This window comes from Biomphalaria glabrata, chromosome 4, assembly GCF_947242115.1.
Source record: "Biomphalaria glabrata chromosome 4, xgBioGlab47.1, whole genome shotgun sequence".
In the NCBI taxonomy this organism is placed as follows: domain Eukaryota; kingdom Metazoa; phylum Mollusca; class Gastropoda; family Planorbidae; genus Biomphalaria; species Biomphalaria glabrata.
The window spans coordinates 55,139,594-55,388,866 of record NC_074714.1 but is presented as its reverse complement, the minus strand read 5'-3'; the positions used below and the strand labels follow the sequence as shown (position 1 = coordinate 55,388,866).

The following is a 249,273-nucleotide window of genomic DNA, read 5'->3' as shown; positions in this document are numbered from 1 at the left end:
TATGCAAGAACTTTTCTTCAAATTGAACTTTGTAAGAAGAAGACTGCCGAGTCAAGACAGTTTATTTTTCTCGTTTTGTTTTCCACAGTGCGGAAAAAAATTATCAACGTTGGCATTATACCCTGGAATGCAAAGGGACAATCCATACAGTTTGAGGATCCCTGAGTAACAAGTTTCATTAGAACAGCTTTGTATATACGAACAGCACTGTTCACGAAAAAGCTTAACAATTAAATTGTTATCTTTCTGACCTGGAAATAATTTTAAATTGCAGTACTGTTCAGGCCATTGAATATCGATCTCTAACATTAAGACCTCTTTCCTTTAGGTACTGTAGCCTACGAATGAAAATAGATCATTGAATGTAGGCCTAGTGTCTTTTAAATACTTTTAATGTATTTAGAAACATCCAGCGATAGTAGGCCTACTGGAATTCCTCGAAGGGTGTCATCTATTTTTTTATTATTTTTTTTTTGCCATTGCTGCAAACAACGGTGAAAAAGCCGGACATTTTCATACTTTATTCTAATGCCGGCCAGACGGAGGACGCGACCCAAAAAAAAAAGGAGGACATGTTCTCCTTTATCCGGACGTCTGGTAATAACCCTACTTGATCGAGACAAAAAGTTAAATAATAGAAATCTAAATGTAGTGATAATAATTTTGTTTTCCTCAAACGAAATTCGACCATGATAAATCAGGGCAGTTCCAGTTTTGCTTTAATTCAACGTTCGATGTCATAAGATGGACTGGCACTGACCTACAAAAAAATAGCCTACATTATATTGACAGACTGACAAGAACACTAGGACTGCGGAGCATTTACAAACTGTCTAACACGCAAGTTTTCAAAACTCTGCGCCTCTAGCGATGAACTAGTTTCCTTCCTTAAGATTAAGACTAAGACTGCTTTATTGATCCTTATGGAAACTTGTTGTGATTACAAGGACTCTTTTCTCATATAAAAACAACAAAACAGAAACATTCACATAAATAGAACAGACACCGCATTAGAGTTAATGTTTCTCGATAAACGAGTGTCGTTGATATAGTCTGGCCGAGTAAGGAACAAACGAGTTTTTGTACCGCTCGGTTCTAGTCTTGATAGATAGAAGAAGTTTTTTTTTTTTTTAAATGATTTTTAAAAATATTTTGCTTCTTTGTTTTGTAGCCAATGGAGGTCTCGTGGCCCAAACCTCCTTTGTTTTTACTTGGTCTGGCAGGGTTACCTAAAAAAAAAAAAGTAAAGTTCCCCTTTCAGACCTTGTGGTCTATAGAGCAGATGATGTAAAGGTCATCTGTTTCTGTGGCCTACGGTTAACGAGGGTGTCATGTGGCCAGCACAACGACCAACCGTCTTTACTTTTCCCTAACTAATGTCAGGTACCCATTAGAGCTGGGTGAACTCAGAGGTCCTCGAAGATTCCGAAATTAAAACCCCAGTCCTCACCAGGATTCGAACCCGGGTCTCCGCTCAACCACCGCGCCTCCAGGGTTAACTATATGTATGTTTATTGTATTTTCTATGCATTGAGACTCAAAGAAAACAGGCGCAGAAGACGGAAAGAAAACTTCAATTATTATTATAGCTTTTATATAGCGCTACTTTCATGCTTATAGTATGCTCAGAGCGCTTTGGTTCAATCACATTTGTGGACCAGTTGGGGGGGGGGGTATCTAGGAGTTGGTTTTCCGTGCTGCCTTTAGGCACAACTCTGCCCGAGTCGGGTGTCGAACCTCGAGCCCCCTTCTAGGTAGCCAAGACAAGTTAAAGCGCATTTATCCTCTCGACCACGCTTCCCACTATTAGACCATCTTGTCTGCAAGAGATGCGGGAGAATATGCAGGTCGCAACTGGGTCTGTATAGTGATGTGAAAACACTGCACTCATCCTTCATCTTCGGACTGGAAGACATTGCCATTGCTATGCTTTGAGTGACGCGGGACATGAGATTAGCCAGTTAAAAGATAAAATTACTCAACGTAAGGTTCCCGGCTTTGTTACATCGCGACAACATTTTCAAGCTGTTCACCTCTACCCTGAAACAGAAGGCTTTGCTACGGCTATACAGGATCGAGTTCTTGGGACTAAAAACTTTTAAAGGCACGGTACATAATATCCTGAAACTCGATGTTATTGACAAATGCCGAAACCTCGAAAATGTAGGTGAGTCAATTGAGCAAATGGCTGGGTGCCCAGCTTTACCTGAATGTGCCTATCTAGGTCGCCATAATCAAGTTACGAAACAAATCCATCAGCACCTGGCCTTGAAACATAATCTGAATGTATAAAAATACACCCTATTACTACAAATACTCACCACAGAAGGTTCTCGAAACAACAAACTATATACTATATATATATATATATATATATATATATATAAATATATATATATATATATATATATGTATATATATGTATATATATGTATATACTATATATACCCATATGCTAGTACAAATTTGTACAAATACTCCTTCTTCCCTAGTGCTATTAGAGCATGGAATGGGTTGCCTGAGCTAGCCAGAAAAACCAGTGACTTGGCAGAATTTAAGTCATTGGTTAATATGTATGACTAAATGCATGACGCGTAGGACGTAATCATCTTCTTTTTTGAAGTAACGTCTGTATTATATAAGATAAGATACTATACTGGGATATCATAAATACATAACATATAGAAGCTTCAGTGGGTATGAGTAATTCAGCAGTGAACGTAAATATAGAAGTGAAGCTAGGTGCTGAAACAAATGATGATACATGTTTAATATGTATGTATCATCATTTGTTTCACACCGAGCTTTACTTCTATACTGGGTTATACCTATATTAACTGACAAGACGTTGGATTTTAATCGACCAGACCCATATACAACTAGAAGGAAATGAGAAGGCTGACACACTCGCCAAGAGTGGGAGAACTAACTCTCAAATAAACTCTGCACTCTATCCAGAAGAAATGAAGAAATTAATTGTAAACAAAATAAATGAGAAATGGACGAGCTCTCATCCAAATCACAAGAAAGATGACGCTTACTATAAGCTATCCCGACAAGACCAACGTCTAATCTTTCGACTCAGGACCGGACACAACAGAATGCGACAACACATGCACCGGAAGCTCAAAATTGGAACCAGTGAAATGTGCCCATGTGGAGTATCACCAGAGAATGCCGACCACGTCCTCCAAAACTGCTCTCTCTACCAAGAGGCCCGTATAAGACACTGGCCCCAAATCACCCCAATAGAAAGAAAACTATATGGAGAGCTCCCTGATTTGGAAACCACTGCGCAGTTCATCTCATGTATTGGTCTAGTCATATGAACACTCCAACATAACAATGAGAACGATGAAGAAGAAGAAGAATCGACCAGATTTAGCCTTTAAAAAAATCTGCAATGACCATCAGCATTGCGGTAGGCCTGCGTACTATTCCATATAACGCAAAATGCCTAGGTGTTATAATAAATGAAAAACTGTCATGGAATCCCCATAATGATGAAACTATTAAATATCAAACAAAGCATTAGGGTTTATTAAAAGACATTTATGTAAATCAAATAAGAACATGAAACTAAAATGTTATTTAACCTTGGTTAGGACAATAATACAATATGCATCCTCTGTTTGGGACCCCTCAACTCAAGAAAACATCAAGAAACTGGAACAGACACAAAATGGAGCAGTGAGATTCATAACAAACGAATATTCACATTTGACTAAAGTAACACCTTTAGTAAAATCACTTAATTTAGAAAGCCTTCAGGACAGAAGACTTAAAAAAGTAAAGTAGCAATTATACATAAAACACTGAACCATAATCTTCAAATGCAAAATCATATTGCACTAGGAAAGAAGGAGCAATCGTACACATTTGTTCCAGCATATGGAACAAGAATTGTGCCTTTATCTTTGTCTCTCTGTGTATCTTAAAAGTAAGTCAGTATAGCATAGACCTATATATAATTATTATTATTATTCTTTGAGTTTGAATAATAGGAATGTGTGCAGTAATCAGTGTGTAGCGTTCTTCTGGTTACTTGTGTGCGACATCGATCCGTTCACAGCTAATGCCCAGGAATTCACAATCATCTTTTTTGGTGAGCTAAAAGGTGGTCGACGTAACAGAGGCGCCCTACGGAAACGCTTCAAAGACCAGCTTAGGCGTCAACTTTCCTTGGCCGACATAGAAGAGAGCACCTGGTTGCATGCGGTCTCAGAACGAGACAGCTGGAGGTCACTCACGAAGTCTGCGGGATACACATTTGAGACCAAAAGAAAATCTGCTGCCGAGGACGAAAAGACAATCTAAATCGACCACCTGCGGACAATGGTTATGCTTGCCCTGGATGTGGAAAAATATGTAGGTCACAGCTGGGGGCTGCGCAGCCACGGGAAATATTTTATTCCTCACTAATCTTCGGACTCGAAGACAAGCTTCGCGACTGAATTAAAGAGGCCATATGTTACATGCGTTCTATGTTGGAGACTGGAATAACTTGGGGGAGAGTATTCGAATTTATTGAGACTCTTTTTTTAAATACACAGTTACTTCCCCTGTTTTATCAAATGCCTCTCTGTATGGCCTGCTGAAATACCGTAGGCCAGTGGTCGCAAACTGCGGCTCTCGATCCGTATGTGGCTCTTTGATTCCTTGGCTAAGGCTTTGATGAGATGTTTAGTGCAGGCACGAAATAGTATGTATTTACTTGCCTAGAAAGAGACGAGTAAACTTTTAAGAATATCTCTATTCAACTCGTATCTTCGTGGTAACTTGGTGGGCTCAAAAACCTGGATGGAACCGTGACACGGATCTTGAAAACGGTTCTAACGATTTTCCTGGAAATTTTACAGTTGATGTATATCGTTGGGAAAAGAAATACTAGCTCATTGGCCACACTGAGAAAAACCTAATGTGACCGTTATAATTTTTTAAAAGTTTAAAAAGAATAGCAATATTACAGATAGTTATCTATATTACCTATATTACAGATAGTTTATTATTATCTACGTCGAATAGCTCATGTGTTACTTTTGGGTGAGCATCAATTCAAAAAACAAAACCGCGTAAGTTTAAAGGAACATAATTGTTTTTTTCTTCATTGTTCGGCACCGGAGCCGACAACGACTATTGGGACCTTCGATCACCTGCTGACTACTAACCACTGTCCAAAAGCGCAAAGTAAAACCCTATGGTCATATCACAAGGTCATCAGGTTTCGCAAAGATCTTCCTTCAGAGAACAGTACCAGGAAAAAGAAGAAGAGACAGAAAGAAAAAGCGGTGAGAAGTATGATAGACCTTGACCTTGTATGATGTCTTACTTCGTCGGATTACTCAGAAGATGTTCGAGTTTCTTGTACGGGTGTAGTAGATACGTTTAAAATAGGTTTGAACAAGACCTACACATTAACAAGATGTAAGGACTAAGCCCAGACCGTTAGATACGTGAATAAAGTTTAATGCAGAAAGGTCACAGTCGAGTCTCTGTGCGTAATAAGATGTTGTCAACTTGGATTCCTAACACCAACTGACTAATAATAACATAAATAAACTAGAGAACACTAATCCAGGATGTCACTAAATGTCGCGTTCAAAGTCCGTCAACTATGATGCGTCTCTATACTAGCTATGTGTATAACAGAAGACAACCTAAGAGAATGGACAGGCGTGTCATTGAAAAAGATGCTATACAAGGCAAAAGACAAATAGGAGTGGAGCAAGAAGCTTTCAAATCGTGTGTGGTGCCCCAACGGTTCTTCAGCCTTAGGAATAGGTGAAGGTGGTCAGGGTTGGCCTTAGGCCACTGCAACCTATTTGGATGCAGTGGGCCCCGCATGTTCATACGCCCCGCGCTAATTCTAGGTGTAAATTATTAAATTAAACCATTACAACTTATTCAGAGTTTCCGAGGCCTCTTGACTTTCAGGAGTTCCCTGAAAATCTCTTGAAATTGCAGAATATACGAAAAAGTCCTGAAATTATTAAAATTTCATGAAAACTCATGAAATCTCCTGAACTATAGACAAAATTGCCATTTTGGGGTGTCTTTCAATGTGAAAAACGTCCATCATGCGCACAATAAAAAAAAAGGAACAATACAATACCCGTAACATTGGCATCTGGTGAAAGAAGCTTTTCTCGTCTTAAACTAATCAAGAATTACTTGAGGTCAACAATTTACGAAGTTAGATTGAACCATTTGGTGTTTCTTGCTATTGAGAGTGATCTATGTAGGAAACAGAATGTTGATGATAAACTGTATGACTTCGCTACACGCAAGGCTCCTAAAGTAAAGTTAATTTGATCGTGATTTTGTACTTAGAAAAGAATGAATAAAATGCAAAGACGAATATATTTTCTAAAACAAAATCTTAATTTTCACTTATGATCCTTATCCCTACTCAGACTGGGCCCCACGCAATCTGTTTCGCATAAGGCCCCGCGATTGTTAGGGCCGGCCCTGAAGGTGGTAAATGTTAAAAAAAAGGATGTATTGATAAGTTAATATATTTTAACACTGCGGAATCAAGTTTCTAAGTTAATAATTGTAGCAAAATAATAATTATTATTATAATTATATTAATAATAAAACTTTATTTAGTTGAGAACTGTGTTTTCTTTAAATATAGTATATTTGACATCGTTTTTTTTTTCTCTTCAATTTCAAAATCCACGTCAATCTTTATCTTTTCAAGTTTCTTACGAAACATGTAAAACATTCTACATCTTGATTGAGCCTCTATAAAGTTTGAAACTTTGGATGACACATTGGCCTGGTGACACTTCATTGGGGCAGGATTCCCTCGTTCCTTTTTTCAGCTTTCATTACTTCTTTGTTATATAGTGTTCATTCTCTAATAACACTCCGTTTGGGCATGATTTCCTAGTACCAATTTCAAGCTTCATTTTCTATTAGGATGCTTGTTTGTTTTGTAACATGTTTGACATGTTTCAAATGTTCCTTTAGAGCTGAAGGATAATCTACATCATGGTCCAAACCTCCCGCAGGACGACGGGGAAAGGCAGCTGTCAAGGTATGAACCCGGGACCATGCATCGAGACGACTGAACGGCAGTCCAGCGCGCGTAGCGCGCGACCAGGCAGCCATCCATTAAAAAATATGTTTATGTATCAAACTTAATCAAACTTTCGAACACATTAAGTTATAACTTAATCAAACTTTTGAACAAATTAAGTTATAACTTAATCAAACTTTTGAACAAATTATGTTATAACTTAATCAAACTTTCAAACAAATTATGTTATAACTTAATCAAACTTTTGAACAAATTATGTTATAACTTAATCAAACTTTCAAACAAATTATGTTATAACTTAATCAAACTTTTGAACAAATTATGTTATAACTTAATCAAACTTTCAAACAAATTATGTTATAACTTAATCAAACTTTTGAACAAATTATGTTATAACCATAGACATAAATAAATATAGACTGGAAGTAGGAAGTTATTTTTATTTGGGGGAAGTCAAATATGTTTTATGTACTACTAGACATATGTTACCCGCGACCCGCGGGTCTTTACTTTCGATATAGTCACTGAGAGTGTTTTATAAACAATTAAACGAAATAATAATGTAATAAGTAAAGCGAATGTGTCAATGTAAAAATAGTGTGAATGAAGCTATCAAATCAAAATAGCTAATAGGGGAAAATCCATTTTTTTTTAAATTAAAACATTTGCTTTTGAATAATTTAGATGTATGTTAAACGTAGCTAATGATCCTTTCACGTTATTTCTCTTTCGCTACGAAAATAAAATTAGTTTTGCGAAAATGGTTTACCCGAAGTCGATACATTCTTATCTATTAAAAACGAAAAGAGCGATAGCTTTGTTAAATAAATGGGATTATAAAGTGAACAATTAAACGAAATAATTTTTAGTACGCGATTCATGAATGAATATAGATCTAGGCCTTTAACTCGGCTTCGCAGCTTTCGTAAACGAATGTAGCTTTAGAAAACCAAATTTGAATGTTTATTTGATCAAAATATGAAATGAATGGACTTTAATTAATATGTTTATGTGTTAAAGTATAAAACTATCTGTGCGAAGAGAAGTTTTATCATCTTAGAGTTGAATTAGAGTTTTAGATCTAGGGATGGGATTATAAAGTAAACAATTAAACGTAAGTTGGTACCCAAGGAACATTCCTGCCTAGTTTTATCAAGATTGGTCAAGCGGTTTTGATGTCTATAAGTAACATACATACATACATACATACATACCCCTCACATTCTACTTTATAATATAGATATCTATGTGAAAAAAAATGGCGGCGATTGAGCTATAAATTCTAGGACTAACATTTCAGCCAATATATACCTTTGATCTTTAGTTTTGAAAAGTACAAAACTGCCATATTCCCAATATTTTGTCTTTGTTTCATAATCATAGACATAGGCAAAGATATATAGGTTTGTGATGTGGATCTACAAACGTATCTTTTCCCAAATATTTCCGATAATAATTTGTTCTTTATCGTCCAGTCTATATATATATGTCTATGGTTATAACTTAATCAAACTTTTGAACAAATTGAGTTATAACTTTAAATTCAAACATACTCCTTTCGTTATACGGTTGAATGAACTCGATAGGGGGTGGGGGGTGGAATGGAAAATAAAAACTGGTAAGATCCTCCTTAAATTGCTAATTTATATTTACAAACGATTTCTATTTAGCTCTAGGCTAATGGCTTTAGGAAATATAGATCATGTGAAACACAACTAATAGGACTAATTGATGATTTTTCAAAAGGTTTAGATAATAGTGAACAAATAGATGCTATCTTACTAGATTTTTCTAAGGCTTTTGACAAAGTTCACCACCATAGTTTGCTTAAAAAATTAAAATATTTCGGCATTAATGGTCCACTGCATCAGTGGATTAAAGACTTTCTGATAGGGAGAGAACAAACTGTAATAATAAATGGCTCTAAATCAACACCGATAACAGTAAACTCAGGTGTACCTCAAGGTACAGTCTTGGGTCCACTACTATTTTTAATTTACATAAATGATTTACCAAATTGCATTAGTTCAGGAACAAAAGTCAGATTATTTGCAGACGATTGCATAATATATAGAACAATAAAAACAACACAAGACACAGATATTTTACAAAGAGAATTAGATGAATTACAGAAATGGGAATCAAATTGGAGCATGTCTTTCCACCCAGAAAAATGTCAGTTGTTAAGAGTAACAAAAAAACTAAAACAAATTAATTCCACTTATCTTATTCATGGCAAACCAGTATCACAGACTAAAAACGCAAAATACCTAGGTGTTATAATAAATGAAAAACTATCATGGAATCCACATATTGATGAAACTACAAAAAAATCAAACAAAGCATTAGGATTTATTAAAAGAAATTTCTATAAATCAAATAAGAACATAAAACTAAAATGTTACTTAACCTTGGTTAGGCCAATAATAGAATATGCATCCTCCGTTTGGGACCCCTCAACTCAAGAAAACATTAAGAAACTGGAACAGACACAAAATAGAGCAGTGAGATTCATAACAAACGAATATTCACATTTGACTAGAGTAACACCTTTAGTAAAATCACTAAATTTAGAAAGCCTTCAGGACAGAAGGCTCAAAAGTAAAGTAGCAATCATACATAAAACACTGAACCATAATCTTCAAATACAAAAACAAAATTTAATAAAATACTCTGAAAGACACAAAGATAAAGGCACATTCCTCGTCCCATATGCTAGGACAAATTTGTACAAATACTCCTTCTTCCCTAGTGCTATTAGAGCATGGAATGGGTTGCCTGAGCTAGCCAGGAAAACCAGTGACTTGGCAGAATTTAAGTCATTGGTTAATATGCATGACTAAATGCATGACGCGTAGGACGTAATCATCTTCTTTTTTGAAGTAACGTCTGTATTGTGTAAGATAAGATAGCTCTATAAGGCTCTATTTCTTGATTTACTGTCAACTTGCTCTACTTACACATTTTTAATTATTTTTTTAAATTTAATTTTTTTTTTGGGGGGGGGACGCCTGAAGAATGAAAAAAAAGTGAGGCAACAGAATAAAAAAAAAAAAGTACAGCTTCAAAAAATTTTTTTTTCTTTCGTTCAACCATCTTTTTTAAAGGCCCATTTAATAGTTCAAAAGAAGCTATTAACTATATAATATAAGCATTATAGGCCCCACGCTACACCCCATTTATATGAATATAGTTTCTCATCAAATTATAACTGTTAATGATGTTGCTTCCTCACGCATGTACGGAGCCTCTGATAGATACGTTTAGAAAGAGTATATTGTTTCTTGATTTTAAAAGCTTTTAGCTTGAAGCGTGAACGCAAATAGTTCAGAAATAAGTAAATAAAATAAACAGAAACTAATAAACAATTAAACTAGATCTAATTGATGTTTATAAAAGCTTCGCAAACTCTGTATGAAAACGTGCACAGATTTCTTGTTGAAACCTGTTAGAGTCATCCCAGACAGAGCCCCAAAAAGCAAGAACCAATCAATTGCGGTCAACAAGTCCTAAAAATAGAGAAAAACAACACGGGACGCATGTTTCATGTCGCGTGAATTCGCATGGGGGGGTTGGCTAAGGCTATGACGTAGCAAGCTAACACGGCTGCCGGCACGTGAGAGACAGCGTGACGATCTAGGCCAAGAACCAGCAGACTTTATTGGACTTAACACAATTTAGATCTAGCCAGTGCACTTTTTGATCTTAAACATCGACGTAAACCTCTCTGTTACACGTCTATCCCGATTCAATACAAGCGATACCTATATCATAAGAAAACATCTCTCGTTATAATCTAGGTCGATCCGCGTAATATTCTTAACAGGGCTTTATTACAAGTCTAACGTAACGGATTCTGCTAGAGTATTTTGATTTTGGAAATAATTAAATCTAGACTAGATCAAGATTATACTTTGTGTGTTAATGAAGTAGATATCTATATAATATTTGAACTTCTGGGCTTCGCTTCTAGATCTAAATATTTATAGTAATTTTTTTAAAGTGTTCAATCGTGGAACTATCAATTCATCAATTAACTTGATTTTGATAAGCGCAATCAATGGATTAGATTTATTTCAATCTTGTACTACTGTGATATTTGATCTAAAATGCTCAGCTAATTAAGGTGAGTAAATAGATTTAATGTCATAGACTTGATAGATAACCCATAATGGGCATATATCATATAGCCGAGCCTAGTATAGATATGGCTAGTTTTTAAACCTATATGACTATTGTTAAGTTATAGTGGGCTATACTGATATAGAATCTAATTAAAGCTATAAAATATAGGTTAAAAGAAACAAAGTAAAGCTTTAAATACATTTTAATATCAACATGGTGAGTATGTTTTAAAATAATACAACCTTTCTGTTAAGGCTTTACATTAGCCTAAGATAATTATAACGAGCGTCTGTAATTTATACTTTGATTTACCTCTAGACTAAGTATCAAACACTTTAAGCCTTTCCTGCATGATGGAATGAGTGTGTGAGGTTCAAACTTGGACCGTTATAATTATGTAGAGCGGCTGTTAGTCGATCAAGTAAGAGATTTAGGCTAAGACGTAATAATCTTCATTTGTGTGAGGACGTCTGAAACTTATAAACCAAATCTTTTATCATCTCTTATACAGTCAGTCAAACCAGAGTTTTACTTTCCACTTATTCGGCTTTTCTTCCTCTTGAGAGAAAAGAGTGTGATAAGACATAGGGAGAGGGGCGGTGGAGTTGTTTGTAGGCTAGTGTGTACTCATTTTATACACTGTAGAAACTGACTTTGAAATATATAGGTCATGAGTAATTTTGCGTACACATCAAGAATTTAATTTTTTTTTTTTATAAAACGTACAGACGTAATGGCGGAACACGTAACGTTACTAACGTAATTGTCTTCTTATTTGAAGGGACGTCTGTAACATATAAGATAAGATAGAACCATGCTAATTAATGTTATACATTCATTAATATAATTGTGAAAACATTCGTTATTGGAGATTATATATATATATATATATATATATATATATATATATATATATATATATATATATATATATATATATATATATATATAGAGAGAGAGAGAGAGAGAGAGAGAGAGACAATCTCTTTCCTTACCCACACCTTAACCTTAACCAATTATAGCAGACATTTCCAAGTCGCTCTTAGCTGACAACCGAAAAAAGCTAGAGACCGGAACCGGAACTACTTATGATCCCACTGATGACAACGTGCATGAAAGACAAGAAGTCCTGGAACATCCTCATTGGGGAGTGTGGGGGGGGGGAGGGTGAGAGAGTTTTAGAAATATTCACTTTCTCTTCAAAAGTGTTGAGTCTTTTGTGTACTTACTGTGACACGAAAACGCCAGAACATGCTTGGTATACAATGTATAATTTTAAGGAAAGGCTATACCTTGACAATGAGAAAGTCTGACTATTTGGACAGCTGTTAATTGTTTCTTTATAATTAGATTGTGTTAATGTATGAATCGTATTAAATCTTGTCTGCAGGATTTGATAAGAATATACATGATTAGAATTAACTTTTATTTTTAGCTAACGTATGTGATTAACTTTTGAAATTCAAAGTAACTTACTTTTTGTTAAGTCACATCTGCTTTCATCATGATGTAGATTCTATAATTTGATACTGATAGTCTTGCAGGAAAACAAACTTGATTCCAACAGTCACATGTATAGTCCATCTAGTGTTGATTATTAATTTTTTTTTTTGGGGGGGGGGGGCAACTCTAAGAAAAGAAGGCTAAGAAAGAAAGATATATACGCTAAAGAATAGGCATGACAATAACATTTTTCTACCCAGTTCAAATTACATGACTGTATATTACTTAATGTGCAAACAAAACAACAAAATGCAACCTTTTATCACTTTCCACATTACATCACTAAGTTATTAAATCTTATCTTATCTTATATAATACAGACGTTACTTCAAAAAGAAGATGATTACGTCCTACGCGCATGCATTTAGTCATGCATATTAACCAATGACTTAAACTCTGCCAAGTCACTGGTTTTCCTGGCTAGCTCAGGCAACCCGTTCCATGGTATAATAGCACTAGGGAAGAAGGAGTATTTGTACAAATTTGTCCTAGCATATGGGACGAGGAATGGGCCTTTATCTTTGTGTCTTTCAGAGTATTTTATTAAATTTTGTTGGTTGTTTCAGAGACTTCTGTTCTTTGTTTTAGAGACTTCTGTTGTTTGTTTCAGAGATTTCTGTTCTTTGTTTCAGACCAAGTTTCCATAGTGCCAATGATCCTTTCTTTCACCCGATCACAACCTTGACCTACACTGCTACATTAGGAAGCGTGAACTGAGAGATGCTGTCATTGTAAGAATTTGAATGATGCTGACAAAAATACAATTTTTAGGACACATCACTTGAGCGTCAGCTTATGACTAAGTATTATTCTGGTGGGAATGATTGTGGTGATATCAAACAATCATACATAATGGTACTAAACGTCACTATTGTTTAAAACAAAACTTTCGCGAGGAAATATTTGAAAAATTGCACTCGCTAGTAGGATGAAACAAATTATTCCTTTTTTTTTCAAGTAACATGCGTTTTATTCCTAGCCAAGAGGATATCATAGTTGGCAGAAATATTTCGTTTCGTAACAGTCTCATGTTCAAGTAACTCGTTAACATACTGGAGTAAAGTTTTAAATATATTGGGTTATTTAAAAAAAAAAACTGAATTTTTTTCCTGTGTCACAACTTTCAAAACTCAAGATGTCTATCAACCGGTGTGTTAAATCATTGTACAGTTTAAGATGTTTTCTGTACTGTGTAAAGTGTGTATGTTTGCCGACGTAGGCCTGATCTATATACTGGATAAAGTTCTGTAGGCCTGATCTACGTAAGAGACAATTCATTGGATTCAGTTTGTTTCAATATTGATGTTTCACTTTGAAAAGTTCCTATTCAAAAAAGGACTGACATCTATAAAAAGAACTTAAAAAGAAAAGTATTTCCTCTGCATATTGAAGAACGTTTCACGCACTAATTCATTCCAACAAAAGACACTTCGGAATTTACAACTCGTGTTCTGTATTCAACAATTAGAAGACGCTTGATTCCGATTATTCCCAGCTGTATTGGAATATTGAACCTTTGTTTATATACAATATTGAGTGATTGAGCACTGAAGAAATGGATGGCGAAGATAGCAGTCAATCTATTCTAGACGATAAACCAGGCGTAAAGAGGGCGCGATTGGATGTGCCTGAAACGGACAGGTAAGCAGACGATACTACAATAATCTCTTACGCCTTAAGCCTTTTTTTTTTTTTTCTGTCACACACAGGGGCGTAGCTAGGAATTTGCCATTATTTTGGGGCCTGGGAGGCTTGACCTCTTTGGAGGCCCCTGCATTTTGCGTAATATTTAATGTGAAAAACACTCATTCGGGCGCCCCCCCCCCCCAAGTAGAGGCCCGGGGGGGGATTTTCAAATTCTCCACCCCCCTCCTCCCTCCACCCTAGCTACGCCACTGATCACACACAATTCCATTATTTGTTTAAAAAATTAAATTTGTTTAATTATTATATTTTAATGTTAAATGTTGTGTGTGTGTGTGTGTGTGTGTAGTGAAGGGATTTTCTAAAAGGTTGTCACCGTTTGTTACTATCTCCAACATATTTTGTTTTCACACTTGCTTTTATTTTTCATGTCATGTACGTCCTCTCTCTCCTCCCCCTTTCTCTCCTCCCCCTCTTTCTCCTCCCTCTCCCCCCCCCCTCTCTCATTAACAATGACACGAGCGCTGACCGACACATAGATAAAAGCGGAAAGACGGACCCGTACGGCCACCCTAACTGTGGGGGGGTGGGGGTTTCCCGCGAGCCCTTTTAAAACAAGGCGTTGTTTATCCTCGTATCTTCCAACTCCTTCCTTGTCGCTCCTTCAGCTGCCGTCCTGGAACAGGCAGTATCGATCTCGTGCTTACTCTCGTGTCAGACATGTGATGTGACGTCACTCTGTTAGTGAGACACACACACACACACACGCGCATCAATATTCTCATACACCGTTTTCTTCCGACTGGAAACAGAGCACGAAATGTCTGTTCACATTACAATCTGATAACAGAGACGTTGATTCTGGTTGACTCAGATGAAGGCCACAAGTCAGCAATGACACCAATTAGTAATCTATATCTATAACCCACAGGTTTAGCTAGCTCATCATAACCTAGGAGGTTTGCTTGGATTGATCTGGTTCAAGTCTACGTAATATCACTGTGACATTGCCAAATGGGAATTTTTTTAAAAACTAAATAAATAAAATAAGTAGCCTACCTCTTTAACGATTTCCTACTTATTGTTGCTTGGTAGTAATGAATAGAATGTTCAGGTTATCTCAGCTTTTTACTGATTTTAGAATACGTCTTGCAAACAATTTAAGTTCTTACAAGAACAGTTTTATGCACACAATCAGGTCACGCTTGATTGGATATGTAAAAGTATGTAAGTGCGTGCGTTTATATTTTCAACCAAAACAATTTCAGTGCTTAGAACTATTTAGTTGCCATTTACAACTGCATGTACTAATAATAACCTTTAACCCGATTGTTGCACACTTTAAATGTATGGGCGAAACTGTATAAAACTACCTTGATCAAAGACTTCTGTTATTTTGCCTTTTTTTTAAATTGCAAGTTCCATTGAGCAGTTCAAGGAATCAAAACAATAAATATCAATAGATAGCTGCCTGGTCGTGTAGTATGCGCTCAGGACTGTCGTCTCGATCGTCCCGGGTTTGAACCCTTCCATCCATCACCCCCCCCCCACTCCGTACTGTTGGAGGTTTGGGTACGAAACATGTTAAGCAAAACAAAATTCAACAAAAGATAATGGTATCTTAAAAGCATTGCCATAATTAAGTCTTTAATAGATGTTAAAATATCTAAATTGTTTTTTTTTGTTTTCATCATAAGCGTTGTTCATAATTTAGTAGTACTAACATAAGGAAACAATTTTATTCTTGATAAAACTAAATGTTTTCCTACAATGGTCATGGTGACTTCAGAAATATTTGTGAAATGTTTTACATTTTTCGGATGTTCCTTCAGAGTTGAAGATAGTTTACTTCCTAGTCCAAACATCCCTCAGGACGACGGGGGATGGGAGCGGGCAGGGTTTGAACCCTGGACCATTGATAAATCCAAACGACAGTCCAGCGCGCAAACCGGACGACCAAGCAGCCAATAAACTATTGTGTTCGCAACTTGATTATGTGAAGGACAGGCCGGAAAAATAGGATTGTCGGTTCCGCAGCAAAATTCAGTTTTGTAGATCTAAAAGCTTATAAAATTGAAAGTCGATGATTATTTAAACATAGGCTAGTGCTATGTGCTTGCCTACTATGTTATGTTGATGAAGCTTACTAAGCCTCTGTAAGACTTAAAGAACAGTGACTAGTTTGCTAGAGTGATTGCCAATTTAGGAATTCCCGGTAATGCGTACTTAGTCGTGTTAGCACCGGATAATCTTTTTTTAAAGTTCTTCCGTTTGTAACTTTTATTTAGTTGGCAACTTTGATGAAGTTTTATTTAGCGTCCTTGACATTTATCGTGAAAACCTCCAATAACTTTTGGATGTCTCAAAATTTAACCAAATACTTGCAATAACATATGGGTTTGTTGTCCAAAATGGACCTTATCTTTTTTAAGTGCGATCCGAGAGCATTATTTTAGAGTTTGTGAAGCTAGAGTGTGTAATTCGTTATCATGTTGGTAGTTTTGGTTGACTTTTATTGTGGATGGAACTTGATTAGCGCAGTTTTTATGCTTATGGCATAATTCTAATCATCTAATTATTTTTGTGGACCGGCTGAAGGGAGAAGGTTTCCGTGCTGTCATGTAAGAAGAAATTTAAAAAAAAAAAAAGGAAAAAATTGCTAGAGTCTGAATTCAAACTCAAGCTTTCATGATGGAAGGCCGACATGTTTTGCCACTGAGCTATTCAAGTATTTATACACATTTACAAAAAAAAAAAAATATATAGTTTTTAGTTTGTTTGTCTGGATTCGAAGGTGTGATTATTGTCACGGGTCGCCCGAGGCCGATTTAGTAAATTTTCCTTATAAAACAAAATTAATGTATTGCTACTAATTATTTAATACTAAGATGCTAAGTAGAAATATATTAGACCCAGCGAAGTGGTCACATTTACAATTAGCCTTGTTAATTTCGCTGGTGGCTTTGAGTTATTTTAGTTAACATTGTGGTGTGGCACGTCATTTGGTCGATAAATCAGTTATTTAAACCTAGACCTGTAATATAGGTGTTAGCTTGCCGTCTTCTTTGTTGTACTTTAGTATGACGTATGTTTTTCTGGTGGTCACGTGACTTGTACGCCTGTCTGTCTCTCTGTCTCTCTCTCTATCTATCTATCTATCTATCTATCTATCTATCTATCTATCTATCTATATATATATATATATATATATATATATATATATTGACAAAGCTTTCAATTTTTAACTATTAGATCTAGTCCGAGATACATTTCTGTATTATGTTAATGTCTCTGGACAGTTGTTGCCATTGTTTGCCCTATAAAGATTTGCTGAATAAAGCATTATTACGATTGACCTTGTTCATTGAACCCAGCAGACGCATAAATAACAGTGTTAAAACTCTATAGACTTGTCTCTATTAGACAAAATGACATCAGTAACTTGAGTAAGACAACTGACATTTAAGGTGTCCTCTTTAACTCTGATGTCATTCCTCTAATACGGTCATCACTCCACTGAAAGTACTCACGATTTATGCACGTCAGGGGTACAAGAAATCCAAGGTGAAAAAAAAAAAGAGACAAAAATATTGAATTTAAACATGGCGTTAGAAACCAAATGAAAATTGATGTTTCTCCATTCATAGATCTTATTTTCTCAACCATTCTCTTTTTGTACCACGCCCTCACGCATCTCTCTCATTTATTCTCTCTCTCTCTCTGTGTCTCTGTCTCTTTCTCTGTGTCTCTGTCTCTCTCTCTCTGTGTGTGTCTCTCTCTCTGTGTCTGTCTCTCTGTCTCTCCTTATGTCTCATCACTTACCTTCACTCCGCCTCTAATATTTCACGTCCCCGCCTTCAGAACATTCTAAACTTATATGCCTCCAAAACATAATGAACATTTGATGTCTTCAGAACATAATGAACATTTGATGTCTTCAGAACATAATGAACATGTGATTCGTCTTCACAACATAATGATCATATGATAAGGATTCATACCATAATGGCCATATGTTTCCACACTGTCCCTGGTGACTATATGTTCATTGTTTTTCTCTTCTAATCCTGTCTGCATTACACTTCTGATTATGGCTGCCTGGTCGTGCGGTTTGCGCGCTGGACTGTCGTTCAGATTTATCGATGGTCCCGGGTTCAAACCCTGCCCGCTCCCATCCCCCGTCGTCCTGCGGGAGGTTTGGACTAGGAAGTAATTATCTTCAACTCTAAAGGAACATCCGAAACATGTAAAACATTTTACAATCTTTCTCTTATATTGATGCTACGCTTGTGATATTTTTGTATCTATTATACAGATGTTTAAGAAAAAAAAAAAAGATGTTTTAGGCACATGCACATCTAGCAGTTTGTGCCAATGAATGATGTAAATTGTAACCAATCATTGATTCGCTGGCTGATGACGGCCACCAGTTTCATGCCGGACAGACACTTGGAACGAATTCTTTTAAGACTTTGATCTTTCGTGTCGTTTGGAGAAAAACTAATGTGTGTTTGTCTCGTTTGAGTTTTTATTCTAAGTTGTTTTTTATATGTTAAGTTTTTTTAAATAGTATTAAATGTTTTAAATTGTCTTTCCTGGAATATCTCGTAACGAAGAGATTTATTTTTTGTTACTGTTGTCCGTATAATTAGCATTTGTTTAGATAGATTATAGAGTTATCATCACATGTGTTGCTCCATGTGCCAGACGTGTCTGTGTGTAACTCCATATGCCAGACGTTTATGTGTGTGTGCAGCTCCACATGTCAGACGTGTGTGTGTGTCACTCCATATTTCAGACGTGTGTTTACCTCAATACGAGAGTTTGATTAGTAGCTTCTTACACCAAGCGAGTATATGTGTGTTTAGCTTGCTATGTCAGACGTGCATGTGTGTGTGTAGCTTTGTCAACATGTGTATGTGTACCTCCTCGTGTCAGTCGGTCGGGGGAGCGTGTAATACAGCTTCATCTGTTAGCCGTGTGGGAATTGTAGTCTATAATAACTGTATCAACAGAAACATGACGTTCGATTATACCTTTCCTTCCATCTTTCTGTTAGCTTCCGCTACCTTGACATTGTTCTACTAGTTCTGACACCGAGGCCTTAATGAAACTGATCATGGCCTTTATAAGATTGATTCACTTCTCCCATTTGATATAGAGGTGAAAAAAAATTTAGAAAAGGTCGAGGCAGATCTATTTGGAGAGAGGTCAAGAAAGATTTTTAAAAAAATAAGGAGAAGAAAGGTGACTGATAAATTATTCTTTCCGACTCCACCGAAAGGCGGCTGTTATCTGTAAACACACGAGGTGTGTGTGTGTGTCTGCGTCGTAGCGTGTGTTTCATTCACATTTCACACGTACACCCACTCTGACTTCTTGCCAAACTTTGAGGCCCTGTTAAGGCTGTGTTTTTGTGTGAAAATGCTAAATTGTAACTAGATTACAACGAGTCAGTTTGATATTACTTAATAAGCCTGATAGTGAGGAAGAAAAACAATTACAATGTCATTTGAAAACATATCTTAGGTCACTATAAAAAAGCAAGAAAATTCTATACTTAGCACTTTAAATTCACTACTTTATCCGGCGTTACACTTCATATAAAAAGATTATTACTAGGCATATAATTGTTACTAGGCCTATTATTATTATTATTATTATTATTATTATTATTATTATAATATTAATGGTGTGACCATAGTTTTTTTTCCCTAAATGTATTTCAAAGTAAAGAATGACTTTAAATTCTAGAAACATAAAATTGAACTTTTTTTTTTTTGCAGAAAAGACTAATATATATATCACGTTTAATGACAGACAAATCTAGATTATTCAAATACATATCTACCTATCGTAGATAGTTGGTATTTGGTTTATAGCTGTGAAATAAGCTTTAAAAAAATACAACTTTGTACACATCTGTGAACAAAAACTCAGTATAACTTTTGTTATAATACACACACACATATATAAGAAATTTGAATTAAACGAAATCTAACTCACTACCAAAAAAAAAAAAAAACAACGTCTTTACTGTCTCGCCTCTCGTTCCTCGTTCTTCTATCACCCACGTGACTTCCTAGCATCATTTATGACAGCCCCTGTCGTGGTTTCATCATTCAGCACCGCCAATACGAATTCTCCCTTTGTTTTTAGCGTTACCTTGGAAACACACGCTCCATAGCACCAATGTAGATTAACTCTTTATCTCCGTAATTATTTTCCACGTTCTGACAGAATTGCTCATTTTTCACATGTGTACATTCTACCCTGTTATGATTAAACTTCAATAGCATTTTTGTTTGTTATCAGAAAACGTGACTTTTGGTATAGAATTATAGGAGAATGCGTGTTCTTTTGATATAACACAAATTGAAATTTATAAAACCAAAAATTAATTTAATTAAATGGAGTCAAATCAACGTAAGTTTCGTTAATTAGGAGAGAAGGAGTTCAAGATTAATGGATACATAGATCTATATAAAATAAAATGTCCAGTACCTATGTAGATACATTGCATTTCGCTCAAACGGTTTCAGTAGTGTGTAGCAGGTAAGCCGTTGCACTTATTGTCATGGGCATCCTTAGTCTACTTACTATTCTGGAACAACTGGGCATCTTAATGATATTATTCCCAACATGTGTCACACCCCCGAGTCACATTTATTTTCTGTTTTGCGCCTAAGTTTTTTTTTTTTTTAATTTTTACATCTTCTAAACTTTATTTTTTAAACGAGCTTTTGCTTGTCCGAACTGCCTGCCTCTGTATCTATCTCCCCCCCCCTTTCTCTCTCTCCCTCTCTCTCTCTCTCTCTCTCTGTTCGTCATCACATTGACAGCTGTAACCACCCAATACAATCGTCTACGAATACAGAAGGCAAGAAGAAAAAGATTGGAGAGGGGGGGGTCCACATTAGATTTTTACGTTTAACCAACAGTACACAAACTACTTATCAATAATAGGTGACGTCAAAATGCAAATATTATAATCTTATGACAGAATGTTCCTTCAAAAAAAAAAAAAAAAAAAGAAGAAAATTACGTCTCATGCGAGTTAATCTAGTCATGCATGTTAATTAGCTTATTCAACTCATCTAAGTTATTGGTTTTGCTGGCTGATTCAGGCAGCCCGCTCCATGCTCTTATGGCACTAGGGAAGAAGGAGCACTTGTAAGACTTTGTCTCTTCTTGTGTAATAAAAAAAAATTGCCTGTATCTTGGTGTCTAAGTATTTATTTTATAACAATATATGTCATAAAGACTTAATACAATAACTTTACAAATGTAACAATACCCGTCTTACGGTAACCAAAACTGTTCATAATAGCCAGTATAACGTTACATGTCAATATTACAATAAGAATTATAATACAAAAAAAAACTATGTGTTAATATTATAATTATTTGGTTTGTGGCTGAGGGGCATAAAGCGCTTGGAAACTTATCAAGTGGGGTCTAGTTTGAATCCCGATCGAGCTGAATTGTGTTTGCTTAGCGCCTAAAGGCAGCAGGAAATCTTTTCCTAGATCTCCCCCCCCACACACACACACAGGTCCACAAAAGAGATGAGACCAGAGCACAATGAGCGTGCTATAGCAACGTCTGAATTATATAAGATAAGATAAGAAGATGAGATGTGCTGTACACATTTAATTAAAAAATCAAAATCTTTTGTTATCGCAATAAAACTACGTTAATATTACAGTAACACTATAACTGTCGATAATACTATAATTATGCGGATAATTATTTAGGATAGATATATCAACAGTACCAAAAGCTATAATATATTCCGGATTTTACTACACCTATTAATCACGTGTTATAATGCTTCTCAAAAATAAACACTTCCAAATCAACTGGAGCGTTACGATCTAGTTCTTCGTTTATCGGCATTTGCTATCTAGGTCAGGGATGAGCCTGCACGAGTTTCGTAACACTCTGTCGATCCAGTTGACGTCTGCCGTGAATCTGCTTCTGCTTAGAACCCAGTTTTTTGACACCTATTAGAGATCTAGTCTTACTGTAAGTTAGTGATGTGCTGTATCTTTGTTCTAGCTGTATTGTTAGTAATTGTTACTGATTCCAGTGCCCAATGACACACTGCCGCTCTCATTGATGTTATTACTAATGTCAGTAGGCCTCTTCTTTGTTATCACCGCACTATTTGTACGATTCTAGACTTAACTCTTTCTCTCCTAATCAACGATACCGTTGTTGATTTTGACCTAATTAAATTAAATTAATGTTTAATTTTTTCAACTTGACTTTGAATGATATAAAAAGAGCACGCATTTCCCTTTTATTCTATACCAAATACAACATTTTCTGATAACAAACAGCAAGCTATTCAAGCCCAATCATAACAGGGGTAGTGCAATAGTAATGAGCAAATAAAGAATTCCTTCAAAACGTGGAAAAATAATTACGGAGAGAAAGAGTTAATTTGAATGATTTTCCCAGTCATCATTTCTTAGTGGATGACGTGGTGTTTACCAGTATTCATAAAATGATTCCTAAATTCTTGTAGTTGCTTTCTGACTTACTCGACTTGTCTCTGTTCACCCCCAGCGCCGCAACCACATCTCCCCACCGAACTCTCGGTTCTGAGCAGCTTTATTCGTGTGTTCCCATGTCTTTTCAGTATCTTGGGATTCGTTTCTGACTGATCTTTTCCAGGTTTAATTAGGCCTGCTCCTCCCCTTTCTATGCAGATTTTAATCAAGTGCCTGCCTTTGTAAAAATTGGTAGTTGGTTGTCGAAAGATGCGCGCTATCTACCTTCAGTTGTCGCTATTTTAATGTCTTTGGCTATGAGTTTTGTTCTCTTCCACAAGTTGACAAGAGATACCTTTCAGGCCACTTGATTCATAGTATCAGGCTACTGTTGGCGAAGGTCTGGAGCATATAGACCTAAATATATTGTATCTAGACTGGACATGGAAAAAAATGTGAAAATGTTTTTTAAAGTTGAAACAAGTTGTTTTTTTCAACCCTAACCTATGTAACATATAATTTAATTTTTATATCTAGTTCTAGTAATTGAACATCAAAAATAAGAGAACTCTCGTCTCTTAATTATTATTTTGCAACTTTCAGTTACATAATCTAGAAAGATCAAGATAATCTATTTAAATTTACATAAGATGATTAATATCAATAGACACGAATTATTTCGATCTTGGATTTTTCAAACATTATCTCAATGGAAACTAACAGGAAATGGCTTTGTTTCATATATTTGCGTGAATATATTGTTCTGTGATTAATAGCCCATTCTAAAAATAATCCGAGAAATGAGTTTGCATTATTTCTAAACTTTGAAATCTAAAGATCATTACTTTTCTAAGACAGAAAAGATTGATTTTCCTAGATTTGGGGCGACTTCCCTTACAGCTTGAAAAAGAGTTACGTACATATATATATATATATATATATATATATATATAATATATATATATATATATATATATAGGCCTGTGAATCGATCAATCGCGAATAAGAATCTGTTTCCGATTTAATGTCTACATATAATATTATGTCTATGGTCTGGAGTTTTTTAGTAGTCTCGGAACCACATAGAAGGACCGACGTTTTTGCTAAAGATGGTTTCCTTCTACTTTATTAATTTCATTTTTCTAGCAGACGTCAAACGGGTAAAATAGTCACTTCCTGTCACAAGTTATGAATGGGAATATCGTTTAAAGTTTTTCTAATATTTGATTTTTAAAGGGAAATAACTGAACACGAGATTGAAAAGACGGAGCCAAAAGTCGGCTAGTAATGAGAATCAAAATCAGATGTCAATCACGAGACAGGCGGCCTTAGCTCAGGGGCCCGGGAGAGTATACATACCATAAGACATCACGCTAACGGGCTCTAATGCTGTGGGCCCTATTATTGTTAAAAAAACATAGTATACTACGTAGGTACTGTAATTGGCTGTTTGACTGAAGTAATAGTGTATTGTAATTGTTCTGCATGTAAGATTGTGTCCCCTGTATATCTAATATTGATTTAGCGGCCTTCAATCAACATTATGATAATGTGTTTGTTTTGAGGGATGGGTTGTGTATTGAGTGTGGCTGTGTACGGACAGACTAGTTGACCTTTAGGGCTGTACTTGGTTGAGTGAACAAGTAATAAAGTGTGTCAGGTATGACTGTGTAGAAGGGAGTCTGTAAACTGGACTTCTCAATGATCCAGGGTTCATACCCGTTGCCATCCCACGTCGTGCTTCGGGAGGTTTGGACTAGGAGTTAAATTATCTTCAACTTTGATGGAACATCCGAAACATGTAAAGCAAACAAGCCTATTTAAGTCTGTTGTCTGGTCACGTGACAAGATCAGCACAATTTTAGTTTCTTGTTATTAAGATGGATAGAGTAGGCGGAGTCTCGTTTGCTGTGTTTGTGCTTTAAATAATGAATAGTCACAACTCTTAATGTGATACCTGTCTGGTGGGTCTGAACCAATTCACGTTTTGAAATAGGCTGAGTCTCGTTTTCTGAGTTTGTGCTTTAAATAATGAATAGTCACAACTCTTAATTAATGTGATATCTGGCTGGTGGGTCTGAACCAATGGACCTCATTCCCCCAATCGTAAACAAACAACATTTAGCCACGTGGTGCTCTATCTCTTCTATATAATTTACGATCTCATGTTTAATTCATGATGGTTGTCACGTGACAGTTATTTTTTCTCGTTGTTTTATCAATAAGATCACGTGACTAAATGTTGTTTATTTGCGATTGGTGAATGAGGTCCATTCACGTTTTGAAATAGGCTGAGTCTCGTTTTCTGTGTTTGTGCTTTAAATAATGGATAGTTACAACTCTTAATGTGATACCTGGCTGGTGAGTCTGAACCAATTCACGTTTTGAAGTAGGCGGAGTCTCGATATGTTTGTGTACTTTCTCCCTTTTCTTGTTGAAGTGACAATGACCTCTATATTTTATCTGGTGTTCTAAATCGATATCACCTTTATCTAGCCCTTAGTCCGATGAACCGTCGGGGCTCCACGCGTGATCCATCTACCGTCTTTCTTCATTCCTGGCTTTTGCCTTCGATAGAACAATCTCTTTCAGTGACAGGCCCGCTTATTCTTTTATGTTGTTTTTTCATTACTTTCTTTGTCTGACTCTTTTTTTTTCCTGGTACTTTTCCCGGTACTTTTCCCGGAAGAAAGATCTTTACCAGCCTTGAGGACTTTGTCAGATAAGTTGATATATAAAAGCCAGTGTGTTTAAATGGTATGACTTAACATCGCTGGAATTAGACTTAAAAAGTCCTTAAGCGATATTAAATGTCAGTACTAAATATTTCTTTTGGGCCCTAAGCTATAATTCCTGTTGCCTATAGGTAAATCCGTTACAATTAATTAAATTAGTAAAATCACTAAATTTAGAAAGCCTTCAGGACAGAAGACTTAAAAGTAAAGTAGCAATTATGCATAAAACACTGAACCAAAATCTTCAAATACAAAAACAAAAATTCAATAAAATACGCAGAAAGACACAAAGATAAAGGCATATTCCTCGTTCCATATGCTATGACAAATTTGTAAAAAAGCTCCTTCTTCCCCAGGGCATGGTATGGGTTGCCTGAGCTAGCCTTGAAAACCAGTGACTTGGCGGAGTTTAGGTTAATATTAACTGGTTAATATGCATGACTAAATGCATGACGCGTAGTAACGTCTGTATCATATAAGATAAGGTAAGATTACTTCACACAAGTCCCAAAGGTGTTTGCTAACAAATTTGAAACTTTGGGATCTACAAATTCGGTAGGCAATGAAGCATTGGGCCTACTGTTGAGACCCGAACCTTGCAACATTGATTTAACGAAGCTTACATCTAAAGTTTATGCCATTTTAATTTCCTGGTTAACCGTTACTGTCTGATATTTTTTTTTTAAATAGTAAACTAAGAACCTGTACATCGATATCTAGTTATCTTTGCACCTTTTTCCCGGGAATTTTAATCAACACGCATGCGCAGCGCGGGAATGATGAGCAGTCCTGAGTCGCGTGTGGTAACACGTGACGTTCTAAATATATCTAGTTGCCGCCGTCGTTAACTCGTGTCAGCGGGGGAAAAAAAGCAACGGAGGAGAGGGAACGAAGTGGTCGGCACATCACAACACACACACACACACACACAAGTATGTGTATTGCTGTATGTGTTGTGCGTAGGGAAAAAAAAAAAGAAAACAAGGGGAAAGACATTGTTTATCTTCGTATTTGTCAAGACAGACCGTGAACTGTCAATATCTGTATCTTGACAAAGTTGTCTCGGTCGATGCACCTTTCCATGCATATGGCGAGATGATGGTTATTCAAATCGTTTTGTTCCATGTCATTGATTCGATGCCAGCTTTTAAAAAAAAATATTTTATCTGAGCTGCCTTTCAGTTTATGAAGAAATTTAATTTCTTCGATTTAGTTTATAAACTTGGCCTATAATGCTGGATCTGTGATGGTTATAGCAACCTGGTTCTATTTCTCCTATTTAGTAAATCAATATTTTAATACTGATAGCTGTAATGTAACCTATCAGTGCCTCGACTCCCCTGCAAATAAATGTTTTGAAATTATACTTTTATATGGTTATCAGATTTGTTAAGTTGTTTTTTTTAAGACAGCACTTTTAATTTAGGCTCTATACACAAAAACACTGTAAAAAAAATATATTATTAAAAAGAATCTCCAGATTAACACGTACTATACTAATTATAGTATCTTAATGCTCATTATTTTATGAACTAAATGGCAGGAGCATAGGTCAAAAAGAAAACTTAATGTTGGTACAAGAGACGACGAAGCAATATCTAAAGAGATCAATAATTTCTACCGATATTTCGACACTAACGATTTTCATGGTTTTAAGACTTAAAGCCCATTGAAGTTTATAAATGTCAACAACTGTTTAGAAATAGCAATTACTAAAGAGCAAGCCTCCAACATTTTCAAAAACGTCAACCTAATGAAAACTGGTGGGGTCTGATGGAATAAAAGGGCGAGTCCTAAAAGATTGTGCTGAACAAATAGCTAAAGTTTTTCTTGAGATTTGTTTTCCCACTTCATTAACCAAACAGCTAGACTTACCTAACACTAATGTAAGATTGTTCTTTATTGATTTCTCATCAGTATTCAACACCATTCAACTTCATTTACTTTTTTTAATACAAAATGTTAAAACAAAAACTGAACGAAATGATTGATTTTCGAAGGGAAAAGACGGAAAATGATATATTGTTTCTTTAGCTTGAGAGCACATTAAAATAGTTCACATTTTTAAATACTTGTTCTGTCGTAGACAATACATTAAAGTTTACTGCAAATACTGATTTATATCTCATCTTCTCTGTCCCTTGACTTTCGTTGTGTGGGTGCTGTGACAGTAACAAATCCCTCCACTTTTCGCCGTTCTGCAGCAGTATCTTATCTTCTTATATAATAAAGACGTTACTTCAAATAAGAAGATGATTACGTCCTAGTGTTATGTAACCAATGACCTAAATTCTGTCAAGTCACTGGTTTTCCTGGCTAGCTCAGGCAACCCATTCCATGCTCTAATAGCGCTAGGGAAGAATGAGTACTTAGAAGGATATCAGCAAAAAAGGGCAACAGAGATTACGATTACTAAGAAAAATGTTCCCCTTTAGTGTTAGCGAAAAGGCCTTGGCAATGCTTTATCATGCTGCAGTATTTTATAATAATAATAATAATAATCTTTATTATCCGTAAGGAAATTTGTCTTACAATTTGTGCATTACACCAAACAAAAAACATTATAACTATAAGAAGCCAAAGTGTACATTCACACCAGACTCACTCATAATTTACATGTGACAAAGTTTATACCAGATTGTTCTTATTTAATGATTTGATTGCCAGGGGAACAAAAGAGTGTTTGTGTCTGTTTGTCTTTGCTATCGGTGTCTTGTATCTCTTTTGTGATGGTAAAATCACAAAATCCTGACACAAAGGGTGATTCTTTATTTCGAGGATCTCGTTAGCTTTTTTAGAGATGTTTGTCTCAAACAACTGCCCAAATGGGGTTTGTTTTTAGCCAATGATTTTGCCAGCAGCATTTAGGATTCTATTAAGTTTATTTTTAGTTTTAATGCTCAGATTGCCATACCAGGCAGTGATATTGAAACTTAAAATATTTCAACAACACAGCCTGGTAAGGCAATCTGAACATTAAACACAAAATAAACTTTAGAAAATCCTGATTGCTGCTTGTTAGGTCATTGGTAACAAGTAAAAACTCCACTTGGACTTGGAGAGATACATTTATAAAAAAAAAATATCTTCTGGGTCAAGATTTTGTGATTTTACCATCACAAAGGAGCTACAAGACATCGTTTACAAAAACAAAATAGACTCAAAAACTCTTTTGTTCCCCTAGCAATCAAATCATTAAATATAATTTAATATTTCACGTGTAACTTTTGAGTGAATATATTTAGTTTTCTATAGTCTGGGAAACCAAAAATTCTCGACCTGTATGGCGACATTTATGCACTACGCAAGACAGCAGGGTTTCTGCCCAGGGCTTTTGCAAGAGAGGATTTGAGCCTCTTAAGCCCTCACTCTAATGGAGTTTGATGATGATGATGATCATGATGATGATGATGATGATAGTTATTTAGGTTTTGTTTGGTGTAATGCACAAATTATAAGACAAATTTCCTTACGGATAATAAAAATATAAATATTAGGCCTACTAGTAGGTAATGGCTGCCTGGTCGTGCGGTTTGCTCGCTGGACTGTCGTTCGGATTTATCGACGGTCGAGGGTTCAAACCCTGCCCGCTCCCATCCCCCGTCGTCCTGCGGGAGGTTTGGACTAGGAAGTAAACTATCTTCAACTCTGAAGGAACATCCGAATTATGTAAAACATTTTACAAAACATTTTACAATGAAACCACTGTATTGAATACGTAGGTAATGAAACCACTGTATTGAATACGTAGGTAATGAAACCACTGTATTGAATACCATACTTTTGATATATTTTTGTTGTCGTTTACCATTCCAGTTGTCTCCCATTAACAAACGTATGGCATAATCGCTAATGAAAATGATTGCGCATAGTGATCTAATTAGTATTTCATTAAGCTTGATTATGTCCTTTGATTGTAGCAATTATTTCGTCAGTACAGTTATGTAAAGATGAACTTTGACCCTTGCCCATGATTAATCCCTCCCGTTAGAGTATATTTATGTTCAGTGAGTCTCAAACTGACGTTAGACTGGGACATTAGCTGAGATTGCACAGTTGTATTTCTTTCATGTGTTATGTAATGGAAAAAAATACTTTGAAAATCCTAATTATTTAATGAAATACAGACGTTACTTTAAAAAGGTGATTACGTTCATGCATTTAGTCATGCATATTAACCAATGACTTAAATTCTGCCGAGTCACTGGTTTTCCTGGCTGGCTCAGGCAACCCATTCCATGCTCTAATAGCACCAGGGAAGAAGTTTCTTAATGTTTGTTTTTTTTTTAGTTGATGGGTCCCAAACAGAAGATGCATATTCTATTATTGGCCTAACCAAGGTTTAAATAACATTTTAGTTTTATGTTCTTATTTGATTTATTGACATTTCTTTTATTACAAATGGAAATATTCTGAGCAAACTTAGAAATCAAATTTGTCCTAGCATATGGAACTAGGAATGTGTCTTTATCTGTTTGTCTTTCTGTGTATTTTATTAGATTTTGTTTTTGTATTTGAAGAGTATGGTTCTCTCCTGAAGGCTTTCTAAATTTAGTGATTTTACTAAAGGTGTTACCCTAGTCTAATGTGACTATTCGTTTGTTATGAATCTCACTGGTCTGGTTTGTGTCTGTTCCAGTTTCTTAATGTTTTCTTGAGTCGAGGGGTCCCAAACAAAGGATGCATAATCTATTTTTGGCCTAACCAAAGTTAAAAAACATTTTAGTTTTATGTTCTTATTTGATTGATTGACATTTCTTTTATATATACATGGAAATATTCTGAGAAAACGTTTTCATTCTCCTGGAGACGATATAGGCCAGTGCCAGTGCAAAATCTTTCTTTACCCAAAGAAAGATCATTTATTTAAATATCCAGCGTTAAAACGTTTACTATAGAATTACAACAATTATTGAGTTGATCATGTAATAGCATCAGCTTGTGACATGTTCATCTCGGATAACCTCTCATGACCTTTACCCTCTTTGTTATCTTGTCAGGTAGGCATATGTAGGCCTATATTGATACAGTGTGCTGATAGGTAATTGTGATAGTTTGAATATACCACAACCATGAACATGCCAGTTTGTTATAGACTTATAAAACTGAGAACACTAGAGTTGAAAACCACATGTTCGTGTAATATGGCTTTAATACAATGAATGACTTAACACAGTACACATATCTCTCACATTTTGTGAACGCATTCTTACGGACGAGTTACACACGCATGGACAGCTACAAGAAATCTTTGCCCAAATCCAAGGGACAGAAGCGGCCTTGGGGGAGTGGTGCATCCGTTCCAGGACACGCGCCGTAGGGGAGCCCCGGGATAAAGAGAATCTTTTGTCACCGCCAGCTCATTCGCAGCCCTGAAATGACTCTCGCCCAGGGCCCGCGCACTGTTATGACTGCCTCTGAAAGGAACCTGTAATATAAGGATACATATAAAATTGTGCTAATCAAAGTCATAATGATAGAAATATCTAAAAGAATTACCCCCCCCCCTTTTATTTTCCATCGACGAACTTGACCTATTTGTAGATATTTAGCTGTAGATATGGCGGGCAGCGTATTTCTGTGTGTGTAGTCTAGTTATTTTTTCCACTCAAAGACTCAGTGTTCAAACCAACAGGCGAATTCTTTTTTTTTTGAAGATTACTTTCGTTGCTTTGTTATTCATGACTTCCACATAACGAAAATGAAAAGAATAAAATGAATAAACTTAAGAAAGAGGCGTCGCTTTCCCCTGCATAGTGGCAGACAGGTAAAGCATTTGGTTTCCCAACCGAGGAGCTGGAGGTGTCTCAAGTTCGAATCTCAGTGATTGACTGGGAAATTGGCATTTCATGATTTTATAGGGCAGCTGATGTAAAGGCTATCTAGCTGTTTCTATGGGCGACGGTTAAAATTGTAAATATGAAGAGAAATAGCGGGAGAGAGAGAGAAAATCGCCTTTACTTTCCATAATGTTGCGAGTTGGATGGACTATGGCGCGTCATAAAAATCCCGAAATTCAAAATCCCAGTCTTAATTAATAGTGCTGTCCTTAAATTTGCTAGCGATATAATTCTGAAACTCCAGGAAAGTATATAACTATATAGTTCAGTGAAGCTACAAGCTGTGATACTAACGTGCAATTTCCACTCTCAGGTTGTTGAATTTCGCCACAGCAGCAGATGAATTTGAACTTTGCTTGAAGCGGCAGAAAATACCCAGAGTAAGTAGAACAATAAATAATGAATGTTAGTGAGATAGGCCTAAAGACCTAGATCTATAGTCTAGGAGCCATACATAAAACACTGAACCATAATCTTCAAATACAAAAACAGAATTTAATAAAATACTCTGAAAGACACAAAGATAAAGGCACATTCCTCGTCCCATATGCTAGGACAAATGTGTACAAACACTCCTTCTTCCCTAGTGCTATTAGAGCATGGAATGGGTTGCCTGAGCTAGCCAGGAAAACCAGTGACTTGGCTGAATTTAAGTCATTGGTTAATATGCATGACTAAATGCATGACGCGTAGGACGTAATCATCTTCTTTTTTGAAGTAACGTCTGTATTATATAAGATAAGGAGCTGCTAGAGGGAGTTTCCAGACCAATTATTATTATAATATAGTTAAAACAAATTTAGAACATGAAAATCAATACTATATATATATTATATTCCTCTCATTCAGGTGTTTGTTCTAATTTCATAACATTGATTCTATAACTATAAAAAAAAACACAAAGAAATTGTTCCTGTGACCTTATAATGAAAACAATTGTTATCTTTTTAAAAAACTGTTTATTTTCTGATCTGCCAGGACCCAATGTCTCATCGCATCATAGAGAAACGACGTCGTGATCGGATGAATAATTGTCTGGCTGACTTAAGTCGCTTGATACCTAGCAGCTACCACAAACAGGTAAGGATTTACTAGAATTCTATCTATGTTTTTTTAGTTTTATAAAGTCAACATATTAATGTTTAAAAAAGTACTTTCTTCTGTTTTCTAAGCACTTTTTAAACTCTTTTTTGATGTGTAACTTCCTATTCTTTTTGTCTGTCACAAACAGGTCAGGATTTACTAGAATTCTATCTATGTTTTTTAGTTTTATAAAGTCAACATATTAATGTTTTAAAAAAAGTACTTTCTTCTGTTTTTTTAAGCACTTTTTAAACTCTTTTTGATGTGTAACTTCCTATTCTTTTTGTCAGTCACAAACAGGTCAGGATTTACTGGAATTCTATCTATGTTTTTTAGTTTTATAAAATTCAACATATTAATGTTTAAAAAAAAGTACTTTCTTTTGTTTTCCAAGCACTTTTAAAACTCTTTTTGATGTGTAACTTCCTATTCTCTTTATGTCAGTCGAAACTGGGATAGATTCTAAGTGTGAATAGATGATGGTCTGGGAAATAATTAGGCCCTATAGTTCCCAGGTCTTATAGAGATGAGATGTTGAGGGCCAGCACCTATGGATCCGCATGTGAATGGATGGCAGCTGTTTTTGATGCTGCTTTGAAAGTGTTTCATTGTGAACTATTGAATGCTATCGGGAAAGAAGAAATGCCTATGAAGAGTCTCTGATTTAGTGGCGAGGATTGGAGCAATCACCATTTTGATGAATTTTTTGGGGAAAACAATGGATGGGCCAGAGAGTCTTCTGGCTTGTGTGCCATTCACTGCAGGATGAAAGAGACGATAAAGGAGAAGGGGACTTAGTGCAGGGGCCAGAAAAGTGAGGGGTTGTGGTGGTGTTGTGCTGTGTAGGTGTGTAGGGATCTTTTCTATTTGGGCCTACCTTTGAAGGAGGAGAAAAATTGTCCTGGTTGAAATAAACCTATACCAGCTATTTAAACACTAGTGAGGCATTGGTATCAGCTAGTATATACATATATTAAGGTGTGATAATATAAGAATATGCCATTTAGATTATTTTGGAAAATCAATTTTCCCTTGTAAAAAAATTACTGTCTCCCCCCACCTTCCTTTCAACATCTCTTTGTGTTTAGTCTTTTAAAAGAATTGTGATCCGTGTACTGTCCTATTTCTAGAATGATACTTTAATTCTTGTAAATCCACAAAAAAATAATTTCTATGTTTATCTTTTGACTCTTAGTTGTGTTTTTTTTTTTTTTTAATTTTAAATAATATTATTATTATATTTTTCTAAATGTTTCTACATTCAAAGGGTCAAGGCCGTATAGAGAAAACGGAGATAATTGAGATGGCAATCAAGCATATCAATCTTCTGCAACAAAGAGTGGACCAAGCGGACAAAGGTTTCTGGAAATTTAATCTGCAGTTTATCTGCGTTGTCATTTTTTATTATATCTTGAAAGTACATATACCCTGTTGTAGTTATTATAGTTTAATTATTATTTTTTAATGCTTCATTTTTAAACTGTGTTTTAATCATCGGAATGAAAATATTCTAGACTTTTCAAATGACATTTTTGAAAATATCAAAATGTCATTGTTTTTTTTTTGTGTAAGACATAATTAAAGAGTCATATGCTTCTGTTGCAGGCTTGTATTTAAAAGCTTTAGTCTGCCATTTAAGCTGGTAGTTTTTACATAACACCCTAAATGAAGTAGATTTCATAATATGCTATAAAGACTTTAAATATTGGAGCTACTTTGCAATTCAATACCTTACTATCATGAACCTGTCACTGTAGAATTTCAGTGAAGTCCACAACCCTCAGGTTTGCCCATTTCTGTGACCCACAAATAATCAAAGGGCTGTAAGGTCTGCACAATGACCAACCTTTTCTATATTCTCTTACCTGAACAAGTTTCCAATTATATTGTTTTGACCAGTTCTCTGATTCATAGTATACATTTTTTAAAAATCTCAATGACAACTTGATCTCTTGAATAAAAATGTCTTGATCTAGATTCCAAAGATGAGAAAGTTCCATCAACTCCAGCCCAAGTTCCACCAGTAGAAAGATGTTGCTGTGCTACTAAATTTTACATGGGATTTAAAGAAGCTCAGGTAATGATTTTAAGTTATTGTGTTAGGAAAGTATTCCAGTGTGAGAAAACCAACTAATTTACCAATTTTAAATTTATTTATCCCATTGCATGTGTCTGTGAGAAGTTGCTTCCTTTATTTATCACTGGAACTAGAACAGACACAAAATAGAGCAGTGAGATTTATAACAAACAAATATTCACATTTGATTAGAGTAACACCATTAGTAAAATTAGAGACCCTTTAGTATAGAAGACTAAAAAATAAGGTAGCTATAGTACATAAAACATTAAATCATAATTTACCAATACAAAACCTTATAGCATTCTCAGACACAAAGATAAAGGCACATTTCTTATTTCATAAGCTAAGACAGATTTGTACAAGTGCTCCTTTTTTTCTAATGCTATTAGACCATGGATTTTGGCAGATTTTAAGTCACTGATAGACATGTATGATTAGATTGACACATGGATACGAGAGGGATGTAATTATCTTCTCTTTTGAAAGAGCATCTGTAATTTATAAGATAAGAAGATTATGAAAACCAAACAGAACTAATGCAGCCAGTCAACCTAAATATTGTAATAAATATAAAACTTAAAATGCTGCAAAACAGAGTTGGGAATTTTTCCATTTTCCATATTTATTAATATATTGTACAAGAACTATACTAAGGAGTTTTTTAAAATCTTGATTATCCTTTCTAAATATTTTCCCCCAAAAAATACACTTTGACCAACCAGCAAAGTGACTAGAGAGAGTTTATTGTGTAAAACTATCTTATGTATCATTTTGTATTTCAGGATGAGGTGATGAGATTCCTTGTAGAAGTTGAAAGTGTTAATGCCATGGATCCATTTTGTAAGAAAATTATGAACCACTTGGAGAATGCGAGTCAAAAATTTATAACTCAGCGTAAGTCTCATTCTCTGTTTCCTCATGTTACTGTATGTTACCTTGTGTTGCAATATGAATGACTGGAGTTTTGAAATCTTATTTTGAATGTTTTTTCAAGTAGCTTTAAAATTACACTTAACCTGGAAATGTTTGCTGTCGATATCCTCCCCAGCAGATACACGAAGTTGTTATTTATCCATTATTTATCCTGACTTTGCTATCCTTCATTGATACTTGAATTTATTATCCACCCTTTGGATAGCTGAAATTAATATCCACCTTGTGGGTACCCAAAAGTTGTGGCAATTATACATTAAACACTGAATATAATCTTCAAAAACAAAACCTTAAAAGAAATACTCAGAAAGACACAAAGATAAAGGCACATTCCTTGTTCTGTATGATAGGATAAATTTGTATAAATACTCCTTTTTCTCTAGTGCTATTAGAGCATGGAATGGGTTGTCTGAGCCAGCCATGAAAACAAATGACTTGGCAGAATTCAAGTCATTGGTTAACAAGCATGACTTGATTGACCTAGGAATTCGTGTAGGACGTAATAATCTTTTTTTAAGTGACTTCTGCATTTTATAAGATAATATAAGATAACACCAACTAGGACTCATATTTAAGACTTTTTAGGATGGCAGTATTGTGCATAATTTATTGCTATACCCAGTGATGTAACAAGATGCAAGCATGAATGTAAGTTAATGAGAGAAATATGACTTAAGTGGGAAGCGTGGACGAGAGGCTGAGAGCACCTGAACTTGGCTTGGCTATCTATGAAGGGGGCTTGAGGTTCGACCCACGACTCGGGCAGAGTTGTGTTTACTAAGCGCCTAAAGGCAGCACGGAAAAACCTCCTAGATACCCCCTCTCTCTCTCTCCCCCCCCCCCCCCCACTGGTCCACAACTGAAATAGAACCAAAGCACTCTGAGCATGCTATAAGCATGAAAGTAGCGCAATATGAAAGCCATAATTTAATTTAAGCATGAATGTAAGTTAATGAGAGAAATATGACTTAAGCATAAATGAAAGTTAATGAGAGAAATATGACTTAAGCATAAATGTAAGTTAATGAGAGAAATATGACTTAAGTGGGAAGCGTGGACGAGAGGCTGAGAGCACCTGAACTTGGCTTGGCTATCTATGAAGGGGGCTTGAGGTTCGACCCACGACTCGGGCAGAGTTGTGTTTACTAAGCGCCTAAAGGCAGCACGGAAAAACCTCCTAGATACCCCCTCTCTCTCTCTCCCCCCCCCCCCCCCCCACTGGTCCACAACTGAAATAGAACCAAAGCACTCTGAGCATGCTATAAGCATGAAAGTAGCGCAATATGAAAGCCATAATTTAATTTAAGCATGAATGTAAGTTAATGAGAGAAATATGACTTAAGCATAAATGAAAGTTAATGAGAGAAATATGACTTAAGCATAAATGTAAGTTAATGAGAGAAATATGACTTAAGCATAAATGTAAGTTAATGAGAGAAATATGACTGAAGCATAAATGTAAGTTAATGAGAGAAATATGACTGAAGCATAAATGTAAGTTAATGAGAGAAATATGACTGAAGCATAAATGTAAGTTAATGAGAGAAATATGACTGAAGCATAAATGTAAGTTAATGAGAGAAATATGACTGAAGCATAAATGTAAGTTAATGAGAGAAATATGACTGAAGCATAAATGTAAGTTAATGAGAGAAATATGACTGAAGCATAAATGAAAGTTATTGAAAGAAATATGACTTAAACATGAAAGGAAAAGTTGGCTGAAAGATATTCCAGAACTTTCACTTGTAATATTCAGGCGTTCCCTCCACAAATGAACTGCCTTATGTCCCAGCCCAAACCTCATACAGAGCATCATGGGATATAGCAGCAGAGTCAATAGTTCATCCCACATAGCCAGTAAACTCAATATGAAAGTGTTTCTTAAGAATCACTCACCCATTACCCGATGAGTTGAAAGAAAGCATATGAAATATATCTTATGAATAGACTGGAGTATTTGCCTAATGAAGTAAGATTAGAGTTGATAGCTGTATTTCTATTAATGCGTCTTTATGATTTTGTTTAGAAATCTCTCACTCAGCTCATACAAATGTATCTCAAGATGTCTTAAACAATGATGTCGACAAATCAAACTTATCTCGAATGGACTCAGAGGACAACCGCAGTCAGTCAGGGTATAGATCGTCTTGCTATGCCCCTCCACCCTTTCACCAAGATGACATGAGTCAGGATTCTAAACACAGGGATCAACGTTTGCGGTCACTTCTGGATGAACAGCAGCAGTCTAATGGAAACCTTCCAGAAATAGGTTCTAGATCAAGTAGTAAGTAGAATGAATGAAAGAAAGTAAATAATTCAAACATTGGGTCTAGTGGTAAGTAAATGCTTAAATAGAACATTGCCAACATTTTTTTTCATTTTTTTTTTTACTGATGTGCTGTTGGTAAATCTATGACTTAGTTTAATATTTGTAGTATGCCATATCATCATCTTCATATAGCCCTTAGTCTGTTTTAAAAAGTCTGTTTAACCGTTGGGGTACCAAACTTGGTCTATTGACCATCTTGTACAAAAAAATGTTTGTAAATGTTTTACATGTTTCAAATGTTCCTTCAGAGTTGAAGATAATTACTTCCTAGTCCAAACCTCCGACAGGACGATGGGGGATGGGAGTGGGCAGGGTTTGATCCCTGGACCATCGATAAGTCTGAACGACAGTCCAGCGTGCAAACCGCATGACCAGGCAATCATCCATCTTTTTCCATTCTTGTCTTTTTGCCTTGAATATAATCTTTTTTTTTTATGACAGTCCATTCCTTTATGTTTTCTTCTCATTGCCTTCTCTGTCTGCCTTTTCTTCTTTCTCCTGAAACTGTTCCTTGAAAGAAGGTCTTTGTAAACCCTGAGGACATTGTGATATGGCCATAAAGTTTTAACTTGCGTTTTTTGACATGGGGCCATTTAGCAGCCCAGTGAAAATATGATGATTTCTATATTATAAAATTAAAAAGTAAAGTTCCCCTTTCAGACTTTGTGGTCTATAGGGCAGATGATGTAAATGTCATCAGTTATAGAAATTTTCACCCTTTCATTCAGAATCACTATATAATACAAAGCTTTAGATTTTTTAATTTTATTTCAATTAAAAATAATGTACAAAAATTAAACATTAAAAAAATTTTATTATTTCCAACATTTTTATGATCTCGTCATTGTTTGTTCAGTAAGCTATCAATTATATTACAACCATGTGTCACTGCTCCAGATATTACAAGGCTGATCTTTCTGTCATCAGGTATGGTACCATTGTTTTCCTACTCCAATCATCTGAATGCCATTGTGTCTGGGTCTGATCAGAATGGAACAGGAAGTAGTGGCTACGTGTCGGACATGTCCAATCATGAGAAAACATCACCAAGTGGATCAACCTCCTCAAGGTTTCACATTTTTTAATAAATTTATTTCATTGGCATTAAAAGACAACTTTGATATTTCTCACATATTTACATTGTTTTATTGTATTATGTTTTTGATGTCTCTTCAGAATGGTAGATTATTACATTCTATCCTAAACCTCCCGCAGGACAGTGTGGGATGGAACCGGTAGGGTTAGAACCAGGGACCATTAAGACAAAAGTCCTGAGTGCATACCACACAACCAGGCCACCATTAAGTTTTCTAGTACATTTTATTAGTTGTTACGGTTTGTTAGACATAGAAATAACTTCCTTCTTGATCTATTGCACAGAGTTGGTAATAATTTTGATTTTAGTGTGATGTTTAAACACAATTATCTGTTCCTTGATAAATATTCACAAGAGTGATATCATTCATGAAATCATTTGATCAGAATCACTTCGAGATAAGAAAGTAAAAACAAAAGCTTAAAACCCTAAACCAACATTTACAGCAACATAAAAAAAGCACTTGTACTCAAAGACTCAATACTTATTTAATATGTTGGACTAATACTTGGAATGGGTACAAAACCTGCACTTAAGCCTTTGTCTGCACACATGATTTGTTGAACATCTCTCCCCATTACTCTCTGGGTAGAAAAAAGAAATGAAATAAAAATTGATTAGTGCAATTTAAATAGGTAGCAGTTATTTATTCTTTAAATGATAGGATAAAACAAGACAATTCAATATTTTTTCTATATATAAATATTATTTCTTACTGCTTCTTCCTACTTTAATAGTATTGAGGTCAAAGGTTATAGGCTAGACACAAAGTTTTTTTTTTCTTCCTTGAGAATTAAAACACCATAATGGCAATGTCTTCGATTCCGATGATTAAGGATGAATACAGTGTTTCACATGGCTATGCAAACGCAGTTGTGACCTACATATTTTTTCACATTGATGCAGGCAAAGCTGTTGTTCATCAGGGGTATATATTTAAGTTTTCTTTTCTGCGCCTGTCCCCTACAAGGGCATTTCTCTGGGCTTCAAATGTGTGTCCCGTGGCCATTGTGAGAGCTTTCCAAACATCTCTTTCAGGGGCCATGATGCTGCCAGCAGCTACTTTCCTCTACGCCAGTGTGAGCAAAATGGCATCAGGGTTGATCTTTATAGTGCTTACCATAATGGAAATCTATTTATGATAATAAATTAATGCTCTGTATCAGTTTCAAAAGTATTTCTTTTTTTTTTCTTTTTTTTTAAATATTTAATCATTGCTACTTCCTTTCACCAAAGTTTGTTATAGTGGTCTTCAGAGAACTAATACCGGTACTTTAGTATTTTATTTTCAACCAAAAGATAATGAGAAGCATAAAGTCTTTTATATATGAAAATTAGAAAATGGTATTATCATAGAGTAAGTTGTCTTTAAATATTGTTTTATTTAGAGTTCAACATTTTTTTTTTATTAACAAGTGACTAATGTGAATTTTTCTCATCTCTAGGGACAATGTTTACAAGTTTAAACATAATATCACGAAAAGGTTCTCAGAAGAGGGCCATCACTTACACCATCACATCCACCATCATGGCCAACACCATCATCATGGCCAACCCAGCGACACTAGCTCTAGTACCAGCAGTCGAGACTTGGAGGATGACCAGAGCCACATAAAATGGAAAAGTAACAAACACCGCATCGGCAGCTCTTCAGGCATCTATAGAGAAGATTTAGAGGATCAGAGCAGGGGAAACAACTCCACTAATTCGGATGAGATTAACTCCCTTTCAGCATCTAGTGATTGCTCAAAGAGACGCAGCAGCAAATCTTGCAATCAGACTGCATCTCATGGTGGTGAAAACTCGTCCATAGCTCTGCCAGGATTTATACTCCATCCTCAAGGAACTCATTATATGCCCATCTCAGTTCACAACACTAATATCGCAGGGCTGTTTGAAAACAATTATGAACATGACGGACCTCCAGTGTTCCACCCTATTAGTATTCCTGTACACTTCCGTCGGCCTGTCATCTCCATGCCAAATATAACTATATGTACTCACATGACAACCTCGCGTAAAGACAGAAACATGAAGGACTAGCGGCTCATGTTGTGTATGTTGCTTGGACATTGTTATCTTGTGATTAAATTAATCGTTCGCTCAAACTTCAGTTTAAACTTGCTTTGAAAACCCATCACTTTTTAATCATTGTATATAGTTCAGTGACATCAATGTTATGTCCACATTGTGAAACACAAATCAACATAATGACTTGTTGGCCATGTAATGCACAGTCAATATGATTATTGTCTTTATTTCAAAACTTTTTTTTTTTTAGGAAGGAATTTTAATATGGAGACAGTTAATTGTTGCCCCGGTTTTGCTTCTTCAATGTGCTTGTCACTAAAGCAGTTATGTTTTCTAACCTTGACCTACTTTCTCTACTTCTGCGGATGTGCTTCCCAAGTCGAGCTAAAAGTGGATGCTGATAGTTTCAGAGAAAGTTTTTCTATTTGTATCTCTGTGAAAAAGACAAAATAGAAACTTGACCAGCCGTTGTAGCGCCTGTTGGAACCAGCTCAACTTTTGACTATCCATTTTAAAATCTACTGCCAACTCAGACCAGTTAACATCTGAGTAGACTTGTTAAATGTAGCAGGTATCACAGTCACTAGCATAGTAAAGAAAGGAAAAAGAAAGTAGAGAGATCCAATTATTCTTAATTTGCAGAGAACTAGGCTGTAACAACAAAGTAGGTAAGTGATTTTTTTTTTTGTTTTGAGTTTGATGATGTTTTAGAAAGAATTTTTTTTTGTTCTAATGTCTAAATCTACTAGATTCTACAGGGGGCACAGTGTAAGATAGCTAGAGAAATTAGAAATGTAAAAAAAATTTCCAGAAAATAACACACACAAAAAATAATAAATCATTTGATTTCATCATTTTGACAGGTATGATGTTTAGTAAAAAAAGAATTATTTTTTAATGTTTTTCTTAGAAATGTGATCAGGAGCATTTTCATGAAATGCTTTTAATTTCTTCCAAATAATTTAAAATTGGTTCATTAGGAAAATTAACTAATCTTAACAGATCTGAGCAGTTCTTTCTGGGAAAAGATCTAGTTATACAAGTAGAGAAAATACGATAAAGGAATTTTGATCAGGATATCTGTGAACATTTTTAGATTAATTTTCTCTATTGATTTCTCTGTCTGATTGACTACTTTAGGTCATTAATATAATGTAATATAGTGTATGTTTATTTCTCAGGATTTATTTATGATGTCTGGTAACTGATGATACGATTGAAAGCAAGCATCACCCAAGTCCTGAGGATGTAACAGATAAAGGATTGAGCAGACATAAAAAAAAAAAAAACTTTATACAAACAAAAAAGTTTGTACAGTGATGAGGAATGTTGTTTTGGGTTTTTCTAAGTTTTAAAGGTCTGGTGTTCTGTGTATACTATTTATTTTCTTAACAGGACATTCTCTGTCCAGCCTTTAGTGTGACTTGTTTGTTTGGAGCTCATTTTTAACTGTAACTTCTTTTCTTCAGTAATAAATCTGGTAAGTTCATGTCTACTGATGTATCATGATGCTTTGAGTTTTGTTAGATTGAAGAAAAAAAATAATTCAAACCTTCAGCAGATTGTTGTACGTCCATTTGTCTACTTCTAAAAATAGTTGGGGGAAATGAAACTGAAAAACAATGCTACTTTCTAAATTAATCGCTATGTAGTTGAAAAAAATCCTAATTTAAAGAAAGACATGTCTGAAATGCATTATGTGACAAAAGAAACTAATTAAAAACTTTACCATTAAAAAAAGGATGCACTTTTGTCATGAGTACATTGTAAAAAATTGAAAAACATAAACATCTCTACCATGGCTAAGTGTCACGTGACAGCATAAACATCTCTTTATATTAGCTTTAAGTAAATATAGGCAGAAGTATTTAATTGGTTTTGTCACATTTTGCATATTTAACATTTCAAAGCATCATGGGATGTCAACTATACTGAACGTGTTTGTTAAAAATCTATATTTTAAAAGTTGTTTTTGACAACATTTTTAAAAAAGATTAAATTTTATTTACAGGGTTAAGAGGTAAGAAGTTTTAAACAGTTTAGAAATACTTTTAGTCTGAACTTCTGCAGCTTTATGTCTGCTCACTGTGGGAATTAAGTTTCTCATTTCAAACTCATCTGTACAAGAAGGGTAAGCAGGGAATCAGATGATCTCCCTTTTAACCCTGAATGACTCTAATGTCATTTTAAAAAACACAAACGATGCCGAACTTCATAAATAAAACAAGACACTCGAGAAAGTAATGCTGGGACATTGATGAGCTGGGACTTGGGCATGCTGGGAAAACATACTCAAAACTGTTTCTGAAAGGATTTTTGATTCAGAAGAAAATATCCAAAGTTCAGTTTTGTATACAAGAGATCAAGCTGACTTTGATATTTCAAACATGTGTGATGCCTGTCCAATGTGGATAAACTATTAATTGATAATGTGTGTCCTCACCGCTTGCATTCATTGGATATGTAAGCATCTTCAATTTGGTGTAGAATCTTTTTGTTAAATATTCTAAAAAAAACAAAAATATTCATTTTCTTTATTGTTTCATTTTATTATTATTATTATTTTTAAATTAATGTTTGATTGACTATTTTCAGGTTGCAAATTGATGGCAAGAATTAGTTAGTGAAAAGTCACGTTATCTAACCTTAGATCTTGTCTTAAAATTCAGACATCTCAATCGATACATTATAAAATCCAAACAAACTTCAACATTAGTTGTTGTAAGGTACTTAAATACAATTGTTTGTATTTCTTACCATCAAGTGATCATTTGTGTGCTTTAATTTTGTATACAAATGTTTTCATAGATTCAAAACTTCTTGGAACATTTAGTTAATAAGAACCAAATGAGTGTTTTACAGTAGTTCCACTTTAGTAATACTAATTTTTCAACATTTTTTTTTCAGAACTATTGCTTCATTTAATGTGTTTTGTTGGTGCCTGCAAATACTATATATTATTTTAAAAAAAAGAAACTTTGTATCTTGAATTAATATATACAATGTTCTTTTTATTTCAGACTTGTAAACTTCTGATCTACTCCTAGTTTGTTACTCTTTATATTTGTACTTGACTTAAACTGGTGTCATTTTAATTTTTCTTTTCTCTACTTTTGTCTTTCTGCATGCATTCGCTTCACTGTCTGAGTCTTGTGTGGAACAAGTTGAGGTCAAGTCCTGCTTTGTGCAAGTCACTGGTCAAGACTTACCTGGTACAAGATGCTGATAATGAGTTACTTGGCACAATATATGGATGTCAGAGGATTGACATTTAGAGATGACATTCAGATTAAATAAAATCAATGCCGACTTCCTTTTTATTTCAGCCTTGATCTTCAAAAGTGGCAGCCATAAAATAAATAAAGGCAACAAAGACTTTAAAGAGAAAGTAACTGTTTGTCATCAGAAATGCTTCTCCCAAATTGAAGCCCAAGATTTAACTGCGCTTTCCATCTTAACCCCAAAGTATATGTTAATTTTTGTTGGCAAATAATGATCCCTTGTCAATGTCATTTATTTTGATTTTGATATTGTAAAAGCATATAATTTTACTTAATGATGAAAAATTGTAAAACAGTATTCAGAAAATGTAAACACTATGAGTATGATTGACTAAAACAAAAAGTCCGATTCCCATTGTTAATTTGAAAAAAAAACAACTTTTTCATTATTTAAGTTACATATATTATGCACAAATGTGTTTACTATTTCTCTATCTGAAGTTAGATTTATTTCATAGATAATTTTTTAATCTTTGTGGGATATTGCAATGCATATATGCAGATACTAGTAGCTTAACTAAAGTGACATCATCTCCTCATTATAAATTGGAAACTATTAATATCGGCAGTTGTCCTCCAATACAAGAATGAAATGAGGCCAGAATAACCAAATCGAGCCCAAAAACAAATAAAATTATGCTTTAAAGGGGGCCCATCATTGTTAAATAGTGACAGAACCGGCTGACATTATTGATAACTTAAAACTTAGTCTAGGGCATGGGTGAAGTCAAATTCTTGTTGACAAAATACAATGTGATAAAAATTATCGAAAAACCTTTCATGCTCAAAGAATTATCTTTATCTGTACAGTGTGTACAAAAAGGTTAGGACCTTGTCTCATGACCCCATTTGTTTGTACATTTAAGTGACTGAAAGCAAACTTAGTGCCATTCTCTGTCTGCATAAAAGTATTCAAATATTGACTATAACAATACAAAACAATGCTACAATGAATGCCTGTATGCCTAGTACATGTTACTTGCTTACTACGGACTATTTAAAGTGATTGGCTTATTTTGTAGCTGCATGGTTCTATGAGGTTTCCAAGTTAACCCTCTAACATGCATTACAATTTTTTATTCTTGTCTCCCTTGAATTAGACTGGGGTACATTCTTAACAAATGAAGAAAAAAGACTTAACTTCAATGCAGCATGTGCTTTCACTCATTGTTTTCTAAACCACATTCATATATAATGAACCTATGTTGATTGTTTATGTATAGGTTTTTTTTTATGAATAAAAGATTATAAAACTAATGTATGATTACTATATTAAAAAAAAAATGCTTTATTGAAAGTTGACGTATTAAACATGTAGTGTTCATTTTTTAATACTGGTAAAACAAATAATTTTTCTTTTTTATATTATCATTTACATGCTTTTTACTCAATGAGTTATTTATTGATTGGTTTTCATTTTAATATGTAAAGTGAAATGCATTAGTGGCCTGTGTTCTTACCTAGGGCTTTTCTTTTGTAAGAATCATGACATGAGGTTTTGTTTAAACTTTTTTTATGTTAAATAATTCACTTAGATCTTAACTCAGAATATGATGAGTCGGGAAAGGATTCAAAGTGATGGCCCCTGTGTAGAAAACATAGATACAAATATAGTGTAGGCCATAATGAATAGTGATTATGTGTTTTTTGAACAGTAGCAATTGGGTAACTGGGAAAAAAATTCATGCATTGATGACGGGATAAAATAAAATCCTGAGTTCTACAACTAGAGAAACTATAACAAGTAATATAACCTATACATTTTTTAAAAAAATCAACGCTTACTGTATGTTTAAACGTAATTACTTTTTATAAAATAAAAAGGCTGTTGGTTCACACAGAACCTAGAGATTCGAAAGTGTAAATAATACTAGATAGATAACAAGTTTATATCAAATGCTGTACTTGATCATTAAATACATTCTTTAGAAACCTATTAATTAAAGTAAGATTATGTCTTACCTTTGCATGGGCAATATATTCATAATTGGAAAAATACAAAATAATTGTTAGTTCACTAAAATCTTAAAGTACTACAGATGGGACCTTTAAGCAGGAGTCAAATTTCAGCTCCATATGAAAACTTGTCAAAATAAATGATTCAGATCACATCTACACATCTATGAAAAAAGCATGATTAGGAATGACAAATGCATTGGATGCAATCTGGAATTATTAAAATAAAGTACGACCTATATTTTCAAGTTGTTTTTTTAATTTATAATTAGTGGAGATAATTGCTTTCAATAGTTGAAGGGAATGAAATGGGCTACGCCATGGTCTTTGCAACTGACAATCTTGCATAATTTTTGAAACGTTACTAAAAAAATACAATAATGATTTTATTATTATTATTTATTATTATCAGATTTTAGCAGAATGTTTATATTTCCCATTTCAAAAGTCTTATTTTTTTTTAATCATTTTCTGGGTTTTGTTAGAACGAGATAAAAATAGATCTAAACACTTTATAAGCCATCATATACAAACCAACTGATGTATCATTCAGTTCAACTCTTTTTATTTGTTCATATTTAGATTAACATATTAACTAAATTACCAAAGGTTGCCATAAGTTTATCATTAGTTTATCACCATGTTTCAATATTTCCTTAAGAAATTAAACATTCCTTTATTTTTTTTTTTCGCTCATCCAATGTTCTGAGTCTGTACTGGATCTAAAGGGTTTGGGTTAAAGAAAAATGTTTTTTTACATTCCATTTTCATCTGGTTAATTTTTTGTCTAAACCTCTTTAATTTACTATCCAACTCGATACTCAAAACTTTCTCTGTTTGTAAAATGTTCTATTTCTTTAATCAATCGATAGAAATAAGTACTGCTGCAGTATGAATAGCTTGCCTTATTCTCAAAAACACAGCTCTATCAAATATACCAATAGCTAATCTATAGTTCCCCTTTCAGACCTTGTGATCAATAAGGCAGAGGTTGTTAAGGTAATCTGTTTCTTTGGCCAACAGTTAATGAGAAGGGTGTCATGTGGCATGATGACCATCTTTACTTTCAGGTACCAATTAGAGTTGGGTGGACTCAAGGGTGCCCCAAAAATCCCAAAGTAGATTGCATATTGTGATAGTAAATACCAACATGAAAATAAACTCATTTTGTTCTTTGTGGAATCTTGTTTATAGAACATAAACCTCCCCATAAAATGACCTGGACATTTTGCTGTTTACTATCAACTTAATTATCTTGTATTCATTTCAGAGTTCTTACTTGAACTCTTTTTATTTATAAATGACACATCAGTCTGTGAACATGATGTCCATTGATCCTAGGCATAGCTATGGTTAGCTCAACATGATTTATATTCAGTTTATTGATATGTCAGTTCTATTTTGTTTTCTTTCATTGTCACATCTTTGTGTTAGTGGCTCAGCTTTAAATTGCTTTGAAGTTTCTAGGACTTACTGTACTCTATACAAAGTTATATTACCATGTCATGTGAACGCCATTGTACACAAGAGTACCACCCCATCCATATGTACCACCAGATCCATAGTCCACTGTGTCTGTTCAAAGCTCTTGGTTTTAATATTGTTATTACTTTCAACAATGCTTACTGTTATGATTTTGTTTTAAATTAAGCTCTTTGGTTTTAAGCTCTTTGTTTATCTTTTGTGTTCAAAACAATATTGTTGGTCTAGTAAAATGTTTCATAATGTACAATTTTTTTCTTTGTTGGAGTCAGTTTTTAAAGTTATGTTTTTATTGTGGGTATTGTTATATCTCTTTGTATGTTAAACATATATTTTTTTTTTGTTCTAAGCTACATATAATATAGGTATTGAAGACTGTAGGCTCACCTTCACGATAACTTGAAATATTTTTATTAGTTAAACATACAGTTCCCCTTTCAGACCTTGTGATCTATAGGGCAGATGATGTAAAGGTCAACTATTTCTGTGGCCAGCACAACGACCAACCGCCTTTAATTTTCCCAAACTAATGTCAGGCACCCAAATAGAGCTTGATGGACTCAGAGGTGCCCTAAAGATCCAGAAATTAAAAATCCCAATCTTCACCAGGATTCAAACCCGGGACCTCCAGTTTGAAAGCCAAGCTTTACCACTCAGCCACCATTCCACCTCTTTCACCAACTTTATTTTTTACACAATATTATTAGATTACAGATTTAACACAAAGTGAAAGTGCAGTTTTTGGGAGTGTTGTTCAGAAGAAATTGCGGTGACTTTTGTTTAAACTAAAATGTACTTTTAAGGAAAAATGGACACGCTTGTCAGTGGTTCTTTAAGTAATAAATACTTAAATACTTATGGTTTACAATCATAATGGAATTTCAATGGGATATGTTGGACTAGTCCGTTTCGTTTCTTTGACTAAAAAGTTGAATCACAAATTAGGCCGGAAGTGGCTTTTTTTCCTTATATATCTTTGCATTTTGTTTATTAGTTCTTGGTAAGACATACTTAGACTTTGGTTCTCCCGCTCCGTTTGGCGCTTAGGGCGGCAAGATCTCCAAGACTTCCAAGCCTCCAAAATTATCCATAATTTATAATGTGTTTTTAAAGTTTCTTTTCGACAACAAAGAACAGATATACACAGTCATACACACTCAAATATGACATTTTTTTGCTACATATCCCTTCAAACTCGTGGACAAGACATTAAGACATTATTAGTATTATTAAGGGTAAATTATTATTATTATAGCTTTTATATAACGCTACTTTCATGCTTATAGCATGCTCATTTGTGGACCAGTGTATCTAGGAGTTGGTTTTCCTTGCTGCCTTTTGACAACAAAGAACAGATATACACAGTCATACACACTCAAATATGACATTTTTTGTTGCATATTCCTTCAAACTCGTGGACAAGACATTATTAGTATTATTATGGGTAAATTATTATTATTATTATAGCTTTTATATAACGCTACTTTCATGCTTATAGCATGCTCAGAGCGCTTTTGGTCCAATCTCATTTGTGGACCAGTGTATCTAGGAGTTGGTTTTCCGTGCTGCCTTTTGACAACAAAGAACAGATATACACAGTCATACACACTCAAATATGACATTTTTTTGCTACATATTCCTTCAAACTCGTGGACAAGACATTATTAGTATTATTATGGGTAAATTATTATTATTATAGCTTTTATATAACGCTACTTTCATGCTTATAGCATGCTCAGAGCGCTTTTGGTCCAATCTCATCTGTGAGGTGTAGGTCTACCCTCCCAGTTGTCGAACCTCGAGCCCCCTTCTAGGTAGCCAAGTTCAAGCGCACTTGGCCTCTCGACCACGCTTCCCATATACTTATAAGAATGAATTCCTCTTTTCGACTGATACGTTATGGCTGACTTTGGTAAACGTCTTTCATCTTGGCAAAAATCAAGAACGTGCTCCGCATATCTTGTACGACATTCAGTCAACAAAACTACGTATTTTATTTTAATTAAATTTTATGCAAAATAACAGAAGAAAGTATAAGATGATCACCTACAGCTGCTAGTAGTATTATAAAGTCATATGACGTTTCCATTGGCGGTCTTTTCCTTTTTCAACTTCTCATGTCGAGGCCAATCTTGATTAATCTTGTTAACGATAGCAGATTGTTAGGCTACATAGTTTTCAACATATAGGGAAAAACTATAGAACTTATAATAGATTTCAGAAAGGAAAAACAAACTATATATGAACTGCAAATAAACACTACATCTATAGAACAAGTGAAGGCATATACATATCTAGGCGTTATCATTAATAACAAGTTTTCGTGGGAAGACCACCTTGGAACTGTGACAAAGAAAAACAGCCCAGCGACTTTATTTTCTATACAAACTCAATAGCTTTCTAAAATATATTATAAGTTCTTTAGTTTTTGTTACATTCAGTTCTAGAAAGTTGTCGGTGCACCAGTTTGTAAACTCTTCTATCGAGCTTCGATACTGAGTTTCGTCTCCTGAAATAAGACCGACTATGGCAGTATCATCAGCGAATTTAATGAGTTTAACTGAGTCATAGATGCTTCTTATGTCATTAGTGTAAAGAGTGCATAGTACAGGAGAAAGTACACAACCTTGTGGAGCACCCGTGCTAACATACGGAATAACTTAAGTTATTGATTAAAATGTATGGCTAGATTGACATAGGAACACGCGTAGGGCGTAATCATTTTCTTTTTTTGAAGTAATGTCTGTATTTCATTAGATAAGATAATTTATTGAGTGACGTAGATATAGCCTATATATAGGCCTATATAAAAAATATACCGCTGTAGTTATAATTTAAACGCCTTGCGGGAGGTTTGAGCTATGATGTAATTCTCTACAAATCTGAAGGAAACTCTGAAATGTGTATAAAAACTAGAAACAGATGTAGACAGATTTCGGATTAACTGATAAACGTGTTCTTAATTCACAGTCCTCGTTCCATGTGCTAGGACAAATTTGTACAAGTGCTCCTTCTTTCCTAGTGCTATTAGAGCATGGAATGGCTTGCCTGAATCAGCCAGGAAAACCAACGACAGAGTTTAAGTCACTGATAAAAATGCATGACTAGGCAGACGCAGGAACACGCGTATGGCGTAATCGTCTTCGATTTTTAAGTTACGTCTGTAACTTGTAAGATAAGAAACTATTTGAACGCTAAGCATATATAATGGCATCTAAAGCGCATAAGCAATTGCATCCCCCTCTTTCAATAATCAGTTCAGTTGAAATTAACAGTATATCCTTAATCACGATAAGTTCATTAACTGTGAAGTTTTAAGTTACACAGCACTAGCCTTAATCATTTCCTTTATCTCGTCGGGAACATATTACACCATTATTGACTTATCAATTATGTAAACATATGCTTGTTATGCGTAGACCATTGACACAATGGCACTGTGTTGGTAGTGTTGTATACCAGTGTGTCACTGGTAATGAAAGCCGCGCATGGTGTGTTCAGACATCTCTATTGTAGCCTGATCTTTGTTCTTATTTCTTCAACGAGACTATTCGCACAAAGGACAATTGTAGATTTATCTAGAGTCTAGATGTAACTGATATTTATTTGTCTCGTGTGAAATAATTTCCTTGTACACATGCAGTTTGGTTTTTTGTTTTTCAAGTTTGTTTTTTCCGCGATGGTCCTCGTAACTCTTTCACTCTCTCTCTCTCTCTTGTCTTCTTAGGCCTACCTTATCTTAAAGGCCTACCTTATCTTAAAGGCCGATCTTATCTTAAAGGCCTACCTTATCTTAGGCCTACCTTATTTTAAAGGCCTACCTTATCTTAAAGGCCTACTATATCTTAAAGGCCTACCATATCTTAAAGGCCTATCCTATCTTAGGCCTACCATATCTTAAAGGCATACCTTATCTTAGACCTACCTTATCTTAAAGGCCTACCTTATCTTAAAGGCCTACCTTATCTTAAAGGCCTACCATATCTTAAAGGCCTACCTTATCTAAAAGGCCTACCTTATCTTAAAGGCCTATTATATCTTAAAGACATACCATATCTTAAAGGCCTATCCTATCTTAAGCCTACCATATCTTAAAGGCCTACCTTATCTTAGGACTACCTTATCTTATGCCTACCATATCTTAAAGGACTACGTTATCTTAGGCCTAATTTATCTTAGGTCTACCTTATCTTAGGCCTACCATATCTTAAAGGCCTATCTTATCTTAGGCCTACCATATCTTAAAGGCCTACCTTATCTTAGGTCTACTATATCTTAGGCCTACCTTATCTTAGGCCTACCTTATCTTAAGTCTACCATATCTTAAAGGCCTACCATATCTTAAAGGCCTACCTTATCTTATGCCTACCTTATCTTAGGTATACCTTATCTTAGGCCTACCTTATCTTAGGCCTGTCATATCTTAAATGCCTACCATATCTTAAAGGCCTACCTTATCTTAAGTCTACCATATCTTAAAGGCCTACCATATCTTAAAGACCTACCTTATCTTATGCCTACCTTATCTTAGGTATACCTTATCTTAGGCCTGTCATATCTTAAATGCCTACCATATCTTAAAGGCCTACCTTATCTTAGGTCTGTCTTATCTTAGGCCTACCATATCTTAAAGGCCTACCTTATCTTAGGCCTACTATATCTTAAAGGCCTACCATATCTTAAAGGCATACCTTATCTTAGGCCTACCTTATCTTAGGCCTACCATATCTTAAAGGCCTACTTTATCTTGGACCGACCATATCTTATCGTATAGGCCTACCTTATCTTAGGCCTACCATATCTTAAAGGCCTATCTTATCTTAGGCCTACTTTATCTTAGGCCTAATTTATCTTATGCCTACCTTATCTTATGCCTACAGACGTTACTTCGAACAAGAAGATTATATTACGCCCTACGCATGTTCTTAGGTCAATCTAGTCATGCATGTTAACCAATGACTTAAATTCTATCAAGTCATTGGTTCTCCTGACTGGCTCAGGCAACCCAATCCATTCTCTAATGGCACTATGGAAGAAGGAGCATTTGTACAAATTTGTCCTAGCATATGGAACGAGGAATGTGTCTTTTATCTTTGTGTCTTCCTGAGTGTTTCATTAGGTTTTGTTTTTCTATTTGTAAGTTAAATGTTTTAAAATTATAGCTACTTTACTTTTACTATTTTTCTGTCCTCAAGTGTTTCTATTAAGTTGAGTGATTTTACTAATGGTGTTACTCTAATTAAATTGTAACATTTGTATGTAATACATAGTGATGGGCAAAAGTTAACTCAAAAGTTAGAAACTTTTAGTTTAACTAAAATAATTTAATTAAGGCCAAAGTTTAACTAGAAAAATATTTTTTTTTAGCTAAAACCATGGTTTAATTAATTTTTTTTAGTTACCAACTATAAAGTTTAGTTAAAATTTGTAAAACTTTTCAAAATGTGGTAGCGGTTAAAATGCACATCCCTGTTTTCTGGTCATGTGATATCAACAACTTTATCCAAAAAAAAATGATGCAGCTAACAACTATTTAGGCAGTCTGCATTTGAAGATGGTAAAGTAAGATGCTGGTAGAAGCTATATGAGTCAATATCTGCTCTTGAAAGTATTATGTATTGGCCTCCTTCAGTCGTAGAACGACTATGGATCATCTCAGAGCACACTTCCTCATGTGGCTGTGGAGCCCTATTTTGGAGAGACACTCCCGTCCACAGATAGCGCAGGTTAGGGTGGCTTTTGCTTCGGTGGTAGAGGAGCTGGCCGTTTTTCGGATTGTACGTTTTTCTTCCTGAGCTGAGACCGATGTACTTTCACTGTCCGTAGCTTTTTTTTTGGTGAGATGAAAGCCTGGGCATTGTTTATGGTCGGAACGATGTCGCCCACACAGCAGTTCCCCCCTCTCCGCGCAGCTGATGTGACCAAAGGAACAGAATATCCAATACAGATTGGGATCAGTTGCGCCGCTGGTTCTGCCAGGCTGTAGCACGGTGTGCCACAGTCTGCCTAAGGGTCACCAGCTCCTGATTTTTCCTCAGGGTTGTCTCCCGTAGCCTTTCCCGTGTTTGGGTATAGCCGCAGGGCAGCGGAGGTTTGGATTTAGAGTTTTCCTTCTCCTAGATGGGTAGCCAACCATGGCTAACGAGCCCCTCCTGCTCGAAGCTTACTGGTTTAGGCGCCAGTTGCTCGCCTTTGCCCCTTCTCCTGTCTGTGGTAACGGTTCCGCCAGGATCAGTAACTGAGCCACACGTGAAGGCCAGGAGTTGGACTGGTTGTCAGAGGCTTTTTGAGACGCATGCCATTGGAAGCACTTTATAGGTAATGATGGGCTTAAGACCATTACCACTTCCGGCGTTAACAACCTTGAAAGTAGCAGTATTATAAAATGTTGTTAAACATTTTTTTGCCAAAAGCTTCTATGCAATATTATGAAAGGGGTTGTTCGAATTATTTCTGAGTCACGTGATGGTGTTTGATTTCTATATTTATATATAGTGGCAATCTGATAAGCGTGTTAGGTCAATATTTAATGGTTTTAATCAATCATGTGCGGCAAAAAAATAATTTATTAACTGCAGGAACATCAAGTACACCCTTTTTATATCTTAAACTTAAATGAAGCTGAAGCGTAGGCCTATACTAGATTCTAGTCTAAATCTACAGTTAGGCCTATATATGCTCTAAAAGCGTTAGGATAACTAACTCTAGTAAAAAAAAAAACATATTCATCCACACGACCCTCCCTGCCCAGAAAGCAAATAGACTGTGTCCGATGGCTGCCTGGTCGTGCGGTTTGCGCGCTGGACTGTCGTTCGGGTTTATCGATGGTCGAGGGTTCAAATCCTTGCCCGCTCCCATCCCCCGTCGTCCTGCGGGAGGTTTGGACTAGGAAGTAAACTATCTTCAACTCTGAAGGAACATCCGAAACATGTAAAACATTTTACAAACATTTTACTGATTTTAACAACATGGTCAGATAGACATTCACGTGTAGGCTTATAGTGTGCTATACATGTGTAGTCGAGGACACTTCAAGACCACGCTGTGTTTTTTTTTATTTCGCATTATGCAATAGTGTTTGCCCAATGTTGAGTGGTCAGACAAGAAAATAAACACACTGGGATGAGTGGTCAAACTAAAAAAAAATAATACATGTATTTCCACTAAAATAGTTACACAAATGTTTCATAAAACTCCAATTTTGTTTCTATATAGGGCCTATTCTCTAGTTATAATGTTACAATGTGCCATTCTAAATCTATTTTATTTAATGAGATTTTATTAAACTTTACCGGAATAAGTAAAATTTTCCGTTATATAATAAGTTAATATAGGCCTACTTTTTAAAAAATTAAGTATTTTTCTTTTCTAAAGGTTTTAATTCAAAGCTAAAATAAAAAAAAAGCACACATATTTATTTAGACATCTTTTATTATGCAATAGGCCAAATGTTTACGTAAGAAACATCGTTCTTATTACATATTTTGTTATAAGAAATATTCCTACAATGTTAAAAGAATTAGACCAAATTATAGCCTACTCAGGCATAGTCAGATAATTAGCTAGGTCTAGTTCCCCCCCCCCCCCCAAACAAAAAAAAAAGTTATAAAAAATTTGTTTAGTTTTAATTTTAACTAATGTTTCTTAGTTCAGTTTGACTATATTTTGAAATTCACGATAAACTTTTAGTTTAACTTTATTTTAGTTGAAACTTATTAGTTTTAGTTTAACTTTTAAAATTTAGTTTAGTTCCCATCATTAGTAATAAATCTCACTGCTCTATTTTTTCTATTTGTTTTAGTTTTTTTTTGTGTTATGTTTTCTTGAGGGATCCCAAACAGTGGATGCAGATTTTTTATACTGGCCTATATCTAACGTTAAATAGCTTTTTAGTTTTATGTTCTAGTTTGATTTGTGCAAATTTCTTTTAATATATAGGCCTAGATATAAACAACCAGACTCCCTTACAGTCGTGAATGTCGTCGAATTAAATTAACAGTGCTAGCATCGACATTAGAATAGTGTAACATTTGCATACTTATAATGATAAATAAAATTACAGAGTTGGAGGGTATACGTATTAGATATATTTATGTCACTTGCATACTGTTTTGTTTTTTCGTGCGATTCGGATGATACATTTTTATTAGATACTAATAAATAGTATCCTACCCCCCCCCACACACACTTTTGTGTTGAATTGTAACCCCATGTTCAGAAGTTATAGTCAATGTTCACCTTTTTTTTTTTTTGGCAGTAGGCTAGTACTAACGTACCTCTTGAACTGTCAGATGATACTGAGTTTTCTACCTTTACTGTACGCAGTACCCGGTTCCGACTGAACGATTGTGTGTGTGTGTGTTAGCATTTTTGTACTCGTGCAGCTTGTAAGTGTGCTCGTGTGTAGTGTGTTATCTCTTCAGCACTTAAGATACTTGTTGGAACTGAGAGTTTAAGTTAGGCGACTAGGAAACAGAAAACGTCTAACACACGCGACGCACCTCTTAAGTCACTAGCCTAATCTAGACACTGTGACTGTCTATTGTATCTGTGTTTAAAATAGATTTACGAATTTTGTATGTGTATCTTAAGTATCGCGGTAAATTTGATAATGTGTAGGTCTAAATGTGTTCTTCTAGTGCAGTATCTTTTTATCTTATCTTATCTTATATAATACAGACGTTACTTCAAAAAAGAAGATGATTATACGTCCTACGCGTCATGCATTTAGTCATGCATATTAACCAATGACTTAAATTCTGCCAAGTCACTGGTTTTCCTGGCTAGCTCAGGAATTTAAATAATTTATTCATTGATTGGATGGATTATTGATTCGATGATTGGAATGTGGCCTGGATCTATATAATACTACTGGCTATATAGATTGATCTCACGAGGACTTCTGAATCTGTGTTTTTATCGTATGAATTATTATTGTTCTTAGCATGAAAAAGCCTAGATCTTTAAAAGAATTATGATTGCTTGGTATGTTTTTTTAACGCGACTATTATCTATAGGCATTTTGTTAAATAGGCTACTATAAAAAAATATAGGTTTATAGCATATTCAATATATGCGGCATAAATAAAATTGATATTTAAAATTAAAATTTTGAATGCCGTACGAAATAATTGTGTTTTGAAATTTATGAATACACTTGCACAAGGTCTACTTTCAGTTCTTCACAATACTAAATTTATACTAATTTGCAGGGAGGTAATTTTTTTTTCGGAATAATGAGATGCTTTTATACTCTCCCTTTTTTTGAATGCACGTATTATACTTAACGTAGTCCTTTTTTTTTTTCCCACGCTGTTTCAGTAAACTCGCTCTTCATAAGCACCACTAATAATTATTATGCACCAAACTTTCACTTTTACTTTCCAAGTCAAAGTCCGACAACCGCTGTTTTAATGTTGAATAATGATCTCCCCTTAGAAGATTTAATAACACTACATCAGTCTGCATCTCCCATTTTTTTTTTCCTCTAACAGGGCTTCTCAAACTTTTATTTTTTTCTCAAATGAAACATGTAACAATTTTGGAAGCATTCTTCTTCTTCTTCTTCTTAAACTGTCAGGTAGAGTTGAGCCCATCGGCTCTTGGAACTCTAGGCCAGCAAAAGTGAACAAGAGCTCCCTCTCACCGGCCTGAGAACAGTGTACACTGTTCTGACGGGTGGGTCAGACTCGCGGTAAGAGGCCGCGTACACTAAGACCCCCGCCATTTTCCTTTTCTAATTTAAGTCAAATAAGAACATAAAACTAAAATGTTATTTAACCTTGCTTAGGACAATAATAGGATATGCATCCTCTGTTTGGGACCCCTCAACTCAAGAAAACATTAGGAAACTGGGACACGAAAAAGAGCAGTGAGATTCATAACAAACGAATATTCCAATTTGATTAGGAGTAACACCTTTAGTAAAATCACTAAATTTAGAAAGCCTTCAAGAGAGAAGACTCAAAAGGAAAGTAGCAATAAGGTCTATACATAAAACACTAAACCATAATCTTCAAATACAAAAAAAACAAAACAAATCAAAACCAAATAAAATACTCAGAAAGATACAAAGATAGAATCACATTCCTCGTTCCATATGCTAGGACAAAATGTATACAAATGCTCCTTCTTCCCAAATGCTATTAGAGCATGGAATGGGTTGAATGAGTCAGCCAGGAAAATCAGTGACTTGGCAGAGTTTAAGTCATTGGTTAATATGCAACAATGACAAGAAGAAGCTCATTGCACCCTGGCCTATATTTAGGGGCCCACAAGAGCCCTTTAAAAAATGAAAAAAAAAAAAGGTTTGATCAAGTATATATCAAATTTATATCATGTATTACCGGTACTTGTAGAAAGTCGTTTCTGACTTGTGTGATAATATAAGGCTACTATTAAGAAGTATTGCCTACATTGGAAAGCCTTTTATAAATGTACCTTATCTTATCTTATCTTATATAATACAGACGTTACTTCAAAAAAGAAGATGATTACGTCCTACGCGTCATGCATTTAGTCATGCATATTAACCAATGACTTAAATTCTGCCAAGTCACTGGTTTTCCTGGCTAGCTCAGGCAACCCATTCCATGCTCTAATAGCACTAGGGAAGAAGGAGTGTTTGTACAAATTTGTCCTAGCATATGGGACGAGGAATGCGCCTTTATCTTTGTGTCTTTCAGAGTATTTTATTAAATTTTGTTTTTGTATTTGAAGATTATGGTTCAGTGTTTTATGTATGATTGCTACTTTACTTTTGAGCCTTCTGTCCTGAACGCTTTCTAAATTTAGTGATTTTACTAAAGGTGTTACTCTAGTCAAATGTGAATATTCGTTTGTTATGAATCTCACTGCTCTATTTTGTGTCTGTTCCAGTTTCTTAATGTTTTCTTGAGTTGTGGGGTCCCAAACGGAGGATGCATATTCTATTATTGGCCTAACCAAGGTTAAATAACATTTTAGTTTTATGTTCTTATTTGATTTATAGAAATTTCTTTTAATAAATCCTAATGCTTTGTTTGATTTTTTTGTAGTTTCATCAATATGTGGATTCCATGATAGTTTTTCATTTATTATACCTATTATAAACAGGGTGACTCGAAATGGTTTTTGTCAATACATTGAAGAGGGATCATCAAATTCTTAAGCCTTGGCTCGATACTCTACCAGACAGAAAACTGATATATTGTGTCAATCCGCAACGATTTCATTTCGGCTTTATAATATAGACTCTAGTTTCGAATGTTCACATCTTTATTCATAGCCTATTTAAAAAAAAAATCGTATTCAGAAACGTGCTTGCCTATAAAAATCCTACTGTTTTAACATCTGGTGTCTCTTTGAGTTGGATACGTGATATTACATATTGACTCTTTCTTTTCATTGTTCAATCACCATCTGTACAAATGTCAATAGTTAATAATCTCCCAACCTATCTCTTGATTTGTAATGTAATTATACAGTTGAATATATCGTCTTGTGCAGGCTGCAAGATAGTGCACATAGTAACTTTTCTAGATTGCATTTGACTGAACATACACCAAACTAATACTAAATATATAATATGATATACAATAAGGGAATTTATCCACATCAATAAATAAGGCAAATGTTTCACTGAAGTTTTGGAATGGACGAAGAGTTCATTTTCTGAAAAAAGATTTAGGGAACCCTGCTTGCGTTCTCAACATCATGTGTTTTCGGACCTAATAAAATACGCAGAAATATACAAAGATAGAGTCATATTTCTTATTCTGTATGCTAGGATAAGTTCGTACATAATCTCCTTCTTCCCTAATGCCCATAGAGAATGGAATGGGTTGCCTGAATCAGCCAGGAAAAGCAACAACTTATCAGAGTTAAAGCACGCATGACTATATCGACACATGAAATGCGTAGTGCGTAATTATCTTCTCTTTTGAAGTAACGTCTTTAATTAATAAGATAAGAACGCCCACGAATAAGTGTTCCGAAAGATGTAAAGACATGAACTAGAGAAAGTGGATTACGTTCAAAGTAAAGAAAGAAATAAAAGTAATAATGGGCCTCATTCACCAATCGTAAACAAGAAACATTTAGCCACGTGATTCTATATATCTTCTATACAAATTATGTAATCCATAAAGGCTGTCACGTGGTACGTATTTCTCATTGTTTTATCAATATTATGACGTGGCTAAATATGTTTATTTACGATTGGTGAATGAGGTCCATTGATTTTGTTAGTCCTGTATTTTGAACCCTTAAAATGTGATTGACTATGAACAGAAATTTTTATTTCTGAATCACACATTTTTCTTTCGCGCGCCATTTATTCCATCAAATTAACTTAAATATTCATGATTTGTTTTGTGAAAATTTAAAGGAGCATTTGAGTTTTGTAGCGATCTGATATTTGCATACTTACTTAGATCCTTGCGTGTTTTCCGGCGCATTGGGCGGCAAGTTGTCTCCATAGAGAACTGTCACTAGCAGCATCTGTAGCCTCTTTCCAGTCGGTGTCCACTGCTCTCAGGTCCTCCATTAAGATGTGGCCCCAAGTCATACTTGAGGGCGTCCCTCTTTCCGCTTTCCTCGTATTGGCCTCCATATCATTGAAGCTTTTGGTTTGCCTGATACATTCTGTCGGAGGACATGTCCAGAAAACCACTTGCGACACTCGGTCACCATCTTATTAAGTGGTAGAGACCGTCAAGTCCTAGTTTTGCATAGTAATTCTTGTGTTCGTGTAGGTAGGCTATATACAAAGTCACAGAGAGCTATATACAAAGTCACAGAGTTAAGAAAATAGTCAAATTTTTTTTTGGTGTAATGCACCAATTGTAAGACAAATTTCCTTATGGAAAATAAAGATCATTATTAGGCCTATTATTTACAGTAGGTTGTTGCAGTATGTTAAGGGTTGTCATCTCCCCTGAAAAAAAAGCATATTCATGATATTGTGTTACAACAGAATGAGCTGTACGATTTTCCAAAATATAAATGCATTTTATTTGCATTAAATCGTAACTCTGTTGCCAACTAAATGAAATAGAACAGATGCAAAATGGGGCATTATAGATTAATATTGAATTAATATTCACATTTTCCTAGAGCATTACAAATAATTTACAATAATACCATTAGTAAAATCACTTAACTTAAAAACACTCGGGTCCGCCTTATACTGTTGTTAATGTAGATAGATTTCATTGCGTTTGACCGATTAAAGTACCAGCATAAACGAAGGTGTTAGGTTTGAATCTTATCGTTAGCACAGTGTAGTGTAAATATTGACTATCACTAGATCCAGTCATGTGACACACCTGGTATATTTATAGAAACCAGAAACTCGGTACTCTTTTGCCGTTATCTTTGTGTCAACGCGCATACCCCCCTCCCCCCCCCCTTTTTTTTTACTTCTCACACCTGTTTTAAAATTTGATTAGATGAATGAAGACAGATGGTGCTCATTTACAATTCGGCCGTGCTGTTCACAATGTCAACACTGACTGTGCTAGTCTAACGACAAACATTTCAGTGTGGCAGCTACATAGACACGCGTGTCTGTTATAGTTTTGTAATCAACTTGTGTCAGCTTTAGTGTTTAATGAATATTTTTTCGTGTGTAGTGGTTATGTTCTCATCAAAAGCCTGTTACAAACAATTTTGTGTGTGCTACGTAAGTCGTAATCTATATAGTGTGATATTTGGCTACTTTAGTATGATTACAAGGTTGACATTATGCTGTAGTATTTGGTAAAATTTGACTGTCTTTTTCAGTCACGCGTTTAGTTTAGACATAAATTATTAGTTAATTAAGAGCATTAATTAATTTTTTTTTTACTAGGTTTGGACGTTCCTTCATAGCTGAAGATGATTACGTCCAAACCAAGCTTCCCTGCATAACGGCAGGGGATAGACGAGGGAAAGGTTTGAACTCGGAGCCATAGTTTTGACAGTCCAAAGCGCAAACCACCCGACCAGGCAGCCATACTGTATTTGTGATCATTTGTAGATGACATATCTAGAATCATTCCTAAAGGATTACAAACACCTTGTTCAGCCCCCCCCCCCCCAACTCTGTGGCATTTTACGTCTCGAGAGACGATCTTTTCCCTTTGCCACTTCTTGTGTGACTAAAGAGGCCAATCCTTGATACACAGCTGCGATCGCAGGTTGGGCATATATAATCACCAGGCGCCGTTGCATTTTCACCCTTCTTTCTGCTTCTGTTGTGTATGACATCTGCAATCCGTGACCCTTCCTTTATGCTCTCTCTCCATGTGGATCTGTCCAGTGCCACCTCTTCCCAGCTGCTAGTGTCGATTTTGAAGAGCTTCAAGTCGCGTTTGCATACATCCGTATTAACGTAAAAGTGGGCGACCGGCGGCCAACACAGGTGTGTTAATCTTAAAGTAGCGTAGAGAACAATGGCGTCATCAACGATTAGCTAGGTCAATATATTATCGAGACGAGAGGCTGATTGATTCTGCATTCTAGGCAGTTTAACTACTCAACAGTGGCTCGATTAGACCGAGGTGGGAGAATGGGCGGGAGGGAGCCATTACACTCTCGTCAGAACAAGTTTTTTTGTTCACCATTCATCAATCGAACGCAGTGACGTCATTTTACTTTTAATTTCGTGACACAGTTTGATGACATCAGCCTTGACATAGCAGGTTCATACTACACTCATTATTAGTTTGGGGGGGGGGGGAGGGCTTTCTAGCAGGACAGTCCTTATGCCACTGCAACCTATACGGAGGCAGTGGGACCCGCACTTTCATAGGCCCCGCGCTAAATTAAACCATTATAACTTATAACAAGATTTCCGCGGCCTCATGATTTCCCAGGTGTCAGGAGCGCATTGAAATCTCCGGAAATTACAAAATAAACAGAAAATTTCTATTGAATTATATAAATATAGATCTAAACCTATCTCGATCTCTTAAAAAAATCAAAAGCGCTGTTTTTAAATGTACATATTTAGATCTAGAGCACTAAATCTATAATCATAATGAAAAATCTAGATATATTTTGACATAGATCTAAATCTAGACAAATTTGATAAAATATTTGCTCCTATTATCCTTATTCCTACCCAGACTGGGCGCCGCCGCGCAATCCATTTCGCAAGGACCCCGCAATTGTTAGTACGGGCCCTGCTTTCTTGACACACAGACATATCGATAAGTAGGCAGGCTAGTAGAGTATACAAAGAACAAATAGAATGACATTTGAGCTTTATACACTAACATCCTCCCTTTTTTTACCCCGCTATTCGGTGTGGTTTACCATACGGCTATGGACATTTTTTTATAACTACCATATGTTGTGAAATTGCTGGTTAGAGATGTGGTGTGTGCCACACAGCATAAAAATATGTAAAATGACATAATCGCTTAATCAAACAAATATAGTCCATTCCTGTTAATGTCCAAGGTAAATATTTCTTTGTTTCCTTGACTCCGCAGGACTAGAGCTCATCACATTATCGCCCTTTGCTTACTCCTTAATATCGTGGATCTATCAACTATGCTCATTGGTGCCAAGTGACAATTACACTAGATTGAAAGAAATTCAAATCCGGCTCTATACTACAGTTGTCAAGTCAAAAATCTTTCTTGTATGCAGGGGGTCTGAATCATGGAGTATACAAGTAAGTAAGTTTTAGTAAATACATAGACCCACTCAGGTCTAAATAAACATTCAAAGTGGGCCTAACACACACATAGCAGAACACTAGCCTATATTAAAATATGCTTCTATTCTTTGGCTAATTGTTCCGACTTACATAATTTTTACATGTGTATGGCGCCATATGAATTATTGTTATCATTTCTTCAGCAGAGTTATTTTACTGTACTTCTGTTCACATTTAGTAGGCTTCATTGATTCATGTCAGCTGTGCCAGCGTCGACTTGAAATAATTATTTATTCATATCGAATAGAATATCTAAATGTAACGAGGTCATTGGCATAGAAAAGTCTTATAAACACACACACACCTATCTAATCTAATCTAATCTAATCTATCTATCTGTTCGTCCGCCCTTCCGTCTATCTGCCCCATACAATTCAATTCCAGTTTTCCATCCATTCATCATATAAGATAAGATAAGATAAGATAACTTTTATTGGTCCAATCAAATGGAAATTCATTTTGACTACAGTTGACAACCTCAGCGTAACTCCTGTACAATAACAATAAAGATGCACAATATACATGCACATACGAACAACATTCACACACGAAAGACACATACACATCATATGTGGCCAATGGGGGTATAGATGAGAGTATATGCCTAAATTTGTTTGTTAGTGGTCTAGGTTGTCAGGTTGTCTATGCTGTCATTTATTGTTTCCATTTACAAGGACTGCAATAGCCCATGTTTGCCATATCAAGGTACAGGTACAGCTACTCTGCTCGGCAGATGTTTTGTTTGTACAATGTTTTACATGTTTCGGATGTTCCTTCAGAGTTGAAGATATCAACTTCTTAGTCCAAACCTCTCGCAGGACAACGGGGGATGACAGCGGGCAGGGTGTGAACCCGGGACCACCGAGACGACTGTACAACATTCCAGCCGTGACCTCCGTGACTATGTCGAAGGTGCCGATCCAGCGCGCTTACGGAAGCCACGAATCCGCACTACCAAGCAGCCATTTTCCTTAGACCTACTTGAAACAATTTATGATATCGGTCGATTCTTGTACAATTTTTTTTGTTTGTAAAAAGTCAGAGATCTAGATCTATCCTAAAACAAATTCCTTGCTTATATTACGTATATAGAGTAATTGTGTTGAGTGTCCAATTAGTAGGGCACGGCAAGTGTTCATTGACTTAGTTGACTTCAGAAATGAAGACGGCAGGAGATAGCTGAGTGGTTCGAATTCGGTACCCTTATGAAAATAGATTTAATTAAGCGCATGCCAAACGGACAGTCATTTCTTTCATGTCTCGACAATCTACACCAATGCTTGACTGATAAGTTTTACTTTCTGTTCGTATATATAGCTTTTGTTTTTTACTTCCATTATGTTCTCCTGTATGGTTTCCTATATTCCAGTTAATTGTATTTTTTTTTAAATACTACGCAAACCTGCAAATCTTTACACATCTGATGCAGCTGCGTATGTAGCCATGTATCATATATTGATTTTAAAAAAATTCTATAACCTTAAAATTAAAAAAAAAATCCGTTCTCGTTTGATTTTGGACAGGGGTTGGAGGGGCGATGACTTTCTTTCGTGTTATTGGAACTCTTGTCCGTCTAAAGTAACGTATTTAATCATCACTTTTCGCTCTTCGTTCTCTAAAGGGAGACTACTGTAATATCAACTTGCCAGTATAACGATTTATTATATCTTTGTGGCTCTCTTTTCGGTAAATTCTTTGACTTCTGTTTTCAATTATGTACTTATGTATATAGAATGTAGTAGATCTATTTTACTTATACTTCAGAGGCTAGCGAATAATTTTAAATCTAGATCTATTGTCTAGTATTGTAAAACAATTTTTTTTATTTAGTCTGACATGTCAAACCATCATTCATTTTTTTTTGTTACCATGACTGCATGACTTACATGTCATGGGGCGATGGGGCATAGGTTACAAGGTAGACATACACGATACAGATCTATAGTTAGTATAGATCTAGATCTAGTAACAGCCTGAGCCTGTGTTACGTGTCACACTGATTACAGTGAGTGAGTGTTGAGTGTAGACAACTGTGCATAGATTTATAAATTAAATCTAGTCTATAGTGACTAGTGTATATTAATCTATGTATATTTATATAATAGAATATATATACTAATAAATATACTACAGACCCTAAAGTCTATAGTCATAGTACTATAGTCCTATAGTATATATATCACAAAGACAAAGGAGACAGTGTCGAATTATTCATGGAAACTTTTACATGAACTTGGCTGAACCATACAAGAAAACCACAATGATTGATCTCAAAATCTATTACAGTTACAGTCATACTCATAATGATGATCAATGAGTGAAATGACTGAGCCTTAGTACAGCAGTTAAAAAACAGTTAAACACTGCCTTCATCCTTATAATCTTCTGAATCAAAGACATTGCCATTCAGTTAAGAAAAGCGACTCTCTCTAGAGGTTATATAATCTAGATCTAAATGGATACACATTAAATGATTAATTAATCATTATTAAATATTTTTTTAAGGAATGTCTGTAATTTAAATTTAGAATAATCTAGATTATATCTAATTCTGATCAAGATCTAAGTATGATAATCATAAGACAAGATTATATTATGCTGATTAATATATATATAGATCTATATACAAGCAGCATAATATGTAAAGTTAATTAACACTGAAGTCCCTAAATAAATTAATTCAGATCTAAACTAGATATAGATCTAATAGTTTAATTTGCATTGATTCAGAAAAGAATTGAATAGATCTATAAATTGTATGTAAATCTAGATTTGATAATAGATTTATTAATCTATATCTACTTAACCACACTATCTACTAACTACTAGATCTATATTCTAGTGTCTAGCTCTACTCTTGTCTCTTCTAGTAAAGTTAAGTTTTAGAAAATAAATAATATAGATCTAGGGAAATGTAGAGAAGAAAATATCAAATCTTTTCTTCTTCTTTGTTTTCATTATTATGTTGGTGCTCCAGAGCATTCAGATAACTAGACCATTATATGAGATGAACTGTGCAGTGATTTCTCCATATAGTTTTCTTTCTATTAGGGTGTTTTGGGGCCAGTGTCTTGTTTGGGCCTCTTGGTAAAGAATGCAGCTTTGAAGAACATGTTCAGCATTCTCTGGTGACACTCCACATGGGCAGATTTCACTAGTTAAAAGTTAAAATCAATGTAAATTGGCTCTAAATAGATCTGAGATGGAAAGCTTGATTTAGAATTAGTCATTAAACATCATTTCATTTCATAAATTTACCCACAATGAATTTTCTCACTTTAAACAAATGTGTACATACAAATCACAAAAATGTTAATGCTTCGAATAGGAAGTTCATGTTTGTATACTTTGAAAGAAAAGTCTAGTTTGAGCTTGAACATCCTATACTATCAAAATAAATATTTTTTTATGACAACGATATATCTAACAAAATGGCCTATAAGTTAGATGAAATCATATCGATAAATTATAATTAGCAGGGAATTAGTCTAGATTATAATCATAACCAGCCCTAAAACTTGCTTAGAAAACTGCATAAACAAAAGAACTTTAAAAACATACCAGTTTTGTAGAAATATCAAAATACAGTAATGACCAAATTATGAGGTATTTGATTTGTGTTCAAATCTAATATAAATACTCCTGAACTAGCTGTCTAGGTTGGCTGGTATACACTTTGAACTGTTGTATTGATGGTCCTGGGTTTGAACTGTGCTTGATGGCCTGTGGGAGCTTTGGTCTAGGAAATAATCTTTAATTCTGGAAGAATGTCTGAATGTGAATCAATGAAACCGGTGAAAAACACATTGATCTTGTTAGACAGATCATATAGATATACTAGCAATTGTACAAGCCGTAATACTCATTTTGAATAAATAGCAGTTACAAGTTAGGTCTAAGGTGTTGTCAATAGAATGACTGATTCCATTTTTTTAAGTTTGGAAACTACTAGAGCTTATATGTAATCTCACAACTATACTATTAAAGCTGACTTTTACTTGATAGCTTGAGGTCTTGGACATTATACATTACACAATGGCAGTAAGAGCTATTGGTTTAGTTGCTAATTTGAGATCTGCTGTGTTATATCCTGCTGATTAGTTACATTAGAAATGTATATTTTAGCAATATTCAACTATATGCTTGTTTTGAAATTCTGGCAAAACAACTTTACTTCAAATGCATTCTCAAATTTAAGTAGTATTAGCCCGCATTTTTTTTTAAAGAAATGAAAACTTTACATAAATTTACTGAAATATTTAAGATGTAGATGTAGACATTTAAGAACTGATTGCACCAATTCTTCTTTCCAGGCCATACTCTTTACAACAATGTCTGGAACATCCAAAGATCAGCATTATCAGGCTGATCTTGACACGGCTAATGAAATGATCCGAAAATGTGCCATGGCTTCTGTTATCAAGTGGAAGAGGAATTCTCTTGTGTTGCTTGTCGTGCTTGTTCTTGTCGTTTTGTTTGTCTACATGTCTAGCGGCACGTATATGTCCGAAAGTTATAGTCCCTTGAAATTTCAAAGTCCAGTACGCCATGAATACACTGTTTGGCCAGAGTTTACACCAGTGTCTAGATTAGATCATGTAAGTACACTATTTATTTCATATTAGTATTAAAATTGATGACGGTATTATAAAGTGTATGTTTCTGGTCCTATAAGTAAAAAAAAGTTCAGACCTTGCGATCTATATGATGTAAATATTAACAAAGGTGTCATGTGGCCAGCACAACAATCAAATGTCTTATTTTCTCCATCTAATGCTAGATACCCATTAGAGTTAGGTTAGGTGTCCTAAAAATCCCCAAATTCAAAATCCCAGTCCTCACAGAGATTTGAACCTGATACTCTTTGGTTCAGAAGTCAAGCATTTTTACCACTCAGCCTGTAGATCACAAGGTCTTAAAGGACTGCTTTACTTTTTGCTTTTACTTATTTATATTAATTTATATTTTTCAAATGACTATCTCCTTTTGTATGTTTCAGAACTATTTCCTAACTCATTGTGTCAAAAATCTCAACCACAGTATCACTGGATTATTTCAACTACAGGAACAGTGGTCAGTGTCCCGACATACCAGCTGCAGGTAACACTAGTTGGTCTAAACCAGTCAATAACTTTCACTTTGCTCTATGTAAAACTGGATCTTACCATCTTACAGCTGTCTGCTAATTTTCTGGTTGGCTGTTACTTAAAATTTGTGAATATATTTCATGCTATTAGATTACCTAGTATTTTTGGTGTTTAAAATTTTTAAAAAGATTGTTTTATAAGAAGCTTTATTGGTAAATTTTAGAAGTGATACGGTAATTAGTCTTTATAAAGATTTGGTCTTACATTAGCTTAGTATTAATAGAACAACTGTAATCTGTAATTTAATCTAATATCATCTATGTCAGTATATCTCTTTTAAAAACAAAAAAAATATTTATGTAATGCAATTTATTTTCGGTTAGTATTTTCAGAACTTCATACTAAGTATTGGCCTGTGGTCAACTAATGGTCCTATGAATGTATCAATGTGTCCCGACAAAATGATTTTGTAATTTAGTCAAAGAACTTCATTTTTGTGTGTATATGAAATGGATATTTTGATGTTCATCATTGATCAAATATTTATATATAGAATCTATATATCATTTAAAATTCAATCGAAAAAGCTCATTCAGTAGTGAGTAAAAGAAAACTGAATAGTGATTAGGGCATTTTACAAGATTGCTCATATAATACAATGCTAAATTCAATTGTTAAATTCAATCAAAAAAGCTCATTCAGTAGTGAGTAAAAGAAAACTTAATAGTGGTTAGGGCATTTTACAAGATTGCTCATATAATACAATGCTAACAAATTATTTTTTTTTGTGGGGAGGATGGGGTGTATAGAATTTAACACAAACATTCCTTAATATTCGGCTAATTGATTAGCAAGTAATATCTTTGACCAAACTTATATTTCATTTGAAAGTCAGTAACCTTTTTTTAAAAAAAAAAAAAATCTTTCTAAAAATATACAGGGATATAGTTTCCATCTTTAAATTTTGATTCTTTCTGCACTATTTGATGTTAATTTTGTTAATACTTTTATTAGTTTAGCTTCATAGAATATAAGCCAACACTCAGAATTGTAGACTAAAGGCAACTATTTTATGTACAAAAATAATATAATTGTATTCTTTATAGCCACAGCGCATGTGAGATAGTCCTAGTGTATATAATATGGTCCAAGTGTATGTAATATAGTTCAAGAGTATGTAAGATAGTCCTAGTATATGTACAATAGTCATATTTCATGTAAGATAGTCCCAGTGTATGTAAGATAGTGTATGTAATTTAAATACATTCATGTATGTATTATAGACATAGTTATAGTTAAAGTAAGACAGTCCTAGTGTATGTAATATAGTCTTAGTGTAATATAGACATAGTTCATGTAAGATAGATCTTGTGCATGTAAGATAGTCCAAGTATATGTAAGGATTAAAAATTGTGTTACCCCTCGACAAATTTCTTTTTTCCCCCAAAACATCATAGAATTAGTCCCTGTAACAACATAACCATCACCCATACAGTGGTAAGCTGGCTCCTGAATTGTTACTGAAAACTATTGCAAAGAGCTTTATTATTTTCTTTTACAGAGATTTATATGATAAATTCAAAACTATCTTCACCATTGATGGTCGAAAAGCGACTTTGTCATTACCAGATCTTTTAAAGGAAAAGGTGTTTGGCTGGTTGGGAAAGGAACAAGATTTATACAAAGAAGTTTTTAATCAGGTGATTATTTCCTCACATATAATGTTAGGCATTTATTACCGTTTGATCGTCTTATGAGCTGAGCTGAAGGCTCTTCGAGCTTAAAGTTTGAAAAAAAACCTGTTTGGACGCCAAACAGTAAAAAAAAAACAACAACCTGTGGGAACACAGTTCTGTTTGAGAGAGACCCGAGTCAATGCCTATGTAAAGCATTGCTGTTTCCAATGCCTTTGGCCCCCGACGCATGCTTGGCTGCACATGGCCGAAGGCCGAGGACACCGGGAGCCTCAGCCATTTTCCTTCATTATACCAAGCTAACCGTGGGGGACACGCCATTTATGTAACGGTCTCTTGAGGAACAGCGCATGGATGTGTGACAGGTTTATGGGGACTCTTTTGCAACCCCGCCCGTGCAAGAGGTGGACTCTCGTCTACCTGTGGGCATCCCCACGGGAGTTATGTTTCGCCATTCATTTAGCCTAGTTACCCCCTCAAGTAGCCATTTCCACCTGGGTGCCACTGTGAGGCAGAACAGCGTACCCGGGGCATTTATTACAAGATAGGCTACAAGTTTCAAAATCATTATTCCTGTTAGTCAAGGGGCTTTGCATTGATCCTATACCACACTTAATTAACTAACATTGAATAAATATATAGACATTTAATTTATAGTATAGGATACAAGCATTCTTTCGAGAGGCCCAATCAAGACACTGGCCCTTAAGCCCCCCAATAAAACAAGAACTATATGGAGAGGTACCAGATCTGGAAACCACTGTGCTGGTCATTGCAGATAATTGGACTACTTGTCTGAACTTTCCAAAATATAAATGAGAATGAATAAGAAGATAATATTGATACAAATATTTTTAAACATTTTTTTTAGCAAATCAAAAATAAAGTAAAATTGAAAACAAATACTTTCATGTAAATGTTATATTGATAGTAAGTATTTATTTTGACTCTACAGGATGTCATTCATGTTATTAATGAGTTTACACATGAGCATACTGTGTTCAATCCTTTACGTGACAAGAGACCAGTGGCGCCACCTAAAGAACCAGAGGATGTTTAGTAGGTACCCACTTCATATATTTTTGTAAAAACAGCTATTCATCAGGCAATCTTAGAACAGGGTCAGCTTACAATATAACCAGTCAGGGCATTCTGGAGCAGGAAAGTCAAACTCAAAATAAGTGAATTAGTGGTAAATCACTTGGCTTCAGAACCAAGGGGTTTCATAGTTTGAATCATCTATAATGACAGGGATTTTGAAATTCGGGGATTTTAAGGGCACCTCTGATTGTTACCTGACAATAGGGCAACCAAATGGGGTAGGTTTTTGTGTTGGCCACATGTCACCCTTGTTAACCATCGCAAGGTCTGAAAGGGTTACAGTATCTGTTTCTAGGTCACATTGACATTGACTGACTTACTTAATCCTGTGCACTCCCAAGAGAGCATAGGACGCAACCACACCTCTCCACCGAACTCGGTTCTGAGCAGCTTTCTTCATCTGCTCCCATGTCATTCCAGTACCCTCAGCTTCACTGATGACTGACCTCTTCCAGGTTTGCTTGGGTCTGCCCACTTTCCTCTTTCCTTGTGGGTTCCAGTCAAGTGCCTGCCTTGCAACATTGGTAGCTGGTTTTCGCAGGGTGTGTCCTATCCATCTCCATTTTCGTTTTGTGATGTTTTGGGCTATGGGCTTTTGTCTAGTTCTCTCTCACAAATCGATAGTAGTTATCTTTCCTGGCCACCTAATTCCTAATATCTGGTGTAGGTATCTGTTAACAAAGGTCTGGAGCTTTTCCATATTTGTTTTAGTGACTCTCCAAGTTTCTGAACCGTATAGAAGGACAGACTTAACATTTTTATTATAGACATATTGACATTACTATATTCTAATTTAGGATTTTCTTTTTTTTTTTTTAGTTTCAACCAGATTATGAAAGATAGTGCTGAGTCTTGTGATTTCTGTAATTATAAAAAGTAGGTTATATTTATATCTATTTACATTTATATTCCATATTTATTTGACGTGAATGTCTTGTATTAAAACCAAAGTTAAATAGAAGCTAGAAATTAAAATTTCATTAATCAAATATAAGTTTATTTCAATGACATGTCGCATTGCTTGTCTGTCTGTAACAAACCATGTTTTTTGTTTAGTTTCACTGCGGAGCATACCTTTGGTCGAGTAGAATCCAAATTCGCATTCTCAGCATCTAATGTTTTTAAACTGGACACTCTGCATGCTCTACTGGCTTTGAAAAAACATGACCCATTGCATTGGAGCCTGGAAGAATTTTTGGATTTATTTCAACTAGTCAATACTTGGTGAGTTTTTTGTCCAACAATGATAACTCTTGATATATATATCTTGAAATATATATAGCATATCAATTACATATGTTGTTATCTATAGTTTATCAATTACATATGTTGTTTTTTAAAGTTTATCAATTACACATGTTGTTGTTCAAAGGTTATCAAAGTGGGAAGCGTGGCCGAGAGGCTAAGTGCGCTTAAACTTGGCTTGGCTTGGCTACCTAGAAGGGGGCTCAAGGTTCGACACCCGACTCGGGCAGAGTTGTGTTTACTGAGCGCCTGAAGGCAGCATGGAAAAACCTTCTCTTTGATACCCCCCCCCCCCCTTCCCCCCACTGGTCCACAACTGAGATTGGACCAAAGTGCTCTGAGCATGCTATAAGCATCAAAGTAGTTCTATATAAAAGCCATAATTTAATTTATCAATTACATATGTTGTTGCTAAAAATGTATCAATAACATATGTTGTTGTTTAAAATTTATCCATTATATATGTTGTTGTTTAGAATTTATCAGTTACATATGTTGTGGTTAAAGGCCTATCAATTACACATGTGTTGTTTAAAGTCTGTTAGACATTTAGTCTATCAATACAATGTTATTTCAAGTCTTATCGATTACACATGCTATTATTGAAAGTCTATAAGATGTTTTGATATAATGTCTATCAATTGCGTATGTCTTATGACTATTGTAGGATTAACAAAGCCAACACCAACTTTCCGAAAGCTCGTTATCCCGGTGTTGTGTGGGATGTGCTGCCCAAATGCGGCGCTAGTCAAGTTCACCCACATCTTCATGTCATTTTGGACTTTGAAAGACATCATGGCAAGTACATGTTCACTAATTGTCACTGTGTGTCAATGTCAGGTTGAATGGCGTAAGGTTGCAGAATGCGAATGTCGTGTAATACTGAGTTCTTGCTTCCTGAGGTGCTCTTGACACGTGACAAGACAAATAGTATAAACTGACCTAAGTCCGTTTCAGCAGACAAACATGAAGTTTATTTTACTACAATAATAATAATAATAATACACTGCACTCCTTGTTAGTGCTACAAGTCAAGAAATAATAAGCAATCCTATCCGCATAACAGCGGTATCAAAAGTATCCAATATATGTTAGTTACAAATCACGTCCGCATCTCAGGTAAAACTGTGTAGAAATATAGATCAACTAATACATGTCTCAAAAGACCACTGGCAACAACTGCCCACAAGTTACTTTCTAACTGAAATTACTGCAGACTTTTCTAAGTCGCTACTGTCCATCCCGGACTAAAATATACTTGACCACTCGGTCCAAAGAATAACACTTGACTTCCCACTTGACTTCACTTGTCTGCTTGACTTGACTGACTGACCTCTAAGTCTAACTTAATTCAATCTACTTCCTGTTTTCTACATCAGGAATTCCACGTGTCTTTTAAACTCTTAACATGACGTGAACTTTAGATCATGCAATGTCAACTAAGACTGTGACACTGTGGAAGACTTCTCACTGATCAAAAATATGTGTGGCAGAATTGTGTAAGCCATTATCTACCTATCAAGGAGTTTGAATTCTGACTCGATCTGAGTTGTTTGGCTCAGTGCTAACAGCTGTATGGAAACCTTTGACAGGAATTAGGGAAAATGGGATGAGTCAGTGATGTTTTTATAAAGTGATTTCAAGAACCTTTAGTTTGATGAAAGAAAGTTAAACAGCTGAGAAATGAGAATTTAAAATTAATAACAGGTCAAGTCCAGGAAATTGTCTGGGATAAAAGTCTGATTATCAGAATTTAATTATACATGAAAAGTCATATTTCAGCTGAAACTAAAGATTGTCTAAATTTATCCATATTCCCAAAAGCTAGAAATCAGATTTTATGGCACTTGTTGTTAATCTGAAATGAGTTTACAATGAAGTCTACTTTCCAACTTGATGTACTATTGACTGTTTTTGACTTATATCTGTACAGGTGTGATGGAAGCCTGGCGTAAAGGTGCTCAACAATACTTTGATGTTCAACATAGCAACTATTTCTCCGACCTTGTAAGCATCTACACAGCATTTAACCTGACAGCAACTTTGGGCAAAGCCGTTGCCTTTCCTAATTTGGTGAGAATTTTATTTTTTTTGTAATTAGAATTTTTTTCCCTGTGTTAACTAATCAGAAATGAAAAGGATAAATTATTTAAAAAGCATTTGTATCCCTACATAAAATAACTTATCTATATAAAATACATCATCAACACTTGCTAGCCACATCATCTGCACTGTATTGGTTGTACTGGGTTGGAACCCTGCAAACCACCATACCTAGCTCATCTGCACTAACATACCCCACCATCCTGCTGGAAGTTTGGGCTAGGAAGTAATCATCTTCCAATTTTGAAGGAACACATGAAACGTGTAAAAAAACACTAAACATCATCAGCACTCCCTAGCTAAATTATTTAGCTACATCATCATCACTAGCTATATTCATTTTAGTAAAACAACAATTTAAATGTTGGTATTATTTATCTAGTATTTTATATTTAATGTCGTATTTATCAGATAATATTATCTCTTAATCTGTAGCGCTTATGTATTGACAACATAATGGATCCAGATTTAACACAAATACTGCTGTATATCTTAATAATAATAATATCTTTATAATCCATGAGGAAATTTGTCTTGCATGACTAACTGAATGTCAAGGGACATGTATAGCAGTAAAAAAATTGATACTCTTGTAATTTTTAAAAAAAAGGTGAAAATGTTTTGTTAAAATGTAAAATATTTCTGACTAGGACAAATGTATGTCACTTCTAGTCCAACACCTAGGCATCAGTTAACAACTTTTGTAATAGACAAACTTTACATTTCTGTTGTTTTTTTTTCTCTAGTATTTAATTACTTCTTTTAGTTCCTAAGTTTATAAATTACAAAAGTTGAAAAAGTGCAGCCTGTAATAGAAGATATACAGTTCATTTTTTTTTTAATCTGGAGGACTCTGGACTATGTGGGTACTTTTGAATAGTATTGCTTGTGGCTACCCCTCTGCCCACATAGTCTGAGGTATGTTTCTAGAGATAATCTTTTCCCTTTGCAACACAAGAAGCTAATCCTTGATACACAGCTGCTGTCACAGGTTGGGCATCTGTAATCATTAGAGGCTGTTGCACTTTCACCCTTCTTTGTACCTCTGGTGCGTAAGTCATCTGCAATAAAGCTACCCTTCTTTTATGGTTGCTTTCCATGTGGATCTGGGGGGCGCGGTGGCTGAGTTGTTAAGCACTCGCCTTCCAAACCTGGGGTCCTGGGTTCAAATCTCTGTGAAGACTGGGATTTTAAATTTCTGGATTTTTAAAGCGCCCCCGAGTCCACCTAACTCTAAGACTAAGACTTGAGAAAAGGAGTCCAGTATAATCAGGTCGCCTGCTGTGCAGCGCCCCGGAAGTAAAGCTAATGGGTACCTGACTTTAGTTGGTGAAAGTAAAGGCGGTTGGTCGTGCTGGCCACATAACACCCTGCTTGTTAACCGTTGGCCATAGAAACAGAGGACCTTAACATCATCTGCCCCATAGATCGCAAGGTCTGAAAGGGAAACTTTACTTTTACTTTTTTCCATATGGATCTATCCAGTGCCTCTTTTCCCAACTGTTAGTATCGATTTTGAAGAGCTTCGTGTCATGTTTGCGGACATTAATATACCTTAAAAGTGGATGACCAGTGGCTCTCCTGTCTTCTATTAGATCACCATGCAAAATGAAATAAACAACACAATGTTTGTAGCAATGCATTTAAAACAGGAAATTGTTCTTGCCAACTCGTTTAGCTTTAAGAACTCATTGAATTTTATTTATAAGAAAATGTTAACATGTTTGTTAAATGTTGTTTTCTTCAGGTGCCTAAAAAAGATCATGAGATTGTTGTGATAGCTGAGAGACCAGATTCAGACTTTTATACTTTATTGTTCTTAGTTTTGAGAGGTAAACAATGTAGCTCTTGACTTAATTGTTCTTAGTTTTGAGAGGTAAACAATGTAGCTCTGACTTTATTGTTCTTAGTTTTGTGAGGTAAACAATGTAGCTCTGACTTTATTGTTCTTAGTTTTGAGAGGTAAACAATGTAGCTCTGACTTTATTGTTCTTAGTTTTGAGAGGTAAACAATGTAGCTCTTGACTTTATTGTTCTTAGTTTTGAGAGGTAAACAATGTAGCTCTGACTTTATTGTTCTTAGTTTTGTGAGGTAAACAATGTAGCTCTGACTTTATTGTTCTTAGTTTTGTGAGGTAAACAATGTATTTCTTGACTTTATTGTTCTTAGTTTTGAGAGGTAAACAATGTAGCTCTGACTTTATTGATCTTAGTTTTGAGAGGTAAACAATGTAGCTCTTGACTTTATTGTTCTTAGTTTTGAGAGGTAAACAATGTAGCTCTGACTTTATTGTTCTTAGTTTTGAGAGGTAAACAATGTAGCTCTGACTTTATTGTTCTTAGTTTTGTGAGGTAAACAATGTAGCTCTTGACTTTATTGTTCTTAGTTTTGAGAGGTAAACAATGTAGCTCTTGACTTTATTGTTCTTAGTTTTGAGAGGTAATGTAGCTCTTGACTTTATTGTTCTTAGTTTTGAGAGGTTATGTAGCTCTTGACTTTATTGTTCTTAGTTTTGAGAGGTAAACAATGTAGCTCTTGACTTTATTGTTCTTAGTTTTGAGAGGTAATGTAGCTCTTGACTTTATTGTTCTTAGTTTTGAGAGGTAATGTAGCTCTTGACTTTATTGTTCTTAGTTTTGAGAGGTAATGTAGCTCTTGACTTTATTGTTCTTAGTTTTGAGAGGTAATGTAGCTCTTGACTTTATTGTTCTTAGTTTTGAGAGGTAATGTAGCTCTTTACTTTATTGTTCTTAGTTTTGAGAGGTAAACAATGTAGCTCTTGACTTTATTGTTCTTAGTTTTGAGAGGTAAACAATGTAGCTCTTGACTTTATTGTTCTTAGTTTTGAGAGGTAAACAATGTAGCTCTTGACTTTATTGTTCTTAGTTTTGAGAGGTAATGTAGCTCTTGACTTTATTGTTCTTAGTTTTGAGAGGTAAATAATGTAACTCTTGACTTTATTGTTCTTAGTTTGGAGAGGTAAACAATGTAGCTCTGACTTTATTGTTCTTAGTTTTGAGAGGTAAACAATGTAGCTCTGACTTTATTGTTCTTAGTTTTGAGAGGTAAACAATGTAGCTCTTGACTTTATTGTTCTTAGTTTTGAGAGGTAAACAATGTAGCTCTGACTTTATTGATCTTAGTTTTGAGAGGTAAACAATGTAGCTCTTGACTTTATTGTTCTTAGTTTTGAGAGGTAAACAATGTAGCTCTGACTTTATTGTTCTTAGTTTTGAGAGGTAAACAATGTAGCTCTGACTTTATTGTTCTTAGTTTTGTGAGGTAAACAATGTAGCTCTTGACTTTATTGTTCTTAGTTTTGAGAGGTAAACAATGTAGCTCTTGACTTTATTGTTCTTAGTTTTGAGAGGTAAACAATGTAGCTCTTGACTTTATTGTTCTTAGTTTTGAGAGGTAAACAATGTAGCTCTTGACTTTATTGTTCTTAGTTTTGAGAGGTAAACAATGTAGCTCTTGACTTTATTGTTCTTAGTTTTGAGAGGTAAACAATGTAGCTCTTGACTTTATTGTTCTTAGTTTTGAGAGGTAATGTAGCTCTTGACTTTATTGTTCTTAGTTTTGAGAGGTAAACAATGTAGCTCTTGACTTTATTGTTCTTAGTTTTGAGAGGTAATGTAGCTCTTGACTTTATTGTTCTTAGTTTTGAGAGGTAAATAATGTAACTCTTGACTTTATTGTTCTTAGTTTGGAGAGGTAAACAATGTAGCTCTTGACTTTATTGTTCTTAGTTTTGAGAGGTAAACAATGTAGCTCTGACTTTATTGTTCTTAGTTTTGAGAGGTAAACAAATTAGCTCTGACTTTATTGTTCTTAGTTTTGAGAGGTAAACAAATTAGCTCTGACTTTATTGTTCTTAGTTTTGAGAGGTAAACAATGTAGCTCTGACTTTATTGTTCTTAGTTTGGAGAGGTAAACAAATGTAGCTCTTGACTTTATTGTTCTTAGTTTTGAGAGGTAAACAATGTAGCTCTTGACTTTATTGTTCTTAGTTTTGAGAGGTAAACAATGTAGCTCTGACTTTATTGTTCTTAGTTTTGAGAGGTAAACAATGTAGCTCTCACTTTATTGTTCTTAGTTTTGAGAGGTAAACAAATTAGCTCTGACTTTATTGTTCTTAGTTTTGAGAGGTAAACAAATGTAGCTCTGACTTTATTGTTCTTAGTTTTGAGAGGTAAACAAATTAGCTCTGACTTTATTGTTCTTAGTTTGGAGAGGTAAACAAATTAGCTCTGACTTAAGAACTGATTTTAATCTGTACATAATGACCTACTGCTTATTTACTGTTTATTCAGATGGTCATTATGTGTTCCATTTTCGTTTATTGACAGGTTTGATTGATGATGTACATAAAATGTGTTTCTCTATGGGAATAGCCTTGCCTGCCTTAGTAAGTAAAACACCAAATTAACCATTTAGTTTGACAATGTGAGACAAATTACTTTGAGAATAATTCAAAGAAAGTTTTGAATTTATTAATAAAGCCTTTGGCTAAAGTCAAACCCAAATTGAAGCTTTTGACTTTTTAAAATAAATTTGTATTAAAATAATTGAAACAATGGCCATAGTAAGATTATTAAAGAGCAATATTTGTAGACAGAACAACAGAGTTAAAACAGTTTTGGTCTTATTCTAGACTTATCATAATGATTGACAAGCTGAAAAGGGAGGCTACTTAGAGATTTCCTCAAAGAAAATGTTAATCACTATGACCGTTTTCTGTTTATGTCCCTTAAAGACAAAACTAACTCCCCAATTAGCTAGTGTTGATCCAGTAAGAACAATTATATTTTTAAATAACAATATTGAATTTCCATAAAATGGATTTGTTAAACCAAACTAGTAGCATTCATTAAATGTACAGACTGAATTGAAGGAACCAAGGAACCATGGGAGTATGCTTACATCTCCCTTGAGTCTTTTTCATGAGTCTGGTGTATTCTCAATATTTCTAGACACAAAATCTCATGTAACAAGCAAATTTTCTTTTTTCTTATTAGCTCCCCTTGAAAATGTTTGCCAGTAACATCAATGGCAATTTTTATTTGTATACAAAGTTCATTGTTCTGACCACCCAGCTAGTGTCAACTCAGCTTGTGAGGCACAATGACCTACTTATTTATAATTTACCATGACCAAATTACAATTATAATTTTATATTTTCAGTATTTTTTTTATATTATTAGTTTTATTTAAAATTATTTCATACTTCTTTGTTTTGGTATAACTAAAAGAATACTGTATTCAAATATTAAAGAAAAAAAAAAGTAAAGTTCCTCTTTCATACTTAGGGCTACATTGAACTAAGGATTTGTTTCTTGACAGTACTATTACTTATGTATCTTATCTTATGTAATACAGACGTTACTTCAAAAAAAATGATGATTACGTAATATGTGTCATGCATTTAGTCTTGCATATTAACCAATGACTTAAATTCTGCCAAGTCACTGGTTTTCCTGGCTAGCTCAGGCAACCCATTCCATGCTCTAATACTGTTATAAGGCTATATATTTTAATTACAGTTAATTTAGCAGATAGTTATAATCTTGTTTAAATAAAGCTAAAACTCATCTTGACTCACAAGAACCAAAAAGTGAATTGAATTCAGCTGTTTTCGTCCTGAGATTTTGTTGAATCTTTCCTTTTTATTTTATGGCTTGATGCTAGATTTTTTTTAACTGACTCACAATCTAAACCTTCTATTAAAAAGCTTCCGACATAAAGTCTTCTCTAACACACTAAAATATTGATTCAAGTATGTCAACCAGCTTAAAAAATCTGCACCAGCTTTGAATGTTTACATTTTTGTTTTCACTAGAATGTGGCAGAAGGAAAGCTACCTGCTTATGCTCGTGTTATAACTAGAGGCTACATCACAGATGTCAGAGCTGATATAAGTTCCTTGGAATTATTCTTGGTATATATTATTTAGTATTACTTATTTAGACCTGATTTGGCCGTATAGTAAAATAAGATATCAAGCTAGAGATGGATATGATACCTACATTTCTAGTAAATAGCTATATACCGGTAATGAACATTTTGCAAAACTTATAAATAGCATACGTATTTAATATTTTTATTTTACTTTTTTTTTCACCTTATTATCACTCTTTAATGAATTAAGGTTGATCAGTGTTTATTAACAAATATTACAAACTAATCTGTGTAGCTTATTTGTCAATGTAGATTGTAGAATATATACATGTATATTGTACTAATGAAATATAGTAGCAAAAGGTCACTCGTGCACGTGTTTTATAATCCACCCTGCTAATTGAGATTTATCTCCAAGTAAGCAAATTCAGTACTCTTGTAGAGGTGTGGCTTGAAGTCCAGCCCACTAATTAAGATTCATTTCCAAGTAAACAAGCTCAGTTCTCTCATAAGGTGTAATCTCTAGACTAGTCTAGACAGTGTCAAAATGTTGATATTACATCCATGGGAGCTACTCACAGCTAGTCAGACTTCTGGTAAGCATGACATAGTTAAAAAATATAACATGTTAACTACAACTAACCCACTCAAAGGTCAAGACAAACAATAAAACAAATGTGTCACCCATTGCTGCTATGTATGTACTGTGCATCTATAATGTAAAGTTTCATTTCTATTTATATTAACATGCCTTGTCTTTGTAATAAAGGATGTATGGTGCATATTTATATATTTTTTAGCAATTTATTTAAAAAAAAAATAAACGTTTATATATTCTATAGCAGACAATATTGTAACCGTGTCCACTTTATACATATTAATAGAAATGTAGGTATTACGGTGTACTTCTATCCAGCCAACTATCGTGCAGTGATATTCGTATGGGTTTGAATATGGCCGGATAGTGTAAAATGGTGGAGCCACTATCCGGTGCAACCCCAATTGCTGCAGAAATGGCAAACTTTAAACAAATAAATAATACAGTGTAGTACAGTTTTGCAAAATGTTCCATTATACAGTGCATATTTAAAATAGAATGTCTATCATTTAAATCTACATGTTTATCTTTTTCTCATTTCAGTCGACCAATGTGAATATCGACCCATATAACACTATAGAAATTGTCAGAAACTCAATAAATCAGAGATTGAAAAAGTCAGAAAGTTAATCGGATAACTTGGATACAGTCCTTGAGTACATTGACATTTATGGATTGCGACTTTGCTGCCTCACAACAAATGTAAATTCAAATCTATGAAAGTATGAGAGGTACCTGAGAGGGAAGTCAACCCTCCGGCTATGGCAGTGCACTAGCTATTGTCAAGCTTAAGATTAAAAACTTCTTGCCTGATCACTGCGGTAATTCTGTTTTAAAAAAAAAAGCAACAGGAAAAAATAAATAATAAAGAGTTATATTTATCGTAATATATAATTATATTTATCACAACGCATCTTAAATAGAAGATGGAAATCCTATTTATTGTTCAATGTACATAACTTTTGATTAGTTCATTTGCTGAACTGTTTGTGTCTCCTTGCTCTTCCCATGTACTCATCAGTTGTCTGAGAGGGACGTAAACCCTCCAGCTATGTCAGTGCGCTAGCTATTGTCCAGCTTAAGATTAATAACTTCTTGTCAGGTCACTGCTAGTAATTCTGTTTTTAAAAAAAGAGCAACAAAAAACCAAGAGGAAACTGAAATAATAGTTATATTGATCATAATATATCATTATATTTATCATAATATATAATTATATTGATCATAATATATAATTATATTTATCGTAATATATAATTATATTGATCATAATATATCATTATATTTATCATAACGCATCTTAAATAGACGATGGAAATCCTATTTATTGTTCAATGTACATAACTTTTGATTAGTTCATTAGCTGAACTGTTTGTGTCTCCTTGCTCTTCCCATGTACTCATCAGTTGTGAGGAGATGTACAAGTGCTATGAGGGCCTCAGTCCCTAGATAAGCTCTTATCTCAACATTGAGAACAATGTGATAGTTAAGAGCTAAAAGAAATCTGTGATAATTGTGTTTTTTTTTTATTGACTTTGATCCAGCGTATTAATTTGTATAGTTACAAATGAATTGAAACTGAACATTTGTACTGAGAATTGCTCTCCCTTAAACTTACCTGGCACACTTCTCTTTTGAACATCCTGGCTAGTGTTCTACTTCTGACTAGAACTCATTCATAAACTTGCCAGGCAGCAGGCTTGATTCAGTAATAGAATACAATGGGGATTACAGAATAGAATACTATGGGGATTACAGAATAGAATACTATGGGGATTACAGAATAGAATACTATGGGGATTACAGAATAGAATACTATGGGGATTACAGAATAGAATACTATGGGGATTACAGAATAGAATACTATGGGGATTACAGAATAGAATACTATGGGGATTACAGAATAGAATACAATGGGGTTTACAGAATAGAATACAATGGGGATTACAGAACAGTACTGAAGTGGGAAGGCTAAATTTTACCTTTAAGCAAAAATAATTTTGGAAAAAAATTAAGCGTTGCATATGTTTTTTAATGTTGATTTTGAAACAAAACATGAAGGGGACATTTTTATTATGAACCAAATACTTTTTTTTTAAAATTCAAAATTATTCGAAGGAACAAGTGATAAAACACATTTTTTTTTTACAATGCATCTGTCCAAATTACACATTTTTAATAGGTGTGCAAAAACCTTCTGGGAAAACCATGGTAGCCATGGTTCTTGAAAACGATTTTCCTAGAAATTTGACAGTTTGGAAAAGAATTATTAGCTTGTTGGCCTCACTGGGAAATTCCTAGTTTGACCATTATTATTTTTCAAAGTAAAAAAAACGAAATTTAATTTGTCTAGAAAACTAAAAAATATTTATCTTGAACAGACTATAGTCTTTGGGTAGGCCCTAATCATTAAAGAGTTTAATAATGTTCAGGAACATTTTGTCTTTGAAGTCTAGATCTAAAGGCCAATAATTAGAATATTATAAAGTCTAGTAGATTTATGCATTCGCTTAACCAGGATTTTCTCTCGAGGGGGATGGATGGATTAAAAATTTTCCTTTTTTTTAAAAAAAATCTAGCACTCGTTAGCTACAGAGAACAAAATAATAATTCTATAAGATGTATTCAGGCAGTATTGTCCTTTTTTAATAATAATTGTTTTTATTTGTTTTAGTATCCATTTTAAAATGTGTTCAACATATTGCATAACTTACAAAAACATTTTCTTGTAACTTCAGTCTTTAATTGGGCTTATAAATCTTTCCATTTTTTTTAATCCACTGCCTCAAAATTGTCTGCTGTGGTGTCTGTTTAACCATGACATTGACTTATAGAAGTTGTTCTCTTCAACTGCAGTTTCTGTGTCGACTTAAAGGCAGCATTTATTTATTCTTTGTCCTTGTGATTTGCACTTATTCATATTTTTTCTCTTTTTATCTTTTGCGCAAACTTTTTTCTTAAGTATTATTTGTGGTATATTATAATATTTGTTATATATCTATATGTGTGTGTATAAATAAGCATGAACGCATGACTTTTAAGCGTACGTTTCTATTGTCAACATTCCAAACATTTTCAATAATTTTTCTATTTTATGTGCCTCTTTATTACAGTAGTGAACTAGAAGTATATTTTTCTATAACACAGTTTGCTTTCATTGTCTTGAGTGTGGCATGATTTTCTCTTTTCTACATGTTGTGTTTTAATATACTGATTTTGTGGTTGCAATTTCTAAGTTCCTAAGTCTGAAATAATGCTATGTAAATGTAAAAGATAGTGTTATTTTAAATTTAGTACTGGCTGTACATCAATGGTGTCACTAACAGTGTTGGTCAAATTACTACTTATTTAGTAATATTCAAATAAGCTTGTAGTATGGGGTGGGTACTATTGGAAAACCAAATTATGTAAGAAATAGAACTATATTACTATGTTTTGTACATTTAAAAAGAAAATCCTGATAGTTTGTTTTTTTGCACGAATAAGAAAATATTAGTATTTATTTTAAAAGTGGCACCAATGATTGAATTCTTGAGGACCTTATTTTGTTTGAAATTTTTTGCAATGGGTTTAAGAGACTCTATCTTATACGAGGGAAGTAATTGATTATTGACGATATATTTATTCAGCATTGTAAGATTCATATCAATAGAATTTAGAATGAATTCCATAAAATGTCTTCCACATATATATAAATATATATTAAACGAATTACCTCTTTGTTCATCTTCATCTATCTTTATTGTTTCTACTGTTATGGTCACACAATTATTGTCTCTATTCATCAATGAACTAATGTTTAAGTTCATACACTACATGAGAGTAGAATTGATATTTAAAAAAAAAATGTGCAGCTGCACTTTGAGTCTCCAATTTGTATTCTGACTTGTCTACTTATTTAAAAACTACAAACTCAAATTTTATTTATTAAGATTTTCAGATACACCACACCGGTACAGTCATGAGGGCACTGTGGTACTAAGATCCTAACTAACAAAAAAGAAATCCATGAATAGAATGTAAGCCCTAACTTTCAATCATTTGAAAGCATCAACTCAATTAACCTTAACCTTAAAACTATAAATAATTGTCCATGAACCCAAACACATGAACTTAATCAACTTATTGAACTTATTTTTATACATTATTGAACTGATCTAGATAATAAATATCTTAACTCTTTCTCTCTGTAATTATTTACCACATTCTGGTGGAATCAACGCTGGTATCGTCAGTTAGGAGAGAAAGAGTTAAAACCTGTTTGAATAGAAAGTTGAAGTGATGGGTATTGTGCTGGCCACATGGTTTTATAATGAACCACAGTTGGAGAACTAGAATTAAAGGTAACTTAAAGCCTGCAATATTGTACATTCCATTAGGTTTCATAAAAGATGGCATGCTCAAAGATTTAAAAATAAATTCAACAACATATTTTCTACTCCCAAAAGTAGTTATTTTGCTTTTGTTTCAAGATGGCTGCCTTGCCATATGGACATGGTATTGTCACGCTGGTCCTGAGTGCAAACCTGCTGCCCTCTAGGAAGTTTGGGCTCGGACAGAAGGAAATGAAGCCCTAAAAAGCATGTCAGTAACTTGATAAGGACAAAATTGTAGAGTTTCAAATGGACTATGGTGTACTGTTATATTTCTGATACTGCTCATGTTAACCAAACTAAACTAGTAAACAATTATTGACAATTACTAGTACGCAAATCTTGTATCTCTACAGTAGTCCCTTGTCACAAACAAATCTTATGCTCTGAGATTTGAAGGCAACTTACAGCACGAGATTTTGTCCATTTATTTCTTGTTTTGTTTTGTTTCTTGATTTGTTATAACGTTTATTGTTGATGGAAGTATGGAATGATTGGGGGATTTCTAATTTTTTCTTAGTTGGTATTTTATTGTGAGCTTACAAAAACATGAACCAGAGGTGTATTGTTGTATGACTGGATGTGAAAACTAAACAAGTTTTTTTTAAATAATCCTATTTTTGTTAAAATATCAAGACATTTTTAGCTATTATTGTATGTACAAATTATTAAGGCTGAGGTTTCTATTTGCCTTCGAGTCTGTAGATTAGTGATGGATACAGTATTTCCCATAACTATGCAGCCCCAGCTGCGACCTACATACTTTGCCACATGCAGTGCAGTGCCAGTGGTTGCTTTAGATTTTCTTTTCGCCATCTATGTCTGTTCTCGGCAGTGGAATTTTCTTTTGGCCTCAAATGTGTATCCCACGGCCTTTCACTGCTATAAATATAATAATTCCAAATTCTAGTGTCACTAGACTGTCCCATGATAAAACTGCTGATATTTTGAATGATTTTATTTCTCTTGCAGTATGCACATGGGCTGAGAGAATGTCCAAGTAAAAAGTAGAACAGGAAGAAAATAAAACATTAAACTTTCTGTAATTAACAAGAAAGACACACACAAAATTATATGAAAAATATAATAAGAAAAGTTCATTTTTTAATGATAAGTAATTCTAGGTTGCATTGAAATTGTTTTTCTAGTAAAGAATTTTGCAAGAAATAAACTACAGTCATTTCTTGTATCTATGTCCTGTACAAGTTTAGCTTTTGCAATTATTGTGTTTTATTGAATGTAGAGCTCAAATAGTTTGGTTTTTTTACTGCTGATAGGCTTGGTTTGTAGTGTGTCTATGTCAGTGCAACTCTAATGAGCTAGTCCATGGAAATCTTATGTAGTCATATTCCAATGGGCTTTGATAAGGTGTGCATCTGTATAGACTTATATCTGTTGGTGTTTAGTGCAGGCCTGCTGTTATATTTTTTAAAATGCGTCAAACTGCTTTTTATAATATGCATGCATAACTAAAATTTCAAATAATACATTTAAGTGTTTTTGGGTTGAATACTATTGTGTTACTTCTTTTCTTCTGTGCCAATTTCGCTATAAATGTACAGGCTTATGTGGCTTATTACGTCTCGAGAGTCAAACGATCTTTCCCTTTGCAACTTCTTGTGTGAATAATGAGGCCAATCCTTGATGCACAGCTGCAGTCACAGGTTGGGCATGTGTAGGCCTAATCACCAGGCGCCGTTGCATTTTCACCCTTCTTTCTACTACTGTTGTGTATGGCATCTGCAATCCGTGACCCTTCCTTTATGCTCTCTCTCCATGCAGATCTATCCAGTGTCACTTTTCCCCAGCTGCTAGTGTCGATTTTGAAGAGCTTCATGTCGCGTTGGCATACATCCGTAAAAGTGGGCGACCAGCGGCTCTCCTGCCTTCTGTTAGATCGCCATACAGAATGTCTGGTGGAAGTCGACCTTCTGGCATTCTGTGAACGTGGTCAAGCCAGCTAAGGCATCTGCTACTGATAACACAGCGGATGTCCTGGCACCCTGCTCTTCGTAGCACTACCTCATTGCCATTTATTTTAAAGATCCGCCATAGGCATCGGAGGTAAAAGATATTTAGCACCATGATATCCAACGATGTTTTACTGGAAAAAGACACTCACAACAGGAGAGCCAAGGCAATGGGCAGCATGTCACGGTTGCAGAAAAGAGTGTGAGACAATACATTGCTGACTAACAATACTAAAGCCTTATAGTCTACCGGGCCTGTGTGATGAGCACTTTGCTATACGGAAGTGAAACATGGTCAACCTTCTCATGGCAGGAAAATAGCTAAATCTCTCCCTATATATATTCACTTGGATTGGACACAATTACTATCGTTTGCTCAAACACTGTTCTATTATGGGCCAATGCAGCTAGCAGTGCCAACAAAGTCACAGATACATTAAAGATTTCTAGTATTGCGGTTTGGGGAGATAGGCCTACAATTTTATTTGGGCTCAATTAGGAATAATTTTTATTGTGCCATTAAATTTCTGACGCTGACCTCGAATAGTTTAGTCATTAAAAGGTCACTGTGTTTGTTATTAAACGTCTTAATATAACGTGAAATAATGAAACAAAAAGGATCTCGATTCACAGAAACACAAATAGCTTAGTTGTGTAATAATAATAATAAATTCCATCAGCACTGTCCTATAGACCTATGATATATTTATAAGCATAAGGCTCATGCCCATGCAAGAAAGCGACACGGAGAGGATTCACCTGGGCGTATCCATTGTTTTTCGAGACAGAAGGAGATTGGCCTATTTAGTTATAAAAACAACACAGAATAGTAGGATTTATAAGTCTGTAATAGTTAAGTTTGTTTTACATATTTCGAATGTCACTTCAGAACTGTAGATTATTATATCCTAATATGAACAGTAGATTATCGCATGGATACGCGTAAGAACATCTGGATCTGAAATATGCGCACGTAGATAATAACAAGGTTACAAAGACAGTTTGTGTGGAGACACAAACTCAAAACCGGCCCCCGAAGTGGTCCACCCATGCAGGTAAAAAGCAGGGGCGGACTGGGTATCAGAATCGGCCCGGGATTACCATATAAACCGGCCCACACATGAATGGCGTCATATCATGGGCGTTTTTCGGTGGAGGGGATTTTTTCTACCCCCCTCTGCAATGTATATGTATGTAATTAATCTTCATTACACTCCGACTTTTCATTCTTTCGGGCGTTTTTGTTTAGCCTAGAGTAGGTTCTTCTTTTAATTAGTGGAAAGACAGTACACACCACCAAGAACAGCTAGGCTGTCAGCGCTCCCCCAGCTGGGTCCGAGGCTTCGCCCCAGATCCAAGCATTATTTCCGTTATTTTAAGCTTTAAAAAAATGCATATTCTGAGGTAGCCTATCTACAGTGCAATTAGTTTGCTACTCTTCCGCAAATAATTCATAAACCAAATCTGCTATTCACTGCACTTAATAAATGGAGTCCAGCGACTGGTAGAAAATGGTAACTATAGTTTTGCTTTAGTTTTTGTATTGGAGGGGGGGGGGGATAACCACAAAACTCCTTTTGGCTACGCTTAGGAAATTCGGTGACTGTAGTTTACTTAAGTTGGCTGCACTGGGGCATTAAGTAAAGTTTCCTTTTCAGACTATGAGATCTGAGGCAAGTGATGATTTGAACCCCCCCCCCCTCCTCCCGGCTACGCCCATAGGTGTAAGCCTAATTCTCTTCAAAATATATATAGTTTGATAACTCATCGAAAACTGGATGTATGCTTGCGTAGGATTAAATAATGTATTTTATATTTTATTTTTTATTTTATTTTACATGCATGTAGTCTGAAAAGTATAAACAATACAATAGCAGCCTTAATGAGTTTGAAACTTTTTTGGTATTAGGCTACTTATAGATTACAGACGTTTCTTCAAAAAATAAGATAGTTACGTCCTACGCATTGCATGTTGATCTGTGACTTAAAATATGCTAAGTCATTGGTTTTCCTGGCTGACTCAGGCAGCCCATTCCATTAAAAGAAGAGAATGCAGAACGGTTAGAGAGGCACTTACAAGTACATTCTCAAAAACGCGAATTGTATATGAATATATCATGACCCTTTATTGAAAATATAAATCTCCTTTCATTAGATATCGGATGTGACAGCGCTATAAGCCTATAAATTATTATAATTATTATAAGAATTTCCATCATTAATGACTTCATACTAAGCATAAGTTTGGCATTAATTATAATAGTAAAAAAGATATGATTTAGATCTAGATTTGTCTTTTTTAAATTAAATAATTTGTCTTCTGTCTTCTAAATCTTATGAATCACAGACCGTCCTTCAAAAGAGAAGTTATTCACGTCCGTTGCGTATTCTCGTGTCCTGGAGTGCGTGATAGAATTGTTCAGTAGTGGGGACCTAGTGATTATGAGCCTAGTGTTCCGTCCGTCTTTCTTCTACCTGTCTGTCTGTTTTCCAACTGTCTGTCTGTCTTCTACCTGTCTTTCTTCTACCTGTCTGTCTGTTTTCCAACTGTCTGTCTGTCTTCTACCTGTCTTTCTTCTACCTGTCTGTCTGTTTTCCAACTGTCTGTCTGTCTTCTACCTGTCTTTCTTCTACCTGTCTGTCTGTCGTTCTGTTTGTCCTCTACCAATCTGTCTGAGTCTTCTACTGCCTGTGTGTCTTCTACCTGTCTGTCTGGCTGTGTCTTCAACAATGTCTTCTACCTGTCTGTCTTCTTCCTGTCTGTCTTCTACCTGTCTGTCTGGCTGTGTCTTCAACAATCTGTCTTCTACTATCTGTCTTCTACCTGTCTGTCTTCTACCTGTCTGTCTTCTGCCTGTCTGTCTGTCTGTGTATAAAACTATCTGTCTTCTGCCTGTCTGTCTGCTACCTGTCTGTCTTCTACCTGTCTGTCTTCTTCCTGTCTGTCTTCTACCTGTCTGTCTGGCTGTGTCTTCAACAATCTGTCTTCTACTATCTGTCTTCTACCTGTCTGTCTTCTACCTGTCTGTCTTCTGCCTGTCTGTCTGTCTGTGTATAAAACTATCTGTCTTCTGCCTGTCTGTCTGCTACCTGTCTGTCTTCTACCTGTCTGTCTTCTTCCTGTCTGTCTTCTACCTGTCTGTCTTCTTCCTGTCTGTCTTCTACCTGTCTGTCTTTTACCTGTCTGTCTTCTTCCTGTCTGTCTTCTACCTGTCTGTCTTCTACCTGTCTGTCTTCTACCTGTCTGTCTTCTACCTGTCTTCTACCTGTCTGTCTTCTTCCTGTCTGTCTTCTACCTGTCTGTCTGGCTGTGTCTTCAACAATCTGTCTTCTACCCGTCTGTCTTCTACCTGTCTGTCTTCTTCCTGTCTGTCTTCTACCTGTCTGTCTTCTTCCTGTCTGTCTTCTACCTGTCTGTCTTCTTCCTGTCTGTCTTCTACCTGTCTGTCTTCTACCTGTCTGTCTTCTTCCTGTCTGTCTTCTACCTGTCTGTCTTCTACCTGTCTGTCTTCTACCTGTCTGTCTTCTACCTGTCTTCTACCTGTCTGTCTTCTTCCTGTCTGTCTTCTACCTGTCTGTCTTCTTCCTGTCTGTCTTCTACCTGTCTGTCTGGCTGTGTCTTCAACAATCTGTCTTCTACCTGTCTGTCTTCTACCTATCTGTCTTCTTCCTGTCTGTCTTCTACCTGTCTGTCTTCTTCCTGTCTGTCTTCTTCCTGTCTGTCTTTTACCTGTCTGTCTTCTTCCTGTCTGTCTCTACCTGTCTGTCTTCTTCCTGTCTGTCGTCTACCTGTCTGTCTTCTTCCTGTCTGTCTTCTTCCTGTCTGTCTTCTACCTGTCTGTCTTCTACCTGTCTGTCTTCTACCTGTCTTCTACCTGTCTGTCTTCTTCCTGTCTGTCTTCTTCCTGTCTGTCTTCTACCTGTCTGTCTGGCTGTGTCTTCAACAATCTGTCTTCTACCCGTCTGTCTTCTACCTGTCTGTCTTCTACCTGTCTGTCTTCTTCCTGTCTGTCTTCTACCTGTCTGTCTTCTTCCTGTCTGTCTTCTACCTGTCTGTCTTCTACCTGTCTGTCTTCTTCCTGTCTGTCTTCTACCTGTCTGTCTTCTACCTGTCTGTCTTCTACCTGTCTGTCTTCTTCCTGTCTTCTACCTGTCTGTCTTCTTCCTGTCTGTCTTCTACCTGTCTGTCTTCTTCCTGTCTGTCTTCTACCTGTCTGTCTGGCTGTGTCTTCAACAATCTGTCTTCTACCTGTCTGTCTTCTACCTATCTGTCTTCTTCCTGTCTGTCTTCTACCTGTCTGTCTTCTTCCTGTCTGTCTTCTTCCTGTCTGTCTTCTACCTGTCTGTCTTCTACCTGTCTGTCTTCTACCTGTCTGTCTGTTCAAATAACGGGCCTAGGATGTGGTATTGACGCATGCGTGGAACCCTAAGTTGTGGACGTGTTTTGCGTGCATGGCCTGTCTGAAGCTGGACTCTGTTTGTCTTATGACCGCTACGTCTAAATTGATGCATGTCGTTGTAGTCTATGGGTGGTGAGTGTCAGTGTGGCCCCCTCCCCCTCTACACTTTACATTCATGTTTGGACTCAAATAGATTCACGAGAACCTCCGAGAAAACGTTCATGAAATAAAAATGCTTCAAATTAACATTCAATTTTTTTTCTGCCCAACCCTATTGTTATTCATTTAGTGCGCACTATAGGCCAGGGAAGATATACATATACCAAAGACTGGCCAAGGAAACAAAAAAGTTTATTGTTTGTTTTTTAAATTCTTATTGTAAAAGCAAAATACTTTTTTTATCCGTGAGGATGTAACCGTAGTACAACGAAATCGGAGACTGTCGACTTTCACCGGTGAATGTTGACGTGTACATAGTCGCTTGGTGGATGTCTACAGTACTCTCTACAGGAATATGAATGTTCGATAAGTTGTCGTACACAGAGTCATTATGTTGATCCTAGATCGATCTTCGGTGATACATCTGTCACTTTCTGTGCTGCATTAATGAGTAGCCTACAGTTATAACAAAGTCTACCAATACAGTATGTAAGTTTTCAAATTAAGCATAAATCTCTATTGATAGATTAGAAAGTGTTGTCAAACTTTTTAAGTGAGTAGAGAAGCCGAACCGAATTAGCTTCTATATGTGAATATGTGGATCCTTTCATTGAGTATCGGATGGGACAGCGCTATAAGCCTATACATTATCAATGACTTCATACTAAGCATAAGTTTGCCATTAATTATAATAGTAAAAAAAATGATTTAGATCTAGATTTGTCTTTTTAAAATTAAATAATATTTCTTTTGTAAGCCTTAAGTGTAGTATTTTTAGATTGATGTTATTAAAATAAACAAAAAGGAAACTTACTTTTTCTGTACAAATCTAATATTGAGCTGTGAATAAGTTGAGTGGCTTGCAATTTCGTGGCTGTGTGTGTGTTAAGGTTGATTCCTATTAAGTAGGGGCCTAGTGTTAAAGAGCTTCTTCTTCTTCCTCGTTCTCATTTTTATGTTGGAACGTTCAGATGACAGACCAATATATGAGATGAACTGCGCGATGGTTTCCAAATCAGGGAGCTCTCCATATAGTTTTCTTTCTATTGGCGTGTTTTGGGGCCAGTGTCTTGTACGGGCCTCTTGGTAAAGTGAACAGTTTTGGGGCCAGAGTCTTGTACGGGCTTCTTGGTAAAGTGAACAGTTTTGGAGCCAGTGTATTGTACGGGCCTCATGGTAAAGAGAACAGTTTTGAAGGACATGTTGTCTCATTCTGTTGTGTCCGGTCCTGAGTCTTAAGATTAGAGTTTATAATAGGCAACATCTTTCTTGTGATTCGCATGAGAGCTTGTCCATTTCTCATTTATTTTATTTACTATTAGTTTCTTCATTTCTTCTGGATCGAGTGCAATTTAATTGTGAATTTGTTCTCCCACTCTTGGCGAGTGTGTCAGCCTTCTCATTTCCTTCTAGTTCTTTAATGTGTTGGTATCTGTTTTATCCGTTAAAGAGCTAATTGTCGCCCCAATTGTTTTTCTGCGTTATATCAATGTTTTCTAACTTAACCTATCTCATCCCTCTTTTTCGTTAACTGCCAATGGAAAAAAAAAAGATTTTTTCTTTGTTCGCGACCAAACCGGCCCATTTGGTACCGGCCCACCGGGCATTTGCCCGTTTGCCCATATAGCCAGTCCGACCCTGGTAAAAAGGCAGAAAGAACGTCAGAATGAAATTCTATCAAAGACAAATGACAAGGAAGAATGGAGAAAGAAAATTGACGGATATCTTGTGTGGTGCCCCAGCGGTCCATAAAACCAAAGGATAAGTGAATGTGAAGTTAGATGTGAACCTGGCCAAACAAATGTCTTTTAATGAATGTATAATTGCTCTAATTGTTTTGTAAAGGGACAATCTCTTATTCTTCTTGTTTTAAATTATGTCCAACTTATATCCATACTAAATAGTTTTTTTTCTCTTAAAAAAAAAGTAAACATTTTTTGTGTAAATTTAGTAGTTAGTATAACAGAACTTACTTAACTTAAAATCTAAAACCGTTTGCATAAATGTGTTCAGGGTTTTGCATGTTTATATCTCCTAAAAAGCCGCCCTTGTTTGTTACTATTAATAGTGAATAGTTGTAAAAGTGGTGTAATGTTATGAAAAACCTGCTTGCATAAGTGATTTAAAAAAATTACATTTTTCGCTTTCAGAAAAGAAAAAAGTAACCGTTGCATCAGAACTTTGAATGGTCTAAAATATTATGATGTTGGATTTTCACTATCTTTTCTAGTTTACGAGATCTAAACGGAATAGACGGACGGACAGACATTTTACACAAAACTAATAGCGTCTTATCCCCTTTCGGGGGCCGCTAAAAACGTAAATAAAAACCATAGATCTAGTGCAAATTACCAAGTGTCAACATAGCTGAGAATAAATGGGTGAATATAAAAACGTAAATAGTAACCACAAGGGAGATCATTCTAAATTAAAATAGCGTCATTGACATTGCTTCAAATCACAAGTTAGGCTACACATGATCTTGATTTTACATCATCGAACACTAGATCTAGAATATAGATCTTTATCTAAAGCAAATATTAATAAATCCACATCCATCAATAATTAGAATCTAGATCTGGGTCTACGGTGTAAGACAAGAGTAAGAGTATTTTTGATTCTCATGTCATGGCATGGGCCATGATGGGGCAAGAGCTAGAATTATTTTAAATCTTATTTATTAATTTATCATTTATGAAGACATTGAAATGATTGATTGATTGATTTGAATCTAAGATTGATTGATTGAAGAAGATGACTCTATGATTATGAGTCTATCTCTAGACATCCATCCATCCCAGTGGCGCTACAGCCCATGGAGGGCTCTGGCCTGCTTCAACACATCCTTCCATTCAGAATTCAGATCTTTCCTGTGCCTTTAGTCTCCACGCCCTAATAATACTAGTCTAGATCTAGATCTAATAGTATTTTAATACTATAGTCAGTATAGTGTCTATAGAGACTAGACTAGAGATCTCCAAAATTCCAGAATGATCATGGTGTAGATTTAGACTAGATGACTCTGTAGATCTAGTCTAGGTTTAGATTAAATGATAATATTATTTATGTATAGAATCTCTATAGTACAATATGGAGTTAAGTGGTAAAGCACTTGGCTTCTGAATCTGGTATCTTGGTGAAGACTGGGATTTTTAATATTGGGATCTTTAGTACATTAGTCATGATTAGTGCGCCTCTGAGTCCACCAAGCTCTAATGGGTACCTGACATTAGTTGGGGAAAAGTAAAGGCGGTTGGTCATTATGCTGGCCACATGACACTCTTAATAAATGTGGGCCACAGAAACAGATGACCTTTACATCATCTGCCCGATAGCTCGCTAGGTCTGAAAGGGGAACTTTACTTTTTTTGATGTGTGCAAAACTTAAGATCATCGCGATTGGTTTCTATAATAATAGAATGATTAAGTAGATTTGTCAATACTACAATAGGAATATTATATATAGTTGAATATGTGGTTGATAATGTCTGAATGGATGGTCTTATTCATTAGTTGACCGTGCCTCATATTCTGTTTGACTGCCCCAGACTTGCTGATCTCTGTCTCGACAGGTCTGGGAAACCCAAAATTCTCAACCTGTATGGCGACATTTATGCACTACGCAAGACAGCAGGGTTTCTTTCCAGGGCTTTTGCAAGAGAGGATTTGAGCTTCTCAAGCCCTCACTCTAATGGAGTTTGATGATGATGATGATTAGTTGACTAAATGGTTGCTATAAAATATATTTGTGATGAAATGAATGAATGAAAGGTCATTGTATTCTATAACATTTTACTGAATGGTAAGTCTGTTCAGTTTTGTGATTGGGTGGTTAATCTGAGCTAGATTGTAATGGAAAGATTGATTGGATGGTTGACCTATAGATGCTATGGTATTAAGTCATTGATTGTCTGGGAATTTGTAAAGAACTAAACACACAAGATGCTCTGTACTGTACCCAGTCTCCAATAAACCTACTATGTTAGTATTCTGAGTGTTAGTCAAGTCCAATACATACACCTCAATAATGGTGTCAATACCAAAACATGGGAAAGGCTTCAGGAGTAACCCGTAGAAAAAAATTAAAAAGCTTGTGATCCTAAGGCAGTGCTACATCCTGGCATGTGACAATGTTGATCTTAAACTGTAGTGTATACCTGCCGTTTCTTCTGGCACATCAACTGTGTACAGAAGGGGGAACTGGTTTATCAGCACATAGCTAATGTTCAAGTGTTCATCTCATTTATGAAATGAACCATAGCGGCTTTGCGACAGATGGAACGGTGTCCTTGGTTAGAGTTTTCTCCTATAACAAATGTGTAACATTAGCCACCACATTATTTGTGTTTGTACACTATTCATTGTTATTTTCTTTTCTGCTTTTTTTTTTTTAGATTCTAAGTCAAACAATGTCACTTTGACAGTCGGAGTCATTTTTACCTTTGTTTGATGCTGAGATTGATTCGTCAAGATGGTAGCTGTTAAGTTAATTTTGAAACGTTTACTCAAAGGCTTGGTGATTGCAGGTCCACCCTACATTGCATTCACTGACTTATTTTATGTGGTGAGAACAGTTGATGGGATTTCAATGCAGGTGAGTTTTTTTTTTAAATTTATGGCTTTAGATTGGCGAGTTATCTAAGCATCGAGGTATCTAAGCATCACATCAATGTGTCATTGAATCTTTGAAATTGGATTGGTAGTAGCATGTAGATAAATAATATATATAATTATAATAATATATATGTATATATATATTTATGTGTGAGCGTGTTTTCGGAAATTATTTTGTACTGTTTTTATTCTTTTTTGGTTTAGCTTTTTATGAAATGTAGTGAGTATTGTAACAAATAGTTTCAGTAAACCTCTAGACTTCATTGAGTGTATTATAGAATCTAAGACTTAGCGTATGTTTCTATTCGTTTCTGCTCTACCTTTTAAACATCTTTCAAACTATTGGATTGCTGACCTTGTATATATATATACACACACATGAAATAACACTCCTTCATTCATACATCTTGAAGTCTCTGCAACTACAAAATGGCTATACATACAATTTTGTACACACGTTCCTCTTACTTCTGAGGTGTTCACTGAAAAATGGTTTTTATATAGATTTAGCAATCTAAACATGGAAATTCTATAAAAAAAACCCCCTAAAAAATGCAATCTTTCTATGTATTCTTTGTATTTATTTTCTAGTTTCCCCAAAATGGCTGCAGTCTATATATAATGCTTAAATACACATGTAACAGTGTAAAATCTACATCCTTCCCTTTTTTAAGCACTGGTGCGTAACTTGTGTTTGTAGACACTTATCAAGATAAATATACTCTGTATTTTCTTATTTCCACCCTGAAATAGAAAATAGCTGCATGATTACCTGTGTTTGTAATAAATATACTGGCAAGAGGTGAATAGGTCCCTGTATAAATTTTCTGTGATGGCTGAAAATAACCTTTACCATAGTACCGCTTTTCTTTACAAGTCGAAACCATTAAGAATGTTCTTATGTATAAATCATTATGAACTCTGTTAAATATTACATACCATATAAACATTAAAATACCTAAGCAAGTAACAATTGTTTCCTAACATTATTAAACAAATTTTTTAGTCTCTTAAATTCTTTGATTGGTTATAGCATTTACTGCAATTGTAAGTTGCAGTCCAGACACTCACATATTTCACTTTTAATTGCAATCTATAGGGCAGATGATGTTAAGGCCATCTGTTTCTTTGGCTAAAGGTTAACTATCAGGGTGTCATGTGGCCAGCACAACAACCAACTGCCTTTACTTTCTTTCCCCCAACTAAAGTCAGGTACCCATTAGAGTTTGGTGGACTGAGGGGCGCTCTGAAAATCCAGAAATTAAAAATCCCAGTCTTCAGCGAGATTCGAACCCAGGAACCCAGGTTCAGAAGCCAAGCGCGTAACCACTCAGCCAGCATGCCCCCTGTGTATATCACCATTTAACCATAATTGTGTCTTTTTTGTCATATGCTCTTGCAGCGGATTTAACTTTGTATAATTAGAGTATGTTATTTCAAGCATAATAGAATTTGGATGTAAATCATCCCATTTATTTACAATGTAACATTTTTTTGTTATAGCCGACCTTGAACCCAGATGGCGATAACATTGACTTTGTTCTTCTCAATCGTTGGTCAACAACAGATATTGAAAGAGGGGATATAATTTCGCTTATGTGAGTACACAGTTGTTTCCCTTAGATCTTTTTTCTTCACACAAGTGGGCTAACTGTTTCTTCTCTATTTTTATTTTACTTTATGTAGAATAACCTCCCCTCCCTCATACATCTATTTAAATGGCAAAGTGACTAACTAATGACTTTCTCTGCATAACTATTGGAGCTCAATAGGCAAATCTGTTTTAGTAATTCGGATTCTAATTTTTAGTGGCCTTGGTAAGGAAATGCTGTGTTTGCCTTTTGTACTGTCGTTTTGTCCATTTTTTTATTTGACAAGTTTTGAGTTCGAAAACTAAAAGTGCCGTTGAAAAAAAACTATTTCATCATTGCCATAAACTTGCTCCATATAGTTGCAGCAGATAGTTATTTTTGATCTTTGAAAAGCAAGCCATTTTATTTTTAAACTAATTATGCATTTTTTTGTTTACACAAACATATTTTCATTAAACCATTTTTGAAACATGATAGACAGTTATATATGCATAAAGAACATTTCTCAAACAACTACGCTCAAATTAAATTTACCTACCTTTACCTTTACCTATCCCTTATTCTGTTAGACTGTTGGGGCACCATGCAAGATTTGTTGACAGTCTTTCTCCATTGATTTCTTGTCTTTCGCCTTAGAACCTCTTTCAATTGTAGGCCCATACATTCTTTTATGTTGTTATACTTACCAAGGCAAAATAACGAAACAACTAACAAAATGCGAACAATAAGTTATATATATATATATAATATATATATATATATCTAAAACTTAGTGTATGTTTCTATTCATTGGAACTCTGACAAAGAAAACAGCCCAGCGACTCTTTTTTCTATACAAACTCAACAGTTTTAAATTAAACAAGAAGATCCTTGAGACATTTTACGGCGCGACTGTACAAAATCTGCTAACATACGGAATAAGTTGTTGGCAAGGCAACACCTCATCTAAACTGTTGCGACGTCTAGAAAACATAAAAAAGCATCAAAGATTACACTCACAACATTACCACATTTAAAGGAACTTTTTGAACAAACGTGCCTAAGAAAAAATCGAAAAAATCTTGGAAGACAACGGCCACCCGCTCCATCAGAACTACGTCAGGTCATCGCGAAGTGGGCGACTGCTGTCAATCAAAACAAAAACGGAGCGGTACAAAAACTCGTTCGTACCTCACTCGGTCAGACTCTATCACCGCCACTCATTGATCAGGGAACATGAAATGCACCAAGATACCTGTGTGTAGTCGCTGAATGAACTCTTTATATTGTCTGTTGTATTTATGTGTATTTTTCTGTTGTGTTGTCTTTATGAGAAACGAGTCCTTGTAATCACAACAAATTTCCGTAAGGATCAATAAAGCAGTCTTAGTCTTAGTCTTAGTTTCTGCTCCACCTTCTAAACATCTTTTAAACTATTTGATTGCTGATCAAATGTCATTTTTAATGGCCCCAGAAAGGGGAAAAGACGCTATTAGTTTTGTGTGGCCTGTCTGTCCGTCCTGTTTAGATCTCAGAAACTAGAAGAGAAAATAAATTAATTCTTATTTGCGAGGGGAAAGTCTTGTTAAGTCATTTGTACACAATTGTGGCTTAAAGTAGTTCAAGAATTTTTTTTTTGTTCGTGTTGCCAATTTATCTAATTTTGTTAGAAGAATAATTCTTTTTTAGTTTCTCTTTATTATATGTAACATGTTATTAATTTTGAATGTAGGGATAAAGTTAATAATTATTATTTAAAAAAAAAAAGTGTACTCTAAATGAATATATGGAGATGCTGTGGGTGAGGGGTAAAGCACTTGGAACCGGAAGTCCCGTGTTCGAATCCTGGTTTAGACTCTAGGTGGACTACTTCGGGGGCCGATTTTGAGTTCGTGTTTCCACAAAAACTGTCTTGTAACCTTGTTTTCTAAGTGATTACTTTTATGTACAGAATTGTAACATTGGACATTTTAAGTGGAGTCCTGTGTCAATGAACATTACAAAGATAGTCTTGTTTGTAATTTTGACATTTAAATATAAGCGTGAATTTTTTGATGGAAACATCTTGTTGTAAATAGTCTTTTAAATTTTAAAGCAAGTTCAACTGCAGTATATATAAGGACATTCTTTGTCTCTCTCTCATCTGGATGTGTTAATCCTCACGGTATTCCAGACTGCTTGAACTGTTTATTTCCAATAGTTCCTAATCAATGCTTTGTAAGAGTCCAGCCCATTATCTCAGAGAGGGTAGAAATGGAAAAAAGTTTTTTCTGTTTTGTGAATTAGTTCTAGCCTTGTTTTTTTTTTCTTCTTAAATAAGTTCTATTTAATTATCAACCTGAATTGTTTGTTTGTTTTGGAAAGTGTTTTTTGTTTCATTAGCCATTCATTTAAAAAACAGTCATTGTACTTTCGTACAGCTTTTTAAATATGTGTAAATCTATTTGTAATTCAGATTCTTATTTGTACAATGTTTATATTAACTCACTCCATCTGTCTGTCTGTCTGTCTGGGTCAATTCTTTGACACTTTTGTTTCTCCCACTTGCCATTCTTGGGTCAAGTTGAAATTCTTTACGCTTATTCATTGTCGATGACAACACATGAATCAATAAAAAAATTAACCAATTAGATAATCAATTTGTGGTTATTATTTAATTTTGTATCATATAGAAAAGGGGGAGATGAAGGTACAGTGCAGTCCTTTCACTCAATATAAGTTTTTTTAAAGTATTTTTTTTATTTTGCTTGTTACTATAGATCTATCATTTCTAGTTCAGACTATCTCTGACCTTTTTCTTGAAAGCTATTAGGATAGTGTATAGTTCTTATATGTATTTGTCTCAGCATACAGGGATAGTATTTAAATCTTATTTTTCCATCAAGTGTTTCATATCATCTGTACCTGTAAGTTAGGTTTAGCTTTTTATGCACTAATGTATTTTTACTTTTCTTTTAAATCTTTTGTTCTGAAGTATTTACAAATATTACTGAGAATATCATTTAGTGACCTTATATAAATAGTAAACATTTTATGAAATATTTAAAGAAAAATTGAAAGTTTATTTTTAAAAATTATTCAAATTTTGAATAAAACAATAAAAATGACCAATGCAACTAATATGTAAATGAGCAATAAAATGACATGTTTTCACTAAACAAAACCAATTTGTTTATCATATCATTTAGGCAACAATTTTACACATGGGAGATAATCTATCCATAATTCTTTAATACTGGATGATAGACATTTGCTTTTTAGTTTTTAATGTTAATTTTATAATTGGATTCTGATTGTACCAGTTTATGAGATGAAACAAACTAGTTTATTGTATGTGTACTTCAAAATGATGAAAGGAAACAAGCTTTTTGAAATTTCCATTTTTTTAAATCATTTAGTCTTCATTGTCATTAATCTATGTCAGTTCTATGATTCCAACACATGCCAACAAGCTACATCTGATGTGCTAATGGTTGGCTATCCAACAAGCTACATCTGATGTGCTAATGGTTGACTATCCAACAAGCTACATCTGATGTGCTAATGGTTGGCTTATCCAACAAGCTACATCTGATGAGCTAATGGTTGGCTATCCAACAAGCTACATCTGATGTGCTAATGGTTGACTATCCAACAAGCTACATCTGATGTGCTAATGGTTGACTATCCAACAAGCTACATCTGATGTGCTAATGGTTGGCTATCCAACAAGCTACATCTGATGTGCTAATGGTTGGCTATCCAACAAGCTACATCTGATGTGCTAATGGTTGGCTATCCAACAAGCTACACCTGATGAGCTAATGGTTGGCTATCTGATGAGCTAATGGTTGGCTATCTGGGTTATTTCTAAATTTAAACTCGGTTTTCATCTTATGTTCATTAAATATTTTGATTACTAAGAACCTATGACGCCAAACTATCAATTATCTTTAGATACAGTCTGTTTATAAAAGTCTAAAAAATTGTACAGTATTTACAATGTAGAATATACAGGGGTGGGCAAACCTTATGCAAAATTACAATTTGCACTGTATAATACAATTAACTCAACAGATAGTATCTCTTCGTATTTCCTGTGTAAAGTATCTAACAGTTGTGCTGTGTCTTTTACATTGAAACTTTTGTCCAAGCAATAGAGATCACATACAAATTCCTTGCTTGCTTCTTGGAGTACAAAAATTATCATCAAGCAACTTTTTAATATGATTCAGCCATATGATTCAGCCGGGTTTCATTCGGCCTGCGGTTCGTAGTTTACCCACCTCTGATATAACATGTATATATGATCATGATAAGATTTAGATCTACACAAGAGAATGAATGCATACAATGAACTCTTTGGGTATAAACAAAAAATGTTACATATTTCTCTATCCCCATTGACAATTTAAGTGTTTCTGAAATCGGAGAGTATTCAAGCTGAGTTTTATACGATTGTATTTTGTCTTTTACTTTTTTTCCCCATAGCTTACAAATTGAGAGCTAGATCTTTGTACATGGTCTTTAACAGAAACCTGTCCTCAGTATCTTTATTTTATCTTGTAGGGTAGAAGATATCAATAATTTTGTTTAAGGGTTTGTTTTTTAATTTTCAAACTTAAGCAAAACATCCCATTTTCGTTATTTCCTTTGATAAGAAATGGCTGGAAATTTTGACATGATATATATATATAAGAACAAATGTCAGGAATGAATTGGTAGAAATATCCCGCTGTGTCAAAGCGAGCTAACTGCATAGACTGGACAGATAAACTGCATGTGTCATTATGAGAAGCTGGTGTAAGCGTGATTATAAGATACATGTATTGCTCTTACACGATGAGTTATCACCTGGGGGAGGGGGGTGTCCTAGTCCCCTTCTTTACACACGCACACATAAACACACATACACACTATTTACATAAAGCCCTGTTGATTTCATTGCTAGCCTCTATACGTAAGCGTCCATTAAAATGTTTTATAATTGGTAAAATACAAACACGCGTAGTTGAACTGGTGATGAATTGACACTGAAATAACTTTATGAATTAGCAAAGAGTCATCATTAGGAAAAAAAAATACAATCGAATGGAATAGTTTAGGAATAACTGTAGCACAGCAAGGAAGGAACTGCATCGTCTTTTGTTTTTAAAGCTGTAATGACCCACATTTTGTTCAGGTCGAGTGGGGTCAGTGTGCTTCCACACGAGCCATGGAATGACATAAAGTGTTTGTTGCGGCTAGATCTGGGAGTTTGGGAGCAGTGCTGTTCGGGAGGATGTCAATGGGGTGCTGGGTACCGTGGGGCCCACCGCTTCCAACGGGATACTGGCTTTCTCCTCGTCCGCCAGGGGGCCTTGGTAGTCCTTTCGGCGCCGAGCTCGCCGCACCAGCAGAAGAACCACCACCAGCACCACTATCCCCAGCACCACAGCAAAGCCCAGCCCGATCTGGCTCTTGCTTATTCTGACAATCCCGTCAGACACGAGGACCTCCACTTCCTGTGTGGTCGTGTAGTTGCTGCACTGCATGGGGTGTATCTTCCTGTATACAAGACACACCTCGTACGTAGTCAGCGGTTTGAGACCAGTGATGGTGCATTTGTGAATGTTCCCATGGAGTTGTATGGTGGTGTACTCTGTCGAGTTGTCACGGTCGTCTCCTCCTCTGTTTGGCGTGGGTTCAATCTCTTTATAGAACAGTTGGAAGTCCGACATCTGAGCCCGTGGGATGGCCCCTCTCCAGGCCAGAGTGATGTAATCGTTGCCCACTCTTACATCAGATATGGACAGTGGTTTGTTCTGAACACGTACTTGTGTGGTTTTGATCTCTTCCGATATAGAATTGACCGCGCGGCAGCCGTACGTGCCACTGTCTGATAGGCTAACTGGTTTAATGTGGAGGAGCGCGCTGTCTTGTAGGACTTCAGTGAGGGAGAAGTTTGTTTCTCCTACAAAGTTTGACGTGGCGTTGATTTCTCGCCCTCCTGGAAGCACCCAGGATAGACTGGGTGCTGGCACACCGAGTCCGTGACACTCCAGCCAGAGTTCCTCTCCGATAGTGAGACTGATGTCTGCAGGGAACATGGCCAGAACTGTTGGCGGGCACATGGGGGAGAAGTACTCCATCGGCAGCTGCATCAACGACATTTCCGGACCTCCTGATTGGAAGTAGCAAGACACGCGCTGTGGCTCGCTCACTAGCGAACGTGGTGAGCTCGTGCCAGTGGATGCCAAAGTATATCTGACGTCATCTGTCGATGTCGTCATGGGGGATGTAAGCGAGCTCCTTGGGTTCTCGAAGCTCAGCTCTTTGCGTAGCCAGTAGATGTTGCAGTCACAAAAGAAGCGATTATGGTGAAGATGAAGATCGTAGAGCGATGGTAGCGAGGTGACCAGCTGACTAGACACGGACACGAGGCCGTTGTTGTGAAGGTGGAGGTGACGGAGGCGTGGCACGGAAGCGAACGATGCTGGGTGAATATAAACAAGGCGAGGGTTGTCATGCAACTGAAGACTGGTTAAACTACTAAGATTGTGAAATGCTGCCTCTTCAATGACCTGAAGCTTTGGCGCGTAGCTCATCGAGAGCTCTACAACATCGATGCTGCCAACTGCAAAAGATCGTAGTCTCAACATGGCCAGCCCATCCAAGAGCAGAATGTTTACGGTGGGCAGCGGCTGTAAAGATTTGGTGGGGACTTCCTTCATGTTCGAGTTCCCGGTAAAGTTCAGCAGGTTGAGGCTCCTGAGGCCACCGAAGGCGTTGTCGGGGACTTCTCTGATCATGTTGTTCGACAGATCCAAATGCTGGAGCTCCGGGAGTTTGGCGAAGACGCCGTCGTCGAGGCTGGAGATCTTGTTGTCAGAAAGGTAAAGTCTTTGGAGAGACGCAAGCGGTAGCAGCCAACCTCTTTCCAGCTGATACAGCTGGTTGTTCTTCAAGTTAAGAACCTGATGGTAGAAAGAGAAGAGTTATGCATCAATCCACACAGATAACATAGAAATAAGACATAGAAATAAGACCATAGTTAAACCAATACACTTTCTGTTAGATTCTTTTTTTTTCTTCTTATTTTTAAAACAAAGGTAATATAGTTAATTAGCAGTTTTTATGTTGGATGGGAAGAGCGTTTAATTTCTTGCCAGGTTTCTCCCCTTCCAAAAAAACCAACAACAACAAAACATAACTAATCTTTTCAGATTTTAGCCTATAAATTAATTAATTCGCAAAATCAAACTACAATAGTCAAGTGGTTCTACGGGAAAGGGGAGATAATGTCGGGTTAACTAAAAAGTGCAGTGGGAAAAAAATGAGTGCGAAACAAAACAATGTCTCATTGATTGCACATACACTTGTTGTCGCTAAATATTCCTAGGAAAATACCTGAAACATTTCAGCCTTTTCAATTACGACTAATTTATCGCGATATGTCTACATTAGTTTACTTTAAGTGTTTTTCATGTAATGTTTTATCAACTTATTATAAGTTGTGACGGACCGACCTTATGAGTTCTCTCTTGTCACATTCCTCTACTAGCGAAACACGAGAAAAGAGAGAGAGAAAGAGAGAGAAAGAGAGCGACCAGAACAAAAAAAGTCTCATATCTAAACCATTCCCATTTGTCGTGGACGCCTCACTAGTTACCTCCGAGTTTGTCCAGCCCCGCCTCCACCCTCCCTCCCCGCACTTGTTACCTCCAAGTCGGTGAGTCCAGCAAAAGAGTGAGTCTCCACTCTCCGAATACCGTTTCTCGACAAGTCCAAAACTCTGAGACTGTCCAGTCCATTGAATGTCCCGTGCTGTAAGGCCAACAACTTGTTGTCCGACAGACTGAAACAAAGAATTGGGTTAGTCGAAACTCTTCAACAGTTGAATTTTGTTGAACCCTTAAGAAACATTCGTTGACGCACACACACACAAACACACATTACACTTCCATCTCACCATCAGTTTCTCTGATGCGCTATGGTTTAGCTTCTGTTTCTAATGGACCTCATTCACCAATCGTAAACAAACAACATTTAGCCACGTGGTGCTCTATCTCTTCTATATAATTTACGATCTCATGTTTAATTCATGATGGTTGTCACGTGACAGTTTTTCCCATTGTTTTCTCAATAAGATCACGTGACTAAATGTTGTTTGTTTGCGATTGGTGAATGAGGTCCATTGGTAAAAAGCCCACATTCCAAAAATTTTGCTTATTGTGTATTGTTTGAAACCAAAGAAGTATGCGAACATAGCTCTTCGCTTTGATAACTTTGATCGTATGCGTCCAAATTGAAATGAAATGTATTGTTGTACTAAAGGGTTTGACCGGCCCCCTATAATGAAACATTCAAAACATATGATTTCAGTGTTCACGTGCTGTACTCAATTACAAGCTAAGCTTTAACTTCTATATAAAAATGTAATATTTAGTATACATTGGTTGCACGAATTTACGCAGGTGTATTTAACAAAAAAAAATGTGTAATAGTCTTTTGTTTTTGTTTCCATGCCAACCATCTGTCACGTGACTTTGTCTTGTTGACTTTCAATATTTAAACACGCATGCGCAGCTGGTGCATACACCAGCGCCGCGTCAGATTACTGAGTGTGTCGGATTATCAAGAGTCAACTGTAATTATGAATATTGAAAATGCAATAAGAACAATAACAACGTCAGCTTCCCAAACAATACAGTCACCTCTGCAACACTTATCTTATATGATACAGACGTTACTTCAAAAAAGAAGATTACGTCCTGTGCGTCATGCATTTAGTCATGCATATTAACCAATGACTTAAATTCTGACAAGTCACTGGTTTTCCTGGCTAGCTCAGGCAACCCATTTCATGCTCTAATAGCGCTAGGGAAGAAGGAGCATTTGTACTAACTTGTCCTAGCATATGGAACGAGGAATGTGCCTTTATCTTTGTGTCTTTCAGAGTATTTTATTAGATTTTGTTTTTGTATTTGAAGATTATGGTTCAGTGTTTATGTATAATTGCTACTTTACTTTTGAGTCTTCTGTCCTGAAGGCTTTCTAAATTTAGTGATTTTACTAATGATGTTACTCTAGTCAAATGTAAATATTCGTTTGTTATGAATCTCAATGCTCTATTTTGTGTCTGTTCCAGTTTTTAATATTTTCTTGAGTTGAGGGGTCCCTAATAGAGGATGCATATTCTATTATTGGCCTAACCAAGGTTACATAACATTTTAGTTTTATGTTCTTATTTGATTTATAGAAATTTCTTTTAATAAACCCTAATGCTTTGTTTGATTTTTTTGATAGTTTCATCAATATGTGGATTCCATGACAGTTGTTCATTTATTATAACACCTAGGTATTTTGCGTTTTTAGTCTGTGTTACTGGTTTACCATGAATTAATAACTGACATTTTTGCTGCGTGGAAAGACATGCTCCAATTTGATTCCCATTTCTGTAATTCATCTAATTCTCTTTGTAAAATATCTGTGTCTTGTGTTGTTTTTATTGTTCTATATATTATGCAATCGTCTGCAAATAATCTGACTTTTGTCAGATCTGAACTAATGCAATTTGGTAAATCATTTATGTACATTAAAAATAGCAGTGGACCCAAGACTGTTCCTTGAGTTTACTTTTATTGGTGTTGATTTAGAGCCATTTATTATTACAGTTTGTTCTCTCCCTATCAGAAAATCTTTGATCCACTGATGCAATGGACCGTCAATGCCAAAATATTTTAATTTTTTTTAAAGCAAACTAGCTGGAACAGCTTCAGGTCCAGACGATTTATTTAGTTTAATATTCGCCTTATTCACACACACACATTTGTTTTGTATAGACGGAAGTAGAATTGTGGGTATTGCTGCTTCTTAGCTTCTGATTCTCGTGCTGAAAATATTGGAGCCTCCCTGTTTGCTTCCATTGCTCACAAACAGGTCGACCCTTCGGGCCGCATCTGAGTTTATGTTTACAGAAACTCCATTTGTAATTTTGTTTTGGATGAATTGGATTATTTTAGCAACGGTCTGTATCTTTTGATATTTTTGTTTTTAAGTAGTTTAATACTAGCTAGGCAAACCTGTTGGCCTAAACAAAAAAAAAAAAGCTTTTGTTTGTTGAATATTTGATGATAAGTTTGTTGCGCCCCCCCCTACTTTAGAAAACGGCGACGCAATAGCTTAGTATATGACTTTACTCGAAATCGTCCGCCTGGTCGTGCGGTTTGCGCGCTGGACTGTCGTTCGGATTCATCGACGGTCGAGGGTTCAAACCCTGCCCGCTCCCATCCCCCGTCGTCCTGCGGGAGGTTTGGACTAGGAAGTAAACTAGGTTCAACTCTGAAGGAACATCCGAAACAATGTAAAACAAACATTTTATTCAAGTGAATTGGATGAATTCAAGGGCCTAAACTGGAGGTAGATCTTTTAACGGTTTTATGATTTGAAGAGTTTCTGGCTTCTCTTTTTTTTTCTTTTAAATACGAGCTTAAAAACAGGCTCAGCTATTTGTTAAATATTTAAATATTACAATCAAAATCTTGTTGTCACCTGAGGATCCTGAGCTTGTTGACATGTTCAAAGAGCCATTGGTTGTCTAGCTGACGGAGTTGATTGCCGGACACATCCAGGACTTTGAGTTCCAGCAGCCGTGGCAGAGAGGACATGTTCCGGAGTTGGTTGTAGGCCAAGTCTAGCACTTCTGTGGCACTTGGTAAGCCAGAGGGGAACTCGACCAGACCTCTCCTCGAGCAGTTGACAACCAGGAGTCGCTCTTCGAGCCCGGCAAGCGGGAGCGCTCTCCTGTAACAGTCACACTTTGTAGGGCATTGCTTTTCTGCGGACAGGTCGTCCTCTAGCGTGTTGTCCTCCAAGTTGACCGCGCCTCGGGGCATGGCGACCAGGCTCGGCGTGCCGACTTTGTCAGTGGCCAGGTGCTCTAGAGCTTGGGCCCCTGTCATGACAGCCAAAACCAGGCAGGAGACCAGTGACAGTGTCATCTCGGCCAGGCATCCACCATTCTGTTGGTCAGTCGTCCAGAAAAGTGTACATTTTGGTACTGTGGTCACTCATAGACCCACGTAACAGAATGGAGTGGTGTCGTACCCGTCTCTGCTATCTAGAATTTACATGATATATATACACTTTACGTTGGAGTTGGTACACGTCTCTCTTATCTAGAATTCACATGTTTTACACTTTACGTTGGAGTTGACGGATTGACTTTATGTACTTGTGTTCATATTTTGTAAGTTAAGATCATTTGATAGTAGGTCACATGTGGCGCCGACATTACACCTGCAACAGCGTGAGCCTTTCATCTTTCACTTTGTAGGTCACAGCAAAATTGAGCAACTCGAAGCTAGCCATAGCACCTGGAATGACATTGAGATCAATTTGTTAATACAATCACATTTACAGTCAATTTGTTAACACAATCACATTTACAGTCAATTTGTTAACACAATCACATTTACAGTTAATTTGTTAACACAATCACATTTACAATTAATCTCCTAGTTTTGAACATTTCTTTCATTGTGAAAATAAAAAAAGTGAACTCTATGGATCTTGTTTCACAATATTCTTGCCAACCAATACCTGAACACGAGACACAATTGAGATGAATTAACCACCCAATCACAAAACGGAACAGACTTACCATTCAGTATAACGTCAAAGACTACAATGACCTTCCATTCAATTTATCACAAATATACTGTAGCTCTAAAATTTAGTCAATTAATGGATCAGACCATCCATTTAGACTTTATCAACCAAATATTCATCTCTCTCTCTCTCTCTCTCTCTCTCTCTCTATATATATATATATATATATATAAGCGTGGTCGAGAGGCTAAGTGCGCTTGAACTTCGCTTGTCTTGGCTACCTAGAAGGGGGCTCGAGGTTCGACACCCGATTCGGGCAGAGTTGCGTTTACTGAGCACGGAAAACCAACTCCTAGATACCCCCTCCCCCCACTGGTCCACAAATGAGATTGGACCAAAGCGCTCTGAGCATGCTATAAGCATGAAAGTAGCGCTATATAAAAGCTATAATAATAATAATACTATGGTTATAGAAACTATTTGAGCTGTTCTACAGTTTTGCACACATCAAAACTTGTCTATAATTGTTTGAAGGGACAAACGAACAAATTCTAAAAATGAAAACAACAAAAACAGTTTAAACAGGGCAATATATCTAAATACCTTAAGATTTATTTATTCTTTTCGATATCAAATACAATTAATTAATTACCACTCCTTCATTGACTTATTGGTTAATTTTTTAAATAATTTATTCATGTTCTGTTAAGAACAATGAATAATTGTGCTAAGATTCAACTTGATCCGAGAATGGGAAGTGGGAGAAATAACGTGAATAAAAGGTGTCCCTCCCTGACAGAGTGAGTTGATCTAAGCTTTAGGGACACGCGTGAGACGTAATATCTTTGATAGAGTTATAAGATCAGCTTTGTAAAAAAAAACCAGTCAGACGAATACATTGTATTCAGACGTTAATACAGGTAATAATAATAATAAAAAAAAAACAGCGTACAATCTAGATCTTTATAATACAAGTCTTACACTCCCTCTTATTATGGCTAAAAAGTACTTGCCTACTTGTCTTGGAGAATTGAAATAAAGTTGTACGCAAAATCTATTTAGGGATGTTTGCATTTTTTTTTTTTAAATGTGTGTAAGTAAAGTACTTACTGTTGTGCTCAGAAAGGTTTGTGAGATAATTGGGAAAGGATACGTTTCTTTAAACTAATCCAGAATCCAACTAATGAAAAACAAGGCCATTATTCGTTTGTTCCAAGACTAGAAATAAAAGTTTGATTTGATTTAGGTTTTGAATCGTCTGACTATTCAAGTGAATTGGACCAATTCAAGAAATTCCACAGGAGTATGAGGCCTGTATGGCATGTGCTAGTGTGCTATCATTTCCGTGTACACATCTGTGGGTGTGTTTTCACTGCGTTGCAAACATTGCATGCCTATTGACCTTTATGACTTGAATGCTGTACAGAGAGCGCCGGTTTAGAATAGAAAATCTTTTCTAATACATCTATATCCAAAAAACGACGGACTACATGTGATGCGGTAAAATGAACGTGTGTTAGTAAAACTAAGATAAGATAACTGAGAAAGAGAAGCAATGGGTCTACTTACACGTCTGCGTACCCTGAATGTATTTCTGCGCGACTCAAGGCTTATATAGGTTGACACTAGAGCTGAGCGCAGATAAACCCAGCAGACACAGAGCATGTATGTCAGATATTGGAGATAAGATAATCATCTCTGACTGGGGCACACTACACACTACTACTGTTAATAAATTGTCTCGTGCGTTGACACACCTAGCTTCATCTGTTTAGGGCAATCAATGTCAAGGACTCCAGCTATTGAACGATAGGAAACAAAAAAAAAAAAAATATTTGTAAACATTTTTGTTTTGAGACTTGTGTAACTGGCCCCGTCAGTAATCTTTTGACAGTTAAACGTTTCGAATCAAAAAGAGTCGGCGCCCTTTAGGGAGCGTGGTGCAGTTAAACGAAAGATGCACCTCGCTGCCGATAAACTGATTTGTTTTCATACTGTCTTAAAAAAATAACCCACAACTTTTTATCAAGAAGTGGTTTTAAAAAAAGGGAGGGGGAGAGAGTAATGGGTGACCTCCGTAGAGGTCTAGGTGAGCCGATGAAAGTCTGGGTTATTTTGTAATCGATTTCTGGGTGGAAAGAGAAATTTAATGACACGAAAACCCAGTTGCTAAGAAGAAGACTATCGTCTGGTTAACAAAAATGTTGGAAGGAACACTTGTGCGTCAAACTTTCTCCCCTTGATTTAGTAAAGGTTATTTTAAACAATTAGTACTAAATAATTAATGATTAATTAAAGCAATGCTTTAATGTAAGCGTGTGTATGTTTATATGTCTTAAATTGTCTTTAAAACAAATAGACTGACTTAGACTTAGGTCCTCCCGCGCCGTTCGGCGCATTTGGCGGCAAGCTGTCTCCTCAAAGATCTGTCACTGGCAATGTCTGAAGCCTCCTCCCACCTGGTGTCCACTGTTCTGAGGTCCTTCATGAAGGTGTGGCGCCAGGTTATACGAGGACGTTCCTATTTGCGCTTTCCTCGTATTGGCCTCCATGTCATCTCTTGGTATGCGTAGTTCATTTTGTCGGAGAACATGTCCCGCAAACCTCATGCGACGCTCCGTCACAACCTCACTAAGTGTTCGAATCCCAGTTCAGCATAGGATCTCCTTGTTTGAGACCCGATCTGTGTAACTGACATTCTCAAAATCCGTTTCAACCATTTTTTGTTGAGCCACATTTAGTCTGTTCTCAACAGCCACATATGCACGTGAGACATGGAAGTCGTCTGTCAAAATTGAGAAAACAACCAGTGACCTCCATAATCGCACGGCCTTGACCAGGGCCGAAAATACCTATAGGCAGTACAAGCTAAAGCATCGGTCCCTAATACATATTTAGAACTGACTTATGACATCTGGACTTTTAAAGGATCCCACATCTCAAATAGCTTAGGGCCTTTTGAAGTCTAAATAGGGCAACGTCATTGACATTACCAAAACAATCGACCTAACAAGTGTGGTTAGGGTCCTCTTCAGCTCTAGCTATTCATTTAAATAATTGAAAATATTATTTACTTCATAGTATTGCTTGACATATAAATGGAAACTCCGATGGTTTAGACATTTTGATATAATGTGTTTCGATTTATAGAAAACGAATATTTTATTCTTTTTATTATATTTTCAATTATAACTTAGAAATGGATTCTTTTCTGACGTAATTTTTTCTGCGTATCAAAAAACGGTCAGATCTTCACCGGGTTTCTATGTGACGTCATAAAAAAACTTTTAATTTAATCTGTTGACTTACTATATAACGGAAAATCATGCAGTAAAATTTACAATCTAGTAAACAAAAAGATCTAGGTCTATGCATTTAGATTTAGATAGGCAAAGAAAAATAGGTGTTAAGATTAGATCTACATTCTTGACAAATCATGGCAGTGTGTATTTTCTCGCCTGGCCACTCAACACACAACAAACACTATCGCTTGGTTGTCTTGTCACGACCGACTACACATAGCCAAGACTAGCCTTACACTGACCAGTTTGTTAGAGACACACGATCTATTTACTTTTTGAGACACGGAGGGTTGTAGATGAAAATGTTACTATTCTTTCTCGAGTTGGTTATCCTTATGCTTTTAGATCTATCTATATAAATGTAACTGTAATATAGCCATGGACTAGGCTGTCACTAAGGTTATCAGCCACTGTAAGAATGAAGCGATACGATTGGTTAGATCTAGATTCGCTCTTCAGTATTGTTGAGGGAAGTGACGTATGCCTAACCTAACAAAACCTCAAAGAACCCCCCCTTTTTTTTTTAGATGTCAAGAATTTACTGTCTAATTTATTAAATATAAATGTTTCTAAACATTTGAATAAAAAAAAAAAGTAAAATGTTTACTATTACAACTTTTTACGCAGAATTTAAATGTCAATAGACTCAAATTTGAAAAACCATCGGAATTTCCCTTTAAAATTGGGAGTAACGTTGTTTTGATGCAATTGACTAGGCTACATTGACACTCGTTATATGATATTGCAGACATAATTTTGGGACATCATAGATATAACTCTGTGAGATGTGATATTGTAGAAAAAACTTTGTGACAGGTGACATTTCGACTAACTTTTTGAGATGTGACATTGTAGACATAACTATGTGACATTATAGACTGACATGTAACATTGTAAACATAACTTTGTGACACGTGACACTATAGACTAACTTTGTGATAGGTGACACTGTATACATACCTTTGTGACATGTAAAATTATTGACTAACTTTGTGACATTGTAGACATTACTCTGTGACATTTAAAACATAACTTTTTGACATTTTAGACATACCTTTGTGACATGGGACATTGTAGACATAACTATGAGACATTGTAGACTAACATTGTGTCATTGTAGACATAACATTGTGACAATAACTTTGTGACATGTGACATTGTAGACTAACTTTGTGACATGTGACATTGTAGACTAACTTTGTGACATGGGACATTGTAGACTAACTTTGTGGCATGGGACATTGTAGACATAACATTGTGGCAATAACTTTGTGACATGTGACATTGTATACATAGATATGTGACATTTTAGACTAACATTGTGACATTGTAAACATAACATTGTGACATTGTAGACATAACATTGTGACAATAACTTTGTGACATGTGACATTGTATACATAGATATGTGACATTGTAGACATAACATGTGACATTGTAGACATAATATTGTGACAATAACTTTGTGACATGTGACATTGTATACATAGATATGTGACATTGTAGACATAACATTGTGACATTGTATACATAGATATGTGACATTGTAGACATAACATTGTGACATTGTATACATAGATATGTGACATTGTAGACATAACATTGTGACATTGTATACATAGATATGTGACATTGTAGACATAACATTGTGACATTGTATACATAGATATGTGACATTGTAGACATAACATTGTGACATTGTAGACATAACATTGTGACATTGTAGACATAACATTGTGACATTGTAGACATAACATTGTGACATTGTAGACATAACATTGTGACATTGTATACATAGATATGTGACATTGTAGACATAACATTGTGACATTGTATACATAGATATGTGACATTGTAGACATAACATTGTGACATTGTAGACATAACATTGTGACATTGTATACTAACTTTGTGACATGGGACATTGTAAACATAACTTTGTGACAATAACCTTGTGACATGTGACATTGTAGACATAACCTCGTTACGTGCAGAGTTTCCAAGGCTGTCAATGCACATTCAATACTTTTAGTTCTTTTAAAAATTAAAAAAAAAATTGCAATAACTTTCAGACGGACATTGGTTTATTTAATCATGTCACAAAATTTGAGTAGTCGACGCTTACTAAATTTATATATTTTTATAGCGTGCAACCTATTTTAAACATTGACTACCGTACTAGTAATCGACTATGGAAGATTGGATGAAATAAGTACTCCAGTTTGTGTAGTGTTATGGAGTGTGTGTTTGTGTGTTTTTATGACGACGGTGGGATGACGGTGGGAAGAGTTAGCGATTGGCTGTGAAGGATGCAAGACAGATGGCGCTTGTTACGTGCGCAGCATAGTGTGAATGTGGAATGGTGCGAATGTGTGTTGAAAGGGGGGAAAAAGAAGATTGAATCCGAAAATGCAGTAATGTAATCAAGGTTATTGTTGACACATTATTAATTGTAACTCAAGACTAAAGTCATCATAATCTACCATATATGGGTCTATTATTGTATCATTAGAAGTCTCATCTGTACGTAACATCGCTCTTTCAAAGCCTTAATAAATATCCACTTATTAATTGTACTAATTATTTCTAAAAGCATGCCTCTCTTTTGGAGGCCCCGGGGCAGTAGCCTCGCATGCCCTCCCTTAAATCCGACCCTGCCTTCACAAATGAAGATGGCTACTTCCTAGCCCCAACTTCATGCAAGGTCAAAGTGCATACCACTTGACCAAGCAGCCTTCCAAACTTGTTAAAACATCTCTCTCTCTCTCTCTCTTTATTTATTTAACTATATTTTTTTTTCATGAAACAAAAGGAAAAAAATAGGCATAGAACTTTATTTTGCTTCCCTACATATTAAAGACACATTTAGCATACGTGCCACTTGAAATAAATTAAATGACTTAAACACAAATACATGAAGCTAGACAAAAAATGAATCGTCTCTGTTTCACCTCCATCTTGCATAACTCTCAGGAGGCGCGGTGGCTGAGCGGTAAAGCGGGGTTCGAATCCTGGTGAAGACTGAGATTTTTAATTTCGGGATCTTCGGGCGCCTCTGAGTCCACCCAGCTCTAATGGGTACCTGACATCAGTTAGGGAAAAGTAAAGGCGGTTGGTCGTTGTGCTGGCCACATGACACCCTAGTTAACCGTAGGCCACAGAAACAGATGACCTTTACATCATCTGCCCTATAGACCACAAGGTCTGAAAGGGGGAACTTTACTTGCATAACTCTTTACTCTGTCTCTCTCTCACACACACACATACTCAGAAACAAAATCTATATTTCGCTATCCTAGATGGAAACAAATTCAACATACTTTAAAAATAACAAAAAAGTACGCGGTTCTGTTGTCTCCTGGAACTTACACACATACCAACAAAATACTGTTCACAATATAGCCCCCCCTCCCCATCCCCCACACGTTGTAAGTGTATAGTCCTCAGGATGAGAACCCATGTGATTGTTATAGAAGCCTGTGATCTACATCTGTGCCCCGATGTCGCGGTGTCCAGGTCTCCCTGACCTATTACAGGTGAACACACCATCTGTTGTTCTAGAGACCATCCCGTTCTATTGACACCAGTTTAGGTGGAGTTTCTCTATTTCTGTCTCGTTAAACTCCGAGACAGACATACGGGGTATTGATTCCTCGTGAGTCACATCCCCTTTCAAGAACTGCACCTCTTTGTTGCCTGTGCATTGTCTGGCGTCTGCTTGTACTACGTCCGTTAATAATGCATGAACTTAATTGATTGGCGCCTTTTTTTTTTCTTCTCCCGGAGACAGAAACTAAACACAATAGATTGTAGATCTAGTTTAAAGAAACTGGTGTTTACTGTTTGACCTAAGATCTGGTCCACAGACAGTGCCAACATCCCTGGACAATGATGGGCTCATAATGGCACTATGGTCTATAAAATGATTATCTTATTTTCAACGACATATAAATTAAACTACCCCCCCCCTTTTTTTTTCCCCACCTTTTCCTCCTAGTACAGATAGCGGACCTTTTTTTTTTTTATTCCGTGTGAGATAATGTGTGTGAGTGTGTGTGTGTGTGTGTGTGAGAGAGAGAGAGTTTATCCATCGTTATTGATAACTTTTGCATGCGTATGTGACTGATTATGCCTGTTCAAAAAAGGTCAAGGTGCGGCTCCGAAGCCCGGGCATGTGTTTCGCGTTGTCTATGGATCTGTGGTCCTCTTCTCTTTCTTGTCTCTTTTTATCTCATACGTTGATCGTTTTCTCACGAGATCTTGACCACCACTGTTATCTTTTCCGCTTGTCCCATCCAATATAACCGAGTTCAACAGACTTCAACGCTCCAGAATGCAGCCTCCATTTATGTAGCAAATTTGTCTTCTTCTGTCCACCATCCGTGTTGTTTATGTGTTCACGACCAGATTTAGACTTTAACTCTTTCTCTCCTAACTGACAATACAAACGTTGATTCCATCAGAGTGTGGTAAATAATTACGGAGAGAAAGAGTTAAGAGGCCATAAGCTACATGAGACACAGGGCCCCTTGTAATAAAACATACGACATTTTAAAATTTGCACTTTAAAAAAAAATATTGAAAATGTATCTGGAACCCTTTTTGGGGGTGGAGGCTTTTAGCCAATGGGGGTCCTAAGCTTTAGCTTGCGTTATCTATATGTACATCCAGCACTTGTCCTATTATTGTTTTCGTTGCTGTCACTGTTTTGGGGTATCTTGACATATGCCGTGCGTTGATGGTTATTATGTCGAGACGTTGACTGTAGCTCCGCACGACAAATCCAACCACACCTTGTAGGCGTATGCGTTAACGTGACACACTAATTTGAATAAAAAACTTGAAATCCTCTGGTCGGAACAAAATTAACTTAAATTTTGTTTACCTAAGACTTATTATGGGATGTGTAGCTAAGAGGAACAAAACCGCTTGGCTACGTAGCAAGGGAACTGGAGCTAGAAGCAGGACTTGAGCTGAGTTGTTTTTTGCGGAACGCCTAAAGACAGCTCGGAAACCTACAACATACTCCCTCCCCCCACTGGTCCACAAAATAGATATTAGCATGAAAGCGGCACTATGCAATAACTAAAGTAATTTTAAAATATCTACAGGTTTTCTATATTAGCGAAGTAATATACATAAAAAATAATATAAAAAAGATGTACAAATTATCTCTAAACTCCCAAACTTTGTCCTCTACGGAACACCTCGCTCATTCTTAGTAGTTAGAGCAGCCGCGGTTCTCAATCTTTTATGATCGGCGACCCCTTTTTACACCCCCCCCCACTCTACCGCGACCCCCCCCCCCCCCGCGCACACACACACACACAGCAATAGAAGAATAGACAAAACAATTCATTTTTTCGATGGTCTTTGGCGACCCCTGGTAAATCGTCTATCGACCCCCAAGGGGGTCGCGACCCACAGGTTGAGAACCCCTGAGTTAGAGGAACACTTCGCTCATTTTTAGTAGGCCTAGTTAGAGGAACACTTCGCTCATTCTTAGTAGTTAGAGGAACACTTCGCTCATTCTTAGTAGTTAGAGGAACACTTCGCTCATTCTTAGTAGTTAGAGGAACACTTTGCTTATTTTGTACAAAGCTTATATCAACTCTGTGTTTCTGTCTGGTCAAAAGTTTGTACACATTATTTCTATTACACCGAATCTCGGATCAAGCTGAAATTTTGCACAATTACTTCTTTCACCTGACTACCGAAGAATGAATACAATTTGAAGTGGTGGTATAAGCTGAATTAGTCCCCTTTATTTTAGCTTGCCGTTCAGGTGAACTCAAACATGGAATAGAAACAATAGATAGCTATACAATCTTCCATGTTCATGGACTCTTTACCTAGCCGAGTGGTTACCGCGTTAGCTAGAGAAGCATGAGAAGGCTGTGAGAACTAGTGATAGAGGAGTGGTGAGTGAATCAGTCTGGGCCCTTAGGAGTTTAATGTACATTATATATGAATATGTCCGACAGTGTCATAAGTACACATTTTTTTTAATAGATGCATTGCTTTGATTTTAAATGAGGACAGTTAATTAAAGGTGATAGCGTTGATAATGTAAGACATTATTGGACATTGAACATCAAATAAGAAACCCTAGTTCAGTTTTTGAATAGATTACCCGTTCGAGGCGCGGCGGCTGAGCGGTAAAGCGCTTGGCTTCCGAACCGGGGACCGGGGGTTCGAATCCTGGTGAAGACTGGGATTTTTTATTTCGGGATCTTCGGGCGCCTCTGAGTCCACCCAGCTCGAATGGGTACCTGACATTAGTTAGGGAAAAAGTGAAGGCGGTTGGGTCGTCGTGCTGGCCACATGACACCCTCGTTAACCGTAAGGCCACAGAAACAGGTGACCTTTACATCATCTGCCCTATAGACCACAAGGTCTGAAAGGGGAACTTTACTTGCATAACTCTTAATCTGTCTCTCTGGGATTTTTTAATTTCGGGATCTTCGGGCGCCTCTGAGTCCACCCAGCTCTAATGGGTACCTGTTAACCGTAGGCCACAGAAACAGATGACCTTTACAATCATCTGCCCTATAGACCACAAGGTCTGAAAGGGGGAACTTTACTTTTACTTTTTTTTTACCGGTTCGAGATGGTTTTCAAAATAATTTCATGTTATTTTTTCTATGCTACGCTCCTGGTGTTCTATAAAACGACAAAAGTTCAAGAATATATGTAACAAAGAGTGGAACACTGAGAAAACGATTGAACTGTGAAGTTTAATTCAGCAATACATTTCCGATGGAAGTCTACAGGTGCCCCCCGCCCCGCCCCGGCGACGTGCAAGTTTTTATTTTCTAAGATTATTTTTTTTTGTTACCACACAGTGTTGTTGAGAGTTCTGGTGTCACTGTGACATGTCAGCCTGACCGAGCTTGTTTCACATGGATTTCGAACTGTAGACTCGCCCATTATTCTGTGCTGGAGCTTTGGGCCGAATCGTTGTTGTTTTTTTTTTTAAATAGGAAGGAAAATCAACTAAGCGCATATCCAGCGATTTTCGTGACACTGGCTTTATAAATAGTCTATCTGAAATATATATATATATCTACTAGATGCATATTAAATAGGTGTATTTTTTACTATCCGGTTTACTATCCGATAGTGATATCCGACCGGAGCCGAATAGCACCGGATAGTAAAAAATTGCCGGATATTCGGCCGGAGCCGGAGCGACTCTCCGGTGCACCCCTAATATCTAGTCAATCTTTACAAAAGGATCGCAGAATAGCTTTTATGTCGCAATTAACAACAGCGATGACGAGTTTCATTTGTCAAGTTGGTAAAAGGAAACCAGGTCTGGTATGATCTCGTATGCTCAGCAGGCGACCTGATTATTCTAAACTCGGTGTGCTTTTACTTTGAATGTAATAATATGCTGATGGTATTGGTATGGAAACTTGTATTTCATAGGAGTTTGTAGACAGAGCACTTGACAGTGTAAACAACACACCTGCCGTCTTGGAATTTAATGACGAACCAGTAGCTTTAACTCATCGAAGCTCATGCGCTTAACTTAGGCAAAGAAAACGTATAGGAAGAATACGAGTTGCGTGTTGACGAAGAGGACAGAGAGAGAGACAGAGGGGCTTACTAATGACTTCCACTCTTCCGTCGTAAACGGCAATGTAAGGTACTTGCACGATGATTCGAATAAGATGTACCAGTTAGCAGGTCGCTAACCTATATCAATTTTCGAGAGTTCACCTTGATTTATTTTACAGAAACCTGGCCTAATGATACAGTAGTACATTACCCGATTCCTCAGTCAATTTAGAGACAGTTCATATCGGTAGAATTCACAGAGCATAAAGGATTGACAAAGAGGGGGTGGAGGCTGTACGGTATCTATCAATAAAGAATATTGCAACTCAAAATAGGAAATAAGGATTGTGACCCAAAACACTGAACCTGTGTGTGTGTGTGTATCAGCTGCCAGGAAGAATTCACACAGATGTGTAGTTTGCGTACCATCGTAAGTTGACACAGATGATTTTGGGAGTCATTCATCGTGTCGAATTAAAAACACAGCTTTCATCTACCGAAGACACGCTCCTCAATCACTACACACACACACACATCGTCTGGAAGTGGTCGTTTTCTGTCCATTAAGTCAAGAACTGAACAAGAACGCGATTGCTTCCTACTAAGGGAGACTATCCGCGCTGCTCCTGAACGTTGACATGATGTCATTATTATTATTAATATTATTATGAGTGTTGTAAAAAGTTTCCCTTTCAGACCTTGTGGTCTATAGGGCAGATGATGCAAAGGTCATCCGTTTCTGTGGCCAACGGTTAACGAGGGTGTCATGTGGCCAGCACAACGACCATTCGCCTTTACTTTTCCCCAACTAATGTCAGATACCCATTAGAGCCCGAAGATCCCGAAATTAAAAATCACAGTCTTCACCAGGATTCCAACCCTGGACCCCGGTTTGGAAGCCAAGCGCTTTACCGCTCAGCCACCGCGTGTTGTAGTCAGTCAAGAAATCTCTCTGGACTGTCGTGGACGTTAATAATCATCACATCTGAAGGAACGTCCGAGACTTGTGAAGCCAACAGAAAAGTAGAAAATAAGATCTAGCAAGTTATTAGCAACATATAGCATCAATATATTCATTCCATTGAGTATTAGCAACATATAGCATCAGTATATTCATTCCATTGAGTATTAGCAACATATAGCATCAGTATATTCATTCCATTGAGTATTAGCAACATATAGCATCAGTATATTCATTCCATTGAGTATTAGCAACATATAGCATCAGTATATTCATTCCATTGAGTATTAGCAACATATAGCATCAGTATATTCATTCCATTGAGTATTAGCAACATATAGCATCAGTATATTCATTCCATTGAGTATTAGCAACATATAGCATCAGTATATTCATTCCATTGAGTATTAGCAACATATAGCATCAGTATATTCATTCCATTGAGTATTAGCAACATATAGCATCAGTATATTCATTCCATTGAGTATTAGCAACATATAGCATCAGTATATTCATTCCATTGAGTATTAGCAACATATAGCATCAGTATATTCATTCCATTGAGTATTAGCAACATATAGCATCAGTATATTCATTCCATTGAGTATTAGCAACATATAGCATCAGTATATTCATTCCAGGTCGATCCAGCAAATATTGCCGTCATAACATCGGTATATATATTTCATCAAGTATTACCAAGATAACATCGGTATAGTCATTCCAACAAGTATTACAACATATCATTGGTATATTCATTCCAGGTTGATCTAGCAAATATTGCCGTCATAACATCGGTATATATATTTCATCAAGTATTACCAAGATAACATCAGTATAGTCATTCCAACAAGTATTACAACATAACATCAGTATATTCGATCCATCAAGTATTACGACATATAATCAGCATATTTCTTTCATCAAGTATTACCAAGATAACTTCAGTATAGTCATTCCAACAAGTATTAAAGTATTACAACATAACATCAGTATAATCGATCCATCAAGTATTACGACATATAATCAGCATATTTCTTTCATCAAGTATTACCAAGATAACATCAGTATAGTCATTCCAACAAGTATTACAACATAGCATCCAGTATATTCGATCCATGAAGTATTCTCGCTTGCGTTGAATGGACCTGCTGAGCCAATACATTGAAGGGAGTCCATAAAAAAAGTTCATTAAATTCGTTTCCCCCGCAGTGTATAATCTGGTTAGGTTTTAGCCGTCCGCTGAAATAGCTGAGATCAATTGATAGAATGGCAGATTAAACTTCCCCACACGACACTTCGGGGACGTCATGTGAAAACGTTTAGGAGATGGCATCAGTGTGTGTGCGTGTGTGTGTGTGTGTGAATGTTAACTCCTTGAGCTCTCGAGGAGCTAGATCGATATAAAGTTCTAAATGCAAGAAATAAACCGTTGATCTGTTTGGTTGTAGTCCATTGAATAAATAACAGTTAATAAATGGAAATGTTTCTTCTCCCTCTCTCTCTCTTTTCCTTATTCTCTCTCTCTTTCTCTCTCTCCCCCCATTCTCCTTCAGCCATATGAATTTCTGTTTGTTAACTTGATTTCATCTCGTCATGAAAAAATTACAAACCAGATCTAGCTTAAACATGATTCGATTCCCTCCATATGATTTTATTCAATCTTATGATTTAGCTCTCTCGTATGATTCGGTTCGGTTTGATACACGCAATCTAATAATTACATTGTCTGTTTTGTGTATGTTTGGAGGTGAGGCTAAATTGTATAAAAACTAAACAAAAAAAATTAATCATTGTCATCATCATCAAACTCCATTTGAGTGAGGGCTTGAGAGGCTTAAATCCTCTCTTGCAAAAGCCCTTGAAACAAACCCTGCTGTCTTGCGTAGTGCGTATATGTCACCATACAGGTCGAGAATTTTTGGTTTCCCAGACCTGGTGAGGCGAAGAAGAAAAGAAATGAATAGAGGTAAACATTATTGTAAAGCTACAGATTACGTTGGGGGCAGGTCACCTCGTAAGAATGTCAGAAAACAGAGGAGCCATGATTGTTCACCAGCAAAATCCAAAAGGTAGGAGTCCCAAAGTCAGATCACGAGCAGGTAGCTTGATGATGTAGAGGCAGATCTACAACAGCTTAGTGTCCGGGCGTGGAGACGTAAAGCCCAAGATAGATCCTGGAAAGATGTGCTAGAGCAGGCCAGAGCCCTCCATGGGCTGTTGTGCCGCTGGGATGGAAATATTGTTTTTTTTTGGCATGCAGTGAATTCGTCAACGGATTTTTTAAAAACAATCTCCGGTCATTTGCAAAGGCCTCTCGTCTAACCCGACCGTGTTGGAATACTAGCCACCGGTCACAGTAAAGTAACGAATTGGCCGTGTCAGACAGTAGTTCTAACAGGCCTATAGAGAGGAGCCTCAATGGGCCTCGAGTTCCAAGAGTCTTCGGCTCCCACTCTTAGGACGATTACTACGAAGAAAAGGACACACACACACAAGCACACCTGGATCTACGTAGGTGTACAATGTGCTCGTGACGACGTCGTGACTTCTGAACAAGTGACAGCAGGAGTCGCTGCGTGTGTTTAGTAATAGCTGTAGGGTGAATGCATCAAGTAATCAGGGCGTACTATCCAGCACAGCATCAGATGAGTTAGGACAGTGATTCTCATGAGGTTTTTCAGACATGTACCCCTGCAGTTGACCTTTCATTCTTAGTACCATAGTAGTAGAACGTTAGAAACTTGAGACCTAGAAACCGGGTCATCATTTAGACAACACACAAATACTTCTATCGTTACATATACGTCATTACACAAATCATTAGAAGCTTTCTAGTCAACCTGATTGAAACCTATTTTAAAACTGATACATATTGAATTATCTTCACCTAATATTTAGCGTATTTTTTGTTACGATGTTTAAGTTTCCAATAGTCATTATTTCCTCTAACTGACTACGTGAGAAAAACATTACAGGCAAATGTTTCCTTATTACTTTCGAGATATTTCTTATGTTACACTTTAAATGTTTTTTTTTCTATTCTATCATGGACTTGATTTGTTATTGTATTTTGTACAAGTTAACATTTCTAAGTATATGGACCTTTTTTTTTTTTTTTTTTAGCTGTCCCTATGAATGCGAGCCAATGTAAAACATGCTAAATTGTGAAAGGACTGTGTCCTTACCTTGGGAGGAGTGAAAAAGGAAAAAAAGTTCAGGACAGGCTTTCCAATTAGAGGATTACAAAAAGAGGCTTCGGCCAAAACTTAAAAAAAAAAAAAGACTTTAAAGACTTTACAATTTCTGTATAACTTTCTTGCAATCAAATTTATTAAAGTTTGTTGAAAGTTGAAAGGCTTTGGTGACAAAAAATACAAACGCGACTAATTTTAATTGCTGAACTGGATTTTTGTTTTGGTCCAATCAAATGGAAAATCAGTTTGACTACAATTGACCACCTCAGCGTAACTACTGTAACAACAACAACAATCACAATGTCGATGCAAATACGAACAATATTTACAGACGAAACATAAGCACTCATAACCAGCGTTTTTTTTTAAAATTCTAAATTAGACTTCTATGTACTTCTCGATAACGACAGATGACCTTGTAACACTGTAACCCAGGGGTTCTCAACCTGTGGGTCGCGACCCCTTTGGGGGTCGATTGACGATTTGTCAGGGGTCGCTTAAGACCATAGAAAAAATGAATTGTTTTTGTCCATCCTTCTATTGCTGTGTGTGTATGTGCGGGGGTGGGAGTCGCGGCAGAGTGGGGGGTCGTAAAAAGGGGTCGCCGAGCCTGGAAGTTTGAGAACCGCTGAGTGTAACCGAAAGTGGGATAAAGAGTTTTTTAAATCTTTCTGTTTTAGTCCTAAATGGTGATTTTGTCCTCCGCTGATATAAGTAAAAGGGCCTATAGATGATCTAGCTGATGTTTAAAATGGTTATAACTGATGCTAAAATGTTGCAAGCTGTTGATGAAATTACGTTTGTTCTAAAATGTTTTATATGTTTCGGATGTTCCTTCAGAGTTGAAGATAATTTACTTCCTAGTCCAAACCTCCCGCAGGACGACGGGGGATGGGAGCGGGACCATCTGAATCAGGCAGCCATCCTAATTTTAGTAGGTCAGGTAGATGATGGTGAAAATATTGAGTAGGTCCTGTAGATGATGGTGAAAATATTGAGTAGGTCATGTAGTGATGGTAAAAATATTGAGTTGGTCATGTAGAGGATGGTGGAAATATTGAGTAGGTCATGTAGAGGATGGTGAATATATTGAGTAGCTCATGTAGAGGATGGTGAAAATATTGAGTAGGTCATGTAGAGGATGGTGAAAATATTTGAGTAGGTCCTGTAGATGATGGTGAAAATATTTTTTGAGTAGGTCCTGTAGAGGATGGTGAAAATATTGAGTAGGTCCTGTAGATGATGGTGAAAATATTGAGTAGGTCATGTAGTGATGGTAAAAATATTGAGTTGGTCATGTAGAGGATGGTGGAAATATTGAGTAGGTCATGTAGAGGATGGTGAATATATTGAGTAGCTCATGTAGAGGATGGTGAAAATATTGAGTAGGTCATGTAGAGGATGGTGAAAATATTTGAGTAGGTCCTGTAGAGGATGGTGAAAATATTTTAGTAGGTCCTGTAGATGATGGTGAAAATATTTTTTGAGTAGGTCCTGTAGAGGATGGTGAAAATATTTGAGTAGGTCCTGTAGATGATGGTGAACATATTGAGGTCATATAGATGGTAAAAATATTGAGTAGGTCATATAGATGATGGCGCAAATTTTTAGTAGGTCAGGTAGATGATGGTGAAAATATTGAGTAGGTCCTGTAGATGATGGTGAAAATATTGAGTAGGTCATGTAGTGATGGTAAAAATATTGAGTTGGTCATGTAGAGGATGGTGGAAATATTGAGTAGGTCATGTAGAGGATGGTGAATATATTGAGTAGGTCCTGTAGAGGATGGTGAAAATATTGAGTAGGTCATGTAGATGATGGTGAATATATTGAGTAGGTCATGGTGAAAACATTGATCAGGTGAAATAGGTGAACTGAAAAAGGTGAGTGTGTTAAATACATGACATTAAGGAGCGTGCCACGGATTAAGACGCACCTCCTATGATCTGCCATTTTGTTATCCACTTGCGTCAAGCTGTGAGCTGATCGATTCCATTCACAAACAGGGACACCAGGTTGTGGTGGTTGGGTGGGGGGGGGAGGGGTACTAAATAATTCCGAAGGTCAAAACCACTATAAACAGTAGTTAAAAAATGTCGTTATGTAAACAGCGATAATCGCCGTGGTCGATGTTTTGTGTGAGGAGGGAGAGAGGCGAGAGAGTGAACGAGAGGGAGAGAGAGAGAAAGGGAGATGGAGAGAGAGCAGAGAGGTTAATTGAAGGAGAGAGAAAACATACTTGAGAAAATTGCTCTTCACGAGCGGGGTTTTCTAGTTATTGAAAAATGTCGTCAGCCACATCCTCGAGTAATTTTTATTCTAGGCGAGTTTCTTTCGAGCTCCAAGTCTGCTCAGGTTTTAGATCTACCTGTTAGTAAACTTTCGCATTGTCTAGAGCCCCACAAACTATCCTTAGAGCTTCTGTTCCTATCTACCAAGTACACTGGTACCATAACTAGCGCATGATTCTCATATAGAATAGAGAAGTCCTAATGAGTACTGATTAGACAAGCGGTTCTCAACCTTTTAAGCTCGGCGACCCCTTTTTACTATCCCCCACTCTGCCGCGACCCCCCCCCATAACATACACAGCAATAGAAGAATACACTAAATACTATCTATATTTTCGATGGTCTTAGGCGACCCCTGACAAATCGTCAATCGCGACTCACAGGTTGAGAACCCCTGGATTCGACATACAGTAATAGTATATAGATAAGAATTAATTGAATGACTGATAAAGTTTTTGGGAAAAAAAAATGCTTTTATTCTAATTGCTCTAGACAGAGTGTTTCCCAAGATGTAATAATAATAATTTTATTTATAAAGCGCTGTTAACAAACAAAATGTTGGCTCAAGGCGCTGTAATAACATTACAAACATAAACACGACAGCTAAAATGACAATCTAAAAAAAGTTGTAAACAGATAGGTCTTAATGTTATTCTTAGTGGTGTAGCATGGTGTCTGTAGATCTAGATTTAGTAGCCTACTAGCCTAGATCTGGTAAATCTACAAAATAATCCTATCAATTAGTGAGTTTTGTAACCTACTTTTTTTTTTATTAATTACAGATGTGTACATCTAGACAACTGTCATATTCAAATGACAGTGGAGTGGTCATTAATGTCAACAATACTATCACGTGACATACGGAAACCCCACCCCCTTTTGTCTCATGCAATGTACAGCTTAATGAGATGACAAAATAGCACCGTCGTATTGGCGCAGCCGTTTTGACGCAGCCGTTTTGACGCGAGAGGTTCTGGCCATAATTTATGGAGCACACATCTTTTCGTAATAGACATTGAATTTTCACTCTACTATACTACAGTACATATTGTATACATCCTCCCCCTCTCTTCCCCCCCCCCCTACCAAAAAATATAAGAACATTTACAAGGGCATTTTGCGATCTATTGATGGTCGTGTGGTACCAGCTTTCACTGTCTGCCTCTTCTTTTTTTTTTCCTGGTACTGTTCCCTGTAGGAAGACGTGACTTACGTTTAGAACTAATAAAGATCTAATAGAGATACTTTCGTAAAAACTACGGCATTTCAAATTGCTAGAGTTGAACGTGCATTTTAGTGAATCTGAGTTGCTCCAATCATGGCTGGTGTGTGTGCAAAACAGTATCATGCCAGTGTGCCAGCGTCAAATGACTTCGCCATAAAGACTTCACATAATAGATGTTTATAACGCTGGCGTGATGCCATTGGGAAATACCCAAAGATACAAATCGTGACACATTATTAGCCTCCATCTCTCGGGACGTCGCACACGACAATCTCAAACGAGTTTCCGCTCTAGAAGAAACATATTTCTACATAAACGTGTAGTGAGCTTTTCATTACCAAGACAGCGAAATAATTATTATTTTGACCGCATCTCTATATCCACGAGAATTTTTTTTATAAAACTTTTTTTTAGTACTATATTAATATCTAGAATTATTGTTGTCCGAGCAATTGTTATAGGGAGGCTAACATAATTGGGAAGTTTATTTTATAGGTAAAGGTATTTATTTATTTATTTATTTATTTTTTTTACATTAGTAACTTTTGTTTTTAATTATAACTTTTAAAGATAAAAATAATAATAAGGCTCGTCTTTGAGTCCGAAAATAAATGAATACAGTATTTCCCGTGGCTACGCAGCCCCAGCATTGACCTACATATTTTGCCGCATCTAGGGCAAGCATAACTATTGTCCGCCGGTGGTCGATTAAAATTTTCTTTTCGCCGTCTACGTCGCTCCTCGGCAACGGATTTTCTTTTGGTCTCAAATGTGTATCCTCGGCCTTTGTGAGTGACCTCCAGCTGTCTCGTTCTGAAGCGGCATACAACCAGGTGCTCTCTTCTATGTCAGCTAAGGAAAGTTGACGCCTAAGCTGGTCTTTAAAGCGTTTCCGTCGGGCACCCCTGTTACGTCGACCACCTTTTAGCTTACCAAAAAAAAAAAAAAGACTGCTTTTGGCATACGTTCGTCCCCCATACGTGACACCTGGGCAGGGGCCCGGCGTAACTCTCGGACCATAAGAAGTCCCTCTATACTGGAAGCGTGGTCGAGAGGCTAAATGTTTCGACACCCGACTTGGGCAGAGTTGTGTTTACTGAGCGCCTAAAGGAAGCACGGAAAAACCTTCTCCTCGATCCCCCCTCCCCCCACTGGCCCACAACTGAGATAGGACCAAAGCGCTCTGAGCATGCTATAAGCATGAAAGTAGCGCTATATAAAAGCCATAATTTATTTTACTGTCCATACCGGCGTTCGCAAAGACATTGCTGTTTGTTGTGAGGTCTTGCCACCGTATGTCCATGATGGAGCGCAAGCATCTTTGGTGAAAGCGTTCAAGTAGTCTTAGTTGCTTTCTGTATATAGCACCCATGTCTCAGATATAAACGTGCATGCCAAGTTTGTTATAGCAGCTGAGTAAAAAGTCTAGTCCTGTGTTGTTTTTTCCCAGACAGAAAAAAATATTTTCTGTTCAGATGTAGTCAGTCATTACATTTGTAAAAAGTATGCTCTTTTTGATCCCAAATGAACAGGGCGAAATCCTCGCGTAATGGAAATCTTTAATTCCGTAACGAGGCTAACACCAGCGTTGCGAAAAGGACAACAGCTGGACTCGATTTATATACCGGCATATGTTGTTCGGTTCGGAAACCAAGTGCTTGACCATTCGGCCACTACGCCCCCCCCCCCGGAGTAATAAGATCACACTGTGAAATCAAATCCTAGGAAAATTGAAAAAAAAAAAAAAAACTTGCCCAAAGCAAATGGAGCAAATCTGTATAGATCCTTGACCTTTAAAAACCCAGTTCAGATGCACTAAAGACGGAAGATTTTTTGTGTGTGTAAGACGTTTAGTGGATAGCACGTTTTACTTCAAAGGTAAAAGTGAAAGTCTCGGGACGTGAAGGAAGTAGATCTCCGGGAGATATGTGCAGGGTGCTGCATGGGAATGAAAGGCGAACGAAACTACATCTAGGAAGTGGTGTGACGTAGACACTTGAAGGTTAAAGGGGAGCTGAACACGGGGCGCTCCACTCTGAGCACACAGGATCAATATGTATATCGTTTCCCCTTGTCAAAATATTGGTTGGTCCAGAAAGATGGAGATAAAAAACTGAGGGGAGTCTTGTATTGATTCTCATCAGATCTCTGGTGTATAGATTAGACTCTCCACCGGTTCTCAACCTTTTAAGTTCGGCGACCCCTTTTTACGATCCCCCACTCTGCTGCGACCCCCCTCCCCTACCCCCACACACACACACACAGTCCAATAGAAGAATAGACAAAAAAAAAATCATTTTTTCGATGGTCTTTGGCGACCCCCTGGCAAATCGTCAATCGACCCCCCAAGGGGGTCGCGCCCCACAGGTTGAGAACCCCTGGATTAGAGAGATCTGTGTGTATGCACATTGTTTGTTTCAGTGTACAGCGCTTAATTTCTTATGTATAAACGCATGATGGTTGCTCTACTGGTTTCTTAAATTATAGAACAGGCGAAGTCAAGAATGGAAGTCAGCTGGGACTATTTAGTTGCCAGACGAGTCGGTTCTTGTAGTCAGAGAGTCACGCTGTTACTGAACATCTGTGACCTCTACCGTGCTTCACTACAGCGCGTGCTGCAGGATTCGGTTCTTGGTGACTGAGACCAATCATTATAATAGGCCTCAACACTGCCCACAGGTTGCGACGAAGCAGTTCAGTGTTCAGGCCTCTTATATGACGATTGGTCTCGATATGAAACAAAAATTCTATCTATACTTAAAGATTGAGTTTTATCGCAACTTAACAAGGCCTTTACCGTTGACAAGCAAGTTCTGGACGTTCCCTTAGTAATGAAGATTTAGTTTCTGCCTTTCACAAACCTCTTTCTGGATGTTCCCTCAGTAATGAAGATTTAGTTTCTGCCTTTCACAAGCCTCTTTCTGGATGTTCCCTCAGTAATGAAGATTTAGTTTCTGCCTTTCTCAAACCTCTTTCTGGGTGTTCCCTCAGTAATGAAGATTTAGTTTCTGCCTTTCACTAACCTCTTTCTGGATGTTCTCCAGTAATGAAGATTTAGTTTCTGCCTTTCTCAAACCTCTTTCTGGATGTTCTCCAGTAATGAAGATTTAGTTTCTGCCTTTCACAAACCTCTTTCTGGATGTTCCCTCAGTAATGAAGATTTAGTTTCTGCCTTTCTCAAACCTCTTTCTGGATGTTCCCTCAGTAATGAAGATTTAGTTTCTGCCTTTCACAAGCCTCTTTCTGGATGTTCCCTCAATAATGAAGATTTAGTTTCTGCCTTTCACAAACCTCTTTCTGGATGTTCCCTCAGTAATGAAGATTTAGTTTCTGCCTTTCACAAGCGTCTTTCTGGATGTTCCCTTAGTAATGAAGATTTAGTTTCTGCCTTTCACAAGCCTCTTTCTGGATGTTCCCTCAGTAATGAAGATTTAGTTTCTGCCTTTCACAAACCTCTTTCTGGATGTTCCCTCAGTTATGAAGATTTAGTTTCTGCCTTTCACAAACCTCTTTCTGGATGTTCCCTCAGTAATGAAGATTTAGTTTCTGCCTTTCACAAACCTCTTTCTGGATGTTCCCTCAGTAATGAAGATTTAGTTTCTGCCTTTCTCAAACCTCTTTCTGGGTGTTCCCTCAGTAATGAAGATTTAGTATATGCCTTTCTCAAACCTCTTTCTGGATGTTCCCTCAGTAATGAAGATTTAGTTTCTGCCTTTCACTAACCTCTTTCTGGGTGTTCCCTCAGTAATGAAGATTTAGTTTCTGCCTTTCTCAAACCTCTTTCTGGGTGTTCCCTCAGTAATGAAGATTTAGTATATGCCTTTCTCAAACCTCTTTCTGGATGTTCCCTCAGTAATGAAGATTTAGTTTCTGCCTTTCACTAACCTCTTTCTGGGTGTTCCCTCAGTAATGAAGATTTAGTTTCTGCCTTTCTCAAACCTCTTTCTGGGTGTTCTCCAGTAATGAAGATTTAGTTTCTGCCTTTCACAAACCTCTTTCTGGGTGTTCCCTCAGTAATGAAGATTTAGTTTCTGCCTTTCACAAACCTCTTTCTGGGTGTTCCCTCAGTAATGAAGATTTAGTATATGCCTTTCTCAAACCTCTTTCTGGATGTTCTCCAGTAATGAAGATTTAGTTTCTGCCTTTCACAAACCTCTTTCTGGGTGTTCCCTCAGTAATGAAGATTTAGTTTCTGCCTTTCTCAAACCTCTTTCTGGGTGTTCTCCAGTAATGAAGATTTAGTTTCTGCCTTTCACTAACCTCTTTCTGGGTGTTCTCCAGTAATGAAGATTTAGTTTCTGCCTTTCACAAGCCTCTTTCTGGATGTCCCCTCAGTAATGAAGATTTAGTTTCTGCCTTTCTCAAACCTCTTTCTGGGTGTTCCCTCAGTAATGAAGATTTAGTTTATGCCTTTCTCAAACCTCTTTCTGGATGTTCCCTCAGTAATGAAGATTTAGTTTATGCCTTTCTCAAACCTCTTTCTGGATGTTCCCTCAGTAATGAAGATTTAGTTTCTGCCTTTCACAAACCTCTTTCTGGATGTTCCCTCAGTAATGAAGATTTAGTTTCTGCCTTTCTCAAACCTCTTTCTGGATGTTCCCTCAGTAATGAAGATTTAGTTTCTGCCTTTCACAAACCTCTTTCTTGACGGCACTCGGGGGGTGTGTGGGGAGTGGTGGCTGAGTGGTCAAGCACTTGGCTTCCGAACCGAACAACTTGTCTTCATGCATATATAACTCTAGTCCAGCTGTAGTCATTTTGTCTACTCTGTTGCTAGCCTCGTTATGAAATTAAAGGTTGATATGACGTTAGACGCTAGGATTTCGTCCTGTTGGTGTGGATCACCACTTCCAGATGAAACTGCCTTTAACTCTAACGATTAATGAATCAGACAATGTATACTATAGTGCGATTATAATTGATGTACATTTCAGCCAAGCAATACTTCCATAATATAATGTCTGTACAGGTCACCAAGAAAGCGTCACACACAGTATTAACTACTTTCATTACTTTATTTATCTATTTCTAATCAAGACATATTGCCAGTATCTTTTCTTCTTATCTTATACAACACAGACGTTACTTCAAAAAAGAAGCTGATTACGTCCTACACGTCATGCATTTAGCCATGCATATTAACCAATGACTTAAATTCTGCCAAGTCACTGGTTTTCCTGGCTAGCTCAGGCCTCAGTATTTTTTCTGCAAGCCTGACGACAAATCATTGGAACTTATCAATGAGCTTACAATGTGGGGGAAATAAAATTGTGGCTCTAGGAAATACCATAATCATATTCACTTGTCGTGGTAAGCATTACTGGCCTCGGGGGGTTATCAGACAGATCTGAAGAGAAGCGGTACAGAGAAGGCTGTAGCGCTAGACTACATTATGACCACGTGGTTCATTATTTATGTGTGTATGTGTTTTTTTTATCACGCATGCGTGTAGCGGAAGAGAGCATATTATCTTCCAATCTGCATGCATCTGATGAAGACTCTATGCCAGTATTGATTTGCAGCAACGCTGGGAATTATCTGTTCTTTAAAACTAGGCGGGGGGTGGGGTGGGGGATGGTTTGATTGGACAAGGTGCTGACGCAAAGAGATGCGGGGAACCTTGTGTTTATTTCGTTAATTAAGCTAATTGGGAACACACATTTCTGTAGCTTGTGGCGACCTAGGTCGGGGGGGGGGCACCTCTTACTGAAGATAGTGGACAATACTTCTCAGGACAAAGTCAACTTTATTCCAAAGTATTCTTTGGTATGACACATCCCAAGAGACTGCTGTGCTTTGACATGTTCAACAGACTGGTGTGCTTTGACATGTCCAACAGACTGGTGTGCTTTGACATGTTCAACAGACTGGTGTGCTATGACAGGTCCAAGAGACTGGTGTGCTATGGACATATCCAACAGACTGGTGTGCTATGGACATGTTCAATAGACTGGCGTGCTATGACACATCCTAAGAGACTGCTGTGCTTTGACATGTTCAACAGACTGGTGTGCTATGGACATATCCAACAGACTATTGTGCTATGGACATGTCCAACAGGCTGGTTTGCTATGACAGGTCCAACAGGCTGGTCTGCTATGAGCTATCCAAAAGACTGGTTTGCTATGGACATGTCCAACAGGCTGGTCTGCTATGACATATCCAACAGACTGGTATGCGATGGACATGTCCAACAGACTGGTGTGCTATGACAGGTCCAAGAGACTGATCTGCTATGACATATCCAACAGACTAAGCGTACTTTTTTTTTTCTATTCTTTTGACATCTTTTTAAAATGTGTTTTCTGTTTGTCTAATTTTTATATTAACAAAATGAACATCTCAACGTGACGTAACCTCTCTGTATGTTTATCATTTGTTATTCATTTAAAAAAAAAACAACTTAAGTACCTTTCAGACTGTGCGATATAGGGCAGATAGTGTAAAGGTTAACATGCGTGTCACGTGGCCATCACATCGACCAAGAGACTTTAATTTTCCGAACTGATGTCATGTACCCATTAGAGTGCCGAAATTCAAAATCCCAGTCTTCTCTTCCCAGAGATTCGAACCGGAGATTCCTCAGTTCGAAAACAAAACGCTTTACCACTGAGCCACCACATCTTTATTTCTTATTTTATTTTTAAAAATGAATGTTTCGGTCTCTCTTCAGCGTTCATGCCAAAACAGAATTCTGGGATTGAAAAAAAGGGGAAGAGGAAGGAGACTATAAATAAGTCATAAACATGGCCACTCCATTATTTGTTGACCAAAATTTGATCGCGTGTTATCACTGCGTCACGTGACAATTATCTTACTTCTGCATCCTGTTCATATCACGTGATCGAGACATCGATTCCCCTCTTTATCTTTGTGGCTGTATCCTTGCGGGCTGATATCATCCCGGCTACTCAACCGATCACTCCGGACACGAGCAACTTCTGGGCCCCTGGCGCGTGAATGGCCAGTGTTTTGTACCATGCGATTGATGACCAGGCTGTTGATTGTCCATATAAGAGGTGGGGAAGAAAGGGGGGGGGGGCAGTGAGAGAGAGAGAGAGAGGGGGAAGTAGTCATAATCATCATTATCAAACTCCATGTAAGTGAGAGCTTCAGAGCCAACTCCTCTCTTGCAACAGTCTATGGCAGAAACCTTGCTGTTGTGCGTATGTATGTCATCATACGGGTACAGAACTTGTGACTTCACAGACCTGCAGAGACGGAAATCGGCAATTCCATTTCCATTTCCTTTTCGCAGCGGGGGCGCCGTGAGTCAACGCTTGGTCTTAAAAGTGCGAAATATGAACCAACGGGACAGCGCTGTGCTATAATTAATCGCTAGTTGTAACCAGGATGTCACAGCGTTGTCTAATATCGTATGAGGCCATGAGTCGATAATGGCAGGTTACAATTTGGAGCTTTGCAAAGCATGTAGTACAGGTTTCGTATCTTATAAATTACAAAGTGTCCTTCTTAACAGAAGACAGTTACATTCTTCGCGTATCTAAGTATCAATATAGTCAGTGACCACGACAACCTGCGTTGCCTTAACATGCCCCACCCCGACCGAACCACTAGAGTGAAGGTTCTATGTACAAACACATGTATATCAATGAACACAATTTACACAACTATGACTACTGGTCTCCACTGTACTGTTAAGTCTTGCAGACTGTGACGAAGCGTCTTATGTAAGGGCACAGACCGCCACAAGGTATTCAGTTCTTCGAATAAATTGAGACAGTATTGAAGATGCGGATGCTTGTCTTTGTGAAGTCTAGTGACCAAATGGCTTTTCTTTTTCGCTGCTATCAGTACCTATCCTATTAGGAGATTTTTTTTTACCATAATCTGACCTGCTCCATAGTGTGACAATGCAGTTTGCATTAGTTTCCAAGTTTAAAAAAAAAAAAAAAAGAATTGAGTTTAATACTTGGTCTAAGACGTCATGAATATTGAAAATATTTTTTATTTAAACTGAAGAGCTTTGAAAATATAACACAAAAGTATTTTAGAAATAATAAAAAAAAAAGTAACTTATTGACACTTCCTTTAATCTGTACACCGGATACGCCAAAAAAAAAAACAACACGAAACAACAAAAAGCTATTTATAGTTCTTCTGTCATACAAGAAAATCTCTGTTGTCACATCCTAGTTTGTTTTTTGTTCTTTATCTTCTTCACCAGTCTATCGGACTGTTGGGGCTCTACACAAGATATGAATCTCTTTGAAATGACAGGCCCGTCAATTCTTTTTATGTTGTCTTCCCACCGCTTTCTCTGCTTCTTCTTCTTATACCTGGTACTGTTCCCTGAAGGAAGGTCTTTACGAGGCCCGATGACTTTGCGACATGGTGTTATCATACAGTTTTAGTTTGCGTTTTGTTATTGTTGTTATTTTTTTGTTTACAGTAAGTCGCAGGTCGATGATTACAATAATTACTTAAGTTTGTTTGTCTCATGGATTACTAAAAACAAAAAAACACAGATCATAAGAAACCCAATTTTTTTTTTTAAAATCTGTGTTGTTCACGAATCCTTCATACTGGGTTCAACCCAGCCCGCTTAAGTTAAACGCACAAACTGATATGTTAATGCTCAGCAATAAAATACAGAAACATTTGTTCGATCGATAAAGTTATTTCCCTTTTCTTTAACAAACGTATTTTATTGAATTAAAATGATCTCAAGTCAGAAACTGAACAACTGGGGTTAAAGGGAGGCTAGAACCTAGAATCAACGACATTCATTTATGACCTTAGTTTTTCTTATTCTCTCTCACTTTCTTCTCTCATTCCGAAAACATTTTTACAAAGCTTATATGAACTCACTCTGTCTGTCTGTTTGTCTGTCTGGTAAAACGTTTGTACACGTTATTACTCATACACCCAATCTCGGAGCAAGCTGAAATTTTGCAGACTTATTTCTTTAACTGACATCACAATGATCAATTTAACAAAATAAACGAGTTGGTTAATTTACTATTATTTTGTTTGGTATCTCAAACAAAGGGAAAGAATGTGTTCTTGACGTAAGTGGTGGCAACAATAGAGAATATTACAGTCTTCCATGTTCTTAGGCTCTCCACTAGCAGAGTGGTTAGCGTGTTGGCTTGAGAAGCCTGTGTCACGTCCCTAGTGACACCTCATTGTTCACGAAATGAGGACAGTGTACCTATCTTAAATTAGGTCACTCGTACCCACGCTTAAATGCCAGAAAGACGCCGATTAAAACTTAGTTCAAAGCGACAGCAGGGAAATAACATTAACTTAGGTTAAATTAACGAAGTGGTCCACCCAGGCAGGTAAAAAGGCAGGTATCAATATTTTCAGAAAGAACATCAGAATTAATTTCTATCAAAGACAAATGACAGAGACGAATGGAGAAAGGAGGTTGACAGATCTTGAGTGGTGCCCCAGCGATCCAGCAGACCAAACGATAGGTGAAAGTGAACGTGAAGTTAAATGTGAACCTGGCCTAATTGATGTCTTATAATGAACATCTAATCGATCTAATTGTTTGTAAACGGTAAATCTTTCATTCAAATCCTCAAAAAGATGAAAAAAAAAAATTCGTAAAAATTTATTTAAAAAATCCTTTAGTTTGGTATTCCATATTCCTTTTGTATCGCTGCAGTTCACGCGAAAAACTACTTATTAATTGTTGTTTTAAATTAGGTCCAACTTATATGCATACTAAATAGATTTTTTCTCTTTAAAAAAAAGTTAACATTTTTTTTTTGGGGGGGGGGGGGGTAAATCTAGTAGTTAGTAAGACAGAACTTACATAACGTAGCAATACTAATGTAAATTTTTTGTTTTGTTTTGACAAAAAAATCTAAAAACCGTTTGCATAAATGTGTTAAAATATTTCAAAAATGTCTAGTGATTGTAAGGAGGTGAGTTGATCCCATTGGACTTGTATTGTGTATTCATCATTGTGTTCAGTTGAACTTTGAGGACATTACAGTTTGTTGGAGGTTGTGGGAATATATTCATGCATGCAGATGGCTGCCTGGTCGTGCGGTTTGCGCACTGGACTGTCGTTCGGATTTATCGACGGTCGAGGGTTCAAACCCTGCCCGCTCCCATCCCCCGTCGTCCTGCGGGAGGTTTGGACTAGGAGGTAAACTATCTTCAACTCTGAAGGAAAATCCGAAACATGTAAAACATTTTACAAACAACATGTTCATCTCGACCGTCACAGACACGCTTATAAATCTTATCTAATATAGAAAGCAGAAAGTAAGGCGTATGTATGTATATGTGTCCCGAATACAAATCAAAACCGTTTGGCCAATCGTGATAAAACTTGGCATAAATGTTTCTTGGAGCATGGCGGAGACCGCAGTGTATGTTTAATGTTTCTCCTACAACCGGAAGGCTCTAAAAATAGACAAAAAGTACCGGTCCCTCATTGTATTAAAGACCGAAACTTTTGGAAAAAAATCGGGTAGACCAGTAGCAGGTCTGTACGACGTGGCAACGTGCTATTGGTCTCCACAGCCCACAGGTTGTGACGTTGCAGGTCAGTGTCCAGGCCTTGTAATACGAATGGTCTCGGGTTAACCCATCTACACAGTATTTTACATTGGATATGAATATGTCTACTGAACGGGAAAATATTTAAAAAAATGTGAAGGGAACATTCTCCATGTCTGACATAGATCTAAATTCAATTTAGGAGATCAATAATATCCAGACTAAGGCCAGCGGGCCGCGGGTCATACCCGGCTAGTATCTTAATAAACATTTAGCCTCGAGGGCAAGGCTATATTAGTTATTTTTAGTAACCACTATGTACTACGATCAATCTCCTCGATGTGGACTGCACTACCATGTTTCTAACATAAGTACTCAGTCACCATGTTTCTAACATAAGTACTCAGTCACCATGTTTCTAACATAAGTACTCAGTCACCATGTTTCTAACATAAGTACCCAGTCACCATGTTTCTAACATAAGTACTCAGTCACCATGTTTCTAACATAAGTACTCAGTCACCATGTTTCTAACATAAGTACTCAGTCACCATGTTTCTAACATAAGTACTCAGTCACCATGTTTCTAACATAAGTACTCAGTCACCATGTTTCTAACATAAGTACTCAGTCACCATGTTTCTAACATAAGTACTCAGTCACCATGTTTCTAACATAAGTACTCAGTCACGGTAAACGGACATTTTAACATACTATATCGCTTTAATCTTGGTATTCATACAGTTTTGGAACCATATTTTAAGGATATTTGATACCACTGTTGACAATGCATTTAAAAAAACAATGATATGTGAAAAAAAAGAATTACACATGCTACTGTGATTGTCTACAGAAATGCGTAGCTTATCTTTGTAAAGACGAGAAACACAACAGATATGAACAGATCAAAAGAATGTGTCTTACGCATGTTCATATAAAATCCATTGAGTCGAATGAGGAGGTTTTCCTTGTCGCTGCTTAGAAATCCTCACAAAGTCCCAGAAATCCAGCACACAAGTAGCCAGGAACAATAATCTTGATCTGAAGCAATGCAAATTTAAGTTTTCCTTCCGCAGTGAACGGCCCTTTGCTTATCTTTCAGATAACGAAGGGTTGGGAGGGGAGGGAGGGGGGCAGAGAAAAAAGCTATTTGGGAAAGGGGGGGGGGGAACTAAGTTTATTTCGGTAGGACAGAAAATGTCGATCGATGTGGGGGGGGGGGGAAGCTGTAGATGTAGATAGTATTCAATGGGTGAGGTGAATGAAAGATGTTTCATTTGTCCCGTACTCTTGTCTCCTCGCTCTACACATCAATCATTAACTTATTTCCTAGTACCACCCCGAGCCCCCCTTTCCACTTTGTGTTATTTTTACGACAGCAGCTTTCCTCCCCCCTCCCCCCCCCCCTTTTTTTGTCCTCCCCATCTTCAAACCTCTCTCTCTCCCTCTCCCTCCCTTAGCCTCCATCATCAACTTGTGGCGCGGGTAGAAAGATCAACTCGCGTGCGAGGAGCAACTCTCTGGACAGGCGATGAGGAGTTCCTACTTGAGCACGATTGGTTAGTGGCAGAGGGATGGAGACCGGGGGGGGGGGAGGAACAAGGCGAGGCTGCTTCTGTAACGGGTAGTATACGCTCTAAGGAGTTCCACTTGTAGCCACTGGTCAGGGTGGAGGGAATTCCACTGTACAGCCAGTGGTCAGGGTTCGAACACAGTATGCGGTGATCAAACAATAGATCAAAACTCTAGAAACGTATATAAATGCTTTTACTTATCTATTGATGTCATCCATTTATCAATTGATGTCATCTATTTATCTATTGATGTCATCTATTTATCTATTGATGTCAACTACCATTTATCTATTGATGTCATCCGTTTATCTATTGATGTCATCTATTTATCTATTGATGTCATCTATTGATGTCATCCATTTATCTATTGATGTCATCTATTGATGTCATCCATTTATCTATTGATATCATCCATTTATCTATTGATGTCATCCATTCATCTATTGATCTCATCTATTTTAGCTATTTATGTCATCTATTTATCTATTGATGTCACCCATTTATCTATTGATGCCATCTATTTTATCTATTGATGACATCTATTTACCTATTGATGTCAGCCATTTATCTAATGATGTCATTGTATTACTCGATTTCATTATCAAAAGTGCAGAGTTGCCTACAAGTAAGCATCTTGCGTATTTTGTACGCAAATGGACTCGAAGATACGCGAGTGGGGTTTATCATCTGAAAAGCAGAAAATAATAATAATTAAACAAAAACATTAAAAAAATGATTTTAAAAATCATATATATAGATTAGTTCGTCAATGCCTGGAAATGGACTCTTTCTATTAGATCTATCACGAGATAGATCTAGTATAGCTGTTGTTTTTTTTTATACAACTTTATGCTGTGTTAACTTTAGGATATCTGCCTTTCATGTATGTTATGTGCTTGAATGATTTAAGTTTAGTCTTTCCTGGGTATATTTCTTGATAATAGGAAAATACGCATTTCCAGGTCTGGGAATAAGCATTTCCATTTTGGCATGTAGGCATCTCTGCAAAAGTGTTAAAAATTAAGAGAAAGGAAAAAAAATACCTCCCTTGTAACTTTTGATTTTATTTGGGGGGGGGGGGGTGGATAGGTGGATACTTGGCGCCCAAGTGGTAATACACTTGTCCTCCGACCCAAAGAACGCCGAGTTCGATTCCCATATGGAGGCAGATGTTTAAAGGCTACCTAACATTTGAATAGGAAAGCGAAAAGTCTAAAGGGGTCTGGGCATCTCGAGAACTCCACTATTCAGTGACATCACTGTAATTTTTTGTGACCTACTAACTGAGTTAACTCCATTTCGAATAAACTTCCAAGTTAAAACAGACATAAATATTAGGCTTCGTAGTTCGACTAGCTTTGTTTTTATTTAGAAATGAATCTTTAGAAAGATCACGTGTTCATGTAACCTTCGATAAACTAGTTGATATGTTCTATCCTTTTATTGAAAGATTTGTTTATCACTGTTATCATTGTTTGGAAACATCAAACTGAACACGGAGATAGAGAGTGCAAAAAGGTTAATGTTCTTCTTCACAACCCGTCTCCTGAGTTGTAATATTTTAGAGATCTTATGATCTGGTACATTCACAGCCTTTCTCCCAAGTTGCAATAGTATAGAGTTCTTATGATCTGGTACATTCACAGCCTGTCTCCTGAGTTGTAATAGTATAGAGATCTTATGATCTGGTACATTCACAGCCTGTCTCCCGAGTTGCAATAGTATAAAGATCTTATGATCTGGTACATTCACAGCCTGTCTCCCGAGTTGCAATAGTATAAAGATCTTATGATCTGGTACATTCACAGCCTGTCTCCCGAGTTGCAATAGTATAGAGATCTTATGATCTGGTACATTCACAGCCTGTCTCCCGAGTTGCAATAGTATAAAGATCTTATGATCTGGTACATTTACAGCCTGTCTCCCGAGTTGCAATAGTATAGAGATCTTATGATCTGGTACATTCACAGCCTGTCTCCCGAGTTGCAATAGTATAAAGATCTTATGATCTGGTACATTCACAGCCTGTCTCCTGAGTTGTAATAGTATAGAGATCTTATGATCTGGTACATTCACAGCCCGTCTCCCGAGTTGCAATAGTATAGAGATCTTATGATCTGGTACATTCACAGCCTGTCTCCCGAGTTGTAATAGTATAAAGATCTTATGATCTGGTACATTCACAGCCTGTCTCCTGAGTTGTAATAGTATAGAGATCTTATGATCTGGTACATTCACAGCCCGTCTCCCGAGTTGCAATAGTATAGAGATCTTATGATCTGGTACATTCACAGCCTGTCTCCTGAGTTGTAATAGTATAGAGATCTTATGATCTGGTACATTCACAGCCTGTCTCCTGAGTTGTAATAGTATAGAGATCTTATGATCTGGTACATTCACAGCCTGTCTCCTGAGTTGTAATAGTATAGAGTTCTTATGATCTGGTACATTCACAGCCTGTCTCCCGAGTTGTAATAGTATAGAGTTCTTATGATCTGGTACATTCACAGCCCGTCTCCTGAGTTGTAATAGTATAGAGATCTTATGACCTGGTACATTCACAGCCTGTCTCCTGAGTTGTAATAGTATAGAGATCTTATGACCCGGCACATTCACAGCCTGTCTCCTGAGTTGTAATAGTATAGAGATCTTATGATCTGGTACATTCACAGCCCGTCTCCTGAGACAAATACTTGAGGATTCTCTCAGTAAACACCGATAGAACAAGAAATCCAACGATGCCAGTGGCGCTGGATTGGGCACACAATGTGAAGAACTAGACAACAGTGTAGACTGGAACTCACGAGGATAGATCAAAGCAAACATGGAGAGCGATCCGTAGACCAAGATGGCGGGACATGGACCAGACTAAGAGTCCGATGACGAAGTACTGTTGCGGTCCTACTCTCCACTGGCAGTCCAAAGTCAAAGTCTGTAGTATGTGAATAAACTTATTTCTTCTTTTATTGCAATCTGGATTATACGACTATTTGTGAAATAATTTTCATAAATAGAAATAAGTCGTGAAATGAACACAAAAATTGTTCGGAGTGATCAATACTTGTATCATTCATTTGCATGGATTGTTTTGTTAAAGAAAACAGCTTAATCGCATTCCGCTTAATTGCTTGATTAAAAAAAATGAGCCGAAAAGTTCTATTATATTAAGCCAGACCGTCCACTTATTGTATAGCCCTGTTAATCGCTCAATCATTTGCCTGAACGGCAGCTCTGTAATAAAGTGGTTTGGACACTTGGGCAGGTTTATTGTCGTGTCATAATGATCAAGATGTTCCAGGGAGTTGTGCTGTTGAAATGTTTGCCACCTGTGACTTTCACAGGGACATCTGGATCTACCTGTTTCACAACTTCCACTATTTGTCCACTTGTAAAAAAAAAAAGAGACTTTCTAGTAGTTTAAACAATATTAGCTCCCCCGAAAGGGGAAAAGCAGCAATTAATTTTGAGTGGTATGTCTGTCAGTCCGTCCGTCCACCAGTCAAGTTTAGATAAAAAAAAACAACTAGAAAAGCTTTGAAAATTCCGATTTCATATTTTGCATCTTGCAAAGATTAAGTGCAGCAGCTACTTTTTGTCATTAGAAATATTTATGCAAGCCGTTTTAGTCACCCCCCCCCCCTAGAATTACAACACTTAACAATACATAACAGTAAGGGAGGTTATATTAAGAAAGGGATATTCGTTCAACTCCAAGAATAAACTCATTGTTTAAAAAGTTTTGCATTAATTTGACAGTTTTTGTCACTGACCTGAAATGATAATATTTTTTTTTTTTTAGTCTTAAACTTAGACATTGCTGACCAGGTCTGCCCGAGGCCAATCTTATCTGACCCGTGAACACGGTGTATCTATGTGTTGCGCTGAAAACACGTGACACACTTCTCTGTTTACATATTATGGTCCTATTCATTGTCTATAGATTGCAACAATGCAGTGAGCCTGGCAACAGCTGAGGAAATCCACCTTTCCGTCCCCTACATACACACACCCATATATATTTTCGATAAATTAGCTAGTCGAACGTTTAGATTGAGAACTCCCGGGAAATGCATCTAAGCCTAAACGTGTGCTCGGGTGGAAACGGTCGTTAAAGGAGAATCTTAGGCCGATAGGGAAGCAAAAAAAAATTCCCCCCGCTAGGGTGCCTCAGGACCGAGGCCATAGCACTGGCGGGGATGGAAGAAAGCCTCAACAAACAAGTCACTATCCACACGCCGTTCCTCAAGGGCCTGCTTTTTATTGAAAACACCTCCACGGCTTTACAAAGAATGAATATGGGGGATTTTCCCCGGTGTGTTCGGCCTTTGGCCTCGCTTCTAATCCGAGCGTCTTGGGATACTAGTCATCGGACATTGGCCTGGATGTTCCACAGACAGAAATTTGTTCAGACTGGCAGTTGGAGGCAAGCTTCCTCAGGCCTAGAGTTCCAAGACTCAACCCTTAGGCCTATTACAAAGATCAGGAGCTAATACTCTAGTCGGCTTCAGATCCATTTGTTAGTTAAGGCTAGTTCTCTAAAAGCCTAAGCCTTGGACTGGCTTAAATTTATCACTCGAGTAGACCCGGAGGTTGTACAACCTTTTTTCTCTGCGGTCATATACATTTCCGAAATGCGAGTCACGGGCCGCATCACTGCCTAAAATCGTACAATGTATTTGAGTATCTCTGGCTTCACCACATACTCTGGGCTGGAGTTTCGTGGGATCAAATAGCACCGCGACACGTGCCGGATGTGGCCCGTGGACCGTAGTTTGGACACCATTGGAGTAGAACTCAGTAGATTATTAATATATATATAAACATTAAGTTCAATAATTTAAAGAGAGTGTCGATGTTCGTTTGGAGTCGTTTAGTGCATTAAGAAATATTTACTAGGCAATTCGGCACAACTGTTTGCTAGCAGAGGGAGCATCTCTTCGTTCCCCCCCCCCCCCCTGGTCTTCAAGGTGTGCACGTGCACCTCCACTAAGTGACTGTTTTGTGCTGCATTGAGAGTATTGGGTCTAGCCGGCGCCTTCGATCACGGAGGGTCACAAACTCTACATCAAAGGTACAACTAGCAGTGGCAGACTCTAGATCTGATAGTTTTTTTTTTTTTTTTTCATAATGAAACGACCTTGATGGTACTGGTCTTTCGAAGTGACAGGTGTGGTAGTGTTTTGAATGACCAGTATTGGTATTGTGCGTATTGACAAACTGGTGGACCTTTGTTGTTATTTGGAATGAGTGATCTGCTAATCAAGTGTGTTTTACGAATAACTGTGCTGATACATCAAGTATTTGGTTAAAATAAAGTTTGTAGTTCATATTTATTTCAGGAAATGTTTCATTAGCCTTCTATTTGAGATGGTGTCTCCATGTGTCCGCTAACAAAGAAAGCATCTCTTAATCTTACACTAGCATGTACTAGCCTTCTATTTGAGATGGTGTCTCCATGTGTCCGCTAACAAAGAAAGCAGCTCTTAATCTTACACTAGCATGTACTAGCCTTCTATTTGAGATGGTGCCTCCATGTGTCCGCTAACAAAGAAAGCATCTCTTAATCTTACACTAGCATGTACTAGCCTTCTATTTGAGATGGTGCCTCCATGTGTCCGCTAACAAAGAAAGCATCTCTTAATCTTACACTAGCATGTACTAGCCTTCTATTTGAGATGGTGTCTCCATGTGTCCGCTAACAAAGAAAGCAGCTCTTAATCTTACACTAGCATGTACTAGCCTTCTATTTGAGATGGTGCCTCCATGTGTCCGCTAACAAAGAAAGCATCTCTTAATCTTACACTAGCATGTACTAGCCTTCTATTTGAGATGGTGTCTCCATGTGTCCGCTAACAAAGAAAGCATCTCTTAATCTTACACTAGCATGTACTAGCCTTCTATTTGAGATAGTGTCTCCATGTGTCCGCTAACAAAGAAAGCAGCTCTTAATCTTACACTAGCATGTACTAGCCTTCTATTTGAGATGGTGCCTCCATGTGTCCGCTAACAAAGAAAGCAGCTCTTAATCTTACACTAGCATGTACTAGCCTTCTATTTGAGATGGTGTCTCCATGTGTCCGCTAACAAAGAAAGCAGCTCTTAATCTTACACTAGCATGTACTAGCCTTCTATTTGAGATGGTGCCTCCATGTGTCCGCTAACAAAGAAAGCAGCTCTTAATCTTACACTAGCATGTACTAGCCTTCTATTTGAGATGGTGTCTCCATGTGTCCGCTAACAAAGAAAGCAGCTCTTAATCTTACACTAGCATGTACTAGCTTTTTAGTTTACATGGTGTCAGAAGTGGAAGCATGTTCCTTATGTCTCCTTTTGTCCGCTAACAAAGAAAGCAGCTCTTAATCTTACACTAGCATGTACTAGCTTTTTAGTTTACATGGTGTCAGAAGTGGAAGCATGTTCCTTATGTCTCCTTTTGTCCGCTAACAAAGAAAGCAGCTCTTAATCTTACACTAGCATGTACTAGCTTTTTAGTTTACATGGTGTCAGAAGTGGAAGCATGTTCCTTATGTCTCCTTTTGTCCGCTAACAAAGAAAGCAGCTCTCAATCTCCTTTTTTTTTTCCTGTTTTTTTTTCTTTCTCTCTGTCTCTTCTTTGTCTTTTTTCTCTCTTTCTCTTTCCCCCATCTTTTTCTCTCTCTTTCTCCCTCCCTTCCTCTCTCTTTCTCTCCTTCTTCTTTCCCCAAATACTTTTCATTTTCTCTTTCTCTGCCCATCTCCTTCTCTGCCTCTCTGTCTCCGCTCACACACATACGCTGATATTAAACTGGACATTTTGCTCAGTACTTAAAAAAATCAAATTTCTTCGACTACTTCTTGACATTTTGATTTTCAATTTCTAAATATACACGTCCACATCTGAAAAGAGTAACACACATAAGCCATTCTTATTGTTATATGTGTGTGGGTATCTGGAAATTTAGGCACCGGATAATTAGGCACCGGATATTTAGGCATCCGGATAATTAGGCACCCGGAAATTTAGGCACCGGATAATTAGGCACTTTTTGACAAGGCGGAAAATTAGGCACCGGATAATTAGGCACTCTTTAATTAGCGACCTTAATTTTGAAAGTAGTTTTAAAATGTTAACGTATATGTTATCCTTAGGCTATGGGCTATTGGTGACGTTATAAAAAAAATAGCAACTATAACGATTCTGACTGAATTTTCATGATATAAAAGAAAAACTGTGTGATGTTATATGTATCTAAAACACATACTACATGTTAGAGGTAACACTGTCTGTGTTAGTCTAACGAGATGTGCTGTTTGTGGGTGGGGTGGTGGAGCAGTCTAGTAATGTGTTATTATATGCATTTCTGTCTTTCATTATTTCGTTTCAGAGATTTTTTTCCCCTGTAGATATCACCGTTTCCCCAACATCTAATCCATCTTTTTAGATTTCCGGAATGACCGGGGGCAGAGTGGTTCCGGTTTGGCTACCGGCCTCCGCTCGCCCTTCTCCCACTCTTGCCTCTAATGCCTTCCATTTTGTCGAAGGCACCGACACAGCCACACACACACAGAGATTTGCTGACTCCTGGGTAAACTTGCTTAAAGATTTATTTGCCCTTGTTATTGATCTTTCCCAAGTTTCTCTCCCTTTATTTTGTGTGTGCGCGCGCGTGTGTGTGTGTCTTGTATCTATCGTCTTCATTCCGTTGGAACCTGTCCGTTTACTGGCTACTCGGGAGAGCTCTGTTTAGTTTCCGTGTGTCTAAATAGTTTGAGCCACTGGTGGCCAGAGTCCAGACCCTGTGGTGTGCTAGGGATGGGGGGGGGGGTCTTCTGGTCTGGGGAGATGACTGTTGGGGGGAGGGTGTAGCGGAGGTCCGAGAAATTACTGCTCGAAATTGATTGGACGGACAGAAATGGAAACATTTTAAGATGTTTTAAGTTAACCATATGGTATGTTTTAAGTAAAACATATGGTATATCGTTTTGTAGATGTTTTACAGTACAGGTTCTCATCCTTATTTCTGTTTGACTTAGAAGCTGTCCTTTTAACATTCAAGAACTACTGTAGAAATCTATAATGTGTTATACACATATTTCTTTACGACATTATTTCGCCTGTCTTGTAAATCTGTGTATATTAATCCACCCAAATATAGTTTGTTTAAACAGAAGATTGTTCTCAAATGTATGTGTGTATAGATTGATCATTAAGAAAGGTGAATGCCTCTGACCTTAGTGCTAATGGGTAGATATGTAGTGGCTTGGCACGTAGGTCAATATTTATCTTCTTGAGAAGGACTCAAGGGTTAAGTCTTGCTCTGTTGACACTTATGACACTCTTTCCATTCACTACATTTAGAGACACTTCAGGACAGAAGACTACAAAGTAAAGTAGCTTATAATACACAGAACATTGAACCATAATTTACAAAAGGAAAAACAAAATTTAATGAAATACTCAGACACAAAGATAGAGGCACATTTCTTATACCATACGCTAGAACAAATTCGTACAAGTGCTCCTACCCTAGTGGCATTACAGAATGGAATGGGTTGCCTGAATCAGCCAGGAAAACCGACGACTTAGCGGAGTCATCGATTAGCATGCATGACGAAATTGACACACGAAATGCGTAGGACGTAATTGTCTTCTTTCTTTGAAGTAACGTCTGTAATATATAAGAGAACACAAATGCCTTTATAACTTTAACGCTTCTGATGGAAGTTGAAAGAATGGTGTCCTGTCAAGTTACGGAGTGCATATGTGTGTTAATGGAGTGTGTGTGTGTGTGTGTGTAATCATGACATAAAAAGATGGATCATTTGTTTCTATAGGCGGAATAGATTCTAGTTCTTCTTCCTGGAGGACGACGGGGGTAGGTGGGGTGGGGATGGTGGCGGGCACGGCTTGAAACCGGGACCATCGAACAGCAGTCCAGAGCGCCTACCACACGACCGTACAGTTGTCTACATTGAAGTCGAAAGCTGTTTAAATTGTGAATAAATGCTATGTTCACTATAGTTTAAAAAGAAGTTACCAAGTTTGTTTTTTTTTTTTTTAAGTTCGGCACTAATCAGTGGATACGCCTACAACGGTTTAGCATTTCAGCATCGAACAGCAGTCCAGAGCGCCTACCACACGACCATACAGTTATCTTCATTGAAGTCGAAAGCTGTTTAAATTGTGAATAAATGCTATGTTCACTATAGTTTAAAAAGAAGTTACCAAGTTTTTTTTTTGTTTTGTTTTTTTAAGTTCGGCACTAATCAGTGGATACGCCTACAATGGTTTAGCATTTCAGCCCAACGACTCGCGTATCAATTCGTAACATTGTCCAAACTGAATTGTACCTTTCTATCCGAACATTGAATAATGTTCACTATCACTCAAACACTACCCAGTGGCGTAGCTAAGGTGGGGGAGGGGGGGGGCGGGTCCAAATTTGAATATCCCAAATGAGTGTCCGACATTTGTTTATACATTAAATATGACGTCATTATCTCATGTCATGATGTCGAATGTCAAGATGCAGGGGTCCCTAAAGAAGTGAAGCCCCTCCCCCCGGCCCACAGATCTCTAACTTCTCCACTAACTACCCTCCATTATCTTGTCAACCTTCTGTTATGTAATAGGTTTAGAAAATAATATACTATTTAATTGTACGTGACCTCCACCACCCACCCCCTCCTTTATTATCTTTATTTCCGCTATTCTCACAAACACACACACTCCCCTCGGCTACCTCATTCATTGACAAATGAAGGCTTCCCCTATTCCTCCCTTTCCCCACACTTAAAAAAAACTGGCCATCACTTTGAAGGAGCCAGGAAAGACAACTCGAGATTCAGGTCCAAGGGGTCGTAATCAAGCCAGATGTCCATTGGAGCATCGTTCAAGTGACAGTTTGCATCGATTTTGGTGGACACTTAGATCGAGTGTTTCTTCAAATTTGCTTTCACGACTAGAGATATAGTAGATGAACAAAGGACTGTTTCAAGATGGTACTATATTTGTGAATTCTTCAAAGATTAGTTTAGAATTCACCCAAAGTCAGAACCACATTAGTATTATTATTATAGCTCAGCATTCTTCTAAAGGACTGTTTCAAGATGGTACTATATTTGTGAATCCTTCAAAGATTAGTTTAGAATTCACCCGAAGTGAGAACCTCATTAGTATTATTATTATAGCTCAGCATTCTTCTAAAGGACTGTTTCAAGATGGTACTATATTTGTGAATCCTTCAAAGATTAGTTTAGAATTCACCCGAAGTGAGAACCACATTAGTATTATTATTATAGCTCAGCATTCTTCTAAAGGACTGTTTCAAGATGGTACTATATTTGTGAATTCTTCAAAGATTAGTTTAGAATTCACCCAAAGTCAGAACCACATTAGTATTATTATTATAGCTCAGCATTCTTCTAAAGGACTGTTTCAAGATGGTACTATATTTGTGAATCCTTCAAAGATTAGTTTAGAATTCACCCGAAGTGAGAACCTCATTAGTATTATTATTATAGCTCAGCATTCTTCTAAAGTACTGTTTCAAGATGGTACTATATTTGTGAATCCTTCAAAGATTAGTTTAGAATTCACCCGAAGTGAGAACCACATTAGTATTATTATTATAGCTCAGCATTCTTCTAAAGGACTGTTTCAAGATGGTACTATATTTGTGAATTCTTCAAAGATTAGTTTAGAATTCACCCAAAGTCAGAACCACATTAGTATTATTATTATAGCTCAGCATTCTTCTAAAGGACTGTTTTAAGATGGTACTATATTTGTGAATCCTTCAAAGATTAGTTTAGAATTCACCCGAAGTGAGAACCACATTAGTATTATTATTATAGCTCAGCATTCTTCTAAAGGACTGTTTCAAGATGGTACCATATTTGTGAATTCTTCAAAGATTAGTTTAGAATTCACCCGAAGTCAGAACCTCATTAGTATTATTATTATAGCTCAGCAATTCTTCTAAAGGACTGTTTCAAGATGGTACTATATTTGTGAATTCTGCAAAGATTAGTTTATAATTCACCCGAAGTCAGAACCTCATTAGTATTATTATTATAGCTCAGCATATTCTAAAATACTCAAGAAAGCATTAAGAAACTGGAACAGACACAAAATAGAGCAGTGAGATTCATAACAAACGAATATTCACATTTGACTAGAGTAACACCTTTAGTAAAATCACTAAATTTAGAAAGCCTTCAGGACAGAAGACTCAAAAGTAAAGTAGCAATCATACATAAAACACTGAACCATAATCTTCAAATACAAAAACAAAATTTAATAAAATACCCTGAAAGACACAAAGATAAAGGCACATTCCTCGTCCCATATGCTAGGACAAATGTGTACAAATACTCTTTTTTCCCTAGTGCTATTAGAGCATGGAATGGGTTGCCTGAGCTAGCCTTGAAAACCAGTGACTTGGCAGAATTTAGGTCATTGGTTAATATGCATGACTAAATGCATGACGCGTACGACGCAATCATCTTTTTTGAAGTAACGTCTATATTATATAAGATAAGATAAGATAAGATTTATATATCAGGAGAAGAGAATTCGAGGAAATGTGTATCTCTAAAAAAAAAAAAGGGCCAATAACAATGATATTAAATAGCCATGTAGATAAAACATCTATACACCATCTACAAGCTGTGATATTATAAGTGTGTTACGATACTCGGGCGTTGGGCTGTAGCTCCAAACAACTAGTACAACTAATCCGATGCAGGCGTTCTAAACGACTTCTATCTCTGTGAATTTTATAGACGACACACGACTTCTATCTCTGTGAATTTTATAGACGACACACGACTTCTATCTCTGTGAATTTTATAGACGACACACGACTTCTATCTCTGTGAATTTTATAGAGGACACACGACTTCTATCTCTGTGAATTTTATAGACGACACACGACTTCTATCTCTGTGAATTTTATAGACGACACACGACTTCTATTTCTGTGAATTTTATAGACGACACATGACTTCTATCTCTGTGAATTTTATAGACGACACACGACTTCTATCTCTGTGAATTTTATAGACGACACACGACTTCTATCTCTGTGAATTTTATAGACGACACACAACTTCTATCTCTGTGAATTTTATAGACGACACACGACTTCTATCTTTGTGAATTTTATAGACGACACACGACTTCTATCTTTGTGAATTTTATAAACGACACACGACTTCTATCTCTACCCCAGACTTGCTGATCTCCGTCTCGACAAGTCTGGGAAACCAAAAATGGATGGCTGCCTGGTCGTGCGGTTTGCGCGCTGAACTGTCGTTCGGATTTATCGACGGTCGAGGGTTCAAACCCTGCCCGCTGCCATCCCCCGTCGTCCTGCGGGAGGTTTGGACTAGGAAGTAAGCAATCTTCAACTCTGAAGGAACATCCGAAACATGTCAAACATTTTACAAACAACAAACATTTTACAAACAACAAACATTTTACAAAAATGTATGCACTACGCAAAGCAGCAGGGTTTCTGTCCAGGGCTTTTGCAAGCGAGGATTTGAGCCTCTCGAGCCCTCACTCCTATGGAGTTAGATGATGATGGTGATCTCTGCCACAGGCAAATGTCTTCACTCCGTGCTCACTGGTTCGATTTACTGCAGATCCTTCTTTGACAGACTCTAGTTTCGAGGGTACTTAAAAAGGGGAAGCATAGAAGTATACCCATGATTTTATGTTCAGTTCCACAAGACAAGTGTAGGCTATAGCTGAGTCCAATCTTTAATATTTGTTTACGATCGTTGTTAGTCATTATTTTGTAATGGCAATGCTGGTATCAAGGACGATAAATCTCGAGTTTTCATGTACAAAAATCATTGAATTATCTTTCTTCAGATAGTTGAAGTGTCTATCTCAGCGCCACTTGTTGCTATCTCGCCTTTTCAGTTTATATCTTGGAACAAAAAAAAAAGTTTATCTCTCAATTGGTTCTTCATTGGGGAAAAAAATTAAATCTAGAACTATAAAGGTCACCATTATGACCTTTGGAAAAATGAAAACACGGGCTGACCTAGTTAGACTCTATTGATTAGTAAACCGCCATCAGTGGTATACTGCGTATATTACATTGGCAGTCGAAGCTGACTAGAGTTATTTAATGGAAGTGTATGGACTGAAGTAATGTTCATACTTGCTTAGGATTAGAAAAACATGCTTTCATTGTTGTTTACCTGGCATCTGTCTGTCTGGGGAAAATCTTGCACACGCTATTTCTCCCACCTCCCATTCTCGGATCAAGCTGCAACTTTTGCACAATTATTCAATGCCGACAACACATGAATCAATAAAAAAAATAAAAATTATTTAATCAATTAGTCTTAATTAATTATTTTTGTTTTTTTACGAAAATGTTCTAAAGCGGTTGCGGGCGACCCGTGACAATAGTAACGCACTGTCGCACCTCCACAAATAAGCTAAAAATACTAACAATAGAATAATAAAGCCTTATATATATTTTTTTTATAATTAATTGAATAGCTCAGTGGCAAAACATGTCGGCCTTCCATCACGGACGCTCGAGTTAAAATTCAGACTCGAGCAACTTTGAACAATGAACCCCCCCCCTCCCCCTCCTCTTTCACAAACATGATTGGTATAAGTAGACAAGTAGCGCTAAACTAGTTCCATTCAAAATAAAGGTCAACCAAAATGACCAATAAGTTGACGCAATACCATCTCTGACTTGACAAATTTCTAATACTAATAGTTTTTATGGGTTTGCTCCACTGATTAATGAAACGGTATATCCTTTTTGAACATCAAACCTTTATGGTGTTGCAAATACATTTTTTTGGTCGGTAAATTTGGAGTTTCTCAAAAACTGAAGAACACTAAGAAAAACAAGAAAAAAAAAACAACATTATATATACTTTTTAGAAAAAAAAAGACAGTAAAAATACATTAAATATACTTTTTTAAAAAAAAAAAGACAGTACCTCATCAATAGAACTTCTTGAGCGATTTTTTTTTCTTAATTACTACTGAATGTTAAATTAGAAAAAAAAAACAATGAAAGAATCCTGGTTTATCAAATGTATAGATCTACTACACTTAATAATATTCCCCAAGGACTTTAGATTTAGACTTAGAAGACGATGCGCAAAATGTCCCTGAACATTAATTTATTAAAAGATTTAATCAATACTGCCTTACATTCGGAAATTCCCGAACGCGATAGTCCTTTCAGAAGTTCAAAACCGATGTTGGATCTAGACCTAGATCCTAGTTGTAACTAGCCAAATTTAAATTTCTTTTTTTTTTTACTTGAAAAATTATAGCAGTCAAACTAGAGTTTTCCCCGTGTGGCCAACGAGCTAGTAATTCTTTTCCCAGCGATATACATCAACTTTTTAATTTCTAGGAGTATCGTTATAGCTGTATTTAAGATAGCGTCCAAGCTCCACCCTCCAGTTTCCATGTTTCATGAAGTTTTGACATGAATAGAGGTGTTGTAAAAATAGTATTTGAATCTATACATTTCGACTTTCTACAATAAAGTCACAATCTGATGTGTGACACCCGTGCGTTTCTCGTGTGTTGCTTTACAAGTTTACATCATAGACACGAATACAATTCTTCATCTAGGTGGGCTAAGGCATTGCTCTATTTATAGTCGCAGTCACGTGATTGATTTTCTTTTTTTTATTCCCACAATTCACTTTACCTCCGGAAATGACTTTTATCGCACTGCATGGCTGAGTGTGGAGTCCATAGTCACCTGTTAAGTCAGTTCTGAATCACGCTGTCAGTTTAGTGTAACCGCTAACACAAAGTAAATGGCTTTTTTCTAAATTGAGTTTCCATTGACTAGCTGCTACAGTCATTGAGAACAAGCTGTTCAGAAGTTAGCGTAGCACCGTTGAACGAGATGAGAATGAGCTTGTGTGGGTTTAAATCAGGTAGAAAGCTTGTTTGAAAACGTAAACCTGGCTGGAGGAAATTGTCAACTTTGAGCTTTCTTCTTTTTTTTTTTTAGTGATAATTACGAACATAAAAACACTGTTGTTAAAGTAGCACTTTTTGTTTTCAAACTGTCTGTGTTAAAATGTATGTAGCATCATGTCTCTAGTGTGCTGGTCTAGAGACGCGCTTAATTTAAGAGCTACTATAATCTTATCTTATCTTATATAATACAGACGTTACTTCAGAAAAGAAGATGATTACGTCCTACGCGTCATGCATTTAGTCATGCATATTAACCAATGACTTTAATTCTGCCAAGTCACTAGTTTTCAAGGCCGATTCAGGTAATCCATTTCCTATTCTACTGGCAATAGTGAAGAAGGAGCACTTTTAGAAATTTGTCCTAGCATATGGAATAAGGATTGTGCAATGTGCTGCAAAGTGTCTTTCTGGGTATTTATTAGGTTGTGTTTTTTTTTTTTGTTTTTTTTTTGTATTAGTAAACTGAAGTTCAATGTTGTGTATACTATTATTTTAGTCACAAGATGTTGAGTTTTTTTTTTCAAACAGTTTCTTTTGAGTTCTTTTTTTTTTAAATGACTAATTCTTTTTTAAAGATCTTGTTCTTTGTTTCCAGTAGTGGATGGCAGCTATAGTGCGCAGTTCAAATATTTGTTTTTATTCGGCTAATTTCCGTTTAGCTTATAAACAGCGACCTCTCTCTCTCTCTCCTCTCACCTCTCTCTCTCTCTCTCTCTCTCTCTCTCTAATTGTTTTAATTTTCTGCTTCATTTGCTGAACGTGCCAATGGAGCGCGTGCATTTATGTCGGGCGATTACGTTGTGAGTTCAGAAAGAATCGATACCGTCTAAATATTTGAGCGACTGTCAAAGTCACGTGACTGAAACTATAAGTGACGTCATCATTTTTTATTAGTTTTTTTTTTCGGTTCTTGCAGGGGAAAAACCGATATTGTGCTTTTGTTGTCTGTGCGTCTATGTTTCATTTAGATTTCGAAAAATAATCGCGATCTCGAAAATTCCATTTTTCAGTCGACTTCATCGTTCTTTAAAAAAGTCGCAACAGCAACCTTTTGGTCTTCTGAAAGCTTACAATTTTTTTCTAAATTAAGTATTATATGGTATGCAAAAAAATATAACTTTTAAAAAAACAAGATTTACAATAGCATTGTAGTTCTTGTTACACACTGTTTCGCCTACTGCCCAATAAGAAACATATAAATAGCATTGACCGAGTTCGAAAGCTATAAATTAAGATTAGTGAAATGTAGCAATTAATTAATGGTAATTAATTAATTTTGTTTGGTATTGAAAAGGGGAGATAAATCTTACATCCGTGTGATATAATGCTGTAAATTTGCAGTTCTTCCCCTTATATAAGCCTCTCTTTTTTAAGTATGTAAATGATATTCATGTATATATATTTCGACTGTTCTCTCATTAAGTCTGTTCTATTAATTGTTTAGTTTTGGTTAGTACGTTGTGAATTTGATTTGAATTGAGTTTGTGTGTAACGTAACGCTTGAGTAGCACTATCTCGCAAGGGGGTGAACACATTTGTATTTTGTTGTGTTTCGAGGGACACGTGTCTGAGACTAGAAGATTAGCCCTCGTCGAAGACAGGCGCAGTCGACAAAAAGGAAACTTTGCTTCAGATGTGGCAAAATATGTCGGTCACAGCTGGTCACGTGAAATAGTGCCCTCATCCTTCATATTCGTAATTAAAGACAATGTCTTATACATATTTCTGAATTTCATACTAAAAAAAAAAACAAACCAAAAAGTTTTTGGTAATATTCAAGTCAATTTGACAAATCTTTGCTTAGAATAATAACAAATATAAATTATCTCCCTTTATCCCGCTCTTTCTCACTCACAACACGTAAACACATATTCTCGTGAATATACTCTTTTTCGTTAAAAAAACAACAACTTTAGACATGTCACATTAACCAATCAAATTCGTTGTTGCATTTTGTTGATGAACACGTCTGTGTATAAAGAACTAATGGATGTCTTCTCTTTTCTCGTTGGTCTGCATTAGTCGAAGCGGGGAGACTGAAATGGAGGGATTGGGGGGGGGGGGGGTGATTAATCAAAGTTATGACAAGGATTGAATGGTTTGTTTGTGGGGGTCGATAGTCCACTTTGATCTCAAAGATAATACCAACATGATGTTCAGTGGGACAGATTGACTTTTGTGAGAGATAAGGGCCTGGAGGGCGATAACATAGAGGCGATAGGAGCTTGTGTCAACACATAAACACTCTCTCTCTCTCTCTCTCTCTCTCACACACACACGCACACACACACGCTCACTTTCTCCTTCCTTGTTCTATTAGTCATTGTTCCTAACAAAACTTGAATCAATTAAAAAAAAAAATTTTGATTGGTGGTCATTAATTATGTTTCATTTTGGAATATCGGAAATAAATCTTACAGTATTGAGATATATGAATGTATATGTGGAGTTCTTCCTTTTAGATAAGCCTTTTTGAAATCTTTAAATATTGCTCTATTTCTCTTCCTTTCGCCTCTCTCTTCTCCTCTCCATCTCTGTAGCAGTGCTGCCCTGACCTTATTGGCTTTGGGAGGAATACATTTCTGACTCTTGGGTCCACATCGACGTAAAAAAAGTTGGTCCAATGGAAATAAGCCTCGTAGAGGCATCATTATCTATTGTGGGCAGAAGTTTCGAAGGGCTGGATACCACTCGTCATGGGCCAGATGTGGCCCGCCGGCCGTAGTTAGGGCATCACTTTACTATAGGATTTAAATGAAGGCTTCACACCAGGTTGACAACTTCTACTTGTTAGAGAGAAGTCGTCTCTGCAGTCGGGCTTACAGCTCATCAGCAAAAATGGCTGGCAGGAATAGAGCAGTTTTGAGTTTTTTGTCTTTTGTTTAAACAAGCCTTTACAAAAAGTTATAACGTATGCCATGATTCTTAATAGTCGAAACCGGGTCTTGATACGGTCTATACTTTGAGAAAGTATTGGAACTAAGTCTTGATTACAAGTCACTGTGCTGTGCTGTCATACATGTTAACACACTGACTTGGCTTTCTTCTTCTTCTTCATCGTTCTCATTGTTATGTTGGAGTGTTCATATGACTAGACCAATACATGAGATGAACTGCGCAGTGGTTTCCAAATCAGGGAGCTCTCCATATAGTTTTCTTTCTATTGGGGTGATTTGGGGCCAATGTCTTATACGGGCCTCTTGGTAGAGAGAGCAGTTTTGGAGGACGTGGTCGGCATTTTCTGGTGATACTCCACATGGGCAGATTTCACTGGTTCCAATTTTTGAGCTTCCGGAACATGTGTTGTCGCATTCTGTTGTGTCCGGTCCTGAGTCGAAAGATTAGACGTTGGTCTAGTCGGGATAGCTTATAGTAAGCATCATCTTTCTTGTGATTTGGATGGGAGCTCGTCCATTTCTCATTTATTTTATCTACAATTGATTTCTTCATTTCTTCTGGATAGAGTGCAGAGTTTACTTGTGACTTGGCTTGATTCACACGAAGCCTGTCATAAGAATTCGTACGTCTGGAGAAATCGGAAGACATTTGTTCTGCCTTTCCGCACCCGCTTCAAATTTCGTGTGTTTTCGATAATAGTCTGTCTTGAAATTAGGAAATTACATTTTTTTTTTAAATGACGGAAGTCGCTAAATCCTGGTGTACATGGTGTCCATGGTGAAAAAATGGCTGTCGGTTGTTGTAGCAACTTAACGCAGTCTTTATAGACTCCAATGGTTTACAGATTTTCTGTTGGCCGATTTTTACATACTACTTATGCAATTTGTGTATAGTTTTATGTGACTCTTTACAATATCATCTTTGTTTTATTGCTTTTTTGTTTTATCCCTACCATCTTTGTTTTCAAGCCATCTTTGTTTCACTGATGTCTTTGTTGTATCATCTTTGTTTCATCGCTATCTTTGTTTCATCGCCATCTTTGTTTCACTGGTGTCTTTGTTGTATCATCTTTGTTTCATCGCTATCTTTGTTTCATCGCCATCTTTGTTTCATCGCCATCTTTGTTTCACTGGTGTCTTTGTTGTATCATCTTTGTTTCATCGCCATCTTTGTTTCATCGCCATCTTTGTTTCACTGGTGTCTTTGTTGTATCATCTTTGTTTCATCGCCATCTTTGTTTCATCGCCATCTTTGTTTCTCGGTCATCTTTCCTTTTTTTCTTTCCTGTCTAGTCTTGTCCATCTCTCCCCCCCCCCCCTTTCCCTCTCCCCCCCCCCCCCCCCTCCCCCAGGCCAGGATCCAAATCTCATTTCGGTTCTTCCTCTTTGTGCCACGCGGCCCCAGGCAATACTGCAGCTCTGTTCCCTAACTCATGTGAATGTCAATTTCATTAGATCGGAGTCTGTGTCTTTTCTAAGCCTGGAGAGAGAATCAAAACGGGGGGGGGGGGGGGGGGTACAAGACGGAAAGGGAAAGACGAAGTTAATGATAAAATAGATTTTGGTTGGAATGATAAATAGAGGGGGGTAGGAGTGAAAGAAAGAATTCCCCCCCCCCTCACTATTCTAAACGCTGTTAAAAAGAAATTCTTTGTGCGTTCCCCCCACCCCCGTTTTTCTGAGTTTTTGTACACAAGTGATTAGATGTAACCACGTAGACGTTATTGTCAGTTGGGTTTTGGTCTGTTCGTGTCTGTCCCAGACAGTTTCACGCTCCCAAAAAGTTTTGTTTTAAACCAAATATTTTTCTTTTTTTTTAAATGTCTACAGTATTTAGAGAGAGACAGAGAGAGAGAGGGGGGGGGTATGTTTTGTCACCAGTTGACTCAGGGCCGGTAAATCCATAGGCAAACTAGGTAGCAGCCTAGGGCCTCCGATTCGTGGGGGCTTCGCACAAAGAATTTGTTTTTACAGAAAAAAATTGCGAAACATGAATCAAATCTCAAACATAGCAGAACTCTATGGCTCTATGTCTGCTAGCCTCGTTCTCAACATAGCAGAACTCTATGGCTCTATGTCTGCTAGCCTCGTTCTCAACATAGCAAAACTCTATGGCTCTACGTCTACTAGCCTCGTTCTCAACATAGCAGAACTCTATGGCTCTATGTCTACTAGCCTCGTTCTCAACATAGCAGAACTCTATGGCTCTACGTCTACTAGCCTCGTTCTCAACATAGCAGAACTCTATGTCTCTATGTCTACTAGCCTCGTTCTCAACATAGCAGAACTCTATGGCTCTACGTCTACTAGCCTCGTTCTCAACATAGCAGAACTCTATGGCTCTACGTCTACTAGCCTCGTTCTCAACATAGCAGAACGGTGGGAAGCGTGGTCGAGAGGCCAAGTGCGCTTGAACTTGGCTTGGCTTGGCTACCTAGAAGGGAGCTCGAGGTTCGACTCGGGCAGAGTTGTGTTTACTGAGCGCCTAAAGGCAGCACAAATGTTCCACAAATGAGATTGGACCAAAAGCGCTCTGAGCGTATAAGCTAAAATAATAATAATAACAACTCTATGGCTCTATGTCTACTGGCCTAGCTCTAAGTCCCTTAACATGATTCAAGGTTTATTTACGCATGTTTAGATGTACTTGTAAGACTGCACAAGTTAAAAGACCATTGTTTCTTCCTTTTGGTGAAATGTCGAAACGTTATTTCCAGTCTGGTGATCATGAATAGTCAGTGACATACGTCCGTGCTATCGGCGCTAGATGAATTTTATTTGTTGATTTAGTAATAGATTACAGGAAGGTTTTTAATCATCGCATATTTTTGGCATTCATTTTTTGGGGCCACCCTTTTCACTTCGCTTGGGGCCTCCAACTACGTAAGTACGGCCCTGATGATAAACTACGCATACATTTAGTTTTCTCTCCACCTATTTTAATGTAATAAACACAGATTTAATTTCTTAGTATCCAACTTTGACCTCTCGCAAATGATATCTACTTTTCATGCTCATTTTACACAAGCAGACAAATTCTTGTGTGGTTGCCGTGAAGCCACGTGACCAGTGGTCATGGCGTCTAGTGAACTATTCGATGCGTAACGTAGGCTGCATAGATGAAAAGAAAAAAAAAGTCGACTGATCTAAAGTTCATTGTAAGGAGTCAAGATCTTATCTTCTTATCTTATATAATACAGACGTTACTTCAAAAAAGAAGATGATTACGTCCTACGCGTCATGCATTTAGTCATGCATATTAACCAATGACTTAAATTCTGCCAAGTCACTGGTTTTCCTGGCTAGCTCAGGCAACCCATTCCATGCTCTAATAGCACTAGGGAAGAAGGAGTATTCGTACAAATTTGTCCTAGCATATGGGACGAGGAATGTGCCTTTAGATTTCAGAATGTTTTCTTTTATCCATTCATAGCATTTTTATTCGCAACTCCTTGAAGAAACTCGAACTTATTGTTAAGCAGCTGACAGCGACTAACTTTACGTATAAACTGCAAGCCTTTATATATAGATCCTATAGCGACAAAGAGACACTGACAATCCATGCTACCAACAGCTCTTATTAGTCGGGTCAATCAGTCTGTCATCAGTGGTCCCCCTTGCGGTTGCTAAGTTCAGAAAGTGTGTCTGTCTTCAACACTTACATTCCTGTCTGATTTATCTGGAGCCGTGCTATTACAGGTGAATGGTATTTAAATGCCCGATGAATTTAGTTTGCCTGAACCATTGTGACCCGATATTTGACAGTGACCTTATCGAATGACCAAATTGACATTGAAAGCTGTTACACATTTTACTTTTATTGATTGCGATAACGCATTTGTCAGTGTTGTGAGTGTCTATGGTTAACAACCGGAGTGCATCCATAACCAAGAACTGTATTACTCCTGTGTCCTGATTAATATATTTTATTTTCTAACTTCCCTTTGTAATTTGTAATATCATGGCGAGTTGTCTTTCACCTCGGGTGATGTTTATAAACTGTTCAGAACTGAGTCCTTGTGGGCTATTCAGGGCCGGTCTTAGGCCACTGCAACCTATGCGGTCGCAGTGGGCCCCGTGCTTTCTTAGGCCCCGAGCTAATTCTATGTTAATTATTAAATTGCAAAATATATACAAAAAATATTCCTGGAAATGTCTCATACAAATCTCTTTAAAAATAGACAAAATTGTCATTTGTGGGTGTCATTTATTACGGAAAATGCCAATCCTACGCGATAAAAAAAAGACATTATCAGCTTTCATGAAATAAAATGTAATAATCGGATGAATTTTCACCTGAACCGAAAGTTCCAATTCCTTATTTACTTTTATATCGCAATTTTGTACTTTGTAAAGAATGAATAAAGTGCAAAGTCGATTTTTTGTTTCTCATACGAAATCTTAATTTTCACTTATTATCCTTATTCCCACCCAGACTAGGCCCCGCGCAATCAGTTTCGCACAGGGCCCGGCAATTGTTAGGACCGGCCCTGGGGCTATTCAGAACTGTAAAAATGTCAATAAAAATAACGATTTGATTGTGTTATTATTTGTTGGTTGTGTGGTCTGACTGGAAGACTTCTAGGCTTGACTAAAAATGTTTTATAAATGTGGATTCACCATCACCATGGCAACACGAAATTCTTGTCGAGGCTGCCTGGATGGCTGCCTGGTCGTGCGGTTTGCGCGCTGGACTGTCGTTCAGATTTATCGGTGGTCCAGGGTTCAAATCATGCCCGCTCCCATCCCCCGTCGTCCTGCGGGAGGTTTGGACTAGGAAGTAATTATCTTCAACTCTGAAGGAACATCCGAAACATGTAGAACATTTTACAAACAATAGATTTAACATTAACATTTTTTCCCCAACTAGCTTTGAGGATTCAGCACGCACACTCATATATATAAAAATCATTTAGCTCTAAGGCAGGGGTTCTCAACCTGTGGATCGCGACCCCCTTGGGGGGTTGATTGGCGATTCGCCAGGGGTCGCCTAAGACCATCGAAAATATGGATTGTTATTGTCTACTCTTCTATTTCTGTATGTGTGTATTTGGGGCGGGAGGGGGGGGTCGCGGCAGAGTAGAGGATTGTAAAAAAGGGGTCGCCGAGCTTAAAAGGTTGAGAACCGCTGCTCTAAGGCGTCATCGTAAAAGAGAAGCAGTGTGGCTTACTGCAGGCCACCTTTCACTTTAAAACTTTCTTTATCTACTTCATTTCTTTGAATTGGATTGCAGACTCTAATGTAGTGTCTTTGGTAAACTGGCTCTCAACACAGCCTCTGATTATCTCTGTAGTACATCTGTTAATGTCTCAGAAAAGTCACTTCACTTTTTTTGTATTTCTACTTGTCAAGTGTAACGAGGAGAGGCCCGTGTTTAATATTTCAACACCTTCTCCAGCCTTAACTCTCGCAGAGACGCAAATACCGCGAGAATTTAGCGCTACGAGATTTGAGCGAGGAAGATTTCACTAGGTTCTAATCAGCTGACGTGAACGTCATCGACCACCCAGTGATAAAATGCAGTGCATAGCTTTACCAAGCTGGAGAGAGAGAGCGCCCTGATTGGCGCCCTGTTAGTCATCCAATTGCTTGGAACGAAACCTCTTTTTTTTTTTTAAATCATTTCCCTAATTAGATGATTCTTACCTTTAGTGACACAATTTTTGTCAAACGGTAATACATTCATTCCTCTAGTTCTCTGCACTGCTTGTTATGAACTTAATGGCTATTCCTATATAGACCAGTTCATTTCATCCATTACTTCTTTTTACCTTTAAGTTTACTTATCCCTTAGTCTGTTTGACCGTTGGGGCGCCATGAAAGATTTGTCGACCGTCTTTCTCCATTGCCCTATGTCTTTTGTCTTAGAACCTCTTTCAGTGGCAGGCCCGTCCATTCTTTTATGCTGTCTTCACATCGCTTTCTCTATCTGCCTCTTCTTCTGTTTCCTGGTACTGTTCCCTGAAGGAAGGTGTTCTTTTAGCCTCATAAAAAAAAGCCAAATTAAGCCCCACCCCCTTTACTTTGTTAGTCTATTCTATTTTCACCCTTTCAATCTATGTGTGGTCACTATACTTATGTCCTGGTCACTATACTGATGTCCTGGTCACCATATTTATGTCCTGATCACTATACAGAAGTCTTGGTCACTCTTTTATGTCCTGGTCATGATACTTATGTTCTTGTCACTATAGCTAAAGCCTAAAGCCTGGTCACTATACTTAAGTCCTGGTCACTTTATTTATTCCCTGGTCACTATACTTATGTTTTGGTCACTATATATGTTCTGGTCACTAAACTTATGTCTTGGACACTATACTTATTCCTTAGTCACTATACTTAGATCCTGATCACTATACTTATGTCCTGGTCACCATATTTATGTCCTGATCACTATACAGAAGTCTTGGTCACTCTTTTATGTCCTGGTCATGATACTTATGTTCTTGTCACTATAGCTAAAGCCTAAAGCCTGGTCACTATACTTAAGTCCTGGTCACTTTATTTATTCCCTGGTCACTATACTTATGTTTTGGTCACTATATATGTTCTGGTCACTAAACTTATGTCTTGGACACTATACTTATTCCTTAGTCACTATACTTAGGTCCTGATCACTATACTTATGTCCTGGTCACCATATATATGTCCTGATCACTATACAGAAGTCTTGGTCACTCTTTTATGTCCTGGTCATGATACTTATGTTCTTGTCACTATAGCTAAAGCCTAAAGCCTGGTCACTATACTTAAGTCCTGGTCACTTTATTTATTCCCTGGTCACTATACTTATGTTTTGGTCACTATATATGTTCTGGTCACTAAACTTATGTCTTGGACACTATACTTATTCCTTAGTCACTATACTTAGGTCCTGATCACTATACTTATGTCCTGGTCACCATATTTATGTCCTGATCACTATACAGAAGTCTTGGTCACTCTTTTATGTCCTGGTCATGATACTTATGTTCTTGTCACTATAGCTAAAGCCTAAAGCCTGGTCACTATACTTAAGTCCTGGTCACTTTATTTATTCCCTGGTCACTATACTTATGTTTTGGTCACTATATATGTTCTGGTCACTAAACTTATGTCTTGGACACTATACTTATTCCTTAGTCACTATACTTAGGTCCTGATCACTATACTTATGTCCTGGTCACCATATTTATGTCCTGATCACTATACAGAAGTCTTGGTCACTCTTTTATGTCCTGGTCATGATACTTATGTTCTTGTCACTATAGCTAAAGCCTAAAGCCTGGTCACTATACTTAAGTCCTGGTCACTTTATTTATTCCCTGGTCACTATACATATGTGTTGGTCACTATTTGTGTTATGGTCACACTATACTTATGTCTTGGACACTATACTTATTCCTTAGTCACTATACTTAGGTCCTGGTGTCTATATTTATGTCCTGGTCTCAATACTTATGTCCTGGTCTGAATACTTATGTCCTGGTCTCAATACTTATGTCCTGGTCTCTATATTTATGTCCTGGTCTCAATACTTATGTCCTGGTCTCAATACTTATGTCCTGGTCTCTATATTTATGTCCTGGTCTCAATACTTATGTCCAGGTCTCAATACTTATGTCCTTGTCTCTATATTTATGTCCTGGTCTCAATACTTATGTCCTGGGATGGCTGCCTGGTCGTGCGGTTTGCGCGCTGGACTGTCGTTCGGATTTATCGACGGTCGAAGGTTCAAACCCTGCCCGCTCCCATCCCCCCGTCGTCCCGCGGGAGGTTTGGACTAGGAAGTAAACTATCTTCAACTCTGAAGGAACATCCGAAACATGTAAAACAAACATTTTTTACTTAGTTCCTGGTCTCTATATTTAGTTCCTGGTCACTATACTTAGTTCCTGGTCTCTATATATAGTTCCTGGTCTCTATACTTAGTTCCTGGTCTCTATAGTATTTCCTAGTCTCTATATTTAGTTCCTGGTCTCTATACTTATGTCCTGGTCTCTATAATTAGTTCCTGGTCTCAATACTTAGTTCCTGGTCTCTATAGTATTTCCTAGTCTCTATATTTAGTTCCTGGTCTCTATACTTATGTCCTGGTCTCTATAATTAGTTCCTGGTCTCAATACTTAGTTCCTGGTCTCTATACTTAGTTCCTGGTCTCAATACTTAGGTCCTGGTCTCTATACTTATGTCCTGGTCACTATACTTGTGTGAATGTATTCTCTGTATACTCTCACTTCACAGTCCATTCGTCTGTTGATGATGTTCAATTCACGATCAAACTATTTGTTTGTTTGGCAATCGTTTGTCGAGCTCTAAAAATATCCTCCTCCAGAACTGCCACTTTTTCTCCTTTGTTTTTTTTTTTTTTTATTAAAAAATTCCACCCCTCTCCATCCCCCACGTTGGCCTATCCAGACTGTGGTACTCACCTGTAACAATAACAGACCTAGTCCCCAGTTGATCATTCGCCAGAGACCTGGAAATACCATTTCTCACCTTGAGATAAGTGTGATGGGGGGGGGGGCACCGGTGTCTTGTAGCTCACACCTGGGAGTCCCCTCGCCATCGCTTGATGATGTAAAAACATCGAAAGTGTGACTCCACTTAAGAACGACATCCAGATCGCCCTGAACTTTCCATGCATGCTATTTCTACTAGTCTTTTCGGCGCTTCACTTCTAGTGCCGGCTCAAGTGATACATTGGCCTCAACGCTTTTACTAATATTTTAAAGTCGTCGTTTCTTGGTTTTGAACAGAGGCCAAGAAGTTGCCATGACTCAACCGGCTGGTCTGTTTCGAATTAAACCCACCTGGGATTTATCTCCTGACTCCTCAGCCACATTTATTGTTTGTATCTGGCAGTGAAGATAGGCGGTGGTAGCGTAGAGAGAAGTATTACTTTGTCTCGAGAACAAAATATGAGATTGACTTATTTAGAAGCTTGTTAAGATAAGTTTTAATCTATAGGGAGAGTTCACATTTAAATCTGTCATAATAATCTGATCTTTGTTTTTATTACAACCCCTGCTCATTTTATATCAACTCACTCTGTCTGTGTGTCTGTCTGTCTGGCCAAAAGTTTGTTCACGTTATTTCTCCGACACCCAATCTTGGATCAAGCTGAAACTTTGCACAATTATTTCTTTTACCTGACAACACATGAATAAAAAAAAAATAACCAGTTAGTTATTTAACTATTGGTAATAAATTACTTTGTTGGGTATCTCCAACGAGAGAAAGAAATAGTACTTGACTGAAGTGTTGGTATAAGCTGAATTAGTCCCCTTTCTATTTGGGCTTCCATCTAAGGCTAGGTTTCGGCTTACTTTACATTCTTAAAGCAAATAAAATACAGTGAGAAAACGAAGAGAAAGCCGTGTGGAGAAATGTGGGGTGATATGATGGAAAGTAAAGAAAATAAGAACATGAAAAGAGGAGAATTGCGAGTCTTTTAAAAAAAAAATAGACCAAAACAAAAAAGATACTGATGTCGCTGTATTGAAAGCTCACTGGTCAAGTGTTGCCAACTATAACGTAGAAATTAATGTGTGCTCCAAGTGAAAGAGTTTAGAGATTCACAGTGCTAGAAAAAATAGAATTATAGTGACTTTTTAAATAACAAAGCTTATCAATATTTCCTTATTTAGCACCATTTATGAAAATATCCCATACAACCCGCTATTATAATTATTGTACACAAATGGTGACGCGGTGGCTGAGTGGTCAAGCGCTTGGCATCTTAACCTGGGGTCATGAGTTCGAATATCGGTGAAGAATGGAATTTTTAATTTCCGGATTTCTAGGGCGACTCTGAGTTGGTCATTGTGCTGGCCACATGACACCCTGCTCGTTAACCGTTGGGCAAAGAAACAGCTGAGTTTAACATCATCTGTCCTATAGTTCGCAAGGTTTGAAAAAGGAAATTTACATTATATACATAATACAAATAATCAATAAGTCTTAACATTTTTCTTTCTATCTACATCTTTCTCTTTCTTCATATCTCTTTCTCTCATATTTTCTCTTTACTTATTTTGTTGGCTTTTCTCTATCAATCTCCTCTCTCTCTCTCTCTCATTACAAAGTTTATATCAAATCAGTCTGTCTGTCTGTCTGTCTGTCCGTCCGTCTGTCTCGTAAAATTGTGTACACGTTATGGCTACTACTTCCCTATGCCGGATCAAGTAGAACTAACATTCATTGTCACTTACTTAACATAAACAACTAACATATCTTTTTTTTAAGTAGTGGTAATGGACCTCATTCACCAATCGTAAACAAACAACATTTTGCCACGTGGTTCTCTATATCTTCTATACCAGGGGTTCTCAACCTGTGGGTCGCGATCCCTTTGGGGGTCGATTGACGATTTGTCAGGGGTCGCCTAAGACCATCGAAAATATGGATTGTTATTGTCTACTCTTCTATTGCTGTATGTGTGTAGGGGTGGGGGTGGGGGGGGGTCGCGGCAAAGTGAGGAATTGTAAAAAGGGGTCGCCGAGCTTAAAAGGTTGAGAATCGCTGTTCTATACAAATTACGCAATCCATAAAGGCTGTCGCGTGATACGTAATTTTCATTGTTTTATCAATATTATCACGTGGCTAAATGTTGTTTGTTAACGATTGGTGAATGAGGTCCATTCGACAATAGTTTCATTTAGAATAGGGCAAAATAAATTTTACAGTTTTGACAGATGTGGCCTTAAATGTGCAGTTCTGATCCTAAGCTTTGTTTTTAAGTATTTTTAAAAATATATTTTTCTTGTTACTTTTCTCTGTCTCCACCCCTTCCTCACCGCCTCTCTGTTTACTTTTTCCCCCTCTCTCTCTCTCTCTCTCTTCTTTTGTTTTATTTTATTTCTTTCCCTCCTTCTGTTTCTCTCTCTCTCTCTTTTCTCTCTCTCTCTTCTCTCTCTCTTTTCTCTCTCTCTTTTCTCCCTCTCTTTTCTCTCTCTTTTCTCTCTCTCTCTTTTCTCTCTCTCTCTTTTTCTCTTTCTCTCTTTTTTCTCTCTTTTTTTCTCTCTCTTTTCTCCCTCTCTCTCTCTTTTCTCCCTCTCTCTCTTTTCTCTCTCTTTTTTTCTCTCTCTTTTCTCCCTCTCTCTCTCTTTTCTCCCTCTCTCTTTTCTCTCTCTTTTTTTTTCTCTCTCTCTTTTTTTCTCTCTCTCTTTTCTCCCTCTCCCTCTCTTTTCTCCCTCTCCCTCTCTTTTCTCCCTCTCTCTCTTTTCTCTCTCTTTTTTTTTCTCTCTCTCTTTTCTCTCTCTTTTCACTCTCTATTTTTCTCCCTCTCTCTCTTTCACTTTCTCTCTCTCTCTTTTTTCTCTCTCTCTCTTTCTCTGTTTTTCAGTTTCTACCTTTTAGTCAGAACTTTTTCTTCCAGACTGCCCTATGTAAAAAAACAACAACCTGAAAATGTAGAGGAAGAGTATTTGGTTAGGCCAGCCATTAACTCGATAGCTAATTGAAGGCTAATAGAGTGAGTGCATGACGTCACTAGCGTGTGAGTGCACTCTTTGAGGGAGTCTCGTGTTACGTCATAACCGTGTTGACACACCAAACACTAGCCTCGCTTTCATGTTCTGTTAACTGAGGCTGACACCGCTACGTTTTCAATGTCAAGGACAAGGGTCGTGCAAGAGACCGGGGGGGGGGGCCCAAGGGTGATCTTGTGGTCAACACGTTGAAACGAAATGGACCTCATTCACCAAACGTAAACAAACAACATTTAGCCACGTGGTGCTTTATTTCTTCTGTATAATTTACGATCTCATGTTTAATTCATGATGGTTGTCACGTGACAGTTTTTGCCATTGTTTTTATCAATAAGATCACGTGACTAAATGTTGTTTGTTTACGTTTTTGTAAATGAGGTCCATTCTGTAGTGCTTATTTGCATCTATTTCCGCACTTGTTAAGACCTTTCTGAAATGTAGTGCTTATTTGCATCTATTTCCGCGCTAGTTAAGACCTTTCTGAAATGTAGTGCTTATTTGCATCTATTTCCGCGCTAGTTAAGACCTTTCTGAAATGTAGTGCTTATTTGCATCTATTTCCGCACTTGTTAAGACCTTTCTGAAATGTAGTGCTTATTTGCATCTATTTCCGCACTTGTTAAGACCTTTCTGAAATGTAGTGCTTATTTGCATCTATTTCCGCACTTGTTAAGACCTTTCTGAAATGTAGTGCTTATTTGCATCTATTTCCGCACTTGTTAAGACCTTTCTGAAATGTAGTGCTTATTTTGCATCTATTTCCACACTAGTTAAGACCTTTCTGAAATGTAGTGCTTATTTTGCATCTATTTCCACACTAGTTAAGACCTTTCTGAAATGTAGTGCTTATTTTGCATCTATTTCCACACTAGTTAAGACCTTTCTGAAATGTAGTGCTTATTTTGCATCTATTTCCACACTAGTTCAGACCTTTCTGAAATGTAGTGCTTATTTTGCATCTATTTCCACACTAGTTAAGACCTTTCTGAAAGCCCTATTTTTTTTTTAAAGTAAAGTTCCACCTTCAGACTATGCGATCTATAGGGCAGATGATGTATAGATCACTTTTTTCTGTGGCCCACTGTTAACGAGGGCTCTATGTGACCAGCACAACGACCAACCGCCTTTACTTTTCCCCACCTGGTGTCAGGTAACCCCAGATCGCGACGATCCATGGTGGCGACTGATTGCGCAGTGCAGAGCGGAACACTGTCCTGTTGGGGCATACTTTGCCCGGTTCCGCACGAACTTTTGACTCCAGATGCCGTCACTGTGGAGAGAGCGTCGAAACAGTGTCGCACGTCTTGTACGAGTGTCCCAAGCTCCGCGAGCTAAGGTGGGACCTGCCTGTGCCGTCACTCGACTTGTATGGTAGCTACGAGGCACTACGCCGGACGGCTGAGTTTCTGGCCAGAGCACTACGGGAGGACTAGTCCTTCCTGCTCGGATTTTTCAATAGGAGTTCATCTCAGGTGTCAGGTAACCATTAGAGCTGGGTGGATGTGAAGAAACAGGTCCTTTTAAGTATAAACTGTCTTTTATTGTGCGCCATCAAACATAACATATTTACAAGGCGAACGTTCTCTACGGATAACCAACTCCACTAGATGACTTCCTCTCTTCTTGTTTACACACTCGTCACTTCCCCCAAGTCCCCCTAACTCTCCGATACCCAAACTTGACCGTGTGTCACGGTTGACCACACACAGTTTTACTGTGTCACAACAGTCCTCCCAGGGCAGAGGAAAAATTTTGATCGTATCAAAATTTCATGAACCCAATAGTTTGGATGTACATCAATAATGTTTTACATCGACAAGAAAAAAAACAACAACAATGACATGTAATAAAAAGCATCTTCTATTATGAGAGAACTGATAATGCATACGACGACAAATCAATCTTCAATAGAGGCGCCCCCCCCCAAAAAAAAAAATCCGAAATTAAAAATCTCAGTCATCACCAGGATTCGAACCCAGGACCCCCGGATCGGAAGCCAAGCTCTTTACCTCAGCCACCGCGCTTCCCACAGCCCCATTTAAGGCCTCGCTAACTAACACGAAAAGCTTCTGACCACAGGTGGTTAAAAACTTGTTTTGTTTTGATAGAGATTAAATTTCATTTGGTTAAAACATTTCTTGGATACTATAGAGCAGCGGTTCTCAACCTTTTAAGCTCGGCGACCCCTTTTTAGAATCCCCCACTCGGCCGCGACCCCCCCCTCCCCCCCCCCCCCCCCCCACACACACAGCAAAAGAAGAATAGACATAAACAATCCATATTTTCGATGGTCTTAGGCGACCCCTGGCAAATCGTCAATCGACCCCCCAAGGGGGTCGCGACGCACAGGTTGAGAACCCCTGCTATAGAAAGACCTTTAATATGGTGAGAATAGTGGTGGGAATAGCTTTATGGTTTAAACACCTTTTTATGATGGTTACAAGAAATGTGTATATTGTAAGAAACCCGCCATCAGAGTGAAAACTTCCATCGAATGAGCGGGAACTACATTTTTTTGAAGTTGGTTTAGTATTCTTTAAATACCCTTTTTAAATAACCCTTTTTTTTTGTGGTCTGCATGGAAATACCTCCGAATGTCGTGGTGATTGGCTTCAATAATTGATAGACTAAAAAAACCCAACTGGTTCTGCTATGACGTCAGTGGGATGACTCACGTGACCTGACTCCACCAATCAAGAACTGAGGTCACGAAACTCTAATGTCAAAAAGGTCCTCAAGTTTCCTCTCCGGTTGTACGTTAGTCTTCACTCTTTAGTTACAAGATGGTTTTGTTGTGTAGAGGGACCTGCACTTTGTTGTATATATTGTTTCTTTTTTCTTAAACTTCAAAAGGAGAGATTCCTAAAAACGAGTTACCTTCCTTTAGTCGCAGTTCCTGTCTGTTAAACGCGGATACATAGGCGGAACATATGGGGGTCGCCTTTCACAAACTCCTTTTGCTATCTTCTTTCAAACTCTCTCTTGTTCAATGTTTTACAGGTTTCAGATGTTTCTTCATTCTTGCCCGGTACCATCGAGAGCCCAGAGCGCATATCACACGACCAGACAGCCATCATGTTATAAGTCAATGTTTCAACGCGTTCGGTATTGTGTACAGTTATGAAAAATAGTGTACTTCAAGTGTACGGTTACTGTGTATAGTGCTCATTTGTTCTGTATAGTTACGATCATACTGTATAATCGCTCAATATAGTATACGACTGCTCTATATATATTATGATTATCACATGCATTTGTGCTCTAGGATTATGCTCACTTGTTAACAAACCGTATGTCAACTCGCTCTGTTTGTCCGTCTTTCTGTCTGTCTGGTACAAATGTTGTACTCGTGATTTCTCGCATTTTCCCATTCTCAGACAAAGTTGAAAATTTGTACATTTATTCATTGTTTAGACAATGCATAAAAATATTTTAAAATTAACCAATTAGTTAATGAATTAGTGGTAATTAATTCATTTTGATTTATATAGAAAAGGAAGATAACTCTATCAGTGTTGAGAGACGACAGTAGTTGTGCTATTCTTTCCCTTTGGTGTTTTTTTTTTTTAAGTATTTTTTATATATTTTTTTTTCACCTTCACTTTGTACAGAATTCTAATGGAAGAGCTGAAATCCATGTTTCTATTAGGAATTTAGAGATAAAGTCTTGAACTAGAAATAAACATTATATATTTTCCTGTCCTAAATGTTCTAATTTGGTTTGGTTGTATTTTTCTCTTGTCCCCAGTCGCAGCTCGTCCACAGTTCTGCAATCATTCAATATTTTTGTTTTACAAGGATTTCGCAGTGCTAGCTATTGACATTGAAATGAATTTATTTATTTTTTTTGTTGCGATGTCCCCGAGTCAGCTAGATAGTTTATTCTGTTTGTCCAGAATGTCCCTAGCAACTATCAATCAACTCAGTGCTTCATTAGTTTTTTTTTCAGCTGCACGCATCATCATCATCATCATCTTTTTTTTTAAATCTTCAGCTTCAGTTTGGCTTGTTTAGACTCTTTCGATTCAGTATCCCTCGCAAATTCTTCTATCTTTTTCAGCATTTTTTTAAAGAATCTACTTGATTTGAACCTTGATTGAGGCATTTCAAGAGAGGGAAGTGTAGTTGGAAAAAGGGGGGGGGGAGTTCTTCGGTTATTAGGTACACAACCAAATTATACTGCTTTTCAATCCAATAACTCATCCCCCCTCCCTCTTTTACTGCCACCACTCATTCTGCTAGAGCTGAAACCGTGCAACCCCCCTTGCTAATTTGACCAAGATCAATACATGATTAAAATGTCATCGATTAGCGCGTATTCGCTTTGTAGTGCGCCATTTTGGGCAGTCATGTGACCGAGTTCATTGCTGGGGCGGTGATTGGTTCATCTTTTGTTGAGCGGCGAAGTACAAGCTGTGTTTTGATTGGATCTCAATGTTTGTTGTGCTTTGTCTGAATGATGTCTACTAGAAGCGTACAATACGGGTTCTTATAGTCTCCAATGGAGCGTGACCTTAGAACCATGTCGGATCTATAGATTATGTTCCATTTCATCTGTAATGTCCAGTGTTCACCAAACCAGTAGTAACCATAACCGAACGTCCACCAGAGCTTCCATTGTTCAGAATATTCGCAGCTTGACCGAACTTTTTATATTCGTCAGCTGGTTGAGTTCATATAATCTCAATGCTTAACTCTTTCTCTCCGTAATTACTTTCCTTGTTCCGATAAAAATGATTCATTTTGCTCAACTGTATTTCACTATCCTGTTATAATTTAACTTCAATCACGTTTTTGTTTGTTTTATCAGAAAATGTTATAGTTGGTGTCGAATTAAAAGTCAAATGCGTGCTCTTTTTACACTGCACAAATTAAAGTTTATAAATCCAAAAATAAATTCAGTTTAACTCTTTTTCTCCGTTATTATTTTCACACGTTTCGAAAGAATTCTTCATTCTGCACATTATTAATTCACCCCCCCCCCTTTGTTATTATAACGATTCAATAGCTTTGTTGTTTGTTATCAGAAAATGTTGTAGTTGTGATAGGATTAAAGGAAAAATGCATGCCCTTTCTATACAACACAAAGACATGTTTATAAAAGTAAACATTTATTTAATTTAATGAGGTCAATCAACGGTGGTATCGTCGATTAGGAGAGAAAGAGTTAATGGGGGTCAAATCAACGTTGGCATCGTCGATTAGGAGAGAAAGAGTTAACGGCCCAACTTAATGTATTAAAACGTACGCAATTTAAAAAGCATTTTCAGCTGAACAATTTGTAGCACTTGGGGATTTGGAGATGTGATGTTGAGAAGGGGCGGTTCTTGTCACCACGCTTAAAATAATTTCCATGCCAGAGCGGTCACTCGGTGTCACGGGTATACAAGCCACATGCAAAATTACGAAAAAAGTATCCATTCTCAGAATTTGGTGTCTAATTGCTTGCATTAAGATTTAAAAAAAAAAAAAAACTAACGAAAAAGAGGAGGGGGATAGGTCAAGGTCGAAATATAATAGAGATTGAATTGAGAAGCCGAAGAAAAGTCATATGAGTGCGTGTATATGCCGGGGGGGGGGCGCATAATGGAGTGGCTGTTTTCAAGTCAAAAGTCTATGTTGGAGAAATTACGATGCGCAGGTTAGAAGAAAACGAAATAGGGGTTACTGAGACAGACAGACAGACAGACAGACAGACGAGGAGCTGGCCGTAAAATTTTATTGCAACAGATACACTAATTCACCGGCTAAAAAAAGTATGTTCGTTCAAATGTGGCCCGTTTATTACAATGGACCTCATTTCACCAATCGTAAACAAACAACATTTAGCCACTCGATAATATTGATAAAACAAAGAAAATTACGTATCACGTGACAGCCTTTATGGATTGCGTAATTTGTATAGAAAATATAGAGAACCACGTGGCAAAATGTTGTTTGTTTACGATTGGTGAATGAGGTCCATTCAAAAAGAAGGGGATGTTCCTGTCATTATTATCAATAGTGGCATGAGATCAAATCAACGGGCGTAGGCCTCCTGCTTAGTTTCTATATAAACAAAGCATTAGGCTTGAATTCTATGACTTACAACTTATTCCAAAACTAATGCGCAACCAACTAGGTATGGTAATATAGAAGGTGTGATAGGCATTGGGACATTGTTAACTCTTTCTCTCCATAATTATTTACCACATTCTAGTGGAATCAACGTTGGCATCGTCAGTTAGGAGAGAAAGAGTTAAAATTGTAAGTCATTGGAAGATCAACTGTCAGGCATTGAGACATTGTTAAAATTGTAAGTCAATTTTTTATTTAAAGACTTCGTTGGCAACACGGAAGTTCAATTTAGAGACCTTGACATTGACATCGTGAAAATCTCCCATCACTATTGAAATTTTTTTTTTTAAAACTTTAATGGCCACGAACATTTAAAAAGATTGTTATTTCATTCGACGCAATGTGCCTGCAATAGTAAGTTTGCTGTTTTGAGTGACCAGTAGTGGCATTGTGTGTTGAAGGAACACTGGTGGACCTTTGTTGTTTGACTTGAGTGAACTGCTGAACACCGTGTGTGTATGTCAGGTACGACTGTGCAGGAGTTAGTTGGCTGTCGAGTGCTGACACGGACAGAATGGTTCAAATGACTTAGAAATAAAGTTAATGTTTACTGAAATCTTACTTTAGTGTGTAGTAGACTTCTAGTTTTAATACCATCACTTCATACGCGCTCCGGACTGTCATCTAAATCAGGGGCGGCAATCTACAGCCCGTAATGAACCTTCATTTGGCCCGCCACTTGTTTAGTAATTAATAATTGAAATTAATTTTATTCACAATGCAAAATTTCAAGTTTTTAATAAGACTTAGCGATGGAGCCGCGGTGGCTGAGCGGTAGAGCGCTTGACTTCCGAACCGGGGTCCGGAGTTCGAACCTGGTGAAGACTGGAATTTTTTATTTCTGGATCTTCGGTCGCCTCTGGGTCCACCCAGCTCTAATGGGTACCTGACATTAGTTAGGGAAAAGTAAAGGCGGTTGGTCGTTGTGCTGGCCACATGACACCCTCATTAACTGTAGGCCACAGAAACAGATGACCTTTACATCATCTGCCCCATAGACCACAAGGTCTGAAAGGGAAAAAAACACAAAAGAAAACATTATTTGTGCATCGAGGACAATAACAAAAGAAAAACCAAAATCTAAAAAAGAATTATTTAAAAAATTCGTCCATCAAAATCGTTTTCAAAATTGTATACTGCCCAGAAAGCTGCTTCACTTTCAATCTATTTTGTTGTGTATCGCTAAAAGTAGTAAAATACGTTCTGATCGCTATTTTGTTGAACGATGCAAGCTTCCCATTGCTGCCAAGTTTTATGTCCTTTTAAGAAAAAGGATTTCGAAACAGTAAATTAATCTTAAAAAAATAAAAAGCAACAACATAACTTCTTGATTCGAATCAATGCTAACAAATTTTCATCAGAGTTAATCTCAACAAAGGATGGGAAGCGTGGTCGAGAGGCTAAGTACGCTTGAACTTGGCTTGGCTACCTAGGAAGGGGGCTCAAGGTTCGACACCCTGCTCGAGAAAAATTGTTTATTGAGGGACAACTACAGGCAGCACGGAAAACCTTCTCCCAGATACCGCAATAATGAGATTGGACCATAGTGCTCTGAGCATGCTATAGGCATTAAAGTAGCGCCATATAAAATTTATATTTAACGATTGGCAAACGTAAGTTCCGCTTTTTTATCATGGATGAAAGTACGCTATGAATGATACTACGCAAATGGTATGATTTATAAAAAAAAATAAAAATAATTTTGTTACTGAGGAAACAAAAGTGTCAATTATTTTCTCAAGACTTTGTGGGAGGTCTATGAATTGTAATAATATGCAATATTATAACTAATGAAGCCCGAAATATAGGGAAAATATCTGGATTTTTATTAGGTTTTTCAATTGCCACTAACCATTTCAAGACATTCTCTGTAAAACTGCCTAAAAATAATAATCACGTGCTGATTTTGAAGTTTTTTGGCACGCTCTTTAAAACGACTGCCCATCACTGGTTCGAATGATCCTGGCTCTGAACCCCCTCCCCCCCCCCACCATCGTCCTGCTGAAGGTTTGGGCTAGGATGTGATCAAGTCCCGGGGGAACATCCGAAACTAACTAGTCGATGTCTCTGGACGTGTCCCTGCTGGACGGACTTTTGAAACTGGAACTTCCCAAAGTCTCTCTTTCTGGAGGCCGAAATCGTCTTACAGTTTTTAAAGAAAAGTTTATTGGAACTATGTTAAAATAGTCTCCTCTCCCGCCTTTTTTTTATTTGCGCCAATAATAATAATGTAAGCGTCAATCGGTGCACTGAATGTAAACGTGTACGCTAATGTGAACACAAACTACTGAAAGAGAAACACGTCACGTGACACACACTTTAAATGTGTACACTTCGCGGGCAAGCACGGAGTACGGAGCTAGTATTATCTTATTTATTTAAAAATCGAGGAAGGAAGGCTACTTCTCCACGGTCGAGTATCTCACGATCAACCTCCCAGTAATCGATACCACCGACGTACTTGACATTTAAGTATCGACGATGTCACAGAACGGCAGACGTAAGGCAGGCAAGAGTTTGTTCAGGGCAAAGGGAAATTGACAGACTATGAACTAGCTCTACTGCTAGATCTCTGTGTGTGTGTGTGTGTGTGTGTGTGCTTAGCCCCACCCACTCCCTACTTCCTTCAATATCTGCAAGCACTTGAAAATGTCTAACTAACCACATGAACGCACAATCTGGACACAAGTTTTCAATTTTGTTGCCCGGTGTGTGAAGGGCAGACTGATCTCCGAGCAATCTGACCTGGTCAGCTCAGTTGTAATAATATTTAGCCTACACTGGTCTCAGATTTGTTCACGTTAGAGGTCCAGGCCTTTCAAGTCATCACATTGTCAAACACGCTTTTTTCTATTCTTGATCTGTGTGTTGACGAGACTTGTTAATCTTGGGAAGAAAAACTAATTTTTTTTGTGTGGAAAAGTTGGACCTCCCCACCCCTCTCCCGTTGGTCTTATAATGGTATTGGCTTGCAGGATGATTATCTTTAGTGTTTCACCTAAGGCGTTATGTATCCAGCGATCCTGGGAAGGTACTGGCCTTTGTCCGGGAGGTGGGGTTGTCTACGAAGATCTGAATTTTTGAATTGTGAACATATAATATTTACATAAGATTTTTACCAAATTATTACATTTTTACTACCTTTACTATTTTAACTGTGAATAGACCTTGTTTTTAACGAATATGACTGTATAGAATTTAGCTCTTGTTATGTAAAGGGAGAGTAATCCTTAAAGGATTACGGGCACGACATGGCCTAAATTGTGCCTAAACTCAAAACTCAAACTCCAGCGATCCAATATAGTTTATTTTCAAATATTGGATTCCAAAATCTTGAAGGAAATTCTAATATTTATGCTTTCAGAAAGATAATATTTTAACCCACTCCAAGATCGTTGGCTTTAAATTTATTTGATCAGAAATCAATTCTAGAAAGACTTCTGAGTTAGAAATTGAAATCTGTACCATTTTCTGCATCGCCCCCCCCCCTTTTTTTTTTTTAGCTTCCCCCCACCCCCCTTCTGCATGTTCCCTCCAAACGGGTCTATCCAACCTTTCTCAGGAAAAACAAAACGCAATTTTTACTAATTTTTTTTTTCGTCTATAAAAGTACTTGGCTACACAGCTCTAATACCCTTAACACCTGACCAAAGTTGGGGAAAAGAAGGCAGTTGGTCGTTGTGCTGGCCACATGACACTCTCAACTGTGGCCACAGAGACAGATGACCTTTACATTATCTGCCCTTTAGATCGCAAGGTCTGATGGGAACTTTACTTTTTTTTTTGTCTTACAATTATTGTTTTGAGCCCAAATTTTTTTTTTTTTTTTTTTTTTTTAACTCTTGCTAAAGGGAAACAACCCATGTGACGATTCTCCTATCATTACATTCATTGTAATGTCCCCTTATAGTGTTAAAATAGAAAGTTCCATTGCGCATCTATAATGATAATTAGCCTTTACACATTGTATTATGATCCCGATTCTTCATAAATGAAAGGTTCACAAGACTGACATCTTGGGTTAATGTGAATGTTATGATTGTCATTTTGTGTATGGTGATTGCCTGTACATGGAATGTGAATGTTATGATTGTCATTTTGTGTATGGTGATTGCCTGTACATGGAATGTGAATGTTATGATTGTCATTTTGTGTATGGTGATTGCCTGTAAATGTTCTTTAAGGAGATATGTAATAAGATTTTATTCACCTGTTTTGTATTCTCTTGTCAGATCACCCAAAGATCCAACGACATGGTTGATCAAGCGAGTTGTCGCCCTTGAAGGGGATCAAGTCAAGTAAGAGTAATTTCCTCTTGTTTTAAAACATTAACATTGTATTGTAGCCTATATATGATGCATTTAGTCTAACATCTAGATCATTTAAATTTTTTTGGAAAATATAAAATATAAATTATTTTAGTATGGCCTTGTAGTAGACAAGCTAATACACATCAAGACCAACATATAATTCAGGTCACCATGAAGTATTGACACATTACAAATAAACAACAACTGAGTTTCTATGGTTACTACTGTAGGCCTGGGCATGCGTTCACAGTTGATTAGATTTTATAAAGTTCATACCCTTCTTATCATTAGTACCTGTTGTCCACTAGGTTTAAACCAGATGTTCATAATAAATGTTCTTTCTATAGCAGTAACTTTGAAGGCTAAATGTAATACAGCCTTTAGGATGGCTGCCTGGTCGTGCGGTTTGCGTGCTGGACTGTCGTTCGGATTTATCGACGGTCGAGGGTTCAAACCCTGCCCGCTCCCATCCCCCGTCGTCCTGCGGGAGGTTTGGACTAGGAAGTAAACTATCTTCAACTCTGAAGGAACATCCGAAACATGTAAAACATTTTACAAACATTTTTAATAAACAAAGAATTGAAAGTAAATTCTTTCTTAAAGTCTTCGTAATAAAATAGCATATTCAAAATACTCTATTCTATTGTTTTGTTTACTTGGATGCCTTCTATCAGTAAGTCTTTATTTTGCATTGAATTTAACAAGCAAATAGACTCTAAAAGAGACGGAGGTCTCGGAATACACTTTAGAAATCTAAATACAGGCACAGATGTCAAATAATTTTTTTTTAATAGAACCCCCTTTGTATAAGGCAGGGGTTCTCAACCTGTGGGTCGCGACCCCCTCGGGGGTCGATTAACGATTTGCCAGGGGTCGCCAGAGACCATAGTTTTGTCTATTCTTCTATTGCTGTGTGTCTGAGCGGGGAGGGGGGAGGGGGGTCGCGGCAGAGCGTGGGATCGTAAAGAGGGGTCGCCGAGCTTACAAGGTTGAGAACCGCTGGTATAAGGTATACTGGGTTGGCATGACAACAAGAACTACTGCACTCATCCTTTATCTTCGGAATAATAGACAATACCTTTGTACAGCAAGCAGTCTCTTATGTTTTTCCTTTTTGTTCTTGTACCATAAAACTTTTGACTTATTCCTACAGGGCAGATAGTTGTTTTGAAGAAATCTGTGACGTGCCTAAAGGTCATTGCTGGGTTGAGGGAGATAACCGCAAGTGTAGTATGGACAGTAACAACTTTGGACCGGTAAGTATTTCTTAGCACTTATTGGTAGGAAGAAATTACTTGGAGTAGCCTTTAGTTTTTCTGATTTTCTCCCTTAGAATGGACAAACAAGTTTACTGTCAGGGCTATTTTTAGCTACCACGCTCGATTGCACATTCAGTCCAGGGAGCGGGTGAAAGTAGGTCAAAAGGAAATAAAATGTATTATCTAGATGACCAGCAAATTTTCATGTTGAAATCTTAACCAATAAATAAATAAATTGAAGTGGCCGGCTTAAATGAATATTTGATGAAAGGGTCAAGAGTGAATGTGGTTTCTGGAAAGTTTTTATAAATACTATACAAAAAATAAGAAACGACGGAGCCAGCTATTGTGACCATTGGTCAGTCCATACATTGAATAGATTAACATTATTATCATTTTAGAGTTGTCACCTAGTGTGCATGTTAAAGTTGCCAAATGTAAACAGGAATTTTTTCACATGAGCTTCTGGTAGCTTTGAGTTTCTACACAGAACAGTAAATAATGTAGGGGAGATAAATAGATGAGACAAGATTCTATCAGGCTTTTAATCAGCTTCATGTTAAGTCTGCTGTGAATTTATTATTGAACTTGAATTACATTATGCTTTTATTATGACGTGCACTATAGTTTGTTTGCTTTTGTTTCATGATTTCGAATTATTCTATTCCGAAAACGTTCTATTGGTTCTTCATTAATTCTAAAGCCCCCAGAATGCAATTGGCCATTGGGTCATCAGATTTAACTTCTAATTATACAAAGAGTAGTTGTTCAGCAACCACAACTATTGTAACAATAGCATTAAAATCGATACAGTTTGTTACAGCGCCTTGAGCCTACATTTTGTTTGTTAACAGCGCTTTATAAATACAATTATTATTATTATTATATTTATCAGTTTTCAAATTTCAATTCAATGATGCTTGGATTTATATGACTTGAAAGTTTAACATGACCTTGTGTCATTTCATTGTTGAATTAAACAGATTCATGTGCTAGCTGTTGTATTGAGAGGTAATAATTTATAAAATACACATACTTTAAGTCTCACTAAACAATGCTGCCATGTTAGCGTGCATTGGTGAAAGAGGAAAGTTTGTTGGAAATATTCTCATTAAGCGTTGAACATACAATATGATGAAGGACTAGAAAAATTACTACTTCTTTCAGACCTAGTCATTTATAGGGGAGATGATGGAAAGGTCATCGGTTTCACTGGCTGACGGTTAAAGAAGGTATCATGTTGCCAGCAGTATAAGCAACCGCCTTTACTTTTCCCAATCTAATGTCAGGTACCCATTAGGGTCGGGTAGACTCAAAGGCGACCTGAAAATTCCCAAAATAAAAATCCCAGACTTCACTAACATTGCGATCCAAAACCCTGTGGTTCAAAGCCAAGCACTTTATCTCTCAGCCACCACGACCCTATGGAGATCTTTAAATGGTTTACTTTTATTTCTTCTAGGTTTCCCTGGGACTGGTGACAGCGAAAGCAACTCACGTCATCTGGCCCCCGTCCAGGTGGGGAACATTGGATAAGAAAGAAGTCACTGGAGATAGAGTCACATTACGAGAGCAGGTACAAAGAGGAAAAGTCTTTTTTGGCTGGGAACAATAAGTTGGTTCCTTAGAGCGAGCTCTCCTGTTTGAAAAGTTCAAAGTTTGTTGAAAGGAAAATGTCGGATTTGGAAGAACTTGAAATGATTTTAAGTTTGCTTTAAAATGTTACCAATTTGTATTTATTTACACAGACACACACACACACAAATATTGAGTATGTGATTTTCTTTTTTTTACATCTGATATACATGTTTGCTAATTTTGAATATGCTGCAAGAATTTGGTTTATTTCCTAAACGTGTTCAAATAAACTTATAGGTCATTTAACGATGACTGCAGTTGAAGTATAAACAAAGTCAAACTGTCTTTTGTATTTGGGTATATGTGTGTATGTTTTGTATAGGATATCTGAAATGTCAGGGTCAGGGCATTTTAAATCTTGTTCAGCATATCAGTTGAACTAATTTACATAATTGTCATGAGTGTATGTTATTTGAGGAGATGGTAAATGGTAGTTGTGATCTGATGTAGATAGTGGGCAGTCTTTCAGTAGATCACATAGCAAGTAACACTGATATGACAAATGCTGGAAATATTTGTACTTCATACTTTGTTATTTGCTATTCTCTAATCAAACTAATTTCTTTTCATGGTGTTTCATTTCATGTTGCTTCAGATGAATCCAAGCAGCATGAATTTTGATGTCTTGCTTTACTCTTAAAGAGTTTATTAGCCATCTAGTATTATTAAAGCAAACCTCAAAACCAAATAGCTTTTTAAGTCGACTGAAATATACAACAAAATTCTTGTATCCCTTAGTCTGTCGAGTCTTTACACTAGATGTGTTGACCATCTTTCTCCATTCCCCCGTCTTTGGCGTTGGATAGTGTTTTTTTTATCTAAATGACAGGCCAGTCCATTCTATGTTGTCTTCCTATAGCTGTCTCTGTCAGCTTCTTCTTTTTCCTGGTGCTGTTCCCTGAAGGATGGTCATTGTGAGTCCTGAGGACCTTGTGATTTGACATACATTTAAAGTTTGTGTGTTTTGCCAGTAGTTGGCAGGTCATAGTGGGGTAAAATGCTGTCTTAATCCTGTTTCTTATCTCTTCATTTTTTATTTTAAATTTGCATATTTTAAAACAATGCTTGTTTTTGAAATATTTTGTAATTTTTCTTTGTATTTCTATTTAGGAAAAAAATTATTAGTTGATAGGAGTCTCAAGATTTTAGTAATGTGTTTAGAGCAATAACACTCACATTACTTCTATTCATCAAATATTATCTTTATTTTCATTGTTTTGACATACAGGAGAAAGGTTTTAATCTCCAAGGTGAATTTAATTCTTTTTTTTTAATGAATGAGTTATGGTTTCAAAAATATTTTGGATTTCAATGCATACATTTAAACCATTCAGATTTTTAACATTATCTCATGAGTAACTTATGGATTTTTGAATAAACATGTTTAATGAAATAAACTTTTTATTTGTAATTGTTTACTTCTTAACTTAGTTCAAGATTATTTTTTGTAAACAAAAACTTACTTCACACCAAGTCACATGATGAACACAATTAGTTTTGATTTGCAACAATTTATTTAGTCCAGCTAAGGTTGAATTATAATAACACTTCAAAATGAAACAATAACACAACTGACTTATATTAGCAGATCAAACAACAGGTTAGGGTTGGGAAGTTAACAATATAGCAGTAATAGAAATCATAAACTACACCAGTCTAACTAATATGTACTGACATAGAGAAAAAAAGGTTAGTATATCATGCAGAGAATCAAAGAAACAAAAGAAGGTCAAGTGTAAGTCTTTAAATAGGCAATGAAGCCTTGCGTCTGCTCATGTGACTTTGTTTGCCTGGCAGAACTGCTTTTAAAACATGACAAGTGACGACTGAGAACTGGCACTACTTTGTGGGATGTGCGGCCAAGAGGTTGAGTACACTTGAGCTCGGCTGCCTGTCAAGGGGGCTCAAGGTTCGACACCCGACTTGAGCAGGGCTGTGTTTACTGGGTGCCTAAAGGTAGCATGGAAAACCTCCCAGATATCCCCACAGGTCAACAAATGACATTGGACCATAGCTCTCGGAGCATGAAAATAGGGCTATATAAAAGCTTTTTAAAAAAAACAACAACAAAGTTTCAAACCAATGAATCTAGTTAGCCTGGCATGAAACCAAAGAGTGTGAAATAGAATTGCCAATAACTTTAGATAACAAAGTCTACAAGTGTTTTTCTGAGCAGATCCTGTTACAGAGTATGCTACACTTATAATGTTTATCACTCTTTTGAGTCATACTGGCAGGATCACAAGAAGGACAGAAATGTTAGACAAACATTGATCTGCTTATCTGATGCCCAAGTCTGGGCACTTGAAAGAGAGACTTAGTTTGATACATAACAGCCACAACAGGATTTTAATGAATTCCTTTGTTCAAAATCAAAGCTTATAAATAAAACCAACAATCATTTAACAGTGATCACATGCCATTTAGTTGTAACAACAAGCATTGACATGATTGGACATAAAAATTCAGAGTAAGCAAGAAAGATAAAATCCGACATACACATACCATCTACTTAATAATATCTCCAAATAATAAGGTCAGAAATTGTAAGCTTTGACCAAAATATAAAAAATAAAATTGAAACACTTTTTTACAACATAATTTTAAATTTCTAATTTTGATGCTTAAATACATAAAACCATTTTTATTTTATTGACACATGACATGTCACGTTTTCTCCCTAATGGAATCAAGTCTCACAACTTTTGTTCTTATTATTCAGCATCTTATCAACATTCTGAACTTTGAGCTGAATGAGATCAATAATCGCCCCCATGGGTAAATGTTAACATTGTAATAAATACACATCTTGATTAACATAACATTAAAGATGTGGATTTAATATAATATTTTATCACATCTTTTTTTTATAAACCTGAACAATTAAAAAAAAAATATTTTAACCCAATAAACAAACAAACAAACTTAAAATGGGAATACATTCATCCAGTATGAAATAGTTAAATCAAAGTTAAATTTTAGAATATCATAAGTCATGTTTTAAAATATGAATAACTTTCTATAGGAGACGTGAGAATGACTAAGAAGACATATCAATATCTTTTCCTCAGATCCAAGGAACACACAGTGTTCAAAAACTCAGAATAAATAGTTAAATCAATTCCTTCAAATGACCAGTTGAGTTTTGATATGCAGGAACCATTTTTTTTTGGGTCATTACATTGTGTATATCTATATATTTTGTAAAAGTAGATTCAATAATGTAACACATTTTACAAAAGAAAAAAAAAGAACACATCTATAACATATTATGCAAAGAACAGTGAAACAAACAAATTTCTGACATTTTGGATATATATAAAAAATCAATACTTTTGAAAAAAAAAAAAAAAAAAAAAAAAATTTGTTCTGAAGACTCACTGACCTGTATATTCTCGAATTCTGATACAATGGCAGAGAAATCAACATTTTCTTTCCTATATAATCATATGCTCACTAATTTTAATTTTATGACAATTATTTTTTTTGTACCGGTAATTGTTCTCATTAAAAAAATAAAAACTGGTTACATTCTTCTCGTAAAATAAATTTTAACAGAACTGTTTAATCTTATATAATACAGATGTTGCTTCAAAAAAGAAGATGATTATGTTTAATAATTTGAATGGATAAAATAACTATAAATATATATATATATGTTAAACAAAAAAACCCACAATCTATATTTTAAATCTAATTTTGGGGGCAGATATATTATAATAATTGGTAGAAATATAACTGTGTTGGCCAGTATATTTTTTAAAAACAGAAAAACATAAATGAACAAACAAAAAATGTGACAGGATTTCATGGGAGGTACTACAGAACAACAACAGCTAGAAGAAATTCAACAGACTCTCGGCAGAGTTTTCTGTCTAAAAATAACCAGCCAATCCTAAATAAACCAAGTTTACCCATTTTAACGTCTGTTTCTTTGTGTTTACATTAAATGGGTGTGGCTTTACACGAAAGATTTTTTAAAATGTGTAATTGATATTAACCAACTTTAGTAATAACCCTAAAATTGATTGATAATTTTGTTGATTTAGACTTGGGAGTCAGAATTGTATTAAAAAGAATGATTCTTCTTTTTGTTAAGCCTGTTTCTCCTCATAGAATTATTAGAATACAAAAATAAACAAAATGATAAGCATTTAACAACTTGGTTTTTGTTGTTTTAAAGCGAAGCTCACATGTATCTCATACAAACATTCCTTGTTTTGTTTTATCCCGTACATAGTTAGGACGTTCCTTTAGAATTGAAGATTATTTCAACCTAGCCCAAACATCCAGCAAAGCCGCAGATGGGATTCAAACCTGGGACTATCAAGATGATCCAGAATGCATACCACACCACCAGACAGTTCATTATAAACAAATGCACTTACGACATTGCATAGAATTATTTGTCATTAGTTAAATAGTTGTACCCTCAATGGATTGAATTACAAAAATTGTTAATACTTAAAAGTCAGCAAGTAACAACATTAACATTGCAAGTTTTAAAACAGACATTGGTTCAACAAACAAAAATGTTTCTTTAAAAAAAAAAAAGTTAAAATGGACAAAAAATCAAATTAAAAAAGACTTAAAAGTTTTTTTCTTGCTTAAGATTTGTTTCAGCATAATGAAGGACAGTGAAAGTCTTTTTTTAAAATTACAATAAATTTTACGTAAATTTTTTAATTAGCCTACATTTTTAAAATGATGTTTTGGGCCACAAAGACTCAATTTAGACAAAATTCATTAGAAACATAATCTTTTAAAAAAATATCAATGTGTAAACTGTCATGATATATATATAATTGATCTGCAGGACTCAAACATTAGTAACAATTTAATATTTTGTTTTCTTGTATAAATAAAAATTTTAACCTCAAGCAAGAAAGAAGAGATATTTGAGCTATTCAAGTAGTAATAACTCTTGGCAATATGCACTGTAATAATGTAAAACTCACGTCAGTATTTTATAAACTTTAAATCTAATGAATTATAACATAATATATGAAGGAGACTATCAATATAAAGAATTATAAAACAAAAGATTTCACAATGCTGTCTTGTAAACAAATCTACTAACCACTTCGTTGCCAAAATGAATTAAATTAAACAAACTCTTATCTGAAGTGAAATACTGAAAATGTTCTTTCTGGCTTGAAGACTTCTCCCTCCTATTGGCGACACTGTCTGTCTGTTTGCCTGCAGTCTCAAAGCCTTTTCTGTAAAAACAGTTTTCAAAATCAACCAGTGTGAAACACAGCCATTAATTCTTTTAACACAATAATGTGTGACACAATTTGATCCCATGCAATATAAGACTTACTACTTGATAAACTAACCAGATATTTAACTGCCTAAAAAAAATAACCAAATAAGATATTTCATTGCCTTAAAAATAACCTTACAAGATATTTAATTTCCTAGAAATAAGCTAATAAGTTATTTAACTGCTTTAAAAATGAGGAAAAGAACTTGTTTCAAATTTGATTACAATCCAAAGATAAAGATTCTTGCAGAAGCTAATTTAAAACAACAAACTAGTAAATAAAATGTCCACATACCCATATTTTACTCTTTCACCTTTTTCTTCTCCGAGGACAAAGCGTCTTCCATTTTGCGGTAAAATTCAAACCTGTTGAAGATATCTACAAACATGAGGGTGCCGAGGAACACTAGGGCAGCTCCGAACCAATGGTATACAGTAAAAGGGTTCTTGAAGTACATTATGGAGAAGACAAGACTGATGAACTTTCTCAAGGTTACTACCAATGTGACAGTCAGTGACGAGCATTCCGTTGTAAGGATGAAGACACTTTTGATACACACAAATCAGTAAAAAAGTTAAGGACTGTAAACTATGTATACAAAAATAAACTTTAGTACAAATAATTTTATATTGAATAGGAAGAGAATTACACAAAAAATTGAAATAAAATGGTATGTTCTTGTTTGTTATGTCTTTCCCAAGAATTACAGGATAGAAGAAGTAGATAATAGGTCAAAGAAGTAGATAATAGGTCAATGAAGTAGATAATAGGTCAGCAAAATCTTTTCAGGTCAAAATCCAAAGTTAAAACTATGACATTTCCTTTTCTGTGACCTGGACCAGTTTGACTAAACTGTGACTTTTTTTTTTTCTTTTTATTGGAACATACCCTGGCTGTTAAGTGCTGACTAACTATACTGGGAGTAGCTTAAGATGCTAATGTGTCCTACATGGATGGCTGCAGCTCATGTGGCATGTTTTTCAGACAAATTCAAATTATCTTCTTTTTTAAGTGACGTCTGTAATAAATAAGATAAGTGCATATGATAGCCCCCTGATGCAAACTCTGCCTACTTCCATCCCCTTCTGTCCAGCAGGAGGGTAGGACTAGGACATAATAATCTTCATTTCTGAAGTAGTGCCCCAAACTTATAAAAAAAACAAATTAAGACAGATAACATTTTAGTTGGGCGATTGAGCCACTGTAAGTTAGAAAATAACATTTCTTCTTAAACATTTACTTTCAGCATAATGTAAAAGCTAAACAGAACTTGGCTGTAATAAACACATAAAAGTTTGAGTGACTATTTGCCATTTTTTATTACTGGTAAAAAATACATATACATTCAACCACCTATCAAGTTAAATTATGATACTATTCCACTAAGTCGACATGACACTTACATCACTGCTTAAAACAATATTACTGACTAAATGTGGATTAATACTATAGTCAAGGATACTGAGATACTGTGTTGTAAAATAACCAAATCCAAGCCCAGGGCAAAGTCACACTGATGAAAGACAAAGTGTAGGGAGCTGTGGAGAAAAAAAAAAATTATCCTAGGAACACAATGAGCACGGAAACACTATTAGAATAAATGGTCTCAACTGTCAAAAGCTTTTTGTTTGAACTACAGTATTTTGCAATTTGTTTAATAGAAAATTTCATTAATAAGTTTTTGAAAAAAAATTCTGATGTTTATTTATCAGTAGCAATATAAAAAATTCTTGCGTGGAGTTTTTGATCTCCCATTGAGCGCCTCCCCAGGTGGCTTTAGGGGAATGTCCAGCTGATATGGTGGGTACTGTGGACCAAAATTAAAGCTGCTGCCTCATAGGAATTGGAAGGATCCTCAACAGATACAGCACCTTACCCAAAAGTAAAGGCAGCTATCCTGAGAGTTGAAAAGGGTATCTTCCCAAATGGCTGTGCACAGGGTTAACAATTCAGTCATATTTTTTTTTATTTGGCTTAGCAAGAAAGTGGAAACAATACAGGATTTTGCTGACAAGCACGATATGAAGAACTTCTACCATGCCATAAACGAAATCTATGGACCCACAAAGTCAGGCTCATCCCCTCTATTAAATGCTGATGGGACAATCCTATTGACAGATTAAGAAGAAATCCTAAAACGCTGGGCAGAGCACTTCGAAAAGGTTCTCAATACACCCTCCATCATAAATGAAGCGGCCATAGACAGGCTACAGCAAGTACCAATAAATGAAAAAATGGATGACCCCCCTACGCTAAAGGAAACCGATCTTGCCATTCAACAGCTCGCAAGCGGAAAAGCCCCAGGAGCTGACTCCATTCCCGCAGAGGTCTACAAAAAAGGTGGATTAGCCCTGATTGAAAGACTTCATAAGCTCTTCTTAATTATGTGGGAAAAAGAGTCAATACCACAAGACTTTAAAGATGCCAAAATTGTTCATTTATACAAGCGAAAAGGAAACCGCCAGATCTGCGACAACCACAGAGGAATATCTCTTCTCTCTATTGCTGGGAAAATCCTTGCACGCATCCTACTAAATTGGCTCATGCAACACATAGAATATGGTCTACTACCAGAAAGCCAGTGCGGCTTCAGAAAAGAGCGTGGAACCATTGACATGATCTTTGCAGCAAGGCAGCTCCAGGAAAAATGCCAAGAACAAAATGCTGACCTGTTCTCAATATATGTTGACTTAACAAAGGCTTTCGACACTGTTAGCAGAGAAGGACTCTGGAAGATCATGTCAAAGTATGGCTGTCCACAAAAATTCATAACCATGGTGAGACTATTTCATGATGGCATGAAGGCTCGTGTCCAAGAAAGTGGAGAACCATCAGAGCCCTTCGAAGTATCAAATGGGGTAAAAACAAAGCTGTGTCCTAGCACCTACACTGTTCAGTATCATGTTCTCTGCTATGCTGACAGATGCATTCACAAATAGAGAAAACAACGGGATAAATATATCATACAGATTTGATGGTGGCCTATTCAACCCGAGGCGGCTTAAAGCAAAATCAAAAACAAATGCAGCAGTAATCAGAGACTTGCTATTTGCTGACGACTGTGCCCTAAATGCCTGCTCTGAAAACGATCTGCAGAGCATCGTCAGTGACTTCTCAAGAGCATGCTCAGACTTTGGCCTTACCATCAATACGAACAAGACTGAAGTCTTATATCTACCTGCTCCTGGGAAAGCCTACTCGGATCCTAGCATTACTATAAATGGACAAGATATAAATGCAGTGGACAAATTCACATATCTTGGCAGCACACTCTCGAGAAATGGAAAAATCGATAGTGAAATCGACCTGCGTATCGCCAAGGCCAGTGCATCCTATGGCAGACTGTCTACAAATGTCTGGAACAGACGTGGTATCACCACAAACACCAAGCTAGGGGTCTATAGAGCCGTCATCCTCCCTACATTGCTCTATGCCTCAGTGTGACAAGAGGGACAATAAGGGTGGCTACCTTTATTTTTTTATTAGAGTTAGCCCCCTTTATGACTTGATTTAAGTCCCTGTCAATTGTTTACGATCGCCACTCCCTCTTGAGCCTTTCAACTGACCAGTGTATTTTGAATTAAATCTATATACTGTTTAACTCATCCTTGTGTTGTACAATTGTTGTGTTACTCAAGAGGAGTGTGCCGCTGTTGTGGGAAGAGTATTTCGATAATGAGCTAAGTAGATTTTATCAATTTGTTAGTACTAAATTGATTTATGTAAATGGTATAGGTCTACTTAGTCTCTTATCCTCTTCTGTATGTTTTTTTTTGAAAGACATATTTTGTTTAGATACGAGACAGTAGTGTGTCTCAAGAATGACGTCATTTCATAGTTAATGTATGTATGATATTATTGTAAACTAATGTAAACCCTCGCTTTGGTTTTTGACATAAAATGTCTCATGAATGACGTCATTTCATTGTTAATGCATGTATGGTATTATTATAAACCATCTTTTTGGTTTTTCGGCATAAGACATTATTGTGCCTCTATGATGGTGGTCCTTTCATTATATTGACCTGAAACTGTCTTGCTACTTTGCTTAGTTTCATTATGTCATTTTCTTTTGGTGAGCCTTTATTGCAATTTATATTTTTCATGATCTTTTCCTTTTGTTTGTAAATAAACTCCTTTTTTTTGTTGTAACTGAAATCTCAGAATTATTATTTGTTTGTCTCGGTAGTATTATACATCTAGAGGCTATAGTTATTAGCCTAGATAATATAATTGGGACCACAAAGTACCACTGGACTAACTTGCTAGTACAGTACAGGTCACTGGTCTTATGACCTATCCTATTTTTAGGTCACACTCAGAAACATGGACAGTGTACAGTAAACATGCAAAGAAACTAAACCACTTCCACATAACATGTCTGAGAAAAATACTAAATGTCAAATGGCAAGATAAAATACCAGATACAAAAGTCCTTCGAAGAGCGTGTCTGCAAAGCATCCACACAATCCTGATGCAATCCTGATACAACTCTCTACATGATGCAACTCTCTACTTGATACAACTCTCTACTTGATGCAACTCACTACTTGATACAACTCACTACTTGATACAACTCTCTACTTGATACAACTCTCTATACAACTCTCTACTTGATGCAACTCTCTACTTGATACAACTCTCTACTTGATGCAACTCTCTACTTGATGCAACTCTCTACTTGACACAACTCACTACTTGATACAACTCACTACTTGATACAACTCTCTACTTGATACAACTCTCTACTTGATGCAACTCTCTACTTGATGCAACTCTCTACTTGATGCAAGTCTCTACTTGATGCAACTCTCTACTTGATACAACTCACTACTTGATACAACTCACTACTTGATACAACTCTCTACTTGATACAACTCTCTACTTGATGCAACTCTCTACTTGATACAACTCTCTACTTGATACAACTCTCTACTTGATGCAACTTTCTCTATTTGATGCAACTCTCTACATGATACAACTCTCTAATTGATGCAACTCTACGTGATACAACTCTCTATGTGATACAACTCTCTATGTGATACAACTCTCTAATTGATACAACTCTCTACTTGATACAACTATCTCAAATCAAATTGTTTCCTAACTAATATGCTGTTCTGGAGTTAATTAAATACAAAATAAAAAAAGATTTTTACCTGACTGATTGAATTCCCTGAAAGTACTGAGTATATCTGAAGCTATTAATAAAAATCCTGGTAGAGGCAAGAAGTGCTGTAAAGCAAAATGAAAGAAGTTTTAACAACAGTCAGAAATAGAGACTGTCAGTCACAAAGCCAAGTTATATCAGAGCTAACAGTAATAGAATAAAAGTAATGCCTGATTTAACAGTAACATAATGGAGTAGTGTCATAGAATATAACATTGCAACAAAATCAGAAAAAATTGTTTTCAAAGAGGTAAAAACATTGGAAATAATTTTATGTTTTTTTGGCATTCTGAGGATAATCATGATCAATGGATTCCCCAAACACAAACAACTAAACAAATGCCAATGAAAACACAGATTACAGATGGAGTAGACAACAGCAGACAGCTACATGATAAGGTCAAACAAGACAGAGCAAATGTGCTATAGGTAACAGTGCTATGGTTATAAAAAAGCACACTGCTAAGTTTTAACTCTTTCTCTCCATTATTATTTTCCATGATCCGACGGAATAATTCATTTTGTTCATGTGTAGTTCACTTCTCTGTTATGATTAAACTTCTAGAACTTTATCAGAAAATATTTTTTTTTGGTATAGAATTAAAGGGGAATGCACGCTCTTTTTATATAACACAAATTAATGTTTATAAAAAAAATAATAATTAATTTAATGGAGTCAAATTAATGATGGTATCATCAAATAGGAGAGAAAGAGTTAAAGCTTTAGTTTAATGATAGTAATAATCAAAGTTTCAAAAGAAATATTTCCAGAAGATAATTGTCAGTTTTGCGGTAAATAAAATGACTAGCTCAAAGTAAGACTTACATTATAAAACAAAGCCTCGGATGGATGCTTGCCAAACTTTGCATATGTCTGCTCCTGGAATATTCCCATTCTAGCTGAGAGAAACAAGGATAGGACTAACAGAACCAAACCTGGAGATACAGAACATTTCATTTATTACAATGTTGGTTAATTTGCACAAAAGTATAAACATCTTGAGTTTAAAAAAAAACAACATTATTTAGTAGGTACTCTAAGATTGTGTCTCCGATATGCATAATATTTCTGCTTCAACAAATTTAACAAATAATTTATTTACAAGTTGAAACGAAAACCAAAAACTGCTGAAATGATAATTATAAAAAAAACTATTAATTCTTTGGTATAACAAAAAACTGAATTTAGATTGCTCAGTCATACATCACATAAAGGTACATTTTGTTTTTGATTTTTTTTTTAAATTCAGCGCTACATTTGTTGTTGTTCTTCTTCTAGCCAGCTTTTTTGCTGCTGAGCTGTCAGCTCTTTTGCAGACTGTGCCAAGGAAAAATAGTGTGCTGTTTTCTTCAGTTGTTCAGCACTGCCGTACAGGGTGTTGGTTATGTTGGGCTGGAGTGGTAGGAGGGTCTGCCTAAGGTGGATTAGGAAGGGGCATTCAAAGAGGATATGGTTTAAGGTTTCATAAGGGTGGGCGCAGTGTCTACAAAGGGGGAATTGTGTGGGATTTATTTGATTGAGATGGCAATTTAACAGTGGTGTGTCCTGTCCTTAGTTGGAAGATTGTAGATTGTTCTTTGTGGGGGAGGAAGTTAATACAAAACATTTGTTAAATTGGGATAAAAATGTATATGCATTTGGAAATTTTACATTCAATTAAATTTATCCCTAACACAAAAAAAATAAGTAAAAACCTTTGAAAAAAAAATTTAATAACACAGTTTTGGATCACCAATGAAACAAATCAGTCCCAGGACATAAATTTTACATCTTATAGTAGAATTAAGTTATTAAAAAAACATTAAACTGCACTAACTAAACTAAGTAATTCTGGTATACATTACAGCTTAAATTAAAGAGTTCTTTCAAATCAACTAACCAATCACCCAAATCATGTAGTCATAGGCAGCATCCCCTGTGTGACTGGCCATTTTTTCCTGTTAAATAAAAAGAAATTGTGAATGAATTAGAAAATGAACCAAACCTACCTACAGTAAATTGCAGATAAAGCTAAACAACTCTAAACAGACAATGTTTAGTTTGCTTTTGATATAGCCAAATTAAGGAAAATTAGAAATGTATTAACATTAAGAAATGTAATATTGAAACAACCCTACAAGACTTGACTCACTTGTTATATATATTATCTAGGTCAGTGAAACACATTACTTACATTTTGGTTAGCTGAGGCAATAGTGCATATAGCTATACCCAAAGTTATAAGTACAACTGACAAATATTTGGTGACTTTATATCTGAAATAAAGTTAACAATGATTCTTTTAATCCTCAGATGTGATCTGTACAAGTTTGTACAACACACCATATAATTGTAGACTTTGATAAGTACAGGTTTCCATCCAATAATTCTTAGGTTTGATCTATATAAGTTCCTATGTTTAAAAAGAAACAAGCCTACTTAGTTTAGCCTTTTAATAATTTTTTTTAACAAAATGCCATTTGATAGATAGTATTAAATTTTAATATATTCTATCACAGTAAATTGTATAAAATAAAACGACTTACTGTTTCTTTAATATTACAACGCCAAGTACAAGGTTTGCTATAAGAGAACCCTGAAATCAAAGACAGCTTTACTTAAAAACACAGACAAGACTATTTCTCTAGTCAGCATCTTACACAACATTTATAAATACAATCTACTGATAATAATAATTATGCAGGTGCTTTTATTGGTATAGTGCCGTTGACAAACATTACGTAAAAAGGCAGCTTTAAAATTATTTTTTTAAAATTTAGTTTGTCCATCATAATTATGGCTGATGGCTGCCTGGTCGTGCGGTTTGCGCGCTGGACTGTCGTTCGGATTTATCGACGGTCGAGGGTTCAAACCCTGCCCGGTCCCATCCCCCCGTCGTCCTGCGGGAAGTTTGGACTAGGAAGTAAACTATCTTCAACTCTGAAGGAACATCCGACACATGTAAAACATTTTAATTCCATGAAGAGCGATTTTGTCGTTCAGGAAGATGACGACTTTGCACCGCAGTTTTGTTCCACCTCATGTTAGTAGGCTTGTTTAAGCTTGAAATATTTGACTGCACACTGGGCAAACTATTCCAGCTGGGGCTTGTGTGGATTGCTTGTCTTTCTTTTCTGGTGTTTTTCTCATGCTAAGGCTTTTTGTGTATGGTCTTCACTAATGTTCATGCCAGTTCTCAATGTATAGCACCAAGATGTATGACCAACTGCTCCCCTTCTCTCAGGAGGCAGGGGTCCCATTGAAGGCACCTTTAAGGGGAAGTAGTTCTTTTGACCACAGCAAGCTCCCTTTCCTTTCCTTGGCCAGAATCAAAGAGCCTTTTTGGGATGCTGAAGTTATCCATCCTACAGACATGGCCATTTCAGTTTCGGCTGCATAAGGATTGTGTGGATGTGTTATAAGTAAATGTTGAGCCTATTGTATGATGTTATATTTAAGTCAATTTTGTTAACTACAGAGCGTGAATGTATGAATTGTGAACACGAGTTATGTATGACCGGAAGTACAGTTTAGTCAGTTGGTGAAGTTAACGAAGTAACTGAGGTTAGTGATGTGACCATGTAAGAAGTCGGTTGAGTTTTAAGAATCAAGAAAACTAAGTAACTATGTAGCGAGAGAGTTCAAAGTTTATCATGTAAAAATTAAATATTTATTGAAGTTAAAGTGATCAGTGTATAAGAAAACTAAGTAACTATGTAGCGAGAGAGTTCAAAGTTTATCATGTAAAAATTGAATATTTATTGAAGTTAAAGTGATCAGTGTATAATTTCAAGGCAGTCTATTGTCTTGCCACTTGATGTTCAAACTTCTTCTGAAGCAGAGCATGTAAAAATAAATCAGCTTCCAGGCGTAGATAATAAAACATTTAAGAAATAACGCAAGACTGACATTATAAATATACTTAAGCTTATAACAGAATAAATATACATGAAATAATAAACAGGCAAATAGGTTTCTAAATAAAAAAGGAGGGATAGAATCTGGGGATAAGTACAAAGGATTTCTGTGTATTTCAAAGTGTGATCAATAAAATTAAGCAAAGGATTATTACAATATTGTTTATGCACTGATGAGCTGCCACCTTATACTGATTCTATAGGCTAACAGGAAGTCAATTTAAAGTAAATTTGGTCAGATGGGACACTTCAGAACAGTTGCTGAGAAAGAAAAAATGTACTAGACAATATAGCTTTAAAAATCTCTTATCTTAGCTTGTCAAAGGCTCCTGACAGTGGCTGACAGGCAGTGGTGCAGCTAGGGTGGTGGGAGGGGTGGGGAGAATTTGAAAATCCCCCCGGCCCCCCACTTGAGGGAAGCCACAGAATGAGTGTTTTTTTACATTAAATATTACACGCAAAATGCAGGGGCACCCATAGAGATACAAATTATACAAATTATTTTATATATGCATATTAAGTCAGTCTCATTTTTTATGCATTTCTTAAAAAGCAAATATGAAACAGTTCCAAGAGAATTAAATGTACCAAGACAGAGCTATTATTTGAATTCTGCTCTAGTAAAATAACAACATAACAATGCTGGTCTCTACCATTGATATAGGTAATGAACTCTCTCCCATTTACTTACTGCTCTAAAGATCATATGTAGAGGCATTGATATATTAAATCCAAAAGTGTAGTTGTTTAGAGTCTGGACGATGAAAAAGAATGCAACCATTAAAATGTAATACCTGAAAGAAACAAGTGGGAAAACGTTCACAGATTTTGATTTCTAGATTCTTTGTTAAAAACAAAAAATATGCATAATAGAAAAAGCTAACAATTGTTTAATTTGGAAAACATCATTGTATATCTATCTCAGTGCCTAGAACGTAAGTATCTTCTCTTTTGTAGTAACGAAAGTAATTTATAAGACAAGATGCAAAATAGAGCCATGGGATTTTTTTTTATTCGTGCCATAGGATACCAAATGTACGTTGATTCATTTTTTGTTTTTTCTGATTTGGTCACTAGTAGGAATAGGCAGCGCTATCTATCATTAATTGCTTTATGGGGAAAATTCGCTTCGAGGAAGAGAAAAAAAACACTGCTTTTTGTTTGTAACTAATTATGCAGTAGGGAAAATTACTATTAAAAGAACAGCAGAAGAGGTTATGTATGCTTTTACTGTGATTGTTAACCAAACAGAGGGTATGTAGTATGTAGATTAGTAAATATATGTCAGTATCAGCTCTGCCAGTAAACAGCAATAAATATGCTTACATTTTTTTTTTTAAGTCTCAAGTTTCATTACATTTCTTTTTGAACATGCCCATTGTGTGGATCAGTTTTTTAAAAATTGTCCTATATCTGAAATTTATTTCCAATTTGTCCCAGAGAATTTGATTTTGTTTTACAAAGTGTAATTAAATATGTTATTATTTAATGTTATTATTGTAAAAAAAAAGGCAGAGAGAGGGAGAGAGAGAGAGAGAGAGAGAGAGAGAGAAGGAGAGAATGTATCACAAGTATACCAGTTTGATTAGTTTGTCTACAATATACACCGAACGTATTTAGAATCTTGTTCAGTCAATGTACGTACAATGAAATTTGAGATTATGTAATTAACTACAGCAAACACTTACTTAATATAAAAGCAATTACATTCAAACTAACCTAACTAATCAACTACTTACCTAATGGGTATAGACGATGGCTTTGTTAGAAATCTTGTAGTAATAAATAAACCTTCCAGACAGTTGAAAACAAAAGCCATAAAAGTGATAGCATTGCCACTGTGAGGATAGACTCTGAAATTTCCAATTAAAAATGTGACCAGCTTTCCAAGACAAGAATTTTAATCTAATCAGAGCTTTTAATCCAAATCATTTAAGTTCTTTAAAAAATAATTATTATAGTCATGATCTAATTAACTTAAAGAGATCTAAAACAGAATGTTATTCATACTTGACAAGTTCTTCCAAAAAGATAACATTGCTGCAACAGCCAATGAAGACAAGGGAAATTGGAATGGCTGGATGCATGGTGTTGGTCAAAAGTAGAAGTCTAAAAGCTATGAAACAAAAAAAAACAAAACATTCACATATCATTAGACTTTTAGTTTAAAGATAAAAGTGAAATAAATGTTTGTACCTAAACTCTTAACTATAAGAAGGTATAAAAGGTATAAAATATTCCTAACTATAAGAAAGTATAAAAATATTGTTATAAGCCTAGTGGCGGACTGAAAGGGTTAATGTGTCTGCGGCCTACTGACACACATGATTCAGGCCAATCACACAGGTCAAGGGCTGGTGAACAAGGGACATTACTACTAATGCACGCAATATGACCAATGTTATGGTCATGTGACCACAAAGCCTTTACAGACGAGAGACAGTGTGTTAGAAAGGACAGTAGAGTCCAGGACAGCAAGCAGTAAGGACTGTGTGCTACGAAGTGAGTCCTCGAAAATGTAGCTGTACGAGCTAGAGAGACTTGTAGTGATTAGTTAGGCAGTTCTGTAGTGCCGCAAAGCATTTGAAGTTACTGTAGCCAATTGTGTTTATTGGCTGTTGTTGATGTAATTGTAAATAAACCGCCACATTGTTTATTGAAACTCTTGTTGTCAAGTTGATGTTTTAGATGTGTTGTGTTCTTGGGCAGTGTTTGCAGAAGGCCTGATAGAAAAGATCGTAACAATATAATCAAAGTCAGCAATTTTAGTTTTGTTCTATTATTCAGAAAAGTGTTAATTTATATATATGGGATAACTTTTTTCAACTTTCAAAAAATCAAAACTAGTTGTAACAAAGAACAATGGCTCATAGGTATACTATTTTATATTTGGATATTTATTGTCCTCTCTGTGACCCTGGTTTGAACCCTGCCCTCACCAACCCCTCACTGTCCCGTATATTTAAAGCATAATTTCTTTCTTTATCCCCAAATCATTTAAAAAAATTTTCTTTTATCTTATTTCCACCTAGCATCAAAAAGATGTATATATATATTTTTTTTTTTTGAGACAGCATAGATCTATTTCTTTTTTTTTTCCTAGACAGCAAAGGCTACTATGATTTTATGTGTGTGCCTGCGTAGATAATTCTAGCACTGTTTTTTATTCTAGACATAAATCTAGAATTTAGAAGTCGCAGAATTAATTGTCAGAGTGAATTTGAGGGATCATTCACAGACCTGCTAGATTATGAGGTGGGAGTGGTTATATTCACATGCTCTTTAATTGACATACTATATATACTATAATGAACTAGAATCTATAATGAATGTGATGTGTACGTTGGGGGCATTCAAAAGAGATCAAATTGCTTGGCTTTTTTACAATTAATAAAAACAAATTACATATAATATATAAAATCCCCCCCCCCCCCCCCCAAAAAAAAGAGTGAGAACAGGCCCAGGACATTCAATAAAGGCATTTAAAAAATGTGAGGGTTGTCAATGTAATAATTATTATAATATAAAGGGCCTAAAGTTAAAGTCACTAGATCTAGATTATATTATTCTAGATTCTAGATCTATTCCAGATTTATATCTCTAGTCTAGAACAACTAAAAGAAAGTGTGAACAAGAGTTACTATTACAAGTCACTGTCTTGACAAGTGACTAGAGTAGAGTCAGAGATATGATCTATAGATCTAGATACTAGATTCTACTAGACTTACGACCTTAAGTCTACTTAGACTCTAGAAATTTGTATCGAAGTACCTACTCTAGTCTACTAGTTACTAGATAGTAGTACTAGATCTAACAGTAACTGAGTAACAGTAACAAAACTCCTAGACTTCAGTCTACTGTCTAAGACTATAAGATTAGAATCTAGATTGGTGGAAGATGATTACGGTTACATCATAGATCTAATTGACATAATCATAATGATTTTAAATGATATTCATAATATTTCATAATAATGATGTGATGGTAATAACCAAAGACCAATGACCAACGACTTAAATAAATTCTGCCAAGTCACTGGTTTTCCTGGCAAGCTCAGGCAACCCATTCCATTCCCATGCTCTAATTATATAGATCTATATATATATATAGATAGATAGATCTATGTATGTATTAGTATAAGATATTCTTATAAGTCTAGAATCTAGACTAGAATCTAAATCTAGCCTAAGACCTACAGTTACACGTAATGAAATATTTGTTGTTCTTCACATTTTTAAACTTACACAGTACAGCAGTTACATGCAGTATAAAAAGGAATCATTATTATTTTCTTTCGCTTTTAAAACTTTACACTTATCTTGTAAGTTTGGTAAAATAGACTATGTGCTATCATCAATAGTAGTAATTTTGGAAAAAATAGTTTATATAGATCTATAAATCATCTATTGAAGATTCGGGGGGAAAAAGATAAGGTGTGGGTTCTCATTGAGTGATGCACAAATGATTTTTTCAAGGACACCCCTATACTGCTTTCCCACCCATCTATTAATTTCGACTTCCACTATTCTGTATGGTGACCTAACAGAAAACATGAGAGCCGCTGGTCGTCCACTTCTAAGGTATACTGATGTATGCAAAGGCGACATGAAGCTCTTTAAAATCGACACTAAAAGCTGGGAAAAAAGAGGCACTTGGAGACCGAGCATAAAGGAAGAGCATGGCCAGCCTAAGGCCATTTTGACCGATTGCTACATATTAGGCCCCGCTGAGGCCTCGAAATTTACATTTAGCGCTAACATATCACTATCAGCGTAACAGAAGTCCGTCCCCCCCCCCCCCCCCCCCCCCGTAAGCGCTATAAAGAAAGGGTATCCGCTAAAACAGTGCATATGTCTTCCCAAGGTCCAAAAGATCTTCCAGGATTGCTTCTCTCAAGACAAACTAGAAGGGAAGATAGAGCTAATGCCGTGCAGAAATGCCTTGAAGACAATAAGATCGAGTTAAATAAAAAAAAATTTTACCAGCAACTGATGGAGCCAGAAGTATGACAGGAAAAATAAAGGAACAACAATGATTCTTCGAGCCAAATAAACCACCGAATTCTTACATTTCACATACAGCGAGAAGCGCTTTGTGACCAAAACTTATGGCCGAAATAGTTGAAGTCATAAATTTGATAATCAAGAATGTAAACATCATCTTATCAAAAGCACTCTACGATCGTCAGTTTAAAGAACTCTTTAACGAGATGGAGACACAGTATTCCGACATCTTTCTTTACAATAAAGTGCGATGGCTTGAAATCTTTTGCTTTGTGCTTGAATGAAATAAATACATTCAAAATGAAAAAAGCATTAATCACCCTGAATAAGAGAACGACAAATGGTTGCAAAAATTGTACTTTATGGTGGAAGTAAGAGCGAAAGGAAATGAGCTGAATCTAAAAAACTACAAGGAAAGTAAAACCCAGCATATGTTTTGGTAGAAGAATTAGTTTATTTTGAAGAAAAATTAATTCTTTTGGCAGAAGATATTCACTTACTTCATTTTCAATGTCTAAAGCAGTATCGCGATAAAATCAGTGCAACCATTGACACAAATTACTTCAGCACAGTTATAAAAAAATATCATAGATGAATTTCTTGGCAAATTTGAGTAGTTCAACAAAACTATTCTAGCATTCCTAATAAATCCTCTCAACACAAATCGTAACGAAATCCATATTGAGCCATTTGAAATTGATTCTGGATCTCTAGAAATTCAATTGATCGATTTTAAAAGTAAAGCTTTGTGGAGTGGAAACATTACAGAGTCAAAAAGCAAATTGAAAAAGTTGGAGGTCCAGAAATGTGTGTACATTACGCAACAAAGTTGACAACGTTAAAAGAAATGTCTCGAGTTGAGGCACTTATCCTATATTCGACGCATGGAATAGTCTTCCAGAATGTTACAGTGAAGTAAAGTTGGCATTTGAAGTACTGACTATCTCCGGATCGACATATTCGTGCGAGCAAGTGTTATATACATATATAAATAAAAGTAAATTAAGAAGTCAACTAACAAATGAAAATTTAGAGTCCTGTTTGAAACTAAAAACGAGTTATGAGCCTAATGTATCTAAACTTTCTAAAACCATGCAAAGCCAACCTCCCATTGAATTTTCTGAATTGTTTGTTATTGAAGTACAAGTTAGTGGTGTAAGTAATTGTTTAATAGCTTTTGTTGTTACCGAAAGAAAAAATAATTAGCTAATAAAGCCATAAATATTTTATCTAATTTGGTGTGAAAAACTACGTATATATGAATTAATATATTCGTTTTTTTTATTAAAAAATTAATTGTGTGAGTACTATTTATTGTTTGCAAGAAAAAATTTGTGGCTCTTTAAAAACTTTAAAATTTGGTAAATAGTCATTTTTGGCTCTTTTGACTCAAAAGGTTGCCGACCCCTGGTATAGACAGTGGGTCTTCCAATTACATAAAGTAACAACCATTTGTGTACAGAAACCAAACTTGAGGTCACAATCGACTTTCTAATCAGTAGGGTGAACATTAATTTCTTTACAAGGATGCTTTAAAAACCATCGTCAATAATTAGACGAAGATGATGTAAAACAGAACTATTGCGCTGTTGGAATTCCTCGGGTTCCCATACATGTGACGACCAATACACTTTCAGAATATCTGAAGATTCAGCATGTGACTCGGAGTCCCGAAATGTTACTTGGTATTAGACAACACACAATCCAAGACAGGACAAATCCAAAGCTTGAGGAAATTGTTCTCCCTTACCCCGTGTGGAACTGGTGCACCCTGTGCACAGTCTGGCGTAGAAGCTTGTCTTCATTGACATGTACTCTCTCATTAGATTCAGAAGAACCCAGTTTGGGTTCAGTCACACACAGGGGGCCCCAACTTCGAGTTCCTGAACCCGGGCCCACGGGTACCCTTGCTACGCCACTGGTCACATCTACTACGCAGTTCCACCTACGTTGGCGGAAGATTATGAGAAAACGGAGGCACCCCCCCCCCCCAGAGACTCCGTTTGCGGTCTTCGCATGGGGGATGGTAGTGTCCCACGAAAACAGACGTGATTACATAATCACCTTGATGATGGGGACCTCTTGACAGAGGGGTCGGTGAAAAGCCAATCTTTCAATTCTGGCCACGGACAAGGGCCTTTCTGGTGGTCCTAAAAGAGAGTAATTTCGAAACTTAATAGTCACAAATTTTCATGTATGATAATTATCGTCCTATAAATCTAATTGGAGTAATTTATCCTCAAATTTCTCGTTGTTTTTATTTGGTAATCAGGTCAAAGGGAAGTAACCCTAAATTTAATTATTCGCTAGTTATTAATTGTTCTTCTTCTTAAAAGTATACTTTTTTTTTTGAATGGTAACATTTTGCTTTGTAAATGAGACACTTAGTGTATAAACTGTCTTATTTATGTTACATCCTAACAAAATTCATCTTGCTTAGTACCAATTTATTTATTGTTTTTATTCTCTACGAGATACCAATTACATAAAAAGAAAAACATTGCCAAGGCAGTCACGCACTATCATTTTAAGAGGTAGGGCCTATTACTCCAGCAAAATGGGTCAATCTATTTTGAAATTGTTCGAATTTTAACACACACCTATATTTCCGAAAAAAATAAATTTTATGAGATTATTGCAAACATTTAAATTTGTAACGTTTAATGCTTCAAGCTAGAAACATAAATATAAAAAAAAAATAAATGTAAAGGTCACCAGTTTCTAGGGCCGACAGTTAACGAGGCTGTCATGTGGCCAGCACAACAGCCAACTGCCTTACTTTCCCCAACTAATGTCAGGTACCCATTAGAGTTGGTTGGACAAGGGCGCCTCAAAACTCCAGAAAATAAAAATCATAGTCTTCACCAAGATTTGAACCTGGAACTCCTAGGGACCAATCACTTTGGCAGTCAGCTACTACGACCTTAAAGTATTAAATGAGGAGAGAGAGGGAGAGAGAGAGAGATTGAGAGAGAGGGAGAGAGAGGGAGAGAGAGAGAGAGAGAGAGGGAGGACCTGACAATTCTGAAAAGTTCTAAAACATTAATTAGTACAGACATTGAAATGGACGCACCACTTTGTTCTCTTTGCACGGTGCTGAAAACAAGATAGCGGTGACAACATTTGTTCACCAAATGTTGAATTCTCAAGATAGGTAGATAACCCATGGAACTATACTAATGGAACACCAGCTTCGAGTTTTTTACAAAGACAAAGAGAGTCGAAGTGCCGTCGCGCATCTTTTTTCGCGCACCATACCATTTTGAAAAATCGATGAGGATGCCAAAGAAGAAATTTACTCCGAGAGCCACTTGGATTGACCTTCATTGAGAGTAAAACTTCCCCACACTATATTTTATTAGATCTGTACAAACTTTATCCATTTTCTGACTATCTGATAAAATAGATACAATTTCCCTGAATAAGAGATCGTCACAAAAGTTATTTTTTTCGATCACCCTATAAAATGCCACTTATTTTCCAAAAAATAGAATCTAAATTCCGAAAATACAATCTTTCAGTGTTTCTGTGTTTGGTTTATTTACACTAAATCTGGATATAGACATGTCTACCGTTCCGCTAAATGCGTATTTGTTACGATATACTAAATTGCACGAAATAAAAATAGGAGGCCTAATACAGTTTTGACACTCCAAGCTACGCATTTCTAATCGTTTTTTTTTATTATCGAAAGGACTAGGCTATAGGCATACATGTCTCGTGGGAAACAAAGAAAAAGTTAATCTTGATATATATAATATTGTAGCCTAAATAAAATGACAAAAAAAAAAAACTATAGCCTAATCTAAAATGAAATAGATCTAGAGCTACATTTTCTTGGACGAATGATATAAAATAAGTATAAATAATAAGTCATATAGGCCTAAATCTGATAGATCTAAAACAAATACTGATAGAGTCATTCATTAATTAATTATTAGAATTACTTGACTACCAACTGGGTATTTTTATTGCCAAAATACAATGTATTTTATGTGCATTTATTAAAAACAACAACAAAAAATTAAGCGTTTGACGCAACTAGATCTAATATTAGTAATATATAGATTCTAGTTCTAGATCCAGAAAGCTACTTCTCTAATTCAGTTTTCTTGTTAGATCTAGATGTCTAGACCAGTAGATCTAAATCTAGTAAGGGTTTTTGTCATGGAATAGATTTATAAAACTTCAGCCACCTACTGATCACGATATGACAGATAGGCCTACTCTCTCTACTACTAGACTCTACTGCTCTACATCTAGTAGATTCTAGATCTAGATCTAGTTAGTTATTAGTAGATCACTACATTTGACTAGATGATTACTAGTAAAATTCAATGTGTACTTCCGACTTTAGCTCAACAAACAAGTCTACTCCAAAGTATAGATCTACTAGTAAAGTCACAAAGTGTAAAGGATCATTATATATTCACATTAAAAAAATTATAGGCCTAAATGAATCGAATAATCAGTCACTAATTTGACTTAATCAGTAATCTAAATTGTAGTTTTTTTTTAAATGGCAAGTGTTATTGATGACTTCTGACTTGTAAACCAGTTGCAGAGATTCTAGTTTTTATTTTGATGACATGTTACAATATATCAATGATATTTAGATAAACGCAAGTACCTAGTGGAACAGACAGAAGGACCATTTAATATAAGGCAAAGAAGTAAGATGTTTATAATCCATCAAACTCACAGAGGACTAGTGTCATTTGTGACGGCATTTCATGCATTTACAGAAGCTACAAACTATTCTACAAAAATGATAGGGTTGTCTTTGATTCCGAAGACTTATGAGGAATGCTATGTTTCCAGTGGCTACTCAGCCCCAGCTGTGACCTACATATTATGCCACACTGAGCACAGGCGTAACCATTGTCCACCTGTGGTAGAATCAGTTGTTTTTTTCTTTTTGCCGTCTACCCTCGGCAATTAATTTTCATTGGTGTATACCACACCTTTGTAAGTGACCTCCAGCTGTCTCGTTCTGAAGCTGTATGCAACCAGGTGCTCTCTTATTCTATGTCAGTTAAAGCAAGTTGGCGCCTAAGCTTGTCTTTAAAGCATTTCTGTGGTACCTCTTTATGTGCATATGACATGTTAGGCAAATAGGTTTTGCCTATCGGAAGGCCATTTCGGAAAGTATAGGTGTTTAAAATGAAACTCCAAACATCTGGACTTCCAGTAACCAAGAAAATAAGCTTAGGATTCAAAGAGACGACACTGGCATTTCAACTAAGTAAAATTAATAGCAACTTTAATTGCAGTCCACCAATCAAGATAAAAAGAAACAAGTGTGGCTTCAATAGCATTGATGATATTTAGTTTACTTTTATCTCATTTACTAGTATTACTATTCATTGACTAAGGTTTTTTATTGTCAAATATGCATAAGTACATGTACTAGTTCCTGCAATTTGATGAAAAATAATAATTAAATTGTGTGTAGTCTATATACAAATGTTTATAAGAGATCACACATTAGCTTAATTTACTTAATTTCAAAACTATGATTTTGTGTTCTAACTCTACTTAAATTATATTTTATATATATATATATATATATTTTTATATTTTATTTTAAGAATGCAAAGTTGGAAATTCTGTTCTGATGAAAAAAAAATATTAAAATAAAGTAGATGTTTATGGTTTCTTTGTATTTATTTTTTAGTTATTTATTCATTAAAAATTAATTGTTCATTAACATTTACTTGAAGTAAAGATCAAAAACACAAATTCAATACATGATCAGCTCTCAATTCATGCAGATCACAGCCCATCACTTAAATGTATTTACTGTCAATTCTACACACTATTCATTTCAAAATGTTGCTTTAAATTGTTATATGACACAATCAAAGTACTGGTACCTCACATTGATGTAGGCCTAAAGCAGCTGAAATAATTACAAATTTTCATTCAATAACTTGTACTGTCATTTATTATCAGACGTGTTAAAATAATGACCTGTATCATCATCATCATCATTGGCCTCCTTCAGTTGTAGAAAGACTAAGGTTTCATCTCAGAGCACACTTCCTCATGTGGCTGTGGAGCCCTATTTTGGAGAGACACTCCCGTCCACAGCACAGGTTAAGGTGGCTTTTGCTTCAGTGGTAGAGGAGCTGGCCGTTTTTCGGATTGTACGTTTTTCTTCCTGAGCTGAGACCCATGTACTTTTACTGTCCATAGCTTTCTTGGTCACTGTCTCTCTCCATCTGTTGCGGTCTAAAGCTATGTCTTCCCAATTGTCAGTGTTGATGTTCACTGATTTGAGGTCACGTTTTATTACATCTATGTAATGGAAGTGAGGGCGACCAGTTTTTCTTGTGTCAGTAGTGTGTTAAAACTAATGACCTGTATATATAATTTATTAAGCAGGAGCATCAACAAATCTTGAACAATAATTGTCTACAGAAAAACTTTATTCTTATCCAAACAATATACATTTACAACGTATTTAGGAAAGTTAATTTATATTTATACAAATCTATATGGCCTAAAGATTATAGTGTATTTTGATGTGTGAATACCAAGTTACATTATTACATGAAAATAGTGTACTAATTTTTTAAATATTCTGGGTAATAAAAATAAAAAACTAATGATACAATAAAATTGAAGCATTAGTCAAAAAAAGAAAAATTTCACTCAAGATCTATGTGAACTCTGCTTGAAAAAAATCATTTTGAAATTAATTAAAAAAAAAAAATTATGGTTCTTTAGTCAATGGCAATTATTTAACAATTTCATGATTATCCATTCATTTCAATATACTTATAACTGAAAAATAATTCATAAGGTTTAGATACAACCATTTGAAATAATGATTATAATTTTTTTCTTAATTTGCTTAATTCAAATCTAATATAAACAAGATTTCCTCTGTCAAGAAACTTATGAGGGAACAACATGCATGTTCTTCTCAGTAAGGGAATTAAGAATATTTAATTGATGTTGCTTTTTTTTTGCCAACATTTTAAACCTTTGCACCAGGTTTTAGTTTTAAGGAGAATGCACCATATTTTATATGTTTACTTTTGTTAGATTCTTATTTTTAATTTTAAAAAAGTAAAATTTCCCTTACCACTCATCCACTGCACTCCCTCTTGTTTTAATGGGGCTCAGATTAATAGTTTTCAAGTACAATATCAAACAGATTTAAAGAAATACTAAATCCAAACCTGTTGGCTGAATGACAGGATATACATAAATATGTATACAGCTTACAGTATAATATATATATATCTTAAATTAAAATTGGTCCAAGACTTTTATTTTGCAACATGATGGGATTTTCCTTTCTGGTGGTGCTATGCAGGAGTCCAAGAATCTCATCTTTTCTCATAACAGAAAGTTATCTAGTTATAAAAATAAATAAAAGGGATTTTCAAAAAAAAAAAAAAAATATGTGTGACATATGTGTTGACCATGCTAAACGTATATATGTTATTAAGTATAGTTATATAATTTTGCCATTCTAAAAATAGTCTGTACCTAAAAGGAGCTACTGCGTTAATGTGTAGACATGGCCCTGACCTTAATAGTTATGAATTATTACTATAGGTGAAGGCAGATGTTCAGTTAATGTGATGCACATTGAACTAATCTAAAAGCAACTATAACATATATTATGATTTACATTTTCATGGAAAACTAGTTTTTCAAAAATACAAGTACTTCAGCTTATGAGAAAAGTACATAGGGAAAAATTGCAGTACCTTACCTTTAAGAGGTGCAACCAATCAGTGACTTTTCAGGAATGCATGCCTTTTTCTTGCATTTCCAAACATAACTGTAATTATACAATTAGGCATATTGGTTAATTTCTTTTGAAAACATTTAAATAAAAAAAAATATTATTAAATTGAAAACGTTGTTGTATCAAACATACAAATTATCAGACAATTTTGCCTAATTTCATCTAACAGTTTATTGTAAAGGAATGGCCTGCACAACAGCCAAGGTATATTAGGCACTCATGAAAGATGAATGTGCTTAAGACTGTTATAAATAAAAAAAAAAACTAGAGAAAAATGTTAAATTCCGATATTTGGATGTTGCTTGACCATGAAAATCACACAATACATAAAACATCTTTAGATAACTAAAATAAAAATTGTATAGTAGTACTTACATTAAATATTGAATGGATGCCAATATTATTAATGTCTGCCCAGAGAGTAGAAATAGTATAAGTATGATCCTTGAGCCATTCTGGTACATCCTCAGAACTGGTTGCCATGGTTCTACTTGTTAATAACTGAAACATTACAAACATTTTTTTAAATTTATAATTTATCACAGACTAGAATAGAAATGTTGCCAGGAAAAATACCAATGGTTAGAATACACCTGATGCTACTTTTGTAGCCTTATTACTGGTTAAAATGCACCAAAACTTCATTAATTAAATCTGATAAGAAACATATATGTATCACACAAGTCCAAGTTTATCAGAGTGTCATAGCAAATAATTAACTAGATATGTGAGTTTTATATGAAAGTACTGAATTTCAGGGGATAGATCCAACTTGACACCACATCATTTATTATTTCATGAACTCATGGGTCTGGGCATGGCATGGAATGGAAACTATTATTTAATATACATGGGGTGTAGGCAAGGCATGGATTATAAATTGTCTTGTATAGATTAGATTGGGTAAAACTGCCAATCGAAGGTAACTTTTACTGATAGATCTGGATCAATTATAAATTTATGGGACCTAAGCCTGCATAAATTTTATCTTTTATTTATATATTTTATGTACATATATAACTAGTCTAGAATCTATAATTATATCTTAATAATAATTTTTGTATATGTCATATAATATCTAACATATATTAAGTATAGATCAGTAGATTTAGAATTTTAGCTAGTGAATATTTTTATATTCCTAATCTGAACTGGATCTATATATCTAGAATTTAGATCAGTAGATTTAGTATTTTAGGTAGTAAAAACTTTTATATTCTAAATCTAAACTGGATCTAGATCTAATTATTCTAGAAGACTAGTTGTCAAGATTGACTACACTATGGCTAATGCACTAGCTTAGTAGGCCTACTAGATAGATCAAGAGACAGAGTACTAATAGACTTGTCTTGCCTCGTTGGGCCTCTCAAATCAGCTACAGACTTTAGAGACAATTTAGGAAGGTGAATATCGATCCAATTCAAAGATCTACTATCTACATGTTAGAGTCTAGCTAGAGATGCTAGATCTAGTCTAGAAGGCTTATCAATTAAAAATAAAATCAATCATTTCTAAAGTTTGTAAAATTATATGTAGATCTAATCTATCTATTTATAATATAATAAAAATCTATGTCTACTTTTTAAATATTTAAAATGATATGGCTGATGATATTAATTATTTTAATTGAGACATTGACATACTGTCACATACAAAGTAACAAAATAATTAATCTTATACTAACTCATAGACTCATACCGTATTGTATTAAACCTTCGAGTTTACGTTCCACTATCTTGACTTGACTATATTGACTAAATAAAGGGCACTATGATTATAGATGTAGATTATTTAATTATTATCTATGATGATGATGTTTATCAACTGGTAGATCTATAAGTAGTATCGTCACTATAAGTATAATAAGTATAACCACTGCATTCTTTTCATTCATTGTCTGTATCAATAATCGTGTGAATGTGATGTGAAAGTGAAGTCTAGATTTAGATAGAATTGATAGATTATAGATCTACTATTAAAAAGTATTAACTATACTAACTATAGTGTCTATACTATAGTATAGCCAGTATGACTCGTATGAGTATACTCATATACTGTAAAAGTGTATACTAAGTCTAAAGCTATAGACTATAGACAGACTAGATCAGTGGTTCCCAAACTTTTTTGTCTCGTAGACCCCCTGCCATGTTTTCTGGTTTTCGGTAGACCCCCTACTCAACTTGCAAATTTTTGCAAATTCATCAACATTATTTTTAAACAAATTTCTAACTGTAGTACGTTGAAGAGTGAAATAGTAATTTAAAACTACACAACTACGGATATAATGTTTTATACACAAATATGTTTTTCTATTAATTAGTCTTTCTAACATTAAATATTAATTAATTAATTAATGAATATGCTTTAAGTATTATTGTAAAAGGTTTCGCAAAGAACAGTTTCTCGTGTATTTCTTGATCTTTCACGCGTGGCTCAAATATTAAATCTGCGGAACTGTTTTCATTAACAGGAGAGGGGCAGAGGCGAGTAACTGGAGCCTAAACCAGGTCTCGTCGGTCAACCTTAAGGAAATATAAGGAGACGGTGACCATTACCGCCATGTATCCCTGGGCCGTCCCCTCTTCTTCTTTCCTTGTGGGTTCAGGCAAGGGCTTGCCATGTTATGCTGGATGCAGGCTGGCGAAGGGTGTGACCTATCCATTTCCAGCGTCTCTGAAGGATATCTACTTCAATGGGCTGCTGCTTTGTTCTTTGCCACTGTTCCTCATTCGAGATCTTGTCTGGCCAGCGGATTATAAGGATCTTCCTCAGGCAGCTATTGATGAATACCTGTATTTTTTTTCATGGTGGTGATGGTGGTTCTCCAGGTCTCTTCTCCATAAAGTAGTATCGGCTTAACAATGGTGTTACATAGCCTGATATTGGTGGTGGTGCTTTTTTCCCTAGATCCCCAGGTGTTCTTCAGCTAATGGAAGGCTGCTTGAGCTTTACCATGGCACCGCGATTTGGAAGCAGATGCCAAGCAGATGGACAAGACGTGGAGACAGTAGGAGAGTCTCGCCTAGAACCGAGATGCCTGGAAAAAGCTGGTTGATGGCCTATGCCCAGAAAGGACCACAGACATAGATGAGATGAGATAATATGGTGACCATTAGACAGTTTGTAGCACACAGCGCTACACCTTGTCTGACCAAACTGTATTTATATCTTTTGCAAAGATTTACATAAGAAGGTTTTAATTTTATAACTCATGCCACCGAAGCGACCTTAAACTGTATTGTCGCTTAAAGAAATTCTTTTAATAGTAACAGATGTAGGTTTTTGTAAAAAGGTAATAACAATGCCTTTGCTGTTTTCCGTATTTTGCTATAAGTAAAGAAATCTTGTAAGACGCTCACAAACCAAAATCTTCTCTATATGATGTCGAACAGAGATTTTGTGGGTCTATTCTGAACTTTGAGTGTTCGAAAGTTGTTCAAATCTTAATTTTTGTCAGGGTGGCATTGCCTCAGATGATCATCCAGCGTAACTGGTTTCATATCGTCATAAATAAGTCACTTAGGCAACTATGTGTTTGACAAGGAAGGAATGAATTCCATTTTAAAATAATTAATGCTGTACTGTCTACATTCCTTTTTTTTTTCTAAATATTAGTTACATGTAGACAAAATTAAGCTATTTAAATAAGTATTGAAATTGAATACAAGAATGTTTCGTTTCAATAGCAGGATAAATATTGAAAGGATTTACTCGGGTACAAATCATATATTAGTGTATGAAATAATTACATTAATGGAATGTGAAAATTAAGTTACGACCTGCTTAAATGAAATCTATTACCGTAGACCCCCGTGGACATCTCATAGACCCCCAATTTATTTTTTTACTTTCGTAGACCCCTTGGAGGTCTTCGTAGACCCCTGGGGGTCTATATGGACCACTTTGGGAATCACTGGACTAGATGATCGATAGATCTAGTCTAGATCTAGATCTAGATCTAGGTGTCTAGACTAGATCTATAAATATTCATATTCATATTGATCTCATGTATGGTCTAGATCTAGATTGTAGATAAAATAGAGTGGATCTCATGACTGTCTATATTAGATCTATTGATTTTTTTTAAAACGTTAAATAAATCTAGACCTTAGTCTTTAACTTTAGTCTAGGTGTTGTAGATCTATATTATTCTAGATAGATCTATTATACAAGTTCTAGATCTATATATAAGTTCGGTTTTTAAAAAATTCGCATTCGAAATTTTAAATACCCAGATTTAAGTATTTATATACCCATATTGGTAGGTCCGAGTTAATCATTTATTAGATCTATTAAAACATGTCTATATAAAAGATTATTATTTTAAAAATATATTATTATATAAAAGATATAGTTATGAATATTTACTTTAAAAAATTAAACAAATGAATTTTTCACTTTTGCCAATTAACACTCTGGCTAGCAAAAAGGATGACTCCTCAATACTGTGAAAAGACGATAACTGCATGAGTTGGTTTGGAATTGTATTTTGTAAGACTAATTTTCAAAACATATCCTTCATGAGAGAGAACGACAAAAGGTTGTCAAAAAAAAAAGCTGGCTGGACTACGCAAATAATGGACCAGCGTCTCTCTCTTGATATCTTGTTAAGAACATTGGTGACCGGGAAAAGTGGATGGTTTGGTTGCGCGGGACAGATGATAATAATGACATGTACATAAAAAATAATTCCAGATTTTGTGTAAAATACCCAAATGAGGAAGTACTGGAAACACCTATTTTAACGAAGTGGCCTTAAAAAAAAATCTTTTGTGACGATCCATTATTCAGGGAAATTGTATCTATTTTATCAGATAGTCAGAAAATGGATAAAGTTTGTACAAATCTAATAAAATATAGTGTGGGGAAGTTTTACTCTCAATGAAGGTCAATCCAAGTGGCTCTCGGAGTAAATTTCTTCTTTGGCATCCTCATCGATTTTTCAAATTGGTATGGTGCGCGAAAAAAGATGCGCGACGGCACTCTGATCATAAAATCTCGAAGCTGGTGTTCCATTAGTATAGTTCCATGGATAACCAAATTAAAAAAAAACAACTTTTAAATACAATTTATATTAATAATACATTCCAATCATTGTATGTGTGTGTGTGATGTACCTGCGAGCGAACGCTGTGTTTTTAAACGTGATTGTAAAAACACATCTTGTATGCTTAAGCCAGCTCATTGCGGTCAGGTCTAATTTGTTTTGTGGACGATTGTGGACAGCAGCCAAACATTCCGGGGCCACATAGGTCTCACTATTCACAACAGGAGACACAAAACTGCCGTTCAAATACCCTCAGCCCCCCCCCCCCGGTCAACGAAAAGTGTCTAAGGGAGGGCAGCCTGTGCTACGATTCAGGGGGATATCCACAATAAAGAAGCCCCATTAGAGACAAAATCCACTTTTCAGCGGGTCAGTAACTTTATGTTGGCAACTGTGGTGAAATAGTTACTACTAGTCGACCGGCAGCGTAGCATACGCCGCTATTTTGCAGGGCCGGCCTTAAGCCACTGCAACCTATGTGACCGAAGGATCCGCACTTTTATGGGACCCGAGCTAATTCAAGGTGTATAAATTATTAAATTAAACCATTTTATAACTTAAAACAGATTTCCGGAGTTCCTGGAAATCTCCCGAAATTGCAAAATATACGAAAAAAGTCCTTAAAATATTCGGAAACATATAGAAAAAAATTGTCATTTTGGGTGTCATTCAATATGGAAAACGCCAATCCTATGCTCTATTAATAAAAACGGCATTATGCATTAGCCGTCATTGTTTAATCAGGTGAAAGAAGCTTCTCGCGCCTCAAAATAATGAAGAATAACTTGAGGTCAACAATTCTCAAAGATAGATTGAAACATTTGGTAATTCTTGCTACGGAGCGGAATCTATGTAGGAAACAGATTTACTGTGATATACTGTATGACTTAGTTACACGCAAGGCTCGTAAATTAATTCTGTACGTAGTAAAGAATGAATAAAATGCATAGACAAATTTATTTTCTAATACAAACTCTTAAATTTCACTTATTGTTCGCTTCCCTACCCAAACTTGGCCCCGCGAAATCCGTTTCGAATTGGGCCCCACAATGCTTAAGTCCGGCCCTGCTATTTAGTGTTTGTAAAATGTTTGTTTGTAAAATGTTTTACATGTTTTGGATGTTCCTTCAGAGTTGACGATAGTTTACTTCCTAGTCCAAACCTCCCGCAAGACGAAGGGGGATGGGAGCGGGCTGGGTTTGACAGTCCAACGCGCAGCCATCCGTAGCGAGCTGTAAAAACGTTAACATTACAGATGTATTTTCAGCTATGGGCTTTACCTACATAACATTTCCATCATCTCATGGTAATTCTTTATTCAATAAAGACTTGCTGTTAATATGGTCACAAAATGTCCAATATTCTGCTTTTATAGAAACAGCACGTGCAATATATTATTCCACTGTTTTTCTTCTTGACATCAAACATAGCAACGACTTTCTTGTCAATTGTATTTGTAGCCGGATGCTCTTATTTCCCAATTTTCCAATGCAGATGAATTCTTCAATACGTCGGACTTGGAACCACACATTGAATTAAGTTACAAATTTGTATTTCATTTGTATACAATTAGTTGAAAATAGTCGACAGCAAAAAAAATAAAGTTTTTTTTTTTTGCTATTGAGTGACAGTCACAGCTTTCCTATTATATTTATACTTATAACTCGATAGAAACTACCTTGAGTCTCGCTACGTCTAGGTGTCCCTGGTTCAGTTCTAGTTAACGAAATAAAACAATTCAACCACTCGATCAAACACAGAACCTTTAATAATCTTTTACTGCATATCACACACGCTGGACCCTGTCTAACCACTCTCTGCCAACAAACACACTTCCGGTCATTCGCGCAGAGTGTAAAAATAGATTATACATACATACACATATTCATCCGTGACAGTGACTAAGTCGTCCCCATTAGGAAGCATCAGAACCATTCTTGGCACTAGCCCAGAAGAGAAGTCCCCTAAATATTCAAGTATATCATTCGACGAACACATTGTAACATTGATTGCCTTCATCTTGGCTAGAGCTTCTTTTTACAGAAAAATGAAATAAGATCATCATCATCAGAAATCTCAATGGCCACTTATTTACTTTCCAATTCTACAAAATGTACATTAATTACATGTGAGATTTCAATAATGCCTGAAGGATGTCGTCATTTGTTAAACAGTGACTATTGGTTGGCATTCCGATATTACGGTGCTAGTTACAAATTCAATAGATTCGATTAAGTTTTTTACAAAAATCCCTCAATGGCCACTTATTTACTTTCCAATTCTACAAAATTTACATTAATTACATGTGAGATTTCAATAATGCCTGAAGGATGTCGTCATTTGTTAAACAGTGACTATTGGTTGGCATTCCGATATTACGGTGCTAGTTACAAATTCAATAGATTCGATTAAAACTTAAAAAAAAAATCTAAGCGGTGTTCAAATACATACATGCAGCTGGTATAGGCCTACATACATGCAGCTGGTATAGGCCTACATACATGCAGCTGGTATAGGCCTACATACATGCAGCTGGTATAGGCCTACATACATGCAGCTGGTATAGGCCTACATACATGCAGCTGGTATAGGCCTACATACATGCAGCTGGTATAGGCCTACATACATGCAGCTGGTATACATCTGAAAGTAAGGCTTCAGGTTTTCATTGATATATTTAAGTATGATATAGCATTTTAAACATTTTGATAGAATTTCATTAAACAATTAAACTGTTTAGTCGAAATGAAAAAAAAAAAGTGGATAGATCTATTTATTATCGCAAGTTCCAATATTTAGCCATTTTTGTTTATTTTTTAAATTGTCAGTTATTCAAAAAGTGCATTTTTTACTTGGGTGTCACCCCCTAACGGGTGTCACCCGGTGCGGACCGCATCCCCCGCACCCCCCTAGTGACGACACAGATTCACATAATTAATAAATACTTATATTTCAATTACTACAAATATACATATATAATACTAATTATAATCAAACAGGGCTATAATTAATATATTCCTAAACGAAAACAGTTTTATTATCTTAATGGCAAACGCTGCTGAATTTCCAACCGCCATTTTTTTAATTATTTTCTAATCAAAGCTGACAATATTAAAAAAAAATACAAACACCTATATATAAGAACGAGCACAAAAAATCGTTTCATTAGTTGACACAATAGACAAAATGCATTGGAAAGTGTGTGTTGTTGCCATCTTGGCTTTTCTTGTGGCCACTGAGGCTGAAAGGAAGTTGAAAAGTTACCAAAAAATCTGGGGCAGCAGAAGTAACAGAGGTAAGAGGGACATTCACATTGTGTTGGAATATTTGGATGTAGATCTAACGGCACACGACTCAACGTTCAGTGTCCAAGGTTCACAACTATTGTAGGAGTACAGAGACCTCTAAGGAAGAAAACATTTTTAATTTTACTTGGAAGCTGATGCTAATCATCCAGATATTCCACAGTTTGCTTATGACAGCTCTTGCCAAGCTTAAAGTTGTTGTTTTTTATCTTTTAAGGATCCTTCATCACTTGTTATTTTTGACCCTAGGTTTTGAAATGAGTCATGCTGTTTAAACAGGAATGTGGCTATAAAGCCGCTATATTGACAGCTTCATAGACAATCATAATTTGGGACCTGGGATCCAAAAAATGCCAAGCAATTAAAAGATTTATTTTATTATAAATTAATTATAAAAATTATTTTAAAAAATTATTATTTAAATTTTTTTTATGGCAAAATAAAAATAGTTAATTAATCCTAGCTATAGTAATAGGCCTACTATTATAGGCAGTGCTTTAAAAAAATAGGTGCCGGTACTCAGTGATTAGGTGCAGGTACTCAGTAGTTGATTGCCTAACTTTTAACAACTAAAAATAATATACGTTAAAATACAAGAAAAGTAATATTTTTTTCAAAAAAAGTGCCGGTACGCCGTACCGGTACGTACCGTCACAAAAAAGCCCTATAATCAGTTTGTTGACATTCATTTGAAAAACATGTAAAAACTGAAACAAATACCTTATATTCAGTCCATCTTCTTTAAAATAAAAGAGCAGTAAAGTTTTATAGAAAGGAACGATTATATGCAGTTTATTGGTTAACAACATTTATAAAGTCACCAAATTTAAAAATTCCACAGAACAGCCTAGATCATTACGTTTTTCTTAAAGAGCCGGCATTTGGGGTGGCGAGTAGAGCGACCACTTTAGGCCCTGTGTCTGATGAGCGCGAACGAAGATCCTTTTTGTCCCAGTTTAAGAACTAATACCAGCCGAATGTAAAGAAGCGGTCAATGGTACCTGCAGGAACAGCACTAAAGGCGGGAACGCCAGTGAGCTCTGTGGTATGGTAAATATAGCCAATGCTGACCAATTCTTCATATGTTACACGCCAGTGACCCTCAAACTGCTAGGGCCGTCTCTGATACAGTATATCGAAAATAGAAAAAAATAATGCACCGATAAAGGATAATTTGAAGTAAACTTTTGTGGTCAACGATTTTGTCTGCACGAGTTGCGGAAAAATATGTAGGTCGCAACTGGGTTTGCGTAGTCACATGAAACACTGCACTCATCTTTAATCTTCGGACTTGAAGACATTGCCATTATCATTATTATAATTATTATTTGTGGGCTAATTACTGCATTACCTCAATATTCTTCGGACTCGAAGACAAGTCTTATTATTATTATTATTATTATTATTATTATTATTATTATGTTAGAAATGAACGAGTAGTCATTCTCTTGCGCTGCCAGGGTCGAGTTTCGCTAAAGAGAAACAAAATTCATCGTAGTTCCTTTAACAGTTTCCACTGAGGAATTTTCTGGTGATGTTATTATTATTATTATTATTGTTATTATTATACATCTAATTTCTATTTCTACCTATTCAGCCCTAAGCTGTCAAGCGAACGAGTTCGCGTGTAAAGACAACCTGCTGTGCATCCCAAACAAATGGCTATGTGATATTGAGAGAGATTGTTATGACGGCTCAGATGAACAATTGAATTGCCGTAAGTAATGACGTCATCAATGTTTGGTTGTCTTTGTTCGCAGGAAACATCATCTCAGAAGGTGCAGCTTGTTGGCTACAGTGGTTGAAATACGATTGGAGCACGTGTGTTTGTGTGTGTACGTTTCTGAGACTCCATCATAGCCCCGGCATCAGGCAGAACAGAAGGGGGTGTTTGAACTCGGGGGCCATCGCGACAACAGTCTTGAGTGCATACTATACTACAAGGCAGCCATAACATCCATTTCCTCAGACTGCTTCTTTTTCTTTCTTTTTTCTATCTTTTTTTCTTCTTCTTCATTTAAACAGTATACTAAGTTGTCATCTTCCACTGTCTTTGGTGTCTGCTAGTGATACAGACGTGTTCATAGCATCCATTTATTAAACATTGCTTGTATCATAACTCTCTATCGACTGTGGTTCATCTCGTTGAAGATTTGTGGTTCATCTCGTAGAACGATTGTGGTTCATCTCGTAGAACGATTGTGGTTCATCTCATAGAATGATTGCGGTTCATCTCGTAGAATGATTGTGGTTCATCTCGTAGTATGATTGTGGTTCATCTCGTAGAATGATTGTGGTTCATCTCGTAGAATGATTGTGGTTCATCTTGTAGAATGATTGTGGTTCATCTAGTAGAACGAATGTGGTTCATCTCGTAGAACAATTACGGTTCGTCCCGTAGAACGATTGTGTTTCACCTCCTAGAAGATGTGTGGTTCATCTCGTAGAATGATTGTGGTTCATCTCGTAGAATGATTGTGGTTCATCTCGTAGAATGACTGTGGTTCATCTCGTAGAATGACTGTGGTTCATCTTGTAGAACGACTGTGGTTTATCTCGTAGAACGATTGTGGCTCATCTCGCAGAACGATTGTGGTTTATCTTGTAGAACGACTGTGGTTTATCTCGTAGAACGATTGTGGCTCATCTCGCAGAACGATTGTGGTTTATCTTGTAGAACGACTGTGGTTTATCTCGTAGAACGATTGTGGTTCATCTCACAGAACGATTGTTGTTCATGTAGTAAAACAAATTGTGTTGGCTTTACCTACTAGTCTATTTCTTCTCCAGCCACTGACTGTAGTCACGCTAATCAGTTTCAGTGCAAGAACAAAGAATGTATATCTAGGGACTTTGTCTGCGATGGCACACGTGACTGCCTCGATGCCTCAGACGAAGTGAACTGCGGTAAGAAACAACTTAAGTACAATTTTTTAAACCTTCATTTCTTTTTTTTTTTTTTTTTTGGTACATTCTGGTTCCTGCTTCCATATAGTAAACAAGCAAATATTTAAAAAGCTTTTTCCATTTTGTGATTTGAATGGACCTTATTTTTAATAATTTAGTTGCACAACGCTTAACACCTCCTCGCGGTAGAGGATTAACTCTTAAGGGATTATGGGCACGACATTGCTTAAAGTGTGCCGATGTGTCAAAAACCCCTAAATATCAAAATATATGAAAATCCTTTTTTTTTTTAAATTCAGAGCTTATTTTAGAGAAAGAACGCCGCACTTACAAGGATATCTCTCAATAATTTAGAAGCTTTTTCCTTTATTCGATCTCTCTCTCTCTCTCTCTCTCTCACACACACACACACACAAACAGAAATTAATTGACTAATTGGTTAATTTTTATTTTTATTATTGATTCATGTTTTGTTAGGTACAATAAATAATTGTTTAAGGTTTCAACTTGATCTGTGAATGGGTTTTGGATAAATGATCTGAACAATTAAATAAGGGGACGAGACCCTACATAACTTTTCGTACCTGTGAATACTGAAGGATTAATTTCCCTTGTCGGTGTCAGAGAAAATAATTAATTACCAGTAATTAATTGTTGAATTTGTTATTTTTTATATTGATTTATGTCTTGTCTTATGCCAATGAAAAATTGTGCAAAGTTTCAATTTGATCCGAGGATAGGTGTGGGAGAAATAGCTTGTACAAATTTTGTACCAGACTGACAGACAGACAGACAGACAGAAGGAGTAATATGAGTTTTTATTTCTTCTTCTCAGAAAACTTCGTCTGTCCAGAAGGGGAGATCAAATGTGACAACTTCCTTTGCATCGAAGAGACCTGGAAGTGTGACGGTTACAACGACTGTGGTGACTTGTGGGACGAGCGAAACTGCACAGCATCAGGGTAGAGCGTCCTTAGCAACAACGTTATAACACATCACACCAGGGTAGAGCGTCCTTAGCAACAACGTTGTAACACATCACATCAGGGTAGAGCGTCCTTAGCAACAACGTTATAACACATAACATCAGGGTAGAGCGAAAATGTCATATATATATTTTTCTATTTTTTAAAAGTAGTATCGTGCGTAATATGTTAAACCATTTGTTTCTTCAATAAAAATATACTTTTAAAAAAGTTTTTAGATTTCCTGTTTTCTTAAAGTTATATCTTACCAAAATTCATTCTGCTTAGGAGCAATTTATTTATTGAGTTTGTTTCTCTACAAATGACCAATTAAAATAAATAAAAAAAAATAACCATATTCTATCTTTCTGGACTTCCGTACTTCAGCAAACTGGACAATCTAATTTTAAATAACGAATGGTCATGATTTTAGATTTGATGCTGGTGAATGTGTATGTATATTAGTTTAGGATGAGGAAATATACACACAATTCACCTCACTATTTTACTCAACATTACAAGGGCCGCAGTAAAGAATAAGAGGAATGAGAAATACTATTTCAATACACAGCATTTTGTTTTTAACAACTTTCTGAGTACGCAAATATATTCTGCTTGGTCCCATCTCGTCATCAATGTATCTATTACTGACTATGAAACATTTGCGCTTTGCATATTACAAAAAGGCCAACAGAGAAAACTCAAAGAGCCATTGATATCAATGTAACTCCCATTATGGTATGCTCAGAGTTTATTGTATAGAAAGCTTTTTTTCTCTTTAAGATGAATAATGTCCCCTTTTTGTTTTAAAAAAATGCTCATTGATTCCGAATTTCGCTTTGCAGAGTTGATAAAATTTGAGACATTAAGTAAAGTTACTTCCCCCTTTTTTCAGACCCTGCGATCTATAGGGCAGATGATTTAAACGACATCTGTTTCTGTGGCCGACGGTTAACAATGGTATCATGCCGCTTGCACAACGACCAACCGCCTTTAGTTTCCCCAACTATTGTCAGGTACCCATTTGAGTTGGATGGATTCTGAGACGCTCATAGAACCCGAAATTAGAAATTCCAGTCTTCACCAGGATTCGACCCCGGTCTGGAAGCCGAATGACCAACTCACTGACTTACTCACTGGCTAGTTTCTCCATCTCTCATACGCACGTAGGCCTACTTCCGGTCATACAAAACTACGTTCATGTTCTGTATTCAACGAAATTTATTTAGACACAATAAACCATACTTAAGTTTCACGTGACATAATGTAAAATAACACATAAACATCATCTTGATATAGTCTACTATCATATGTAAATGGAGGCTCCAAGTGCAATATAAAAAAATGAAGATAGAAAAATACGCTATGAGCTAAAAAAAAAACAATCCCAATCAACAAAGAAGTTTCATTCAAAGAGCCCCGATAGCACCAATGTGCCTCATGGACGACTCATGGTCACCAGACTAGAAATAACGATTCGACGTTGCATCAAAAGGAAGAAACAATGGTCCTCTAACATCTGTAGTCTAACAAGTAGATCTAAACATTTGTGAATAAACCTTGAATCATAGTAGACTTAGAACGAGACTAGTAGACATAGAGCCATAGAGTTCTGCTATGTTGAGAACGAGGCTAGCAGACATAGAGTTCTGCTATGTTGAGAACGAGACTAGTAGACATAGAGCCATAGAGTTCTGCTATTTTGAGAACGAGGCTAGCAGACATAGAGTCATAGAGTTCTGCTATGTTGAGAACGAGGCTAGTAGACATAGAGCTATAGAGTTCTGCTATGTTTGAGATTTGATACTTGTTTCGCAATTTGATCTCTAATTTTTTTGAGCCTCAGGCGGCTGCCTAGTTAACGTATACCTAAAGCCGGCCTTGCTAGGAGGCCCACCCAACACTTGCAGACTTGTAGCATAAACATGGGCGCCCGCAGGGGGGAGCAAAGAGGGTGATCTTGCACCCCCCTGGACTCCGAGTAGCCAAATTCTAGCCATTTTTTTTTGCACCATCAAATCAATTAACTTCTAAGTAGCAACTGAACAAATAGAGCTTCCACTGGTTAATGTAGTAGCAGAAATAAGTAGATTAACTTAGGTGTATGGAATGGATGGCCAACCATGTAAGTCCACGCCTCTGAATTCTGAGTAGCCACATTTTAGCCATTTTTTAAAAATATTTTATAATGGAATACATTTTCCAGATCTGTTTTTTTTTTATTACGTAGATGTAGATTTAATCAGAATCCATGAGGGGAGAGGGTGCAAGTGCACCACCATGTACCCCCCTGATGGTGCCTATGCGTTATCGATTCAAGAGTTTAATAAATTAATGTTCAGTAAAATTTTGCGCATCGTCTTCTGAAGTCTAAATCTAAAGGCCTATCATTAGAATATTATAAAGTGTAGTAACTGAACAAGTAGTGCTTCCATTGAAGTACAGTTGTAAAGATATGCTATTATTGTAACTGGAATAAGCAAATCTGTAGTTCATGTCCGACCATGTACGATTTATTCTAGGCTTGCAATTCTTTGCTCTATAAAAGGATGTCACATATTCTTTAGCATGTTAGTCGTGACGATTTGTTTATATTTGCACACAGCTATAAGTTATTATGAATGCCACAAGGTCAACTTTCACAAGACATTCTGTATTTGTGATTTAACAGAAGGCAGGAGATCCACTGGTCGTCCACTGCTAAGGTATACTGATGTCTGCAAACGCGACATAAAGCTCTTTAAATCGGCACTAACAGCTGGGAAAAAGGGGCACTGGATCTACATGAAGAGAGAGCATAAAGGAAGGGTCCCAGATTTCAAATGCCATACACAACAGTAGTAGAAAGAAGGGAGAGAGTACTAAGGATTAGCCTCTTTAGTCACACAAGAAGTTGCAAAGGGAAAAAAATCGTCTCGAGACGTAAAATGCCACAATTATTTTTTATAATATTTAGTTAAGGTCTAGCATATTTCTTTGCCTATTATCTTTCGATGTGAAAATGTTATATTTTCTTTTAACAAAAGTAAAGAGTCTTTCGGAGTTGCGGTCGGTGTCAGTGCTCGATAAAACAGCAGGTTAAACACGTCCACCAGTTTACAATAGAAGAGATTATTATTATTATTATAGCTTTTATATAGCGCTAATTTCATGCTTATAGCTTGCTCAGAGCGCTTTGGTCCAATCTCATTTGATGGACCAGTGGAGGGGAGGGGGTTTCTAGGAGTTGATTTTCCATGCTGCCTTTAGGCGCTCAGTAAACGCAACTCTGCCCGGGTGTCGAACCTCGAGCCCACTTCTAGGTAGCCAAGACAAGCCAAGTTCAAGCGCAATTAGCCTCTCGACCACGCTTCCCATACATGAAAGTTCTCCACATGTCATCGTTGAAGTCAAAACGTTGATTTGGATCAACGGAGCACTCGCAGTAGCAAGAAGCCATAAAATACGAGCTGCAGCATCCTGAATTAACTGCATTTGCTGGGTACTTTAGTGATGAAACTGCAGATATCTCAGGCTGGACTGGATGGTCACAGATCACTGTGAACTTATAACGCAGAGTTGCTGACCGGGGGTTTTGGTCAGATCGTTTGTTTGCTTGTCCCTTTCTTTCTAAGACCTGTCCAATCAGCATATCTTATCTCATAAATCACAGGCGTTACTTTAAATAAAGATGCTTACGTCCAAACGCGTTTTTCTAGGGCAATCTCCTCTGTTAATCAGTAACATAAGCTCTACGAAGTCATTGAAGCGTGGTCGAGAGGCCAAGTGCGCTTGAACTTAGCTTGGCTTGGCTACCTAGAAGGGGGCTCGAGGTTACTGAGCGCCTAAAGGCAGCACGGAAAACCAACTTCAAGATACCCCCTTCCCCCCCCCCCCCCCAAAAGGATTGGACCAAAAAGCGCTCTGAGCATGCTATAAGCATGACAGTAGCGCTATATAAAAGCTATAATAATAATATCCTGGTTGATTCAGGCAACCCTTGCCAAACTTAAAGTGGACTAATAAAGAAGAGGCATTTATACAAATTTGTCCTAGAATATTGAATAAGAAATGCGCTTCTATCTCTATCGTGGGATAGCTATGCACATGCTTGGAGGAAAAGCGATAAATAGCTAGCCCTTTGGTGTAGAAAAAACATTTCCCCTTTTAGACCTTGCCATCTATATGGCAGATGATGTAAAGGTCATCTGTTTCTGTGGCCTACGGTTAACGAGGGTGTCATGTGGCCAGCACAACGACCAACCGACTTTACTTTTTACCTAATGTAAGGTAGAGATAACATTAGTATAATCACTAATTTAGAGACTCTTCAGAACAGAAGACTAAAAATTAAAGTAGCAATAATACACAAAGCACTGAGCCATAATTTGCTAATTCAAATACAAAACCTAATAAAATGCTCAGAAAGACACAAAGATAAAGGTACATTTCTTATTTCACAGATCCGGAAATAACAAAAGTGTCCTTTCACCCAGAAAAACGTCAGTTATCAAGAGTAACAAAAGAAAACTAAAACAAATTAATCCCACTTATCTTATTCATGGTTAACCAGTAACACAGACTAAAAACGCAAAATACTTAGGTGCTATTAGAGCATGGAATGGGTTGCCTGAATCAGCCAGCAAAATTAACGACTTAGCGGATTTTAAGTCATGGATTAACACGCATGATTAGACTGATATATGGATTGAAACATAGTTACGCTTAGAACGTAAGTATCTTCTCTTCTGTAGTAATGAATGTAATTTATAAAACAAGATGCAAAATAGAGCCATGGGATTTTTTTTATTCACGTCATAGGATACCAAATGTACGTTGATTCATTTTTTTGTTTTTCCTGATTAGGGCACCAATCACCGATTCGCTACCCCTTGGGAAAAAAAACCCACTGCTGACTTTTTGTTTGTAACAAATTATGCAGTTACACCAAAGTTGCGTTGACATCATTCAGATTTCTTTATCAATCTGAAGATAGCAAGCCATGTAGACCCAGAGATTGTGTGATTGTCTTGGATTTATCAGCAAGAGACATGCTTGTGCCAACATGGCTGCCAAACGGGAATGTTTTCTTGTAGGCCTGCTATTTACCGTGGTACTGGCATTGGGAGGTAAACAAGGAAAAAGAAACGCAAATAGAGCTGGTAAGTTACAGTTACTATAAATTACAATTAGTTCCTACAGAAAGTAACTTTAAGGAAGTTAGGATATGACACATTTAAGTGAAAAAGAGACTGGTACGCAATGGTGAGTTGGTTCTGTACGGAGACAGGGAAGCTCTACAACGAACTGCTGCTTTCCTTGTCCGTGTTATCAGAGAATAGATTTCTCAACACGGTGCCTTAGTGCGATGAGACTCTCGTCTTTGTGTATTGTAACAGTCAGTTACAGTCAGTTGTCATAAGTTACAAAGAGTTACAGTAATAAGCTTTTAGGTACAATAAATTAGTTTAACCATAGTGTGTTAGTCAAGCTGTGGGAGATGGGCGGACAGAGAAATATGGAAGTGCAGATCTTAGAGAGGAAGTGGAGATGGATTGGTCACACCCTAATAAAAGATACCATTAACAGCGCTAGACAGACACTAAAGTGGAACATCCAGGGCACAAGACGTAGAGGAAGACCAAAAAGAACGTGTCGACGCAGTGTACTAGATAAAGCCGAGAGGACAGGAAAGAGCTGGGAAGCCAATTAAAGAACTAGCAAGAGACCGTGGAGAGTGGTGTGTTTGTACTGAGCCCTATGTTCCACGAGGAACGCAAAGGAAAGATGATCTTATAAAATACAGTGTGTTGAATACATAATAACAGTAAACCAAAGTGTGCTGTATGAAGTAACAGTAGGTTTATGTTAAAATTACAGTCAAGTGCTCTTAGCTAATAACATAAAATATGCTCATGAAATCTGTTTACATTTCCCATATGTCGTGTGTTATAGGAGTGTCTGAGACAATGTTATGAGAGTGACTGTGACAATGCTATGGGAGTGAATGTGACAATGTTATAAGAGTGTCTGAGACAATGTTATGAGAGTGACAGTGACAATGCTATGGGAGTGACTGTTACAATGTTATGAGAGTGACTGTGACAATGTTATGGGAGTGTCTGAGACAATGTTATGAGAGTGACTGTGACAATGTTATGAGAGTGACTGTGACAATGTTATTAGAGTGTCTGAGACAATGTTATGGGAGTGTCTGAGACAATGTTATGGGAGTGTCTGAGACAATGTTATGGGAGTGTCTGAGACAATGTTATGAGAGTGACTGAGACAATGTTATGGGAGTGACTGTGACAATGTTATGGGATTGTCTGTGACAATGTTATGGGAGTGACTGTGAAAGCTTGTATTGGCTAATAATTTAAGATTTTTTTTTCATATTTACCTCTTTTCAAGTCGCACTTTCGGAACGCAACGTAATAGTTATATTGTGGTACTAACAATTGATGTCAAATGATGTCCACTTTAAGACTCAATAATTACCACGGTAAGACAAGAATAGTAAACATGTGTTGTATCTTTGGCTATCAACAGTTACTTGCACATCTACCAGCTTCATCTGTAGGTATGATGGGTCATGTATAGACAGGACCTGGCTCTGTGACACTGAGAGGGATTGCCCTGATGGAGCTGATGAGATAGCTTGCCGTAAGTAGACTCAGTCCTGTCATTCGTACACCTGTCATGATATGCACTTAAAGTCAGGCACCTGACACCGAACACACTGATTTCAATGACCCAATACCAGACACACTGATTTCAATGATCTTACACCAGGCACACTGATTTCAATGATCTTACAACAGACACACTGATTTCAATGACTTTACACACTGTATTCAATGATATGAATTCCCCACACTAATGTCACCGTAAATATTCAATCAGAATGATCTACACATTTGAAAAAAAAAAAGTCCAATATGTTTCTTCTGTTCGTTTTAGTTAATTTTTGTATAGGGCATAGGCCTATAGTCAAGATTAACTATTAAATCTATTTCAAGAGTTTGGAATGCTCAAGACTTTTGCTATTCTGAGAAATTCATATACAAACGACCATGTTGATATAGGCATAAATGTCAAACTTTGAAGAATGTCTTTATTCATTTATAATACAAACATAGGGAGGCGCGGTGGCTGAGCAGTAAAGCGCTTGGCTTCCGAACCGGAGACCGGGGTTCGAATCCTGGTGAAACTGGGATTTTTAATTTCGGGATCTTCGGGCGCCTCTGAGTCTACTCAGCTCTAATGGGTACCTGACATTGGTTGGGGAAAAGTAAAGGCGGTTGGTCGTTGTGCTGGCCACATGACACCCTAGTTAACCGTAAGCCACAGAAACAGATGATCTTTACATCATCTGCCACAAGCTCTGAAAGGGGAACTTTTTTTTTTACTTTTTTTAATGCAAACATAAATACAAAATGGACAAATGTAATGGTTTCAAAGATAAATACCAGATTTTAAACGATTCTGAATACAATTTGGGTTTAGTTAAAAAAAGAATCTTGGCTTGTTTATTGTGTAGAGTATTTTTGTGTGTAGCGTATTTATGTGTACATGGTACAATTGTGTGTGTATAGTGTGTTTGTTGTGTGTAGTTGCTAGCTTGCCGGTCGTGTTTCGCCTATTTATTATATGTAGTGTAAAGCACATCATTCAGGCCTTGCAATATATAGGGCAGATCATGTAATAGTCATCTATGGCCGACGGTGACGGGATGTCATGTGGCCAGCACAATGACTTTACTTTCTCCAAACAATTATCAGGTACCCATTTGTAAATGACAGGTTTAATGGTGTAAGGTTGCAGAAAGCGAATGTCGCGTAATGCTGGGTTATTGCTTCCTGAAGTACTCTTGACACGTGACAAGACAAATACTATAAACTGACCTAAGTCCGTTTCAGCAGACAAACGTGACGTTTATTTTACAACACAATAGTGCTACAAGTCAAGAAATAATAAACAGTCCTATCCGCATAACAGCGGTATCAAATGTATCCAATATATGTTAGTTACAAATCACGTCCGCATCTCAGCGGGTAACACTGTGCAGAAATATAGATCAACTAATACATGTCTCAAAAGACCACTGGCAACAACTGCCCACAAGTTACTTTCTAACTGAAATTACTACAGACTTTTCTAAGTCGCTACTGTCCATCCCGGACTAAAATATACTTGACCATACGGTCCAAAGAATAACACTTGACTTCTAACTTGACTTCACTTGTCTGCTTGACTTGACTAACTGACTCAAAGTCAACTTTATTCAATCTACTTCCTGTTTTCTACATCAGGAATTCCACGTGTCTTTTAAACTCTTAACATGACGTGAACTTTAGATCATGCAATGTCAACTAAGACTGTGACACCATTAGAGCTGTGTGGACTCAAAGGCGTCCTAAAAATCCTGGTACAAAATTTTAGCCTTCACCGAAATTCGAACCCGAAACTCCTCTGTTGGGAAGCCAAGCGTTGTACCACTCAACCACCTCGCAGACTCTTATTTGCAAAGGTTGGTTTCTGTTTTAAAATTTTAATGTTAAGTCTGAGTAATATCGTTGTTTTTCAAATGGCTCGTCACAGCGACTGACTGCTCAGGAGCCAACCAGTTTAAGTGTCACAATGGCAAGTGTATACCAAGAAGTTACAGATGTGATGGGGACAATGACTGTGGTGACAGCAGTGATGAGACGATCTGTTCAGGTTCTAGTAAGTAATCACACCAAGAGTTTAAATAAATGAGTTTGGTTGCAGTGGCGTAGCTAGGGTGGGGGAGGAGGGGGTCCAAATTTGAAAATCCTCCCGGGCCCTCACTTCAGGGGGCTCCCCAAATGAGTGTTCAAACAATGCAATGTTATCTTGCTATTCATGTTGGCATGTAAATTAGTGACCATGTTGCATGTTTTCCACACATCAGACTTCTATATTTATTAAGTACACTATCTTATGTCATGATGTCGAATGTCAAAATGCAGGGGCCCGTAAAGAGGCCAAGCCCCCCCCCCCCCCGGGACCCTAAATCCCTTGCTACTCCACTGGTTGGTTGTATATTTACATGCAAGTTGTCAAGTAGTGCAAGCATCAAGGTCCCAAGAGAAGTGTAAACAGGAAGTGTATTTATATGAACACAAGTTAGTTAGAAATGAACATTTTAAAAATATTTTTTTTTCTGCAGCGAGAACTTGCATTTTGAATATATATAAAACGACACTTACTCAAGTACTAAGGCAATAAACTTTTTTTGGCCCAAGGAGCCGTGTCCTCATAATAAATCTCAAAAATAAAATCTTTCTCTTTGTTCGAGTCTTAATAGGGTATAGGATCGATTGTATAGGGCCACTTTACAAATCTGTAAAGCTATCAAAGAAATGTTGAGTCTCTTTCTTTAGGATAACAGCAAAGTTCATAGTTTTCTAATTAGTATTTTGTGCAACTTCAATACTATTTCATCATTTAGTTCAAACTAACAAAAGAACATTACAGTTATCGAAGATAAACTTGATAAAGACTTCAAAGTGCTTCAAATGATGCATTTATTCATCCATGCACTTATTCATCCTTCCATCCATCCCAGTGGTGCTACAGCCCATGGAGGGCTCTGGCCTGCTTCAACTCATTCCTCCATTCAGATCTCCCTCAGGCGCTAGGGCTTTTCGTCTCCATGCCCTAACCTAACCCCAAGCTGTTGCAGATCTGGCTTCACATCATGATGCATTTATTCACAACTGGGATGTCTGTCTCGCCTACTTATTATCGTTACTTATCCTTCTTTTAACACTATTCAACCTTCTCTATCGCCATATTGTTCTTCCATCTACGCCTATTCTGTTACGTCATTCGTCTGATTACGTCACTACTTTTACCGTCGCTAAAAAAAAAAACAATACACAATATATTTATTTAACAAAACTAACATACTCTCTAACTAAACTAGTTCAATACAATAGAAAGTTATGTCTAGTTTTTCATTTCCATATCCTCAAACTTGAGTGAATTAGACTTACATTGGAAGGTCACAGAACTGTATTTATTGGACAGAACATGTTAATACATTGAATGTCTTCCTTGACATTTAACTCTCTCTCTCCGTAATTATTTTCCATGATCCGACGGAATCATTCATTTTATTCATTTATAGTTCTCTTCCCTGTTATGATTAAAACTTCTATTACTTTGGTATCAGAAAATAATTTTATTTGGTATAGAATTGAAGGTCAGTGCATGCTCTTTATACATAACATAAATCATGTTTATAAAAAAACACAAAATTAATTTAATGGGGTCAAATTAACCATGGTATCGTCAAATAGGAGAGAAAGAGTTAAAAAGATGATGTGTTGTTTTTTTCTTATCACAGCTTCGAGCTGTCCAGTCTCTAACGAGTTTAAATGCAGCAATGGAAATTGTATCCCAGCGTCCTTCAAATGTGATGGTGATAATGACTGTGGTGATCTTAGTGATGAGCTGGGTTGTCACAGCGCAAGTAGGTCAAAAATTTAGTTAACTCTTAGTAGCAACTAAACGGAAGTTGTAAAAAGTAACAACTTGTAACCAAAATAACTTGAACATTTCCAATCGCAGCGTTAGAGTTAATATTTATAATCAGGATAGGTGCCTACTTAGAGGCCTATATTAGTTCACCTTCACATTACCTATCCCTTAGTTTGCTGGGCCGCCTATCTCCATATCCTGTCTTTTGCCTTGGAGAGAAACTCTTTCAATGGCAAGCCCGTCTATTCTGTTATGTTGTCTTCCCGTCGCTTTCTTTGTCTGCTTTTTTTTTCTGGTACTGTTCCCTATAGGAAGGTCTTTGCAAGTCCAGAAGACCTTGTAATATCGCCATTGAGCCTTAATTTGCGTAGTTGTTTTTTTTTTTTTTACTGTAGTTAGCAGGTCATCGTGAGATCCAGTTGTACAAATACTCCTTCTTCCCTAGTGCTATTAGAGCATGGAATGGGTTGCCTGAACTAGCCAGGAAAACCAGTGACTTGGCAGAGTTTAAGTCATTGGTTAATATGCATGACTAAATGCATGACGCGTAGGACGTAATCATCTTCTTTTTTGAAGTAACGTCTGTATTATATAAGATAAGATAAGATAAGAAAGAACCCTGTCTCTAATCACTTCCTTTGTGATGCGGTCTTTAAAAATACGATACCTAGGATCTCACATCTAACATAAGTTATGAAACACTGAATATCGGCTAGTCCCCCCTTTTTCTGATAAACATGAGACGCCACTGTGTAGTACTATTGGTTACCATCACTCTAAGTATTGTGTTTGGTCTTGCCCTAGGTACGTGTGCTGCTGGGGAACACCTGTGTCCAGGAGAGAATAAATGTCTGCCTCAGAAGTGGATTTGTGATTCTTACAAAGATTGCCAGGATGGCTCAGATGAGGCTGTGTCTTGCCGTAAGGGATTTTTGATGCGTCTGATTTATAAAATTGAGATTTATTTGTGCAGTTTTTTTTTAAACTTTTACTAGTGGCAACTAAGAATCCCCCCCCCCCCCCCCCAAAAAAAAAAAAAAAAAAAAAAAAAATTAAAATATTAATAAAAGCAAAACAAAACAAAAAAAAACCCGATATTATTCGTCCCACAGTTAGTTAGAGGGTCTGTAGATATTGTAAAGGATGGATTATTTTTGTTGTACAATATTCACGCTTCACTTTCAACATTTTTTTTTGCATTTTAAACTAAATTTTTTAATAAATGAAACTCCAATGAAATTTTGTTGTTTTCTTGTGTGTCCAACCACAGACCTAGGTACCGTACTCATTATGTCCTCTTGTGTGTCCAGCCACAGACTGTAGCACTCATTATGTCCTCTTGTGTGTCCAGTCACAGACTGTAGCACTCATTATGTCCTCCTGTGTGTCCAGTCACAGACTGTAGCACTCATTATGTCCTCTTGTGTGTCCATCTAAAGACTGTAGCACTCATTATGTCCTCTGGTGTGTCCATCTAAAGACTGTAGCACTCATTATGTCCTCTTGTGTGTCCATCTAAAGACTGTAGCACTCATTATGTCCTCTGGTGTGTCCATCTAAAGACTGTAGCACTCATTATGTCCTCTTGTGTGTCCATCTAAAGACTGTAGCACTCATTTTGTCCTCTTGTGTGTCCAGCCACAGACTGTAGCACTCATTATGTCCTCTTGTGTGTCCAGTCACAGACTGTAGCACTCATTATGTCCTCCTGTGTGTCCAGTCACAGACTGTAGCACTCATTATGTCCTCTTGTGTGTCCATCTAAAGACTGTAGCACTCATTATGTCCTCTGGTGTGTCCATCTAAAGACTGTAGCACTCATTATGTCCTCTTGTGTGTCCATCTAAAGACTGTAGCACTCATTATGTCCTCTGGTGTGTCCATCTAAAGACTGTAGCACTCATTTTGTCCTCTTGTGTGTCCAGCCACAGACTGTAGAACTCATTATGTCCTCTTGTGTGTCCATCTAAAGACTGTAGCACTCATTTTGTCCTCTTGTGTGTCCAGTCACAGACTGTAGCACTCATTTTGTCCTCTTGTGTGTCCAGCCACAGACTGTAGAACTCATTATGTCCTCTTGTGTGTCCATCTAAAGACTGTAGCACTCATTTTGTCCTCTTGTGTGTCCATCTAAAGACTGTAGCACTCATTATGTCCTCTTGTGTGTCCATCTAAAGACAGTAGCACTCATTTTGTCCTCTTGTGTGTCCAGCAACAGATTGTAGAACACATTATGTCCTCTTGTGTGTCCATCTAAAGACTGTAGCACTCATCATGTCCTCTTATGTGTCCAGCCACAGACTGTAGAACTCATTATGTCCTCTTGTGTGTCCATCTAAAGACTGTAGCACTCATTTTGTCCTCTTGTGTGTCCAGTCACAGACTGTAGCACTCATTATGTCCTCTTGTGTGTCCATCTAAAGACTGTAGCACTCATTTTGTCCTCTTGTGTGTCCAGCCACAGACTGTAGAACTCATTATGTCCTCTTGTGCGTCCATCTAAAGACTGTAGCACTCATCATGTCCTCTTATGTGTCCAGCCACAGACTGTAGAACTCATTCTGTCCTCTTGTGTGTCCATCTAAAGACTGTAGCACTCATCATGTCCTCTTATGCGTTCAGCTACAGACTGTATTACGTATTATGTCCTCTGGTGTGTCTATCTAAAAACTATAGTACTCATTATGTCCTCTTGTGTGTCCAGCCACAGACAGTAGCACTTATTATATTCTCTTGTGTGTCCAGCCACAGACTGTAGTCACATGAACATGTACAAGTGTAGAAACGGCAAGTGTACCTCCAGAGAATTCGTGTGTGACGGACACAACGACTGTGGTGACTCGTCGGACGAGTTCGACTGTGGTAAGAGACAACAGAATTTATTCACGCATGCGCTGTTTATTTAAATTATTTAAAAGATTGCTAGACGCCAAATTGAATTTACTTGTTACTCAATACTGATTTTTATTTTGACTCCATATTTCTAGTTCCATTTGCTAGGACAAATTTGTACAAATACTCCTTCTTCCCTAGTGCAATTAGAGCATGGAATGGGTTGCCTGAGCTAGCCAGGAAAACCAGTGACTTGACAGAATTTAAGTCGTTGGTTAATATGCATGACTAAATGAATGACGCGTAGGACGTAATCATCTTCTTTTTTGAAGTAACGTCTGTATTATATAAGATAAGATAAGATAAACAACTCTAACTCACAAGTTTACATACTTAGATTAACTCCCGTTTATTGACTAAATTTATTGTATGACTTAGCAGAATTTAAGTCATTGGTTAACATGCATGACGCATGACTAAGTGCTTAACGTGTAGGACATAATCATCTTCTTTATGAAGTAACGTCTGTATTTTATAAGATAAGATAAGAGCGCACCAACAAACGCGTCACTATCTACACACCGTTAATTGAGGGCCTGTTCTATAGCGAACACCCGCAGGGCTGATGTGGTATAGAGAAGGAATATGGGGTAGCCTCCACAGTGTGCTCGACCTTCGAACTCCCTCTTTAACCCAAGCGTCTTGGGATAAAAGCCATTTGTAATAGGGTTGTAAAAAATTTACATCTGCTGGGATCACTCCTAGAGGGAACAATTGTTCAGACAGGCCGACAGAGGGGAGTGTCCTTGGGTCTAGAGCTGTGGCTCCCAAACTGTGGTCCTTGGAACTCAGTTTGTGCGAGACGACCTTAAGGAATGCGAAGAAAGATGAAAATTGTATACTTTTAAATTCACTTCTTTGCTAAAAACCATCTAATCCGATCAGATAGTTTGTCGACTATATGGGGGTCCCCGAGCAAAAAAAAGTTTGAGAACCTCTAGCCTAGAGTTCTAAAATTCTTGACTCAACTCAACAAAGATGTTTAGGTATCGAGCACAGTCTTTACTGAAACATTAATCTATTCATTCATCGTTAAACCTTCTATAAACTTCATTTTAAAACTACTTTACCCCCTTCCCCAGAACACTTTGTATGTCTTCAGGGCGAGGTAAAGTGCGATAACTTCATCTGCATCGAAGGCTTCAAAAGATGCGACGGCAAAAACGATTGCGGCACAGGCTACGACGAACGTGGATGCAGCGGTTGAGTTACAGCCCTTGAACCATCGGTTTGTGAGATCAAGTGAAAGAAAAATAGGTGCAGAAGCTCAATAAAATATTTGGACTTTGTTTAAGTCAGTGTCATTTCTTTTTTTAATTTTTCTAGTTGAAATTAGACCAAAAACTATATGCGAAGGACAACAATGCAAGAACGGATGAACAGTATGTCAAGGATATCTATGCATCTATCAAATTATGTCACATTGTGTCATTCATAATTACGATCCTTCATGCTTATAGCAATCTCTTTTGTGAACTTAAAATGGGTGAAGAGGGATCTGAAAGAAATTGTTGTGCCTAGCAAACACATCTCTGCTTGGTGTCGAGTGTTGAGCTCTAGCCCCCTTGATTGGTAGCCAAGCCCAAGCCACACATCACACCGTTACTTGAGTAACATGTGGGAGTGTGTGTAATGTGTGTGTATATATATATATATATATATATATATAAGTGTACACAATGAAATTGACAGATGACTTTAAGAATAACTCAAATGTTGTGTGCATTCATGTTGAATTTCTGAAATAAACAAGATTACAAAGACAGTTTGTGTGGAAACACAAACTCAAAATCGGCCACCAAAGTGTTCCAACCAGGCAGGTAAAAAGGTAGGTTTCAATATTTTCAGATAGAATATCAGAATGAAATTCATTCAAAGGCAAATGACAGAGAATAATGGAGAAAGAAGGTCGACCGATCTTATGTGGTGCCCCAACGGTCCAGCAGACCAAGGGATAGGTGAAAGTGAATGTGAAGTTAGATGTGAACCGGGCCTACCTGATGTCCTATAATGATTATCTAATTGATCTAATTGTTTTGTAATGGGTCATCTCTTATTCAAAGCCTCAAGGGAAAAACATTTTTTTTTTTAGTTTACTGTTCCATGTGTGTGAGAAGATGCTGCAGTTCACGCGATAATTATGAAAAACTACTTATTAATTGTTGTTTTAAATTATGTTCCACTCATATGAATACTAAATAGATTATTTTCTTTTTAAAAAAGTGAACATTTTTTTTGTCATTGTAGTAGTTAGTATAACAGAACTTATTTAACATAGCAATACATTTGTAAAAAATAATTTTCGACAAAAAAATCTAAAACCGTTAGCATAAATGTATTGTAAATATGGCAAATAGTCTTTTCCCTTACTAAATAGCCTACATGGTTTGTTACTATTAAATAGTGAATAGTTGTAAAAATAGTGTATTTTTATGAAAAAAAAAACTGCTTGCATAGTTGATTTTAAAAATTTAATTTTCGCTTTTAGAAAATAAAAAAATTAGCCCTTGCATTAGAACTTTGAAAGGTCTACAATTTTATGATGTTGGATTTTCAATATCTTTTCTAGTTTACGAGATCTAAACGGGACGGAAGGACGGACGGACAAACAGACAGACTTAAAAAAAACTAATAGCGTTTATTTTCCTTTCGGGGGCCGCTATATAAAGATACAGACTATATTCCGTTATAAGTAAAAGATTTAAATTCTAACTTCTTTACCAATTTATAAATGATAATTCACTCAATCACAATCAGTCAATCATCGCATCACAAATGAAGACAACCTGCTAGCTATTGTCAAAAACGCAAACTCAATGGCCATATCACAAGGTCCTCAGAGCTCGCAAAAACCTTCCTTTAGGGAACAGTACCAGGAAAAAGAAGAAAAAGCAGACAGAAAGAGATGGGAAGACAACATAAAAAGAATGGACAGGCCTGCCATTGAATGAAATTCTATCCAAGTCAAGAGACAGAGATAAATGGAAAAAGACGATAAACAGATCTTGTGTGGTGCCCCATCGGTTCAACAGACTAAGGAACTGGTGAAGATGACCGCAAAACACATTCAGAAAGCAATAATGGCTCACAAAAGAAAACCAAGGCCGTAATAAGTGTCAAAAAAGGGTTAAGGACTTAAATATTATCTGACCGTCTAATGTCAAACTGTATAATACTTTTAGAATTTCAAATCACTATTTTAGCATTTTAGCATCACTATTTTAGCATTTTAGCATCACTATTTTAGCATCACTACCTTAGCATCACAAAGACGACGCAAGTCACAGATTTCTAATAAAATGTTTGTTTGTAAAATGTTTTACATGTTTCGGATGTTCCTTCAAAGATGAAGATAGTTGACTTCCTAGTCCAAACCTTCCTCAGGACGACGGGGGATGGGAACGGGCAGGGTTTGAACCAGGGACCATCGACAAATCCAAACGACAAACCGCACGACCAGGTAGACATTACGTTGTATCAGTTCTTAGTTCTCTTAGCAATTACATTATTAGATGCAAAAGCAAACTTTCTGTTGTTAACTTCGCATAAAAACTTTATATGAAAATGTGGTACCCCTTTCAGACTTTTCGATCTTTGTGAGAAGATGATGGCCTACAAGGGTGTCATGTGGCCAGCACAATCAACAACCGCCTTTACTTATGTCAGGTACTCATTAGAGTTGGTGGATTCAGGGGCGACAAACTTATTTTTTTTAAATCCAAGTCTTTACCGGGATTTGAATTTGTAAATTAAATGAAGAAGCCTAATTATAAGAAAAGAATTTGCTTGTATCTGTATCAAATAGAAGAGAAACTAGCCCTTGCAGACCTTGTGATATATAGGGCAGATGATGTAAAGGCCATCTGTTTCTGTGGTCCGCGGCTAACGAAAGTATCATGTGCCTAGCTCAAGGATTACCGATCTATTTTTTTCCAACTAATGTCAGGTACCCATTAGAGCCGGGTGGACTCAGAGGAGCCCTAAGGATTCCAAAAGTAAAAATCGCAGTGGAAAATACCAGATTCAAACTCAGCCATGTGCCTAGCTCAAGGATTAACCGATCTATTTTTTCCCAACTAATGTCAGGTACCCATTAGAGCTGGATGGACTCAGAGGCGCCCCAAGGATTCCGAAAGTAAAAATCGCAGTGGAAAATACCAGATTCAAACTCAGCCATGTGCCTAGCTCAAGGATTAACCGATCTATTTTTTCCCAACTAATGTCAGGTACCCATTAGAGCTGGGTGGACTCAGAGGCGCCCTAAGGATTTCAAAAGTAAAAATCGCAGTGAAAAATACCAGATTCAAACTCAGCCATGTGCCTAGCTCAAGGATTAACCAATCTACTTTTTCCCAACTAATGTCAGGTACCCATTAGAGCTGGCTGGACTCTGATGAGCCCTAAGGATTCCGAAAGTAAAAATCGCAGTCCAAAATCCCAGATTCAAACCCGGAACCCCAAGTTTGGAAGCCAAGGGCTTTACCACTCAGCCACTGCGCCTCTATCTGCATCAAATGGCAACCTGTTTCTTTATCATGATGGAAAAAGCAAGTGCGATAATCCATGCCCCATGAACGTTGTGATAGAAGAAACAAATGCTTTAGCTTACTACCTACACCATTTTTTTACTTGCTTCCAATTGCTATAATACGCTTATTTAGCCAAAGCCATGTAACGCTTTATTAAACATCTACTTTCTCAATTGTTCAAAACTTATCAACTTTCGCTTTTTATCATTTGTTTTTTTCACTTTTACAATTTCCACTTTTACAATTTCCACTCTTACAATTTCCACTTTTACATTTCCAGTGTCCACGTCCTACTAAAGAGTTTAGATCTACATCCACGGCAGCTGACTCTAGTCCCACTAGATTCTCTTATCTAACTAGGTCTTACAAGACATGTACTGTTCATCCCTTGGTCGGTAAATCTTGTTTATCACTTAAATCTCAATTTCCAGGGTAAATCACCTTACTATCTTATTAGGTTAAACAACAGGTCAGTTCTTAAAAAAAAAAAAAAAAAAACAACATAGAAACTTAGCATCCGGACAGAGTTTCCTGCCAGATTTTTATCTTTTCAACATTTGTAAAGTTTTTAAACTTAAGTATACAGTATGCTATGTGCATTTATTGTTAAAGTCTAATGTAATAATAAAACGGGACCTCAAATCAGTGAACATCAATACTGACAATTGGGAAGACATAGCTCTAGACCTCATCAGATGGAGAGAGACAGTGACCAAGAAAGCTATGGACAGTGAAAGAACATGGATCTCAGCTCAGGAAGAAAAATGTACAATCCGAAAAATGGCCAGCTCCTCTACCACCGAATCAAACCTTAACCTTAACCTGCGCTATTTGTGGACGGGAGTGTCTCTCCAAAATAGGGCTCCACAGCCACATGAGGAAGTGTGCTATGAGATGAACCATAGTCGTTCTACGACTGAAGGAGGCCAATATATATATCATATATCATGCAAAGAAACTGAATCACTTCCACATGACATGTCTAAGAAAAATACTGTCAAATGGCAAGACAAAATACCAGATACTGAAGTCCTTCGAAGAGCGTGTCTGCAAAGCATCCACACAATCCTTATGCAGTCCCAGCTGCGATGGGCAGGACACGTCTACAGAATGAAAGTCCACCGCATCCCTAAACGACTCTTGTATGACCAACTTAGCGAAGGAAAACGCTCGCAAGGTGGGCAAAGAAAGCGCTTCAGGGACACCCTCAAAGCTTCTCTGAAGGCGTCCCAGCCAGCTGGCAGACAAGAGGCACATGACAGAGCATCATGGCGTCGCGCTGTAAAAACTGGCGCCGAGGCTGCTGAAGAAAAGAGAACAACGCTGGCAGAAGAAAAACGACAAAGAAAAGAAGCAAGGCCAATGACACTAGCTCCATCTGGAATAACCTGCCCAGTGTGCAGCCAAACATTTCGGGTTCACATAGGTCTCACAAGCCACATGAGGAGGCATAAAACCCCAGTGCAAAGCCCTCAACCCCCCCCCCCCCCCCTGGATGACGAAGTGGTCATCATCGAACCACGATGGAAATGCACGATATATGCATTTATTGTTAAAGTCCAATGTAATAATAAACATGCGGATTTGAACTAGATCTACTATCTCAGCGAGTACTCCCTAAAGAGGTATGCACCAATGGAGAATAAAGAAAACAGACAAACAAGTGAGAATTTTGCTAAAACAAGAACTGACCTATAAAAAAAATTAGCTACCGGACGCCCAATGTGTCATCGAACGACGAAGAAATCAGAACATGTCCCAGATGAAATATGTACCATAAAGTGTGTTATGAATAACTTTGTGTTTGCATGTGTGAATCGTTTATTCTGACTGTATGAAGAATGAGACGAATCGGGTAAAGTGAACTCAAGTCCATAGTTGGCCTTTAGATCTTTAGCCCAGTGGGGAGTTGGGCTATAAAGATAGTTTATATCTGGTTTTGTTTACAGGTTTGTTTACAGGTTTATATCAGGTTTGTTTACAGGTTAATTTCTGATTTGTTTAACAGGTTTGTATCTGATTTTGTTTACAGGTTTGTATCTGATTTGTTTACAGGTTTGTATCAGGTTTATTTACAGGTTTATATCTGGTTTTGTTTACAGGTTTGTATCTGATTTGTTTACAGGTTTATATCTGGTTTTGTTTACAGGTTTATATCTGATTTGTTTACAGGTTTATATCTGATTTTGTTTACAGGTTTGTTACAGGTTTGTATCGTATTTTGTTTACAGGTTTGTATCTGATTTGTTAACAGGTTTATATCTGGTTTTGTTTACAGGTTTATATCTGATTTGTTTACTGTTTTATATCTGATTTGTTTACAGGTTTGTTACAGGTTTGTATCGTGTTTTGTTTACAGGATAGTATTTGATTTGTATCTGTATGTTGCTACCTTGATATTTATCTATTTAAAAACAGAGCATGGGCTATTTGTTTTTTAATTCTAAGGTTCAAAGTTTTTCACACTAGTTGACATATTATTGGTACTTCTAAAAAACAAATATGCTGATTCATCAGTCTAATTCAATCACGTTTTCATTAAGAGGGCAGAAAGTGTACCACAAATGTACCACAGCTACAGAGTATAGAAAATAATCCCACGAAAAAAAAAGTTTTTTTTAGAGTCTGGCTTTCATCAAACTGCTCTTATCTTATCTTCTTATCTTATCTTATATGATACAGGCGTTACTTCAAAAAAGAAGATGATTACGTCCTACGCGTCATGCATTTAGTCATGCATATTAACCAATGACCTAAATTCTTCCAAGTCACTGGTTTTCCTGGCTAGCTCAGGCTCTTATTGACAAAAGTTGTAAAAATGTTATTTGGTTTAAATTTTTTCTTTCATTACTACATGACAAACAACTGCATTTTGTGATCAGGTCATAAAAATATATGCCTGATGCCCAATAGAGACCAATCGTTGCAGAAGACCTCCACTCTATGTTGTGGTCAGTTAGACCTATAGCTCGTTACTAGGTTACAGGCCTGACTAGACCAGTCAACGCGCTATGGGTCTAAACTGCAAAGACGTAAAGTGTTTAACAGCATAAATATGTCGGAATTATGTTGGTAGAGTATTGTTTTAAATCTATGGCAAGCAACTCAACAAGGAGAAAACTATGAGACAGGTTAAATACCAAATAAAATACATAAATAAATACGACAATACGCCTTGGTTATCTACCCCTTCTTTTTAATTCTATACTTTGACAAAAGTGGAGTAGGTTTCTAAACAGTCCATTCGGAAGGTAAATAGTGCGCACTAAAGTGCCACAGTGGGGGAACAGTTATTACAGTATGTTGCACACATACTACATTTTTAAAGGAATGACTAAGAGACCAAATTTTAATGAGAGAAAGCGGTGAATTAAATATATTGAAAATAAGAGACGCAGGCACTAACCGTGGGCCCTTCGATTCGACAACCCCGCCTAGAAGCAGCACAGTACCGAGGAAGCCATTAGACTGTCCAAACTTTAAAAAAAGGAATCTTTTGTTTCTTTTCGCTAGCATTTTGTCAGCCTCCACTTACTGCCCAGGGGTCAACGATCACAGTCCACACCAAGCTCCGCCCCTCCGCGCCATACTCGCCTTCAACGATTTTAACAGAGCCTACACAGCAGTTGGGTAGTCGATTAGAATGTTCGCTTGGTAGTTAATCCACCCATTTTCTCTAATTAATATTGGGTCCTGTTTCCTTTAAAATATTAATAGTAATGTCTTCGATTTCGAATATTAAGGTTACAAATACGCAAGCTAATATAAATGCATCATTCATTGTTTCAGCACTTAGCTACAAATTTTATTACAAGTACGATAAGATTAAAACAAACAAGAAACAAAGAGATCTATCAATAATTTCATATTTAATATGTTGCTGTGTTTTTATTTAATATGTTGCTGTGTTTTTATTTAATATGTTGTTGTGTTTTTTCGTGCAGTTATAAATAAAAAGGCTTCTATTTCAATGTACACACATGAATTAAAAACTGATAAAGTTAGATAATCACGCTGGTTGTGACTTGTGGCCAGGCATCAAGAGTTATTGTTCTTGTTATTCTACTAGACATGGACAGCTATTGTTTAGCCTGCAGCTGTTAAACAAGCAAGAAATAAAAACATGATGATAATTTAGAGTTAATAAAAGAATATAATTGATATTACATAGATTGAAATGCATTACATGCAGACTAACATGAGCATTTTACTTACATCACATCATACGCATTGACATCACCAACATCATACATAGTGACATCATGATCAACATACACATTTACATCATGCATGTCATACACACTGACATCATAAACATCATAAACACCGACATCATGAACATCATACACACTGACATCATAAACATCATAAACACCGACATCATGAATATCATACACACTGACATCATGAACATCATACACACTGACATAACCAACATCATACATACTGACATCATGATCAACATACACATTTACATCATGCATGTCACACACTGAGATCATGAACATTATACACACTGACATCATTGAACTCATACATAAAGACATCACTCACATCATACACATTGACTTCATGCACATTATATACACTGACATTATGAACATCGTACACACTGACATCATTGAACTCATACATAAAGACATCACGCACATCATACACATTGACATCATGCACATCATATACACTGACATTATGAGCATCATACACACTGACATCTTGAACATCAAACACACTGACATCATGAACATCATACACACTGACATCATGAACATCCTACGCGCTGGCATCATGTACATCCTACACACTGACATAAACATATCGACCTTTAGTCCTTCTATATCAGTTAACATCAATTACTCTAAGTCACCGATCCCCAACCTAATTCGACCCGCGGGCCATTTTATTTTCCAACACGCGTCTTGCGGGCCACATGACCGAAAAGTTACAAAAACTAAATGAAATTGTGCTGAAACTATTTTACCGGAACCCTTTAGGTTTAGTACTGTATTTATGTGATATTTGACAATTTAATTTTTGTACGCGTCAGAAAATAGCTTCTCTAGTTGTAGTAAATCATTTATTCCTGGTTCAAACTAAGGATGCCGCCCTGTTTATTGTATAATGTCGATATTAATGTTGTTTTGTTTTTTTTAACCAGCCACACTTTCTTTATAAAACAAAGATGTTGACTTTTGATCATGTTTCACACAAAAAAAGTAAAGATCAGCCCACTGGTCCTGGTAGATTCTACATTCACAGTCTCAGTTCATAAACGTACACATGTTAAAGGTCATGGTACCAATCCATCAGAGAAAATATGAATAGATAAAGATACATTTTTCAACCTTTTTTTTTTCGGCGGGCTGGATGGAGCCACGTGGAGGGCCGGATCTGGCCCGCGGGCCGAATTTGGGCACCACTGCTCTAAGTGATTAAAGTAGCCAACAAAGAAAAAAAAAAGCTCAGTGACCAGTAATGTTGACCACGAGTGGGCAATGAATAGTAAGAGTTGCCAAGATGGCTGCCTGGTCGTGTGGTATGCACGCTGGACTGTTATTCTGCCATCTTGGTGGTCCAGGGTTCATACCTTGCCCGCTGCCATTCCCCCGTCGTCCTGCGGGAGGTTTGGACAAAGATTTAGATTGTCATCAACTCTGAAGGAACACCCGAAACATGTAGAACATTTCACAAACATGTAGAACATTTCACAAACATGTAGAACATTTCACAAACATGTGGAACATTTCACAAACATGTAGAACATTTTACAAACATGTAGAACATTTCACAAACATGTGGAACATTTTACAAACATGTAGAACATTTCACAAACATGTAGAACATTTCACAAACATGTAGAACATTTTACAAACATGGTAGAACATTTTACAAACATGGTAGAACATTTCACAAACATGTAGAACATTTCACAAACATGTAGAACATTTTACAAACATGTAGAACATTTCACAAACCTGTGGAACATTTTACAAACATGTAGAACATTTTACAAACATGTAGAACATTTTACAAACATGTTATTATTTTCTTTTAAATCTGCAACGGTCATATATACTGCAGGATGGGGCACTCGTATCAACGGTTTAAGTATGTTCTTTTTTGTATAAATAATGTGCACTGGGGTTATCTGTGGAGGAAATTCGAAAATTTCAATTTCCCAGCTCCTCCTTTTTTTTCTTCAATTATTAAAACTTACGACAGTTAGCTTCATCAGTTTTATCTCCGCAATCATCGTCGTTATCGCACTTGTACTGGGCTGGAATACATTTAGTGTTGGCACATTTGAACATGTTAGGGCCGGAACAATCAGTGGCTGCGGGACACAGAAGTTAAACCTAATTAATTATTTACGATAGGATGCGAAACTTGTTCATGAAGTTAAGTGCTTGGGGAAAAAATGAAATGACATTGTCAATGATTGATCTTAAAGTTGAACAGTGAAAGATTGATTTTAAAGTTAAATAGTGAAAGATTGATTTTAAAGTTACATGGTGAAAGATTGATTTTAATGTTACATAATGAAAGATTTATTTTAAAGATACATAGTGAAAGATTGATTTTAAAGATACATGGTGAAAGATTGATTTTAATGTTACATAGTGAAAGATTGATTTTAAAGTTACATAGTGAAAGATTGATTTTTAAAGATACATAGTGAAAGATTGATTTTAATGTTACATAGTGAAAGATTGATTTTAAAGTTACATAGTGAAAGATTGATTTTAAAGATACATAGTGAAAGATTGATTTTAAAGTTAACTTAGTGGAAGATTTGTTTTAAAGTTACGTAGTGAAAAATTGATTTTAAAGTTACATGCCCTACAAAATAACCATTGTACCTATCTTAACTCCAGAGATTGTCACAGCATGACAAGATCCAAAAACTGTAGATATGTTTGATATTTCTTTCAACTCAAAAGCCGTTTGAAGGAAAAAGAGAGAGAGGGAGGGACTAAGTGGATGGCTGCCTAGTCGTGCGGTTTGCGCGCTGGACTGTCGTTCAGATTTATCGACGGTCGAGGGTTCAAACCCTGCCCGCTCCCATCCCCCGTCGTCCTGCGGGAGGTTTGGACTAGGAAGTAAACTATCTTCAACTCTGAAGGAACATCCGAAACATGTAAAACATTTTACAAAACATTTTACAAGTGCAGTGTTGGCGTCAACCATTTCTGAGCCATATGACTATAGCATGGGGAGTGGTGGATGAGTGGTAAAGCACTTGGCTTCCAAAACCGAGGGGTTCCGGGTTCAAATCTTGGAGAAGAATGAAATTGTTAACTTCTGGATCTTTAGGGCGCCTCTGAGTCTACCCAGCTCTAATGGGTACCTGATATTAATTGGTCGTTGTGCAGGCCACATGACACCCTCGTTAACCGTGGGCCACAAAATCAGATGAACTTTACATTGTCTGCCCTATAGATCGCAAGGTTTGAAAGGGGAACTTTTTTTTTTCTCAACATTAGGTCTTTCTAGGTCTGAAAGCGTCTCGTGAGGTCTTTCTTGGTCTGAAGACAGTCAACACGAGGTCTTTCTTGGTCTGATGGCGGTCAAAATAAGGTCTTTTTAGAGCTGAAGGTGGTTAAATTAGGTCTTTCTGAAGGTCGTCAACGTTATGTTTGAATGTACTTACGACAGCCTGCTTCATCAGCACCATCTGAACAATCTTCCTCAGCGTCACATTTCCAAGTTGCGTCGATACACATTCCATTAGTGCACTTGAAGTCGTTCGATAAACATAAGGCTGTAGCACAATAAAACAGAGCGAGTCAGTTTTATGGAAATAATTAAAACCAATTGTGCGAAGAAATCAGACTAAATATGGAAGTAACAAAATTACCAGATATATAATGTAATAGACACATAAGGGACAGTCAAGTAACTTTGAATTCAATTTGTTGTGTTTTTGGGAAGTGTAGTCTAGCTCTAGACTAGAGGTTAAGTACGCTTGAACTTGGCTTGTCTTGGCTTGGCTACCTATGAAGGGGGATCGAGGTTCGACACCCGACTCGGGCAGAGTTGTGTTTACTGAGCGCCCAAAGGCAGAACGGAAAACCTACTCCTAGATAGACCCTCCCCTACAACTGAGATTGGACCAAAGCGCTCTGAGCATGCTATATATAAAAGCGATAATTATTACAATTATTATTTTTATTCAAACTTTTCAAGTAGTTTCAAATGTTTTTATCTTCGTGTATTTCTTTTTTATGACAATATGGAAGATATTTATGTAAAAATACAAAAGCTCCGATTCTCCTAAATATAAATCAGAGTCTGGTCGTTGCTATTTTAAGATCATAGTGGAATTCATGACAAAGTAGCAGTTTGAAGGCGATAGAAGATCTAGTCAGTGGCACAGATAGTGTTTTATTGAACTGTGACTATCTTAGTCTTTTATTGAACTGTGACTATCTTAGTCTTTTTTTAAACTGTGACTATCTTAGTCTTTTTTTTGAACTGTGACTATCTTAGTCTTTTTTTTTAAATGTGAATATCTTAGTCTTTTTTTGAACTGTGACTATCTTAGTCTTTTTTTGAACTGTGACTATCTTAGTCTTTTTTTGAACTGTGACTATCTTAGTCTTGTTTTGAACAGTGACTATCTTAGTCTTTTTTTGAACTGTGACTATCTTAGTCTTGTTTTGAACAGTGACTATCTTAGTCTTTTTTTGAACTGTGACTATCTTAGTCTTTTATTGAACTGTGACTATCTTAGTCTTTTTTTAAATAGTGACTATCTTAGTCTTTTCTTGAACACTGACTATCTTAGTCTTTTTTTAAATAGTGACTATCTTAGTCTTTTTTGAACTGTGACTATCTTAGTCTTTTTTTGAACTGTGACTATCTTAGTCTTGTTTTGAACAGTGACTATCTTAGTCATTTTTTGAACTGTGACTATCTTAGTCTTTTATTGAACTGTGACTATCTTAGTCTTTTTTTAAATAGTGACTATCTTGGTCTTTTTTTGAACACTGACTATCTTAGTCTTTTTTTAAATAGTGACTATCTTAGTCTTTT

The 249,273-nt window shown here is 36.5% G+C and overlaps 8 protein-coding genes and 1 long non-coding RNA gene across 26 annotated transcripts in view; 5 read left to right on the top strand and 4 right to left on the bottom strand.

The window, feature by feature from the left end:
* The first annotated feature begins 10,662 nt into the window (after positions 1 to 10,662).
* LOC106066091 (transcription factor cwo-like) lies at positions 10,663 to 47,918 on the top strand. Of its 7 annotated transcripts, none has more exons than XM_056025731.1 (12): positions 10,663 to 11,171; positions 13,306 to 14,314; positions 31,704 to 31,770; positions 32,369 to 32,470; positions 33,741 to 33,831; positions 34,450 to 34,550; positions 35,336 to 35,447; positions 37,516 to 37,773; positions 38,746 to 38,887; positions 40,360 to 41,613; positions 42,127 to 42,302; positions 43,541 to 47,918. In XM_056025731.1, exons 2-10 carry the CDS (start codon positions 14,229 to 14,231, stop codon positions 40,955 to 40,957), a joined length of 1,557 nt encoding a protein of 518 aa, XP_055881706.1. In that variant the 5' UTR covers positions 10,663 to 11,171; positions 13,306 to 14,228; the 3' UTR covers positions 40,958 to 41,613; positions 42,127 to 42,302; positions 43,541 to 47,918. The 7 variants fall into 7 exon arrangements, with proteins under 7 accessions (XP_055881706.1, XP_055881703.1, XP_055881704.1 ...); XM_056025728.1 differs by having other exon boundaries at positions 42,957 to 47,918; XM_056025729.1 differs by having other exon boundaries at positions 42,127 to 42,425.
* Positions 47,919 to 51,149: 3,231 nt separating this feature from the next.
* On the top strand, positions 51,150 to 86,962 carry LOC106072214 (uncharacterized). 7 transcript variants are annotated; one of them, XM_056025736.1, is made up of 14 exons: positions 51,150 to 51,255; positions 63,123 to 63,307; positions 67,666 to 67,950; positions 68,352 to 68,452; positions 70,001 to 70,139; positions 71,089 to 71,192; positions 72,054 to 72,110; positions 72,291 to 72,458; positions 73,147 to 73,277; positions 74,413 to 74,552; positions 76,330 to 76,414; positions 78,933 to 78,991; positions 80,423 to 80,521; positions 81,623 to 86,962. In XM_056025736.1, the coding sequence occupies exons 3-14, from the start codon at positions 67,684 to 67,686 to the stop codon at positions 81,707 to 81,709; spliced, it is 1,437 nt and encodes a 478-aa protein (XP_055881711.1). In that variant the 5' UTR covers positions 51,150 to 51,255; positions 63,123 to 63,307; positions 67,666 to 67,683; the 3' UTR covers positions 81,710 to 86,962. The 7 variants fall into 7 exon arrangements, with proteins under 7 accessions (XP_055881711.1, XP_055881709.1, XP_055881707.1 ...); XM_056025734.1 differs by lacking the exon at positions 51,150 to 51,255 and adding an exon at positions 56,038 to 56,585; XM_056025732.1 differs by lacking the exon at positions 51,150 to 51,255 and adding an exon at positions 56,038 to 56,649.
* A 7,456-nt stretch (positions 86,963 to 94,418) lies between these two features.
* Positions 94,419 to 184,386, top strand: LOC106062053 (mitochondrial inner membrane protease subunit 2-like). The gene is made up of 6 exons (XM_056025724.1): positions 94,419 to 94,583; positions 96,376 to 96,575; positions 98,099 to 98,193; positions 180,022 to 180,087; positions 181,253 to 181,355; positions 182,821 to 184,386. The coding sequence occupies exons 2-6, from the start codon at positions 96,453 to 96,455 to the stop codon at positions 182,971 to 182,973; spliced, it is 540 nt and encodes a 179-aa protein (XP_055881699.1). The 5' UTR covers positions 94,419 to 94,583; positions 96,376 to 96,452; the 3' UTR covers positions 182,974 to 184,386.
* LOC106063154 (leucine-rich repeat neuronal protein 1-like) lies at positions 101,208 to 139,883 on the bottom strand. Of its 3 annotated transcripts, XM_056025719.1 has the most exons (5): positions 139,683 to 139,883; positions 111,307 to 111,536; positions 108,679 to 109,502; positions 105,847 to 105,982; positions 101,208 to 105,101 (listed from the first exon to the last, which is right to left on the bottom strand). In XM_056025719.1, exons 3-5 carry the CDS (start codon positions 109,125 to 109,127, stop codon positions 103,389 to 103,391), a joined length of 2,298 nt encoding a protein of 765 aa, XP_055881694.1. In that variant the 5' UTR covers positions 109,128 to 109,502; positions 111,307 to 111,536; positions 139,683 to 139,883; the 3' UTR covers positions 101,208 to 103,388. The 3 variants fall into 3 exon arrangements, with proteins under 3 accessions (XP_055881694.1, XP_055881695.1, XP_055881696.1); XM_056025720.1 differs by lacking the exon at positions 111,307 to 111,536; XM_056025721.1 differs by lacking the exons at positions 111,307 to 111,536; positions 139,683 to 139,883 and adding an exon at positions 110,848 to 111,285.
* A 105-nt stretch (positions 184,387 to 184,491) lies between the features above and the next one.
* Positions 184,492 to 201,564, bottom strand: LOC106058954 (UDP-xylose and UDP-N-acetylglucosamine transporter-like). Its single transcript, XM_056025722.1, has 12 exons — positions 201,527 to 201,564; positions 199,341 to 199,446; positions 199,070 to 199,183; positions 198,022 to 198,124; positions 195,960 to 196,009; positions 195,608 to 195,689; positions 195,314 to 195,371; positions 194,260 to 194,369; positions 193,423 to 193,498; positions 189,726 to 189,801; positions 188,558 to 188,826; positions 184,492 to 188,215 (listed from the first exon to the last, which is right to left on the bottom strand). Exons 2-11 carry the CDS (start codon positions 199,415 to 199,417, stop codon positions 188,565 to 188,567), a joined length of 1,008 nt encoding a protein of 335 aa, XP_055881697.1. The 5' UTR covers positions 199,418 to 199,446; positions 201,527 to 201,564; the 3' UTR covers positions 184,492 to 188,215; positions 188,558 to 188,564.
* A 7,374-nt stretch (positions 201,565 to 208,938) lies between these two features.
* LOC129926092 (uncharacterized) lies at positions 208,939 to 215,129 on the bottom strand. 4 transcript variants are annotated; one of them, XR_008777781.1, is made up of 4 exons: positions 214,470 to 215,129; positions 210,477 to 210,602; positions 210,066 to 210,134; positions 208,939 to 209,700 (listed from the first exon to the last, which is right to left on the bottom strand). It is a non-coding gene; the product is annotated as an uncharacterized LOC129926092 (long non-coding RNA). The 4 variants fall into 4 exon arrangements; XR_008777783.1 differs by lacking the exon at positions 214,470 to 215,129 and adding an exon at positions 214,209 to 214,271; XR_008777782.1 differs by lacking the exon at positions 214,470 to 215,129 and adding an exon at positions 211,800 to 212,325.
* A 3,159-nt stretch (positions 215,130 to 218,288) lies between these two features.
* Positions 218,289 to 222,416, top strand: LOC106058955 (low-density lipoprotein receptor-like). The gene is made up of 4 exons (XM_056027976.1): positions 218,289 to 218,443; positions 220,051 to 220,170; positions 221,244 to 221,360; positions 222,196 to 222,416. The coding sequence occupies exons 1-4, from the start codon at positions 218,335 to 218,337 to the stop codon at positions 222,324 to 222,326; spliced, it is 477 nt and encodes a 158-aa protein (XP_055883951.1). The 5' UTR covers positions 218,289 to 218,334; the 3' UTR covers positions 222,327 to 222,416.
* Positions 222,417 to 227,291: 4,875 nt separating this feature from the next.
* On the top strand, positions 227,292 to 237,002 carry LOC106053010 (sortilin-related receptor-like). Its single transcript, XM_056027908.1, has 7 exons — positions 227,292 to 227,466; positions 228,857 to 228,970; positions 230,909 to 231,034; positions 232,683 to 232,808; positions 233,621 to 233,737; positions 235,562 to 235,678; positions 236,791 to 237,002. Exons 1-7 carry the CDS (start codon positions 227,370 to 227,372, stop codon positions 236,913 to 236,915), a joined length of 822 nt encoding a protein of 273 aa, XP_055883883.1. The 5' UTR covers positions 227,292 to 227,369; the 3' UTR covers positions 236,916 to 237,002.
* A 7,161-nt stretch (positions 237,003 to 244,163) lies between these two features.
* LOC129925853 (very low-density lipoprotein receptor-like) overlaps positions 244,164 to 249,273 on the bottom strand; it is a 6,745-nt gene continuing 1,635 nt past the window's right edge. Inside the window, exons 2-4 of the mRNA XM_056026968.1 lie at positions 247,889 to 247,999; positions 246,455 to 246,571; positions 244,164 to 244,334 (exon numbers count right to left, since the gene is read on the bottom strand). Coding sequence (XP_055882943.1) covers positions 244,324 to 244,334; positions 246,455 to 246,571; positions 247,889 to 247,999 — 239 coding nt within the window. The 3' untranslated portion in view covers positions 244,164 to 244,323. The remainder of the gene's footprint in view (positions 244,335 to 246,454; positions 246,572 to 247,888; positions 248,000 to 249,273) is intronic.

Coding starts and splice junctions, on each gene's coding strand:
- LOC106066091 (XM_056025731.1), top strand. CDS start 14,229: ATGGATGGCGAAGATAGCAGTCAATCTATTCTAGACGATAAACCAGGC. Junction 32,471..33,740: donor CTAGCAGCTACCACAAACAG/GTAAGGATTTAC, acceptor CTACATTCAAAG/GGTCAAGGCCGTATAGAGAA. Junction 38,888..40,359: donor AGTGGATCAACCTCCTCAAG/GTTTCACATTTT, acceptor TCTCATCTCTAG/GGACAATGTTTACAAGTTTA.
- LOC106072214 (XM_056025736.1), top strand. CDS start 67,684: ATGTCTGGAACATCCAAAGATCAGCATTATCAGGCTGATCTTGACACG. Junction 73,278..74,412: donor GGACTTTGAAAGACATCATG/GCAAGTACATGT, acceptor ATATCTGTACAG/GTGTGATGGAAGCCTGGCGT. Junction 78,992..80,422: donor GAATAGCCTTGCCTGCCTTA/GTAAGTAAAACA, acceptor TGTTTTCACTAG/AATGTGGCAGAAGGAAAGCT.
- LOC106062053 (XM_056025724.1), top strand. CDS start 96,453: ATGGTAGCTGTTAAGTTAATTTTGAAACGTTTACTCAAAGGCTTGGTG. Junction 180,088..181,252: donor CTTGAAGGGGATCAAGTCAA/GTAAGAGTAATT, acceptor TTATTCCTACAG/GGCAGATAGTTGTTTTGAAG. Junction 181,356..182,820: donor ACAGTAACAACTTTGGACCG/GTAAGTATTTCT, acceptor TATTTCTTCTAG/GTTTCCCTGGGACTGGTGAC.
- LOC106063154 (XM_056025719.1), bottom strand. CDS start 109,127: ATGACACTGTCACTGGTCTCCTGCCTGGTTTTGGCTGTCATGACAGGG. Junction 105,983..108,678: donor AACAAGCTCAGGATCCTCAG/GTGACAACAAGA, acceptor TCTTTGTTTCAG/TCTGTCGGACAACAAGTTGT. Junction 105,102..105,846: donor CTGGACTCACCGACTTGGAG/GTAACAAGTGCG, acceptor TTCTACCATCAG/GTTCTTAACTTGAAGAACAA.
- LOC106058954 (XM_056025722.1), bottom strand. CDS start 199,417: ATGCATCCAGCCATTCCAATTTCCCTTGTCTTCATTGGCTGTTGCAGC. Junction 195,690..195,959: donor GTTGTAATATTAAAGAAACA/GTAAGTCGTTTT, acceptor ACTTTATTTCAG/ATATAAAGTCACCAAATATT. Junction 195,372..195,607: donor TTGCCTCAGCTAACCAAAAT/GTAAGTAATGTG, acceptor TTTATTTAACAG/GAAAAAATGGCCAGTCACAC.
- LOC106058955 (XM_056027976.1), top strand. CDS start 218,335: ATGCATTGGAAAGTGTGTGTTGTTGCCATCTTGGCTTTTCTTGTGGCC. Junction 218,444..220,050: donor GGGCAGCAGAAGTAACAGAG/GTAAGAGGGACA, acceptor CTACCTATTCAG/CCCTAAGCTGTCAAGCGAAC. Junction 221,361..222,195: donor CTCAGACGAAGTGAACTGCG/GTAAGAAACAAC, acceptor TCTTCTTCTCAG/AAAACTTCGTCTGTCCAGAA.
- LOC106053010 (XM_056027908.1), top strand. CDS start 227,370: ATGGCTGCCAAACGGGAATGTTTTCTTGTAGGCCTGCTATTTACCGTG. Junction 227,467..228,856: donor AAGAAACGCAAATAGAGCTG/GTAAGTTACAGT, acceptor GGCTATCAACAG/TTACTTGCACATCTACCAGC. Junction 232,809..233,620: donor GCTGGGTTGTCACAGCGCAA/GTAGGTCAAAAA, acceptor GTCTTGCCCTAG/GTACGTGTGCTGCTGGGGAA.